The sequence below is a fragment of the Cryptomeria japonica genome, chromosome 7, assembly GCF_030272615.1.
Source record: "Cryptomeria japonica chromosome 7, Sugi_1.0, whole genome shotgun sequence".
Lineage (NCBI taxonomy): Eukaryota > Viridiplantae > Streptophyta > Pinopsida > Cupressales > Cupressaceae > Cryptomeria > Cryptomeria japonica.
The window spans coordinates 64,843,046-65,131,403 of NC_081411.1; the positions used below are offsets into that span (position 1 = coordinate 64,843,046).

Here is a 288,358-nt window from a genome sequence, read left to right on the forward strand (position 1 = left end):
TCTACCATAACATACACACAATCGTGGCCTCTTTTGGTGGTAGGAAGACTAGACATGAATTCCATAGAAATAAAATGCCAAGGTTTTCAAGAACAGGAAGTGGTGAATACAATCCAAGTTTACGATTGGCAGGCTTAGCAATAGCACACGCGGTACAAGCTTGAATAAATGAAATGACATCATTTCTCAACTTTGGCCAATAAAAATACCTCTGAAGTATAGTAGTAGTCTTACCTATACCAAAGTGGCCAGCAACCTTACTATAGTGAGCCTCCCATATCAATTTTTTGCGTTTTGCATTGGGCACAAAGATTTGGCCAAGGTGACAAAGCATTCCATCCTGCAAATAGAAATCATTCACTTGATGTCCCTTCGCCAATTGATTATAAACATCTGCAAATTCAACATCATTCTCATACAAGAAAGCCCAGGCTTCAGTTTGATGACCACATGAGTCTAATACCATACTGATAGCTGCAATCGGAGGCCTGCTCAAATAGTCTGCTACTTTTTTAGTGCCTCCCTTCTTGTGGAAAATATTGAGATGAAATTGTTGCAGATAGGCTGACCATCATTGGTGTCGATCATTCTGCAACTTCCCTTGTGTTTGCAAGAATTGAAGAGGTTTGTGATCTGTGTGGATGACAGTCTCCTTACCCAAAATATAATGTTTCCACTGCTTACAGGCTTGAACAATAGCATACAATTTACTGAAACAATTTATCGGACCCTCCACTTTTGTTTTTAATTGATTTTAATATAAAACAAAAATCTGAATCCATTATTTTAAAAAAAAAATCTAATTTGGTAGGATTTTATGATATTTATTCTGCAAACTCTGCCCATTTTATCATTAGCTCATCATTTACAGAAGAACAAAATTTGTGTGAAATATGTGCTGGGAAAATGTCCACAATTGTTTTGTTCAATTCAATAAATGGCATTGGTTGGTTATGTGCTTTTATTTATGAATGTTTTCGTATTATTGTATTATTTCTATTTGTAAAATGAATTTTATTTATTTGATGGTTTTAATTTTGTATTTTATGGTTATTTTTTTTACATTTATTTTAAAAGAATTAGTAAATTAATAAAGAATGGATATCAGTTATTGTTATTGTTGATGTTGTAAATGCAATGGTTTTTACAACTATTTTTGTAGAGTGAATAGCAAATAATCTTTCTTGATGGATCTTTTTCTTTAATCAGACTCGTAGTGGGTTAGACTAAACATTACTCTTGACTGCTATGGTTTTATTGTAGTATTTGTTAATGCTTCTAAGTTTTATACAATATGGAAAAACATTTAAAATAAATCAAGTCTATTGTCCATTTACATCAAAGATAAAACTTTGTCTTGAATAAAACTTTGTCTTGAATATAATTTGAAATTATATATTTTGTAAATTTATAATTTATATGAAATTTTGGATCCATCCAATATACATAAGGTCTAGAATTTATTTATATTACTAATAAAACTAAGATTATATCCTTCAAGACTATACATTATATAATTTTTAGAGCAATCCATCATGAACAACAATGAACTATTAAAGACTTGAAACTAAGAATATATTCTTCAAGACTATACATTATATAATTTTTAGAGCAATCTATCATGGACAACAATGAATTAATAAAGACTTGATCTTTTGGTTTTAGTTATTACAAATGAATAAATAAAACCAATTAATATGAAGTTTAATTTTAATATTTTATTTAATTTAAAAAAAAAAAATTAAGTATGACGAATATGATATTTTATTCTATCTATCTTGTGTAGGATCTAAATTTAATGATCAAATGATTATATTTAGATATTTTAAAAGATTGTATTATATAAAAAGAGAGATTTTAAACATAATGTGAAAATTTATGTAACCGAATGTTTAATTTAATTTATTGATAAATTTAATTTATTCTTAGTATTTTAAAGGCTCATTGAAAATAATGGTAATTGAAAATATTTACTTTATAGGCAAGGTCCACTATCAAATTTTGATCATATTTTTGCGTTCGGTTCTGCATATATGTCCCATGTGAGGTCTATTATTGTGACACATAATTCAAAGTGTGTTTTCAAAATGTCTTTTGTTTATTTATTAAATGTTGGGTTATTTTTAATGAATTTAACGGTGATGGGTATAAAATAGTTCATGAATGGTTTATGTCTTACATTCATCTAGATACAATATTTAATACTCTCTACTCAAGAAAACCAAAAGCATGTTTAAGGCCAAGTGGTGAATTATTACTTTGCCAACTTCAGTGAGAACATGACATTCTATACTTTAGGGTATATTGTAGCTTTAGAAAAGCACTTTAATCTAAATAGAAGAAACTTCTTCATAGCATACAAACTTGATAATTTTAAAATGGAAATCACCCTTTCATGACTAATAATATATTCATTTATATAATTTCTATGAGCAAGTTATGTTGTTTCTAGATTGTTTCATTTAATTGACACTTGTTAAAATATATATTATGTTGTTTAAAAGTCGGTTGAATTACATCAAATTAAATTGATTAAAAAATATTTATATTTTTTTCTTATATAATATATAAGATTCTATATTAGTTAGATTGTTATTTTGTTGTCATATTATAAATATTTTTAATAATTACTTATTATTATTCTTCTCAATCCTACTATTTCCATTATTGTTGTTATAATTGTAGACACTCAAAATTGGTCATCACTCGTACGTCACTAACCTAATTTTTAACATGCCTTCTATGTCGCATTTGATCTTCATCATATATTGACATTATGTCTTTCTTCTAGTTTTGGTTCATTTCAAATCCAATCCTAATTGGTCTTGTTCATTCACATTTGCCCCCAAATCATTATGATTGGCATTTTATCATTTTCAAATCATTTGAATTGGTCTCATCTTGACAATTAGACGTAATTCCCTCTTTGTTGATAATTAATCAGCCATTTATTATCAACCTCTTCATGAATAAATTTCAATCAGTCCTCTATGACACTCTATCAACCTTTCATGGAACTTTATCAATCGATCTTATCAATTCTTTATCAAGTCATTGTCAATTGATCTTATCAATCGATCTTAACAGTGATCTCTTATCAAAATCATTATCAATATTGAGTCTTTTTCGATTGTCATATTTTGTTGTCAACCTCAGTCAATTGTCATTATTTTTTATCAATTGATAGCCAATCAATCATCACTGTTAGTACCTAATTCAACAATCAGGTTGGTATCTTAAATTATTCAAATCATTTCCCCTAGGTTGATTAATTGAATAATTATTCAACTCCTTTGTTAACATGTCCCTTTTTGAATAAATAATTTAATATTTATATATTCACCCTCTTTGTCCATGTCAAAATTAATAATTTAATATAGTGATTGGCTAATTTGAATTATGAGTGGAATTAATAATTTAAATTATTTTTTATAAAGATAAATCGGTTTTACATGGACCCAAAACCAAAAATTTTACAAAAGCCAACCATCAGCCAAACAGACATAAACTAACAACAAAATAGGGGAACACCCCAGAACAAACACGAAAGAAAAAGAGGCACAGATAGAAAGACAAAAGTACTCAATTAAGAGAGTGCACCACCTCCTTGTTCTTCTGGATGGTAATCTTATTGATTTCCTCTAGCTCCTCCATAATGAATCTAGAGGTGCCCTTATTGCTACTCCTTCTTCTGGTCCTAGAACTAGGGCCAGTGGTTTTGTTGTCTCCAGTAGCCATGTCTTCACCTCCAAGATCTTTCTCAAGTTCACTGTGAATGGATCTATACTTCGCAACCATGACATTGATCTTTTCGAGCCCCTCTATACTATTATTCATGGCCTCCTTGCTTATGTCGACCGAGTTCTTGAGGTTTTTCTTTATCTCCACCATAGACTATTCCACCTTTTCAATTCTTTGTTCATGGTTGCATTTCATAACCTCTACATCTTGGGAGAGCTTCTGGGTCATAACCATGAGTATCTCAGATTTTCTAGTCTCAGGCGAAGCTATGAAGATATCTATTATCTCCTTAACCCCCACTTTGAGGGTATCAGTTTCTCTCTCCACCCACTTCCAACAACTCTCCTAGCTTCTGGTTGCTTCCATCACCAGGTTCATCAAAGTACCATTCCTCTGTAACTAATTGTCCTCTTCTTTAGGCATGGTCCCTTGCTTTCCCTTCAGGACGTTAATAGGAATGTCCAATTTAATTTCCTGGTCCGAAGTCTTCGGACCATAGTCCTTAGTTGCAAGCTTCTTCTTTTTAGAAAGGGGCTCAACCTTAGAAATCAGTTTGTTGGAAGATTTATATTTCCTAGCCACCCATCTGGGGGGATTCATACTACTAAACGTACCAGGGTTAACCATCATCTCATCTTCTTCTACTGGCTTATAATCAAGGTCATCAAAAGGAAGGGCACCCCCACTATCCTCCAAATCCATTTCCGAGTCAGAGACTTCTTGAATATTAGTATGTTGGCCTTTCTTAGATAGAGAGGGCACAACTTCAAGGGTCTTAGCATACTCCATTATGAGCACAATAAACCTTTCATGAAGAATAGGATTATTTGGATTCTCCATATGTTTTTCAAGACTATTCTCTAAAGAAGAGGTCATATAAAAAGGAATACAAATGATTTTACCATGCCTAAAATGGCTCAAGATGAAATAATTTTATTAATTCCACCTCCTTCGAGTTTAAATGGAATATTTGGAGTGCAAATAGAAACTTCCATTTTTTTTTATTCAACTCTTTTTTCTCTTCACTTCTAATGGAATGTCCCTTTTTAACTCATTCTTGCACAAAATTTCAACCGTTGGATTGAGTTGATCTTGTCCATTCAATGTGATTTCAAAAGTCCATAAATTGAGCTCTCATTGCTCATTTTCGACAACCATGCTTTGAGTAGTCTTATGTTGTTTCTTTCAAATCACCTTTTTGCAATCATCTTGCTTTCAAACACTTGCATTTGTAGGTGACAACCACATCAAATTTGAAGGTGAAAGAAGATCAATGGAGGTCAATGAGGGAGATTTCAGCATGTGGTTTGCACTTTTATTTTGAAATATTATCTTTCAATCTTTCATTGAATGTATTAGGATAAATTTCATAGCTTGTTATGTTTTGTGGTTGCAAAATTTGGGCTTTAATGTTTTCTCGATTTCCTATGTACATTTTTTGGGGGCTTTAATGTTTTCATTATCATTTGCTAAGGTTGCATTTAGTTGCATCTAATTGTCATTCCAAAATTTCAAAAAGACCAAAAAACATAAGTTGCATTGTCAATCATCTAGGTTGTCTTAGTTACATACATTGCATAGTGACATGCTGGTTGAAACAAGGTCTAAATCCAAGAAATCACATGAATCAACGTATCAAGCCATTTCTTTTCCAATGGATAACACACAAAGCACGCAAATTCAATAATATCAGACTCAGTCACTCAATCCAAATGTGGGCTCATCAAGCAATGCACCACCACAATATGAGACAATACAATTGGGACCATCTCCATATTATGAACCCATATTTGTGCCAATGAAACTAAGATTCGAAAGTGTTCCACCTATAAGGAAGTTAAGTAGCAAAACAACTTCCTACACTAACCTTGAGAGGAGGTTAATGCAGAAAATTTTACAAATCATCATAGCAGTTACAGAAAATAGAAATAGATATAATAACATTCAAACCATAACACAATGATTTACGTGGGGAAAATCCTTTCGAGAGAAAAACCCCACACTCCAAAATCCGCCCAATATATTATTCATCAATCAAAATAGATTAAAATATACTTGCAGAGAAATCTCTTCACAGGAGTACCACTAATCAAAGATTTAGAGTTAACTCAATAGCCATAAGACTCTTAGACACAATCTCTATCTCATGCACCTCATATATAGGAGATACATTACAAGAAACTATCAAACAGTATTACAAAACCATGGGCTAAAACCACCCAATAAGGTGTAGCCAACCTTATCTCCCTTCTATATGCCCTATGACGTGTTACAAAACACATAAACAAATTTCCCTCCCTTTTACAACTCATTTATGTGTTTGATACAAATTATATTTCCTATTTCAAGAGTACAAACTTTCAGAGGCCATAACTTGTGAACCATATGTCTGATTCATGAACCAGTTGAAGCCTCGAAAAGCTTGCAAAGTTCTCTATTTCCTCGTAAGCTACTACACCACATATGCCAACTTTTTAGGGAATTTTAGGGCCTCTAAAATTCTCAAAATTAAATTTAAACCTTTCATTAGACCCCTCCAAAACAAAAAAGTTGAATATCTTCAAAACTAGTTGTGTTCTTGCGATGTAACTTTATCGGAATGCTTATCTAGCCAACCATAAGCTTCGAGGATAATTTCGCAACATTTCACGCTCAAATGAAAAATTACTATAAATAGTAACCTCATATAAATGCAAGGTTGAGACACCATTTCCAACACCATCAGGGAGTGCTCCATTTGATTTCAATCAATTAAACTCACAAAATGACACACAACCTCCAATGTAGTATGAGGAACAAAACCTTTTACAAGGATTTGGGTCAAACCAAGACCTTCAACAAGAAATGGATCCAAATAACCCATCAGATTCCTCATTAGATTTTGATGATTCAGATGATGTCGAAATGTTTGTTAGCAATCTAAAAATGGAAAAGAAAGTGAGCAAGTTCTTGAACAAAGTGTATAGATTATTTCCCGACAAGTATAGAAGTATGATTGATATCGCCACAACCTCGAATGATCAAATTAATCTACAAATGCAACATGAGGTTGATAATCTCTTGAGCTCACTTAGATGAAATGAATGCACAACATGAAGTACAAACCACACTACTTGAGAAGAGTGTCCCTAAATCCTTGAATGTGAGTTTTCCATTGAAATCAATGTTTGAGTCAGTTAATAATCCATTATACAACACTACATCATTTCCACTAGACTAAATGGTAATGGCAAATATAATGGCAAATGTGACATCCAAAAATGTCACCAGTTTTTCAAATGGGATCGCAAACACAAACACAAGAGCATTTTATGACTGGAATGCCAAACATTACTAATGTTCAAACCAATTCAATGATGCAGCAAAAGGTTCATGTGCAATCAAGTTCATTACATGCGAGAAATATGCATTCACAAATGACACAAAATTTGTCAACATAACCTTCAATCATGGAAATTGTAGACATCTAAAATTGTCATGTCTAATTAAATAAATATTTTCATTTATTTAATTATTTTATCCTGTCTTCTATTAAAATTCTTATTTATTTAATTAATTCATTAATCCTCTTCTAAGCCTTTCCTCATTTAAATAAATACTTTTATTTATTTAAATTGTTCATTTTCCTATATTAAATAAATATTTTATTTATTTAATTAATTCATTAGCCTTTTCTACCCATGACACATGTCATTCATCTCTTAATTTTTCTCGTACCTACCCCCTTTATCATTTAATTCTTTCCTCTACCTACCCTTTAATCCTAGTCGACCATTCATCGTCTTCACCTCTTAATCGTATCCCTCCATTTCTTAAAATGTCTTCTATATAAGAGGATGCTTTATTCATTATCAACCCTAATGACCATACTAATGAATGACTGCATCAATTAAGCCTTCTTGCAACCAAGATATCAACTAAATTTATGTTCTTTGTTGAGCTCTTGTGCACACATAAAATCTGAGAGCAAATATATCAAACAAGATCAATGGAGATAGGAAGAAATGGAGATTGAAACCCTACTAGACATGTGAATGGTATATTTGGTTTATTTTTGTATACACATAAAATTGGCTATGAGCAATTAAATAAATATTTTATATTTATTAATGATTATTCTTCTAGTAAATAGTTAATTTAAAAATATTAGTTTGTTTAATTCATTTGATATTATTCTATTAATTAATTGAGTTTAAACATTTAATTCATTCATTCATTTATATCCCTTTCTTCTAAACCAAATAATTAAATATCTAAATATTTAATTATCTGCCTATCCACTATCCTATAGTTTCATCAATAAAATAATTTCTTAATTATTTAATCTTCTTTTTTCCAACTCATCTCATCTCAACATCATCTTCTTCTTTGCCAACTCATCAATCATGTGGCTAAAGATGTTAATATTTTTAAATATTAATATATCATTATCTTCAACTTCCAGATTATTCTTCAAATATTATGCACATACACACATTTCTTAGCCTCCCTATATTCTCTCCAACCTTCCTACATCTTTGGAGGAAGTTGAGTCCATTTGTCTCTCCATCCCTAAATCTTCTCCCCCTACCCTATATTCTCTCAGTCCTCATCCTCATTCAAGGCGATCCTTCTAACACTTAGCTTCTCCTTCCACCTTTTATCTCTCACATCTCAACCTCTTTCTCATAGCCATCCAAAAAGAAAGATTTAATCATGATCGTTGATCTTTGCTACCTAAGCTTATGCTCTAAAAAATCTGTAAATAGAGGTCTCCCAAGCCATTTTTGAAACTAATAGCTAATATTATAGTCAATTAGGAGTCTTAATTTTTGCATCCGTGAGTTCATTTGTCTAAGTGTTTTTAGAGTTTTTGAGCAATTTAGCATAAATCATATATCAGTCCATTCCACACTTGCCATCTTGGAAGCTACCAGTCCTTGTTTGAGAGAAAATCATATGAAACCAAGAAAAATGGGGTTAGGACACAATGAGGCATAATTCATGAAGTTGTAATTAATTTATTTTACTTTATTTCGTGGTGTTTCATTGGTTGAAGCTTGAGTTTCCTATAGTTTTATATTTTCATGATGGACTAACAAGTTGCAGGTTACTTTTGAGGTGAAACTTGAGTGGATACAATTTTATTGATTTATATGGTCTTAGGTATCTTCGTTTGTGTATGGTGGATTTCTTTCATTATTAAGCTAGGGTTTTTGTGGTTGGATACATGTTAATCTTTCAATATTTTTTTTTTCACTATCCCCTTTTCACCGCACACAACAACAAAAAGAACAAATAGTGTCACATAGCCACAACAAATATTATAATAATTGAAAAATGCACAACAAGTACCATCAAATGTGCAAACATGTAATGCACAATGACAATATTACACTCAACAACTCAAAAAATAGTTCCTTTTTCACCACTACAAGTAAATACAAACTTGCAACAACAACAATCATTTGGACAAACTCCACATCAAGTAAATACAAGTTTCATTCCGCATGTAAAATTGAAACAACCTAAAGCACATAAGAAAAGATTTTTGAAATTAATGGGGTTTACATCAAGACAACAACAAATGGCACAAAATCAACAAATTTTGATTCAAAGTCAACATCAGTATCAACAACAATATTTGCCTTAATATGTGCAGCAAGGGAAAACAAGCTTTTATATGCTCCAACAACAATAGGCAAATGCACATTACCAACCACAAATGCAATTGCAACAACCCAAAGTACAATATTAACCACAGATGAAGATGGCAATTATATCTCAATGGGCACAACAAAATACTCAGTACCAAAGCATGGCAATGCCTCAACAACACAAGCAATACCAAAATGAATATATGCCAGAGACACCAAAGGCGGTGATTTATAAATGTCAACAACCATCTGGAAGTACAATATATATCGAAAAGGACATCCAGGGATGAATTATGAACCTCAAAAACCTTCACAATTAGATGTGTTGGTGCAACAAATTAAAAAGATGCAATGACAAATAGAGGCATTACAAACCAAAAGTACAAAAAAGTTATACACATAGCAAGACTTAAGTCCTAATCCATCTGATAAAATTTTGTGCATGCCTCCCTTTCCTAAGCACTTTGAAGCACCAAATTTTGAGAAATACAAGGGAAAGGGTAATCCAAAAGAGCATATTCAATATTTTTACGCAACATGCATTGAGGTGACTTATGATGAGACATATTTAATGCATATTTTTCTATGCAGTCTCACGGGACAAGCTATGGATTGGTATGCACATTTTCCAGGAAATATAAAATCTTGGAATGAATTGGCTGAGAAATTTATTTTTCATTTCGCATTCAACATTGACAATGAGATAACCATCTTAGATTTATGCAACGCAAATAAAAAGATAGGAGAACCATTAATGACTTTCTTAGAATAGTGGGCCAGACTAGTTAGTCGATGTTCCCTTGACATCCCGGAGGAACAACAAGTCAATTTACTGATTCAAAACTTGATACCAAAAATGATGTATGAGCTTGAATTGAAAGGTCCTAGTACTATTGCGAAGCTCATTTAAAAAGGAATGGAGATTTAAGATGCTCTTATTCCTAAGGGGGTTATTAAAGTGAAAAAAAACAACAGCAATCCGACCAACTCATGTGATAGGAATAAGTTTTGGTCCAAAAACAAGAATGTCACTAATGATGGTGTAGTTGATGCAAGAACCGTAAGCACTAATCAACCTATGTTTTTTTATAAGAGGATCAAGTACTTTGAATGCTCTAAATTTCCAACATACTCAACAAACACAGAAACAAACAAGTAACGTTATCCAACAACCACAAAATTAACAATGTAATCAACAACAACAAGGTCAACAACAAGGTCAACAATGTAGACCTTTCAGATTAAGAGATGGGCCTCCCCAGAAATTTATGTCATTGGGAGAACTGATTGAATTGGTTATGAAACAATTGATTCAGGGTAATTTCATTTTTGTTGTTGGATATCAAAGAAGAGCCACCAATAAAACCACATTGGTGGACTGATAATGCATATTGTAAATATCATCAGTCTAAGGGACATAAAATTGTGTCATATTTTTAACTACAAAACCTTATTCAAGGTTAAGTGCACCAAGATGGTGAACAAGAAGGGGGGTATAAGTGGTCACTTTTTTTTTTTTTTTTTGAAAACAGGTAAACCTGAAATTCAAAGAGATATTTGAAGGTCATGCACTCAAAACTAGGAGTTGAGAAAAGAATTAGAATTGTAGTACTTTGAATCTAGTTTCTAAACTACTAAAGTTTTTTAAAATTGGATAAGATGTTATTTTAGCAGTTCACTCACTTCTCTAGATTGTTTTCTATTTTTATATGTAGTTAGTGAGACGTACTCCTTTTGTGATTGAGCAATGTTCTCTAGGCTATAAGCCTTCCTGCAAGTGCAGGCCCCTTATATTTTGTAATATCTCTTCATATGGCCATTCAATTGATATTGTGGGTTACAAATCACACCGTGGGTTTTTACTCTTTGAGATTTTCCCTGTATAACTTTGTGTGCTATGGTATTCATTTATGTGATTGACTTATTAGTTTCTTTACTTCTTTCAATTCTATATGTACCGGTATATCGTTTGGTGTATGCATGTTTTAATAAGGTTAAAATTGATCATTCTGGTACAACACTAATTCACCCCCCCCTCAGTGTTCTTGGATTCCAACAGAAATTACTTACAGTGGAGCTTTATTTCTTGGAAAGAAGTTGGCTTTGTGGATCAACAAGAAGTAGTTATGTACTTCTTTATCTACTGTTGAAGCTAAGTATGTTGGTCCTGCTACTAACTGTATAGAAGTTTTATGGATGAAGCAAATGATGAAGGATATCAAAGTGCATTGCACTGGACCGTTAGTTATTCACTATGATAACTCTGTTGCTATTGATATATCAAAGAATTCGGTATTTCGTTCTTAGACAAAACACATATCTATCAAGTACAACTTTTTGAAGGAAAAGGTGGAATAAAATTAAGCTAGACTGGTTTATGTGAATACTAAAGAGGAGATTGCAGATATCTTCACTAGACCTTTGCCTAAGGAATCATTTGACTACTTCAGAGATAGATTTGGAGTTTCTTCCCCTCTAGTAGAGACTTGATTGATGTCATTTGGCATCAGTCTGGTATGCATTGTCAGAAATACTATTCATTCTAGCACTGATGTGGGGATGCTACTACTCAGGGGGAGTAGCTAGCCTTGTGATACAATGGTTTATGTTTTTGCTTGGATATTTTTTGTTATATTTCTGGCATTGATGTCAAAAGGGGACAGATATTGATATGAGAATGAAAACTTAAGGAGTTGTATACATTAGAAGGAGATATAAATGTGTAATTCAGAGCTTTACAGAGATATCATTCATGGGGGGAGTTTGGTCTTCTCATTGCTATATCTTTATGTGGGAGAGACTTGTTTGGCATTTCTTGTTACTTAGATATTTTTCACATCTAATGTTGCCATCAATGCCAAAGGGGGAAATTGTTGGCCATTTAAAGAAATTGATTATGTGTTGCATTGATATTTTGTCATTGGTGTCAACACCAGTTGTTTTGGATGCTTTACTGACACCCTTTTGGTCCCTGTAGGTTGAGTAGTTTCTGGTTGGTTTGAATCTAACATAATCCCGTATGCTCCAGTATGGTTTGGTTATGGAATTGGCTTATATCATGATACTCATGCTCATATTCAGTCAGTTGGTTTTAGTCTGGTGATCGAATGCTATCCTGTTTGCTTAGAATCTTGGTTTGTTGTTCCTGTGAGGGTTTCACCAGCAGAGTTTTTGATGAAGATCTTTGATGATATGCATATGTGGTGTTGGTTCAATTTTTAATGGAGATTCAGGATTCTATTTGTGATCATGTTCGAGACTTGGCAGATTGGAATCATTGCTTTAGCATTTGGACCTATATTAGGTCCCAGTTGATCTAGGTTATGGACCATCTTATTGTAATGTATGGATTGGACCTCTCAATGTTTTAATGGGATGTCTTATGTGTTGGATATTATTTGTTTGCTCTAAAACTGAGATGTTTTGTATTTATGTAATTGTTTTATTATTTGGTGGCCGACCTGATTGTTTATGGTCGAGGATTTGTATATATATGATGTAAGATCTCATTGTAGATCATCATGGGAATGTGATTAGGAGATTATCTGCGTGAATAATATAATATCATTCAATTAGAGGATTTGGTTGATCATTGGAGATCAAGTTGGGTTTATGTAAGAGGATTTAGTCCTCCGGTATTGAGCTTAACCAGAACTGTACTCGGGTATAGGATATGTTATCTTTGCAATTCATTCATTCTTCTGGATTGTACTCTAGATTTCTATGTAGTCAGTGAGACTCCTTTTGTAATGAGCAGTGCACTCTAGGTTGTTGGCCTTCTTGCAAGTGCACGACCCTCAATTGTAATTCACATACTTACTGTAGAAGTAATACCTGAATGTGGTTAGGCTTCCCACCTTGTTTTTTCCCTTTACCAGGTTTTCCATGTAAAAATCTTGGTGTCATGTGGATGGTATTTATTCTCTGATTATTGTTTATGATTAATTGGTTTAACTTTTATTCTGGTATTTGGTTTAAGCATTCTGATATTTATGTTTTGAGTTCTGGTATTAAAGTTTTAATTTCTAAATGTTCTAGTAATCTGAGACAACTGATTCACCCAACCCCCTCTTAGTTGTCTTCCAGCTATTTGAATTGTCTAACAATTTGTGGTCCCCTGTCAACACCTACAAAACAAAATATTGGCAAGCATTAAAGAGAGTAAGTATATCTGATTATTATTTTTTAATTTAAAGTACTATTCTATTTTAGCATATTATAAAATATATACCCTAGGTGTCGAAGTTGCAGTTGCAATAACTACAGGAGGAATATCATATGATCTATTAACACCCGCTATTGCATCTTGAAATGCAAATTGTTTGTATCAATTTAAATCGATCTATAAATGAAAATTCTTTTACAATTACAAAATTTAACTGATTGATAAATAAAATGTTATGAATTCAAATCAACACACATGTGTTTGCGGCTGACTAGCAAACAACATGTCCATCGATTCATCTATCAACACCATATCCTCAGTCATCCAGGTCTGACATCTACTCTTGTAAATCATGCATAGATGAGACATGGAACCATCTACATTGGCCTCAACATCCATCCCTATGCATATGCCTGAGTAATTGTGACACACATGCTCAATGGGTTGACTAGTGTCAACTGCCTCATGTAATGGATCATCATTTGGGCCAAGAGGGTGTGCTAATTGTGTCCCATGTTAGATGATTGCATCAGTCAATGTTGTGGCCTCCTGAAGAGTTTGTAGCTCCATTGACTCTTTCAAGGCTACTGGGACCATCGCATGCACCTTGGGTTTGGGTGCTAGAGGGAAATGACTCTGCAGGTCTAATACCCTAGGGCTCCAAGTCTATCTTGGGAAGAGCCACCACCTCTACCATGGAACTCTCTCATATCAAAATAATTAGGTCACTCATTGAGGAAAAACTCACAATATACGTTCCTCAAAAAATATAATGGAACCTCAAAATTATTACAAGGTGGTTCATTAAAGACCATTCACCACCTATTCCAAAAAATATTCATCATCTGCACATTGGTACACCAATGTATGGGAAACCTCTTTGTATTAAGAGGTAAGGACTCACCAGTTCTAGGATCAACAAAAAGAGCACATAATTGTGTTTTACTTATGTTTTTATTTTTCAGTGCATCATATTGTAACCCATCAGCATAATAAGTGTGACACCTATCCCTATAGTTTCCCTATTTTGTAATCTGACTCAAAACTGTAGTGGCACCACTAGCCAATGTTTCTAGGCTAATGGCAAGGGATAAATGATGCTCAAACTCAGATGTTTTCAATCCATTAATCAGTCTAGTTATTTTAGCAGTGTTTTTCCCTAATTGATCAAGCAATTCCTCCTATGTCACTATTGTATGGTCTAAAGGAGGAGCTGAAGGTATTTGTTGTGGGTTTTGAGGTGCATCTTGTTGTGGTTCTGAATTTTTAGGATATGATATTGGTAACAAAAAAAAACTAATCAAAATCAATGAATTTAAATTGAAAACGTAAATAAAATTTATCAAAAGTGCAAGAAAAACAAAAAAAAATGCATAATTTACCTCTTTCCATGGCAATTGGCTGTGAAGAAATTGAGCATGTGCATGGTTTAGAGGGTAAAACATGCCCAAACTCCTTCTCGGTTGCAAGGTAAAAAAGTTATAGTCGACAGTTAAAAAAAACAATTTACTAGCACAGACCACATACGCGGTTCTTTAGGAACTAAGACCACGTATGGGGTCCTAGTTTCTAAAGGACTGTGTACGCGGTCTTCTTTCCTAAAGGACCCCATATGCAATTTTGTCCCTTTAGGCTTGGCCACAATGACCCTAACCACGTACAAGGCATTTTGAAATTTTAAAACCGCGAACACGATTGCTGATTTTTCAAGTTTTTCTTGGTGTGTGTCCACTTTTTTGCACACCATCTTGGTGCACACAACCATGTAAGATATCTTACCTCTTTATCTGAATGCATTCTTTCTTGTTCTTTGATTATGTGATTGTGTTAACACCCTTGTAGATGTTGTCTGTGAATTACCTTCATTCCTCTTTTCATCTTAGAGGATTCTAACCTTTGCATATACTCTAGGATCCGATTAGAATAGGAAATTGTGCACATTTTTTGGATAGTTTCTATTGGTTTCTTGTGTAGTTGTGGGCAGGAAGGATCAACTTTCAAACTACGTGCATCACCTCACATTTCCCTTTCAACATTATTTTTCTCCCTTTTCCCTTTGAATTATTAAGGTAGACTTTACAAGTGTTGGGTTAGTCCAACATTGCACTTTGATTGGAAAAGATGTCGACCTTCTTCAGAGACTCAACCTCACATGTGCAAGGTCTCACACTTAGAGGTTGTTTCCATGTTTCACAAGGTTGTTGAGAACTAGTGTTCAACAAGGGCACAAACTTTTGTAACAACACACATCTTTGGGTAGTTTTTATTGGTGTCTTGTCTATTATGGGCAGGGAGGATAAACTTTCAATCTAGGTGCATCACCTCACATTTCCCTTTCATTATTCCTTCTCTCTTGTTTCCCTTTGAACCATTAGGGTAGACTCTACAAGTGTTGGGTTAGTCCAACATTGCACTTTAATTTGAAAGAAAGTCGACCTTCTCTGGAAACTCAACCTCCCACACTTGAAAGTTGTTTCAATGTTTCACAAGGTTGTTGAGCACTAATGTTCAACAAGGGTGCAAACTTTTATGACAACAAGTCTTAATTAAATACTTATGGCAAAAACAAACTCATTTATCAAACCAAAAAAATAATATAGAAATTAGTTGAAAGCGAGTAAAATGATATGATATCACATCACATGCTACAATACATATTCAATAGAGCAATTTGGCCAAACTTTTATGAGGTGACAATTGATGTGACAACCCAACCGTATTTAGTTTTAAAATTATTTGAAGGTTGAGAGGAAAAGATAAGTTGGAAACAAAATGCAAATAAATGAACAATAAATGCGTACACAAATATTGTATCTTCAAGACTGAATCTTAATGTAACATTCATATAACTAGCGGTTGCAGGGGGAGTGCCTGCAACAGGAGGCCAATAGGTTTGATTGTTAAGGTAGTATGTTTGGAGGAACATGAATGAGTCATACAAATTACTTAATGGTAAATTTCCTTAATAGAGCGAACGAGTAACTAATACTCCCATTATAGAAATACACGTCACTATCATGTGCTATCCTCCTGAATTAATTAGTTCTTCACTTTTATAAAGTAAGGTTCCCCAATAAATGAGGGTGACAACAAAAGTAAGAGAAAAAGAGACATGAGCTGATATATGTTCTAGAGTTATAAATATCAATAGTTGTGATATTGAGTAGTAAATTTTATTAAAGTCAAAGAGTTAATTGTACAGTAACACAATTTTTGTGTACATAACCCAACCAATGGTTGTTCCCAAATTTGAAAATTTTCCACCCACCATCTGCCATGTTGGTGTATGCAGCATGATGTACTTGAAGAATATGTCGTGAATATAGTTATACATTTTTTTTGTAGGCTATATTATTCCCAACCAAATTTTTTTGTTGGACCCAGAGTATTGTTGTTATCCACCCTCCATCCCCCATGTTGGTAAGAGCAGCATGTTATATAGCCTTTTGTTGAATTCCATGTGATGTATATGATGAAACACTTGCATCATTGTTTCATTTATATAAGTTAGATTTGGATAACATATAAATTTGGTGAAGTTAAAAACTTTGAAAATCTTGAAAATTTGAAAGTTAGTAGTTTTTAGTAATATAATACCTGGTGGATGTGTAATTGCGGAATTGGATTCTCCTGTATGATTCATGTGAGTATTGGTTTGTTGTGAGGGAGCTTTTGTGCACTAAACTTTATGAAAATAATAATTAAATTTGGTTTAAGAAGTGAAAGGTGTAATACCCTAAAAATGGTCATCTAAACCATGGGCCCCTAATCTCGACAATGTCACTGTATATGGTGAAAATGGATAACAATAATAACAACAATATTGAAAGGCTAAATGAATTCAACCACTAAAACCCTAGCCTATCAATGAACAAAGATCCACCATAACATATGAAGATTACCTAAGACAATGCAAAATAACTCAAAATCACAAAGATTATACCATCACATGTCCAATAGGGTTTTGATCTCCATTCTTCCTATCTCCATTGATCTTGCTTGATAAATTTGCCCTCAGATTTTTATATGCACAAGAGCTCAACAAAGAACGGAATGTGGTTGCAAGTAGGATCGTAGTGTAGCCAAGTACTCCAAAATCAGTCATTAGTCATTAGGGTTGCTTCATTAGGGTTTGACAATGAAGAAAGCATCTCCTTAAATAGAAGACACAATATGAAATGGAGGGATAAGATTGAGAGGTGTAAAAAGAGAGGTCGGCTAGGATTAGAGGGTAGGTATAAGAAATACCAAAATAATGAAAGAGGTAGGTAGTGTGTGAATTAAGAGATGAATGACATGTGTCATGTGTAGAAAAAGATAATGAATTAATTAAATAAATAAAGATTTATTTAATTAATAGAAGAAGTAGGACAATTAAATAAATAAAATATTTATTTAATTTAGGAAAAGGATAATTGAAATAAATAAATGTATTTATTTAAATGAGAAATAAGGCTAGAAGAGGATAAATGAATTAATTAAATAAATAAAGATTTATTTAATTAATAGAGGAATTAGGCTTAGATAATTAAATAAATAAAATATTTATTTAATTAGACATGACAATTTTGGGTGTCTACATTTTGCCCCTCTTTGAGACAATGCGGCTTGTCGCGTTGTTTCAAAGAAGATAAGATGAACTGATACAGAGTTGCCCCAGTATGGGAATAATATGCCCCCTCAAGAGATTGGATGAAAATGTCTGAAAAGATTGCAGACAATCTCTCGATAAGAAAGAAAGGCTAGAATGGACTGACTGGATAGAGTGACAAAGTCACAGGAAGAAGAATACTGACTCGGAAATCAGGGCGAGGGCTAGGGTAGGCTATAAGATAGACCACGGGCAAAAGACATCCTCATTGTCATCCACACCCTTACAAGATCATAGTGCAGAGCGAGAAAAGAGCAGCAGCAGTCAGCAGCGATGGCTTCCATTCATAGATTCGACCGTGTTCGCCGATTCCAGCGACCGGCCGATGCAGGAGAGCCGGTAAGTACCGGAAACCTCCTCATACTTTCACGCATTTCGAGTTTTGTCATAAATGCATGTTTAGTAGCAATAAATGCGCTAGGAATAGGGTAGATAAAATATGCAAAAACGCGCAACCGCGTCTGTGTCAGTTCCAGGCGCATCTGTGTCCAACAGGCGCGTCTGTGTCGGGTCCAGGCGCGTCTATGCCTGGAACCGCGTTTGTGCTGAGTACGGACGCGTTTGTGAATTGTAGAAGCGTCTGTGCTTTGTAGGAGCGTTTATGTCATGTAGGGACGTCTGTGTTCCCTGGTCGCGTTTGTGCATGGTATAGGCACGTTTGTATTCAGAAAACGCGTCTGTGTTGCAGAAGCGTGTTTGTGCAGTCTATAAGCGCGTTTAGGAGTTTAAAGCGCGTTTATGTGTCAAAATGCATAAGTTGAGTCTTTTAGGTCAAATCGGCAGTTCTGTGATGAACATACGCTGTCGATTGGATAAGCTGCTGAGAGGAGACACTCAAGCAGGTCCTCTAGGAAGACTAGGATAGATCAAGGCACTTTGTGATGAACAGGGAGCACCAAGATAGGCAGCACTTTGTGATGAACAGGGAGTGCGAATGTGAGTGACACTTTGTGATAAACAGGGAATGTCACACACGTAGTACTTTGTGATGAACAGGGAGCACTACTAGGGTAGATAACAACATTTTGTGATGAACAGTGAGTGTCACTAGGATAGGTAAGCGTATGCATTTAGGTAGCAAGTAGCATTTTGTGATAAACAGTGAATGCCATGATAACTGACATGATTGATTGGTTGACTGCAGGAGTATTTGCCTATGTTAGAGTCACAGGAGAGATTCCCGTCGACACAGATATTGCGACCAGAGTTGTCGATCCAGGATAGGATTTCCATTGAGGAGATGGGTCTTACACATGTGCTATTTGTGCCTGAGTTTCGGGCAAACATGGGGTTGCTGACTACGTTGGCTGAGAGATGGCACTCTGAGACGTGCACGTTTCACCTGCCGATGGGTGAGATGACAGTGACATTGGAGGATGTGTACAGGATACTACATATCCCGATCGATGGAGAGTTGATTCCATACGATCGTGACGGTGACAGGGAGGCATTGAGACGGGTGTTTCAGGATCCCGGTTTAGAGATGCGAGCAGGTCACGTGGCCTGGGATACCATGACTGCCACAGGTTTAGCATTGCCGGCTGTTATTGTGGGAGCTATCAGTGGGTTCCTTTGTATCAGTTTTGTACCATTTTGTATGATGATGTAGACACCTGCGGGTGATTGTAGCCATATGATTTTGACATCATTGTATCATGACACTTTATATATATATGAGATGATGCATCTTTGCAGTAGCTATATGCATGTGTACCTATGTGATGAGATGTTCTTATATGATGCTTATGATATGGATGCAAATATGTATATGATGCAATGCAATATTTTGTTTTTTTATGTTGTATATATGATGCATGATGCAAATGTGAATGTATGTAATGCAAATGAATATGATAATGCAAATGATTATTTACATAATGAAAATGTGAGATGTGCTAACATGTGTTGTATGCAGGATGTGATGCAATTGTGATATCTATATGTATGTATGAAATGCTTATATGTGGTGATGCAGGTGTAACTATATGAAATGCAAATGTTTTTGGTGTGTCATTATACTCAGTCATGTAACAGCGGGCTACGCGGACTCGAGAAGGATGATGGAAGTCAATCAAGAAAGGGGGATGAAAGACAGAAGATATGAAAGTGAAAGAGCTTCTTGTGCGTTATCATCATTGAGCTTTATTATGGCAGAATAGGTTATGACAATCAAGGCATTTGTTCAACCCAGAAAGTCATTGTACCTGTTTGCATGGAGATAAGACAGTCACAAACAAGGAATGCCCCAGTTCATACTAGACTCACAGTGTCCTCATATCCTTGGACAAGTCATAGCATTACTAAGAGACAATCCACAGACAGCAAATGCAGATAGGTGACGATACCCCATCCTCGCCTTTCTAGTCAAAGACATCTTGGAGATAGAATCTCTAGTCAAAGACATCCCGGAAAAGCTAAAAGACATGTCACCAAAAGATAAAATCAAAAGAAAACCAAGACTTGACACCAACATCCACTGTAGTCTTCAATTTTAATGTCTCTTGTCACTTGTTTAAGTCTTATTTGATTGTGGTCATAATGTTCACTTTCACAAAAAGGATAGATAGCACTGAACCATATGTTGTCTAAGTCTGTTGAAAGATTTGATTTGTTGAAGCCCATTGTTGCTGCTGTGTCTCATCTGAAACTGACTGAATCCATGAAACTGATACTTTATTGCAGAGAAAACGAAACTTTATTGCGGATCTGTGATGCAAATGTTGCTTTATTGCGGACCGTGCGCGGATAGACTGAAGAACGCTGGAAGAAACTGTACTCCTCGAAACATGTGATGTTCTCAGTTCCACACCCATTACTAGACGTAGGATTGGCCGTAGTCACAGATAGGATCTGATTTATTATGGATGGAAAGGGATGTTTATTATGAATGGCTAACCAATCTTGGGTAGATCAATAACAAGCCATGATGGGATTGGGTAAGTTTATTGTGAACGAATAGGTTGTGAGTGTGTGCAAAGTGAAAGGATGAAAGAGAATCCTGAAGGATGGAGGAGCAAAGTCTCTACGCATGGCGCTGGTGACCCAGTTTTCACCATGGTACTTGCCCAGGGCGCCACCGAAGTGGTTTTCACCGTTGGACGAAATTATTTCTCTTTACTTTTTCGATTTTTCAATTTTTTTGTTGTCACAAGGCGCCTGTTTGCCAGGTTTTCACCAAGTAACGATTTTTTTGTTTTATAATTTATTTATTTTTTTGTTTTTGAAATTTTTGATTTTTTTTTTGTATTTTTGTATTTTTTTTTTTTTTATTTTTTTTTTTTTTTTTGTATTTTTGAATTAGGATATTCCAAAGAGCTTATGTGTAGAACCTGCGAAGGTGCATGTTGTTGATAGGATCCTCCAAGGGTTCACCTTCTGTAGTTGAGAGCTGATATGCCCCAGATCCATATACTGTTGTGATGATGTAAGGACCAAGCCAGTTTGGTTCGAACTTGCCCTTCTTATCTCTGTCTTGCTGATTCTTGGGGTTCTCTCTGAGGACTAAGTCACCTACCTCAAATGCACGAGGCTTGACTTTATGATTGTAACTGCAACTCATTCGTTGTTGGTAAGTCTTGAGATGATTAAAAGCAGTGTGCCTTCATTCCTCCAGCAATTCTAGTTCTTGTAAGCGAGAGACCCTGTAGTCTTCATCGTTGATTATGTTTCTCAAGGAGACCCGTAGAGAAGGTAGCTCGACCTCAATAGGCAAGATGGCTTCAGCGCCATAGACAAGCGAGTAGGGTGTAGCTCCTGTAGGTGTGCGGACACTTGTACGATAGGCCCAGAGTGCAGGATTGAGTTGGATATGCCAGTTACGGCCAGCGTCATCGACTGTCTTCTTAAGGATTTTGAGAATTGTTTTATTAGACGCCTCAGCTTGGCCATTACCTTGGGGATAATATGGTGTAGAGAAATGATGGGAGATATGGAAGCGCTCACAGAGTTCACGAACATCCTGATTTTTGAAAGGATGCCCGTTATCAGTAATAAGGGAAGTAGGAATCCCGTATCGGCAAATGATGTAGTTCAGGATGAAAGTAGCGATTTGTTTCCCAGTAACTTGTGTGAGAGGCACGGCTTCAATCCACTTTGTGAAATACTCTGTGGCTGTGATAATGAATTTATGTCCATTGGAAGAAGGAGGGTGAATCTTGCCTATGAGATCAAGTCCCCACTGACAAAAGGGCCAAGGAGATGCAAGTGGTTGTAGTTCCTGTGCTGGTGCATGTATAAGGTCTCCATGAATTTGACACTGCTTACACTTCTTGACAAACTGATATGCATCTTTTTCCATAGTAGGCTAGTAGTATCCAGTCCTGATGAGTTTCTTGGCCAAGGTAGGACCACTAGTATGCGGGCCACATATCCCTTCGTGCACTTCTCGTAACGCAATCTGAGCTTTGTCACTCTCTAAACATCTAAGAAGGGTGCCATCTAGACCTTGTCGGTGTAGGATATCTGCTAAAATGACGTATCGAGAGGATTGGCGAATGAAAGTGCGGCGTTGATTGTTCGATAGATCGGGAGGTAAGATATTATCGCGAAGGTATGTGAATATGGGACCATATAACTGGGATTCAGGACCAACAACACATATCATTTCCGTAGGAGTGATCTCATATGACGGAATCAGCAGGTTGTCTACCAGGAACTCATAGCAGGTCTCATTTTGCGGTAGATCAATGAGCGAAGCAATTGTAGCCATGGCATCAGCAGCACGATTCTGTTCTCTTGGTATCTGCTCAAACTCTATCTTTGCAAAGTGCTATTTCAGCTCATCTACCAGTTGTTTGTAAGGCATTAGCTTTTCATCTTTTGTTTGATAATCATCAGTTGCTTGACGGATGACCAGTTGAGAATCCCCAAAAACATGAAGCTCTTGGATCTTCCACTGAACTGCAATTTTGAGCCTAGTTGTTAATGCCTCGTATTCTGCTATATTGTTAGTGCAAGGAAATGATAAGCGGTATGACTTTGGTATAGAATCACCTTGGGGAGTTATAAAGAGTATACCTGCTCCTGCCCCATGCTGTGTGTATGAGCCATCAAAATATAATTGTCATGGCTTTGTAGGTGATATCGTTAGAATGGACTCATCTGAAAATTCTGATTGTAGAGGAGCATCATCTATCATGGGAGCATCTGCCAGTTGATTTGCGATGGCTTGTCCTTTTATAGCTTTTTTGTCCACGTATTCAATGTCGAATTCACTCAAAATCATTACCCACTTGGCCAGCCGCCCAGTAAGTGTAGCTTTGTTGAGCAGATATTTTAGTGGATCAATTCTGGCAATCAACTTAGTCTTGTGAGTGAGCATATAATGTCATAATTTTTGTGAAGCAAAGACCACAGTGAGACATGCACGCTCAATTGGTGTGTAGTTCAGCTCATATCCCACCAATGTGCGACTGATATAGTAGACTGCTTTTTCCTTGCCGTCAGGTATTTGCTGTGCTAGAAGTGCCCCCAGTGTTGTCGGAGTAGCTGATATGTAAAGTAGAAATGGTTGATCTGGAATTGGTGGCATCAAGACTGGTGGGTTCAAAAGATAGTCTTTGAGCATCTGAAAAGCCTGTTGACAGTTCTCATCCCATTTGAACTTGATGTTTTTGTGTAGCAGGTGCTGGAAAGGGTTACACTTATCTGCAAGTTGTGCTATGAATCTTCGTATGGACTGGAGTCTCCCTTGTAAAGATTGAAGTTGACTGATATTCTTGGGTGGCGGCATGTCCAAGATAGCCTTGACCTTTGCTGGATCAGCTTCTATTCCTCTTTTAGACACAATGAATCCTAGGAGCTTCCCAGAGGTTACTCCAAAGACACATTTCTTTGGGTTTAATCTTACCTTGTACTTTTCCAACCGATCAAAAGCAACTGAAAGTATGTCCAAGTGTGTATTTCTGTCTATTGATTTAACCAAAAGATCATCAACATAATCTTCCACGGTTATGTGCATGAGATCATGGAAGATAGTAGTCATGGCTCGTTGATACGTGGCACCTGCATTTTTCAGCTCAAAGGGCATGACATTCCAGCAGAAGGTTCCCCATGGACAAGTGAATGATGTTTTATGTTGATCTTCAGGTGCAATCCTGATTTGATTATATCCAGAAAATCTATCCATTAAGGATAACATCTCATGGCCTGCTGTGAGATCAACAATTAAATCAATGTTTGGTAATGGGAAATCATCCTTTGGACAAGCCTTGTTGATATCTCTGAAGTCTGTACATATTCGGATGCTGCGATCTGGTTTGCTAACAGGTACTAAGTTGGAAATCCATTCAGGATAATCAATTGGGCGTATGAATCCGACATCCAGTAATTTCTCCAGCTCTGCCTTGACTAATAATGCTACTTGTGGGTGCATTTTCCTCAATTTCTGTTTTACTGGTTTTGCCCCCGTTTTGACTGTTAAATGATGCATTACTAAATCGGGGTCTAGCCCAGGCATATCAGCATAAGACCATGCGAAGTTGATTTGTCGTCCCTTAAAGAAGCTTATGAATCTTGCTTTCTCGACCTCTGTCAATGATTGAGCCAAAAATATGTTATGTGGAACCTCTGCTGTACCAATGTTTGTCTTTATAGTCTCTTCTACCAACATGGATGATTTTTCTTCGTATGATGCTGGGAGAATGTCGAGCCTTCCATCTTCGGGCGCCTCAGAGTGATTTTCACCCTCAGATACGTCCTTTCTTTTTACTTTTTTGGGGTCAGATAGTGCCACAGTGTGGTTTTCGCCATAAGACCCTTGTTTTGTTTTTATTTTCACATTTTTGCGACTGGAAGGTCCGACACCCTCACCAAAGTATGCCACGTTGTTGAGCTCTATGGCGTATCCTGCTTTGTGGTCTCCAAGGGGAAGATCATCTCGAATGCCAAGGTAGTCGATAATAGCTTCGTCATTTTGAAATGTATCAAATTGTGCTGGTCCTTCATGATCCCAGTCAATGAGTTGGGGGTGAACAAGGGGAAGGTCTTTAGTGTTTTCAGAGTTTGCTGGACTAATAGTGAAGATGTGGTTATATTCAGGTATGTCAAGGCAATCGTCGAAGTCATCGATGGCACTCTCCTCATCAGTTTCGATCGTGAGCGAATCCAAATTGTCATCACTAGTAGAGCCTTCTGGGACAGGTGTCCTCATCCTATGTGATTTTGACCTAGGACCTTGAAACGAAGCTTGTGCGGGATCCTTATGGGTTGGTTTTTGACCAACTCTGAACTTTTTGTAAAATTCCTCCTCCTCTGTTGGTTCATCTGGCTCTCTGAATGTTTCAGTGAGCTCATAGTCACTGGAGGATTTGTCTGAACCCCATTCCCACTCATTAGAGTCTGTGGAATAGTCATCCTCTTGTTGAACTTCGGCAACTTTAATTCGCCATACCTCTTTTGTTCTTTTATTTTGTAGTCTGGGATTTAGAAAACCAAGCCCCTTGGAGTGTTATCTTCTTGTAGTTAGCTCAGGTTGCAAGGGCTCCATGACACCTTCTTTGCGTAGTCCAAGAGGGCTTTTTCCATCATACCCGAATCTTTGCAAAATTTTGAAGCCTTTGCCATAGTTCTCACAGGGTATAATAATCTGATAATGTGTGTCCTCTTCAACGTCCTTATAGAGCATTTTATATAAATTTTCTTCTTCTAGTTCACCCCATTTTTGAAAGATGGTAGGATCCCATTTGAGCATCATGATGGAGATTTGCTTGTTAGGATGTGGCCTCCCATATTCCTTGGGAGAGGTCATGACTTGTCGTAAAAACATTGTCTGATTCAGAGTGTATTCTCCCATGCCTTTGTCTTGAAACTTGCCTCTAAGTTCACCTTGTTTGGATGTCGAGGGCTTTAATGACTCAGGATCAATATATGCTGAAGAAGGAGTAGCCTCACGATTGTTGGGGATGATAGTCTCAGTATGTGATCTCAAGTTATTACAATATATGAATGGATTTGGATCACCATTGACGGTCACTTCAACTCCATTGTGAGGAAACTTAATGCACTGATGGTATGTTGATGGGACTGCCCTCATTTCATGAATCCAAGGACGTCCTAGCAATATGTTGTATGTGAGATCAAGATCTAGGACTTGACAAACCACATCCTTTGTGACTGGCCCTATTCTTAGCGGTAAGGTGACTGTGCCCTTGGACGAGCGCTCTTCATCATCATAAGCCTTGATGGTGATTTGGTTTGTATCATTCATAGCCTTGTCAGAATATCTCAATTGTCTTACGGTACTCAAGGTACAAATATTAAGACCTGCTCCTCCATCTATCAGGACTCGCTTTATTCTATGTTTATGTATGAAGGCTTCAACGTGTAGAGGTGCATTATGTGGCTGACTTATGGAGGCGTCATCGGCTTCTGTAAATGTGAGGGAGTGTGGAACGGATAGGTATCCCACCATGGCTTGAAACTGGTCCACGTTCAGATCAGTAGGGACGGCAGTATCTCTCAAGATTTTGTCAAGGATAGCTTTATGTGCAGGAGATACACGTAAGAGCTCAAGAATAGATATGAGCGCAGGTGTCTTCCCTAATTGTTCTACAAGGTCGTACTCAGGCTTGATTGATGAAAGATTGGTATTCTTAGTGGAGGCACCTGGCAACGTGATCTTACCTCGACGGGTTGTAACATGACATTCAGAGGTAGATTCGGACGAAGATCCCACACCTTTTAGGACAATTTTGGGTCTCTGAGAAGGATTTTCAGGATTTTTGTTTTTGATAGTAATGGTAGAGATATGATTGTCCATTGAGATGTGATTGATAGTAGAATCATAATTGTAAGGTGCTCTAGTGTAATTAGCTTGATCATCTGTGACTTTGCCTTTTCCTTTGTCATGTTTTGGGAATGGTTCTTTAAACACCTCATGTTCTTGGTTAGATGAATATCCCTCAATCTCAATATCTCCTCTGTCAATGAGATCTTGTACAATGTTTTTCAATCGATGGCAATTACTTGTCTTATGACCCTTGCTCTTATGAAACTCACAAAATTCATCATCATTCCACCAATTCGGTTTGACCTTTGGTTCATAAGGAGGAAAATCTGGAACTGTAATTACTTTGTTTGCTACAAGCTTTTTGAATACTGATTCAAGTGGTTCTCCCAATGGAGTGTACTTCCTTCGTGGTCTAGAAGTTGTTTGAGTGTTCACCTGATTGTTGGTAGAACTTGATCCAGAAAAGACGAACTTGGGTCTCACAGTGTTGGCATCAACAACACCATCATTAACTGTGTTCTTGTTCTTATTCCAAAATTTTGGTTTGTCCTTTCCTTTGAAGTCCTCTTTGTTTTCTTTGAATAGTTTGATAACTCCTTGTTCAATTAAGACCTTTTCTGTTGCTAGGCCCTTTTCAATAACATCCTTGAATGTAGACAAACAAGCTTTTCTGAGATCATAGCCAATAGCCTTATTAACGTTTTGTGTGAACATCTCCACCATTTGTTTCTGTGGGATTTCACAAGAGCATCTGCTAGCTAAGTTTCTCCATCTTTGTAAAAATGTTGCGAAAGATTCTCCTTCCTTTTGTTTAGTATTGCACAAGGTAGTAACTGAGACATCTGTTTCAATGTTGTAAGAGAAATGCTGAATGAAAGCTTCTGCCAAATCGCCCCATGACTTAATACCAGGAGGTAATTGAGAAAACCATTCCATAGCCTGATCTCCTAAGCTCTGTGGGAACAACCTCATTAAGTATGTTTCTTCTGCCGCTATCTCAATGCAAGCTGTGAAGAATTGTCTTATGTGTGCCTTGGGGTCTCCTCTCCCTCTATATTTGTCAAATTTTGGCGTTACAAAGTGTGGAGGAAATGGAGGCATTGGAATGCTCTTATCAAAGGGATAAGGACATATATCTCTCATAGTGTATGTAGGTTTTGGTGTACTCATGTCCTCCATTTTCTTTTGTAGATCTCTAATTTGTTGCTCCAAATTATTCTTGGGAGGAGATGGATTTCTTGTAGCATACCCCATGTTTGAAACACCCATTTGAGGAGGAGCTTGTTGCATGTATGGATGATACTGATCGTAGACATGTCCATATGGAGGTCTATATTGTTGCGACATGTATGGAGCACTTGGCATAACTTCTTGTTGAGGGACCCCATATCTATTTTGTGTGTATAAACCATATTCAATAGGCCTTTCATTTTCCATTGTGTTGCCCCCAATTTTGACATGAGGTCTCCTTGTGTCAAAATTTTGAGGATGTCCTTGAGTATCCACTTGTCTTGATGGATCTATACCTTGAGCATGTGTTTGAGCATAGGGCCTCCATGAGGGTCTTTGAGTGTAAGTATCATATGCTTGAGCTTGTGTATGTGGGATTGCTGGTTTTTGAAGCAAAACTGATGGTGACTCCGGCATCATATTATTTGGTCCTCTATTTCCTCCACTATTTGGTCTCCTTTGATCCATGTTAGGTTGAGCTTGTTGTGAAGGTCGACTTTCCATAAGTTGAGATAAGTCAAAATCATGTGGTATTTTAGCTCCACTTTGTGCCATCATGTTTAAAAAGTATTGACGATCTCTCCTCATTATCTCTTCAACCAATCTATTGAATTGAGGATCCATTATGGATTCTTGTATGTCTGCTGATAGTATTGAAGAATTGTCCACTGTGTCATTGTGTGTAGCATTGTTGTTTATAGTGTTTGCGCTTTCCACATTTGGATTGTGTCTATAAACATTCATGTCTGGTAATGTAGTGTGCTCAGGATTGTAGAATAGATCATTGTCATACTCATAAGAACTCATGTTTGCGGATTTTTGAGCTTCTTTAGCTATTCTCCTAGATTTTTGAAGGCGGGTTTCAACCATGAACTAGGTGTTAGACCAATATGAGAGACTAGACGAAAATGACAAGAGCATGGAAGACCAAGAGTTGTATGGAGTGTAAATGAATCTTGAGGTGTACTTGCAATGTCCAAAGTGTAAGACCAAGTATGTAAGTAGTAGAGTAGGTGTGACTTCCAAAGAGAGGATAGTTTCTCTTGATGAGGTAAGCTGACCTTGACTCTAAGTAAGACCAAATGAGACCCAAAGGTAAGAAACCTTGATGAGGGACCACTTAGCAAAGTGTAGTTGTATGTAGTGTGTTGACAAAGTATGATGAGGACAAGTAAGTGACCTTTTGACTCAAGTTTAGACAATTGTGAATGTAAAATGAGGTATGAAGCAATGATGGACTATGTGAGACCTTAGAACAGGCTGAATGCTAGATGAAACCTGAAGAGACAACCTAAGAAGCTCAAGTATGCCGAAACTGATTTTCTTTGTTTGCTTAACTGTTAAAGTTTTCAAATCCTGACACAGACGCCCCTGTATACTTCACAGACGCATTTTCCAGACACAGACGCTACTCTGTTTGACGCAGACGCTGTTAAAAACACAGACGCTATTCTGTACTTCACAGACGCGCTTATCCAACACAGACGCAATTAGAACAGACACAGACGCGTTTCTGTAACCTTAGTGCAATTTTTCCTATCTGTGAAGTTGTTTTGTTGTGACCAAATCTAATTTTTCGACTGTTTTTTGTGACAAGAGGACACAATGTTGATGACTCAATGTTTGCAAACTGTTTAGACTCCAAAAGTGTTTTGTTTGATGTAAAAAGTTTTTTGCATACACTTGAAGACACAAAAGACACAATGTTTTGTTGTTTTGCCTTGAATGTTTGAGTGTTTAGCATAAGACAAGCACAAATCTTAGGGCTGGCCAAGACAATAGTTGTTGATCCCACATGGGGTTTTACCCCCGAGGCTACGCTATTTAGAGCAGATACTTAGATGCTTGACCTCACTAGCTCCACCCTCGGCACTCACTTCTCGGGTCAGCCAAGCATCAGTCCCCATGAAAACTCCCCATGGCAAACTTTGTATCTCTACTAAGAACCGTATGTGTGTGGGCCGCTACCAGAGGTCCGACCTCCTGCCTCAACAACTAGAAGGATTTTGGCATCTAAAACAAAGAGGTGCTAGTAAGGGCATCCGCTCGTGTGGCCATACATGCAGCACTTTCAGCTCTGTAAATACAGAAGGCTCCCAGCCGGTAGGGGTTACACCCTACAAATGATCAAATAAATTTGATCAAACGGGTTTATGGGGAGACATAGTGTCGGTATGAACTAATCAGCACACGTTATCCATAGTTTTCACCATGAATACATTTGATTATAGTGGTTTGGATGAGGTGGGTTTTCCTCGCTACCACTTGGGTCGTTCTCTTCTCACTAGTAGTCCTAATGACCACACAGGAAGACAGGCCCTCTAAAGAATAAACAAAAAGAGCCTATTGCTCAAGACACAAAAGACAATGATTCAATTTTAGTGCACCAATGGAAGTGTTTGCTAATCTATGAAAACAAGGCACACAACAAAATTACGAAACCCTAGCCAAGGCCCTGCAACAAAATTGTTAGTAGTTTGGGTTGTTTCAAATGATCACCCCTTCCTGCAAGCACACAAGTTAGGTAAATTTTTAAAAAACCCAAAAAAATTTGTGAAAAGGGGCCTTCAACAAAAACGTTTTTGCCTCCAAAGCAAGCTGCACAAACTTGGTTAGCCAGATCTGCAAGAGTTAGCCGAAAACAAACCAGATCCGAAACCCTAAGTACAAAATCCAAAAATCTGAATCAAAGAAACTTGAAAAATTTACAAAACAGAATGCACAGACGCCCTTATACCAGACACAGACGCGTCTGCGCGACACAGACGCTGTTCTGTGATTCACAGATGCGATCAGAGGTCACAGACGCCTCTCCCGAACGCAGACACGATAAGATCCAGCGCAGACGCGGTTAAAATTCTCAAACGCGATTCCAGAAACCTACAAAAAATAAAAATCTGGCAAAAACACAGGCGCGATTTACGATATCACAGACGCTTCTGAAACACAAAAACGCGATCCGAACACTCGCAAACGCGAAAAAAACCTAAAATGTCGTCGAAATTGTCCAATCTGCAACTTCAAAAATGCAAAATTTGCAACAAAAATGTTAAATGCAAAGGGACAAGAGTCCCACCGGGCGTGCCAAAATGTATATGGTGAAAATGGATAACAATAATAACAACAATATTGAAAGGCTAAATGAATTCAACCACTAAAACCCTAGCCTATCAATGAACAAAGATCCACCATAACATATGAAGATTACCTAAGACAATGCAAAATAACTCAAAATCACAAAGATTATACCATCACATGTCCAATAGAGTTTTGATCTCCATTCTTCCTATCTCCATTGATCTTGCTTGATATATTTGCCCTCAGATTTTTATATGCACAAGAGCTCAACAAAGAACGGAATGTGGTTGCAAGTAGGATCATAGTGTAGCCAAGTACTCCAAAATCAGTCATTAGTCATTAGGGTTGCTTCATTAGGGTTTGACAATGAAGAAAGCATCTCCTTAAATAGAAGACACAATATGAAATGGAGGGATAAGATTGAGAGGTGTAAAAAGAGAGGTCGGCTAGGATTAGAGGGTAGGTATAAGAAATACCAAAATAATGAAAGAGGTAGGTAGTGTGTGAATTAAGAGATGAATGACATGTGTCATGTGTAGAAAAAGATAATGAATTAATTAAATAAATAAAGATTTATTTAATTAATAGAAGAAGTAGGACAATTAAATAAATAAAATATTTATTTAATTTAGGAAAAGGATAATTTAAATAAATAAATATATTTATTTAAATGAGAAATAAGGCTAGAAGAAGATAAATGAATTAATTAAATAAATAAAGATTTATTTAATTAATAGAGGAATTAGGCTTAGATAATTAAATAAATAAAATATTTATTTAATTAGACATGACAATTTTGGGTGTCTACAGTCACCAAGGTTCTAACCAAAGGCAATTAAATAAATCTTGAGCACACAATTAATTCTCAAAATCATCAAATGTCACATGGCAAATCAAACACTCAATATTAACTAAATATTTATTTAATTAATTAATCATTCCAAGTAAATCATTTTAAACAATTATGTTATTTATTTTAATTAAATATCCTAGCATATTTAATTAAATAAATCAAATTGCCATAAATCTTCCAAAAAGGAAACAAATCAAGAAAGAAGAATTAATTCAATTAAATAAATCAATTGAGCACAAATCTTCAAAAATGGAAATAAATCAAAAAAGGAATTAATTGACAAAAAAGAATTAAAATTTGAGAAAAGAAATCAATTGGAGATAATCTTGAAAAACAAATTAAAAATTGATAGATAATCTCAAAGAAAGCAATAAAAATAATTAAATATTAAAATTGAATGAAATAGATAATAAATCAGTTTTTTCCTGATTTTATCTTAATTTTAGTTCAATTTCCTTTAAATTAGTTTTTTCTTGATTTAATCTTAATTTTAGTTTAATTTCCTTTAAAACTAAGAAAAGCATCCAATCACATCAATTCACCTGGATTGTGCTTCCTCTTGGAAAATCTTGACCGCTCATCATCATTTGTTCTCAACCATTGGTTTCTTTCTGAATTTTCTATAAATTCAGGCTCATCTCTCATTCAAAGAGAGGCGGGAGAATATATTGTTATTATACTATTTTTGCTCTAGGCTCATTGCATATTAATTGTTTCGTATTGATTAAATCATTTAGCTTAATATTGCAAAGATCTTGTTAGATTAATATTGCATCCATCTAGCATTCATCATGCTCATATAGATTAAATCCTTCGTCTTGATGTTGTCTAGTCACTGGTATTGCTAAATAATCTGAGAGCAATCTTACACTCACATCTTTTAGAAGGCAATGGGTCGATTTGTTATGGTTTATTATTCATTGATTATATCTGACTAACCATGCATGTAATGACTTAATTGAAGTGTTGTGCTTACAGATATAGGTTCACTTTTCACACACACATTTCTGGTGCCCACTGTGGGGCTCAAACCCACAACTACAAGATTTCTAATATTTCTTGAACAAATTTAATGTTTGGTTTTTATAACTAATAAACATGTGTTAAATTTGCAGATAAAAATCTTTATTTTTGTTTGTTCTTCTATGACAGTCAAAAAAGGGTCTCGGTTTGGAGAGCATAACCTTTTATTTAACCGTTGGATCTCAACCAATTTTTGATATGTTGTTGAAAACCAAGTTTTCTACAGGTTAATGGAATGGATTTGGCTAAATATTTTGGGTTTGAAAGTTATGATTGACAGAGTGCAGGACTTTCATTTTACCTATTCTTCTGTGACAGTCAAAAATGGTCTTGGTTCGGAGGGCATGACGTTTTATTTAACTGTTGGATCTAACCCAAATTTTAATATGTTTTGTAAAACTAAGTTTTCCACATTTCCACCAAAGAGAGTTTCCAAATTATTTCTGGTTCAAAAGTTATAAACGACAGAGTGCAGTACTATCAAAAATTATCATAACTAGGATAGTCATAAAATGGAAATTCTTGTTAGATTAGTTTAATTTACAGTTTACATGATAGAATTTTCTTTTGATGATTTTTTTAATGTAATTTTGGCAACTAATTTTGGACTTTTAATGTTTGTAGGACGCTTGTCAAAGAATCTATCAATCAAACATACGCTTGCCAAAGAATCAAAAAGAAAATGACTACTGACATATTGGTTTTGCAGGTTGCCTAAGGAGAATCGACTAAACATTGTGTATTCATTTAGTATTTTCTTAGGCACTTAAAATGCTATCTGGTTAAAGAAAAAATTTGTCTTTCGTGTTTTCAGAAAAATCTAAGAGGTAGGAGAGTATGTTCTTGTCTTTTATAGACAATTAGAAATCTAGACCCTCGAAGATTTTTTCTAAGTTTTGAGATTTGTGTACCTTTAGCAGGCTTGTCACAGTGGGAAAAGGTAATCACCCTATGAGAATGACCCAAGTGAGTAAAACTAGACCTGAGCATTCCAACTCACTATAATAAATAGGCCTCTGGTGATTAAATTCTCAGAGGATGGAATTATTTGAGTTTTCTCTTTGAGATCTCTCATATCGAGCATTTTGTAGGGCCTCGCGGTCTCAATCACGTTTACATGACTAAAACTTGTTTTGGTACCTTGTTGGGCTATAGGCCTCAATCATGCTTGCGTGACTTCAAGGTGTAATTTCAAATAGAATTCCTGACTAATAACTATAAGATAGAAGCTACCTGATTCACCTCCGAAAGGTTGATAATCTTTGTGCAAGAGAGATAGTAACTCTCCCAAGACACTTGCCATATCATGCCCCCATTAGCATTTGGAGTCGGCTAATATGGCATTGAGAATCCATTGTGTGAAACTCAATGGCCGTATTCTGATTAGCTATTGGGTGTGTACCTAGGTCAGCAAGCAAAGGTTTTCTTCTCTAAGCCAACTTCCATAGGGTTAGCGTGTTGTGATTGAATTATTATATATCTTGTGTGTTTTCTATGTTTTCATCCCTAAAACTAAAACTGGAGAAAACAACAAACAAAATCAGTGATAAACTCTAGCTGTGTCCAAACTGGTCTTTCTCAGTCATTGAAACATCAACCCTTATCAAAAAATGGTAGTCGTCAGTCATTGAAACTTTGTCTGTCAGAATCTCATCTCTATCCAATCCTCTGTCATACGAATTCCTGATCTTGTCAGTCAAAATAGTCAAAATTGTCTAAAATAGTCTACAGTGAGCCTAAAACTAGATATCATCCTCTTGAGCATAAACAACCTTGATAGTGTACCTCTGCAATTGCATTGCATGATTTTGTTGATCATCTCTAAGCTAGTTCAAACGAACATTTTATCAAATCTAAGTCAACTTTGATAATGTCATACACAAGACAGATCATTCCTGAAACCAGACCAGATCTTAGTTACTTCTCTCAATCACTACATTAAACAAACTACTAGCTACAATTTGATCTTGACTTCTGCAACACATCTCGCTCTCGGTCCTGTCAATTAGAAATGCCTGTTCAAACCAAAAGCTCTTCTAATTTTTTTTATGAAAGTAAGAATCTCCTAGATACCTTAGCTCCAATTCCCATGGCTACCTATACTCAAATGCTTCAAGATATAAAGCAAAAAATATATGACATGGAAATCCAACAAAATAGATTAATGACTCCATTTGAAAAACAAATGTATGATATCAAGTGTGAGAAACTTCAAGAAGTGCTAAAACGATTATGTGATTTGTCAAGCAAATACCAACAAATGATTGACAATCAAAAGTCAAATCTCAAACAAGCTCACAAGACACCTTCACCAAGACAAAAAGACATCTATTCCCTAGATAGATAGTTTACACCTTTGGGGAAATCTATTGAGTCCGCTTGGAAGAGCTTATTAAGAACAATCTTATCATATTGCCTAAAAAGACAACATGGGGATGGGAATTTATGAGTAAGTATTGTGCATATCATAGACAAAATGAACATAAGACTTCGCATTGCATAGAATTAAAACATAAGATTCAAGATCTCATTGATAATGGTGTCATTGAAATTGAAGATCCTAATGACTCACCTAAAGAAAAAAAAAGGAACTATTTCTAAGCATGATCAAAATCCTGAACCCTATGTCTAGCAAGGCTCCATATGTAGCCTCCATCCCTTCCATGATGCCTTCATCTCCTAAGACTTCTCAGCAACAATCCATACCATCTCCTTCAAACAATGAAACTTCTCATGTTGACCTTCAAGGGCTATCTTCTATGGTAATCCAAGTCAATGGAAATATTGATACAAGTTCCTCTAAAGATTTAAAAATCCTAGATCCTATGCCATCATACACTCCAATTCCAATCATACCCACTCTAGAAGGCCCTTTCCAAAATGCTTCCCCATCATGCCAAAATATGAAGACCTTCCAATAATCCCCTACGCCTATGCAAAATCCTACCCCTTCCTTAGAAATGGCTCCATGTCAAGAGGATAATCTGAAAAATGAAGAAACAAGTCCTATCATAAATCAAGATCAAGACACCAAAACTCCCCAATCCCATTTAATGATTGAAAAAGATCCTATTTCACTAGAATCCCATGATGATCCCATTATACCATTCCATTTCTTCCAAGATGATCCCCTTCCATCTCAAGAACAAAGCATCCTTCCTAAGCAAGAGCATGATGCATCTTCCATCTTTTCAAATGGTCCTATTCAAAATGAAAAGTCAAACACCCTTCCTACTCTTTCCAATGGTCCTCTTCCATGTCAAGATCAAAGTATCCCTTCATCTCCTTGTCATAATCCTCCATGTTCAGCTCAAGGATCCATCATGCCTATAAAGCCCTCTCACGATCCTCTTATTCCTTGCAAGACACCTCCACCTCAAAATGAACTTGCCTTTAGCATCCAAATTAAGAAGAAACCCTTTGTTAAAAAGATCTTTCAAAGCATGCATTATCAAAGAAAAGGGTTAGACATTCATGAACGAGGTATATTAGAACCCCTTGCTATTAAAGAAAATGTTAAAGGTCATGGCCTTAGGGAAATTTCTCAAGATGTTGGTATCTCTCATAAATCCTACATTTCTCTAGTTAAATCTAGATACATGCCTTCTCCTTCGCACCTTCCATCCATTCTAGGTCCCTATATCCCTCCATCCCTTATGAAACATCAACAAATGCACACATCTTTGAGTACCTTCCATCAATATAAAAGATCTCAATATCATTCCTATATATCCACGCATCTCCCTCCAAGCAATTTGGATGCCAGGCATAAAAGTCATAAGTCAAGCAATCCACATGTATTCAAAGATCAACATGTCCCATCTAATCGACATGTCAAAACAAAGAAAAATATGATCCAGAAAGAAAAAGAAAAATACAAAATGCCACAAAGGCCAACAAAGAAAGAAGAAAAGTCAAAAGTTATATGGGTTCATAAGGCACTTGTACAAGCAATGCACTCTAAGGAACTACAAAAGAATCAAAAATCAAAAGCCATGTGGATCCCTAAGCGGCTACTTGAAGCACAACAGTCTAAAGAAAAATCAAAATTGGCATCCAAAATTGTTGTTCCTCCATCCAAACCTTCTGAGTCTATTCCTCCATCAACTCCTTCATCCATTTTGGGTTCTTATGCCCCAAAATATATAACCTTTCCTCCATCCAAATCTCAAAATTTGAGATTCACTTCTCTTCCATATGTCCACCATCCCTCAAGACGTGTGCCAATGTTGATCTTTCCAGCATTTCCATCTAGTCATACACAATTCTTCCAACATCCCATCCATTATCCAACACCTCTTTTTCACCCTTCCATCCCTCTTATCCAATCCTTTGCATAAATCCTTGCCCTAGTTTCATTTCATTATCCTACCAACATCTTTGAGCATACCTTCATAGTCATGGTCTATTACAACTCATATTCCAAGGGTACCATCCAAAGAAGAGAGACATTGGGGTCCTTCTTCCATCCCCTATCATGCCTCCATTATCTTCCAAAAGAAAAAAATGATGAAAAAAAGAAACAAAAAATCTATAAAAAAAAGTAAAGAGAAATAAATTCATCCTTGTGTAAAAACCACTTCTTGTGGCACCTTGGGCAAGTACCATGATGAAAACTTGGCAAATGGGCATCATGCGTAATCCATTATCCTTTTGCACTTTACACTAGGGGCAAGTTCCATCCATGTACATCCATCTATTATCCTTCTTCCTCCATTATCCTTCATCCTCCATTATCCCTCATTCGCTCTATCTACATTCATATCCCTTTTCCACCTTTGATCTTGACAATGTTAAGGATCTTTGCAGGATTCATGTGTCCTATCTATTACACTTGATCTAGACCCTTTATCTCCTATCCATTGCTTGCTCACATCTGTCATTACCTCCCTTTTGATCTTGCTTATCATATCTACCTCCTATCCAAATCTATTCCTTGATCTTGAACAACACTATGGACAAAATGCAAAAACATAATTTCCACAAACCTCTTGACATGGCCACTTCTTTGGACCATATGGCTTCGTTACACTATATCCTTGCTTTACATCACTAAAATCCTTTCTTTACATCACTAAAATCCTTGGTTTACATTGCTATATCTAGACCCTATGCTTGGATTAACGTTGTGAGATAGTCCTTGAAAGCATCCGCCATCATTTGCTTATCCATTCATGTACTCAAAATCTGTTTTGCCTTGCTAGACACTAGGGGCAAACATTCAAAATTCTAAAAATCATAAAAAGTCCTGAAGAAATCATAAAAATTAGAAAATGTCCTGAAGAAATCCTCAAAATCAGAAATTGTACTGAAGAAATCCTAAAAACCAGAAAAAGTCCTGAAAAACAAAAAAAAAAAAAAATAGAAGAAAAAAAAAGGAAAAAAGAGAGAGAAAATGCCTTGGTGAAAACCTGGTAAACAGGCACCTCGGTAAAAAAATAAAAATAAAAAATGAATCTCTGCCAAGCAGGTGAAAACCTAGTAAACAGGCACCTCTTGTACTCAAGCGCTCCATCTATCAGCGCAATATTGCCATTCTCGCTTTCCTGCACATTTTCTTTCACTTGTACATATTTCAATCACTTTTGTGACATCCTAGTTCGTTGGAACCTTCATGGCTTGAAACCAATCATTGTCATAGTCTTAGGGTAATCGACAGAGCACTTTATATGTCCTAAGAAGTGTCAACCAAGTCAACCTTACGTCACTGAAACCTGGTCGTCCACTCCAAGTCAGTTACCTGTCTCCTGACTACTAAAGAGTTTTATCACTGAGTTAACAAGCAAAACAACATAACGGAAAACAATCACTAAGTTGTTTGAGATATGCATGAAAATTTTCTTTGTGTGTTGTCTTTTATATTGGTTTTCGATTATTATCCCTCTGAGTAACTCGAGGAAGTCTATCTTGACTAAGAGGAGCAAGGATTGCGGGCATAATATTTTCTTGTTTGTTGCTTGAAGGAATGAACCCAATGATCTGGAAACATCTAAATTAGTTGGGTGTCTGTGATAAGAGCCTTCACATCAAGGTGGAATCGCCTCACATACCTCGACTCCACTTATTTGAATGCTACAAGGAGGTTCCCATCATTTCTTTGTTTCTTTTGAGGGAATTTCTTCATTGTGCAATCCACGTCCATGCGTAATCTGTCCAAGGATATGAACGAGAAAAAAGGGTCATTGCAGACAAGATAATTAATATTGCACATGAAAATAAATGAACTCTATTCTGCCTGCTATAATTGTAAAATGTTCAATGATGAAAATTAAGCTGTTCAAATCCAGTGACTAGGTTTAGGATTCCATTTCATTCTGAATTTTGTGAATTTGGAGTGATTTCAGTATAATAACAATGATCTCTTTATCTTTTGAATGAGAGTCGGGAGCGTCATCATTTCTTCGCTAAGTGGTCTCTTTTCATCATTTCTCCGATCGAGTACTTGTGTTTTGAGATGTTAGATGCATATATAAGCATCTTATATAGATTCATACATTCATTATCATTCATTTTCATTCGTCTTATTGCATAGAAAAATGAAAAAATTGCATTACTCATTTGCATTATCATTTATTTGCATATGAAAAGAAACAAAAATAGACATCCATGATCATTTGCATTGCATACATTCACGCTGAAAAGAAATGCATACATATAGAATAAAGCATATAGAACAACATCTCATAACCAATTAACACAAGTACGATGAAATCAAATCACGAGCTTGTAAATCGGCTGTCCTGAGTCCATTTTCAGGATCGAAATCGAAAATCGAGATCATTTTGCTAGTCAATTTCAAAATTTGGACCACTTAGCACTCTTTTCATCAAAAGCTCATTCTCTCTTCTAATTGCGCTCAATTTCTCATGAATCAATGCTGAATCTCAATTTAATTTCTACAAATCAACTTTGCACTCAATTTCTTGCTAAAATTCCAAAAATTCCTCTGAATCAATTTGTGCTAAAATCATTATCATTGCTCAAAATTGCCTATCATCGTGTACCCTCACTATCTTTCAATTTCTCTCCCGAGGGGGCATACTCATGACCTTATGACCTCACATTCTTCAATGTCGAGAAAATTTTCAAGTCTTCATCAAAAGTCAAGCAAAAAAATCTTTTTCAACTAAAGAAAATCAATCAAATAAGACCTCATCGCTAGGGGCATCTCAACTTCATCTCTTTATATCAAGTTGAGATTTCTCGATCATCTCAACCAAATCAATCTCTAGGAACATATCAGTTTCATCGCTTCATATCAAGCTGATATTTGTCTTCATCTAAATCAATCTCTTAACGTTAATCAGTTCCATCACTTTTCATCAAGCTGATTTTTCATTTAAACTCAATCAAGGGTTTAAAGAGTATCTTTGATCATGCTAAATCTAAACAAGTGTTATGTTTTGTTCATTTCTTGATCAAGCTGAACAATTTATCTTCACTGTATCTTGATCAATCAAGTTTAAGATTGACTTTTATCATCACTCACTATATCTAAGTTCAATCAAGTTCTAGATTAGTAAGATCCGCTTCTTGATCAATCAAGTTCAAGTTCGGTATCTTTTGTTTTCTATCGTTCCCAAGTTCAATCAAGTTCCGGAACGATATCACGTTAATCAGACTTTATTCAACTTTGTCGCTTCGAATCAAACTAAACATCTCACTTTTTTATGTAGTTCGTGATCAATCAAGTTCAGAACTGACATCTCCTAGACATCAAATTTTCTTTGAACCAACACACTGCTCGCACATTAATTCAAAGAGGGGCAAATGTAATACCCTAAAAATGGTCATCTAAACCATGGGCCCCTAATCTCGACAACATCACCAAGGTCCTAACCAAAGGCAATTAAATAAATCTTGAGCACATAATTAATTCCCAAAATCATCAAATGTCACATGGCAAATCAATCACTCAATATTAATTAAATATTTATTTAATTAATTAATCATTCCAAGTAAATCATTTTAAACAATTATCTTATTTATTTTAATTAAATATCCTAGCATATTTAATTAAATAAATCAAATTGCTATAAATCTTCAAAAAAGGAAACAAATCAAGAAAGAAGAATTAATTCAATTAAATAAATCAATTGAGCACAAATCTTCAAAAATGGAAATAAATCAAAAAAGGAATTAATTGACAAAAAAAAAATTAAAATTTGAGAAAAGAAATCAATTGGAGATAATCTTGAAAAACAAATTAAAAATTGATAGATAATCTCAAAGAAAGCAATTAAAACAATTAAATATTAAAATTGAATGAAACAGATAATAAATCAGTTTTTTCCTGATTTTATCTTAATTTTAGTTCAATTTCCTTTAAATCGGTTTTTTCTTAATTTAATCTTAATTTTATTTCAATTTCCTTTAAAACTAAGAAAAGCATCCAATCACATCAATTCACCTGGATTGTGCTTCCTCTTGGAAAATCTTGACCGCTCATCATCATTTGATCTCAACCATTGGTTTCTTTCTGAATTTTCCATAAATTCAGGCTCATCTCTCATTCAAAGAGAGGCTGGAGAATATATTGTTATTATACTATTTTTGCTCTAGGCTCATTGCATATTAATTGTTTCATATTGATTAAATCATTTAGCTTAATATTGCAAAGATCTTGTCAGATTAATAATGCATCCATCTAGCATTCATAATGCTCATATAGATTAAATCCTTTGTCTTGATGTTGTCTAGTCACTGGTATTGCTAAATAATCTGAGAGCAATCTTATACTTGCATCTTTTAGAAGGCAGTGAGTCAATTTGTTATGGTTTATTATTCATTGATTATATCTGACTAACCATGCATGTAATGACTTGATTGAAGTGTTGTGCTTACAAATACAGGTCTTGTTAGATTAATATTGCATACATCTAGCATTCATCATGCTCATATAGATTAAATTCTTCGTCTTGATGTTGTCTAGTCACTGGTATTGCTAAATAATCTGAGAGCAATCTTATACTTGCATCTTTTAGAAGGCAATGGGTTGATTTGTTATGGTTTATTAATCATTGATTATATCTGACTAACCATGCATGTAATGACTTGATCGAAGTGTTGTGCTCACAGATACAGGATTACTTGATTTATGACTTTTATGCTTGGCATCCAAATTTCTTGGAGAAGGAAAAGAATGTATGAATGGATAGGAATGATATGGAGGACTTTTAGATGGATGGAAGGTACTCGAAGATGTGTTCCTTTGTTGATCCTGCATAAGGGATGGAGGGATATAGGGACCTAGAATGGATGGAAGCGATGAAGGGGAAGGCGTGTATTTGGATTTAATTGGATAAATTGAGGATTTATGAGAGACACCAACATCTTGAGAAAAGTCCCAGAGGCCATGACCTTTAACACTTTCTTTAATATGGAGGGGTTCTTACTTGTGGAGATCTACCCCTTTGCCTTTATAAATATTTTGACTTGTAGGATACATTGTGCTTTGGAAAGAAGGAACAAGTTCATTGTGAGATGGAGGTGGAATGTAAGGAATGATAGGATCACTAAGGGGATTTGTAGGCATGATGGATCCTTGAGCTTAACATGGAGGATTATGACATGGAGATGAAGGTATACTTTGATCTTGACATGGAAGAGGACCATTGGATAGAGTAGGAAGGGTGTTTGACTCTTCATTTTGAATAGGATCATTTGAAAAGGTGGAAGAGGCATCATGATCTTGCTTAGGAATGGGATTTGGAAGGACTCTTTGTTCTTGAGATGGAAGGAGTTCATCTTGGAAGAAATAGAAAGGTATAAGGGGATCATCATGGGATTCTAGGAGAATAGGATCTTTTTCAATCATTAGATGGGATTGAGGAGTTTTGGTGTCTTGATCTTGATTTATGATAGGACTTGTTTCTTCATTTTTCAAATTATCCTCTTGACATGGAGTCACTTCTAAAGAAGGGATATGATTTTGCATAGGTGTAGGGGATTCTTGGAAGATCTCCACATTTTGGCATGATGGGGAAGCATTTTGGAAAGGGCCTTCTAGAGTGGGTACGTTTGGAATTGAAGTGTATGATGGCATAGGATCTGGGATTATTAAATCTTTAGAGGAACTTGTATCAATATTGGCATTAACTTGGATTTCCATAGGAGATAGCCCTTGAAGGTCAACATGAGATTTTCATTGTTTGAAGGAGATGATATGGATTGTTGCTAAGAAGTTTTAGAAGATGAAGGCATCATGGAGGGATGGAGGTTACATATGGAGCCTTGCTAGACATAGGTTCATGATTTTGATTATGCTTAGAAGTAGTTCCTTCTTTTTTTTAGGTGAGTGATTAGGATCTTCAATTTCAATGACACCATCATCAATGAGATCTTGAATATTATGTTTTAATTCTATGCAATGCAAAGTCTTATGTTCATTTTGTCTATGATATGCACAATACTTACTCATAAATTTCCATCTCCATGTTGTCTTTTTAGGCAATATGATAAGATTATTCTTAATAAGCTCTTCCAAAGCGGACTCAATAGATTGCCCCAAAGGTGTAAACTATCTATCTAGGGAATAGATGTCTTTTTGTCTTGGTGAAGGTGTCTTGTGAGCTTGTTTGAGATTTGGCTTTTGATTGTCAATCATTTGTTGGTATTTGGTTAACAAATCACATAATCATTTTAGCAATTCTTGAAGTTTCTCACAATTGATATCATACATTTGTCTTTCAAATGGAGTCATTGATCTATTTTGTTGGATTTCCATGCCATATATTTTTTTCTTTATATCTTGAAGCATTTGAGTATAGGTAGCCATGGGAATTGGAGCTAAGGTATCCATGAGATTCTTACTTTTGTCAAAAAAATTAGAAGAGATTTTGGTTTCAAAAGGCATTTTTAACCAACAGGACCGAGAGTGAGATGTGTTGTAGAAGTCAAGATCAAATTGTAGCTAGTAGTTCGTTTAACGTAGTGATGGAGTGAAGTAACTAAGATCTAGTCTGGTTTCAGGAATGATCTATCCTGTGTAAGACGTTATCCAAGTTAACTTAGGTTTAATAAAATGTTTGTTTGAACTAGCTTAAAGATGATCGACAAAATCATGCAACGCAATGGCATAGGTACACTATCAAGGTTGTTTATGCTCAGGAGGATGGTAACCAGTTTTAGGCTCGCTGTAGACTATTTTAGACAATTTTGACTATTTTGACTGACAAGATCAGGAATTCATACGACAGAGGATTAGACAGAGACGAGATTCTGACAAATAGAGTTTCAATGACTAAGGACTACCAGTTTTTGATAAGGATTGATGTTTCGATGACTAACAAAGACCAGTTTGGACACGGATAGATTTTATCACTGAATTGTTTGATATTATTTCATTTGTTTTCTCCAGTTTTAGTTTTAGGGATGACAACATAGAAAACATGCAAGATATATAATAATTCAATCACAACACGCTAACCCTATGGAAGTTGGCTTAGAGAAGAAAACATTTGCTTGCTGACTTAGGTACACACCCAATAGCTAATCAGGATACGGCCATTGAGTCTCATGCAATGGATTCTCAACGTCGTATTAGCCGACTCCAAACACTAATGGAGGCACGATATGGCAAGTGTCTTGGGAGAGTTACTATCTCTCTTGCACAAAGATTATCAACCTTTCGGAGGTGAATCCAAGGGAAATGTGTGTGTGAAAAGTGGACCTGTATCTGTATCCACAATACACAACACTTCAATCAAGTCATTACATGCATGGTTAATCAAATATAATCAATGAAGAAATAAACCATAACAAATTGACCCATTGCCTTCTAAAAGATGCGAGTATATGATTGCTCTCAGACTATAAGCAATACCAGTGACTAGACAACATCAAGACGAAGGATTTTATCTATATGAACATGATGAATGCTAGATGGATGCAATATTAATCTAACAATATTTTTGCAATATTAAACTAAATGATTTAATCAATATGAAATAATTAATATGCAATTATCAATGAACCTAGAGCAAAAACAATATAATAACAATACATTCTCCAGCCTCTTTTCGAATGAGAGATGGGCCTGAATTTATAGAAAATTTAGAAAGAAACCAACAGTTGAGATCAAATGATGATGAGCGGTTAAGATTTTCCAAGAGGAAGCACAATCCAGGTGAATTGATGTGATTGAATGCTTTTCTCAGTTTTAAAGGAAATTGAACTAAAATTAAGATTAAATCAAGAAAAACCTGATTTAAAGGAAATTGAACTAAAATTAAGATAAAATCAAGAAAAAACTGATTTATTATCTATTTCATTCAATTTTAATATTTAATTGTTTTAATTGCTTTCTTTGAGATTATTTATCAATTTTTAATTTGTTTTTTCAAGATTATCTCCAATTGATTTCTTTTCTCAAATTTTAATTCCTTTCTTGGTCAATTAATTCCTTTTTTGATTTATTTCCATTTTTGAAGATTTGTGCTCATAATTGACTTATTTAATTGAATTAATTCCTCTTTCTTGATTTGTTTCCTTTTTTGAAGATTTATGGCAATTTGATTTATTTAATTAAATATGCTAGGATATTTAATTAAAATAAATAAGATAATTGTTTAATATGATTTACTTGGAATGATTTAATTAATTAAATAAATATTTAATTAATCTTGGGTGATTGATTTGCCATGTGACATTTGATGATTTTAGGAATTAATTGTGTGGTCAAGATTTATTTAATTGCCTTTGGTTAGGACCTTGGTGATGTTGTCAAGATTAGGGGCCCATGGTTTAGATGACCATTTTTAGGGTATTACATTTGCCCCTCTTTGAATTAAAGTGCGAGCAACGCGTTGGTTCAAAGAATAGTTGATGTCTAGGAGATACTAGTTCTAAACTTGATTGATCACAAACTAGATGAAAGTGAGGTGTTTAGTTTGATTCGAAGTGACAAAGCTGAATAAAGTATGATTAACGTGATATCATTCTGGAACTTGATTGAACTTGGGAACGATAGAAAACAAAAGATACCGAACTTGAACTTGATTGATCAAGAAGCAGATCTTACTGATCTAGAACTTGATTAAACTTAGATATAGTGAGTGATGATAAAAATCGATCTTGAACTTGATTGATCAAGATACGATGAAGATAAATTATTTAGCTTGATCAAGAAATGAACAAAACATAACACCTGTTTAGATTTAGCATGATCGAAGATACTCTTTAAACCCTTGATTGAGTTTATTCAAAAAATCAGCTTGATGAAAAGCGATGGAACTGATTAACGTAAAGAGATTGATTCAGATAAAAGACAAATATCAGCTTGATATGAAGCGATGAAACTAATATGCCCCTAGAGATTGATTTGATTCAGATGATCGAGAAATCTCAACTTGATATAAAGCAATGAAGTTGAGATGCCCCTAGCGATGAGGTCTTATTTGATTGTTTTTCTTTAGTTGAAAAAGATTTTTGCTCGACTTTCGATGAAGATTTGAAAATTTTCTCGACATTGAAGAATGTGAGGTCATAAGGTCATGAGTATGCCCCCTCGGGAGCGAAATCGAAAGATAGCAAGGGTACATGATGATAGGCAATTTTTTAGTGATGATAAGTTGTTTGAGCACAAATTGATTTAGAGGAGTTTTTGAAAACTTTGCATTGAAATTGAGAGCAAAGTTGATTTGTAGAAATTAAATTGAGATTCAGCGTTGATTTGCAAGAAATTGAGCGCAATTAGAAGAGAGAATGAGCTTTTGATGAAAACAGTGCTAAGTGGTCCAAATTTTGAAATTGACTAGCAAAATGATCTCGATTTTTTATTTCGATCCCAAAAATGAACTCAGGGCAACCGATTTACAAGCTCGTGATTTGATTTCATCGTACTTGTGTTGATGGATTATGAGATGTTGTTCTATATGCTTTATTCTATATGTATGCATTTCTTTTCAGCATGAATGTATGTGAATGAGTATTGGTGTCTATTTTTGTTTCTTTTCATATGCAAATAAATGAATGTGAATGAGTAATGAATAATGAATAATGCAATTTTTTTCATTTTTCTATGCAATAAGATGAATGCAAATGAATGATAATGAATGTATGAATCTATATAAGATGCTTATGTATGCAGCTAACATCTCAATACACAAGTACTCGATCAGAGAATTGATGAAAAGAGACCACTTAGCTAAGAAATGATGACACTCCAACTCTCATTCAGCAGACAAAGAGGAAGCATTGTTACTATACCGAAATCACTCCAAATTCACAAAATGCAGAATGAAATGCAAGATGAGATGCAACCTAAACCTAGTCACTCGACTTTGAAAATTTTAATTGTCATCATTGAGTGTTTTACAATTATAGCAGGCAGAATAGAGTTCATTTCTTTTCATGTGCAATATTAATTATCTTGTCCGCAATGACCTTTTTTTGGTTCATATCCTTGGACAAATTACGCATGGACCCGGATTGCACAATAAAGAAATTTCCTCAAAATAGGCAAAGAAATGATGGGAACCTCCCTGTAGCATTCAAATAAGTGGAGTCGAGGTATGTGTGGTGATTTCACCTTGATGTGAAGGCTCTTATCATAGACACCCAACTAATTTAGATGTTCCTAGATCATTGGAATCATTCCTTCAAGTAGAAAACAAAGAAAATATTATGCCCTCAATCCTTGCTCCTCTTAGTCACAATAGACTTCCTTGAGTTACTCAGAGGGATAATATTCGAAAACCAATATAAAAGATAGCACACAAAGAAAATTTCCATGCATATCTCAAATAGTTTAGTGATTGTTTTCCATTATGTTGTTTTGCTTGTTTACTCAATGATAAAACTCTTCAGTAGTCAGGAGACAGGTAACTGACTTGGAGTGGATGACCAGGTTTCACTGACGTAAGGTTGACTTGGTTGATACTGCTTAGGACATATAAAGTGCTCTGTTGATTACCCTAAGACTATGACAATGATCAGTTTCAGGCCATGAGGGTTCCAACGAACCAGGATGTCACGAAAGTGACCAAAAGATATGTACAAGCGAAAGCAAAGATGCATGAAAGCAGGAATGTCAATGTTGCGTTGATAGATGGAGCACTTGAGTACAAGAGGTGCTTGTTTGCCAGGTTTTCACCTACTTGGCAGAGATGCATATATATTTTTTTACCAAGGTGCCTGTTTACCAGGTTTTTACCAAGGCATTTTCTCTCTTTTTTCCTTTTTTTCTTCTGTTTTTCTTTTTCTTTTTTCTTTTTTTTTTGAATTTCTTTAGGACTTTTTCTGATTTTTATGATTTCTTTAGGACTTTTTCTGATTTTTAGGATTTCTTCCAGACTTATTCTGATTTTTAGGATTTCTTCTAGACTTTTTCTAATTTTTATGATTTTTAATGTTTTCCCCTAGTGTCTAGTAAGGAAAAAGGGATTTTGAGCACATGAATGGTTAAGCGAATGATGGTGGACACTTTCAAGGACTATCTCACAACATTAATCCAAGAACAGGGTCCAGATATAACAATATAAAGCCAAGGATTTTAGCGATGTAAATCAAGTATTTTAGCACAACGAAGCAAGGATATAGCGTAACGAAGCCATATGGTGGAAAGAAGTGGCCATGTCAAGAGGTTTGTGAAAAGCATGTTTTTGCATTTTGTCCATAGTGTTGATCAAGATCAAGGAATAGATCTTGATAGGAGGCAAATAGGATAATCAAGATCAAAGGTGGTAATGAAGGATGTAAGTGAGCAATGGAGAGGAGATAAAGGGATTTGGATCAAGTACAATATATAGGACATACAAAACCTGTAGAGATCCTTAACCTTGTTAAGATCAAAGGTGGAAAATGGATATGAATGTAGATAGAGCGAATGAGGGATAATGGAGGATGAAGGATAATGGAGGAAGAAGGATAATAGATGGATGTACATGGATGGAACTTGCCCCTAGTGTAAAGTGAAAAAGGATAATGGATTACACATGATGCCTGTTTACCAGGTTTTCATCATGGTACTTGCCCAAGGCGCCACAAGAAGTAGTTTTCACACAAGGATGAATTTATTTCTCTTTACTGCTTTTTTTTTCACTTTTTTTTTCATCATTTGTTTTTTTGGAAGATAATGGAGGCATGAGAGGATATGGAAGAAGGACCCCAATGTCTCACTGCTTTGGATGTTACCCTTAGAATTTGAGTTGCAATAGACCATGGCTATGAAGGTATGCTCAAAGATGTTGGTAGGATAATTAAATGAAACTAGGGAAAGGACTTATGCAAAGGATTGGATAAGAGGGATGGAAGGGTGAAAAATAGGTGTTGGATAATGGATGGGATGTTGGAAGAATTGTGTATCGATAGATGGAAATGCTGGAAAGATCAACATTGGCACACACCTTGAGGGATGGTGGACATATGGAGGAGAAGTGAATCTTAAATTTTGAGATTTGGATGGAGGAAATGTTACAAATTTTGTAGCATAAGAACCCAAAATGGATGAAGGAGGTGATGGAGGAATAGACTCAGAAGGTTTGGATGGAGTAACAACAATTTTAGATGCCAAATTTGATTTTTCTTTAGACTGTTGTGCTTCAAGAAGCGGCTTAGGGATCCACATGGTTTTTGATTTTTCATGCTTTTGTAGTTCCTTAGAGCACATTGCTTGTACAAGTTCCTTAGGAACCCATATAAATTTTGACTTTTCTTCTTTCTTTGTGGCCCTTTGTGGCATTTTGTATTTTTCTTTTTCTTTTTGGATCATATTTTGCTTTGTTTTGACATGTCAATTAGATGGGACATGTTGATCTTTGAATACATGTGGATTACTTGACTTATGACTTTTATGTTTGGCATCCAAATTGCTTAGAGAAGGAAAAGAATGTATGAATGGATAGGAATGATATGGAGGTATTTTAGATGGAGCGAAGGTACTCAAAGATGTGTGCCTTTGTTGATCCCACATAAGGGATAGAGGGATATAGGGACCTAGAATGGATGGAAGCGATGAAGGAGAAGGCATGTATTTGAATTTAACTAGAGAAATGTAGGATTTATGAGAGATACCAACATCTTGATAAATTTCCCTGAGGCCATGACCTTTAACATTTTCTTTAATAGCAGGGGGTTCTAATATACCTTGTTCATGAATGTCTAACCCTTTTCTTTGATAATGCATGCATTGAAAGATCTTTTTAACAAAGGGTTTCTTCTTACTTTGGATGCTAGACGCAAGTTCATTTTGAGGTGGAGGTGTCTTGCAAGGAATAATAGGATCATGAGAGGGCTTTATGGGCATAATGGACTCTTGAGGTGAATATGAAGGATTATGACAAGAAGATGAAGGGATACTTTGATCTTGACATGGAAGAGGACCATTAGATAGAGTAGGAAGGGTGTTTGACTCTTCATTTTGAATAGGACCATTTGAAAAGGTGGAAGAGGCATCATGCTCTTGCTTAGGAAGGATGCTTTGTTCTTGAGATGGAAAGGTATAATGGGATCATCATGGGATTCTAGTGAAATAGGATCTTTTTCAATCATTAGATGGGATTGGGGAGCTTTGGTGTCTTGATCTTGATTTATGATAGGACTTGTTTCTTCATTTTTCAGATTATCCTCTTGACATGGAGCCATTTCTAAGGAAGGGGTAGGATTGGAATTGGAGTGTATGATGGCATAGGATCTGGGATTTTTAAATCTTTAGAAGAACTTGTATCAATATTTCCATTGACTTGGATTACCATAGGAGATAGCCCTTGAAGGTCAACATGAGAAGTTTCATTGTTTGAAGGAGATGGTATGGATTGTTGCTAAGAAGTCTTAGGAGATGAAGGCATCATGGAAGGGATGGAGGCATCATTGGAATCTCCTGTATGATTCATGTGAGTATTGGTTTGTGTTGAGGGAGCTTTTCTGCACTGAACTTTATGAAAATAATAATTAAATTTGGTTTAAGAAGTGAAAGGAAGTTAATTTTTTCAAGTGGTTATGATATTCTTATCTACCTAAGAGTATTTTTGTAATCTAAAAAGATTTACCTGTTGTTCTTTATGGAAAGCTGATTTGTTCAGTGAAGAGAACCTGAAAGTGTGAACGGGTGTTAAAGAGAGAAGGCAGTTAATGTTGAATTTAATAATAGGTACAAATTCAAAACCTTGAGAAAGCATAATACATGTAAAAGTTAACATGTGGACGGATAGTTGAACAACCTAAACAAAGTAAGAAGCCTGCAAGTAGATGTTGGTAATTTAATATATTGAACAAGTAAGTAAGGTTTACATACCGTTAAACCAATGACCTTGTTGCATTTGATGCTATTTTTTACTGAAAGCTTAATTATTGAATGAAAATAACTTGAAGGTGTATAGGAATGTTAATGGGAAAAGGTAGGTAATGATAAATAGTACGATAATTATCAATTGTAAAGAGAGACATAGTGAGCAAATACCATCATAAATCATTATATGCGTAAAAGTGAATAGGTACCTTGCAGACTAAAATTGGTCAAATGTAGAAATAGTTAAAGAACATAAACAAAGCAAGGAACCTAGAAGTACAGTGCAGAAAATCTGAAGACTGTTACATACCTTGAAATTCTTGAGATTGCAGAGTGAAAGTGGTGAGGTCCACAAACAGTTAAAGAACATAAACAAAGTGAGAACCTTGTATTAGTACATCATTATTGAAAATAAAATGCATTGAACAAGTGGTTACAATTTGTAATTGTTATATTCATATGATGTTATTCTTTATTGAAATTTGAATTATTCAATCAAAAGAACTTGAAAGTGTAAAGGATTGTTAATTTTGACAAGATAGGTAATGATAAATAGTATAATACTTACTAATTATAAAGAGAGGTAGAGTGAGGAAACATCATCACAATAAATATGTAAAAGTGAACAGGTCTGTTGCACACTGAAAGTGGTGAAATCTACGAACAGTTAAAGAACATAAACAAAGCAAGAAACCTGAAAGTAGAGCACAAAAAATATGAAGATTGTTACATACCTTCAAATTAGTGAACTTGGTGTATTGGATGTTGTTCTTTTTGAAAGCTAACCTTCACAAAGTATAATACCTGTGAAATGGAAGAGGTGCAGTTAAAGAAGATAAACAAAGGAAGAATCTTGTATTAGTACATCATTAGTTAATATTAACTACATTGAACAAGTGGCAAAAAATTGTAATTGTTATATTCATATGATGCTATTGTTTACTTAAAGGTGTAAAGGAATGTTAATGAGAAAAGGTAGGCAATGATCAATAGTATAACACTTACCAATTGTAAATAGTGACACAGTGAGTAAATAGCATCACAAACCATTATATGTGTAAAAGTGAACAAGTGCATTGCAAACTGAAAGTGTATTGGAAGATGTGATAAATAAGAATGTATGAGAAACAATTTTTGGAAAATAGGAGGGGAAAATTTGTTGAAAGTTAAAAAATTGTTGAATAGGAAGTTTTTGTTGCAGACCTGGGCCATGTAAAAGGGCTCTTCACTTCCATAGACATTAATTGTGTTGTCAATCCTGAAAAGTAGAAATATTGTTTTGTGGTGATACATTGAATACAAGATATATAATACATGAAAACATAATGAAGATGTGATTTGCATACCTGATTGTGTTTGTTCTATAGGTATGCTTGTTCTGTGTTGTGCGAAATCTGTAGCAAGCGGGCTTCCTCTACCTTTCATAGTACTATTGATGTTGCACCTTTCAATCGGGAGTACCTTTGGTAAGTGAAGCCTAGTTGTATATGTAGGTGTTCAATTGCTTTTACTCTTGAAAGTGTTGTGAATGTTAGGCCTTGTTTCTCTGTTTTGCCGATGTCAACTGTGGCAAAGTCTAATGTTAGCCCCTATGATTTGTGAATAGTAATGCCCCATGCCATTGCTAGTGGAATTTGTGTGCGGTTTCCTCTAGTAATTGGTGGAATTGGGACATGTTTTGCATTTTGTGGATCCCATGAAGGCCCAGTATAATGTTTGAAAAGAACAACAACATATTTTGGAAAATTAGGTGGTTTGGAAGTTGCATCATAGATAATTTGTTTGATTTGACCCAAAGCACCATTTACAAGGCCAACTTCAATCCATAAATTTGCAATAAGCATAGTTTCCTAGTCTATGGAAAGAAGAATTTTAAATGCTAGTTGTTCTTCTTGGTGTGCTTGCTTATCTCTTTGATGTGCAATGATTGTTGTTGCACGTGCAATGGGCGAGTGCAATTGTGTTAACATTTTTATGTTGTGTGCACTTGAAGCTGCATTTATTGCAAACAAATGCTTCTGTTGGATGAAGTGATTATTCTCATCAAGTGTCAAAGCATGGGTTGACCGCAACTGGAGGGATTCCTAGTCTATTTGCAATGGTGTTGAGTTGTGGATATTAAGCAATATTTCATGGAAACTTATGTGTGAAGAACTTGTGCCTTGTTGACGAAATGGAATATCCAAGGTGACAATAGTATTGAATGTGTGCCATAGAGCCAATGTCATTGAGTGAGATGCATATAATGGCCTATCCATAACTGGGGGAAGCTGTGCAAGCTCACCAACTAAAATGATTGAGATACCTGCAAATGATTCATGTTGTCTACTGGGAAAAGCTTCTCGCAATATTTTATCAATCTTAATGAGTAATTGAGGGCCAACAAAACTCATTTCATCTATTAAAATGTAATGTAAGTGTTTGCATTTCTCTTGAAACATTAATAGGGAATGGCCTGTTAAGGGTTTGTATTCTTGAATGGGTATACGGAGGGCAACATGGATTGTGGTTTCTTGGATATTATATGCAAAGACACCTGTTGGTGCTAGTACAAGCAAAGGGTATTGTGCATGTTCTGAATTTGAATTTAACTGTCTGCGTATGTAGTCAATAAGAAATGATTTTCTAGTACCTATTGTGCTTTGAATGATTAATCGTAATGGTGAAGAATGCAGGCTCTATTCAGCATGAGTTTTAATAATATCAAGTGCAATCATTTGGTTTCGTGCAAGCTCATAGTTAGTAGGTGCATTTAAATGCAGGTTGGCAAGATTGTGGGGTGCTTGGCTTTTCTCTGTTAAAATAAAGTGAGATGCTTTTGAATGCAGTGGTTCATTAGGTTTTGAAGCAGTCCAATCAAATTGCAGATCAAAATCACGTTTGCCAAGCATTTGAAGAGTAGCAATGTCAAAGTTGTTTGATGCTCCCATCTGTGACAAAAACTCCCATTCATACAAATCTTCATGAGTTGATTGATGAATATCTTCTGGTTGTAGGTCTTCACCATTTTCTGTGGTAATGTGTTCTTCAAAACCATTTACATGCCATCGGATGTAATCTGTACTTTGATGATCTTTCCAATTTATGATAATTTCTTCAGCTGAGCTCCCTATATGCAGAGGTATAATTTGAAATGGTTTGTAAAGAAGCAATTCACTCCAACAAAAACTTTCAAAATTGTTGTCCTCTTCTAAAGGTAAAGATTAGTGTTGTGGGTAGACATTTACAATTGCAGGTAGCTTTCTCTTCATCCATTTACATGATTTACGGTGCTCAGAGTATGTATATAGCTGGGTTGAATGAAGCAGAGTTAGGTTTGCTAATTCTGATGGTCGTTTCATGTAGTTTGAGATGTTAGATATTGAGGTTTGAGATTCTTCATCACAATTAGCTACGCGTTGGAAGATTCTTTTACCAACATTCAATGTTACAAATTAGCATGTGCAAGATATCAATGGGAGTTTAAGCAACATGTGACAAGTTTCTTATGCGCTAATATCCCTATCAGCAACAATTCCCATGAGCAGCCTTTGGTATGTTAAGAGAATTGTATCATCTGAATTTGTTGATTCAACTATATGTTTCAAGATATCAATATAACTTTTTGACTTTTGTTCAGTTTTGGATGCATACTTTGAAATATATTGTAGAACTGCTTTTTTGGAGCAGACAAGTTGACAGTCAACATTAGCCCTCCATATGGTGAGCATTGTTGGGTTGTGTAAATTTAACTGGTTATCATTCCTTGCTGGTTTGTATGATGGGTTATTGTTGTGGTCTAATATCAGTGAGGATTCAGGTTGTCCAGGCCAAGGAGCTTTGTATCAGCATTGAAGGGTTGAGTTTTTTTTCCTCAAGCAGGTATACTCTGAACACTTTGTATGTCGTTGAACAACATTGAGTAACTCCGTGTAATCAGTGCAAGGATCTGACTTGGATATGATCTCTGTATCTGCAAGACATGGATGTGAAATTGCAGGCATATATTGCATGCTCAAGTGAGCTTCTTTAGGACGTGGATTCCATGTTGTGATGTACTGGTCAAAGAAGTGTTTAACTAATTGGATACTTGCATGATCTGACCAGTCAAGGTTATCAACATTTGGTGCTTCTAGCAACCAAAGAAAGCCATGTATATGTGCAGATCCTTGGTGTTGCCATTCATATCTGTACCAGTGGTCAATAGTTTTCAGTTATTTGACAATGACTTCATCACGAAAGATTTGAAATCTTAAGTGCAAGTATAAAGCTGTAATGTGCGGATTATTGACTAAATTTTTAGTAAATTGTCTTCTGTTGTTGGATGTAGTAGCTGACTTTGATTTTGGCAATAACTTATGCAAGTCTATCCATTTTGTATCAGCTAAACTTAAGGTGAAGAACAATGTAGGTGCACCTAACTATTTTATCATTGATGTAAGGTCACGTCGGGACTTGCTCCAAAATCCCTGTGTACCATGCAATGATGTTGCATATCGCATGATATGATTTGGTAATTCACTTGACGGTGTGTTTTGCAAGTATTCCTTTAGGCCATGAAGATTGTGTGGAAGACTATCTTATAGATTAGTCTTAATGAAGATAGTAGCTGATTGCTAGGATCGATGTCTCATCATAAGATTGTAGATATAATATCTAAAGCGAACATGTTGCCCAAATCTTTGATCATAGTATTTGATTAAGTGCAAAGCATATTCATGTAAATGTACTTGGCTTGTTCTTTGTTGTAGTGGTAAAGCTATTCCAGAAGGGAAAAGCATTGGGAATGCCATGGAAAGGAGGCCCTCGGTATTGTACTCATTGATAGGCGATGTACTAATTTGTGGCCAAGGAATAACATTGTTGTTGTTTTTATCTAGATGGAGGATGTTTTTGATTGCATCAAGTTCTGGTATTGATGATGGTAGTTGTGGGATAAATGAGGAACTATTCTCCTTGATTTGTTCTTCATTGTTAATATTCAGCAGAGTAGAATTATCTTCAACAACATCTTCTTGCAGGGAAGGCACTGAATGCAGTAGCTCTATAATGTTAGTGGTTTGCTCTGGCAATAGATGCACTGCATCTGGATCAATGACTACATCCATGTAGTATTGATCATGTTTCAGTTTGTAAGTTAACGCATTCATGACATGAAATATATTCACATAACAGTCATAAGTTAATCCTTGCAAATTGGTTCTATGGACAATTAGAATTTCTAATTGGTTAATATGGCGAGGTAATGTTATTGCAATTTTAGAAATATCTTGTGGGAAGTTTATTGTATGGCCAGAATATTTGTATTGCCCTCCCCTTGCATGTGTTACTTGTAAAACAGGGGCAATTCTTGATATGAGCATTTCTTCTACTTGAGAGAGAGACTTTAAAATAGAAGGTTGCTCACCTTGGTCCATATTGTTTGATAATGAGAAGCGGTGGAGGCCTTTTTCACCATAGCATCTCATGCACATAAGTACATGATTGACTTTTTTAATAGTCATGCCCACATATATTTTTTTGCAAACAGAACATGGCTCTGTGACCTCCAACATATCAATCTTTTTTTGGAAATTAGACAACGTATTTTGAAATGAAGCAGTCTTCACAGCAAGTTTAGGAGCAGTAGAAAATGTTTGATTGAGATTAATTTGCTCAACATCATTGTTTTTTGTTTCTAATAACTTTCCTAAGTTATTGGAAGGTCTATGTAGTGCATGATGCCTCAGTTGTCATTTCTTGGAGATATCGGCTCTGTTCTTTGCATAATAAGTTCTATTAGTCTGGCTTCTCTTCAATTTGATAGCTACAATTTCTTGAGGGCAAGGCTGGATAGATATCTAATATTTGAAAGAGAGCAGAGGTATGTCAAAATTTTCATAATTGAAGGTAGTTAACTTTGAAGTATGTATCAAGAATGTATGAGAATTGAAAATTGTTTCATCTATGGTTATGTGATTTCAAAGGATTTGTTCTATATCTAAACTGCTTTTGTTGTGTTTATTTGTATGTCTAGTGATCCGTTCTAATGTTTTGTTGCTCTCGTTCACTCAACTTATATGTACACATATTTATATACTTGTAAATGACTTTACTTGAAATGTATGGGTTCTGGAAAGTCATAAATTGATTTTGTAGTGTTGTACTGCGTAGACTTGTTGCTGTTAGCAACTTGGTTTTTTAAAAGGTAGCATTGTAATATAGGTATGCATAGATATAGTAATTTTTGATACATGGACATGCATGTATACATATACACATGTATATATACATATGAATTAAATATTCAAAGTGCTGCATACAAACATATGCACATATATAACTACACATGTATATATCAAAAAAACTAACACTATGAATAATATATATATATATATCAGTGTATATATGTATAATTGTTTGTTGTTTTTAGTTGTTTCCTGTTTTTAGAAGCATGATTCTAATATAGGTATGCACAACTATAGTAAATTCTGATACATATAGATGTATGCACACATATACACATGTACATATACATATCATTTAAAAATTCAAAGTTTTGTATATGAACATATGCACATATATAACTACACATGTGTATATCAAAAAGACTATAACTATGAATACTTATATATAGTTATGTACATATATAAGTATTGTTGTATATCTGTGGAATTCTATAAGTATGAATAATTGTGGTGTTGTATAGTTATACAGATAGATATTAGACCAGAAAAAACAATGATATATATGCATATATGTATAAATTTTTTGCAAACAACATAGTGTCAGCACATTTCAAAGTAATGAGTATGACTGCAAATAACTTATGTCAGGAGGAAAAAATTTCAAAGAAATAATCGATAGATGTAAGAAATGTCCATATAGATATTTATAGAAGCAGCCTTGTCTTTGTAAAACGTAATTGTTTGTATATGTAAAACTATTAAATATGTAAATTAGCTAATGGTATAATTGTATTGTAAATTGCAAAGTTTAATAATGAGAAAATATGCGTTATAATTCTAAGTATGTGTACTTAGGCAGCCAATTTCTGCAAGTAGTGCATGACACTCAGCTTTCAAGTCAACAGGGGCGACTTTATTGACTGTCACTTTCATCTTTGATTCTGAATTATATGTCTCAGTAGAAACTAGCAGTGTGAATGAATAGTGACATGACAGTAGTCTCTTAATCACTGAGGAAGGTGTCTCTATTGTTGTTGCATCATTTTGTAGTGCATAAAGCTATTTTGCAGTTTTGTGTAGCAAGTGAATGCTACCCTCATCAAATGCAGTGGCCCATAGAGTACCTGTGGCATCGTGTAACTTTAGTGGCAAGAGGTAACTATAATTATAGTCTTGCATAGTCATTTGACATCTAGAGCAGAACCAAGAATCATCAACTTGCTATGCACATTTTTTCTTGCAAAGGCCTTCCATTGACTATTAGTGGACAGGTTGTGTCATAGAAATTTTGGTCATTTAAGTTTACAAAGCGCAGAACAGCTGAATTGTTTCTGGTTTGATGCTCATCCGCTGACGGATTGAAGAAATTGTCATTCTAGTATATTTGCCATCTATGTGGATAGTTTCTGCAACAAAGGGTACAACAAGCAAAGGGTCCTTTCCTCTTAATGTTAGAAGCTCTGCTTATGGAAAAGTTGGGTAGATATGTAATGTCATTGCAGCTGTTATGTTTATAAGCTTCCCATTGAAATAACCAACATGAGCATTATGCAAAGCAAGGATAACCACACTATCATTGGTCAACATATTTTTCAATTCTAGGCCTTTTTGTTCTGCCATTGGACCCCATAAGTTGATGTCAATTGTTGAATCAGATAGATCATTAATTTTCACAACACATTTTTGTGTTTGACTGCCATCTTTCTTGTGTATTGGAATGATATCTCCAACATATAGAACAAGACCAATTATGTCAACCAGCGTGTTATTTGTTAGATGAAACAATTCACTAATGGGCATGAAAGGAGGACCTTGTTGATCTATCTGTTCTTCGTTGGTGTAGCGTTTCAGTATAGATGCATCAAACAAGGTGATTTCTAAATGACTGTTTAGTTTGTTGTACCTTGCATTTGCCTCCTTAACAAATCCCTTTGAAATAATATAATGTGAACCTATGTCCACACGGTTAGAGTGTAACTTAGCTATCTCATCAAAACATGTAATTCTAATTTCAGAACCTTCACAATCAACAATGTCAAAGCTAAACACATGGCTATTTTTGGTGGTTATGCTATATGCCTTAATAGGGAGTTTATGAGTAACTCTCCCTTTGATTGTCCATTTATTTTGGTATGGATTCAAAGTTTTGATAGGGCTTATATTTTCAGAAGTTGTTGTTTGTGGGGATGGCAATTCATTTGCAAATTGAAGAGATCATTTAGATGTTGATGGTCTATCCTCAGACATCATTTCTAGTTGTTGTTCTTTGAACAGGTATATTGGTTTACCAAAGAACGGGCAATCAGTTTATTTCACTTCCAGACTAAGTATTACAATAGTCCTGTGAAAACAAAAAGGCTTCTTTTTAAATTACTGTTAATTATACATAAACGAAATTAAAAAAAGATGAAACATATTGTATTTAATAACCATAGTTGATTTCCTACCTTGTGTTCCATATGTATCTGTATGTATAACTTGATAACTAGACTATTGTGCCTATTTTTAGAATATCTGAATCTATCAGAGTAGCATATTTAGAAGGCAAGATTGCCAACTGCATGTATGTGCCATCAGATAACACTAATTTATGTCTGTCAGTATCATCTGTGTTGTTCTGCATTTTTTGAAATGACAAAACCTGTAGCAATGTTGAAGGAAGGTCATCCCCAGCATTGATAGATTGAATTGCAAAAGGGGTAGGGAAATACTCTTGGGTTTTTGCCTACAAAAAATAATATGAATATAGAGGATTTAATTTTGACGGCAAGCAGCTCATATATTTCCTTACTTGTTAATGTAAAGCTTGTGTTAGTAAACTATGTAATCAAGCTATGTTATCTATAGAGTATGCATCTACTTTTGCACTATGCTATGAAAAAAGGATGCATGTGGTAATGAAAAGGATGGTATGGAAAAGAGAGATGAAATGTCCAAAAAAAGAGCATAAAAGCTTTCTATTTTGAAAAGCTTTGATAATTTAGCTTACCAAATTATCAATAGTGGAGTGCTCTATCGATTCAGAGGTAGTTGTTGAAGATGCCATTGTGCATATATACCTTTTGAGAATTAAAAGTAAATTATAAGCATGATGAATTGTAGTTCTTATATCAGAATACAATCACAACATTATGTAAGCTTATCAAAGGTATATATGCACAAGCAGAGAAAAATTAACTGAGTATAGAGTAACGTTGTTACAGTTTAATTTTTGTCTCAAATGGTAATGAATTGATCATAATGTGATTGAAACATGTATTGAAAATGATAATCGGTCATATGTTGATAAGCTTAAAAAACATTAAATATGACATCATGATTTGCATATTTGAGAGCATATTAACAAAATATGAGTTCATCTCATCAAATATCTTTGAAAATATGGGATGCTTCTGTCTGTTTCGAATGTTAACCAAAATATGAATGTAACTTTTCAAGGTTTGAATAATTACAACAACATAGGATCAACGCAAGCAACCCATCCAAGCTCGTTATCAGTCCATTTAAATACTTTGTCTCCCAATGTGAAAATAACCGTTGGATCAACTAATTGTTCAATACTTGGTATTGGTAAAGGTGCTAATTCAATAATATGTATGGTTGTTACAACACTACAAGATGTAGAGAGGTTGACTGTTGTTTGGTTTGGTGATTTATGTTCGTAGTGGTCAATTTTCTTTCTGAGGTTTCTCTTTAACTTGTTGTTTTCTTGCAACATGCTTTCAATTACATTGTTGATGTTCTCTATTGCTTTCAATCTTCTATCCATTGTTGAAATTTGATTGTGTTAGTGTGGTTGTTTTCTGTTGGAATGATAGAGTGGAAATGCATTACTAAAAAAAGTGAACATACAAGAATAATACAACAAATCTTTAAGTATATCAATTTTTTTTTTTGTGAATCATAATGAATTTACTATTAACTAATTATAAAAACTTATAATAATTAGGCCAATACTTTAAGTTTTGTAAATTGACTAATGAGTCAACTTACAAAGCTTTCACTCTGCAAGAGAAGTGCTTAGTTGCATTTATTTTAGAGTATATGTGTGTGTGTGTGTGTGTGTGTGTACATGTATACATGTCTATATCAATGTACATACAAGTATACATATACATCTCATATATATACATCTATATCTATATATATACATGGATACATATTTAAGTATGGGCATGAATGCTTTCACTCTGTGAGGTAAGTATTCAATTTTGCAGTTGTCACAAAATCAGAATTATAGACATCAATTACAATATATTAATGTTCTAAATATGGAACATTTGTTAGTGGTTATTTATCTTGGAGATTAAAAGCCTTCATGTGCACAAAGTCAGTTATCTGATTTGTGTTACTCTGACCAAATATTTTGTGAAGCAACATTGTGTTTAATGTTTTCCTGTGTGAGATGTATAATCCTGCTATGAGAACACTTTTGATTTGTGTGCATTCTGTTGTAGGTTAAAATGGTTTTACTTTGTGCTGATGTGTGCCTTGCTTGCAGTCATCTCCGTGTGTGCGCTCTATTTGCGAAGTGATGTTGTTTTTAATGATTTCATCCCCAAGGTTGTGCACGAATGTCGACGTTCGTTATGGCTACTTTCAACCCTAAAATCTAATTTGTTTTCTTGTTGTCAGCAATATTTCACTCTGCAATTTTCGCTCTGGAAATTTTCACATAAGGTTGTTAGGTTTTGTTCTCATTGTGACTGTTTTACTAGGGTTCTTTATGAGTTTGACAGCATGAATGGTTTGAATTTGCAAGGTAAGGTTTCATTTTATTTAAATGTGTTTTTTTTTTGTAATGGCAAAGCATTTTTGAGGTTGCTCTGTTAGTTTCAAGTCGTGGAATGGTTTGAATTTGCAAGGTAAATTCTACTTATATTTATATTCTTTTTCATTTTGTAATGCATTTTTTGGGAATCTGCTATGCAAATTTTTGCAAATAGCTTTCATTTTATTTAAATTTTTTTGTTTTGTAGCGCATTTTTTTTATATTTTGCTTATTTTCTCCTGCCGTGTGCTTGCAGGGTTGCAGGTTTGTTTATGTTATTTAACTATTTGTGGTTGTGGCTACTTCAAGTTTAATTGTTGTAGGGAATATTTCACTCTGGAAATTTTTGCATGAGGTTGTATATAGTCGTGGAGTTAGCTTTTGTTCTGGTTCTGACAGTTTTATTGGGTTTCTTTGTGAGCTTCACGCCATGAATGGTTTGAATTTGCAAGGTAAGCTTTGGGTTTATTTAAATTATTTTTTTGTTTTGTAATGCATTTTTTTTATAGTCTGCTTATTTTCTCCTTTCGTCTGCTTGTAAGGCTATTACTTTGTTTAACTCTTTGTGCACCTGATTACTTCCAGTTTGCGAGGTATTTTCCGGCCTGGTTGTTTAATTGTTTGTGGATGTGACTACTTTCAGTCTGCAAGACAAATGTTTATCTTAAAGTTTCTTGCATTTATTATGCATTTTTTTATAGTGTGCTTTTTTTTTGCGTCCTGCACTTGTACAGCTCTTAGTTTGTTATGGGCGCTTGAAACTATAAAATGTAATTTGTTTTGTTGTTGTTGTAAATATTTTGCTCTGTAAATTTTCTTGTAACATTTGATTTAGTTGTCAAGTTAGGTTTTGTTTTGGCTGTGAGTGTTTACTACTGTGTGCACACAAAGGCTTTTATTCAGTAAGATAAATTGATATATATGTATATATATGTACATCATGTGTATATATATGAACATGTATATATATAATTACATTTGTATAGACATACATACATGTATATATATAGATAGATTTATATAGAAGTATTGGCACTGTAAAAATTCCTTTATGCTTGCAGGTTTGCTACTTTGTTTATGTTATTTAACTATTTATGGACGTGACTACTTTTAGACTACAACATAGAGTACCCTATGTACATATACATACGCACATGTCTATATGTACATACATGCATATATATATGCATACATTTGTGTATTTATATACATGTATACATGCCTATACATACATGTATGTATATATATGTCCATATGTGTATGCACATATACATATATCAGCACTTCAAAGCATTCTAAGAAAAACAATTATATATATACTTTGTTTATGTTATTTAACTGTTTGTGGATGTGACTACTTTCAGAGTACAGCGCAGACTTGTATCAACAAATCTTGCACACTTTACAATGGAGTTATTAAAACAAAGATTTAATAAAACCCTATATACATATATATACACATATGTATATATGTACATATGGCTATGTACATATACATGTATCAGCACTACAAAGTATTCTAAGGAAAACAATTATAGAAATACTTTGTTTATGTTATTTAACTATTTGCAGATGTCACTACTTTGAGACTACAATAAAGACTTGTATCAATAAATCCTACACACTTTAGAACATAGTTATTAAAACAGAGATTTAATAAAATCCTATATACATATACATACACACATGTGTGTATATATATATATATACATGCATAAATATATGTGTACATATGTTAATAAGATGAGAGGGTGGGGGGGGTGAATCATACAAACTTAATCTTCAATATATTCAATAGATTCAACCTCGGTAACCTTATCAGAAAAACTGTAAAACATGCAAACTCATAAACAGATAATATCACAAAATATATAACACCAGATTTAACATGGAAACCCAAATAGGGAAAAACCATTGTGGGATTTTGGACCCACTAAGAAATATAATCTTCTAGAGTATGCTCAGTTAAAAGCAAATCCTATTAAAGATTACAAACACATTGCTAGATGTGACCCGGTTAAGGGATTTCCCTTAGATCTGTTAGGATCTTCACTTTGTTAGAAGTGACCTTGTCAAAGGATTTCAAACACTCAATCAGAATGTTACCTTGCTAGAGGATTTACAAATAAGACTGTTAAGTCCACTCGGTTAAGAGATTTTCTCTCACTTACAAAATAAACAACAGTAAAAATATATCTGCAACTTTGCATCTAAAATGCTAAAGCAGATTCTTATTTGCTCAATACTATCAAGTCATAGCACTTATCTTGTCCCTCTGTTGGGTTCCTTACTCTGTTATTCAAACAGATCTTCAAGCTTTTATGCTCGGTAATCACTATGTAGCATCCCTATGCTTACACTTGCCCGCATACATTGTTTATCAATAACTTCTTATTTATAAACAATTTGCTAACCGCTTAATCTCCTTGATCACATTTCCCATGATTAATCATAGCCATCAGATCTTCAATATTGACCAGGTTCAATGTATCCTTCGATCTGAAAACATTTTAATATGCCTAGGAACTTGCATACTATTCTTGGAACTTGTACTAGGGTATTGTGGTTCAATCTGTACTGTAGATCTAGCTCCTGAATCTTCAAAGTCGTAGATCCTTAACAAACTTCATGCATGGCGTATCAATCATTTAATCATATCCAGCTCATCAGCTTCCTTTATTAAATAACGCTTTTATTCATCCAATGCATTATGTTATTACTCAGTTGCAACTCAGTAAATACTAAACTTTACTCGGTAGATATTTCGCCTTCATTAACCGATAGCGATAACCTTAGGGTTTACCGACTAGGTTCCTCAGGGTTTACCTACTAGGTTCTTTGCTCGGTGACGTAGTATAATATTAACCTTACAAACAATAACATAAGTAGGATATCAAAACAATCTAAACATCATGATCTCATCATTGTCTAACTAGGTAATAGTTGCCCATTGAATAACTTATTCCTCCCCTTATTCATCACATTCTTTCTATGTCTTTTACCGACATCTTAATTCTCTTCAAAACATACTTCTTAAGATATGGAAACATCATACTGAATCAGAAAATCAATTTCTTGACATCAATGACAAAATAATATTGTTAAGATAGTAAACATCCTTAATCAATTATATCCATAATCATCAACAACCTTCTCAATATCCTTATTGAAATGCCAACAATCTCTTATTGTAATTGGAATACCAACAATCTCCCCTTGTCTGTTATAATGCCAACAATCTCCCCCTTTGGCATTGATGGCAAAAACTAACTTGATTTGATTCAATTGATTTGGATTTTGCTTGTTGTTTCTGATTTCTGTGTAGATTTCTTCTAAAGTCTTTTCCTGTCATACGTCTTCTCCCCCATACATTAGTCTTCTCCCCCTTTGACAACAATGCCAAAAAGAAAACTAATACATAATTTCTTCTTGTGTGAAGTAATTCCCTTGTTGTTAGGTATCAACTCAGTCTCGGTCAGAGCATCTTGTCTTCAATTCTTGTTCCCTATTTTTGTTTTCTGCACACCTTTAGAAAACCTCCTAAAGTGTGTAAATCAGCATCAACTCATAAAAGGTATTCTGTAGAGTCATCCAATTGATGCTTTCACCGAACTCTGTCAGTGAGTAGAAGATAGGGGTAGGATTCCTAACTGACTTCTGAGATACTTAAAAGTGTCCCTTGGCAATGGCTTGGTGAAGATATCTATGATTTCTTCCTTTGTGCTAACATATTCCAATGCCACTTTCTTCTCTTGGACTTCTTCTCTAAGGTAATGATACTTGATAGAGATGTGCTTTGTCTTAGAGTGCATAACAAGATTCTTTGAAATGTTAATGGCACTAGTATTATCATATAATATAGTTACTGGCTCGGTAACTTTCTCATTTATGCCTTCCAATAGTTGTTCGATCCATGCTATATTGGTACAATTCAATGCTACAGCAACATATTCAGCTTCGACTGTTGACTGTGAAATACATCCTTGTTTCTTGCTAAGCCAACTCACTAGTCTTTCTCCTAAAAAGAAAGCTCCTCCACTTGTGCTTTTCCTGTCATCAATGTTGCCTGCCCAATCACCATCAGTATAAACTTTTAAATCAAAAACATTTCCTTTCTAATATACTAAGCCATAATCTTCAGTGCCTTTCAGGTATCTGAAAATTCTCTTTATTGTTGTCATATGTGTTTCCTTGGGATCTGCAGAAAATCTTGCAACTATACCTACTGCATGTGCTATATTTGGCCTGCTGTGAACAACATATTGCAACTTTCCAATCATAGATCGGTAAAGTGTCTCATCAACAGATGCAAATTCATCGTTCTTTGATAGTTTACAATTAGTAGTCATAGGAGTACTTACTGGTTTTGAATCCTCCATTCCAAATTTCTTCAAGATTTTCTTTATATACTTGGATTGAGTAATGAAAATCTCATCTTTCATTTGCAGTATCTGAAGACCTATAAAATACTTTATTTCACCGATTAATGACATCTCAAATTCTTTACACATTTCATTTCCAAAGTTCTTGCATAAAGAGTCATTTCCACAAAAGATAATATCATCAACAAATATGGCTGAGATCAGTATTACATTGTCTTCATCATTCTTCATGTACATATTACTATTTTCACTAGTTCTTATCAAACCAATCTTGATTAAATAAGAGTGCAATCTCTCATACCATGCTCTAGGTGCTTGCTTTAGACCATATAATGCTTTGTTCATCTTACATACCTGATCTTTAGTCTCTCCTTCAACAAATCCTTCAAGTTGTTCAATAAAAACTTCTTCTTCTAATATACCATTCAAAAATCTAGATTTGACATCCATTTGATATACCTTGAAGTTCTTGTAAGAAGCATATGCCAACAATGTTCTTACTCCTTCAAGTCTTGCCACAGGTGCAAAAGTCTCACCATAATCAATTCCTTCTTCTTGAGCATAACCTTTGCAAACTAGTCTTGCTTTATTTCGAATGACCTCACCTTTTTCATTTAGCTTGTTTCTGAAAATCCACTTTGTACCGATCACATTTTTGTCCTTCAATCTTGGGACTAGTGTCCACGTGTCATTCTTCTTGATTTGATCAATCTCTTTTGTCATAGCATTTATCCAATCTTCACTGTTAAATGCCTCTTTCACTATCCTCAGTTCAAATTCAGATATCAGACATGTGTTTTGTCTCAGTTTGTTTCTTGTCATCACTAGATCATCCTTATCTCCTATGATATGACTTGATGCATGATTCCTTCTGACATACTTGGCTAATATAGGCTCAGTAGATTGTCTATGCTCTTCTTCATCACTCGATAACTGGATATTCTTTTCATTTCCTTCAGCAGCTTTCTTGGTAGGACTTCTTGGTTGAACATATACAAATCCTTCATAATCTTCTGGTTCTTTGGAATTTCCTTCATCATTTCTTTCTGCAAATTCATCAATTTTTACATTTGTACTTTCTACTATTTTGTTAGATGATCTGATCAGACATTTAAATGCTTTGCTTCTAGAAGAATAACCAAAAAATGTTCCTTCTTCACTTTTCTGATCAAACTTTCCATTTCTGTCATCTTTGTGAATATAGCATCTACTTCCAAAGATTTTAAAGTAACTTACATTAGATTTCTTATCATACCAGATTTCATATGGTGTCTTCAAAGTTCCTTTCTTCATTTGTACTCGGTTCAGGGTATAAACAGCAGTGCTTATTGCTTCTCTCCAAAAATTTTGTGGCACTTTCTTTTCAATCATCAGGGTTCTGGCACAATCCACAATAGATATGTTTCTTCTCTCAGCTATCCCATTTTGCTGTGGAGTTCTCGGTGCAAAGACTTGTCTTTTTATACCATGATCATTGCAGAATAAGTTGAACTCAGCAGAAGTGAACTCTCCTCCTCTATTAGATCTAAGACATTTCAGTTGTCTTCATGTTTCATTTTCAACTCTTGCCTTGTACCATTTAAACATTTGAAAATCTTCTGATTTTTCTTTTAAAAACATAACTGACATCATCCTTGAATAATCATCCACAAATAATATGAAATATTTATCACCATAATAACTTTGAACTTTTATAGGACCACAAAGATCAATATGCACAAGATCTAAAATTCCCTTAGAAGTGTAGGACTTACTTGTAAAGATTGATCTTGTCATCTTACCCATCTAGCATCCTTGGCACATAGCATTCTCAAGTTTCTCCAAACTTGGTAGACCTCTTACTCAGTGCCTCCTACTTATTTTGATCAGATTATTAAAATTTACATGACAAAACCTTTTATGCCATAACCAAGTATTATCAATCTTTGCATATAGACACTTGTTCCGAGTTGAGTCAAGGTGAAATGTGTTACCTTTTGTTTGTGTCCCAGTAGCTGCTAACTTACCATGCTTGTCATGAACTTTGACAATTCCTTTCTGAAACTCTATTTGGTATCCTGTATTGTTTAGTTGTGCTACACTCAACAAATTGTATTTCAAACCTTCAACCCAATAAACATCATTACATTTAGCATTGTCAAGAAGTGTTATGGATCCTTTACCTCTTACTAGACATGATGCATCATTACCAAATCTTACATAACCTCCATCATAATCTTCTAATATAACAAACTTGTGTTTATCACCTATCATGTGATGTGAGCATCCACTATCTATGATCCAAGAATCATTAGTATTTATGTGAGATATTAAAGCTTTTTCTTCATACCTTTCTTCATCTGATACATCTTTGATAGCCACATAAACAACTTCTTCTGTATCAGTTTCATCAAATTTATCATCATTTGATTCCTCATCAACTATTAGGCATATCTTTCTATCTCTTCTTCTAAAGTCTCGGTGTCCTCTGTAATGATTGTCTTTCTATCTGTCATCTCGGTAATCTCTCTTTTCACTAGATTCTTTGTCAGGACAGTTAGAAGCCATATGTCCTATTCTATCACAGTTAAAACATTTCAAAGGCAACTTTCCTTTGTACTTACCTTTTCCTCTCGGTAGCCTTCTAGTTAATAGTGCTTCAAACTCTTCTTGCTTTCTGATTTCTTCATATAGTTTGTGTACCTCTTCCATGTTTTTGCAAAATCTTTCACTTGCTCCACTGTGATTCCCTTCAGAATACTTATACTTTCTATCATTGTAATCATCAGATTCATCAAGATGAAAAGAACTGAATGCAGACTCAACTTTATTTATCGAAGACCCACTGTTATCAAAGTTACTTAACTCAAATACATGTAGCTTACCAATAGTAGCATCCAAAGAAACTGGCATATTGGGTACAGACCTCAATTCATTGATTGTAGAGACTTGGATTGCATAGGTAGGTAGAAGGGTTCTTAGCAACTTACTTGTGACATCCTTTTCTTCAATAGTTCCTCCTACTCCTTTGATTTGATTGACAATCTCCTTTAACCTTGTATTGTACTGGGTTATGTCCTCACCTTCATTCATTCTCATAGATTCAAGTTGTCCTCTTAGACTATCCACTTTTGCTCTTTGAACATGTTCATCACCACCATACACAGATATGAGCTTGTCGTGCATTGCTTTGGCATCACTATGGCCTTCTAGATCATTAAACTCTAAGTCAGTCAATGCAGATGTTATTTCAATCATTGCTTGAATATGTTCTTGCTTTGCCTTTATCTCTTCCATTATTAATGGATAGGTGCTAGGTGTAATGAAATCATTCTCCAGATAATATACAGCATATTCCCCAATTCCTGATAGGTGCAGCTTCATCCTTTTCTGCAATGTAGAGAAACTTGACTTGTTCAGCTTCGGTGCATCCCTCTTATACATATTTAGATCTTTTCCTCAAGTGCCTTCAAACTTTACTTTTGAAGTCCAAAGCTCTGATACCAATTTTTAATAAGATGAGAGGGGGGGGTGAATCATACAAACTTAATCTTCAATATATTCAACAAATTCAACCTCGGTAACCTTATCAAAAAAACTGTAAAACATGCAAACTCATAAACAAATAATATCACAAAACATACAACACCAGATTTAACATGGAAACCCAAATAGGGAAAAACCATTGTGGGATTTCGGACCCACTAAGAAATATACTCTTCTAGAGTGTGCTCGGTCAAAAGTAAATCCTGTTAAAGATTACAAACACATTGCTAGATGTGACCCGGTTAAGGGATTTCCCTTAGATCTGTTAGGATCTTCACTTTGTTAGAAGTGACATTGTCAAAGCATTTCAAACACTCAATCAGAATGTCACCTTGCTAGACGATTTACAAATAAGACTGTTAAGTCTACTCGGTTAAGAGATTTTCTATCACTTACAAAATAAACAACAGTAAAAACATATCTGCAACTTTGCATCTAAAATACTAAAGCAGATTCTTATTTGCTCAATACTGTCAAGTCATAGGACTTATCTTGTCTCTTTGTTGGGCTCCTTACTTTGTTATTCAAACAGATCTTCAAGCTTTTGTGCTCGGTAATCACTATGTAGCATCCCTGTGCTTACACTTGCCCGCATACATAGTTTATCAATAACTTCTTATTTATAAACAATTTGCTAACCGCTTAATCTCCTTGATCACATTTCCCATGATCAATCACAGCCATCAGATCTTCAATCTTGACCAGGTTCAATGTATCCTTCGATCTGAAAACATTTTACTACGCCTGGGAACTTGCATACTATTCTTGAAACTTGTGCTAGGGTATTGTCGTTCAATATGTGCTGTAGATCTAGCTCCTGAATCTTCAAAGTCATAGATCCTTAACAAACTTCATGCACGTCATATCAATTATTTAATCATATCCAGCTCATCAGCTTCCTTTATTAAATAACGCTTTTATTCATCCAATGCATTCTGTTATTACTTGGTTGCAACTTGGTAAATACTAAACTTTACTCGGTAGACATTTCGCCTTCATTAACTGATAGCGATAACCTTAGGGTTTACCGACTAGGTTCTTTGCTCAGTGACGTAGTATAGTATTAACCTTACAAACAATAACATATGTAGGATATCAAAACAATATAAACATCATGATCTCATCATTGTCTAACTTGGTAATAGTTGCCCATTGAATAACTTATTCCTCCCCTTATTCATCACATTCTTTCTATGTCTTTTACCGACATCTTAATTCTCTTCAAAACATACTTCTTAAGATATGGCAACATCATACTGAATCAGAAAATCAATTTCTTGACATCAATGACAAAATAATATTGTTAAGACAGTAAACATCCTTAATCAGTTATATCCATAATCATCAACAACCTTCTCAATATCCTTATTGAAATGCCAACAATCTCTTATTGTAATTGGAATACCAACAATCTCCCCTTGTCTGTTATAATGCCAACAATCTCCCTTTGTTTGTTATAATGCCAACAACATATGTGTATTTATATACATGTATACATGCGTATACAAACATGTATTTTTATATATGTACATATGTGTATGTACATATACAGATATCAGCACTACAATGCATTGTAAGAAAAACAATTATATATATATGTACATCATCTATATATATATACGTACATGTGTATATGCATACATACATACATACATACATATATATATATATATATATATATTTATATTTATATTTATATTTATATACATATACTGGTACTCTAACAATTTGTTAATCTTTGCACACATAAAGAACGTCGACATTCATGCACAGCCTCGGGGATGAAATCATTAAGACAATGTTATTTCAGAAACAGAGCACACACATGGAGATGACCACAAGCAAGGCACACATCAGCACGCGGTTGAGGCAATGAACATAGATGTACCAGAGGGAGAATGTTGGGGGCAAGACATTCTGGCAGATGTCGGATTGTCTTGCACTTTTCCAGCGGCTTTCTCTTCCTAAAAACATATCGGCTTAATAAACATTACAGCCTTCAGAATGGAGTTACATATGCATAATATATGTGTGCATGTGTGTATATATATAGATGTATACATGCGTATATATATATATATATATATATATATATATATATATATATATATATATATATATATATATATATATATATATATATATATATATATATATATATATATATATATATATATATATATATATATATATATGTACATGTTTATATATACATATACATATATCATAACTAATTTAACATAAACAAAGTCACAACCCTCCAAGTACACCACGCAAAAAAAGAAAACACCCTATTAAATAAAGGACTGCAAATTTGGAAAACTTGAAATTCAATACTGAACATTCAGTGAAACTTTTCACTGCAAAATATTCTTGAGAATAGAAAAAGAAATTACATTTTAGGGTTGCAACCGGCCATAAAGAACGTTGGCATTAGTGCGGACAATAAAAATATCTGCAAAATCCAAAACCAAACTAAAACTCTTTTAACTTAAACCAGAATTTAATCGGCAACAAAATGGTCAAAACCTTAATACCTGTCAAAGTGAGTAGAGATGTTGTAGATTGAAAGTAATCACGTCCATAAATAGTTAAATAACATAACCAAAGTAACAATCCTGCAAGCACACCATGGCCAAAAATAAGGACGTTGTCAAATAATGCATTATGAATTTTGAAAACTTAAAAAACAAAAGAAACAAGTACCTAGCAACGTAAAACCATTAATGTCGACGACCTCAGAAACAAGCCCAATAAAATAGTCTACATTGGTGCACATCACCAAGGATGAAAAGATTAAAACAAAGTAATAAACTTAAATCAATAAATATCTGCAAACAGCAAAACCGAACTAAAACCTTTTTAACCTACAACAAAATAGACAAAGTACCAACCTTGCAACTACACCAAACCGGGAAATAAGCAAAGTATAAAAAAATGCATTACAAAACCAAAAAGAATCTAACTAAAACCAGAACTTACCTTGCAAATTCAAACCATTCACTCAGAGCGACAACAAAACCTAAGTCGACAACTATATCCAAAGTAATGCGAAATTGCCTAGCAAACTAGAAGTAGTCACGGTCACAAACAGTTAAATAACATAGACAAAGTAACAACCCTGCAAGCACACGGAAGGAGAAAATAAGTAGACTATAAAAAAAAAGCATTACAAAACAAAACAAAAATTAAATAAAACCAAAGCTTAACTTAAAAATTCAAACCATTCACGGCGTGAAGCTCACAAAGGAGCCCAATAAAATAGTCACAACCAGAACAAAACCTAATTCGACGACTATATGCAACCTTATGCGAAAATTTGTAGACCGAAATATTGCCGACAACAACAAAACAAATTAGATTTTAGGGTTCCAACCGGGCATAAAGAATCTAAATAAAATGGGAACTTACCTTGCAATTTCAATAGTCACACCCACAAACAGTTAAACAACATAAACAAACAAACAAACAACCCTGCAAGGACATAGAAGCAAAAAATAGGCAGAGTATAGATTTAATCCATTACAAAACGAAAACAAATTTAAATAAAGTTCTTACATTACAAATTCAAAGCATTCAAGCCATGAAGCTCACAAAGGAGCCCAATAAAACAGACACAACCAGAACAAAACCTAACTGCATGACTATATACAAACTCATGCAAAAATTTGCAGAGCGAAATACAAACTCATGCGAAAATTTGCAGAGGGAAATATTGCTTACAACAATAAAACAAATTAATAATCCACAGTTGCAAGCGACGGAACTTACCTTGCAAATTCAAAGCATGCACACCGTGAAACTCAGAAAGCAGCCTCGAAAATGGCTTCCAAAGTGGAAGTAGCCATGCCCACAAATAGTTAAAGAACATAAACAAATCCACAATCCTGCAAGCACACAAAAGGAAAAAATAAGCAAAATATAAAAAAACTGCATCATAAAACAAAACCTCATGCAAAAATTTGCAGAGCGAAATATTACCTACAACAATAAAATAAATAAATTTTAGGGCTGCAAGCGACTGAACTTACCTTGCAAATTCAAAGCATGCACGGTGTGAAACTCACAAAGCAGCCTCAAACATGCAAAGTAACCTCAAAAATTGCTTGCAAACTGGAAGTAGCGACCCCCACAAACAGTTAAGCAACAAAAACAAAGCAGCAACCCTGCAAGCACACTCAAGGAAAAAATACACAGACTATAAACAAAATGCATTACAAAAGAAAAACACATTTAAATAAAACAAAACCTTACCTTGCAACTTCAAACCATTAACGTTGTCAAACTCACAAGGAAGGCCAGTAAACTAGTCACAACGAGAAGCAAACCTAACCAGCAAAACAGTCACGACGAGACAGAGCAGCCTCAAAAATTGCTTGCAAATTGGAAGTAGTGACCCCCACAAATAGTTAAGCAACAGAAACAAAGCAGCAACCGTGCAAGCACACGGAAGGAGAAAATAAACAGACTATAAACAAAATGCATTACAAAAGAAAAACATATTTAAATAAAACGGAACCTTACCTTGCAACTTCAAACCATTAACATTGTCAAACTCACAAGGAAGCCCAGTAAAATAGTCACAACGAGAAGCAAACCTAACCAACAAAACAGTCACAACGAAAACAAAACCCAACAATCTATGCGAACATTTCCAAAGCGAAAATTGCAGAGTGAAATATTACCGACAACAACAAAACAAATTAGATTTTAGGGTTGCAAGGAGCCATAAAGAACGTCGACATTCGTGCACAGCCTCGGGGACGAAATCATTAAAGACAGCGTCGCTTCGGAAACAGAGCACACGCACGAAGACAATTGCAAGGTAGGAGCACGTCAGCACACGGGCCGGACAACAACACGCATGCACTGAAGGGAGGACGTCAGCGGCAAGACATTCCGGCGGCCACTGGAATGTCTTGCAATTTTCCAGCCGCTTTCGCCCACTAAAAGCCTATCGACTTAAAAATGAGCGGCATATTCGTAACCCCAAAGATATTGAAAAGCTACCTAAATAATCATATGTCATCAAGTCTGTCACCATCCATGGGCTTCATGCATGAATAAGACATCAATGACAATATCAAAGTCCTATCGAACCTCTCTAGAATGCTCGAATCAGACGAAAACTACCGATTCCCTCCTTCATCTGTCTTCCATGGTATTCTTTTGTTTATTCATTTTTTTTTTGTTATAAATGTGAAACCCAATTTGTTTCACATATCTGGGGGATCCATGCGTGATGCATCATTGTGGAGTTTTGAATTCTTTAATCAAAGTAAAATCAGTCACTTTGCACGGAGGAGACAAAATTGTTTATAACATGTTTCCGAGATCGGTTCCTTCCAAGAAGGCCTTACAAAGTGACTCTGTATGTGCTATGTATCTACTGTTAAAACTTACAATTACATGTAGTTTTTTATGTTATCTAATGTTAAAACTTATAATAACATGTAAATTAGTTGTCATTTATATTTTGTGTTATGTAGATTGATCATTTCAGATAAAAATTAATAAATAATTTATTTGTTTGTGCTATTGAGTTATCTATTGTTAAAACATAATAACATGTAAAGTAGTTGCCATATATATTTTGTGTTATGTAGATTAATCATTTAAGATAAAAATTAATAAATAATTTATTTGCTTATTTTTATTATTGATTATTTTTAAAACTAATTATCTTTTTTTTTTAATATTTTAAGTCAGATCAATTTGAAGGACATATTCCTAACCTCTAAGAAATTGAAAAGCTGACAATATGTCTTGGAGTTCGTCACTAAAAATTCATAGATAGACAATTCACTTGCCTTCACCCTCTGTGGGCTCCATGCATGAATATTATGACATCTTTGACACAAACAAACTACAATCAATCCTCTTATGGAAGAGACGAAAATGATTAACATGGGTAATTGAAACTGCAAAACATGCTTTGGGGTCCATGCAAAGCACTCACACACGCACACAAACACAAGGAATGCATGCATGCCCACGCTCACGCACTCGTGCACACACACACACACCAATAAGCAATTGAAAGAGAAGATATTTAATTAAGTCAAGTAGAAGAGAGGAATTGTGTAGGCTAACTTTGTAATTATTCTCTTAGAAGGGACATTTGATAAAATTAGAACTTTGTAATTAGATAATATTATAGGAAATTTGCATAAATTTAATTTTTAAATGTGATATAGATTCTCATCTATTCAGAAGTAATGTTTGGAGGTGGAAATCGTCTTCTAATTGACACATCAACACATCTAGTGAGAAATATCTTTAAAATATTTTTGTAAAGATTCCACAAAAAAATAATCATGAAATTTCTAGTAGTCAAATATTAAAATACCATTCATTACTAAAATATATTCATATTTTTCTTCCAAATAACTTATATAACATCTAAATGATATTAAACTTTTTAATAACAATTATTATTATATCTTCCTCTTATTTTTTTTAAAATAGACAAGCCAATAATTACACACATATAATATTGTTTCTATTAAAACATAAAATAATTCTTTTTTAACTAATTTTACTTATATACCACACAAATACGCTATGTTTTCCCTTTTGACTAAGATATTTATTTTCATAGTATTCTATGTTTGCTTTAATAAAATCATATTTCTTTTATAGTTTTGCCACTCAACATCATTTTAATTTCTCTTTCTCAATGGACCTCTTTTTTCTCAAAGTACTTAAGAGATTGTCAAGCTTAGAACTTTTCATTTCGTTGGTTTTATTTTCAATATAATGCCAATCCTTAATGTTCATTGATGAAACCAATAAAATTCTACATAACAAGATCTCACAACATCTAGAACATTATCAGTTTGACATGTTTAAAATTTTGTGTCATTGGATGTTTGTTTTAAGTTGACATGGAGAAAGACATGCAATAGCATAAAGAGAAATTATTTTAGAAGAATATTTGAACTATAGATGTCCTTTCAAAAGTTATGGACCATAATATCTCAAAATGAATCAAAATTGTCAATATAACATGTTTATAACGTTGGACCCATTTTAGGGGATGACCTCAAAATGTAGTGGGCAGCTACGAGCCTCCTATATGGGAGGTCTTGGGTTAGGGTCTGCCGAGGCTCATGTGTCCCACAACAGGGTATGGAGAGATAAGGTGTAAAAAAAACATTACGCCCATTTTATATGAGTTGATGAATATTCTAGGTGACATATCTTCCCAAGAGATTAATCAAAGAAAATTTAATACAAGAAAATGGATACCATGGAGCATTAGCTCAAAATGTTTGAAAGTAACAACTCTTAACATTTTATAATATTGCCCTATTAGATGGTATGAATGAGTTGGCTAATTGGTGGGCTCAATACTAAAGATTACTGAAAAGAAACTAATCTCCGAAGAATGTGTTCTGCTACTTACTATTATTTGTTAAAGCATATTGATTGATGAAAGTTGTTCTAATTTGTGTAAGTGGAGGCAGATAGACAAGTCGCTTGCCTTCACCGTCCGTGGCTCCATGGATGAATATTATAATATCTTTGACAAAATCAAACTCCAATTCCCTGTTTTATCTGCTTCTATGTGTACCTATTCTATTTTATTTTATGTTAATGGACAATGGGTTCCTTGAATTCCTTTTCACTGCCGTATCATGCGGGATAACATTCCAAACTTCTATGTTAATTAATCTTTATATTGTTAATCAATCCTATAATAGTAATAGAGACTATTGGTGTCTTGATGAGACATGCATTTTTTGGTCATGCTCTTGACCTCTCCTACATCTCTGGTTGTGCCTACTATGTGGCCTCCTCCTCATTTCTCTCCTCCTCTCTCTCAATGTCCTATGCCCCAAGATCTCCACATGAATCCTCTAAGAAAATAGGGGCTAGACCTGCATCCTACCACTAGAAAGTAACACCTAATGTCACATTAACATCATCCACATCTAGGGTCAGTGCCACATCCTCTCCCTCATTGTCCTGGTCGGGAGCGACTTATATGATCATTTGTTGACATTGGTCACCTAATCTTGCTAGGTTGTGGTGGGACTTGATGTACATATATTTATCATGAGGTACATATTACACCAACCCAAATGGTCATGCAACTTTTTGATAGTAGACGGGCATTATGATATGATCATAATACTATGTCAGTAATTTTTTTCTTTTCATGCATACTAACTCTATCTTGTTAGAGCACCATGTAGTTATACATCTATAAGGTTGTTATATGAAATTAACATTGCACAACTCATCTCTAAAATAACAAGTCTCCAAATCTCCAATCTTGCACTAGGGGGTATGTGTGCACCCAAGGTACATCATATGCCACCTAGGGAGGAGAATTGACAAACCTAATACAAGTGACATTCTGAAAGGCCCATACCTATATTAGTGTGCATGCCATTAAACTCATTTCATGATGAACATAATGGTTGAGGTGATGATACAAATGGGCGAGCATGCACCACCCCCATTCAAAGATCTTGTTAATCTCTCTTCCATCCATCTAAAAGACTTAGATACCCTATTAAGAGACTTCCTTAAAGACAAGTTGGAGTGGATAAGGTATTTCTAGCAAGAAAACAGGATTGGTAAGAAGAGAGATTAAGGAAGAGATAGGTATGTTAGTGTCATCTTGAGAAACTTAGAGGATAAGAACATGATTCTAAAATAGAGGGTTACTTAGGGGCACAAACATTTATTGAGATGAAGATTTGAAATTTGATCAACAAGAAGAACAAAGGAAAGAATTGGAAGAAAGTGAAGATAACAATAAATGATGGAAAGAGGGCATGGTTGAAGAATGATAAATCCCAAATAAGCAATCATTTTTCAAAGGAAAATATGAAATAGGGGCCACATAGGAACATTTACATGTTGTAAGTTGGAATCGCAAAGGATATCCTTGAAGAAGAGGAGTTGGATTGCAGCCCATAACAAAGGGAAAAGATATTATCACTCTTATAAAAACACATCAACATCGTTGGAATCAATGAACACTAAGAAGGGGGGTGAATTAGTGTTCTACAATTTTTAACTCTGATAACCTAATCCGTAAACCACTTAATGCATATAAAAAGAAGTAAAGTGCACAAACACAAAGAAAAGATCAATAACACCATAAGACCAATATTTTTATGTGGAAACCCAGTTAAGGGAAAAACCACGGTGGGATTCAAACCCGCAATATTAATATACTCTACTCAAACACACCAATAAAACATTATGTTAGAGATCAAGGAAATATTAAACACAATTAAATGAAACAAAAAGCTCTAAGAACATCTCATTGTTCTCTATCTCCAAGGATCCTTCAAATCAAGGTGGCTCTCAGCTTGGATGAGCACTTGATCTCTAGGATGACTACCTAAAGAATGAGGGATATATGATCATAGATCTAAATGCTATGCAACTAAGGTCTTAGCATGATATTGATATGAAACTAGTTAATGGTATAGTGCAAGATGATGAGATAATATGAAGATAAATTAGCATGAAAATGATATTAAGATGATATTATGTTAGTATGGAAATGAAACTAACATGATATGCAAAACATGATAAATCTATGTTGCGATGCTACTAAAATGATCTAATTACTATTATCAAAGAGAGTGCTGAAATTCTTAATGTTATGAGACAATAACTTATATGCATGAAGACTTGGATTGATCAAAATGGAGGAAAATGGGAGCTATTTATAGAAGAATTGGTCAAATGGATGGCCAAGATTGAATTGGCTTAAGAAGGGTCAAGATTGAAATTTATCAATCCATGTGAGATTGTCAACCCATTCTCATGTTGACAAGAGTCACCATGAGAATGCTTGAAAGGAGGTCAAGTAAGCATTAGATGTTTGTTAATCTTTTACGGTTAACCTCAAGAGGATGACATCATTGGATAAATCTTTTATCCAAGGGTGTAGGCTACTATCCAAGAGTTAAACTCTTGGACAAAGTTGAAAGATGGTCAAAGGGACAACCATCATGGGCTAGGATGATATCTTGTAAGAGGCATTAAATGCTCTTTGAAGACTTTGGAGGTTGACTTGCTAGAAGGTAGATAACCTTCAAGGCTTATGTAAGAGCCTTACAAGTTTTGGAAGACTCAACAAGTTAACTTGTTGAAAAAAGTTAAAGTCTTCAACACATTTTGAAGACTTTCTCCAAATTTGGAGAAGTCTCCCCAAAATTTAGGGATGTGACATGATTAGAAGAATTAAGCTTAATAAAGGGGGATTAAAGAGGTTCTAGAAGAATGATTAGGATGCAAGTGGGAAATGTAGAAGAATGCAAGTGGGAGAAAAGGGGAATTTTAATTAAAATAAAAAGATTTATTTCAACCAAAATGAATGCAACTTGCATTTGTAGGAAAATGCAAGTGGGGGGGATTTATAAATAAATATTGATCTATTTATATGCAAGAACATGGATTTAATTAAATGTAGTGGGGAAGGGGACTTAATCAAATAAATAGAATTTATTCAATTAATAGAAGAAAGGGGAATTAATCAAATGTGTGAATTTAATTAATGGTCGGTCTAGAAGAAAAGGGATATATTAAATAAACCTTAGTTTAATTAATAGGTGGATAAATTATAATTAAACACATTAAATTCATTTAATTAAGTGTGCAGATTTAGGTGTCTACAACAATAAATGGCAACTTAACTGCTTTCGCTTAATGGCAGCATCATAAATGTTGTATATTGTTGCTTCTAGGATATGTTGTTGTCATTGATGTTAACATATTCATGTGATTTTGTTGATCCGGTCATTGTAGATTGGTTTCTTGTGTTGGTGATTCTGTGTTGGAGTATTTATAGTGTTCTTATATCATTCTTGATTGATTTTAGTGATTCGAAAGATTGATTGATCATCAGTGTGATCAAATCTTGTGATGCAATTTTGGGATATTGTTTAAGGCATTCATGAGTATCTTTATTTCAGATGATCCATGATTTGGATCCCTGCAAGTTATCTTTCCTCATGACAGTTGTTGTTGTTTTCCTGACTTTCAGATGTTGATCGATGAAGATTTTATCAGTGGTGTTGGTGCAACTATTGTGGTCTATCCTAATGTGTTTGTTGTTGTTTCCCAAGATTTGTACATGGAAAGCTCGATAAAGGAAAAAATCATGGTGGGAAGCCTAACTACAGTCAAGTTATACTTTTGTAGTAAGTATGTGAATTACAATGAAGGGGCATGCACTTGCAGGAAGGCCAATAGCCTAGAGCACACTGCTCATCACAAAAGAAGCCTCACTGACTACATATAAATCCATACTACAATCTGGAGAAGTGTTGAACTGCAAAAGATAGCATCTCCTATGCCTGATTACAGTTCCAGTTAATCTCAATACCAGAGGACTAAATCCTTTTACACAAACCCAATTCAATCTCCAATGATCAACCAACTCCTCTTCTTGAATGATATTACATGTTTTGCACATTACATTCCTTGACCATGACCTCTTACATTAACCATGATAATCTACAATGAGATCTTACATCTATTTATACAAACCCTCGACCATAAACAATCAAGTTGGCCATTGGACAATAAACCAATTACATAATTACAAACCATGTCGGCCTTAAACCAAACAAGTAATATCAACACATAAGACATCCTGGAAATACATCAATAGGTCCTATCCACACGTTACATTAATATCAGTCCATAACCTAGATCAACCAGGACCAAGTATAGGTCCACACGCTTCAGCAATGATCTCCATATGCCACGTCTCAAATATGATCACCAACAACATCCTAAAACTCCATCAGAAGCCGCACCAACACCACTTATGCAATTCATCAAAGATCTCCACCAAAAGCTCTGTCGGTGAAACCCTTGCTAGAACCAGAAACCAATATTCTAAGCAAGCAAAATAGCATCCAATCACCAGACCAAAACCAACTAACCAAATATGAGTATGAGCATTATGAACAAGCCAATTCCATCACCAAATTATACCAGAGTCTACTGGATCATGTCAAATCCAAGTTAACCAGAAACCACTCATCCTACCAGAACCAGAAGGGTGTCAGTAAAGCATCCAAACAGATAGTGTTGACATCGATGACAAAAATTTCAATGCAACACATAATCAATTCCACCAAATGGCCAACAATCTCCCCCTTTGGCATTCATGTCAACACTAGATATGAAAAATATCTAAGTACCAAGAAATACCAAACAAATCTCCCCCTGTGGAAGACAACCAACAATCTCCTGCATATAGCTCTAAATATCAATGTCACTCCCTTTTCATATCTCTCCCCCTTTGAACAATATCTTTGTAAAGATTTGAATTTCTTTTTCACATCACTATTTCTCCCCCTTTGACATCAATGCCAGAAATCTGACAGAAATATCAAAGCAAAAACATAAGCCTCTAAATCTCAAAGCTAACTACTCCCCTTGAGCAATAGCATCCCACATCAGTGCTGAAATGAATAGTATCTCTAATAATGCATGTCGAACTGATGCCAAACCACATCAATCAAGTCTCTCTCGGAGGGGCAGAAACCCCCAATCTGTCTCTCGGGTACTCAAATGATTCCTTGGATAAAGGTTTAGTAAAAATATCTGCAATCTATTCTTTAGTGTTCACATAAACTAGTCTAACTTCATTTGCTTCCACCTTCTCCTTCAAAAAGTTATACTTGATAGATATGTGATTTGTCTTAGAATGTGATTCTTTGATATATCAATAGTAGTAGAGTTATCACAGTGAATAACTACTGGTGCATCACAATCCACCTTTATATCCTTCAACATTTGCTTCATCGATAAAACTTATGTACAGTTAGTAGCAGCAGCAACATATTCAGCTTCAGCAGTAGATATTGTTTCTTGTTGATCTGTGAAACCAACTTCTTCCCAAGAAAGAAAGCTCCACCAAAATTATTTTTCTGGTCATCAACATCTCCAACCCAGTCAACATCTGTATATACACATAAAGTTAAGTTATCATCCTTAGGGTACCACAAACCATATTCTAATGTACCTTGCAAGTATCTAAAAATCCTTTTCACCGTCATGTCATGATTTTCTCTAGGATCACTCTGAAATCTTGAAACAATACAAACATCATTCATAATGTCAGGCCTATTCTGAGTCAAAAAAAAGCAGACCTCTAATCATAGATTTGTAACTTGTAGGATTTACTGGTGCAGAAACATCTTTTCTTGTCAATTTTTCACTTGTAACCATAGGTGTACATACTGGTTTAGAATCTCCCATACCAAATTTCTTTACCAATTCCTTAGCATATTTAGTTTGAAAAATAAAAATACCTTTGTTAGTCTGAGTAATCTGCAAACCTAAGAAAAATTTCATCTCACCAACCATAGACATCTCAAATTATTTCTCCATATTCTTAGAAAATTCTATGCATAATTTATCTTCACCTCCAAAAATAATGTCATCAAAAAATACTTCAACAATCAATATATCATCATAGCTAATTTAATAATATAAATTACTATCAGCGCTGTCTTTAGTAAAACCAAGCTTCAAAATATATTTATCCAATCTTGCATACCAAGCTCTAAGTGCTTGTTTCAATCCATATAAAGCTTTCCTTAACCTGCAAACCATATCAGTATCATCTGATAGTGAAAAACCATTTGGTTGCTCAATAAAAACTTCCTCATCAAGATCCCCATTCAAAAATGCACATTTAACATCCATCTAATAAACCTTGTAGTTTTTATAAGCAACATAGGCAAGAAATAATCTTACAGCTTCAATCCTATCTACCGGTGCAAAATTTTCTCCATAATTAATTCCTTCATTCTGAGAATATCTTTACAAACCAATCTAGTCTTATTCCTTATAACTTGACCATCCTCATTCAATTTATTCCTAAAAACCCATTTAGTTCCAATAACATTTTTATTTTTAGGCCGGGGAACCAAAGTCCATGTGTTATTTTTCTCAATTTGATCTAATTCTTCTTCCATAGATTTCAACCAATGTTCATCTTTACATGCCTCAATTACTGATACTGGTTCAACTTGTGAAATTAAACATACCTCACTAGTTGTCAGTCTTCTTCTTGTCATTACTCCATTGCTCTTATCCCCAATGATTTGATCTTTAGAATGATTCAATCTCACATACCTAAGAGTCTTCTGACTCCCTATTCCTCTTCCATGTTCTTCAGTTACTATAGAATTCTCTTATGTTGCCGGAGTAACTCATTCAACTCTCTGATCCAGTAAAGGTTCTACCAGTTCAAATAACTCGTTCAACTCTCTGATCTGGTAAAGGTTCTACCAGTTCAGATACAATCATTTTCACTATCGGTTCCTTCTCATAAACTCTGATTTGACTTTTTCTCAGCTCATCTACTTTGACATTAGAACTCTCCACCATTCTCTACAATCTCTTGTTATAACATCTCTATGCTTTTCTTTCATTATAATAACCAAGAATTATGCCTTCATCACTTCTAGGATCAAATTTCCCAATAGTATCATCTCTCTTGATATAACATTTACCACCAAAAATTTTGAAATACTTAATTGTAGGTGTATTGTCAAACCATAATTCATAAGGTGTCTTACCAGTTTCTCCTTTGATATGTACTATGTTGAATGTATAAACTGATGTACTCATTGCTTCTCTCTAGTAGATATGAGGTAGATTTGCTTCCATCATCATTGTTCTAGCAACATCCAAGATAGTTTTGTTTTTCCTTTCCACAACTCCATTCTACTGAGGTGTCCGGGGAGCATAAAATTGTCTTATACCATTCTTGTCACAAAAGTTATTAAACTCACTGGATGTGAATTCTCCACCATGATCTGATCTCAAACATTTAATCTTTAATCCTGTTTCAATTTCCATATTAGCCTTAAAGATTTTAAAATTTTCAAATGCTTCAGATTTTTCTCTCAAAAAATTAACCCACATCATTCTAAAATAATTATCAATGATTAGCATGAAATATCTATCACCATGAAAACTTTTAATTCTAGCAGGGTCACACAAATCAATATGAATAAGATCAAGAACATCATTTTATTTCTTGTATACTCCTAAAAGAGGTTCTGACCTGTTTACCCATTTGACATTCTTTACATACTAGATTATAGGGCTTCATAATCTTAGGTATATCTCTAACAGCCTTAGTTGAACTGATCTTCATAATGCAATCAAAATTCACATGACACGACATTTTATGCCATAGCCAACTCTCATCAATCTATTTAATCAAACATGTCTTCTCACCGGAGTTCAAATGAAATATAATAACTTTTTTTTGTGTACCGGTTGCAATCTCCAAGCCAGATCTGTTAATGATTTTGCATTTTCCATCCTTGAACTGTAATTGAAATCCGTTGTCTACCAATTATCCTACACTCAAAATATAATGCTTCAAACCTTCAACATAATAAACATTGTCAGTATTGTTCTTACCATCCAATGATATGGTTCATTTTCTTTTCATCATGCATGCCTTCTCATCTCCAAATCTAGCTAGTCCACCATCACATTCTTACAAAGACGGAAACTTCCCTTTATCTCCAGTCATATGATGTGAACAACCACTGTCAATTACCTATTCATCTTTGTCCTCAAGTTTAGCAGCAAGTGCCTTCTCCTCAGGTACATTCTCTTCCAATGTCGAATCATCTTGATAGCCAAGAATACACATTCCTTCCCATTGTCGGATCCACTAGCAGATTCTTTTGCTAGTTCATCATCTGAATCAGTAATGCCTTCCTCATCCACTATGTAGCATGATTTGTCTCTATTTTTCTTGAATCTATACTTGTTCTGATATCTAGGGTTAGGCTTAAATGATCTTTTAACTCTTTCTTCAAATCTTGAATTTCTTTTAGGACAACTAGATGCAAAATGACCAATCTTATTGCATGCAAAACATTTAAAAGGTGTTTGTCCTTCATACTTACTTCCTACCGGTCCTTTCGGTGCACTTCTAGCAAATAGTTCTTCAAGTTTCTCAAACTCATCATCTTCTCTCTTCATATCCTCTAATTATTTTGCATATCAAGATTTCCAGTCTTGCTTACCAGTTGTAGATGTAGATGCATAAAAAACAAGGTTTAGTCTTCAAAGCTTCAGAAGATCCAAATTTCTCAAGCTCAAAAGCAAATAGTTTCCCAACCAAGGTATCACTGTTGACAAATTTATTAGCCATTGTTCTCAACTCTGATAGTAGTAGCCTTCATTTTGTAAGCTAGTGGTAGGGCTCTCAGAACTTTAGAAACAATTTCATCTTTGCTCAGAGTTCCACCGTGCAACATTGAATTCCCATAACAATCTCATTTACCCTTTCCATGAATGCAGTAATCCTTTCATCTTCTTCCATCTTTAGGTTTTCATATCTCACGCGGTAACCATCAAGTTTAGCAATCTTCACTGTAGGGTCACCTTCATTAAGAATCTGCAACTTATCCCATATAGCCTTTCCAGATGATTTGTTTGTTAATCTCATTATTTGCTGATCAGAAAGTGCACACAAGAGGGCTTCTCTTTCTCTACAATCATTCTCAAGCTTCTTGTCTAGGTTTGTCAGAGGAGGATTGCCAGATCTCGGATTAAAGGTTGTGACACCATTCTATGTGATCTCCCAAATCTCCTTGCTAAGACATCTCAAATGAGTCTCCATTCGAATCTTTCATACTGTGTAATTTGTTCCTTCAAGCCTCTGCATATTCCTTCGAAAGATAGCTCCAGAAGAACTAGGTGAACTTGAACTATTAGTTGCCATAGGATCTTCCTCAAGCAGTTAAGCTTTCTACAGAGAGGACCAAACCTCTTATACCAATTGTTAGACAGTTCAGATAATCGGAAGATAACTGAGAGGGGGAGTGAATCAGTTGTCACAAATTACCAAAAGCATTAGCAATTTAAAACTTTAATACCAGAACCCAAAACAATAATACCAGAATAGCAGTTTATCCCATTAAGCATAAACAATAATCACAGAATAAAAGCTATCCACACAACACCAAGATTTGTACATGGAAAACCCGATAAAGGGAAAATCCACGGTGGGAAGCCTACCCACAGTCAGATAATACTTCTACAGTATGTGAATTACAACGAAGGGGCATGCACTTGCAGGAAGGCCAATGGCCTAGAGCACACTACTCATCACAAAAGGAGTCTCACTGACTACATATAAATCCAAACTACAATCCGGAGAAGTCTTGAACTACAAAAGATAGCATCTCTTATGCCTGAGTATAGTTCTAGTTAATCTCAATACCGAAGGACTAAATCCTCTTACACAAACCCAATTCGATCTCCAATGATCGACCAACTCATCTGCCTGAATGATATTACATTATTCGCACATTACATTCCTTGACCATGACCTCTTACATTAACCATGATAATCTACAATGAGATCTTACATCTATTTATACAAACCCTCGGCCATAAACAATCAAGTCGGCCACCAAATAATAAACCAATTACATAATTACAAACCATGTCGACCTTAGACCAAACAAGTAATATCAACACAAGACATTCTAGAAATACATCAATAGGTCCTATCCACACGTTACATTAATGTGGGTCCATAACCTAGATCAACCGGGACCAAGTATAGGTCCACACACTTCAGCAATGATCTCCATATGCCAAGTCTGGAACATGATCACCAATAGCATCCTGAAACTCCTTCAGAAGCTGCACCAACACCACTTATGCAATTCATCAATAACTCACCAGAACCAAAAACCAATCTTCTAAGCAAGCAGAATAGCATCCAATCACCAGACCAAAACCAACTGACCAAATATGAGTATGAGCATTATGAACAAGCCAATTCTATCACCATATTATACTGGAGCCTGTAAAGTTATTTCAATTTCAATTAAAGAACAAGTTATGAACTATGTATGCTATAAATGTATATGAGGAATTATGTTGATGTCTAATAATTCTGATTTTATCTGCAGGTCTGAAAGAGACAGATCATTTTATGTTTTCTATGTCTCCTCCAAATGAATTCAATTGATATATATATCATTTAGGCAACCGGTCAATTGGTGTATTGACCGGTCATGCCTTTTAGGCATGACCGATCAATGCACCCATTGATTGATGCCTTTGTAATTATACCATTAACACAAGGTTGTTTATCGGTTCAAAACCTCAATAGCATATTGTAATATAATATAATGAATGATCAATATAATGAATCGATTCATGTAAACACCAATAATTCAAAATGCACGATGTATGTAATCCAACCGGTGCAGTTGTTAACCACTGTTAATTCCAAATGAAGCAGTGTATGTATTAAGCCCGATAACAAATATGCCTAATGATTAAGCCCGATAATAGATGTGGATCAGTGCCAATAGTTATGCACCTGATAGCAAGTATGTATCGGCTAATAACCCGATAACTTATAGCATTTAATATGCTATCGGGTTGTTAGCCCAATAGCATAATGCTGAGCAATGTTTGTAAAATCTGATAATCATATGCAATATAAGTTAGACATGAAGCATGTAAATAATAGAACAAGGAAGGTTAGAAATATCTTATCTTGCATAAGCTACCATGCATTAACAGAGCCTACTGGATCATGTCGGATCCAAGTTAACTAGAAACCACTTATCCTACCGGAACTAGAAGGGTGTCGGTAAATAATCCAAACAGATAGTATTGACATCAATGACAAAACATCAATGCAACCCATAATCAATTCCACCAAATGGCCAGCATATTAACCCACAAATTACCTTTGTCGATGATCCATTTTACCTATCATAGTTTTAGGTCTATAGATTTAGAGCTTTTAATAAGGAATGAATAATAATTATCTTTATCCACCTATTCCCATTTGTTCTCTCCCTCAACTTTATGTTAGTAATTTAAATAGGTAGTGGATTATGAGCAATAGGTTGTGCCATAGTAGGAAACACACAAAAGAAAATTCAAACACCTGTTGTAACACAAGAAGAAGTTGCAATTTATGATGATGTGTCTTCTTATGGTTGTGTCTTCTTATGGGAAGGGCCTTAGTCACACACCCCTACCCAAATAAATACTCCTTCAAATCCTTTTTCTCATGAGTCAAATTCTATAAGGGTCCCTACTCCACCTCCTATCCTACCTCATTCTTCTCTTACTTATCATCCAAGCCCTCATTGAGCACCTGTAGGAGATACAACTAGATGGAGTTTAGGTTTACTAGTGTGACTACACAACACTATTGAGAAGAGGCAAAGAACATCAAAGCCTATCACACAAGACTTATAAAATATTGTAGCTATGTTTAAGGCTCCACCAAAGACAAAAACAATGACATTATCTACTATCATAGTGGATGCATTGGGGAAAATGTGGTAGATAAAGAGAACTTACACATATGCAGCATGGGCACTATCTAGTGCAAATGATGAATCTAGACCATGAAACATGAGGAGAACAATAGTCATTATGAATGAAAATTTCTATCATCTTGACTAGGATGACAAAAGATGAGAAGAAAATGAAATGAGTTAAGGCTCAAGTTGGTGAATTTTAATCCTATAATAAATACCTTATGGGATTTGTAGATACAAATATGCCAACACCAACCTCCTAGTAACACTAGATATAGGCACTCAATAAATGAACATAGAGGAAGACCATCACAATTTGAATGGATTCTTTCAATTCCCAAGAAGTAATCTTTTTATTTTGATCAGTAAAGATGAGATTATTATATTAATATTAAAAAGAGTTCATAAATACTCAAAGAAGTTGGATTATGTCTTCTCTCAAACAATAAAAATGTAAGCTAGACCAAAAATTGCTACCACCCACACCAAATTTCAGACCATTTTACCAACGAAAAACACAAACTTATGTTGTATATGAGCCAACCATAAATATGACAAGTATTCACAAAAACCCCTAGGCAAATACAATTTGACTATAGTAATTACATCTATACCAACACAAAAAAGACACAAAGGAACATCACCGAACAAAAACTCCACAATAATTTACGGACCATTGTTAAATGCCTACATCATCTCCTTAGGCTCCAATGTCTAAAATGCTTTCTCTCTATCGTGAAGATAATCCTTGATATGATGCCAACTAACCTGAGCCTTTGCTCGTCTTTCTTCTTTGTCTCCATCTATGCTCGAAATGATAAATGGTCACAAAGGTGGAACAAATTTTGGGGCCTTAATCCATTCACCATCTATGGTCACAAATCCCTCACCAAGTTGTGTCATGGCCATGAAAATGCCCATACAATACTTTCATTCTTCTCTGACACGCTCAAACATCACCCACTACACATCCTCCTTTGTCCCAAGCTCCAAGCACCAAGCAAAAAAAAATTAAGGCAATATCTACATTTGTTCGATAGTGGAACTTTGCTTTCATTAAACCCTCACCCAACAAAAACACAAGTTGTTGCTTGCATGTCAGAAGACTGAAGTTCGCTTCCATGGTTGAAAGACTACACAACTCACCACCTCACCCAAAACCAGCATAACAATGCATAATGAGGAAGGCATAGGCAAGCATCCGCCAACTTAAAGCCAAATCGCATTACCCCCAACGTGTGAGACTAAGACTTAATGTCTTATTAATACTCCTTGAACTAGTGGTATACTAACATCTTCATCCTCAAAATGAAAGTCTAAGAGCTCTTCAAATATCTCAATAGGTTGGCAAACCTTGAAAGTGACCACCCAATTGGATAGGGTGTCGACGATTTCATTGTCCTTCCACCTTGTGTGTGAGATTTTAAAGCATTAAAGTTTAATAATTTGTCTCTAATTCCTTTGAGATATTTATTCAAACGCCAAGTCATCATACCCCCTTTAATAATCAAATTAATAATAATCAAAGAGTCACCTTCTAAATGCAATTTTGGGATGATTAATTGTCGCAACATTTTGATAGCCAATAAGGCCACTTGAGCCTCCACTTCATATTAAACCCCTCCAATAATATTTTGGCACCAAAGGTAATGATATTTCCATTGCAATCTTGAGCCACGTATCCACCCCCAATGGTCTAGGGTTTCCCTTTGAGGCAACCTCAAAGTTAACCTTAATTCATCCCTCCCAAGATTTTGTCAAATTATGTTTTCCCAAGAAGAGTCAACGAGATTAATTCGAGAAGGCCCATTATCATTTCCCCCAAGAAGTAATCTTATTAAGGAGGTCATGCAATACTACCACAAGATATGTGATGAAATCGGTGCCATGATAAAATTTGGTTAAATAATTGAAGAAGAGCTCATCGCTCTTGATGATTAATTACCTACACTCTAAATAATGGTAAGGATTCCATTTAAAGACCTAAGAAATGACATTATCATTAATGATATTCATAATCTATAATTAGAGTGGCTAAAATCCACTAAATGGAGGATGAAAATATTGAAGGAGTATAAGAAGTTTACTATTAGGAAGGAAATTGAATACATGAAAAATAGAATAAAAAATAATCATTGAAATCAAACAATCGAAACACTCAACATGGTAAGGGCTCCATTTAAAGACCTAATAAGTGACATATTCATCGATGGTAATCCTAATCTATAACTAGAGTGGCGAAAATCCACTAAATGGAGGATGAAAATATTGAGGAGTATAAGAACAAGTTTACTATTAGGAATGAAATAGAATGCATTAAAAGTACAATTAAAAATAATCATCATAATCAAACTTTCAAAACACTCAATTATACCCATGCAAACCTCAACTAAATCTTAAAGTGAAGGTGTGCTCATTTTCTAATGTGGTTGCTCAATTTGCTAGAATAGCAACCATATGCCTTGAATGATGTTCAACTATAGGTGCATATTAGGTGGAAAATAATATTAATTTTTTATTTTTTTATAAATAATATGTGAATAAAATGGATTCACATAATTGAATAAATATAGATAAATGTTCAATAATGTTAGTTCAATTTAATTAAATAATTAAAAATTTGAAGTAATAGGTGATAAATGGATAATGAAGTGATAATGCATATTGATGGACTATGATGGTAAAGAAATGTTTATATTTTCCCCTCTTTGAAATAATATGAATTTTTTTTTTTTTTTTTTTAAAAGCTATGAAGAATCACATTAGAAGATATGAAGAAACTCGCGATATGCCCTAGCCATTTGGAGGAATAGTAAAAGATTGAATAAAAAGATGATGCTCCCTTGACGATAAATATAATAAATCAAATGCCACCAGTTGGAATAGTTTCACTCAAGGGGTCAACTAGCAAGTGTAGGGGCTACGACCTACCTTTCTAAAGGATCTGGGATTATCGTCCACAATCCTGCGTGCTCCAAGCGATTCATCGAAAAGATCCAAGCATGCCAATAAGCCAGCACGAGCCTCCTTACATAGGGAGAATTCCCATAAGTCAGCCAAAGAAGGATAACCGACCTGGGGTCGGCCAACACAATAAAGACAAAAATAAGGAATATAAAATTTACTAATTATTGTGTTAAAAATATACTTATTAATTAAAATGCAAATGACTCCAAGGAATCGGCTCATTTGGGGTCATGACATCAGCCTTCCCTTTCCAGGTCATTCCTATTTGTTAGTTTCTTGGTAGCACTTTTTAATTCAAATTCTGTGTTGCTGCTATTACTAATCTTTGAGGGGCAGATTGGGTATGTGTGTGGGTCATACAAATTTTGGATTTGCATGTGAGGGAGGCGTGTGAGTTCCTGGAGCGCTGCACTTTTTGGAGGTTTTTTATGTTGTTTGGTAGCATCCAGGTTGTTGGAGGATAATCTCATCAAATCTAAGTTGAACTTATGGTATTGTCATGCTCTTAAGGGGGGTGTACAATCCTCTGTACCTATTGTACCAGTTGGTGCTTCTTTATATCAGATCTGCACTCATTTCCAACTTCATATGGAGTCATTTCCAATTATCTGTGAAGTGTATTGGAGAGTTTGTGGTGACTTTCTAGTTGTCGTCATTATGCTTCTATTTTGCATTCCCTGAGCATCAACAGCGTGTATTCCAATCTGATTTGACAGTTAAAACAGCAGGAATAAAGTGCCACCAGACCTGCACCAACATTTCTCGTTATGCCTACAAGGTGTCACACTGTTATTTCACAGTGGAGTTGATTTGTTCATGGTCTTCGGTTCTATTTGGGTTGTTATAGCAATTTTTATTTATCAATATTTAGATCAGATTATATCAACAGTCATACTTCATATATGATGTTTTGTAATACATGTGAGCTAATTTTGTATGCAGTTCGTATTGTAAAACTCGGTGGTTTACCACCAGTTCATATAGCATTTCATAATCCACCATTTTGGTGTTGATTCACTTTGGTTTGGCATTGAACAAGCTGGCATTATCAACCATTTTGGTCTGAGTCAAGCTTAGACATTTTGCTAGTGGCTTGCAATGTATTCACGTAGTGGGTCAAAGAGGTGTTGATTAGGATGGCTATGCCACCTACATGTTTTGGTTGGCTTGCTGTAGACACTTAAAAATAATTTTTTTAATTTTTTTAATTCCTCACATAATTAATTTATTAATTAATTATGCAAGTTCTCCTCAATATTAATTAATTATAATTAATATTGTCACTATAGTATGTGATTGATTTATTTAATAAATCAACCCCTTTTTTATTCGTCTAAAAATTAAATATTCTCAAATCCTCCTCTTAGCTAATTAATTTCAATTAATTAGTTAACCTACATGATTCCTACAAATTATCTTCCTAATCCATCATTAACCTAAAAAATTCTTCTAGAAACTCCCTAAACTCACTTAACCTTATTCTTCTAAATTTTAATTCCCTCCATTCATTCTCTCTCCTAGTCAAATCTTCCTACAAATCCTATCCCACCTAACCTTTCCTCTACTCCCCCTCCTAATGAGTTGCTAGTGGCTAATCATCATAATTAACCACAAAGTGCAATGAATCTGCAGATGGATTGAAGCCGCCCTTGTAATGTCCTTAGCTGACTGATATTCTTTGGAGGTGGCATGTCCATGATTGCCTTAACCTTTGCTGGATCGACCTCAATGCCTTTGCTTGAGACAATGTATCCTAGAAGCTTCCCGGAGGTCACTCCAAAGACACATTTCTTTGGGTTGAGTCGAACATGGTATTGTTCCAGTCTATCAAAGATTTTATCTAAGATGTGAAGATGTCCTTCTCTAGTAAGTGATTTTGCTAGTAAGTCATCAACATAATCTTCCATCATAATATGCATCATGTCATGGAAGATGGTGGTCATTGCTCTTTGATAGGTCACTCCTGCATTCTTTAGACCAAAAGGCATTACATTCCAGCAGTATGTGCCCCATGGACATGTGAAGGCTGTCTTATGTTGGTCCTCTGGTGCGATCTTTATTTGATTGTATCCTGAAAAGCCATCCATGAGTGAAAGCATGGCATGTTCTGCTGTCAAATCCACTATGATGTCGATATTTGGTAGGGGAAAGTCATCCTTAGGACATGCCTTATTCAGATCTCTGAAGTCGGTACAAATGCGGATGCCCCCTTTTGGTTTGCCGATAGGCACAATGTTGGAGATCCATTCTGCATAATCAATTGGCCTAATGAAACCAACATCTAGGAGTTTCTTGAGTTCTGTTTTGACTAGCACTGCAATCTGGGGATGCATCTTACGAAGCTTCTGCTTGATAGGTTTGGCTCCTTCTGCTACGGTGAGGTGATGCATGACTAAATTAGGATCAAGCCCAGGCATGTCTGCATATGACCATGCAAAGTTGATCTGACGCTTCTGGAAGAACTCTATAAATTTAGGTTGTTCCTCTGGAGTGAGAAGAGATGCCAGATGTATGATATGAGGATTTTCAGGAGTCCCCACATTGTATTCTTTGGTTTCCTCGATGAGAATCGTTGATCATTCCTGTTGTGCATTAGCAGAGAGAATGTCAAACCCTTCATCCTCAAGTGCCTCAAAGAGGTTTTCACCGTTGGATACGCTCTTTCTTTTTACTTTTGTGGGATCAAACAGTGCCACAGTGTGGTTTTCAGTGGAAGATCCATGTTTCATTGTTATATTTTTGCAGTTGAAAGGTTTGGCATCCGCCCCGAAGTATGCTACGCTATTAAGTTCAATGGCGAATCCAGCTTTGTGATCCCCGCTTGGTAGATTATCCCGTAATTCCAAAAAGTCAATGATAGCCTCATCGTTTTGGAAGAAATCAAGACATGGGGGATTTGGTTGGTTCCATTAGATGAGTTCAAGGTGGATAATGGGCATTACTTCATCGATTAGGTTAAGTGCGGGAGATGTATCAGTGAGGGTTAAGACGTTATGGTGAAGGTTGTTAATGGTACTCTCCTTGTCAGAATCAGGCGTAGGATGAGACATAGGGTCTGTGGAAGATGTTTCCAGCTCAGGTACCCAAGTGGTCTTTATCTGTGCTTCTCCGTAAACAGGGATGTCTTTGCGTGGCGGAGGTGGTGATGTGTCTTCCTCATCTGAAGTGTTAAGTTGTACAGAATCAAATTCCCACTCATGTGAGTCAGTCTCTGAATCACTCTCCAGCATCCGATTGCTATACCATACTGGGATGTCTTTGGAGTTAAACACAGCAGGTGTGATTGGTTTATGTATCTTTGTAGTGATCGGTGCTGCAGGAACTGTGATGGGGATTAAAGGATTTGTTACTGGAAGTATCGCCAGTGTTGATTTAGTGGCTTTTGTTGGAATGGCTGGTGCCATAGATGTTGTTGTAGGTTTCCATACAGTTGTTGCTACAAATGGTGTTGCTGATGGCATTACTGGTTCGTTTGGTGGGATGAATGATATTGATGATGGTTGCGGTGGGGTTGTGAGCCTCGATGAGGCAGTGGGGATAGTGCTTGATGGTGCTTTGATTATGAAAGGTGTCCTCTTTGCAGTAGGTGGGCAAAATGGTTTGCTGGGTTTTCCTTTGAATTTGAGTTTAGGAAGGATCTCTTTTTCAAAGCCTAGGCCTGTAGTACCTTTGGGCTTGAATTCTGGTAGCAGAGGTTCATGTTGTCCTTGTTTGCAGTGTGCCAAAGCACTCTGACCATCATATCCCATTCTTTGCATAATGAGAAGGCCTTTGCCATACTGATCCGTAGGAAGTGTAACTCACGGTATGTCAGTGGTGATGGGATCTTTATAGATCCATTCCACCAGGTCCTCATCTTGTGTTTCTTCCTCTTGACTCTTTCCAAGAATGAAAGGCGTCAAAGCACATGCTGGTATGTTTAGTGGTTGCTGGAGTAACTGTTGTGGTTTACCATGAGTTCTAGGAGAAGTGGGCATTTGTCCCACACAAAAGAGTTGACTCAAGTTGTATTCCCCAGGACCATCCTCTGCGATCTTCATCTTAAGCTTTTCTTGCTTCGGTATAGTGGTGTTTGAACTGGCAAGAGAGGCAGGATTTATATATGATGTGGAGGAAATGGCTTCTCTATTATTAGGAACGGTAATCTCTGGTTGATGGCTGATATTATGGCAAAATGCAAAGGGATTTGCATCGCCCAGGATTGTGATCTCTACACCGTTATGTGGGAACTTGATACATTGATGGTAGGTAGATGGAACAACTTGCATGGCATGTATCCAAGGTCTCCCTAATAATAGATTATATGGCAGAGGAAGGTCCAGAACCTGACAGATGATGTGCTTTACTACAGGGCCCACTCGGATTGGTAGTACCACAGCTCCTTTGGATGAACGCTCTGCATCATCATAGGCCTTGATGGTGATCTTCTTGCGAGGATCCACTGATTCTATTGCATATCCCAATGTTGTGACCAACTGTAGTGTACAAATGTTTAGGCCTGCTCCATTATCTATCAAGACTCGCTTGATCCTGTGTTGGTTGATAAAGCCTTCAATGTGTAGCGAAGCATTATGAGGTTGTTGGAAAGAAGAGTTGTCACTTTCAGAAAAAGTGAGACAAGGTGATGACTTTAGATTTCCAACCCTGGCTTGAAACCGGTCCGTATTCAGGTTTGCAGGGACTGACGCCTCTTGGAGTGCTTGATCTAAGATTGTTTTATGAGATGGTGATAGGCGCAATAGCTCTAAAATGGATATAAGTGCAGGCGTTTTGTCTAATTGTTCCACAAGATTGTACTGCTTTGGGACGGAGGTGGTGCCTTGTGGAGCTGCCTTGATGGTGACCTTGCCACGACGTGTAACAACATTGCAATTTGAGGTGGGATTTTTGAAGGTTATGGTTGCAATTTGTTCACTGGCATCATACAGGTGATTTACAATATAATTATACGCAGCCTGCGTATAATCAGTGGTATCAGTGCCTCGCCTAGAAGTGGAAGGACCCCTTTGATCTTGTGATGGAAGTGGATTCTTGAACATCTGATGATCATTATTGGTTGTTTTTGGGTCATGTCCTTCAACTTCAATTTCTCCTCGATCAATAAGATCCTGAATGAGATCTTTCAATCGGTGACAATTACTTGTCTTGTGTCCTCTTCCTTGATGGAACTCACAGTGTTCAGTATCTCTCCACCATGCTGGTTTGACTTGAGGCTCATAGTTTGATAGCTTAGGTAGAGTGACCAAATTTTGAGAGAGGAGTTGTCGCAACACTGTTTCAATGGGTTCCCCTAAGGGAGTGTATGTTCGTTTTTGTTTTTGCTGACGAGGTCTTGGTTCATCATGAGACATGATGCGACCTTGATTGGAAGGAACATTTGTGTTATTCTGAGGTGGAGGATTTTGTCCTACAAACCGAACCACAAGTTGTGCATTTTGGATAGTTCGAGCATCCACAACCCCATCGTTGACGATATTCTTATTCTTGTTCCAGAAGTTTGGTTTATCACTATTGAAGCGCGGGCGAGGACCATCTTTTGGTTCATTAAAGATTTTGATGAGTCCTTTCTTGATGAGTGCCCTTTCACATTTTAAACCCTTGGTGATCATATTGTTAAAAGAGTCTGTGTCTTTGACATCCAAGTGAAATTCCATTTCTTCGTTTAAGTTGGAAATGAAAATTTCCACTAGTTCTCGTTTAGGTAACTGAAGAGAACGTCTGCTAGACATTTGGCGCCATCGTTGCAGGAATACTGAGAATAGTTCACCTGGTTTTTGTTTGGTATTGCATAGATCAGCCATGGTGATGTCGCGTTCAATGTTATAAGAGTAATGAGATAGGAACTTCTGAATGAGTTCCTCAAATGTTCTAATGCCACCTGGTAGTCGGGAAAACCATGATGTGGTTGTTCCTCCCAAGCTCTGGGGAAAAAGGCGCATTAGGTAGGTGTCTTCATATGCCACTTCAAGACAAGCGGAATGAAATTCTCGGACATGATCACGGGGATCCCCCTTTCCTCTATATTTTTCAAATTTTGGTGTTTCGAACCCGCGTGGAAAGGGTGGCATATAAAGATTCCTATCAAAAGGATAGGGACAGATGTCATTGAGTGAGAATTGGTTAATCTTGACACCACTATGAAGTTGTTGGGCAAGATTCTCGACTTGTTGCCGCAACATCTCCATTTCATTTGGAGGAGGAGGTGGTGGGTTACCTCGAGGAATATTATATCTGATTTGATTTCTACCCCTTTCCTCCTCATTGCGACTTTGTCTTTCTGATGCTTGTCTTAACTGGGCAAGATCAAAGTCTGAGGGGAGTTTGGCTCCTTCTTGAGCGAGTTTTAAGAAGTGAGCATCCGCATTGCTCCTTAGTATTTCATCAAATAATCTGTTAAAATGAGGGTTATGCTGAACCCTTTCGATTGTTGAAGGAGTGGGAGTACTTGGGTGTTCATCATTCATATTTCCTCCAAGTGCTTCTTGAAATTCATTGAGGTTGTCCTCTTCTTCCTCAATTTCTATTTCTCGTTGCCTTGATCGTGATCGGGTTTGAGCCATTTTGTTTGCAAGTTTGTTTTGAAGTTGATTGAAGATGATGATGAGTTGGTGATGAAGGATGGATGATTTAGTGGATTGGTGGTATGTAGGTCTCTAGCACTCTAAGGTAGATGTAACCAAAATGCCTTCTTTAAATTGCTTGCTTGTTTTGATGATTTTTGGATGTGATAAGGTGTAGAGGAATCTGAGATGTGTTACAGATTTTTGACTACCTAGCAATGAGAGGATTCACTCATGAACTAGTTTTAACCTGCGTAGATGTGTCTCTTAGGATGAGCTTATCCTAGATGTAGAAACAATCTAAAAGTGATGTGATGTGTTTGATTTCAAGCAATATCTAAAAAAGAACTTAGGACAAGAACCTCTTAATGTTTTGAGAGTTTTGGGATGAATTGATGATGGAATAATGATGTATGAATGAGATGATGGATGTTTTGTTTTCAACTTCAATAAAAAATTTGTGTTACAAATGGAACAAACTCTACCTCTTCCCTTTCAGGCGTTGGTGGCACTTCTCAAGCTGTGTTGTAGGTGATACAGATGTTTGGGAAGAAGTTGAGATTAATCTTTCCTCCTTGATTTTTGTGATAACTCAGAGCTCTATATTGCATAAAAGCTCTGCGGTTCAATGATTCAGAATCAAACTCGTTTGTTTTACCTTGAAGATAGAGACGCATGCGATGTAGAAAGACTCTATGTGAGACAAAGATTTGTCTATTGAGATAGAAGAATTTCCTCCTTTTGATCAAAGCCTTTGAGCTTAATGGTCTTCTTTTCAAGGTAATATTCTGATGACACTTCTTCTTTCGCAAGATGTGAAGAATGGTCATAAATTTTGTCTCTTTGTTGTTTGTACTTTGTTTTTGGTATTTTTGTTTGTTTTTGAGAAATGTTGGATGAATACTTTGTTTTTGGGATTGATTTTTTTTATTTTTCCTTGACAAGAAAACAAAGCAAGCACACAAACACAAGAATGTTGCCTAAAAGGCACAAATGAGTATGGGTCTAGATCAACCCAATTCTTGGACTTGTTTTTGACCCTTCCTTTAGATTTATTTTAAGGTGTAGTTCCAAAGCCTGAAGTCGGCTCAATTTGCTCTAGGTCTGTAAAATGAACACACTTCAAACACTTTTTATCCCTAAGGTCAAATGGCCAGTTGTGATAAATTTAGCCCACATCTTGATATTTCTTCGACTTTGGTACTACATACCTTATGAATCCCGCCGTGGCAGGTAAGGATGTGATATACTAAGTCTTGCACGAGCATAACAAATAGATGATCCCTATGATGGGGGAGTCACCACTTTTATCAAGCCACAAGTGACTTTTCAAAAAGCTATGTTTCTACTCAAGGAAATATGTATGGTGAGTATCTTGGGAGCAAAACCTTCTATGCTCTTGCACTAAATTATACCTCAAATATTCTCAATCAATAGAACAGGTGGGCTACTACTTAAAGGTGTTTAGTCATGTTCGATGGCTTTGGACATAAGTTCATTCTGCAGTGACTCACTTAAGAGCCTTGTAACTGGTGGTGGGGCCCATTTGTCCTTTCGGCCAGTTACACTGTAGGAACAGCTATACCCAAGGCTACAGCTTTCACTCTCACCTGATTTCTATAGCGGCTCGAAGGATTTACCGCTCGAGGTCGTTCCCAAGAGTATTGATCCCTTGGTAGGCCTCTCTTAAAAAGATAAAATTTGAGTGTTACTAACACTTTTCTCTTGCACCTAGGACCACGAGAGCCAAGGGAGAGGATAGTGTGTGTTAGAAGTAGGTCCACTCGACTGACTTTTGTGCACAAGCGTGCCAAACATGAAATTCACTTGTTCTTTTCAATCCAACATTTGCAAAGATGATCTAACTATTTGGAGATGTTGCTCCAACAGCCATGGTGTTCTTTTTAACTTCAAAGGCAATGTGTTTTGTAATCTAGAATTTTGAAAATCCTGGTCAACTTAATGAAAAACACGTTTTGCTTTGAAGGAAAATTTGTTTGTCAAAAATAAATCAAAAACAAGTGGTTTGTCAGTTTTATTTGCACCAAATTTTTAAAATGTGGATTGTAAATTTTAGGTCCCAATTGATGCAATGAAATCAAATTTTGTGTTAATTTTAAGCACCAAAGAAAATGAGGCCTAACTAGAAAACAATGAAAAACTATTTTTGTGTTTTTAAGTTCTTTTTAAGCACTTAAATGAAAATTTTTGTGATTTTTGTTGGGTTGTTAACCTGCATAAAGAAAAGAAACAAGTTAATAAAATCAATGCTCAAAGGGGGGGCTTCCACAAGCCTAAATTCTGATTTTTTGGTTACAAGTCAATTTGGGCGACACTCTGTCGCAATAGCGCTATTCTGTGTTTTTGCAGAAGCGCTGATTCATACAATAGCGCTAGTCTGCGTGAGCAGAAGCACTAATTTAAACGGTAGCGCTAAAAGAAGAGAAAAATCCGAGAAGACAAAGGCGCTGGAAGTGTGTCAATAGCGCTGAAACTGTGACAATAGCCCTGGAATGTTGTCAATAGCGCTAAAACCTTTTCAATAGCGCTATCTTAGGGTCAATAGCGCTAAAAGAAATTGTTGCAACAGCGCTAAAATGCGTTCAATAGCGCCGAAGCGCGACCTGTGTGGCAATTTCAACAAGCAAAATGTTAATTTCAAAAAAAAAGTGATCAGAAGGTTGCGTGTTTGATTCACGTCGGGTTCACATAATGACGCCCTCCTAAATGACACAAATGGTTAGTTTAAGATCAAAGAACACAAAACACACAAGACGTTAGAGTTAATCAATCTAAAACCAAACACATGAAGGCATTCCAAAGGAGACACTAAAAACATGCTAATGAATCTAACTAAAGAAGTAAGACAATGAGATATCTCCAACTATCTCTTAACATGATATTAGCTCCTTTCTCCCTTGTTCCTCTCCTCTCCAAGTTCCAAAATAGTGTAGCTCTCAGCAGCTTTTTGCACTATGGATGCTTATGGAGGATTGAGATTGTAGTATAGCTCCAAACATGAAATGAAAAGCTAATACTAATGCTAAAATGATGTATTTTAACCAAAAAGACAAGATTTAATTATGCTATGCTAAATGCTCTCTAAAATGGCTATAGTCTAAATGCTTACAAGTTTTCAGGATCTGGATTATGAAGGAATGGGCTCTATTTATAGGAAAAATGGAGCAATGGACGGCCAGGATTGAAAGGTTTAGTCAAGGGTCAAGCTTGAAAGTTGGGGATCCATGTGCACAATTTGCACCAATAAAATGGTGACAAGTGTTAACATAGGATTGGGTTGAGAGAAGAGGTTGGAGGCATTAAAGGCCTGAGAAGACCTCATGGTTATCTAGAGGGTAAGGGTCAAGTCCAAATTAAGATTACCCACTGGATTAAGAGTTAATCCAAGGATAAACCTTTGTGCAAATGTTTAAGAGATAATCATGGTCAAAGCATTAATGGCCTGATGAGACCTTTGGGTTGGGTAGAGGTTGAGTCAAAACAAATGTTTTAACCATGTGGGAGGGTTGAATTAACCATTAATGGTTATTGGAGACTTTGGGGATTAAGTGGTTGAAGGTTGAAAGCCTTCAATGGTTATCAAAGACTTTGAGGGTTAATTTGTTGAACACACAAAGCATTAATTGCTTTTCAAAGACTTTGGAGTCTTTGAGAAGTGACTCCAATTTGCTTAGGAATGTGACAATATTTAGGGGATGGATTAGGATAATTAGGAAGGGTTTAGAAGAATCTAGAAGGGGTTTAGGCATACAAGTGGATTTTGTAGGAAAATGCAAGTGGGAGAAATTTTGGTATTTTCAATTAAAATAAAATCATTTATTTCAATTAAATGGTGTAATTTGCATTTGGATAAATATTCAAATAAATATTAATTTATTTAAATGAGAAAAATGAAGATAAAGCATTAAAATGCTTGAAGACTTTGAGGGAAACCATTAAAGGCTTGAAGACTTTAAGGAAAACTATTAAAGTCTTAAGAAGACTATAGAAGGAAGCCATCAAGTTTGAAGACTTTAAAGCCATCAAGTTTGAATACTTTAAGGGAAACCATTAAAGGCTTAAGAAGACTATAGAAGGAAGCCATCAAGTTTGAAGACTTTAAAGCCATCAAGTTTGAATACTTTAAGGGAAACCATTAAAGGTTTCAAGTGGGTGAGGATAAATAGGATTTTAAATAAATAATTTATTTAAAATAGTTGTGCAACTTGCTTTTGTAGGAAAATACAAGTGGGTGGAGGATAAAGGTGATTTAAATAAATGTTAATTTATTTAAATGTGAGAGGTGGGATTTTGGGGGATTTAAATAAATATTAATTTATTTAAATGTGAGAGAATATTTAATTAAATAAATATGATTTATTTATTTAATTAATGGTCTGAATTTGGTTAAGTGAATTAAATCAAATAAATTGAATAATTTATTTAATTAATAGGAGAAGAGGGTTAAGATGAATTAATTAAATATTAATTTAATTAATTATTAATTGATGGTTAAATAATCAAATAAATACTAAATATTCATTTAACTAAGTGGACAGATTTATGTGACTACAATTCTCATTTTGGGGTTTTTGTATGAAAGAAGGGTTGGAAGCTTAAAACCACTGAAATCCTTTGGGGTTGAGTGAATCTTTGAAGAAAATCCATTTTGGTTTGGGGGTCCTTTGGATCTTTTTAGCCCAAGACCTCAAAAACCGGTTCTGGGAGGCCTAATTGGGCTCTTTCCCTTATAGCCTTTTCTAAACCAATTTTTGAAATCGGTAAGAAACCTTTGGACAGTAAACCACAAATGGACCTTGAAACCATCTAAAAACATGAGAATAACCCTCTACACCTTTGCAACATCTCAAGACCATTGTAGGTCATTTTGATGAATTTGAGCCAAGAAGCCATCTTTGAGCATATGGGAAATAAAGCAAATTGGTAGGGTTCCTAGAAAGGACACTTGAAGCAAACACCTTGGAGTGAGTAAGAGAAAGAAATAGAAGATATTGAGAAGGGCTTGCAGGTCTAGAAAGAAACTAGGCCTGGTGAGTTGGTGAAATTGAGCAGCATCAACTTAGTGAAGTGTTGAGCAGGCTAGGTGAACCCTATCAAATTGGTATCAGAGCCTACAAGATTTGGGCTAGTAAGGTTGATGTCCTTGTTGTTAGGAGAATCAGTTGGAGACAACATGGTGACCAATGTTGAATTGGCAAGGAAAGTGGAAGATCGGGAGGAAGAGAATAGGCTCCTGAAGGAAAAGTTGGAAAGATTGGAGAGTAAGCTTGGTGATATTGAGACCAAGGCAGAAGAAGTGTATGTAAAAGTGGAAGGAGCAGAAGGAAAGGGTAAAGAAGTGGTAGAGATAGACAAGATACCTGAACCTAATCCTATCGTAGAGCAAGAACCTTTCTTGAAGGCATTGAAGGCCTTGAGTGGCAAGTCACTGGAAGGATTGCCATTGTTCACTGGCAAGATAGAGGCAGAAGTGGTCCTAGAATGGATAGAAGGTATGGAGAACCATTTTGAGTGTGAAGGCATAACTGAAGCCCAGAGAGTCAAGGTAGCCAAGTCCAAGATGAGAGGAGCTACTCTCACATGGTGGCCATTTGTACAAGATGAGAGGAAGAAAATGGGCAAAGCACCCATCTCTTCTTGGAAAGGGATGTTAGTCAAAATCAAAGAAGTATATCTCCCTGATGACTATGAAGTGCAAATTCATAGGAAGAGGCAAAACTTAAGGCAAAAAGATATTGATGTTAGTAGCTACATTGAGGAGTTTCACAAACTTATCCTTAGATCTCATGTGGTAGAAGAAGAGAGTCTTAAGGTTGCTAGGTACCTAAATGGTCTACGGTGGAACATCCAAGAAGAAATCAGTCTAATGAGCCCAAAAATAGTCCATCAAACCTTTCAACTTGCCCTTAAGGTGGAGGAAAAACTAAAAAGAAGACATGACTCAAGCAACAATAGGGGCAGAGGTAGAGGAAAAGACAATAGAGGCCATAGAGGAGGCTTTGGAGGAAGGAGTTCTGAAAAAAGAACACAAGGAGAGTCTAAACTCACTAAGCAGCAAGATAGTGGCAGCAGTAGAGGGGGATACAATAGAGGAAGGGGATCCAATAGTTGTTCTAGAGGAAGATCTAGTGGACAAGGTAGAGGTTCCTCATACTTTGCAACAATGAAGTGTTACCATTGTAACCAACTTGGACATCTAGCTTATAGGTGTCCAGAGAAGTCACAAGGTGGTGAGAGAAGAGTGAGTTATCTTCAAGAAGAGTCTTCAAGTAGCAAGACATCAGAAGTTGCCTTAGAGTCAAAGGTAGGTGACAACTTGATGATAAGAAGAACCTTGATCAAGGAACCGGTTAGTGAAGAACCAAGCCAAAGAAGGTCCTTATTTAGGACCAAATGTAAAATAATGGACAAGGTATGCAAAGTAATCATTGATTCAGGATCCACAAACAACATAGTGTCAGAAGAGGTAGTGAGTATGCTCAGATTGCAAAGGATTCCTCACAACAATCCTTATAGAGTCACTTGGTTGAACAAAGGCCAACATATTCTAGTTAATGAGCAAGCATGGGTGAATTTTACCATTGGAAGGTATAAGGACAAGGTACTATGTGATGTCCTACCCATGGATGCATGCCATCTTCTATTAGGAAGACCATGGCAATTTGATAGACAAGCTATCCATGATGGAGCCAAGAATGCATACTCATTCAAGAAAGATGGAGTCACATTCAAGATTCAGTCTATCCTTGAGGAATGTGAAAAAAGGGCAGCAGGTCCTAATGTCCTTTTGGTGAGTGAAAAGTAGTTCTTGAAGACACTTGAGGAAGGTGAAAGTGTAGGGTTTACACTAGTGATGAAGCCTAAAGAGGAAGGCAAGAAAGAGGAGCAAGTTCTACCAAAAGAAGTGCAAGATTTGTTGGAGAAGTTCAAAGGCATTGTAAGTGATGGGCAGCTAGCCACATTACCTCCCAAAAGAGCCATTAGCCACCAAATATATTTCATTCTCGGAACATCCTTACCTAACAAGGCAGCCTACAAAATGACTCCTCAACAAAATATTGAGATTGCAAAACAAATCCAAGAGATTTTAGATCAAGGCCTAATTAGGAAAAGCATTAGCCCTTGTGCTGTCCCAACTGTGTTAGCACCAAAGAAAGGTGGTACTTGGAGGTTGTGTACTAATTCTAGAGCCATAAATAGGATCACCATCAGATATAGGTTCCCTATTCCTAGAATAGAAGACCTAATGGATTTTTTAGGGGAAGCCAAGTTATTTACCAAGATAGATCTCAAAAGTGGATACCACCAAATCAGAATCAAGGAGGGTGATGAATGGAAGACAGCATTCAAAAAAACAGAGGGTATGAGTGGCTTGTAATGCCATTTGGCTTATCCAATGCTCCAAGCACCTTCAAGAGACTCATGAATGAGGTGATGAAGGAATTCATAGGTAAATTTGTGGTGGTTTACTTAGATGATATTCTCATTTTCAGTAAAGATAGAGCAGCACATCTTAGCCATTTGGAAAGTGTATTGAAAAGATTATATGATGAAAAGCTAACCATGAATTTGGAGAAATGTGAGTTTGTTAAGAAAGAATTGGTTTACCTTGGTTTGGTGTTATCTCAAGGAAACCTCAAGATGGATCCCAGCAAAGTTGAAGCCATTGTAAATTGGCCCACTCCTAGATCAGCAACTAGGCTAGAGTTGGCAAGATGAAAAGTTAGCACAAAGTGCAGCGGTGAATGTAAATGAAAGTCCCAAGCTTTTGGGAAGTTTTAATAGGTTATTAAAGGTCTTCTTGTGCAATAGGAATCCTCAAGAGTTCCATTTGAAGGTCCAAAGACAAGATTTACTTGTTGCTGCCAGTCAAGTGCCTAGAAGCCCTTGAAATTCTCATTTTGGGGTTTTTGTATGCAAAGAAGGGTTGGAAGCTTAAAACCACTAAAATAATTTGTTTTTGAGTGAATATTTAAATAAAATCCATTTTTTTGGGGGGGTCCTTTGGATCATTTTATCCCAAGACGTCAAAAACCAGTTCTAGGAGGCCTAATTGGGCTCTTTCCCTTGTAGCCTTTTCTAGACCAATTTTTGAAATTGGTAAGAAACCTTTGGATAGAAAACCACAAATGGACCTTGAAACCATATAAAAAAATGAGAAAATAACCCTCTACACCTCTGCAACATCTCAAGACCATTGGAGGGCATTTTGATGAATTTGAGCCAAGAAGCCATCTTTGAGCATATGGGAAACATAGCAAATTGGTAGGGTTCCTAGCAAGGACACTTGAAGCAAACACCTTGGAGTGAGTAAGAGAAAGCCCTAGAAGAGATTGAGAAGGACTTGTAGGTCTAGAAAGAAACTATTCCTGGTGAGTTGGTGAAATTGAGCAGGCTAGGTGAACCCTATCAGTGATATGTCTGTTGAAGACATTGTATTGTATCTTATTTTCAATTGGATATATTTCAAAGAAAAAATATAAAGTGGTTACTACAAAAATATAAGAGCTAGTGATTTTGCTAACCCATGCATCTAACCATGTCATGCAGCTTGTTCTCTATGAATGCTAGTGCGAGATTATAGATATTATGAAAAAAGAGCATAAAAGAGAACATTATCAGTTGCCAAAAACTCCAGTAAATGATACTTTTTCAAAATTAGTTCCAAGTTGAACTCTTGCAATTGATATTAAAGTTATGTTGCAAGGTGTGTGCCCTTGGTCTCCTTTTGTTGTGCAACACAGCGCTCAGGTTTGTGACATGACTTAACCGCCTCTTATGAATTATATAAGTCTAATGGTTGTATCGACCATTAACAGGTCAATCTTTTGGTGCAACAACAACCACACTTGTAACAAGTGTTATCAGAGCTTAGTTCCTCAGAAAAAGCCTAACAGCTTGAGGAAGATCCGGAAGATTGAATCAATGAACTCCAGTTTGCAAAAGCAACTTACTGTGGCATTTGAAGATCTTGATGGAGCGATGAGAGAGAAAAGTAACCTGAGGAGAAGTCTAGATGCTAGTGAAAATTTTATTGAATCTCTGAAAGAACAAGTGAACACATCCAGAGAGAAGAAAAAGGAACTGATGGATAAATTGAAGGAGAAATAAGAACAAAGCATTGACAATCAAGCCCTACAAGACAAGACAGATGAATGTGAGAAGATTGCTAGAGATAATGCAGTCTTGAAGAATGAGATGCAATTCATTGTGATGAAGCTAACAAAGGAGATTGAAGACAAGAAGAAGAATGAAGAAAATCTAACTCAGTCATTAAAGAATAGATCTAATGAATGTTGTAGGTTGAACTATGAGAATGATTAGTTGAAACTTGAATTGGTACAATCCAAGAATGATGGGCAAGAACTTGAAAGGCGGGTCATAATTCTAAGAGATGAATTTTCCACTACTAATGAGTATAAAGAAAAATTCAAAGCTAGTTCAGCCAAGATAGATGAGATGTTAAGAGTCAGAGAAGTGGAAAAGACATGCGAGGACTTGGATATGAGAAAGGAGAATCCTCTGGTTTTGGACAAAGCAATCATCAGAAGAACAAGAGACCTCCAATAAGACAAACTAATGCTTATAAATCTAATGGTAAATATTTTGTTTGCAATAAATTCAATCACATGGCAAGTCAATGCAGAAATAGGATGATGAATAATAGTCCTACCTTTACTGGTCAATGTTTCACATGCAACAATTTTGGTCACTAGTCAAATATGTGCAGAGCAGTGATGAATAATTTCAAAAATAAGAGATTATATACTTGTGGGATGTTTTGACATATTTCTAACCAATGCAGGATGAGACCAAATCAGATGAATTTCAAGCCTATGCAAAGAAATGTTGTTTTCTATGCATGCAACAAATCTAATCACATTGCAAAATATTGCAAAAGTAAGAATGTGAGTAAAAATGCTCCACTAGATAAGAACAAATTAGATGAAAAGGGAAAAATGAAGGTTGAAGAGTTAGCGAGCAGCATAAGAAGATGTGGGTTAAGAAGGAAGATTTAAATACATAGAATGGGAGGTCCTGTGTTGGAACCTCATCTGATAACTAGGACATTTTGACCTTAGGGGGCAACTTTTCATGCAGATCCTTAAAACCTCCTTTTGAAGATCTGTAACTGACTGAGGAAGGTTGTAGATGATTGAGATTAGTTGTGCAGTTGATATCTGGAAGATTACATGCCTCTTTGAGATTCTGGTGATGAATTCTTGGAAAACAATGTATCTGGAAAGCTTTTAGGGTTGTGCATTTATTAAAACTTAAAGTTAGGTTTTCAATGAATAAAAAAAAAAAATTAAAATGATTCATTCTTCACATTGTGAATAAAGCGAAAGAGCAGAGCAGTGAGATGAAAGAGATTGACCATCAATAACAAAGCTTGAAGCAATCCGATAGTGATTCCAAGCATCTAGTTGAAATTGAAAAGGTATTTATCCATGTTCGAGTTATTTTTCATACCCTATTTTCAAAATGACATCTTCATCTAGTATAGAAACTTTGTTGGTAGTAGAGATCATTGATAGGGAAAGGCTAGTATTCAAGAGACTATTAGATACTTGATTAGTCCCAAAGACACTGAGAGGGGGGGTGAATCAGTGTCTAATCGGTGTAGGAAAGATTTAAACTTGTTTGCAGCTTTATAACCCAAATTAAAATATCGGTAAGAAAATAATAATGCAGTAAAGAAAAACAAAAGTATAACCATCAATGCACACCATAACACAGATATTTTCGGTGAGGAAACCTAGTAGGGGAAAAACCTCGGTGGGATTTGTGACCCACAATATTTACTCACTAGCCAATATGAATAAATATTACTTGTACAATAGGGGCTTGCACATGTAGGAAGGCCAACAGCCTAGAGCTCACTTCTTAACAACAAAATGGAGTCCCACTTACTACAATTGGATGGTTAAATCCAATTACAATGTACTACTTAAAATAGCATTTGCAATGCTAGATTCAGTACCGGTTTAATCTCTATCTGATACCTCTGCCATAAACCTTGCTTCGCTATGCTCTGCTCTTATTCGCTCATAAAATAATTACATCAAAATGCATTTACATTTATTCGCTCACATACACCGCTTACATTTATTACCTAATTACCTTATAAAACGACCTACAAGATCTCATACATATATGACTCTTTACAATACATCATGTCGACTATAAAATATAATTACAATACAAAACAATATATTTTTCATGTCGGCTTAGAGTGTTGGTATTATCTACTGTCGGTGTAGACTGGATGTCAGTGTGAATAAACTTGAAGTGCCTATTGGTGCCGGTAGATGATGTCTATTGCTGGTGTGAATAAACTTGAAGTGCCTGTCGGTGCCAGTAGATGATGTCTATTGCCAGTGTAACCTATGAACCATGTTACTAGTTGGTGACCATCAATGACAACATAAATGATTCTCATCTAAGTGTATAATGTCAACAATCTCCCCCTTTGGCATTGATGGCAACACTCATGAGAAAAATCCAAAAACTGATATCCAAAATTTGAAGTCCAAAAACTGAGTGTGCTCCCCCTGAGTAAATGATCTCCTTCTATATATTTTCTCATACACCACTACTCCCCCTTTGACATGAATGAAAAAGGATGTCAAAAGAATCAAAGAATTCAAAATTTACCTAGAAACCCATAACCGGTTATGTACAATCTAAAACATTTCTGCCAAAACCAAGTTAAGACCTTGCAAAAACTTGGTACTATCAAAATTATGGTCTTTGTTTGTCGGATCATACCAGTGAGATAATGCATTTGTTTCTCTGGTGATCTGTCGCCTTGAATAGATGCTTTAGACAACTCATTCTGGTGTGTTAATAAGTTGTCCAATCTAGGACCAAGCTTGCTCTTCAACTCCCAGGTTTTCATTCTTAGCCTTGCTTTCTCCCTTTCCAATTTCTCAATCTTCTCTTCGTAGATTGTCATTTCCTGATCCAAAACTGAAGTAAGTTCCAAAGAACCAATCATATTATCATCTATATCATCAATTTCCTTTTGTGTTTTCCTTATTTCCTTATGATCAACTTTACATGTCGATGCAATCATTTGCAAAATTGGTAAGGAGTCATCAATGGCCTTAGATGCTAAGGCATTACATTTTGTAATCTTCTTTATTGAATCTAAAAGTACATCTGTAACATCCTTTGGTCTATAATCCATAGTAGAAGTGCTAGGCAAAGTGCTTGGTTCTGCAATTGGTTTCTTTTCTTCTTTAGATGTCTGCACAGTTACCTTGACCACTTCTTCTATCTTGTCCTCAACCTTACTTTCAACCTTACTTTCTATCTTACTATCTGTCGCTTCAAATATATTCTATACATGCCCTATTTCTATTCCAGTTTCTACTTTTGCTTTTGTTTCTACCGGTATTTCAGTGTTAAGCTGAGTATTATCAGGGATGGATTCTGATTTCTTAACTTCAGTTGTTTCCTTGTCCATTACAATATTAAAATCCTAAGTGTCCACACTCATGGTAAAAAGATTGTTTGACTCTAGATTAATGTCATCTTTTGTTACTTCCACTACCTTCTCTTCTTCTGGTTGACTATCTGTTTGTGTCGATGCCTCTAAAATTATTGGAGGGGTGTCCTATGTCGGTGTCGGTAGGTTGTCCTTAATTGTGATATCAGGTACACTATCAATCTTCCCTTTACCCTTATCAGTCTTCTGATACACTTTAGTGAATGATTTATCCACCTTTTGTCTATCTTTTTCTTCTTTCTTCTCTCTCTCAACAAAAAATATATTCCATTTATCAATCATTTCATCAGCAATTTCTTTGCTCTACCGGCCATAAGACTGACTTGCTGGTGACCACTCACAAAAATAGTCCTATTGGCTTCAGATATTAGGTCATCAATTTCCTTCTTAGAATTTACAGGATGGACAACTAACAGAGCTTCTACCTTCAATTTATTATCAAGCTCCATAACAGACATTCTCTTTGCTTCTAGTCTTAAGTACAAATCATTAGGTAGAACATCTATTACCTGAATAAGAACCTTCTTGTATATGTATAGATACAAAATAATACTTTCCTCTATAGTTTCCTTATCTAAATCTTTAAAAGAATGATAACATTTATTTGCATTACTAAGATTATCATCTTAAGTGATTTCATTGACTAACTCTTCCAGTGAAAGAGTATTTGCTTCCTTGGGTTCAGATTTCTTCTTTGGAGTAACTTTCTTCTTAGGACCACTAGGCTCTCTTGTAGCCTGTTGCTTCTTTCTGAGTGTCCTTGATTTCCTAGGAGATGGAGCAGGTGTCGGTGAGGGTTTTCTTTTCTTTCTGTCCACTCTCTTGAATTCAGTCGCCTTGTCACTGTCAGAATCAGATGAGGTAGCCATAGGAGAGATATGTGCTACCTATTGGTATGATGCTTTTCTTTCTTGTTCGGCAACACCTTTCACCAGGTCAAGTTTCAATAAGCCTTTCTTAACAATTTCAACAAACGTGGAAGCATCTTTCATTACCTTGTCTCTTATCTTCTTCTTCTTTTTAACTTCAACACCTTTCTCAATTGTTTCTACACTTCCAAATATCTCCTATGTCGGTTCCGGTGGAGCATCTAAGATTATTTTAGCATATGAATCCAAGATGTGTGAATCCACCTCATATCCCATCTTTTTTATCCAAACAATTCTAGGTCTAACTGCCTCCATCCAAATTTTATCTCTTTTAATCACAGAACATATTTGTTTATCATACTTATCAACAATACTTTGGGGAATCCTTTCCGTTTGCCTCATTTTTGCTTGAAAATATTTGAAGTACTCTTTTACCAGTTTGTCACTATCAAATCTCATGTCGATAATTGCCTCCTTTATCTGTTTTCCAAAAAAAATATCATGGGCAAAATCCTTATGTCCAATACCGGGAATCTCCTTTGATAAGTAAAGCATTAAACACACAATCAAATTTCAAAATTTAAAGGTTCTCTTCTTATCTCCTTTTATCTTTCTCAAATTCTCTAGCAATTCATCCTTTAACCATTCACAGATGTCAATTTTAGCATTGTTCAAGATCATCTCATGAGCACTATTAATGCATAAACTAGATATAGAATTCAGTCTGTTAGTATGAGCAACTTTATAACCAATGACCATACTTGCAAATTTAACATTATTGTCAGTTATATCATTAACCCTAACTGACCTATTGTCATATGTAGCTCCGGTTAAGCTCATAACCTCTTTGTTTGGGATTTTATTTTTCTTGTCAGGCCTAGTGCCAGTGGAGGGTAAACCAGTAATAGCCCTTATAGATTTCTTAGTGATCTTAAATATTGAGTCTAACCACATAAATTCACCGTGAACCCTACTAAGAACATAGCGGATGGTTTCATCTGAGAATTTCGGCATATGGAGGATGTTAATGAACCCTGAATCCTCAACAATCTTGTGTTCTGGTTTGACTATCCCATATTTGTCAGTGATAACATTCATGAACATATTCCTCAAGTCTTTGGACCCTAAACTTTTAATGTAGCTGTATATGGTGAAAATGGATAACAATAATAACAATATTGAAAGGCTAAATGAATTCAACCACCAAACCCTAGCCTAACAATCAACAAAGATTCACCATAACCTATGAAGATTACCTAAGACAATGCAAATCACATGAAATCACAAAAATTATACCATCACATGTCCAATAGGGTTTTGATCTCCATTCTTCCTATCTCCATTGATCTTGCTTGATATATTTGCTCTCAAATTTTATGTGCACAAGAGCTCAACAAAGAACGGAATGTGGTTGCAAGTAGGATCGCAGTGTAGTCAAAAATGATCATTAGGGTTTGACAATGAAGAAGGCATCTCCTTAAATAGAAGACACAATATGAAATGTAGGGATAAGATTGAGAGGTGTAAAAAGAGAGGTCGGCTAAGATTAGAAGGTAGGTAAAAGAAATACCAAAATAATGAAAGGGGTAGGTAGTGTAGGAATTAAGAGATGAATGACATGTGTCATGTGTAGAAAAAGCTAATGAATTAATTAAATAAATAAAGATTTATTTAATTTATAGAAGAAGTGGGATCAATTAAATAAATAAAAATATTTATTTAATTTAGGAAAAGGATAATTTAAATAAATGTATTTATTTAAATGAGAAATAAGGCTAGAAGAGGATAAGTGAATTAATTAAATAAATAAAGATTTATTTAATTAATAGAAGAATTAGGCTTAGATAATTAAATAAATAAAATATTTATTTAATTAGACATGACAATTTTGGGTGTCTACATTTTGCCCCTCTTTGAGACAATGCGGCTTGTCGTGTTGTTTCAAAGAAGATAAGATGAACTGATACAGAGTTGCCCCAGTATGGGAATGATATGCCCCCTCGAGAGATTGGATGAAAAATGTCTCGAAAGATTGCAGACAATCTCTCGATAAGAAAGAAAGGTTAGAATGGAATGGTCAGATAAAGTGACAGAGTCACGGGATAATGAAGACTGACTCGGGAAATGAATGCGAGGGCTAGGGTAGGCTATAAGATAGACCACGGGGGAAAAGACATCCTCATTGTCATCTACACCCTCACGAGATCACAGTGCAAAGCGAGAAAAAGAGCAGCAGCAGTCAGCAGCGATGGCCTTCGTACACAAATTCGACCGTGTTCGCCGATTTCAGAGGCCAGCAGAGGCAGGAGAGCCGGTAAGTACCACCAAACCTCCTCGTACTTTGACGCATTCAATTTTGTCATTAATGCATGTCGAATAGAGCAATAAATGCGCTTAGAAGTAAGGTGCAAAAAATGCAAAAATTGGGAAACCGCGTCTGCGTCGGTGTCAGGCGCGTCTGTGTCGGTGTCAGGCACGTATGTGTCTGGAACCGCGTTTGTGCAAAATGCGGGCGCGTCTACACCCTTCAAGTGCGTTTATGTTGCAAAGTCATGTTTGTGAACAATGTAGGCACGTTTAAGTCAAACAGGCGCGTCTATGTTGTTTAAACGTGCTTGTGCAATCAATAGGCGCGTTTGTGAGTTAGAAACGCGTTTATGTCCGAAAATGCAAGGTTTTTGTCTTCTAGGTCAAATCGGCAGTTCTGTGATGAACATACGCTGTCGATTGGATAAGCTGCTGAGAGGATACACTCAAGCAGGTCCTCTAGGAAGACTAGGATAGATCAAGGCACTTTGTGATGAACAAGGAGCACCAAGATAGAGTACTTTGTGATGAACGGGGAGTACCCAAAGTATGAGCAGCACTTTGTGATGAACAAGGAGTGCCAAACACGCAGTACTTTGTGATGAACAGGGAGCACTACTAGGATAGAAGCAACACTTTGTGATGAACAGTGAGTGTCACTGAGATAGATAACCATATGCATTTAGATAAAAGGTAGCATTTTGTGATGAACAGTGAATGCCACAATGACTGACATGATTAATTTGTTTGACTGCAGGAGTATTTGCCTATGCTAGAGTCACGGGAGAGATTCCCGTCGACACAGAGGTTGCGACCGGAGTTATCATTTCAGGATAGAGCTGACATCGAGGAGATGGGTTTGAGACACGTGTTGTATATGCCTGAGTTTCGGGCAAACATGGGTTTGCTGACTGCGCTGGCCGAGAGATGGCATTCAGAGACTTGCACATTTCATTTGCCGATGGGGGAGATGACAGTCACCCTTGAGGATGTATACAAGATTCTACATATACCGATTGTTGGAGATCTGATTCCATATGATCGTGACGGAGATAGAGAGGCTTTGAGACAGGTGTTTCAGGATCCCGGCCTAGAGATGAGAGCAGGACATTTGGCTTGGGACACCATGACCGCGACAGGGTTAGCCTTGCCAGTTGTGATCGGAGGAGCTATCAGTGGGTTCCTATGTCTGGACAGGGCGACACGGGGGTTGGCAGTGGGCTGGGGAGGAGCACTGGAGACACTGGTGACACAGCACATTAGATATGCATGGGGTCCATGTGTGTTGGCCCACCTATATTATGAGCTTCACCAGTTTGTATACCATGGATCAGTGGGACTGGGTTGTGGAGTGACACTACTGCAGGTTTGGGCATACGAGCATCTGCTTATCACGCGACCAATACATTTCAGAGGGAGAAGTCATTGACGGAGTTTTGTTCATCTGTATGACATGATCACTTCCCAGCCTCGGATTGGCAGGTTAGAGCATTGGCGGCGAGTGATAGATGACATTGACGTAGTCATCTGGAGGCCGTATCTGGGATGTGAGGAGTGGGAGGATGATGCAGTGGAGCTGCCTTAAACCTTCCGGAGCAGGTACAGGGACAGGCACAGGGGCAGGCACCCACAGAGGGAGAGCCACAGGCAGAGGCAGAGGGTGGGGATCCAGAGGAGGATGAGCTGATTGAGCTCAGGGAGATCTGCCAGGGCCAGGCAGATGAGATCCAGGATCTAGAGAGGGAGAGGGACCGACTCAGGACCCGGCTCAGGGATACTAAGCAGGAGAGGGATTAGGCGATACAGCGCTACACGGAGGCTGAGACAGCACTGAGGACAGGGAGGCAGGCGGCGGAGAACGCAGGAGCAGGCTACGCATATGTCCTGTGAGCTGGAGAGGAGATTGCCTACTGGAGGGACCTGTATTATGGTGTCGTGCCAGCAGATCAGCGGGCGAGGAGCTTCCATAGACCATCGCGGATAGCTACAGCTGCGGGAGGGAGCTGGAGGAGACAGGCATCGAGTGGTGGGGTCATGGGTCCTCCACCACCACCAGATAGGGGGGACAGGCAGGGTGATCTTGGAGCGAGTCCTTCTAGGGCTCAGATTCCGTCGAGGCCAGGCAGCTCCGAGGGAGGGAGTTCATCATATCCATAGAGGGCTCCCTTGTATCAGTAGTTGTACCATTTTTTTTGTATTGTAGACACCTGCGGGTGATTTTGTAGCCATATGATTTTTTTTGACATCATTGTATCATGACACTTTATATTTATATGAGATGATTCATTTTTGCGGTAGTTATATGCATGTGTACCTATGTGATGAGATGCTCTTATGATGTATGTTTATGACATGGATGCAAATATGTATATGATGCAATGCAATATTTTTGTTCTTTTATGTTTTATATGTGATGCATGATGCAAAAGTTAATGTATGAATATACAGATGAATATGATAATGCAGATGTAAATTGTGCTAATAGATGTTGTGTGCAGGATGTGATGCAGTTGTGATATCTATATGTATGTGTGAAATGCTTATATGTGGTAATGCAAGTGCAACTACATGAAATGCAAATGTTTTTGATGTGTCATTATACTTAGTCATGTGATAGCAGGCTACACGGACTCGAGAAGGATGATGGAAGTCAATCAAGAAAGGGGGATGAAAGATAGAAGATATGAATGTGAAAGAGCTTCTTGTGCGTTATCATCATTGAGCTTTATTATGGCAAGTAGGTTATGACAATCGAGGCATATGTTCGACCCAGAAAGTCATTGTACCTGTTTGCATGGAGATAAGACAGTCACAAACAAGGAATGCCCCAATTCACACTAGACTCACAGTGTCCTCATATCCTTGGACAAGTCATAGCATTACTAAGAGACAATCCACAGACAACAAATGCAAATAGGTGACGATACCCCATCCTCGCCTTTCTAGCCAAAGACATCCTGGAGATAGGATCTCTAGTCAGAGACATCCCAGAAAAGCTAAAAGACATGTCACCAAAAGATAAAATCAAAAGAAAACCAAGACTCGACACCAACATCCACTGTAGTCCTCAAGTTTAGTGTCTCTTGTCACTTGTATAAGTCTTATTTGATTGTGGTCACAATGTTTACTTTCACAAAAAGGATAGATAGCACTGAACCATATGTTGTCTGAGTCTGTTGAAAGATGTGATTTTGTTGAAGCTCATTGTTGTTGCTGTCTCATCTGAAACTGACCGAATCCATGAAGCTGATACTTTATTGTGGAGAAGATAAAACTTTATTGCAGACTGGCGATGCAGATGTTGTTTTATTGCGGATTGTGCACGGATAGACTGAAGGAAGCTGGAAGAAACTGTACTCCTCAAAACATGTGATGTTCTTAGTTCCACACCCATCACTAGACGTAGGAATTGCCTTAGCCACAGATAGGATCTGACTTATTATGGATGGAAAGGGAGGTGAAAAAAGGGGGGTTTATTATGAATGGCTAACCAATCTTGGGTAGATCAATAGCAAGCCATGATGGGAATGGGTAAGTTTATTATGAGTGAATAGGTTGTGAGTGTGTGCAATGTGAAAGGATGAAAGTGAATCCTGAAGGAGGGAGGAGCAATGTCTCTACGCATGGCGCTGGTGACCCAGTTTTCACCATGGTACTTGCCCAAGGCGCCACCGAAGTGGTTTTCACTGTTGGACGAAATTATTTCTCTTTACTTTTTTTGGATTTTTCAATGTTTTTTGTGTCACAAGGCGCCTGTTTGCCAGGTTTTCACCAAGTAACGATTTTTTTGTTTTTATAATTTTTTTGTATTTTTGAATTTTTTTAATTTTTTTGTATTTTTGAATTAGGATTTTTCGGAGAACTATGTGTAGAACCTATGAAGATGCATGCTGTTAATAGGATCCTCCAAAGGTTCTCCTTCTATAGTTGAGAGCTGATATGCACCGGATCCATAGGCTGCTGTAACGATGTAAGGACCAAGCCAGTTTGGTTCGAACTTGCCCTTCTTCTCTCTGTCTTGCTGATTCTTGGGATTTTCTCTGAGAACCAAGTCACCTACTTCAAATGTGCGAGGCTTGACTTTGTGATTGTAGCTGCGACTCATTCGTTGTTGGTAAACCTTGAGATGATTAAAAGCAGTTTGTCTCCGTTCATCCAGCAGTTCTAGTTCTTGTAAGCGAGAGACCCTGTAATCTTCATCATTGATGATGTTTTGCAAAGAGACCCGTAAAGAAGGTAACTCGACCTCAATAGGCAAGATGGCTTCAGCACCATAGACAAGTGAGTAGGGTGTAGCTCCTATAGGTGTGCGGACACTTGTGCGGTAGCCCCAAAGTGCAGGATTGAGTTGGATATGCCAGTTACGGCCAGCGTCGTCGACTGTCTTTTTAAGGATTTTGAGAATTGTTTTATTAGATGCCTCAGCTTGGCCATTACCTTGGGGGTAATATGGTGTGGAGAAATGATGGGAAATCTGGAAGCGGTCACAGAGTTCACGAACATCCTGATTTTTGAAGGGACGCCCGTTATCAGTAATAATGGAATTAGGAATACCATATCGGCAAATGATATAGTTAAGGATGAAGGTAGCAATTTGTTTCCCAGTGACTTGTGTGAGAGGCACGGCTTCAATCCACTTTGTGAAATACTCTGTGGCTGTGATAATGAATTTATGACCATTGGAAGAAGGAGGGTGAATCTTGCCTATGAGATCAAGTCCCCACTTACAAAAGGGCCAAGGAGACGCAAGTGGTTGTAGTTCTTGTGCTGGTGCATGTATGAGGTCTCCATGAATTTGACATTACTTACATTTTTTGACAAACTGATATGAGTCTTTTTCCATATTGGGCCAGTAATATCCAGTCCTGATGAGTTTCTTGGCCAAGGTAGGACCACTAGCATGCAGACCACATATCCCTTCATGCACTTCACGTAACGCAATCTAAGCTTTGTCACTTTCTAAACATCTAAGAAGAGTGCCATCTAGACCTCGTTGGTATAGGATATCAGGTAGAATGACATATCGAGAGGATTGGTGAATGAAAGTGCGGCGTTGGTTATTCGATAGATCAGGAGGTAAGATATTGTCATGAAGATATGTGAATATGGAACCATATAACTGGGATTCGGGACCAACAACGCATATCATTTCAGTAGGAGTGATCTCATATGAAGGAACCAACAGGTTGTCTACCAGGAACTCATAGCAGGTTTCATTTTGAGGTAGATCAATCAGTGAAGCAATTGTAGCCATGGCATCTGCAGCACGATTATGCTCTCTTGGTATCTGCTCAAAATCTATCTTTGTGAAGTGTTGTTTCAAATCATCCACCATTTGCTTGTAAGGCATTAATTTTTCATCTTTTATTTGGTAATCATCAGTTGCTTGACAGATGACAAGCTGAGAATCCCCAAAAACACGAAGTTCTTGGATCTTCCACTGAACTGCAATTCCTAATCCAGTTGTTAATGCCTCATATTTCGCTATATTGTTAGTGCAAGGAAATGATAAGCGGTATGATTTTGGTATAGAATCACCTTGAAGAGTTATAAAGAGAATACCATCTCCTGCCCCATGTTGTGTGTATGAACCGTCAAAGTACAGTTGCCATGGCTTTGCATGTGATATTGTTAAAATGGATTCATCTGGAAATTCTGAATTTAGAGGAACATCATCTATCATGGGAGCATCTGCTAATTGATCCGTGATTGCTTGTCCTTTTATTGCTTTTTTGTCCACATACTTGATGTCGAATTCACTCAGTATCATTACCCACTTGGCTAGTCGCCCAGTAAGTGTAGCTTTGTTGAGAAGATATTTTAATGGATCAATTCTTGCAATCAACTTAGTCTTATGAGTGAGCATATAATGTCATAATTTCTGTGAAGCAAATACCACAGTGAGACATGCACGCTCGATTGGTGTGTAGTTTAGCTCATATCCCACCAACGTGCCACTGATATAGTATACTGCTTTTTCCTTGCCATCAGCAATTTGTTGTGCTAGGAGTGCCCCCAGTGCTATTGGAGTAGCTGATATGTATAGTAACAAAGGCTGATCTGGAATTGGTGGCATCAAAACTGGCAGATTCATAAGATAATCTTTGAGCATCTGAAAAGCTTGTTGACAGTTATCATCCCATTTGAACTTGATATTTTTATGTAGCAGGTGCTGAAAAGGATTACAGTTATCTGCAAGTTGTGCTATGAATCTTCGTATAGACTGGAGTCTCCCTTGTAAGGATCAAAGTTGACTGATATTTCTGGGTGGCGGCATGTCCAAGATAGCCTTGACTTTTGCTGGATCAACTTCGATTCCTCTTTTAGACACAATGAATCCTAGGAGCTTCCCGGAGGTTACTCCAAAGACACATTTCTTGGGGTTTAATCTTACTTTGTATTTTTCCAACCGATCAAAGACAACTGAAAGAATGTCCAAATGTGTATCTCTATCTATTGATTTACCCAAGAGATCATCAACATAATCTTCCACGGTTATGTGCATGAGATCATGAAAGATAGTGGTCATTGCTCTTTGATATGTAGCACCTGCATTTTTCAGCCCAAAGGGCATGACATTCCAACAGAAAGTTCCCCACGGACAAGTGAATGATGTTTTGTGTTGATCCTCGGGTGCAATCCTGATTTGATTATAACCAGAAAATCCATCCATTAAAGATAACATTTCGTGAACTACTGTGAGATCAACGATCAAGTCAATATTTGGTAATGGGAAGTCATCTTTCGGACAAGCTTTGTTGATGTCTCTGAAATCTGTACATATTCTGATGTTGCGATCTGGTTTATTGACAGGTACTAAATTGGAGATCCATTCAAGATAATCAATTGAGCGTATGAATCCGACATCCAATAACTTCTCCAGCTCTGCTTTGACTAGTAAAGCCACTTATGGATGCATTTTCCTTAATTTCTATTTCACTGGCTTTGCCCCCGATTTGACTGTCAAATGATGCATTACCAAATCCGAATCTAGTCCAGGCATATCAGCGTATGACCATGCAAAGTTGATTTGTCGTTCTTTGAAGAAGCTTATGAATTTTGACCTTTCGGACTCTGTCAATGATTGGGCCAAGAATATGTTGTGTGGAACCTCTTCTGTACCAATGTTTGTTTTAATAGTCTCCTCTACCAACATGGATGATTTTTCCTCATATGATGCTGGGAGAATGTCGAGCCTTCCATCTTTGGGTGCCTCAGAGAGGTTTTCACCCTTAGATACATCCTTTCTTTTTAATTTTTTGGAATCAGATAGCGCCACAGTGTGGTTTTCACCATAAGACCCTTGATTTGTTCTTATTTTCACATTTTTGCGACTGGAAGGTCCGACACCCTCACCGAAATATGCCATGTTGTTGAGTTCTATGGTGTATCCTGCTTTGTGGTCCCCAGGGGGAAGATCATCTCATATGCCAAGATAATCAATAATAGCTTCATCATTTTGAAATGTGTCAAATTGTGCTGGTCCTTCATAATCCCAGTCAATGAGTTGGTGGTGAACAAGGGGAAGGCCTTTAATGTTTTCGGAGTTTGCAGGGCTAAGAGTGAAGATGTGGTTATATTCGGGTATATCGAGGCAATCGTTGAGGTCATCGATGGCACTCTCCTCATCAATTTCGATCGTAAGCGAATCCAAATTGTCATCACTAGTAGCGCCTTCCGGGACAGGTGTCCTCATCCTATGTGATTTCGACCTAAGACCTTGAGACGAAGACTGTGCGGAATCCTTATGGGTTGTTTCTTGACCAACTCTGAACTTTTTATAAAATTCCTCTTCTTCTGTGGGTTCATCTGGCTCTCTGAATGTCTCGGTAAGCTCATAGTCACTGGAGGATTCGTCTAAACCCCATTCCCATTCGTTGGAATCTATGGAATAGTAATCTTCTTGTTGAACTTTGGCAACTTTGATTTGTGATGCCTCTTCTGTTCTTTTAGTGTGGATCTTGGAAGTCAGAAAACCAAGTCCCTTTGAGCGTTCCCTTTTTACAGTCAATTTAGGTTGTAAGGGCTCCATAACGCCTTCTTTGTGTAACCCAAGAGGGCTTTTTCCATCATACCCAAATTTTTGTAGAATCTTGAAGCCTTTGCCATATTTCTCACAAGGTATATTGATCTGATCATGTGTGTCATCTTCAATGTCTTTATAGAGCATTTTGTATAAATCTTCCTCTTCTAGTTTGCCCCATCTTTGAAAGGTAGTAGGATCCCATTTGAGTATCATGATGGATATTTTCTTGTTAGGATGTGGCCTTCCATATTCTTTTGGAGAGCTCATGACTTGTCGTAAATACATGGTCTGATTTAAAATGTATTCTCCCATGCCTTTGTCCTAAAATTTGCCTTTAATTTCACCTTGTTTTGACGTCGAAGGTTTCAACGACTCAGGGTCAATGTATGTCGAAGAAGGAGCAGCCTCACGATTACTGGGAATGACGGTCTCAGTATGTGATCTCAGGTTATTGCAATATATGAACAGATTAGGATCACCGTTATCTATTACCTCGACTCCATTATGAGGAAACTTAATGCATTGATGATATGTCGATGGGACTGCCCTCATTTCATGAATCCAAGGACGTCCTAGCAATATGTTGTATGTGAGATCCAGATCTAGGACCTGACAAACCACATCCTTTGTGACTGGCCCAATTCTTAGAGGTAAGGTGACTGTGCCCTTGGATGAGCGCTCTTCATCATCATATGCCTTGATGGTGATTTGATTTGTTGGATTCACAGCTTTATCTGAATATCCCAATTGTTTAATGGTGCTCAATTTACAAATGTTTAGACCAACTCCTCCATCTATCAGGACTCGCTTTATTCGATGTTTGTGTATGAAAGCTTCAACATGTAAAGGTGCATTATGTGGCTGACTTACGGAGGCGTCATCGGCTTCTATGAATGTAAGGGAATGTGGAACGGAAAGGTATCCCACCATGGCTTGAAACTGGTCCATGTTCAGATCAGTAGGAACGGCAGTGTCTCTCAAGATTTTGTCAAGAATAGCTTTATGAGCAGGGGATATGCGTAAGAGCTCAAGGATGGAAATAAGCGCGGGTGTCTTCCCTAACTGTTCTACAAGGTCATACTCAGGCTTGGTTGATGAAGAAGTGGTATTTTTAGTGGAGGCACCTGGCAACGTAATTTTACCTCGACGAGTTGTAACATGACATTCAAAGGTATGTTCAGAAGAAGATCCAACACCTATTAGGACAATCTTGGGTCGTTGAGGAGGATTCTCAAGGTTTTTGTTCTTGATGGTAATAGTAGAGATATGATTGTCCATCGAGATGTGATTGATAGTTGAGTCATAGTTGTAAGGTGCTCTAGTATAGTTGGCTTGATCATCTGTGACTTTAGCTTTTCCCTTGTCGTGCTTTGGGAAGGGTTCCTTAAACATCTCATGTTCTTGATTGGATGAGTGTCCCTCAATCTCAATGTCACCTCTATCAATGAGATCTTGCACAATATTCTTCAGTCGATGACAATTACCTATTTTATGACCCTTGCTCTTATGAAATTCACAATACTCATCATCATTCCACCAATTTGGTTTGACCTTTGGTTCATATGGAGGAAAATCTAGAACTGTGATCACTTTGTTTGCCACAAGCTTTTTGAAGACTGATTCAAGTGGTTCTCCCAATGGAGTATACTTCCTTCATGATCTAGAAGTTGTTTGAGTATTCACTTGATTGTTTATAGAAATTGATCCCGAAAAGATGAATTTGGGTCTCACTATATTGGCATCAACAACACTATCATTGACTGTGTTTTTGTTTTTATTCCAAAATCTTGGCTTGTCTTTTCCTTTAAAGTCATCTTTGTTTTCCTTGAATATCTTAATGACTCCTTGTTCAATTAAGACCTTTTATGTTGCTAAGCCCTTTTCAATAACATCCTTGAAGGTGGACAAACAAGCTTTCCTTAGATCATAGCCAATATCCTTGTTAACATTTTGAGTGAACATTTCTACCATTTGTTTCTGTGGAATTTCACAAGAGCATCTGCTAGCTAGATTTCTCCATCTTTGTAAAAATGATGCAAAAGATTCTCCCTCCTTTTGCTTAGTATTGCACAAAGTAGTGACTGAGATATCTGTTTCTATATTGTAGGAGAAATGCTGAATAAATGCCTCTGCTAAGTCACCCCATGACTTAATACCAGGTGGTAATTGAGAGAACCATTCCATAGCTTGATCGCCTAAGCTTTGTGGGAACAACCTCATCAGATATGTTTCTTCTGCCGCTACCTCAATGCAAGCTGTGAAAAATTGTTGTATGTGTGCCTTGGGGTCTCCTTTTCCTCTATACTTGTCAAATTTTGGCGTCACAAAGTGTGCAGGAAATGGAGGCATTGGAATGCTCTTATCAAATGGATAAGGACATATGTCTCTCATAGTGTATGTTGGTTTTGGTGTATTCATGTCCTCCATTTTCTTTTGTAAATCTCTGATTTGTTGCTCCAAATTGCTCTTAGGTGGAGATCGATTTCTTGTAGCATACCCCATGTTTGAGACACCAATTTGAGGAGGAGCTTGTTGCATGTATGGATGATATTGATCATACACATGTTCATATGGAGGAGGTCTATATTGATACGACATATAGGGAGCACTTGGTATAGCTTCATGTTGAGGAACCCCATATCTATTTTGTGCATGTATACCATATTCTATAGGCATGTCATGTTCTATTGTGTTGCCCCCAAATTTGACATGAGGTTTCCTTGTGTCCAAATTTTGAGCATGCCTTTGAATGTCCAATTGTTTTGGTTGATCCATAGTTTGAGCATGTGATTGAGCATATCTGTCTGCATAAGACTTCCATAATGGTCTTCGAAGATAAGTATCATATGTTTGACCATGTGTATGTGGGACTTCTGGTTTTTGAAGCAAAGCTGATGGTGATTTAGGTACCATATACGGTCCTCTATTTCCTCCACTATTAGGTCTCCTTTGATCCATGTTGGAGTGAGTTTGTTGCGAGGGTCGGTTTTCCATAAGTTGAGACATGTCAAAGTCATGAGGTATTTTAGCTCCACTTTGTGCCATCATGTGTAAAAAGTACTATCTATCCCTCCTCATTATTTCTTCAGCCAATCTACTGAAATGGGGATTCATAATGGATTCTTCTACATCTGCTGATTGTATTGAAAAGTTGTCCACATTGTCATTGTGTGTAGCATTGTTGTTTGTAGTGGCTGCATTTTCCACATTTGGAATGTTTCTATAAACATCCATGTTAGGCAATGTAGTGTGCTCAGGATTGAAAAATAAATCATTGTCATAATCATAAGAACTCATGTTTGCGGACTCTTGAGCTTCTTTAGCTTTTCTCCTAGATTTTTGAAGACGGGTTTCAACCATGAACTAGGTGTTGACCAAGATGTGAGAGACTAGATGAAAATGGAAAGAGTATGGAAGACCAAGAGTTGTATGGAGTGTAAATGAATCTGAGGTGTACTTGCAATGTCCAAAATATAAGACCAAGTATGTATGTAGTAGAGTAGGTGTGACTTACAAAGAGAGGATAGTTTCTCTTGATGAGGTAAGCTGACCTTGACTCTAAGTAAGACCAAATGAGACCCAAAGGTAAGAAACCTTGATGAGGGACCACTTAGTAAAGTGTAGTTGTATGTAGTATGTTGACAAAGTATGATGAGGACAAGCAAGTGACCTTTTGACCCAAGTTTAGACAAGTATGAATGTAAAATGAGATGTGAAGCAATGATGGACTATGTGAGACCCAAAGACAGGTTGAATGCTAGATGAAACCTGAAGAAACAACCTAGGAAGCTCAAGTATTCCGAAACTGATTTCTTTTGTTTGCTGGACTGTAAAAAATTTCAATTTTGGACACAGACGCTTCTGTATACTTCACAGACGCGATTCCCAGACACAGACGTGTCTCTGTTCGACACAGATGCTGCTAGACACACAGACGCTATTATGTCATTCACAGACGCATTTAGATGACTCAGACGTGGTTAAAACAGACACAGACGCGTTTCTGTAAACTTCGTGCAATTTTTCCAATTTGTGAAGTTGTTTTGTTGTGACCAAATCCGACTGTTTGACTGTTTTTTCGTGACAAGAGGACACAATGTTGATGAGGACTCAATGTTTGCAAGTGTTTAGACTCCAAAATGACTCCAAGAAAAGTGTGTTGTTTGATGTAAAATGTTTTTCATACACTTGAAGACACAAAAGACACAATGTTTTGCTGTTTGGTCTTGAATGTTTGAATGTTTAACATAAGACAAGCACAATTCTTATGGCTGGTCAAGACAATAGTTGTTGATCCCACATAGGGTTTTACCCCCGAGGCTACGCTATTCAGAGCGGATACTTAGATGCTTGACCTCACTGGCTCCACCCTCGGCACTCACTTCTCGGGTCAGCCAAGCATCAGTCCCCATGAAAACTCCCCATGGTGAACTTTGTATCTCTACTAAGAACCGTATGTGTGTGGGCCGCTACCAGAGGTCCGACCTCCTGCCTCAACAACTAGAAGGATTTGGGCTTCTAAAACAAAAAGGTGCTAGTAAGGGCATCCGCTCATGTGGCCATACATGCGGCACTTTCAGCTCTGTAAATACAGAAGGCTCCCAGTCGGTAGGGGTTACACCCTACAAATGATCAAATAAATTTGATCAAACGGGTTTATGGAGAGACATAGTGTCGGTATGAACTAATCAGCACACATTATTCATAGTTTTCACCATGAATACATTTATTTATAGTGGTTTGGAAGAAGATGGCTTTTCTTTTGCTACCACTTGGGTCGTTCTCTTCTCACTAGTAGTCCTAATGACCACACGGGAAGACAGGCCCTCTAAAGATTAAACAAAAAGAGCCTATTGCTCAAGACACAAAAGACAATGATTCAATTTTAGTGCACCAATGGAAGTGTTTGCTAATCTATGAAAACAAGGCACACAACAAAATTTCAAAACCCTAGCCAGGGACCTGCAACAAAATTTGTTAGTAGTTTGGGTTGTTTCAAATGATCACCCCTTCCTGCAAGCACACAAGTTAGGTAAATTTTAGAAACCCAAAAGACTTTGTGAAAGAGGGGCCTTCAACAAAAACATTTTGCTTCCAAAACCAGCTGCACAAACTTAGTTAGCTAGATCTGAAAGGGTTAGTCCAAAAATAAACCAAATCTGAAACCCTAAGTGCGAAATCCAAAAATCGAATCAATGAAAATTTGAAAATTTTGAAATAGTAAAAACACAGACGTTGTTACCCATAACACAGCCACGTTTGTATGACACAGACGCGGTTCTGTGATGGACAGACGCGGCCACAAATCACAGACGCCCTTCTCCGACACAGACGCGCTTCTGAAACATAGACGCTCCTGTCTGAAACCTGCAAAATAAAATTTGTTGAAAACACAGACGTGATTCCAGATTCCGCAGATGCTCCTGAAACTCAGAGACGCGATCCGAAAGTTTGCAGACGCAGAAAAACCTAAAATGTCATCGAAAAATGTCCGATCTGCAACTTCAAAAACGCAAAATCTGCAACAAAAAGGTTAAATGCAAAGGGACAAGAGTCCCACCGGGCATGCCAAAATGTATATGGTGAAAATGGATAACAATAATAACAATATTGAAAGGCTAAATGAATTCAACCACCAAACCCTAGCCTAACAATCAACAAAGATTCACCATAACATATGAAGATTACCTAAGACAATGCAAATCACATGAAATCACAAAAATTATACCATCAAATGTCCAATAGGGTTTTGATCTCCATTCTTCCTATCTCCATTGATCTTGCTTGATATATTTGCTCTCAGATTTTATGTGCACAAGAGCCCAACAAAGAACGGAATGTGGTTGCAAGTAGGATCGTAGTGTAGTCAAAAATGATCATTAGGGTTTAACAATGAAGAAGGCATCTCCTTAAATAGAAGACACAATATGAAATGTAGGGATAAGATTGAGAGGTGTAAAAAGAGAGGTCGGCTAAGATTAGAGGGTAGGTAAAAGAAATACCAAAATAATGAAAGGGGTAGGTAGTGTAGGAATTAAGAGATGAATGACATGTGTCATGTGTAGAAAAAGCTAATGAATTAATTAAATAAATAAAGATTTATTTAATTTATAGAAGAAGTGGGATCAATTAAATAAATAAAAATATTTATTTAATTTAGGAAAAGGATAATTTAAATAAATGTATTTATTTAAATGAGAAATAAGGCTAGAAGAGGATAAATGAATTAATTAAATAAATAAAGATTTATTTAATTAATAGAAGAATTAGGCTTAGATAATTAAATAAATAAAATATTTATTTAATTAGACATGACAATTTTGGGTGTCTACAATAGCAATATTTGTATGCCCTAGGATCTTCAACAAATGCGACTCCCTTCGGGATTCTAGAAAATGCGCCAATGGAGTCATCTAGTTTTGCTATCTTAGGAATTATCTTGAAAATGGGTCTAGGTCATTTTATGTTTTCCATAATGGTAGGTTTGCAACGAATTCGGGAACAGAAGATGAAGATGCCATTGCGTAAGATAAATACCTTTTAGCTAAGAAATCCTTGAATGCTCTAAAAAACCTTTTGCTACTTCACCTTTGGGATGCCTTTACTCAATTTCTCTCTCCTTCAAATGCTTGAATGTTTTTGTGAACTGAAATGATAATTTGTTGAGTTTTATAACCAAAAGTTTAACTTACAACTGCAATAAATGCTTTGTCAGTGAAGTGAACATTCCACATATCTATCGGTAAAGAAGAAATATAACTTCTTACCACCAACTAAGGGTAAATGCATGATTTTAAATTTGTTTCCTTACCCCTAAGGATTATTCCTTAGTTAGATGAAGAATCTCCTGTCAGTGCAGGATTACCCTGTTCTGCCAATGCACAGATAGATTCATAAATTCTCTGATCTCTCTTCCTAATCCATTGTTTAAAAAATTATTGCTTAATTTCAGTCACCTTTTCTTTTCCTTTGTCATTAGATCCTTTATTGTTCGTTGGTGCAGTCTTACTTCTAAAAAATTTTGCAATATGTCCAATCTTGTTACATGCATAACAAGTTACATTGTTTCTCTGAATAGCTTTTCCATTACCTTGACCGGTTTGAGTTCTTCATTGATTAGATAAATGTCCAAATCTACCACAAACATAGCATTTCACATTCATTCTGCAATTGTCTAAGTTACAACCATTTTTATTGCATTTGGAAAATTGACCTGTGGGTAAGTTTGTATTCTGATTATTCCTAAATCTGCACTGATTTTCTCTATGACCAAATTTGTTGCAATTAAAACATTTTCCATTGAATTTATAAGAATTAGGTTGTCTTAGCTGTTTTCTATGATCATGATTGGTTGCAATCCTGGAACTTTCTCCATGTTCAAATCCAAGTCCAACTGTTTCTCCATCAGGTTTCTGACTTTTCAACATATCCTCAAGCTTATCTAAACTCTTCTTGAATTTGTCTTTGTATTCATTTGCGGTTACCAACTCACCTTCCAAAGTGCTAACTTGTCTCATAAGTTACTCTTTGTCATGTTGCATGTGAATCAAATATGTTTTAAGCACATCATTTTCATAACTAAGCCGTAGAGATTCATCTGATCTTTCATTAAGTCTTATGGCCAATTCTTCTTCATTCCTCTTTCTATCTTCAATATCCTTGCATAGTCTCATGGTTAAATCTTGCATCTCATTCTTCATGTTACTATTCTCTTGTCTCATTTTCTCTGCAATATCTTTGAGAGTTTCCTTTTCTTCATCATCTTGATTTTGCAATTACATATGTAATTATTTTCTCTTATTCTTTGCTATAACCAGGTTATCTTGAAGTTCTTTGATGAATTCCCAAGAAGTTCTAGGTTCATCTTCCAATTTGATCTTCTTCAATTTTTTTGCATCAAAATCTTCAAGAGCTCTCTCCAACTATTGTCTCAAGCTTTCCATCAGTACCAGTTTCAAAATCTTCCTCAAGTTGTTAGGCTTCTGCAAATAGAGGACTAGGCTCTGATACTAATTGTTAGATACTTGATTAGTCCCAAAGACACTAAGAGGGGGGGTGAATCAATGTCTAACTGGTGCAGGAAATATTTAAACTTGTTTGCAACTTTATAACCCAAATTAATATACCAGTAAGCAAATAATAATGTAGTAAAGAAAAACAAAAGTATAACCATCAATGCACACCATAACATGGATATTTTTGGCGAGGAAACCCGGTAGGGGAAAAACCTCGATGGGATTTGTGACCCACAATATTTAATCACTAGCCAATATGAATAAATATTACTTGTACAATAGGGGCATTCACATGCAGGAAGACCAACAACCTAGAGCTCACTGCTCAACAACAAAATGGAGTCCCACTGACTACAATTGGATTTTTAAATCCAATGACAATGTACTACTCAAAATAGCATCTGCAATGCTGGATTTAGTACCGGTTTAATCTCTATCTAATACCTCTACCATAAACCTTGATTCACTCTGCTCTTATTTTCATAAAATAATTACATCAAAATGCATATATAGTTATTCGCTCACATATACCACTTACATTTATTACCTAATTACCTTACAAAATGACGTACAAGATCTCATACATATATGAGTGTTTACAATACATCATGTCGGCTATAAAATATAATTACAATACAAAACAATATTATTTCCATGTTGGCTTAGAGTGTCAGTATTATCTACTATCGATGTAGACTAGATGTCGGTGTGAATAAACTTGTAGTGTCTGCTGGTGTCAGTAGATGATGTATGTTGTTGGTGTAACCTATGAACCATCTTACCAATTGGTTGTCATCAATGACAACATCAACCATTCTCATCTAAGTGTATAATGCCAATAGAGACATCCGTTCAAATCAATAGAAGATGATTCGAATGGAGATTTTTTTCTGTCATATGGAGTGTTGCATAATGAGGATATTAGGGCATACATTCACTACAATATCGAAGAGCTTGGGAATGTAGATATGCTATCATTATATAGCAAGCATATGATGGATGAAATGGGGAATCTGAAGCCCAATTTCAAATCATTGCAAGATAAGGGTTTTATCTAGTTTGTCCACTTTCTAGTTTTCGATGAACCCGAATGGGTCAGGTATGTCTTGAGCCAAATTCATGATGATTTTATATGGCTAGATATACCTCATAAGATCACAAAGCAATCCATTCAAGTGGTAACCTATTTAGATGCAAAATGTGAGATCTCCAATCGGAGACATGTCAAGAACACCACAATGATAGAGGTAACTGGATCCCAGCATGACAACTGATCGATGACAATCATTGAAATAATTGAATATGATGTGAGATTTGCTTCAATGGTGACAGGATATAAGGTGTACCAGTCCAGCAGACAAAATTATGTATTTGGTACTACAATATATACAACCTATCAATTACACAAGGAAGACAAATGGTATGACTTGTGTGGACTGCTTCTTAATGAATTAATGAGGAATCTAAAGAAGATTAAGCAAGATAAGAAACATGTTTTCAATTTTGGTTCTTTGATTATCTGTTTGGCACTTTATGTTTTGAATGAAGTCCCTGGAATAGGAAAAGTACAGTGGACTAATGATAAACCGGTGGCAGTTTGAAAATTAAAGAAGGTTTGCAAGGATTAGGTTATGTAGCAGCACAAAAATCTTCTTTATGGGGTTATTTCAAATCATTTCAGGCTATGATGCAAAGAAGAGAAAAAATTCCTAAAAAATTGTTGAAAAATATGAAGATACCATATGCTTTATGGTAAATAAAGAACAATGCCATATGGAGGCAATAGAACCAATAACAATTTGGATCATGCCCATGGGGTATGAAGTAGATGGAAACACTCTTGATGCATTTTCTCAACATCTTCTAAGTGAACTGGTAGATGAGAAGGAAGAGAGGTTTGGCACTTATAAGGAGAAAAATCTAAACCTGCATAAGAAAGTCACTGAGCCCGAAAGGAAGGGGAAGGTTAGAAAACAAGTAGAAGAGTTGGCAGAACAAATGGGAATAACAAAGGAAGTTGTTCAAAGGGATAGGGAACAGAAGATTTTGAAAGAGGAGGACATGGTAAAGCCTAAGAAGACAAAACCAGTCTCCAGTCCTCCCAAGCAAACCAAGTCAGCACCTACCTCTGGTGCTCAGAAGCCTATTTCTCCACCTGAGCCACAGACCAAGTCAATCGATGGATCAGAGAAGACAAAAAAGGAGAAGCCTAAAAGGGAATATTTTGCAATCATTGCTAAATATGTAGAGACAAAATCTGATGAAGAAGAGCGAGAAGTGAAGAAGATAGCTACCTATGCTAGGGTAGTAAAGAAGCCTCAATCTGATGAATCCCAATTGATCAAGAAGTCAAGGACTAAAATTGAGCCATTTGGCAGAGCCAGAGCAATCAAAAAGTTAAATTCTAATCTTGATGAAGCTCTAAAGTCCATAAAGATAGAAGGTACTTATATTGTTGTGCCCCGAATGACACTAAGTGAAATAATTGATGAAGTGGTAAAAGAAAGTAATCTGAAGAATATATTTGTATATTATAAAAATTGTGATGATAATGATCAAACAGATATAGAGGAAGCCATTGTACAGTATATGAATGTGTATAACAAATCACTAATAGAGTTATCATCTAGGATACCCAAGAGCCTATATGATATCTTGGATGCCAAGAGGTATATAGCCAGTTTGGAGGATGAAAGAATAAAAGAATATTTATTAGTTAATTTGTGTTGTATCATTTCTAAGGCTAAAGTTGATAGATTGCTAAAGATTGCAAAATACAGATTCAGAAGTAAAAAGAGAGTGAACAAGATTATGCTCGCAAATATATATGAAGTTGTTAAAGAGACAAAAGCAATTTTGAAACAGATTTTGTAAGAGCATAGATATGAAGTAAATCTAGCAAAAGATGACACCCAAACAGAAGAGCAGACACATGAAGACACTTCCATTCTAGAAGTACAGGCAAAGGTTCTTGATCAGAAAACTAAGAAAGTCATTCCAACAAAGTAGACCAATAAACAAACTACAATTATATATGATACCACTGATAACACTAAGGTTGGAATCTTCACTGAAGCTAAACAAAATCCTTCGTTGATAGAACTCAACTCTGAAAAGGTAGTTGAGGAGATTGGAAAAGTTGATGAAGGAAAGGGTGAGGTTGATACTGAGAAGGGTGAAAATATTGTGAAAGATGCAAGTGTGGAGGTGGCAGAAAAAGAGAAAGGAGAAGTGAAGGATGATGAGGCTCTGATGACAGTGGCAAGAGACATTGTAGAAAACAAGGGAAAACGGGTTGTCACTGATTTGGATGATTTTACTCAAGGGCCAATAGATCTAAGTTTATTATCTCATATTCAAGCACTGAAGTGAGAAACACTTACTCAAGCAAAATCAAGTGAGGACTTACTCAAGCCTTACATCGCAGACAAAGAGTTAATAATTATAGTCTTGGCCACAAATGTATTGGAAAAAATTTTGCCATCCTTTAAGCCTGATTCAAATATAACTCCCTCTAGTAAGCTTAGAAGCATGCTTAATGCAGTAGACTCTCATTTTATGTCTTTGGAGAGAGTGGCATATGTTGAATTTTTGACTCAGTTTAATGCTATGAGATTGAGGATAATTTTGACGATGATTGAAGAAGATAGGATCAGTTTGATAACTATTATGAAGAGCATACAAGATGCATTAGATGAAGCCAGTCAAGTATATAAGTATTGTCTAATTTTGCCTAAGTTTACTATTGACATTGATAATAAAATAAAAGAGTGTGAAGGGTAGTTAGCTAGCATATCTCAATCATATGCAGCTCAATCAGTCTCTGCTAGCAATTTTGAAGCTCAAGTTATGGTTACACTTGATAAGATTAAGAGCTTAAATTAGGAAAAGGATAGAATTTTGGGTAGAGTGGGATAATTACAAAGTCTTATCACTCCCTGGATAGATACATTGATCAGCAGTAAGAAAGATGTAATGAATTCTTTGAATAAGTGTTCTGACATATCGTAGAGGAGTAGAGATGCATGTCTATCTTTTTAGTGCTATGATCAATATTTTGAAGAATTTGAAAAAGGGTTGGGATGATCATGTACAGGTCCTGAAAATAATCTTTGCAAATATTTTTAATTTTTTGTGAGACTATATATACCCATGTATATAAATTTTAGTAGATATCCATCGTTGGCATTGTTGTCAAAGGGGCAGAGAGCGAAGTAAAAAATGGTGTATATTCTCAGGAGGGAGTGGTGCAGGGCACCTATCACTCCATGCAAATTTTAGTTTTTTCTTAAGTCTTTTATGTTTTCTTTCATGTTGTAATAAGTGGACCATCCATTTGGAACTTAATGAAGTCATGGTTGAGTTGTCCAAGCTTTTGTTGTGTCCAAGATGTTGATATCCTAGAAAGATGTAATATTGATGTTGTTCATAGGTGCACTACTCTAAAAATAGAGTCATCATGTAATAAGGGTGTAATGAATTTTTTTAGGTCTCCTAGAATGCATAGAGGGCCTTTGGAGCCTTGGAGTACACTTGAGTGCAAGGTTGCATCCTAAGGATCAAAAAGATGTAAAATGCTAAGCAACATTTGCAACATTGCAAAAAGTTGAACTTTATGTTGTTGGCGGTGAAGAAGTTGGTTCTAACTAGCTAAACCATGATGTTAAAAGCCAAATACAACATCATTGTACAGGTGGGAAGAGTTTTTAATGCAAAGTAAAAAAAATTTGTAAGGAAAAAAAACCTTGTTTTAACACTGCTTTCATTGTTTTTGCTTTTTTTTGTTGTGTTGTACGATCCAGTACAGACTTGCTAGAGGAACCTACCTATAGGGCATGAAGGAATGGTGAATCTACTTTCCATCAAGGTATATTTCAAGTTTTGATTGTGTTTAGTTGCAGAGATTCACACCATTCTTTGTGAACTAGGCACAAAACCCTTGTAGGCTAGGGTTTAAGAAATAAATGGCTCTAACCTGAGCACCCACTGATGGCACCAGTTGAAATTGAGTGGAATGCTAGGTTAGGGTCTATAAATATGTTTAGTGTAGGTTTTTTGGATTTCTGAACCTTTTTGGTGGTTTTACAATGATACCCTAGGCTCACAGCTAGGATTTGGTGAGATTAGGACAGCAGAAGATGTGCGTTTTTAGAGCACGCATGCATTGGTAGAGAAAGATTTGATAAATTTTTGGAGACCCCATTGAATTCCCTTTAAGAATCCATGATTATTTTTTGCAGAGGTTTTGACTGGTGAAGCTTTCTAAGGCCAAGTTTGCAAGTCACCTAGGTAGTCATAAAACCCTTAAAAATAGGACAATTCTAGAAACCCCATGTGTATGAAGAACCCAGATGTCATTCAACAATATTGTATGTAACTAGGAAAAGGGTACTCATAAATGTAATTTTTTGGGGGGATTGTTTGGGTAGATGTGAAGCTAAGCCTTGAAAATAGTAAAAAGAGGCCTAATTGAATTAGGTCTGTTTGGAGCCCGGTATAGACAAAGTGAGCTTGAGAAGGCTTGGCAATAGGTTTAAAGGTGATCAAACCCTTAGAAGACACCAAAGACACTGTTTCAACTTCATTTACACTCATGGAACAATTTTGTGATTAAAGATCCTTTGCAAAGGTTGTTGGAGCATTGGGAAGGTGTGATAGGGATTGAGGTGGAATCCTTAATAGAAAGTGTTGTTGTAAAACATTTGTGGCTATACCTTGGAGGTAAGCCAAAGTGGATTAAGCCTTGGAGGTATAACTAGAAGAACCCTTACCAAGTACTATTGGATGGGCTTGAGGAGTTAGAAGGTTGGAGAGAACAAGAAAGACAACTAGGTGACTGAGAGAAACTCCAAGAATCTCTACATCAGGGAGCTTGTTGAGTCTTGGAGAATTTTGGGTTTTGGAATTTTGCAGTTTTGATTGTATAGTGTCATTTTTCACAGTGTTTCCATTAATGCCAAAGGGGGAGATTGTTGGCAAGAGACACTATTCTAGTGAAGATTGATGCATGAGAGATGTTTAGGAGTTGTGATTGATGGCAACTCAGTTCAAAAATCATATCCGGTATGTAGATTTGATTTACTAAAAGTTGTATTATCGTGAGGCATAAGTCTGGAAGGTGGTATATAGTATCTGGCAGAATATGAGTGCAGTGTATAGATCTTGATTTTGGTTGCATAATTTTGGTTGTGGTAATAGAGGTAGATGATTCGAGGTTCAAGGAAGCTTATTTTGTAATCCTAATATCTGATATTGATTTTGTTAGGACCTGAAGGTAGCTAAGAGGAGCGGGGGGGGTGAATCAGTTGTCTATTAATTTCAACCCAAATATAACTTAATCAAACTTGATCCATAATACTGGTAAACCAAACTTAATGTCGGTTGACAGTTTAACAGTTAATAACAATACCGGTGAAACTTAATGCATGAGATAGAAAGAGAAATAACATCCACAACACATAACACAGATATTTGTATGTGGAAACCCTGTAAAGGGAAAAACCATGGTGGGAAACCTTACCCACAATCAGATGATACTACTATAGATAGTATGTGTGTACAAATGGGGTCTGCACATGCAGAAAGGCCAGCTACCTAGAGCTCACTGCTCAATCACAAAATGAGAGTCACACTGACTACAATAGGATGGTTAAATCCTAGATAATATAGTGCTCAAAATAGCATCTTCATATGCTAGATTCAGTACCGGTTAGGCTCAGATTATCTCCTTCATACCTTCCTTGAATCTTCAAATGATGTTTGTGTGAGTAGCTCTTCTTGTATTTGCATATACCAAATATCACAACCTTATCTCATCTCCTATCCTATCCTCTATCAATCTCATAATTGAGATCTTACATATATACCAAAACCTAAGACCAAATGTGTAGGTTGGCTCACTAATAATATTACAATTAAATCAATTACAAATGAATCAATATGTGATGCAACATGTCATCTCAATGCATTTACAAAAATAACCAATCAATAAATCATCTTCATAACGTGCCATGCTGATTTGGAATAGATAACACACATTGGTCCATAACCTAGACCAATTTGCCGGTAACAACAAATATGCAAACCTGATTAGATCAATAACTAAATCTCCAAAACACGTGTCCAAACCATGTCTTCGACATAACCAAGTAATCTCTAGATGATAACAAGTCATCCTCTATGTCGGTGAACAATATAATCTGTTGGTGAACCAAATACCAGTGATTGTGCATAAGTCACTAAACATGTCGATGAACATAACTAAGGATCTCTAGAAAGATAAGTGTTGAAAAGTGTTGACATCAATGACAAAACCAATGCAACACAACCATAATACCAACAATCTCCCCCTTTAGCATTGATGGTAACACAAGATGGAAAAACATCTAAGTGCCACAATCAAAATGCCAAAAACCAAAAACCAACAATCTCCCAAAGAGATCAATTACCAGAAATCAAAAATATAGAATATCTCTCCCCCAATGAATAATTTCTCCCCAATGGATAATGTGTTTTTCCATAGATATCTCTTCCCCTTTGACATCAAATGCCAAAGAAAATAGAAAAGCCAGATACAACTAGTGCATAGAACTCAATACAAATACCAACTACTACCCCTAAGAAGTAGCTCTCCTCCATCAAAGCCGGAAAAAAGGTTTCTCTATTAATTTTTGTCAGTCTAATGCTAAGCATCAACTGTTTAATTCTCTACCAGTGAGGGTATAACCTCAAGCTGCTCTCTGAGATATTCAAAAGTTTCTTTAGGCAAAGGCTTAGTAAAGATATATAAAATCTTCTCTTTAGTTTTCACATAAACCAATTTCACTTCTTTTGTTTCAACATTCTCTTTCAGAAAATTGTATTTGATAGAAACATGTTTAGTTTTAGAGTGAAATACTCGATTCTTAGATATATCAATTGTTGTTAAGTTATCACAATAGATGATTATAGGTTCTTTGCATTTTACCTTTATGTCCTTCAACATTTTCTTAATCCATAATACTTGAGTACAATTAGTTGTTGTTGCAACATATTCTGATTCTTCTATTGATAATGATGTACAACTCTGTTTCTTGCTCAACCATGAAATCAATCTGCTACAAAGAAAGAATTCCCCACCGGTGGTGCTCTTTCTGTCATCTACATCTCCTACCCAATTAGCATCGATGTATGCACATAACTCAAAATTTTCATCTTTAGGATACCATAAACCAAGATTTGTTGTGCCTTGTAGATACCGGAAAATCCTTTTCACTATTGATTCTTGATTTTCTCTAGGATTACTCTAAAATCTTGAAACAATACATACAGCATTCATAATATCAGGTCTTGTTTGTTTCAAATACAGTAAACCTCTAATCTTAGATTTATATCTTGTTCGATTAACAGATGTTGAATCATCTTTCAATGATAGTTTATCAGTTGTAGTCATAGGAGTACTTACCGGTTTAGAGTTTTCCATACCAAATTTTTTCAGTAATTCCTTCAAGTATTTTGTTTGGCATAAGAATATACCTTTATCAGTCTATGAAATCTGCAATCCTAAAAAGAATTTTATCTCCCCAATCATAGACATTTCGAATTCTTCCTGCATCTTATTAGAAAAGTCTTTACACAATCCATCTTCTCCTCCAAAAATTATATCATCAACAAAAACTTCAATAACCAAGATGTCATCATTAGTCACTTTGAAATATAAGGTGTTGTTAGCATTACCTTTAGTGTAACCAAGCTTCATAAGATATTTGTCCAATCTAGCATACCAAGCTCTAGGAGCTTGCTTCAATCCATATAAAGCTTTCTTTAACCTGCAAACCATATGTTTATCATTTGTCAATGAAAATCCATCAGGTTGCTCAATGTCAACTTTCTCTTCAAAATTACGATTGAGAAATGCACATTTAACATCCATTTGATATTTTTATAGTTCTTGTGTGTTGCAAATGCTAGAAATAGTCTAACTACCTCAATTCTAGCTACCGGTGCAAAGGTTTCATTGTAATCAATTCCTTCTTTCTATGAATATCCCTTACACACTAATCTTGCTTTGTTTCAGATTACCTTACCATCTTTATTAAGTTTATTTCTGAATACCCATCTAGTTCCAATTACATTTTTGTTTTTAGGTCGGGGAACCAATGTCCATGTGTTATTATTTTCAATTTGTTCCAATTCATCTTGCATAGCTTTAATCCAATGTTTGTCTTCACATGCCTTAATAACAAATGTTGGTTCAATTTGAGAAATTAAACATACCTCTTCATTTGTCAGTCTTCCTCTAGTTATAACTCCTTGATACTTATTCCTAATTATCTGACTTTCAGAGTCATTCAATCTAACATACCTGGGTCTGTTCACTTGTTGTTGTTCTTCAGTCACTATGGAATTCTCTGATGATGCAGGTGTGATTGGATCAACATTATGTACCAGTACATTCTGTATAGGTTCATTTGTGATTATCTCAACTTCGGGTTCAAAGTCCATAGACCTTGAATCTCTTCTAAAGTGTTCATCAATCTTCACATTTGCACTCTCAATGATTTTCTGCAATCTTTTATTAAAATATCTATATGTCTTGCTCTTAGATGAATACCCAAGAAATATTCCTTCATCACTTCTAGGATCAAATTTTCCAATATACTCATCTCTCCTAATATAACATTTACTTCCAAATATTCTGAAATATTTAAGAGTAGATTATTACCAAACCATAGTTCATGAGGTGTCTTACCGGTTTCACCTTTGATGTGAACTCTATTGAAAGTGTAAACCATTGTATTTACTGCTTCTCTCCAATACACATGAGGTAAGTTTGCTATGATATCATGCTTCTAGCTGCATCCAAAATAGTTATGTTTTTCCTTTCCACAACTCCATTTTGGTGGGGTGTCTGAGGTGCTGATAACTATCTTTTGATTCCATTCACTTCACAGAATGTATTGAACTCCTTAGATGTAAATTCACCTCCTTGATCTGATCTTAAACATTTTATTTTCTTGTCGGTTTCATTCTTTACAAGTGCCTTGAATAATTTGAATTTCCCAAAAACTTCTAATTTCTCCCTAGGAAAGGTAACCCAACACATAAATTAGTATGAATTAAATCAAGAACATTATTGGATTTCTCTGGAATAGTCTTAAAAGTTGTTCTAACTTGCTTTCCAAATTGACATTCCTTACATACCAGATTGTGAGGTTTTACAATCTTAGGTAAATCCCTTACTGCCTTAGTTGTACTAATCTTCACAATGCAGTCAAAATTTACATGACAAAGTCTCTTATGCCATAACCAACTTTCATCTATATGTGCAATCAAACATGTCTTCTCATTGTTATTCAAATGAAAGATATTACCTTTAGTCTGATTTCCGGTTGCAATTTTCAAACCAGTTTTGTTCAAGATTTTGCATTTACCATTCTTGAATTGTAACTGAAATCTTTTTTCAACTAATTGACAAACACTCAAAATATTATGCTTCAAACCTTCAACATAATAAACATTATCAGTATTGTGCTTACCATCAAAAGATATAGTGCCTTTTCCTCTGATCAAACAAGCTTTATCATACCCAAATCTTACTAGACCTCCATTGTATTCCTGAAAAGTTAAGATTTTACTTTTATCACCAGTCATATGATGTGAACATCCGGAATCAATGATCCATTCATCCTTTTCTTCAATTTTAGCTGCCAGGGCCTATTCTGTTGGTTGTACAGTAGGTGTCGGTTGATCTTCTGTTATTGCAACAAAATCCCATCCATTGTCTGTTGGTTCCTCATCAAAATCATCAGTAACTCCTTCATCAGCATAGTAACATGATTTGTCTCTATTCTTCTTAAATTTGTATCTCTGATAATCAGGTTTAGGCTTATATGTCCTTTTAGCTTCTTCTCTTAATCTTGCATATCTGTCCAAACATCTAGATGCCATATGATGAATTTTATTGCCGTTAAAATATTTAAAAGGTGTTTTACCTTCATACTTACTTCCAATTGGACTTTTAGGCATTTTCCTTGCAAATAGTGCTTCAAGTTCTTCAAGTTCTTCATTTTCCTTTCTGATGTCTTCAAGTTCTCTTGTATAAAGTGCTTTCCAATCAGATTTCTCAGATGATGATGATGATCTTGCAGATGATGATGATGCTTTGAAAGCTAAATCTGTCTTAATTGTAGCAATAGGACCAAATTCCTCAAGCTCAAAAGTTGAAAGTTTTCCAACCAAAGTATCTCTAGATACTGATGTATTAGGCATTTTTCTTAATTCATTAATAGTAGTTACTTTCATTTTGTATGCCAATGGCAATTCTCTTAAAACTTTAGAAACAATCTCATCTTCACTTAAGGATCCTCCACAACATTGTATACCCAAAACAATTTCATTAACTCTTTCCATAAAAGCAAAAATTCTTTCATCTTCTTCCATTTTCAAATTTTCATACCTAACCCGAAAGCATTCCAGTTTTGCAATTTTGATAGTGGTATCACCTTCATTCAAAATCTCCAATTTGTCCCAAATAGCTTTAGCAGTAGATCGGTCTGATAATCCCATGATTTGCTAATCTGACAAGGCACTCAAAAGTGCTTCTCTTGCTTTGCAATCATTCTCCTGATCTTTAGCCAAGTATGCAGATTTGATTTACCGGAAGTTGTATTATCGTGAGGCATAAGTCTGGAAGGTGGAATATAGTATTTGGTAGAATATGAGTGCAGTGTATAGATCTCGATTTTGGTTGCATAATTTTGGTTGCAGTAATAGAGGCAAATGATTTGAGGTTCAAGGATTCTTATTTTGTAATCCTAGTGATGCTCTGCAAAAAGGATTAGAAAATCTGTTTGATGGCAACACACACAAAAGCACAAGAAACAAACGTTAGTGTTAGCAACAAAAGATTATCCTAAACAGGCATATCAAGAGAGATATTAAGCATGAAATAGAAAGCATATAAACATAGAATAAAATAGCTAATCAAGATGCTCATAGTTGCTCCTCCCTTGTTCCTCTCCTCTCCAAGTCCCAAATGAGTGTAGCTCTCAGCTTTTAGCACTAGCCATGGATGCCATATGGAGATTCAAGATGGTTGAATATGATAAGCAAATGCTATGCAAGTGTAGATAGTGATGCTATGAGAAAGCTCTATGCTAATGCCAGTATAACAACAATACTCTAATGCTTTCTTTTTGCTTGAGGAGAAGGGTTCTGTTTATAGAAGAAATGGGGAAATGAAGGGTTAAGATTGAGTAATCTTAACAAGGGTTAGGATTGAAAGATATTCAATCCATGTGAAACTTTCAACCCAATCCCATGTTGACAAGTGTCACCATGAGGAGGCTTGAGAGGAGAGATAAGGAGCATTAAATGCTTGAGGGGACATGATGGTTACCCTAGTCAAAGAAATAAATGCTTTGAAGAGACACATGGGTTACATGAGGGTTAAGTTAGGGGTCAAAGTCCTTAACCATGGGTGCAAGTGGAATTAACCATTAATGGTCATGTAAGAGCCATAAGTGGTTTGGAAGACTTTAGAGGTTAATTTGTTGAACACACAAAGCATTAATTGCTTTTCAAAGACTTTGGAGTCTTTGAGAAGTGACTCCAATTTGCTTAGGAATGTGACAATATTTAGGGGATGGATTAGGTTAATTAGGAAGGGTTTAGAAGAATCTAGAAGGGGTTTAGGCATGCAAGTGGATTTTGTAGGAAAATGCAAGTGAGAGGAATTTTGGTATTTTCAATTAAAATAAAATCATTTATTTCAATTAAATGGTGTAATTTGCATTTGGATAAATATTCAAATAAATATTAATTTATTTAAATGAGAAAAAGGAAGATAAAGCATTAAAATGCTTGAAGACTTTGAGGGAAACCATTAAAGGCTTGAAGACTTTAAGGAAAACCATTAAAGTCTTAAGAAGACTTTAAGGGAAGCCATTAAGTTTGAAGACTTTAAAGCCATCAAGTTTGAAGACTTTAAGGGAAACCATTAAAGGTTTCAAGTGGGTGAGGATAAATAGGATTTTAAATAAATAATTTATTTAAAATAGTTGTGCAACTTGCATTTGTAGGAAAATATAAGTGGGTGGAGGATAAAGGTGATTTAAATAAATTATTTATTTATTTAAATGTGAAAGGTGGGATTTTGGGGGATTTAAATAAATATTAATTTATTTAAATGTGAGAGAAGATTTAATTAAACAAATATGATTTATTTATTTAATTAATGGTCTGAATTTGGTTAAGTGAATTAAATCAAATAAATTGAATAATTTATTTAATTAATAGGAGAAGAGGGTTAAGATGAATTAATTAAATATTAATTTAATTAATTATTGATTGATGGTTAAATAATCAAATAAATACTAAATATTCATTTAATTAAGTGGACAGATTTATGTGACTACACCTAGTATCTGATGTTGATTCATGAGCGAGATTGAAGGTCCGATATCTGGTGATTTGGCTAGAATAGAGTCATTTTGGTGTAACGTGTGATGCAGAATCTTTGGGATGATTTTGATGATTGGTTTCGAGTTTGAGGAGATTGAGTCGACATGTGTGAAGCTTGTTATTAATTTGTTTAGGTCTACATATGAATTTGTGGACGAATTGAGATGACTTGTTGATACACATTTCATGTTACATGTTATGCGGTTTTTGGAAGCCGACATAAGAATTGATGTATTTTGGCAGTGTAGATATATAAGATCGACTTGTATGATCTTTTTGATATAGTAGATGTATGGTAGATGTGTGAATCTTTGTGTGTGATGAGTGAATGAGCATCAATATGCAGATTTGGTGCTCTGGTATATGACTGTGCAGCAGAACAGAGGAAGACAATCAAATTTTGCTTAACTGGAACTGTTATTTTGCATGAGGGTAAGTGCACCAAGATAGTGAACAAAAAGGGGGTATAAGTGGCCACTCTTTTTCTGAAAACAGGTAAACCTGAACTTCAAAGAGATATTTGAAGGTCGTGCACTCAAAACTAGGAGTTGAGAAAAGAATAAAAATTATAGTACTCTGAATCTAGTTTCTAAGATACTAAAGTTTTTTAAAATTGGATAATATTAAGAGGGTCAAACCTCTCACGCATAAAAAATTGTTCCTAATTTTTTCAAGAAAACATAACATAGCTGTTTTCGTACACTGCATAAAATACAAAGTTAGATTTAAAATTTTGAAAAATACTTTTGTAGGATGATAGATAAGAGTGAGATCTAGAAGTTGTGTATTTTTTTGTAATTTTTCATTGAGTGTTTTTTTAATGATTTTTTGAAGTGACCGTATCTTAAAAATTTGGTAAATGTTTGTGCGTTGGGTATAACTTACATCAAAATAATCAAAAATGCAAACTTCTTTTTTTTAAAGTGTATAGAATCTAGTGTAGAATAATAATATGTAAGTTATTTTGAATTTTGTCAAATATATAAAAAGATTAAAAAAATGGTAGACATATGTCTGTGAGGATAGTCAAGGCACTGGTAAAGAAAATTAAATTTTACTATGCTAATTGAATCCAAAAATAGAAAAATTTATATGGTCAAAAAGCTTAGAAGATGTGTGAGATTTTGGTGTTAATTTTAGAAATACCCACTTGATCATTTGTAAACCTGATGATGACGAAGTCAATAAATCATGTTGGAAGATAGAAAAACATGTAATGGGATAAAAATGGAGGGAAAATGGGCTTCCAAGCCTTAGGGCCATTTTCCAACCCTCTTACCAAGCCAAAACTTGCACGGGTTATGATGTGCAAGATAACCCGCTCAGGTTTTGAAAAACAAAAAGCACCATTCATAGTTCTACATAACCCGTACTGGTTATGTAGAACTAAAACCATCATTTTGAGTTTCACAAAACCCATACGGGTTATGAAGACATCAAAATGTATGCTTGTAAACTTAGCATTTACTACACATGTATAGACATACATATATAATATGTGTTTATGTATGTATATATGCATATCTATAGTTATATGTGCATATATTTATATAGCTATATATGTATGTATGTTTGTATACATGCATGTCTCTCTTCTTTTCCTCTCTCTCTTGTCTTCCTTCCCCCATCACCGTCTATCTATTCTAAGCCCTAATTATCCTCCTTAAGTTCTATCCCATCTCTCTCCCCCTCACACTTCTCTCTCTCTCTCTCTCTCTCTCTCTCTCTCTCTCTCTCTCCTCTCCTTTTCCCAATCTCCCTCCATCCCCCTCTCCTTATCATATTCTTTCCCTCTTTGTTTCCCCTATTCTCTCTCTTAACCCCCTCTCCCCCTACTCTCTCTCTCTCTCTCTCTCTCTCTCTATATATATATATATATATCTTTTTTTCCCAATCTCCCTCTTCCCCTCTCCTTTTCCTAATGTTCATCTCCCTCCCTCCCCCTCTCCTTATCCTATTATCTCTCTCTCTCTCTGATGTAGGAGCATCCCCGATTCTTGGCAATCTTGCATCAACAAAAAAATATATTTCTTTATGTTTTCTTTTTTGTTTTGCAGTTTCAGCATTTTTTTTTGTAGTTCCCAGATTTAGATCACCGAAATCTATGGAGTTAGATTTTGCTTGAAGACATGATCATCTTCCTTATTCCCAAACCATGGAGCATTTGGATCCATTTTTGAGAAGTTATCGCTATTGATTTCCATGATAGTTTTCCTGTTACCGATTACTTGGACATATTTGATCTACTGGAATCCAGGCGTCCATATCTTGCGAAGCCTTGAGCATTGATTCCAATTTTCCTTAGCGTGTGGTTGACCTTCTCTTTGATTATCACCTAATCTTTTAGGATTTCTTTGGTGGAGGCCGACCTTGTTGGTTTTACACGTTAGGCCTTGTTCTTTGGGTTTTGATCCTTTTTGGGCCGAACGGATCCCCTTGGATCGTATAAATCATTGTAATTGAGTATAATGCATCATGATGATAATAATTTGTAGTAGATCATGGAAGATAGATCATTAGTCTGGAGGTCCCAGTAGTGCCCTGTTTTGTTTTTGAGTATGTTTTAGCAGGCATGTGAGTCGGTTTTCTGTAACCAGATTGGTTGTAATCAGTTTTCATGTTGTAATTCAATCTGTTTTGCATTTCCTCAATCTTATCTTTGTGTTTATGTTGTGTTTACTCTTGTTGACTGGTCCAAACTGATCTCTTTGAGGTCCCTCCTTACCGATGACTGCACCAAGTGGTATCAGAGCAAGCTTCATTCCAGAGATTCCATTATCTTGAGAATTTTGTTGTAGGGTGGTGGACTAAGGATCCGACCTGTAACTCTAGAGGACTGGCATGAAGATGGTGCGAGGAGGAAATAAGAATGGTGGAGTGTGGGAGAATGTAGACCTAGTTGTGATCAAACTATTGTGAGGAATATCAGCCCAGTTAGAAGTCATTGAGACAACCCAGAGAAGAGGTCAACATATTGAAAATGTGAGTGAAGATGAAGCAGAAGAAGCCCCAGCAGAACAAGGAAATCCATCAGTGGTTGATCTGAATGAAGAGAGGTTTTTGAGAGTTTTGAGTAAGGAGAATACTAAACCACTTTTTGCCCCCTCGGAATATGATGGGAAGTTGGATTCAGATGAGTTGATGGATTGGATTTCTAAGATGGAGAAGTATTTTGATTTTGAGAACACCACAGAGGATAGAAAGGTGAAGTGTGCTTGTACCTGGTTAAAAGGTAATGCATCTCTTTAGTGGGAACATTTGCAGGTTGATAGACAAAGAAGAGGTAAAGAGAAGATCAAGACATGGGATCAGATGGTTGCTAAGTTAAAATCAAAGTTTATGCCAGTTGATTATCAAGTGAATCTATTTTGGAAGTTGTAGAATTTGAAGCAGAAGGAATCTAGTGTGAAGGAGTACACTGAAGCATTTTACAAGTTGGATATCAAATCGGACATGTTTATGATGAGATTGAAAAATTTGTCAGATGTTTGAATGGATTGAGGATGCCTATACAAGATGAACTTAGTTTGATCAAGTTGCAGAATGTTGAAGAAGCTTACCAATATGTCATGAAAGCATAAGAGAAATTGAACAAAAGACATGAGCAAAGATAAAGAGGTAGAGACGGAAGATTTACCGAAGGAATATTTCAAGGAGGAAGAGGATGTACCAGAGGAAGAGAAACCTATACTGATTAGAACAAGGACAAGGAAGTAAGAAAAGATGGTAATTCATACCCAAAGGATGATAGAAATTTCTATCGGAGGAGAGAACCATCCAGAATGAAAATTTTGGAAAAGATGACAAAAGACAAGATAGGAGAGTGTTTAGAGGAACTTGCTTTAAGTTGGGAGGAGAAGGAAATCATGCATTCAAATGTAAGAAGACAGAGAATACCGAAAGAGCAATAGTGGTGGAAGAAAACCCCACTGGATCAGCTAACAAACTGGAAGATGGAGAACTGTTGATGATGAGGAGAGTTTTGTGTCATACTGGAGAAGATGAAGAACCCTTGCAGAGGAGAAATTTGTTGAAGATCAGATGTAAAGTATTTGGTAAGTGTTGTAAAGTTGTTATTGATAGTGGTAGTTCAAATAATCATGTTTCAGAGGAGATGGTGAATAAGTTGTACTTGGAAAGATTGAAACACCCTAAACCTTATCCGATAGCATGGATTCAGGATGAACATAAGTTGTTAATAAGTAAGAAATGTTTGGTAAAATTGAAAATTGGAAATTATCATGATGAAGTCTTATGTGATATTATGCCTATGGATATTTGTCACCTTTTGTTGAGTAGACCTTGGCAATTTGATAGACAGGCAATACATGATGGGAGAAAGAACATTTACACTATTGTGTTGAATGGGATGAAGTAAACCTTGTTACCTTTGGAAGAGCCTTTGAAGAGTGAAGTTTGTATGAATGCTAGGATCTATTTGGTGGAATGAAGGATATTCTTGGATGGAATGAGACATGAGAATGTGTGTTTTTCCTTAGTTCCTAAGAAGACTAAGAATCTAGAGCATGAAGGAGAACAACCAGAAGAGATAAAGGAATTGCTGACAAAGTATGAAGACATCATTTCAAATAATGTGTCTGATGGATTACTACCTATAAGAAGTATCAGCCATTGCATGGACTTGATTCTCAGAGTCAGTTTTCTTAACAAAGTTGCACATCGAATGAAACTGGTAGAGAATGAAGAGTTGAATAGACAAGTACAGGAGTTGTTGAATAAAGGTTTGATCAAAGAAAGTTTGAGTCCCTATGCATTACTAGCAGTATTAGCACCTAATAAAAATAGAGAATGGAGGATGTGTATTGATTCCATAGCAATAAAAAAGATCACAGTGAAATATCGGTTTCCTTTGCCTATGATAGATGACCTAGTGGACTATTTGAGTGGATCTAGATGCTTTACAAATATAGATTAAAAGAGTGGATATCACCATATCAGGATCAAAGAAGGAGATGAGTGGAAGACACCATTCAAGACAAATGAAGGATTGTATGAATAATTGGTGATGTCTTTTTGGTTAACTAATGCATCAAGTACTTTCATGAGGTTGATGAATGATGTATTGAAGAAATTCTTGGGTAAGTTTGTTATTGTTTATTTGGATGACATTTTGATTTTCAGTAAGACAAAACAGGAGCATTTGTTGCATTTGAGACAAGTTTTCCAGAGGTTAAGAGAAGAGAAGTTATTGATAAATCTTAAGAAGTGTACTTTCATGAAGGAAAAGTTAGTCTATTTGGGATTTGTGATATCTGTTGATGGATTGAAGATGGACCCTAAGAAGGTGAAAGTAATTGTTGAATGGCCTACACTAGAAAGCATTGGAGAGGTAAGATCATTTCATGGATTGGCTAGTTTCTTCCAGAAGTTTATCAGAAATTTCAGTTCTGTTTGTATCCCTATGACTAAGACTATGAGAGGAGATAAGAAGAATTCAAGTGGACCACTGAAGCAAATAGAAGTTTTGAACTGTTGAAGCAGAAAGTGACTGAGCAACCCCTGTTAGCTTTACCATATTTCAACAAAGTATTCTAAGTTGATTGTGATGCAAGTGGAATAGCAATTGGAGCAGTCCTGAGTCAAGAAGGAAGAGAAGTAGCTTTTTTTAGTGAGAAGTTGCATGATGTCCGGAGGAGATATTCAGTGTATGATCGGGAATTCTATGTCAAAATTCAAGCCTTGAAGAAATGTAGACACCACTTGTTTCCTAAAGAGTTTGTGTTGTATACGGATCATCAAGATTTGCAGTATTTGAGCAATCAGAGTAAGTTAAATCAGAGACATATGAGATGGGTAGAATTTTTCTAGAGTTACACCTTTGTGTTGAAACATAGGAGTGGGAAATATAACAATTTTGTTGATGCATTGAGTAGAAGGAGGAATTTTCTGACAGAGATGAGAGTGATAGTATTAGAATTTGAGGAATTCAAGACCTTGTATGATGATGACCCGGATTTTGCAGAACCTTGGAAAGCATGTAAAGAACCAATTATGGCACACAGGAGTAATTGGTTGGATTATTTTGTTTAGGGTGGGATTTTATTTAGAGGAGTTCATTTGTGTATATAGAAGATTTCTATGAGGGAGAATCTGATAAAGGAGAAGCATAGTGGAGGTTTAGTCGGACACTTTGGTGTTGACAAAACAGTAGCATTGGTGAGTGAGCATTACTTCTGGCCCCAAACTCATAAGGATGTTAGGAAATTTTTGCAGAGCTATAGAGTTTGTCAAGTTGCAAAAGGGAGTAGTCAGAATGTGGGATTGTACAAACTTTTGACAGTACTAGAAAGACCTTGGGAGGATATAAGAATGGATTTCATACTTGGACTACCTAAAACACAGAGAGGGAATGATTATATATTTGTGGTAGTGGATAGATTCTCTAAGATGGGTCATTTTATACCTTGTAGGAAGACATCAAATGCAGTACATGTAGCTGACCTATTTTCCAAGGAATTAGTGAGATTGCATGGATTACCTAGAAACATAGTTTCAAATAGAGATACTAAGTTTGTTGGATAATTTTGGAGAACACTTTGCAAGAAGATGAAGATAGATTTGGAATTTAGTTCTACTTTTCACCCACGAACTGATGGGCAAATAGAGGTAGTAAACTGAAGCTTGGGAAATTTACTGAGATGCTTAGTTGTAGATAGAAGCAGAAGTTGGGATTTGATTTTAGCACAAGCGGAGTTTGCCTACAATAATTCATTGAACAGGAGTACTGGAAAAAACATTTTGAGATTGTTACTGGTACACACCCTAGAGGTATATCAGAATTGAGAGATATCAACAATGACAACCGGAGAAGTTTAAAACCAGAAGAATTTGTAGATCACATTGCAGCCTTGCATATACCTTTTAAGCAACATTTGGAAGACATGAACAACAAGTATAAGGAGAAGGTGGATGAGAAGAAGAGGCATAAGGAATTTGAAGTCGGTGATTAAGTGATGTATATCTGAGAAAAGAGAGATTCCAGGTTGGAACCTATATAACAAGTTGTGGATGAAGAAGTTTGGACCTTGTAAGATCTTGAGGAAATTCAATTATGGAAATGCATATGAAGTGGAGTTTCCAGATGATTTGAGTATTTCACCTATATTCAACATTGCAAATCTACATCAATATCATGAGTTAGAATTTAGTAAGGACGGTATTGCAGACCTAGAGAAATAGTTACCCCAGAAGGAACCAGATCAGATTGAAGACATTTTGGATAATAGGATTGGGCGTAGTACAAGGAGCAATCAGTATAAGGAATATCTTGTGAAATGGAAGGGAAGACCAGTTGAAGACTCATCTTGGATATCTCAGGTAGAGGTAGACCACCTTGGTTTTCCTCTGATCCCAGCAAAGTGAGAGACTCACTTTTTCAACAACCCCAAATATTTGATGCAAGAGCATCCCCGGTTCTTGGCAAACTTGCATCAACCAAAAATATATATATTTATTTATGTTTTCTTTTTTGTTTTGTAGTTTCAGCATTTCTTTTTTGTAGTTCCCAGATTTGGCTCATAGAAACCTGTGGAATTGGATTTTGTTTAAATACTTTATCATCTTCCTTAGTCCCAAACCGCGGAGCATTTGGATCATTTTCTGGCAAGTTATCACTATCGATTTCCATGACAATTTTTCCTATTACCGATTGCTTGTTCTGTTACCGATTGCTTGGACCTATTTGATCTACCGAAATCCCTTTCGTAGCTTGTGGAGCCCTAAGCATTGATTGATGTTCCTTGGTGTATGGTTGACCTTCTCTTTGATTATCACCTCATCCTTTAGGATTTCTTTGGCAGAGGTCGGCCTTGTTGGTTTTACTCGTTAGGCCTTGTTCTTCGAGTTTTGATCCTTTTTGGACCAACCGAATCCCCTTAGATCATATAAATCATTGTAATTGAGCATAATAATACGTCATGATGATAAGCATTCAAAGTAGTAGAACATATAGATCATTAGTCTAGAGGTCCTGGTAGTGACATGTTTTGTACTTGAGGATGTTTTGGCAGGCTCATGAGCTGGTTTTCTATAACCCGGTTGGTTGTATTTAGCTTTCATGTTATAATTCAATTTGTTCTGCATTGCCTCCATCATATCTTTGTGTTTCTATTGTGTTTACTATTGCTGACCAGTTTGGATTGATCTCTTTGAGGTCCCTCCTTACCGATGACTGCACTCTCACACACACACACACACACACTCTCTCTCTCTCTCCCTCTCTCCTATTCTCACCCTCTCTCCCTTCTCTTTCTTTCCCTATCTCTCTATCTCTAACTCTCTCTCTCTCCCCCTCTCCTTATCCTATTATATCCCCCTCTTCATACCCCCTACTCTCTCTAACTCTCTCCCTCCCCCTCTCCCTGCTCTCTCTCTCCAATCTCTCTCTCACCCCCTCTCCTCTCTCTCTCTCTCTCTCTCTCTCTCTCTCTCTCTCTCTCTCCCTCCTTGTAATGTCCCCTACTAGATTTAAGCATGTTTTAACCATAATTAATCCACCCCCACAACCCTAGCCTAACAATCAATAAACATCCACCATAACATTAGAAGATTACCTAAGACAATGCAAATCAAATGAAATCACAAATATTATACCATCACATGTCCAATAGGGTTTGGATCTCCATTCTTCCTATCTCCATTGATCTTGCTTGATATATTTGCTCTCAGATTTTATGTGTGCACAAGAGCTCAACAAAGAACGAAAATGTGGTTGCAAGTAGGCTTGATTGCATATGCAAGTTCGAAAGTGTAATTGGGTAGTCAATTGATCAGGGTTGATAATGAAGGAAGCATCTCCTTATATAGAAGACACAATATGAAATGGAGGGATAAGATTGAGAGGTGTAAAAGAGGTCGGCTATGATTAGAGGGTAGGTAGTGTATGAATTAAGAGATGAATGACATGTGTCATGGGTAGAAAAGGCTAATGAATTAATTAAATAAATAAAGATTCATTTAATTAATAGAAGAAGTGGGATCAATTAAATAAATAAAATATTTATTTAATTTATGAAAGGATAATTTAAATAAATAAATGTATTTATTTAAATGAGAAATAAGGCTAGAAGAGGATAAATGAATTAATTAAATAAATAAGGATTTATTTAATTAATAGAAGAATTAGGCTTAAATAATTAAATAAATAAAACATTTATTTAATTAGACATGACAATTTTAGGTGTCTACATTTTGCCCCTCTTTGAGACAATGCAACTTGTCGCGTTGTTTCAAAGAAGATAATATGAACCGATACAAAGTTGCCCCAAGATGGGAATGATATGCCCCCTCGAGAGATTGGATGAAAATGTCTGAAAAGATCACAGACAATCTCTCAATAAGAAAGATGGGATAGAATAGACTGACCGGATAAAGTGATAGAGTCATGGGATAAAGAAGACTGACTCGGGAGACTAGGGCTAGGGCTAGGGCAGTCTATAAGATAGACCACGAGGGGAATACATCCTCATTGTCATCCACACATCCAAGAGATCAGAGTGCAAAGAGAGAAAAGAGTAGCAGCAATCAACAGTGATGGCAATGGTGCATAGATTCGATCGCGTTCTCCGATTTCAGAGGCTAGCAGACGCAGGAGAACCGGTAAGTACCGTAAAACCTCCTTGTACTTTGTCGCAATAAATGTTGTCATTAATGCATGCTAGGTAGTGCAATAAATGTGCATTTAGGAATGTCAAAATAGGGCAAAAAATGCCGAGGCACGTCTATGTTGGTGTCAGGCGCGTCTATGGTGGCCAAGCGTGTTTGTGTTTGTGCCAGGCGTGTTTGTGCAGGAAAAAGCATTTATGTCTAGTGCGAGCACGTTTATGTTGTGCAGGTGCATTTGTGCTATGTGGATGCGTCTGTGCAGACCAGAGGCACGTCTGTGTGTTTCAGGCGCGTCTATGCAGAGCAGGTGAGTTTGTACAGTATGTAAGTGCGTGTATGTCTTCAAGGAAAAATCGACAGTTCTGTGATGAACATACGTTGTCGATTGGATAAGCTGCTAAGAGGATTCACTCAAGCAAGTCCTCTAGGGAAGACCAGAATAGATCAAGGCACTTTGTGATGAATAGGGGGTACCAAGACATAGTACTTTGTGATGAACAGGGAGTACTAAATATGAGCAGCACTTTGTGATGAACAAGGAGTGCAAAAATATGAGCAGCACTTTGTGATGAACAAGGAGTGCAAAAACGTAGTACTTTGTGATGAACAGGGAGTACCACTACGATAGAAAGAAATACTTTGTGATGAACAGTGAGTGTTACTAAGATAGAACACCATATGATAAATGTAAGCACTAGGATAAAAAGCGGCATTTTGTGATGAACAATGAATACCACTTTAACTGACACAGTTGATTTGCTTGACTGCAGGAGTACCTACCTATGTTGGAGTCATGGGAGAGATTCCCATCAACTCAGAGTTTGAGAGTAGGGCTAACATTTGAGGATAGATCTGCTATTGAGGTTATGGGCCTATGCCACATTCTGTATGTGCCTGAGTTTCGGGCGAACATGGGATTGCTGACTGCGCTTGCCGAGAGATGGCACTCAGAGACTTGTACGTTTCATTTGAGGATGGGTGAAATGATAGTCACCTTAGAGGATGTATATAGGATTCTAAGGATACCGATCGATGGGGAGTTGATACCCTATGATCATGATGGAGACAAGGATTCCTTGAGACGAGTCTTCCAGGATCTGGGACTAGAGATGAGGGCTGGACACGTGGCTTCAAATACCATGACACGAATAGGATTAGCACTACCAGTAGTACTGGTAGGAGTGATCAGTGGGTTCCTATGTCCTGACAGGGCGACATGAGGATTGGCTGTGGGCTAGGGAGGTACACTGGAGACACTGGTTACACAGCATACCAGATATGCCTGGGGACCGTGCGTGCTAGCACACTTATATTATGAGTTGCATCGGTTTGTTTACCATGAATCCGTAGGATTGGGCTATGGAGTTACACTGCTATAGGTGTGGGCATATGAGCATCTGCCAGTGACACGATCGATACATTTCAGAGGTAGGGGCCATGGACACAGTTTTGTGCATCTATATGATATGATTACATTGCAGCCTCGGATTGGCAGGTTGGAGCACTGGCGGTGAGTCATTGATGAGATCGACACTGTGATATGGAGGCCATACTGAGAGTGTGAGGCGTGGGAGGATGATGCAGTGGAGCTGCCATATACTTTCAGGAGCAGATATTTGATTGGGCGGATGCCCTATGTGCTTGAGAGGCAGTTGGTGGACCGAGTTGGCTGGCAGTTCGACAGGATTCAGCAGATGCCACGGGGTTTTGAGATGTATGCTCGGATAGTGAGAGATCAGGTACACTTTGGGCCCTTGCTGTCATATGATTAGGCAGTTACGTAGATGGTAGAGATGATTCCCTTGCCCTGGGATATGTGGCCAGAGATTGAGGATGCAAGGACAGATGCAGAGTATACTGCAAATTGGGTGGAGCATCCAGTTCCATGATTGACAAATCCAAGAGAGTTGATAGATGACAATGGTGGAGGGGATGAGGATGATGATGGAGATGGTAGAGGTAGAGGCTGACAGAGGAGGTGGGGTGCAGTAGGAGAGAGGGTGGAGAGGAGAGACAAGCTCGGGTGGTGAGGGGTCGTGGTGGGTTGCCATTACACGTGCTAGTAGCACAGGGTCCTAGATAGGTGCAAGGATAGGGACAGAGGCAGGTATAGGGGCAGGCACAGGCACCAGTATAGGGGCAGCCACAGGTAGAGCCATAGGTACAGGGGGTCAAGGAGGAGGAGGATGAACTATTGGAACTGAGGGAGATCTGCCAGGGACAGGCAAATGAGATCCAAGATTTGGAGAGGGAGAGAGATCAACTCAGGGACACTGAGTGGGAGCAAGACCAGGCTATCCAGTGTTACACTGAGGCTGAGACAACACTGAGCGCTGGGAGGCAGGCGGCAGAGGACACAAGGGCTGGATATGCCTATGTTATGTGGGCAGGAGAGGAGATAGGGTACTGGCAAGACCTGTACTATGCGGCAGTGCCACCAAATCAGAGAGCCAGGAGCTTCCGTAGACCATCGCGGACAGCGACGACCATCGGAGGGAGTCACAGGAGACCGGCGTCTAGCGGTGGGGTTATAGGTCCTCCACCACCACCAGATAGAAGAGATAGGAGAGATGATCCTAGGGCTTCCAGGGCTCAGACTCTGTCAAGGCTAGGCGGCTCTAAGGGAGGGAGTTCATCATAGTTGTAGAGGTCTCCCTATGTATCAATTTTGTACCATTTTATATTATGACACCTGCGAGTGATTGTAGCCATATGATTTTGACATCATTGTATCATGACACTTATGATTATATATATATGAGATTCATCCTTGTGGCAGCTATATACATGTGTACCTATGTGATGAGATGTTTCTATGTGTTTTATGATGTATGTTTCTATGTGATGCATGTTTCTATGTGATGCTTATGACATGGATGCAAATATGTACATGAAGAAATGCAATATTTTTGTTCTTTTATGCTTTTTTATGTTATGCATATGTGAATGTGAATGTATGAAATGCAGATGAATATGATAATGCAAATGAATATTTACATGATGAAATGTAAAATGTGCTAACATGTGTTGTGTGCAGGATGTGATGTAATTGTGATATCTATATGTATGTATGAAATGCGGTAATGCAGGTGCAAACTACATGAAATGCAAATGTTTTTGGTGTGTCATTATACTCAGTCATGTGATAGCAGGCTACTTAGACTCAAGAAGGACTATGGAAGTCAATCAAGAAAGGGGGATGAAAGACAGAAGATATGGAAGTGAAAGAGCTTCTTGTGTGTTATCATCATTGAGCTTATTATGGCAAAATAGGTTATGAGAATCTAGGTATATGTTCGACCCAGAAAATCATTGTACCCGTTTGCATGGAGATAAGATAGTTGCAAACAAGGAATGCCCTAGTTCATACTAGACTCATAGTGTCCTCATATCCTTGGACAAGTCATAGCATTACTAAGAGAATCCATAGACAGTAAAGAAAAAAAAAACAGGTGACGATATCCCATCCTCGCCTTTCTAGTCAAAAACATCCTGGAAATAAAATCTCTAGTCAGAGACATCCCGGAAAAGCTAAAAGACATGTCACCAAAAAGATAAAATCAAAAAAAAATCAAGACTTGACACCAACATCCACTGTAGTCCTCAAGTTTAGTGTCTCTTGTCACTTGTATAAGTCTTATTTGATTGTGGTCACAATGTTTACTTTCATCAAAGGATAGATAGCACTGAACCATAATGTTGTCTGAGTCTGTTGAAAGATTTGATTTGTTGAAGCCCATTGTTGCCGCTGTGTCTCATCTGAAACTGACTGAATCCATGAAACTGATACTTTATTGCGGAGAAGACAGAACTTTATTGTGCATCGATGATGCAAGTGTTGCTTTATTGTAGATTGTGCGCGGATAGACTGAAGAAAGTTGGACGAGATTGTACTCCTCGAAACATGTGATGCTCTCAGTTCCACACCCATCACTAGATGTAGGATTTGCCTTAGCCACAGATAGGATCTGATTTATTATGGAGGGAAAGGGGTGAAAAGAGGGGTTATTATGAATGGTTAACCAATCTTAGGTAGATCAATAATAAGCCATGATGGGAAATGGGTAAGTTTATAATGAATGGAAAGGTTGTGAGTGTGTGCAAAAGTGAAGGATGAAAGTGAATCCTGAAGGAGGGAGGAGCAATGTCTCTACGCATGGCGCCGGTGACCCAGTTTTCACCATGGTACATGCCCAAAGCACCACCAAAGTGGTTTTCACCGTTGGACGAAATGTTTTTCTTTGCTTTTTTTATTTTTTTCAATTTTTTTTGTGTCACAAGGTGCCTGTTTGCCAAGTTTTCACCAAGTAATGATTGTTTATGTTTATGATTTTTTTATTTTTATTTTTTTGTATTTTTGTATTTTTGAATTTTTTTATTTTTTTTGTATTTTTGAATTGGGATACTCTGAAGAGCTATGTGTAAAACCTGCGAAGGTGCATGTTGTTGATAGGATCCTCTAAAGGATCACCCTCTATGGTTGAGAGTTGATATGCACCAGATCCATATATGGTTGTGATGATGTAAGGACCAAGCCAATTTGATTCAAACTTGCCTTTCTTTTCTCTGTCTTGCTGATTCTTAGGATTTTCTTTGAGAACTAAGTCACCTACCTCAAATGTGTGAGGCTTGACTTTATGATTGTAGCTGCGACTCATTCATTGTTGATAAGCCTTGAGATGATTAAAAGCAGTTTGTCTTCATTCATTTAATAGTTCTAATTCCTGTAAGCGAGAGACCCTGTAGGCAAGAGACCATGTAGTCTTCATTACCGATAATGTTGTGCAAAGAGGCTCGTAAAGAGGGAAACTCAACCTCAATAGGCAAGATAGCTTCAGCGCCATAAACAAGTGAATAAGGTGTAGCTCTTGTAGGTGTGTGGATGCTTGTGCGGTAAGCCCAAAGTGCAGGATTAAGTTGGATATGCCAATTGCGGCCAGCATCGTCGACTGTCTTTTTTAGGATTTTAAGGATTGTTTAATTAGACGCCTCAGCTTGACTAGTACCTTGTGGGTAATAAGGTGTGGAGAAACGATGGGTAATATGGAAGCAATCACAGAGTTCACAAACATCTTAATTTTTGAAGGGACACCCGTTATCGGTGATGATGGAAACAGGAATACCATATCGACAGATGATATAATTGAGGATAAATGTAGCAATTTTTTTTCCAGTGACTTGTGTAAGAAGAACGGCTTCGATCCATTTTGTGAAATACTCTGTAGCGGTGATGATGAATTTATGACCATTGGAGGAAGGAGGGCGAATCTTTCCTATGAGATCGAGTCCCCACTGACAAAAAGGCCAAGGAGTCGCAATTGGTTGTAGTTCCTGTACTGGCGCATGAATTAGGTCTCCATGAAGTTGACACTGCTTACATTTCTTGACAAACTGATATGAGTCTTTTTCCATATTGGGCCAGTAATATCCAGTTCTGATGAGTTTATTGGCTAAGGTAGGACCACTAGAATGCAGACCACATATCCCTTCATGAACTTCACGCAACGCAACCTGAGTTGTGCATAGCATATACTCGGTCGAGTTATTGTTTGAATTATCTGTAGAAAATGATGGAAATTCCTTATTTATGCTCTCTACCACATCCTAGTATGATAGCGAATGCTTGTTTCTTAGAATGAAGTAGAAAAATGAAAATGCATATATTATCTAGGCATGCACCAAATTCCCTCTTGCTTCGAATTCTTTGGTTAAACCAATTCGTGCAGGGTCAGGTATTCTTGATTGACCAAGAATTCTGAGGAAGCGTAAGCTTCAAGGTTGGGCGGAAAAAGCGCCTGATTCTTGTTCTCGTTTGTGTTCAAAAGATAGAAGGAAGCGACTCAGACTAAAGATCGACGGATGCATCTTCTTGTATATTCTTAAGGCAATTTGGAAGCCTAAGTAGGAAATAAGAACTTCTTAGTATGAAATTGTATTATTCATATGCATTATAATGATATATCTATGAATGCTTTTATATCCATATTCGATGTTTGTTTATATCTTGTATAAAATATGTTTAGAGATTGAAATTTAAGTTTATTTATGAATAAAGAGTAGTTTAGGTTTAGATCCTAGATTGACGTCTTTACACCCAAGGACAAGTAAATGTTGTTTTGTGTTGATCTTTAGATGCGATTTTTATTTGATTATAACCAGAGAATCCATCCATCAGAGATAACATTGCGTGACCTGCTGTGAGATCTATGATTAAATAAATATTCGGTAATCAAAAGTCATCCTTAGGACAAGCTTTGTTGATGTCTCTGAAATCTGTGCATATTCGGATGCTACGATCTAGTTTACTGACAGGTACTAGGTTGGAGATTCACTCAGGATAATCAATGGGGCATATGAATTCAACATCTAATAATTTTTCAAGCTCTACTTTGACTAATAATGCCACTTGTGGATGCATCTTTCTTAACTTCTGTTTGACTGGTTTTGCTCCCAGTTTGATTGTCAGATGATGCATTACTAAATCTGGATCTAGTCCAGGCATATCAACATATGACCATGCAAAATTGATTTGTCGCTCTGTGAAGAAACTTGTGAACTTTGATCTTTCTGTCTTGGTGAGAGATCATGCTAGAAATATGTTATGTGGAACTTCTTCTGTACCAATGTTTGTTTTGATGGTCTCCTCTACCAACATAGATGATTTTTCCTCATATGATGTTGGGAGAATGTCAAGCCTTCCATCTTCGGGTGCCTCATAGAGGTTTTTGCCCTCAGATACGTCCTTTCTTTTTACTTTTTTGGGGTCAGACAATGCCACAATGTGGTTTTCACCATAAGACCCTTGATTTGTTTTTATTTTTATGTTTTTGCGATTGAAAGGCCCAACACCCTCACCAAAATATGCCACATTGTTGAGTTCTATAGTGTATCCTATCTTATGGTCTCCAGGGGGAAGATCATCTCGTATGCCTAAATAGTCAATAAAGGCTTCATCATTTTTTAATGTGTCGAACTGTATCGGTCCTTCATGGTCCTAGTCAATAAGTTGGTGGTGGACAAGGGGAAGGCCTTGGATGTCTTCGAAGTTAGTGGGACTAAGGGTGAAGATGTAGTTATATTCAGGTATGTCAAGGCAATCATCAAGGTCGTCGTTGGCACTCTCCTCATCTGTCTCGATCGGGAACGAATCCAAATTGTCATCACCAGTAGCGCATTCTAGGACAGGTGTCCTCATTCTATGTGATTTCGACCTAGAACCTAGAGATAAGGACTGTGTGGGATCCTCAGGGGTTGTTTCTTGACCAATTTTGAACAATTCTTCATCTTCTGTAGGTTCACCTAGTTCTCTAAATGTCTCGGTGAGTTCATAGTCGTTGGACGACATGTCCAAACCCCACTCCCATTCATTGGAGTCAGTGGAATAATGGTTTTCTTGTTGAACTTTTGCAGCTTTGATTTGTAATGCTTCTCCTGTCTTTTGAGTTTTTATCTTGGTAGACATGAAACCAAGTCCTTTCGAGCATTCCTTTTTGAATGTCAATTCAGGTTGTAAAGTTTCTTTTCTTAAGCCCAGAGGACTTTTGCCATCATACCCAAATTTTTGTAAGATCTTGAATCCTTTGCCATATTTCTCACATGGTATGCTAATGTGATCTTGTGTACCATTTTCAGGGTCTTTGTAAAGCATTTTGTATAAGTCTTCTTCTTCCACTTCACCCCATCTTTGGAAGATAGTAGGATCCCATCTTAGTGTAATGATAGATACCCATTTAGAAGGATGTGGTTGTCCATATTCCGTTGGTGAACTCATAACTTGTTGTAAGCACATGGTCTAATTCAAAGTGTATTCACCCATGCCTTTGTCCTGATATTTTCCTTTAAGCTCACCTTGTTTAGATGTCAAAGTTTTTAATGATTCAAGATCAATATATGCAGAAGAAGGGATAGCCTCCCTATTACTTGGAATGATCGTCTCAGTTTTCGGTCTCAAATAATTGCAGTATATGAAGGGATTAGGATCACCATTAACTATTATTTCAACGCCATTGTGAGGAAACTTAATGCATTGGTGATATATAGATGGGACTACCCTCATTTCATGAATCCAAGGACGTCCCAAAAGTATGTTGTATGTGAGATCAAGGTCTAGGACTTGACAAACCACATCCTTTGTAACTGGCCCAACTCTGAGAGGGAGTATCACTGTACCTTTGGATGAACGCTCTTCATCATCATATGCTTTGATGGTGATTTTGTTTGTAGAATTTATAGCTTTGTCTGAATATCCCAATTGTATTATTGTGTTCAAAGTACATATGTTAAGACCAGCTCCTCCATCTATCAAGACTCATTTTATTCGATATTTGTGTAGGAAGGCTTCAATGTGTAAAGGTGCATTATGCGGTTGGCTCACAGAGGCATCGTCAGCTTTTGTGAATGTAAGGGAATGTGGGATGGAAAGGTATCCCACCATGGCTTGAAATTGGTCCATGTTCAGATCAGTAGAAATAGAAGTGTCTCTCAAGATTTTGTCAAGAATGGCTTTATGTGCGGGGGATATGCATAAGAGCTCAAGGATTGAGATAGGCGCAGGTGTCTTCCCTAACTATTCTACAAGGTCATACTTAGGTTTGGTTGATGAAGAAGTGGTTTTTTTAGCTAGAGCACCTTGCAAAGTGAATTTACCTCGACGGGTTGTAACATTACATTCAGAGGTAGGTTCGGAAGAAGATCTAATGCCTTTTAGGACAATCTTAGGTCTTTGGGTAGAATTCTCAGGCGTTTTGTCCTTGATAATAATGGTAGACACATAATTGTCCATTGAAATGTGATTGATGGTTGAATCATAGTTATAGGATGCTCTGGTATAATTGGTTTGGTCATTTGTGGCTTTAGCTTTTCCCATGTCATGCTTTGGGAATGGCTCTTTAAACATCTCATAATCTTGATTGGATGAGTGTCCTTCAATCTCAATGTCACCTCTATCAATGAGATCTTGTATGATGTTCTTCAACCGATGACAATTTCCTATCTTATGACCTTTGCTCTTATGAAATTCACAATACTCATCATCATTCCACCAATTTGGTTTGACCTTTGGCTCACATGGAGGCAAATCTAGAATTGCTATTATTTTGTTTGCCACTAGCTTTTTGAAAACTGACTCCAGTGGTTCTCCTAATGGAGTGTACTTCCTTCATGATTTGGAAGTTGTTTGAGTATTCACCTAATTGTTTGTAGAGTTTGATCCAGAAAAATGATTTTGGGTCGCACTATATTGGCATCCACAACACCATCATTGACTGTGTTCTTGTTTTTATTCCAAAATCTTGGCTTGTCTTTTCCTTTAAAGTCGTCTTTGTTTTCCTTGAATATCTTAATGACTCCTTGTTCAATTAGGACCTTCTCTGTCGCTAAGCCTTTTTCAATGACATCTTTGAAGGTGGATAAACAAGCTTTTCTTAGGTCATAACCAATGTCTTTGTTAACATTCTGGGTGAACATTTCTACCATTTGTTTTTGTGGAATTTCACAAGAGCATCTGCTGGCTAGATTTCTCCATCTTTGTAAAAATGATGAAAAAGATTCTCCTTCCTTTTGCTTGGTGTTGCACAAAGTAGTAACTGATATATCTGTCTCTATGTTGTATAAGAAATGTTGGATAAATGCCTCTGCTAAATCTCCCCATGACTTGATTCCGAGTGGGAGTTGGGAGAACCGTTCCATAGCTTGATCACCTAAGCTTTGTGGGAATAGTCTCATCAAATATGTCTCTTCTGTTGCTACCTCAATGCAAGCTATTAGGATCTCCTCTGCCTCTATACTTATCAAACTTAGGTGTCACAAAGTGTGTAGGAAATGGAGGCATTGGAATGCTCTTGTCAAATGGATAGGGACATATGTCTCTCATTGTGTAAGTTGGCTTCGGTGTATTTATGTCCTCCATTTTATTTTGTAAGTCCTTAATTTGCTGCTCCAAATTGTTCTTAGGTGGAGATCGACTTCTTGGACCATACCCCATGCTTGAACCACCGGGTGGAGGAGGAACATACTGCATTTATGGATGATATTGATCATACACATGTTCATATGGAGGAGGTCTATAATGATGTTGCACATAAGGACCACTTAGTGTAGAGTCATGATGAGGAATGGAATATCTATTTGGTCCATGTATACCATACTCTATAGGCATTTCATGAGTTTGCTCTAATGTGTTGTCCCCAAATTTGACACGAGGTTTCCTTGTGTCCAAATTTTGATCATGCATTTGAATATCCACTTGCTTTGGTGGTGGGTCCTTAGCATTGGTATGTGATTCAGTATATCTTTCTGCATAAGACTTCCATAATGGTCTGCGAAGATTTGTATCATATGCTTGACCATGTGTATGTGGGACCTCAGGTTTTTGAAACAAAGATGATGGTGATTCAGGCACCATATGTGGTCCTCTATTGCCTCCACTATTAGGCCTCCTTTGATCCATGTTGGGGTGAGGTTGTTGCAAAGGTCGATTTTCCATTATTTGAGACATGTCAAAATCATGAGGGATCTTGGCTCCACTTTGTGCCATCACTTGTAAGAAGTATTGTCTATCTCTCCTCATTATTTCCTCAACCAATCAATTGAAACGAGGATCCATAAAATGGAGTCTTCCACTTCTACTGAATGTACGGAAAAGTTGTCCATATTGTCATTGTGTGTATCATTATTGTTTGTAGTGTCCATGTTCTCAACATTTGAAATGTTTATATAGGCATCCATGTTAGGTAATGTAGTGTGATCAGAATTGAAGAAGATATCATTGTCATACTTGTAAGAACTCATGTTTGCGGACTCTTGAGCCTCTTTAGCTTCTCTCCTAGATTTTTGTGAACGGGTTTCAACCATGAACTAGGTATTGACCAAAATGTGAGACTAGATGAAAATGGAAAGAGTATGAAAGGCCAAGAGTTGGATGGAATATAAATGAATCTAAAGTTTACTTGCAATGTCCAAAGTGTAAGACCAAGTTTGTATGTAGTAGAGTAGGTGTGGCTTCCAAAGAGAGGATAGTTTCTCTTGATGAGGTAAGTTGACCTTGACTCTAAGTAAGACGAAATGAGACCCAAAGGTGATAGACCTTGATGAGCAACCACTTAGCAATATGTTGTTGTATGTAGTATGTTGACAAAGCAAGATGAGGACAAGCAAGTGACCTTTTGACTCAAGTTTAGATAAATGTGAATGTAATGTAAGGTGTAAAGTAATGATGTACTTTATGAGACTTAGAAATAGGCTGAATGCTAGATAAAACCCTGGAGAAATAACCTAGGAAGCTCAAGAATTCCGAAACTAACTGTATTATTTGCTGGACTGTAAAAATTTTTCAATTCTGAATGTAATGCCCTGCCAGGAACCCTAAAGGAAAACAACACAACTAGGCAACTAAAGGGTGAAATAATTTTTTTTTGTTAAAGACTAAGTGTACTAACTATAATCATTGCACGTTTAACGACACAGCGGAAGTCTATCATAAGTTTTCCTAAGGGTAACCAACGAAGATTAATTTCATAGATTATATTAACACCACAGTTAATCCATTTAATTAGATAAATTGAATACATAAGTTTAAACTACACATACATCCAAAAACAAAGATATAAAAGTATTCCAATGTATCCAGTTTCCATAAATCATTTAAACATAAGATCAAAACAACAACATTCATTTCATTGACATAATAAAATTAAAATATCCATAATTACATGGCTTCCAATAATACCACTGGTTACAAAGATACAACATCAAGGTTACATAAAAATCTGATACAATGATCACAAGGTCTCAACTGAACAATGATCTCGAACAAGAGTTGGTACCTAAACCACAAACCAAGAAACACCAGCAAAGCCTTTCCTCGCCTGAAGATACAATCCAGAACATCCGATGGGAAGTGGCACTACCACTCAACCATGTGATCCCGAAATGGAACCACCCCACCATGCTAGGAGATAGTAGAAAACCCTCAAGCAAGCAAGTAAAACAAGTACAAAAGGACTACAAGACTCTGCAACCATCCATGTAACACAACTCACAAAACACTAGTGACTGTAAGAAGAGAGTGTCATCGCATAGCTTGATGGTTACCATGGTACAGCCTCCATACCTCTCCCGAGCCTCTGGTTCCAACTAAGTCTCATGTGGACCCTACCAATCCTTTCATGAAGACAAGGTGGTAAGTTTGTCATTCCAGGCCTTCTCGTAACATCATGAGCCCTGTACAAGCACTCACCTATGCACGAGGCACATTTATCTTAATTAATATTTAATCTACCCACCCCCTAATCAATTATTAGGTTATCACTTTTTAACTAACTTTGGACGGGTTATCCTATCATCCACTTCGGGCACGGCCCCCGCTCGAAAGCCACTCTCTCTCTTAGGACACTAACAGGAAATGTTTCTCTCTATGAGAACTCTATGGCGAAACAGGCAACCATAAACAATCTTGACAAGCACAGGTGAAGGATACACAAAAACCAACCCAAGATTGACCATTTGGACAAAAACACATAATGGCTCATATCAAATAGGTTATGCAACAACACCTGGTCTAGGAGAAATAATAACATAGGACACAATGACAATTTAACCAAAATTACAATGAAATAAAACTTGACTGAGAACACAATATACGCAAGATCCTATTACAGACAATCTTTCCTTAAAAACAGCCAAAGCATAAATAACATGCAATTTACAAATTTTCAGATAACAAGAATTTACAACTTTTTAATACCAAAACATCCACTTTGTCATTTGTCCAAAAAGATTTAAAATACAAATAATTCTCCCAATGTATTTTCAACATATTTATTTAAATTAACTTTCCAAACTGTAATTAAATAATATTTAAAATAACATTTAAAATATTATAATAACTACCAAAAGAAACATAACTAATATATATATATAATATAATACATAAAATATTTAATTAATCTAACCCTTGGGTACGAAACCCGAAACAATGGACAGGGTTCAGAAATTAATTAAAAAAAAAAAATTTTAAAAAAAAAACACTTTAATAATTACAAAAGGGCCCTGTCACGGTAGCTAGTACTACCATCCGATAGCTCTGCTACCGTCTTGTAGCACTGCTACCATTGGTAGCTAGTACTACCATCGGGTAGCACTGCTACCGTAGGTAGTGGCTACCATCGGTAGTACTGTGTACTACCGCCGGTAGCGGATGCTACTGTAGGTAGTTTGCTTTAATTTTTTTTTAATTTATTTTTTTTTATAATTATTTTTTAAACAGTACAAAAAAAATAATATTTTTTTTTTTATAATTTCATTTTAATAAAATTTTAACAACAATAATAACAAATTTCTAATAATACCCTTTTTACAAAATTTCAATCCTTCTTCATTTTTTTTTTAAATTTAATATATAATTAAATTTATTTTCTTAAGGTAATTAAAACCATTTCTCAGGTAAATACCATTTTCTCACAAATCTTGCAAATTTCCATGCATCGTAAAATCCAACAAATTATCTATAACAATTTTCCTAATTTTCACAAAATTACATTCTTCCCATAACTTAGAAATTCCCATCAGACATGGATTTTAAAACAAACTCAAATTCACTAGAAGAGGGTTTTGAATTTGACAATTATTTTACACACACATCAAGCAAAGACAAATAGAAATATTTTTAATAAAACACACAACTAAGAAATCATCCAACCTGGTATAGCTTTCGTGGAAGAAATCTGTCGAAGAGCCCTAATCCCTTCAATAACTTCCAATAAATTTCTTCACCTAAATTCTTGACCTGTTCCTGTGTGTTCCTGTCTCTGTGTAACTAAAATAAAGACCTAACCCCTATTTAAACTAAAATTCTAGGTTCAATAGCTTTTTCACAAAAAACCTCAATTTAGAATAATACTAATTTATTTTATTTTTATTTTTATTTTTTTTTCTAAATTTATCATATGCAATAATTAAAAAACATTATTCTTTATTTTCTTTTCTCATGCACATTAATTAATTTTCTAAATAAAGAATTAAAACAATACTTTAATTCCAATTAATTAATTTTCTAAATAAAGAATTAAAACAATACTTTAATTCCAATTAATTAATTTTCTAAATAAAGAATTAAAGCAATATTTTAATTCTAATTAATCCTTTTATTCATTTATTTAATTATAACTTTAAAAAATAATAAATACAATTAATCTAATTTATTTTTAAAATAAAAATATATTCTTAATACCATGCAGCTTAATTTAATCATTTCTTTAATTAACTAAATTTATAATCTCAATGCATAAACAATACAATAATGAGATAATTTCATAAACTTAATTAATTAATTAATTAAATCCACTAAAACATTCAAATTTAAACAAATCTCAAGCAATTACCCATAAAAGATAAAATGACAAAATACGAAGACCGAATTAACTAACAAAATGACTAACTGACGACACTCATAGGAGTGTAACTGAGTAAAATAGGGTCAACTACTACCTCCTCCACTTCCATCGGAAAATATAAGGCACACTCAGACCTGTGAAGCCAGGTGGAGACGATACCCCGTACCTACCCGGTACTTGTACCTGCAATATCCTGCATCACCGAACCACACACACACACACACACACATAAACACGGCATACACACCGATGAAGAAGAATCGCGACATTCTTTGTCTCACCGAAATGAGTGAAGGAAAATCGTCCCCTTGCATCCAATACACTTGCAAACACACAACATATAATTCCACATTGCATAAATAAAGTAAAATGTCAGTACATAGCAATAATACATAAAATGTCATAAATCACAAGTACTGAAATACTGCAAATAAATTATACATCTCATCTCCAAATAAAGCATAATGTCATAAAAATCTAAATAATATGTCATCGTAATGTATCCACTGAAAAACAACCAATAATAAAATATGAGTCTAATGAGTTCAAACTAGTAGGGGTACTACACTGAACACAGACGTGCCTGTAAACTGCACAGACGCGATTCCCTGACACAGACGTGATTCTGTTAAACATAGACGCGATTATGAGATTTTGTGAATGCAATGTTGGTTCTAAGAACACATACGCATTTATGCCCTTCACAGACGCGATTATATGACACAGACGCTATTCTGTCAAACACAAAGACGTTTCTGGAGATTTTGTGCAATTTTTCCAATATGTGAAGTTGCTTGTTGTGACCAAATCTGAGTGTTTGACTGTTTTCCATGACAAGAGGACACAGTGTTGATGAAGACTCAATGTTTGCAAGTGTTTAGACTCAAAAATGACTCAAAAAAGTGTGTTGTTTAATGTAAAATTTGTTTTGCATACACTTGAAGACACAAAAGACACAATGTTTTTGCTATTTGGTATCGAATATTTGATCGTTCAAAATAAGACAAGCACAATTTTTATGGCTGGCCAGGACAATAGTTGTTGATCCGACATGGAGTTTCCCCCGAAGCTACACTATTTAGAGCAGATACTTAGATGCTTGACCCCACTGGCTCCACCCTCGGCACTCACTTCTCGGGGCAGCCAAGCATCAGTCCCCATAAAAACTCCCTGTGGCAAACTTTGTATCTCTACTAAGAACCATATGTGTGTGGGCCGCTATCAGAGGTCTGACCTCCTGCCCCAACAACTAGAAGGATTTTGGCTTCTAAAACTAAAAGGTGCTAGTAAGGGCATCCGCTCATGTGGCCATACATGTGGCACTCTCAGCTCTGTAAATACAGAAGGCTCCCAGTCAGTAGGGGTTATGCCCTACAACTGATCAAATAAATTTGATCAAACGGGTTTATGGGGAGACATAGTGTCGATATGAACTAATCAGCACACATTATCCATAGTTTTCACCATGGATACAGTTGTTTATAGTGGTTTAGAAGAGGTGAGTTTTCCTCGCTATCACTCGGGTCGTTCTTTCCTCACTAGTAGTCCTAATGACCACGCGGGGAGACAGGCCTTGTAAGGATTAAACAAAAAGAGCCTATTGCTCAAGACACAAAAGACACTAGTTCAATTTTAGTGCACCAATTGAAGTGTTTGATAATCTATGAAAATAAGGCACACAATAAAAAAGAAAATCCTTGTCAAGGTCTTGCAGCAAAGATTTGTTAGTAGTTTTGTAATGATACCCCTCCTGCAAGCACACAAGTTAGGTAAATTTTAGATCCAAAAGACTTTGTGAAATAGGGGTCTTCGCCAAAACGATTTTTCTTTCAAGACAAGCTGCACCAATTTCATTAGCCAAATCTGAGAATGTTAGCTCAATATAAACTAGATCTGAGATCCAAATGACGAAAAACCGAATCAACGAAACCGAAATGCAACAAAGATGAACACAGACGCGGTTATCAGTGACACAAACGCTATATAAACACGTAAACGTGCCTAGATTTGACACAGACGTGGCTCGAAAACACAGACGTGCCTGGATGCCTCGCAAACGCGATTAAGGAACACAGACACGTTTCCCAAAATCTGCAAAAAATAAAATAATGTTGAAGGCGCAGACGCGATTCTAGATGTCATAGACGCGGCAGAAAGCCAAAAACGCAATCTAAAAGTGCGCAGACGCGAAAATGTTGAAATATTATCGAAAATGTCAGATCTGCAACTTCAAAAGCACAAAATATACAACAAAAGATGTTAAATGCAAAAGGGACAAGAGTCCCACCGGGCGTGCCAAAATTTATATGGTGAAAATGGATAAGCAACAAGATTGAAAGACTAAATGAATTCAACCACAAAACCCTAGCCTAACAATCAATAAAGATCCACCATAACATATGAAGATTACCTAAGACAATGCAAATCAAATGAAATCACGAAGATTATACCACCACATGTCTAATAGGGTTTGGATCTCCATTCTTCCTATCTCCATTGATCTTGCTTGATATATTTGCTCTCAGATTTTATGTGTGCACAAGAGTTCAACAAAGAACGAAAATGTGGTTGCAAGTAGGCTTGATTGCATATGCAAGTTCGAAAGCGTAGTTGGGTAGTCAATTGATTAGGGTTGATAATGAAGGAAGCATCTCCTTATATAGAAGACACAATATGAAATGGAGGGATAAGATTGAGAGATGTAAAAGAGGTCGGCTATGATTAGAGGGTAGGTAGAGGAAATAATAAAATAATGATAGGGTAGGTAGTGTATGAATTAAGAGATGAATGACATGTGTCATGGGTAGAAAAGGCTAATAAATAAATTAAATAAATAAAGATTCATTTAATTAATAGAAGAAGTGGGATCAATTAATAAATAAAATATTTATTTAATTTAGGAAAGGATAATTTAAATAAATAAATGTATTTATTTAAATGAGAAATAAGGCTAGAAGAGGATAAATAAATTAATTAAATAAATAAGGATTTATTTAATTAATAGAAGAATTAGGCTTAAATAATTAAATAAATAAAATATTTATTTAATTAGACATGACAATTTTAGGTGTCTACAATATATATATATATGAATTAATTATACCAATAATTTATGTATTTGCTAATTACTTATTATATAGATTATAAATATTTTATTTATTTTAAGTATAGATTATTAATATTACTATTGCTTTAAAATATTAATTATTAATGATATATTTAATAGTTTGTAAAGACAGACAGATCTGACATGCCTCAGATATGGTTTGCCAATATGTATATAATTTGAAATGTAACTCATACGTATTACAATCTATAATAATATTACTATTAAATTCTACATATAGACATTGTATCGGGTTTCATATAAGGCATACATATCAAGCACATCCCCTATGCATACCACCTAGAACCAAGATGTAACTGGTTGGAACTTCATAACTGTTCTGAACTAATCTAATCAGATTAACTATACTAATTTCCAATCGTCTGTATATCCTACATATTCATCCCCCTTTTTTGACGGAGTGGATTGATGGCCTTCTTGTATCTTGCAATTAGAAAGGGACACACTTCTTCACATGCGATGAGACGCCTCTTTTACTAACAACCTTCTTCATAACAAATCATGCCTTTTGGTTTATCGATTTAGTTAGTTGTGCAATCGTTGCCACTTATCATTAATAACTATTGTTTGATTGTAACCCTTGTGCCATTTCGAAATATTGATTTATTTAAATCGATGCCTCAATAATATCAATCCTTTCTTATTGATAATTGAATAATTATTCAATTGCTTCCATCTAATCATATTCATTGACTTATATTAGGCTTGATAAACTATTACAGATAACTAAGTGTATTTATTTCATTGTTGTCTGAGGCATAGAAATTGATAGATGGGGTTGACTAGTCTTCATCGTCTTATTTCCCAAACAATTGTTGATTGTATGTAGTCACAGCTTCTCATACTTTATGAACTGATCGGACTACGTGATGTTTGCCTTGTATATTGTTTGTCACAGTTTATCAAATTCCCGAATAGAGGTGTGCATCATTGTTCCTTGGTGTATTGCACTATGCTTTGGATCATGCCCTGTTAATATTTTGATAACTACCTGAAAGAGTAGAGATCTGTTCCAAGCCTCGTATTGCTTTCTTAGGATTATTGTTATGTGTTAGTCTTTGTTCTATAATCATCCTTATGCATCCATAATATATCTTGAGAATAGTAATCATCAGTTAGTGTTTTTTGTATTTGAATATTTGAAAGATATTATTAGTAATAAATATTGATAATAATATTTAATTAAATAAATAATTATTTGTTGGTAGCATATATATTAAATAATATTAATAATTACTTAATTTAGTATATATAAATAACGATCAAGGAGGGGACATGACAGTCTGCCCTTCACAAAATTGTTTGTCCTCAAGCAATTGATAATTCTCTCAACTAAGTAATCTCCTAATAAAGCACAAGGTATACATATGTATAATGACATGAAGTATACACACAATATATTTAGTATGCAAGAATACATGCAAGGAGTGAAGCATGACGCATTAAAAGTATGTAAGACATGGAGGGTATGAAGTAATACACACGAAGTCATGTAAATACATGCAAAGGCTTGAAGTATACATGGAAGTCTTGAAGCATAGACAAAAGTAATACCTGTAGTAATATTCACAAATACACATAAGATATGAAGTGTAAACATCACATGGGGGTGCAAAGAATGTATAAACACTCCATTTACAAATCGAATGCATCAAGCATACACATGAATACACAAGACCTCAGTCATACATACAAATACACATAAGATGTAAACCCAAAGAACATAAGACAAGAAGCATCTACATAAAACATGGAGTATAAACATGAATATACACAAGGTGTGAAGCATAGTGAATATGATTAAGGAATGCAACATACAAGTGAAATACATGTAACACATTAACCATGTAGTACATAAGTTATGAAGCCCATAAAGTATGAAGCATGCACATAAATTCTCTTAAGTCACGAAGCATATATGTGAATGTATGTGGTTATAAGAGAGACACTTATGTAGAACAATCATACGCTAGATAGGAAGCAATTGCGTGTAAAGCATACATGAGATCTATACTTAGAGAATACACATGAGGTCAGCATTCTGAAAACAATTCAGTCCTGAAGTAACTATGTTTAAGATATGAAGCATTTGAGAAAGGAATATAAATTGCACATGGAATAACACATTGAAAACATATCAATCATGATGCAAAGCATATTCAATACATAAAGCATGCATTAGGAAGGTGTGTGTGACACAATCATGCTAAAAATGTGACAAACATGGAGCAATCACATACAATACAATACAAGTATACATGTACACATACAATGGAGCAAACATATTGAAGACACGGTAGACACATAATTATCCACAAATTATGAAGAGTATATATATATTTAAGAGAAACATACATAAGGCACGCGAATACACTTAAAGCATGAAGCAATTCACATAAATACATATCAGACATGTAGCGCAAACCCCTAAGTATATACATAAAGTATAAAATAGTATGCATGTAAACATAAGGTAATATACATAAGGCACGAAGCATAGATGTAAGGCATGGAGCATTTACGTAAGCACAAGTAATACGCAAATACATTGAGGCATGAAGTATGTACATGAGACATGAAAGGCTTGAAGCAATGCACACAAGTACCAAGTATGTATAAGAAAGGCACTCATGGAGTGAACACTCTAAAGACACAACAGTCATAAGGCATACATAAAGACGCAAGGCATACATGTTGAAAGCGTATCAGACATGAAGCAACAAACGAATATACATAGTATATAAGCAAAGAGTAATTGAAGCATACATTCTGAAAACATATTGGTCATGAAGCAAGACACAAGGTATACATGTTTAAAAACACATTAGACATGAAGCAATCTATGAATACACGTAGTATATATATACTAAGAATACAAGAAACATACATTAGAAAGGTGCATGATGTAATCATGGTGAAAACATGACAGTATTAAACAATCTCATAAGCATTGATACAAAACATACATATTCAATGAAGCAATCGGGTTGAAGACATATATAGTATAATCATAAATGAATATTTTCATATGCAAATATCATAATATATCTTGTGATGTCATTAAGACCATGCCTAAACTTAAACCAATCCATCCTTTTTCCCAAAAGAGAATTTGGTTGCCTAGGGCACTTGACACCACCTCTTAAATATATCCCAAATTATCGGACTAAGTCCATTCACCCTTGGGGCCTGAAGCCCATATTTCAGGAGGAGTCTTTCACCCTTGGGGCTTTCTATTGGATGGATTTACTCTGCCCCTCCCTAGCATCCCACATCTCCCTTGGAGATGTGGAGAAATACAGGACTGATTATAGTTTTAGGATAATTATACTTTGTCAATTATTAAAGGAAAAATCTATGTTACTACCTCAATTAAGCCTAGCTAACTAACTTTGTAATATAACTACTTAAAATTATCCCTAATCTCCACGGTTTTGTCCCTTTTCTCAAAAGAGGACTTTGTTTGTCTAGGGCGCTTGACACCAACTCTCAATTAGCCTAGATTATTGAACTCAGTCCATTCACCCTTAGGGTTTGCATCCCAGATTTCAGGAGTCTTTCACCCTTGGGGCATCCTATCAGATGGATTTACTCCGCCCCTCCCTAGAAACACCCATCTCCCTTGGGGATGTGGAGAAATAGGGAACTGGTTTTTAGGACAATTTAAAGATATTTTATATATCAACTATTTATTTATCTCGTTATTTATTCATAAATTACTATTTATTCCAATTGGACTTGCTTCTAAAGCATACCTCAGATAGCCTTGCATAGCAACTTATTGCCCAACTATTTACTCATTTTGTTTTATTTTTTAAGCATTAACTAACTCCCACTGGATGGCAGGATCATAGCTCGGATACCATTTGTAATGTCCCCTACTAGACTTAAGTTTGTTTTAACCAGAATTAATCCATGCCCACATACTTATGACTTAAACTACATTGACTAGGAGACCAAACCATCCTAACCAGAATTAAATCAGTGATAACATAATCTTCTTCCAAATATTGAATTGATAATTCAATCAAATTTATAATCTCACATTTATTTGTTCATTCAAATTACTGTTGTTATATATAAATATATATATTTAAGTTCAGATAGTAGTACACTCTGTGGTTTTACTATAGAGTAGTTTCTAAAGATACAGTATTAATATAATTATTATATTAATATCTATTATTGTATCAATATCCATATTTATAACCCTTCCTTAATTCTTATCAAATTTGAGTATATATATAAATGAATTAATTATACCAATAATTTATGTATTTGCTAATTACTTATTCTATAGATTATTAATATTACTACTACTTTAAAATATTAATTATTAATGATATATTTAATAGTTGGTAAAGACAGACAGATCTGACATGCATCAGATCTGGTCTACCAATATGTATATAATTTGAAATGTAACTCATACGTATTGCAGTCTATAATAATATTACTATTAAATTTTGCATACAGAAATTGTATCGGGTTTCATATATTAGGCATATGTATCAAGCACATCCCCTATGCATACCACCTAGAACCAAGATGTAACTAGCTGGAACTTCATAACTGTTCTAAACTAATCTGATCAAATTAATTGTACTAATGCCCAATCCTCTGTATATCCTATATATTCGTCCCCATTTTTTGACGGAGTGGATTGATGGCCTTCTTGTATCTTAAAATTAGAAAGGGACGCACTTCTTCACATGCAATGAGACCCCTCTTTTAGTAACAACCTTCTTCATAACAGGTCATGCCTTTTGGTTTATCGATTTAGTTAGTTGTGAAGTCGTTGCCACTTATCATTAATACCTATTGTTTGATTGTAACCCTTGTGCCATTTTGAAATATTGATTTATTTAAATTGATGCCTCAATAATATCAATCTTCTTATTGATAATTAAATAATTATTCAACTGCTTCCATCTAATCATATTCGTTGACTTATATTAGGCTTGATAAACTATTATAGATAACTAATTGTATTTATGTCATTGTTGTCTGAGGCATAGAAATTGATAGATGGGGTTGACTAGTCTTCATCGTCTTATTTCTCAAACAATTGTTGATTGTATGTAGTCATTGTTGGCATATGATGAAGTGGTGACAAAGTATGTTGTCATTGATGTCAATATGTGCAGGGGAACCGGTATGAAGATTGGAAGAAGTTGTTATTGATGTTCAAGTAGGAAAACTGGTATGAAGGGATGAAGTGGACCGGTGTCGAGATTTCACTAAGTGTGACTACCGATTGGTAGTCTCAACTCTAGGGTTTCTGGTTTGGCAATCTAGCTTGTGTGGTGCAACTAGTGACATTCTGTGATGAGTTAACTAAGAGATAAGGATGAGATCGAGATGCCACGTCAGTTTTATGCACATGAAGGATTTCCTTGAGGATCTTGCATGTGAAGATCGATTGCATTAAATGTCTACCTCGGGAATGAATATTATTCTTAGCGGTATGTGAATAGAGTGTGATGAGTTACTAATTTCCTTATGCGGTGAAGAATGGACGATGCAGAATGACTTGTGATTTGTTTGAGATTGTTTTATTCTATGCAAAAGTGTTTGAACGGTCAGGATTGGACTGCTTGTAGTTGTAAACCTAAAATGTTTAGGGTTTATGCTACCGACCTAATTGTTGTCTATAAGGTCGATGATGTTTGTTATTGTTTGTGTTGGCAAATGTTGTGTTTGTATCTAAGTAATGAGATACTTGCCAGACTAGTGAGTGGAAAACTGCAAAGTGTGATTGGAGAGTAGAGCTGAAAAGGATCTACCTTAGCATGTAGTGTTGTTATCAGATCAAAGCTTTACCTGTTGTCTTCTAACCATTTCAATAGTAGGAAAAACCCTTTGTCGGGTAGCTTTAACAGGCTTATTGCAAATCCTCTAACCAGGTGACTCAAGATCATTGAGTTCTTCAAATCCTCTAGCGAGGTAACCTTTAACAGGGTTTCAACCTTTAATAGGGTATATAGCCATCCCTTAACCAGGTAGGATCGGTTCCTAACAGAACCTTATTGTAAAGTCTTTAACCAGACTAGGCTCCTAACAGAGCGAGCTTCAAAAGAGTTCAAAAACAAGCTTGTGGGTATTCATCCCCACCGTGGTTTTTCCCATTTGGGTTTCCACGTGAAAAATCTGTGTCATTTGTTGTGGATTTTTCATGTGATGATTGAGCAGTCTTTGTTTAGGTGAATATGCATGCAAAGCTAATGGTTATGGTATTACTGATACAACACATGCATGAGTATATTGGTAAAGTAGTTATCAAGCGTTGAATGTTATTTAAAGTATTCAGTTTTACTGGTTTAGCTATCTGAAGTCTTACTGTGTTTAACCGGTATTGCCATGGTTAAGTTCAGTGATGAAGACAACCGGTTAGCATTGTTTTAACTTGATATGTTGTTGATAGGTTTTTGTATGTACTTATTCAAACCCTCCCCTCTCAGTACCGATTAGGGTATTTGTTGTTCATCATTATTCATCAGTCACAGCTTCTCATACTTTATGAACTGATTGGACTACATGATGTTTCCCTTATATGTTGTTTATCACAACTTATCAAATTCCCGAATAGAGGTGTGCATCATTGTTCCTTGTTGTATTGCACTATGCTTTGGATCATGCTCTGTTAATATTTTGATAACCACTTGAAAGAGTAGAGATCCATTCCAAGCCTCCTATTGCTTTCTTAGGCTTATTGTTACGTGTTAGTCTCTGTTCTATAATCATCCTTATGCATCCATAATATATCTTGAGAATATCAATCATCCGTTAGTGTTTTTTTTATTTGAATATTTGAAAGATATTATTAGTAATAAATATTAATAATAATAGTTAATTAAATAAATAATTATTTGTTGGTAGTATATATATTAAATAATATTAATAATTACTTAATTTAGTATATATATGACGATTGAGGAGGGGACATGACACTCCTTTTCCCAATCTCCCTCTCTCTCCCTCTCCCACTCTCATTTTCCCAATCTCCCTCTCACTCTCCTTCTCTCTCTCTCTCTCTCTCTCTCTCTCTCTCTCTCTCTCTCTCTCTCTCTCCTTCTCTTTCTTTCCCTATCTCTCTCCCTCTTTTCCTATCCCCTTCTCTCTCTATCCCTAACTCTCTCTCTCCCCCCTCGTCTTCTTATCCTATTATATCCCTCTCTTCCTATCCCCTACTCTCTCTCTCTAGCTCTCTCCCCTCAACCAACTCTCTCTCTAACTCTCTTTCTCAACCCCTCCTTATCCTACTCTCTCTCTCTAAATCTCCCTCTCTCTCCATCTCTCTCTCTCTCTCTCTCTCTCTCTCTCTCTCTCTCTCTCTCTCTCTCTCTCTCTCTCTTAATCCTATTCTAATCCTCTCTCCCTTCTCATTCTTTCCCTCTCTCTCTCTCTCCCTCTATCTCTCTCCCCACTTCCTCTTTGGTTCCTAGTTCTACATAACCCATACAAGTTATGCAAAACTCAAGCCAAAACTTCTAGTTTTGCATAACCCATACGGGTTATGAGAAATTGTGAACGTTCCCATTAGGTTTGCATAACCCATACAAGTTATGGGAAAATATTCATATTTTAGTCCCAACCAAGCATAGCACGTTTTTGAATTGCACAACCAAGCCTAGCATGTTTTTTAATTTCATAGAACACGCACAAGTTATGAAAATTTTCATTTTTTGTTTTGCATGTGGCCACTTTTCTGTTCACCATCTTGGTGCACTTACCCATGAGTAGATATTATTCTTCATTTCATTCATTATTGTAATCATTTGTAGGATAGTGAGTCCTCTGGAAATGAAGCCCTTTTTGTATTTAAGCAATGAGCTCTGAGAAGTGTGCTTGAATGCAAGTGCATTCTCCTTTTGTAATATTATAATACTCCTTATCAAAGTATAATAATATTGTGGGTTCAAATCCCACTGTGGTTTTTTCTTTTTCGGGTTTCCACGTAAAAATTTTGGTGTTATGGTTATGTGGTTGATTGGTTTATGTTTCTGCAGTTTACTTTCATTGTTATGCATCTGGTGGTTTAAGAATCGGTTTAATAAATTTGTAAATTGCAGAACACTAATTCTCGGTTGAAACCTATATAACAAGTTGCAGATGAAGAAGTTTGGACCTTGTAAGATCTACATCAGTGTCATCAATCAAAAATCAGTAAGGACAATATTGCAAACCTGGAGAAACAGTTGCCCCAGAAGGAACCAGATCAAATTGAAGACATTTTGGATAGTAGGATTGGGCGTAGTACAAGGAGCAGTCAGTATAAGGAATATCTTGTGAAGTGGAAGGGCAGACCAGTTGAAGACTCATCTTGGATACCTCAGGTAGAGGTAGACCGCCTTGGTTTTCCTATGACCCTAGCAAAGTGAGAGACTCACTTTTTCAACAACCCCGGATATCTGATGTGGGAGCATCCCTGGTTCTTGGCAAAGTTGCATCAACCAAACAAAAATATATATTTATGTTTTCTTTTTGGTTTTGCAGTTTCAGCATTTCTTTCTGTAGTTCCCGGATTTGGCTCACCAGAACCTATGGAGTTGGATTTTGATTGAAGACTTGATCATCTTCCTTATTCCCAAATCGTGGAGCATTTGGATCATTTTCTGGCAGGTTATTGCTACCGGTTTCCATGACAATTTTCCTGTTACCAGTTTCTTGGACCTATTTGATCTACCGGAATCCCTTTCGTAGCTTGTCAAGCCCTAAGCGTTGATTCCGATGTTCCCTAGCGTGTGGTATGCCTTCTCTTTTATTATCACCTCATCCTTTAGGATTTCTTTGGCAGAGGCCGACCTTGTTGGTTTTACATGTTAAGTCTTGTTCTTTGAGTTTTGATCCTTTTTGGACTGACCGGATCCCCTTGGATCGTATAAATCATTGTAATTGAGCATAAGAATGTGTCATGATGATAATCATTCGAAGTAGTAGAACATGGAAGATAGATCATTAGTCTGCAGGTCCCGGTAGTGACCTATTTTGTATTTGAGCATGTTTTAGCAGGCCTGTGAGCCAGTTTTCTATAACCCGGTTGTTACCGGCTGGTTGTAATCAGTTTTCATGTTATAATTCAATCCATACTGCATTGCCTCCATCATATCTTTGTGTTTCCATTGTGTTTACTCTTGCTGATTGATCTGGATTGATCTCTTTGAGGTCCCTCCTTACTGATGACTATACCTCTCTCTCTCTCTCTCTCTCTCTCTCTCTCTCTCTCTCTCTCTCTCTCTCTCTCTCTCTCTCTCTCTCTCTCTCTCTCTCTTCCTATCCCCCTTCTCGCTCTGTCTCTAACTCTCTCCATCCCCCTCTCCTTATCCAATTATCTCTCTCTCTCTCTCTCTCTCTCTCTCTCTCTCTCTCTCTCTCTCTCTCTCTCTCTCTCTCTCTCTCTCTCTCCTATTCTCACCCTCTCTCCCTTCTCTTTCACTCCCTATCTCTCCCTCTCTTCCTATCCCCTTCTCTCTCTGTCTCTAACTCTCTCTCCCTCCCCCTATTCTTATCCTATTCTATCCCTCTCTTCCTACCCCCTACTCTCTATCTCTCTCTCTAACTCTCTCTCTAACTCTCTCTCTCACCCCCTCTCTCTCTCTCTCTCTCTCTCTCTCTCTCTCTCTCTCTCTCTCTCTCTCTCTCTCTCTCTCTCTCTCTCTCTCTCTTAATCCTATTCTCACCCTCTCTCCCTTCTCTTTCTTTCCCTCTCTCTCCCTCTATCTCTCTCCCCACTTCCTCTTTGGTTCCTAGTTCTACATAACCCATACAGGTTATGCAGAACTCAAGCCAAAACTTCTAGTTTTGCATAACCCATACGGGTTACATGAGAAATTGTGAACGTTCCCATTAGGTTTGCATAACCCATACGGGTTATGGAAAAATCTTCATATTTTAGTCCCAACCAAGCATAACATGTTTTTTAATTGCATAACCAAGCCTAGCACATTTTTTTAATTTCATAGAACACGCACGGGTTATGAAAAATTTTGGGTTTTTTTTTGCATGTGGCTACTTTTATGTTCACCATCTTGGTGCACTTACCCATGAGTAGATATTATTCTTCATTTCATTCATTGTTGTAATCATTTGTAGGACAGTGAGTCCTCCAGGGTTGAAGCCCTCTTTGTATTTGAGCAATGTGCTTGAATGCAAGCGCATTCCCCTTTTGTAATATTATCATACTCCTGATCAAAGTATAATAATATTGTGGGTTCAAATCTCATTGTGGATTTTTCTTTTTCGGGTTTCCACATAAAAATTTGAGTGTTATGGTTTTGTGGTTGATTGGTTTATGTTTCTGCAGTTTACTTTCATTCTTATGCATCTAGTGGTCTAAGAATCAATTTAATAAATTTGTAAATTATAGAAAACTGATTCACCCCCCCCCCCCCCCCCCTCCTCTCAAAACACTGATTCATCCCCCCCCACCTCTCAGTGTTCATTGACAGAGATTGGTCACATATTTAAATCCCTCGCTTGCGCTGAGGGGGGGGATTGTGTTGTGCACCCTTGGTCTCCTTGTGTTGTGCAACACAGCGCTCGGGTTTGTGACATGGTTTAACAGCCTCTTGTGGATTGTATATGTCTAGTGGTTGTATCGGGCATTAACAGGTCGATCTTTTGGTGCAATGGCAACCACACTTGTAACAGTTACATCAGGAAACATGACAAAAAAGATAAGGGGGTCGCCACTTGAGAAAGTCTGAATAGTAGAGAAAAGAGGAAGTTTGATGTCATGCTTGACACGACGTCCCAACTACTTTCTTAAATAAATTAGAATGTTCCCCAAGTTCATAATGGAGGAGATTGAATTTCCCACAACCATGGTCAACAAGGCAACAATAACCATTCTACTAGAACTATTGTTGAGTATATTGCTAGTCCTCTTCAACCTACTTTCACTCATAGGGAGGATGCACATCCTGAGAAAGAAGTCCAAATTCCCATTGCAAATGAAATTAGAGCAAATTATGCAAAATATGTTACCCTTCCATTAGAGATTCAAGACATATTGTCTTCTGATTAGTTTATAAAACAAAAGGAAAAGAAGAGAGTTGGTGGAAGGCAAGCAAACAGAGGTCCAATTGTGCAAAGATATTATTAAGAAGCTTTGGGAAAGGTAAAATTTTCTCACTTTGACAGAAGAGATAAAGAGGCAATCAAATTTGTTACCTTGTAACTAGACAGAATAGCCCATGAATGGTGATACCATAGGTTGATGACCCAAGGCTACAATCATATTACCACTTAAGATGAGTTTACCAATAAACTCATTACAAGATTTGAAAAAAAGGATACACAATTGCAGTTCATAGAATTGGCACAATTGAGATAGTGTGAGACAATCATTACTGATTTCCAAAGGCTTTCAGTGATGGTGCCAAATATTTCAAAAAGAAGACTTGTTGTGTTGTTCAATGAAGGGCTAACTAAGCACTCAAGGGGTGGGTTAAAGCTTTTGGCCCACCAACACTCCAAGAAGCAATCAAGAAAGAAAAGAGCATGGAGCACTTGTTGTTCCCAAGAATAAATTTGAACCCAAGTATTAGAGTTTATAAACTTTAGACAAACCAGAGAAATAAACTGTTGTACTAATCACCAGCATCTCCCTTCAGATTTGAGACATGGACTATCCACCCCCCGTGAATCCGTTTGTATTGGGTGTTAACAAGTTGATCTTTTGGTGCAATGGAAAACGTGTTCCAACAATTGGTATTAGAGCCAAGTTATGAGTTTGAATCCCCTCAGGTGACACTAAGAGAGGGATTGTAGGACTAATCGTTAGCATACCCCTTCGGATTCCTGACATGGACTAACTGCCTCCCATGGATCCATTTATCTCTAGCGTTTATATAAGGCGTTAACAGGTTGATCTTTCAGCGCAACAATAAACATATTCCAACATAAACAATATTAAATACAATGCAAAATAAAGAGGCAAAAATAATAAATCACAATAACACAGATTTAATGTGGTTCACCCAATACAAGCTACATCCATAGAGAAACAACCATGCACTTTCTTTCTATTATCGAGTGAAAAACAAATTATAATATGATGATTTCACACTACACACCCACTTACTTACTTATCAAGCCCTTTTTGGCAGTTTACAAAGGTTGGTTTATATGCCAAAACATAGTGCTACGAGGGCATTGCCCCCAAACACCTACCATGGGTTGTGCCCCCAAGCCCCCATCGGAGAGATGGTTCCCTTGAGCCCCGTAGGAGGGGCTCCCCTATGGTCCCCTCAAGTCATGTAGGAGGGCCTCCCCGATTAATTGATTTGGGGGAAAAATGCAACTAACAAAGTCATCAAAATTTAACCCAACAACATGATCAGTCGCCACATACCAACACCAAGACCTTTCAATATAAAAAGAATAAGAAGCACTTTAACAAGTCAAATCAATCCAAAAGTCTCCATTCAAAACATTGATGACCTTGGAAATGAACTAAGGAAGAAAATATTATGCTTCACATGTAAGAAGCCATGGGCCCTAGGCCATAAGTGATTTGAGAAAGGTCAAAATCATCATTTGGAGGTATATTCAATCAAAAAAATTAAGGCACCTTGGCCCTGTTGTGACGTTTTCACACATCACCCCATTGCAAATGGGGACCCCGTACTTTTGAGGCCCTTTCAGTCTTTTGGCTTTGATTTTTGGGTATTTTCGCAGCAATCTCATCAGTCTCTCTACTTTGCAGGTGTTTGGGAGGTTGAATTGATCAAGTCTGCTTTTCGTTTGAACGAATTTGGTTAAGTCTAGGGTTTGTTTTCTCAATTTTAGGGTTTATGCCTTCAGTCCTAGATTTTAGGAGTTTCCTTTTGGGGGTTTTCGAAAACTGGACTTAGAACTGGAATCAGGACCCTTCAGGGAACCACCTAGTAAAATTTGAGCGAAATCGAAGCAACTTTCTATTTTTAGAAAGTTCCTATTTTTAGGGATTTTACTATCTCTCGGAATGTCTTCATTTTGCCAAAAATCAAACTTACTATTTTTAGTAATTTCTATTTTTAGTGAGTTTATATTTATAGTAAGTCATCTGGCATCTTGTTTTGGGCTCTAAATCTGACATTTTGAAAAGTTTCTATTTTTGTAAAGTTCAGTTGTGACGGGTCCCCACAGGCAAGCGATGAAGATTGAACGTTCGCGATTATTTATAAAGTCAGAAGTGTTGAAAAGCAAACAGAGTGAGCAAAATTTGGCTAAGTGTGTGAATCAATTCAGAAATGGAAAGCTTGAAGATCATCTAAGTCCAGAAAATTCACCTTTTGGAGTGGCAACCTGAATTTGGAAATCTCAAATTTGATTAAGTCTCGGAAGCAAAGATGGTGAAATCCCTCCCCCAATAATACTCACACTCAACTACCAAATAGGGCGCTAAAGTGGAGTCATCAAGGAAAGTTGAAAGGTGTGAGAAATCCTTGGAAATGTCAAAATTCTACCCTAGGACAATGTTGGGCACTAAAACCTCATGCCCAAGGATAATGAAGAAAATGTGAGAATACACGCCTAAGGCAAAATTGCACCCAAGACCTGATTGGGGCGCCAAAATACTTATGTCTTGGAATTCATGAAAATATCAAAATTCCTTGCCTAATGAAGAATAGTGCCCATGAGTTGAGTTGGGCACTAAAATTGAGTTGACATGGAAAATGTGAAGTTCATCAAATTCCAAGCCCAAGTCAAAATAGCGCCTAAGGGGTAGATAGGGTGCCAAAACCATCATGTCATAGAATTCATGGAATTGCGCCCAAGTCAAGGTAGGGGCACCAAATCTATGGGGTGGTGGAAGGTCACAAGAACGTGGAATTCCAGGAGTAAGTGAATCCAACGCCCATGCCTTGGGAAGGGTGCCAAATGAGGTGAGTTCAAGGAAAAGTCAAAGGCATCAAGGATTCATAGCAAAGGAGAAATGGCACCCATAGAGGAAGAATGGCGCCAAAGTGAGGTTAGCGGGGAAAATTCACAAACAATGAAATTCCTCCTTCAATGTCAAATTCCACCCAAGACATTTGCATTGCGCCAAAGAAAGGTCAAGATGGAAAGCTTGAAGGATGTTAAATTCCATGACAAGGTGAAACTTCTACCCTGGTATGTAGTAAGGCGCTAAAATCAATTGGCCAGGGAAAGTCTCCAAAACTCATGACTTTCCTCCATCAAAATGAATTCCACACCCAAGTTGGAAATTGAGGAAATTTTCGAAGGCATGAAAATCCAGGGGCCGAGAATGGAATGAAAAGCAAGAAATCCCCTCTAAGACAAAATTTTAAAACTTCCATTTTTAGGCATCAAATCTTGTTAGAATCCGAAATTTTTTGCAGATTTGGACTCGTAAGAGAATTCTCTCTCCTGGACCTGGGTCCTAAATTTAGGGAACTTCCTAAATAATAGCAGATGTTAAAAAATTGTTGAAAATCTCTTCCAAAGAAAGGAAAGTTCAAAAACCTTCAAGAAAATGTTTCCAGAGTCAGATTCTCTCTCCTAAAGTTTTCTCTCTCCAAGGGTTTCTCGCCAAGTGGCAGCCAAGTCAACACATATTGAATTAATGGTAGATTCCTTTTGCATGTGGTCATCATGTCCAAGAGATGATGGTGCATTTATGGTTTCATGGTGGCACGTTCATTGCTGGAATGTTTGACCAAGGGGCGACTAAGTCAATGCATGGCGGGGTGGTGGAGCATCTTTTGCATGTTGTCATTGCATGCGAGAAAGGTGGACACTTATGACAACATGGCAATTTTGCATGTAAAACATTCAATGCATGTGGACGAATTTGGTATAGATAGTGCATTTAATGCACAAATGGATGTTATTTTGGGTACTTCTGAATTAATTGTATAAGGGCATGATGGGTTATTAATTGTTGATTCCCACCTTGTTGCATCAAGTATGGGGAATCTTTTAGGGAAAATCCTCATTATGGTTTTGCATGTAATCATGGCCTAGGGCCTATATAAAAGGGTAACCCCCCTCATTTGTAGGAAGAGGGAGATTTGTATGAAATTGTTACGATAAGTTTTGATATAATAAAAGTGAAACATTGTTCTTTGATGGTGTCCACTTAAGTTATTTTTTCAAGACTTGCATGGTTTCACCTTCCTCACTTAGAGTAGAATTTTATTTTCTCAGTTGTTAGATAAAGTGCTTTGATTTCAATGGAGAATGTAATGGTGTTTGATGAATTCCAATGGTTCATACTTTTTGTATCTTGCTGATTGTAAGTTGCAGTGTAAAGTTAGCCTGAACCCCCAAATTTATGCTAAGTTCGATTGTGAATAGTCGTTTGGATTGCGTCGTGTAGGGTATTCAAATGCACTTTCTCAATGTGAAAATCCTTCAACGTCCTTAGAAGATTGCCCCAATTCTTGCGGAGTTATAGTTAAACTTGGCGAAGCAGAGCTTGGTTTATTTGGAATTTGTCCACTAAAGCATTATCTATTGATATCACTACCCTTAGAAGTATATTTAGATCCTTCTAAACCCTTTCCCCTTTATTTTCAGTTCCTTTTAGTTCATTCGAAGCAAAAGCATCATAGAATCGCTATATCCGATGATGGATTTCTAGCCACAACAAAGAAGTGAAAGAACAATCAAGACGTAATGCCCCTTGGATTACCAGCATATCACATCTACCAACTGAGTCACGTCTGAAGCATAAAGGAACCTTGGAGTGAGCCGTTTAATCTTTTTGCAATCTTAGCATACGACCTAACCTTGATCAAGAGAGAGTAAGGTGACCGTTGGTAACTTCATTCTATGTTCAACGTAGTCATAAAAAACACATCAGCTGACCCAAATCTCAAGTCTTCAAAAGAATGATTCTTTTAAGGTTCATGGAGTGTTGTGTGCGCAGCAAATCGTTGCACTCATTTATTCAAGTGCTATACACAACTTCAGTGACAAAGGAGTTGTAGCACGAAGAGGCCTCGAGACTAGAAAATTTGAAGCCTTCAAAGTCATGGTTGTTGACGGATTTACTCTTTCATGCTCATGGAGAATTCCACAATTGAGTATACAATAGGGCAACTATGAAGTCAAAGATGATTTTTATGTGGTGAACATTGCAGACACCAATGCTGTTCTTGGCATCCAATGGTTCTGCTCTTTAGGAGAGATCAATCTGAATTTGTAGACAATGGAGCTGAAATCACTAAGGCAAAGGAAAGGTACTACGGGAGACCAGACAAAACTAATTGAATTTGTGGTAACATTACAAAATGATGCACTGAATTGGTATAGGAAGACATATCACCAACAAGAAAGAGGATTTGCTATCCAGTTTTAAATTTTCCATTTTTTTAATAAACATCTGTAAAAAAACTTGTGAATAGTTTGAAAATGCAAAACATCTGTAAAAAAACTACAGCTAGAATGGAGCTGAAATTGTAGACAATGGAGCTGAAATCACTAAGGCAAAGGAAAGGTACTACGGGAGACCAGACAAAACTAATTGAATTTGTGGTAACATTACAAAATGATGCACTGAATTGGTATAGGAAGACATATCACCAACAAGAAAGAGGATTTGCTATCCAGTTTTAAATTTTCCATTTTTTTAATAAACATCTGTAAAAAAACTACAGCTAGAATGGTGGGACAAATAAAAAGAGTTGCAGTGTGCCTGATAAGCACCATCTAATTTCTAAAGTTTGTGAATAGTTTGAAAATGCAAAACATCTGTAAGAAAACTTCTTTCAGGTAATCACTTAGGTATTTTTCAAGCTTCCAAGTACCTTCTTGTGTGCTTAAGAATAAAGCTGTAACTTGTGTATACACTGAAATACGCTCTCATTGATGCACAACAAGTTGGGAATGGAGGACAGGATGTATGCTGTTGTTCCCTGCAAAGACCACCCTTTTAATACTTGATCAAGTCGGAAGAGCCATATAAATTCAATCTAAGACCAATATTATTTCAGCATAAGCTCTCTACTATAAATCAAGCAAATGCTTTCACTTTACCTCTTTGTAAAATAAGCAATGACCAACATCCATCTTGTGACTAAGGAAGGCCATTAATGTAGAATCTGCTGCACAAAGATTGTCGCCAGAACCTGTACCTATTTCTTTAGAAGGCGATCCACGATCATTTTCACTAGTGCCAGGGTTTTCGATTCTTCACCTTTCTTCACCGTAACCATACAGACTTTTTCTATTGTAGAACGGTTTAACAAAGTCTTCAGATGCAGACACTTGAAATTTTCTAGATAATGTCTTATTAATTCTTGGTCGGTAATTGCAGTTACAACGATCCATTCTCCTCTGCCCAGGCGCTGGTACGGACCTGGGTTAGGTCCTATCTGTATAAACTCAGGTGCAGTAGCGCTATCAACCACCACAACAGTGCATACAATGATTGCACTCAACAAACTATGTTGTAGTATTAATTTTAGCTTGTCTTCTAAATCATTTTCCTGGATATTAATTTGAATGACTGCATCATCACCAACCCAATCAGAAAGTAAATGTGATCGTAGAGTTGATTTGGCTCCATCCACTGCGATCCCAATTGCAGCCATATACTCTGACGGCACCCTCTGAAATAGGAATGAAAAATATGTCTTAAAAAGGCTAAATAGTGAGTAGTTTTACTGAGGGAAAAAACTACAGGTCTTCTCAATTCCAGGATAGATTACTTCTAATTATGATTTAAATATTATTAAAAATAATCTAGAATCAGATGTACTTTAAAGAAAAATAAGAAAACAAGGCTTTAGATCCATAAGACGCTAAAAAAAACAACTCTTTCAATATGGCAAACATAATGTGAGAATTAAATACCTGTAACCTGTGAGTTAAATTCCGTATGACTGCATTGCTGCACAGTAAAAGTTGCATATTTTTCAATGCAGGCAACTCTTCAATACCTGATATGTCCTGCAGCTTAATAGTAAGTTTTTCAAGACATGCAAGATTTGGCAGCTCTTGAAGCTCTGGACATTTAGTTATTTCAAGCTCTGTCAGATCAGCAATTCCCTTCAGGCTCTTCAAATTATTTAAAAAACGCAACTCAAGACTTTTCAGATTCCCACATCCATCAATGATAATCCTCTGCAAGCAACTTAGACCTACAAGATGTGGCAATTTTTCAAGCTCGGGACAGAGACGAATGCTGAATTCTACAAGTTTTGGAAGAAAACACATTTCTACTGTTTTCAAATTTTTGCAATCAGCAAATGCAAGGCAATTTAGCTTTTCACATCTACCAATTGTAACCATCTGCAGGCAGCTCAGATGGGCAAGACATGGCAATTCTTCAAGTTCTGAGCATTGATTAATATTCAGAGTTACAAGATTTGCAAGATCGGATATACCTGATACACTTTTACAATTTTGACAATCATTCAGCAGAAGACTATTCAATGCAGTTACCCTTTTCAAATCCAAAGTAACCAGGTTTTTCATGAAACTAAGGGCGACTGATTGCAAGTTTTCACATCTATGCAACTCAAGACGATTCAGCTTCTCACATCTACCTATCGTAACCGTCTGTAGCACTGTCAGATGGTCAAGACATGGCAATTCTTCAAGTATTGAACATCTATTAATGTTTAAGGTTACAAGATTTGGAAGACCAGATATTCCTGAGACAATTTTCAAGTTTTTACAGTTAGTCAACTCAAGATTATTGAGGCTTGATACCATTTTCAAATCTAGTTCAATCAGGCCTTCCATGGATGTAAGGACAAGAGATTTGATATTGGGATAATGGAATCCGCTAACCAAGACCTTGGTTACCAGATGTTGGTCGAAAATCTCTAGCTTTTGAAGGCTACACATGGGGCATTGAACAGGAAGGGACTGTCCCCTGTTATTCAAATCCAATATTCCTCTTACTCTGACATTAGAGAAATTATAGATACTTGAAATAGCTGGCTCTCCACTTCTACAAGACGCGAGTTCTACACTTAATTTGGAAGGCCCCAAAACCAAACATTTAGGATTAAGTATAAGGGATTCTAAAAAGGACCACCCTTCAATTGTCATGTTATCTACGCTTACTAATATTTTTTCTAAATCATTTGACTTGCCCAACAAATCTGGTCCCTCTAAATCATTTGACTTGCCCAACAAATCTGGTCCCTCTACAAAAATGGTTTGATAAAGCTGCAGCTCTTTCAGCGAGGAAGATGCCTGAAATTCAGAATAAATTTGTCTCAATTTTTCAGTCGTAAACAACAAACTGTTATTACAGAATGGAAACTTATTTTCCAATAAGATAACATACCTGTGCATCACTTTGCCACAACCTTTTGAGATCACCATTCATTATTTTTAAAAACTGCAATTTTTTTAGAGGAATCCACGGAGGAATGCATTCCCATTGTCGCCGATTGAAGTCAAGTTCAAGCCATAGCAAAGAAGCTGGTTTCGGAATCAAGCCATCCGAATTTGCTAAAAAATATGTAATTTCAGCACCCATGGAGCTGTCTACAATCGACTGGAAACACCTCCAGTTAGGACTGTCCCTACTGTCAAGAATTTTTTGGAATCCCATTGATTCCTGCATTTAAAGATCAAGGTCAAAATTGAGCTGCATTAAGAGAAAGAAAGGTTCGATATATCGAAAAAATTTGCAACAAGTAATGAGGAACCAACCAGATCCCTAAGATTATCAGGAGACCACAGGCGTTGAGTTTTAACTTCAGTTGCCCTTTCTCTTCCCAAGTCCCGCAGGAGGTCATGCATTGTCAACACGGGCTCCTTATTCCACCTATATTCAATTTCTTCCACAATACCTTTTTCTTTTAGTTTTCCCAATGCATAATGAGCGTTCCATCCGGAACCCTCCCATACTCTGATGGCCACACTCTTTGATTTATCAACAAAAAAACATGCCATATCCATGAACACGTTTTCTTCCTCTCTGTCCAATGTCTCGAGACTTATTTTGAGGCTGTCCTTTATGTCTCCATGCAGTAAGCCCTTATATTTATTCAAAACCCACTGACAATCATTGGGGTTTCTACCACGAATATGCCTGCCCAGAACTCGAAGATACAGAGGTAAGCCTCTGCTTACATCTATGAAGTCCTTAACCACTTCCCTGTATCCATCAGCCGGATGGCGTTGCTCGAAAGCATGCCAACAAAATAGCTCTGATCCATGTTCTTGAGTCATAACTTTCAATTTATAGCGAATAGAAATTTGAGCGTTTCTGAGCACACCTTCATCACGGGTTGTAACAATTGCTAAGCTGTTACCTAAATTTTTCAAGATAGGAAAAGCTTGTAACTGGTCCAAATGATCAATATCATCTAAAACAATAAGGAAACGCTTGTCTACACTTTTAAAGCGCTTCATGAGATAGCTGATCCCATCCTCTTTACATCCAAATTCGCGATGATCTTTTCGAAGTAAATCTTTAAGAAGTTTACACTGTAATGAAGGCAATTTCCCCATTTTAGATGCTTCTCGAACATTAGCTAGAAAACATGCCCCGTGGTACTCTGATCTTCTCCGATTGAAGAACTCTCTGGCCAGAGTCGACTTCCCGATCCCACCCATACCAACGATTCCGAGAATGTTGGCCTGCCCTTCCTCCTTTCTCTTCTGGTAGAATCTTTCAAAATCTTCTACCAGCTTATCAAGTCCCACGGAATGTTCTGCAACATATTCAGGTGCTTTCCTCTCCAACTCTTTCTTCACTTCTACCACTATGCTTTCACATAGATCGCTATCACTGAAATTACAAGGAAAAATAGGGTTTCATAAAAATGACATCTATGCTTCAACTAATATCAATAAATTTTGTGAAAAGTAAATGGAATAGATTTAAAAACAACATAGAAGAAGCTTTACTTCTTATACTTGCTGGATTCAAAGCCAGCGGTAAGTGATTCATTTTTCAGGGCATTTTTCCAGGCCTCAAGCTGCTCTCCGTTACACCTCCCCTTCTGTGTGTGAGTCACAAATGCATCAGCATACTTTCCTGCTTCAACGTGGCGGAGATCAGAAGGCTGCACACCGTCATAAAACACAGGAATGATCATGGCAGTTGTTTGTAACATTAAGACCAGCTCCTCCAAACACCAGACTGATTCTGCGTATTTTGGGGAGAAGATAGCTATGTGAACTGTAGCGGATCGGATGGCAGTAGTAATTGTAGAAGGAAACGAGCATCCAATTTCCTTCTCTTCGGAATCAAGAAACACTTGCGCATCCAAATCCTGAAGGGAATTGTAAAGCTGAAGAGCCAAAGTTGTTTTAACATCAGGGCCTCTGTGGTTAATGAAGACATCATACTCTTTTGGACATTCCTCTACTAGTCTCGATCCTTGGGAAGGTTCAATTACAGAGAGATGACGAGGTTCCTCACTATGTAGGCCAGACCAGGAGGAAGATGCCATGGATAAAAGAACGGAAACAGTGAAAACGGGAGGTATTTCGAGTTGGGAGGAAGAACAGAACGAAATGAGTGTGCAGGGTAAGGTAGAACAAGAGACCGTTGTGCCCCTTAGCGTGGTATTTACTCCGAGCCGTTAATAATGGTCCAGCGGAATTTGACGGTCCGCGGAACTCTTTTTCCGCTGGAGGATTATTCATCCTTTTTAGGTATTTGTTTTAATATAAGTTATGTTTTATAATTTGACTGTCTGCGGAATTCTATGGTTAAGTGTGTTTGAGTTGGAGTAGTAATGGAATGGGTGACTTCCCTCAAAATCCCAATGCTTCACCCATGTAAGCATCACCTAGTTGGAATAATACTTGAATGGGTGACCTCCCCGGAAGTCCCAAAGCTTCATCCTTATGAGCATCACGAGTGCTAAGTGGACCATTCATTATCATGAAAGATGGGTTCTTGTGAACCACACTACTCATGAAACATGGGTCAATGAGTTTGACTCAAAAACTATGCAGTTGAACCGTGATAGCAATATCATATATTTTATAATTTTAAAATTAATTAAGTCATACAATTGATTTGTTATACTTTATATTATTTTAATTTATAATATATATTATTATATTATAAAATAAAAATACTTTTTTTTATTTATAATATTATCTCTGAAAATATACATTAATTTATAATATTTGTTAAAGAGTATAAATAATTTCAATCTTAAAATTTGTTTCTTTCAATTTTATTGTTTTTAATTTAGAAATTTATGTTTAATTGTAATAATAAATTTAAGATTTTGTATTTGTAAATAAGCTTTTAAAATAATTATTGTTTTGTATTTTCTTACACTTCTACTTTGGTTTTTAATATTTAGAAAATATATATTGTAAAGAAATGAATAAGAAAAATTAGAGTGTAAGTAATGGAATCAATATTTTATTTATTTATTAAATTTTATTTTTTAAATTGTATGTATGTTATAATATTTATTTTATTTTAAATAAAAATTTATCTATTAAATTATTATTTTATTGATTTAAATGCATCATTTTATTGAAATAATATATTAATGTACTTTGAGATAAGTTATAGAGGCATGATGTCGTTACTGCAGCTATCTTCTACGTTTGGGGTTCCTACAAAGGCGTGGTGATGTAGGGATGTCTTGCATCATGGATGACGACCCTCGAGATGGCCAATGCTAGCCCACAAAGCTTTCAGGGGGTTTTTGGCAGCATGTAGTTTCTTCTTCGATGGTCAAGTTTGGTTCAAACCATGGAAGGCTTGGGGTTCATGGTGGTGGGAATCACACAAAACCCTCATGCTTTGGTGCACTGAATGCCAAAATAGATAAAAGTGGGAAGGATTGGCGAGTTGCATGGAAAATGTAGGCAAAGGAGAAGCAGAGATTGAGTAATGTAGGGGCATCGAGTTTATCTAGTTGTTTTGGTGTGATTTTTGTTTTGTTGATAGGATTTGGTTTGGTAGACAAAGTTTCTCCATGTGGACAAAAAGATGGATAAGATGATATAGTTGCATTCAGCAGAAGAAGATGAATGATTAAATGATTAAAGGTTAATGAGCAAATTGGGGAACAAACAAAGGGGTAAACGAATAAGTTATGAACAATTTGAGAAACAATCAAAATATGAAATGAAGAGGTGTACATAAGGACAAAATAAAAAGAAGTGTGAGTTCGAACAATTGAGGGAGAGAGAGACCCGATTGAATGTAGATAGCCCAATCAATTTAGCGATAGGGGGCAAATCACAAACTAGTTGCAACAAAGATGGAGAAGGTTGACATGGGACAAAGGGAGAGATTGTTTTTGTAAAGGGAAGGGACGGAGTTTAAAACTGATGGTGAAAGGAAAGAGGAAGTGACAGCCGAGGGAAAAGAATAAGTGAGTTTGCAAATATGGTCGATGAGAGGAGGGAACGATGGTTCGAGTAGTAAGAAAATGAGATAGCTGGAGTTAGCTAGAAGCGGTAGGGAGAAGGTTGGTCGAGCATGTTATGGCTTGCATAGTTGAGCAAAGAGGCCTAACATTTTAAGCTATAGTTCCATTTATGTTTGTTTTGAAATGAATAAATTAAATATTTGGGTGTTTATTGTCTGAAATGACTGTCCATGTTGTCTCTTGATTATTGGTATGGTTGTGTATTAATGATTTGAAATTTGTCTTTTGAACTATGGAATTCTTGTCATCATTTTGACAGCAAGCATTCGTGCTTACATTTTGGTTTCAAGGAGCTTGTAGAAACTTGTTATTGTCTAAAGTCATAGCATTTGTGTGTGGATGTGAGCCATCACATGATATCTATGTATCGATGTGTGAGGTAGTTGCCATCAAGTGGTATCATAGCCCAAAATATCAAAGCAAGGGAAGTTAGTTATGTTTACAAATATGTGTGTTGCAGATTAACAGGTTAAAGAGAAAAACCTAGGTACCAAAAGACTGGGTAGAGAAAAAGAAGACAAGCCTTAGGTGAGGTATCAAGTAGTCAAGCAAAGAAAATTGAAAGATGCAGTAGCACTATGAAAAAGTGAGTATCAAGAAGAGAGAATGTTGATTTTGACAGAGAAATGGTGGGGTTGATAAAAGATTTAGAGAGATGTAAGATTGTGGTAAAGTAGTGGCCATGTTTGGTTTTGGTCAATGAGTTAGAAGGTAAGTGGCATATAAAGTTGATTGTGAAGAAGAGAGTAAGGCAAAGGATGGCCATCTTGAGAAGTGAAGAAGAAAGTATGAGAAAGACCTTGAAGGGTTTGGACAGTTGCAAAGAGAGAAATGTACGTCGGGAGAGATCAAGTAAGTTCTCATCTTAGAGGACTTGAACAAAAATAATGAAGAATGGAGAAAAGAAGAAGTGCAGAAAGAAGTAATTAAAGAAAGAAGTAAAGAAAAGCGAAAGGTGTCCATAATAGAATGAGTTGGATGAGGATAATAAGAAGCAAGGGAGGACAACACAAGCAAAATGTAACAAAGTCATGGCAAATGAGAAGCAAAAAGAAGGTATAGGTGAAATGGAGAATTTGAAATAGAAGCAGCAGTGATTAAAGAAGATGGAGGCAATCAAATGCAATATGAAGAAGTTGCAAAGATGGAATTGGAAGGAAGTGGAGTAAACAAGAACAGTGATGGTGAACACAATTTGCAATAATAGAGCAAGAGTGGAAAGACAAACTTGAAGACATGAAGACAAATTGAGTCACAAAGGACTCAAATTTGAATATTGCAGCTACTGGGGAAGAAGTTATTACAGTGATACATGAAGAGGTAAATTTGTTAGATTTCCATTCAAGGTAATTATTTGGGATTCATTTATCGTGTTGAATATTAGAAAGGTTGGAAAAAGGTATGAAGTAGTATGTGAGGACTTTAGTGAAGATGTTGTGAGATGTGATGTGAAAAACGGAATTCAAGATGAGTTGTTGATGCAGGAGCATCCCCAGTCGATGAGCAATCTTGCATCAACCAAAAATATTTGTTTTTAGTTTTGTTTCTATTCAATTCTGTGTGGTAGTTTTTGTATTTCTTCTAGCATTATCTGGAAGTTCATTTTCCATTGTAGATCAAATTTTTGGCTCCCATACTTTTTCTTGTTCCTTATTCCAAATTTTCAATTCATTTGATGTTTTTCAGGCAAGTTGTCGCTTTCAGATTGTCTATTTCTTGGTTCCTGAAGCAATTTTGAGCTTAACGACTATTTGGAGATCTCTTCTCTTGCAGAGTGTTTTCTTGTCTTGCGGATTTAATTGGCACCACACTCGATCTTCTCGATCCCTTGGTCAATGTGGTCTGCACTTCATTTACGTCCTTGGTGGAGGAGATCTTCATGCTTCGGCTTTGGCCTATTTTACATGTTTCATTTTCCTATCTTGGAGACTATAATCTTTTGTGGCCAACCCAGATGTGTTTCAGATGCTATATGCATTATTGCATTTGATCTTTTGGGAGATAGTGAAGATACATGATGATATCAATTCATGATTTGTAATCTAAACACCTCTTGGGGGTCCAGAGGGATTGTATTTTGGAATGTATTATATGATAAGGCCTATAAGTCTGCATGTTTGTCTGCATGTTGCTAGCTAGTTTATGATGAATTTATGATATTGTGGATGTCTATTCTTGCATTTTATACATTATGTGTTGTTGCTTCCATTGTGTTACTCTTGCTGCATGATTCGGATTGTTCTCTTTGAGGGCCCTCTGGACCATGGTTGCGTCAAATGGTATCAGAGTTGGTTGTGAACCTTGAGGCATTCCTTTGGGTTAACAAATTGTCAATTTGAGGCAGGTTGCAAGTGTGTTCAATCGAACATCAACAGAGAGGCAATTGGAACTTTGTAGTTAGATCGTTGAGTTGAGGCAGTTGCACTGGATCAAAGGAGGAGATGTCACCGAGAAGGATGAACCCTAGAAGGGTAGAGTGGATGATGGAGGATTTCAAAAATGAGATGAGGAATGAGATCCGAAATGCGTTGACTGGTTTGCGGAGGAATCTGGAATCAAAGGATGAGTATGAAGAGGCAAGGGAAGAGCTAGAGGCTGAAGAGGTTGAAGGACTGATAGATGAGGGAGAAGATAGATTTCTTAGAGCGGTGGTGCAAGTAAGTAAAATTCATAAAGTTGAGGTTTCTAACATTTTAGGTGCATTGAATCCAGAAGACTGGATATATTGGATTGGAGAGTTGGACGACTACTTCAAAGATATTAAAGACCCTCAGAGGGTATGGTTAGCACAAACTAAGTTGAAAGAGCGTGTTGCTTTATGGTGGAAAGAGTTACAAAGAGATAGAGTGGAGAATGGTTAGATGAAAATCACCTGGTGGAGGTAGATGGTTGCAAGATTGACTTTGATTTAACATTCAGGATGAGATGAGTATACTGAGTATTTCTACAATTGAAGAGGCTTACCAATATACTCTAAAGGCAAAAGATAAAGTGAAGAGAAGACAACAAAATAACCCTAGAGGAAGAGAGAGATATACAACAAGTAGAGGGCAGATGAGTGGCAGTATGGAAGAGTCAAATACTGAAGAAGAATCAAAATCTAAATGGAGTAAAGAACCAGATCAGGAGACACAAAGAAAAGGAAAAGGCAGTAGCAACAGGGTGTTCTTGGTTAAATTTTTCAAGTGTGGAGAAACTGGACATAGATCTTATGAGTGTTCTCAAAGAACTGGTAACAAGGGAATGACAAGGAATTTATGAGCACATGAGGACCAGGAAATTGGAGCTACAGATGTAAGTATGGTAGAACAGGAGCAAGCAAAATCCCTTATGTTTAGACAAGTCTTGTAGAGTAGAGAGGAGACCAAACCTACACAAAGGAAGAATCTTTTCCAGACTGTATGCAAATCAGGAGGTAAGTGTTGTAAGATTATTGTGGATAGTAGAAAAATTGATAATCTGGTATCTAAGGAGATGGTAGAGAAGCTTGATTTGAATAGGCTTAAGCATCCTTGTCCTTATATGGTGAGTTGGTTGAAAGATGATCATGCAGAAGATGTAAGAGAGAAATGTTGGGTAAATTTTAATATTGGACCTTACAAAGATGAAGTCGTATGTGATGTATCTATGAGTGCTTGTTATGTTTTGTTGGGTAGACCTTGATAGTTTGATAGAGGAGCTATCTATGATTGTAGAAGGAACCTGATCACTATTGAGAAAGATGGGAAGAAGTTTACTTTGGATTTGTTGAAGGAGCAAGAGAAGGAAGTGAAGAACTTGAATCTTGTGAAGAGTTGTTGTGCTAAGAAGCAGGATGCAGAGGATGGCTTGGATTTGAAGAAAGACCTTGTGAATAGACCTGACAGCAAGGTGATACCAGATGACAGTTAAGTTAGAGTTATGGTGGGAAATAAAATTAAACCCTATGGAAGAACTAAATCAAATTTGCAGAAGAAGGGGAGTGGCGGTAAGAGACAAAGGATAGGTATGAAGCAAGGAAAGAGAGGAGAAGAGAAGAAGAAGTTGGAGAATTAGCAAAGGTACCAGAAGAGATAAGGAGGAAGAAACTTGCAGACAAAGAAGACATTTCGATCAGAAATGAGCAATGGGGTATATATTTCGAATCCTTTTCGATGTTAATGAGGTTCCTCTCATGGAACATATTTTCCACCTGGGGTGTCTGATGCAGGAGCATCCCCTGTCGATGAGCAATCTTGTATCAACCAAAACTATTTGTTTGTATTTTTGTTCTATTCAGTTTTGTGTTTCTTCCAGCATTCTCCGAAATTAATTCATTTTTTGTTGCAGATCAGATCTTTGGCTCCTAGACTTGTTCTCCTTCCTTATTCTAGATTTTCAATTCATTTGGATCTTTTTTCGGAAAGTTGTTGCTTCCAGATTGTCTATTTCTTAGTTCCCAGAGCAGTTTTGAGCTTAACGACCAGTTGGATATTTCTTCTATTGCGGAGTGTTTTCTTGGCTTGTGGATCTGATTGGAACCACACTTGATGTTCTCGAGCCCTTGTTTGACCTTTCTTTGTGGTCCACACTTCATTTGCATCCTTGGCGAAGGATATCTTCACGCTTTGGGTCCAGCCTATTTTACACATTTTATTTTCCTGTCTTGGAGAATGTAATTCTTTGTGGTTGACTCGGATGTATTCCAAATTCTATATATGTTGTATTTGATCCTTTGGGAGATAGAAAAGATACATTATGATATCAATTCATGATTTGTAATTAGAACACCTCTTGGGGGTCTAGATAGATTGTATTCTAGAATGTATTATGTAATAAGCCTACATGTTTTCCTGCATGTTGACCGCTAGTTTATGATGAATCTATGATATTGTGGATGTTTGTTCTTGCATTTTCTACATTATGTGTTGTTGATTCCATTGTGTTACTCTTGTTGCATGATCTGTATTGTTCTCTTTGAGGGCCCTTCGGACCATGTTGCATCAGTTTTTGATGTTAAACTGTGAATGAGAGCAATTAGAACAAATGAATGGTGAAATTGCATAATTTAAATAAGTAACAAATCATTAAGAGAAGAATTATATAAGATTGTGCATGATTTTGATGGTGTTGCACTAGGAGCAAATTGAAGGAGCATAACAAAATAATAAGCAGTCATGTTGGAGGAATGTGATAAAGGTTCCAAAAAGATTGTAGAAGAAACAAAAGAGAAGCATAAAGGCAAGTGTTGATAACAACCTCATGTGCAAGAGCACATGACTTTTTGTCCCTTGGGGAGTCTAATGCAAGGGCATTGAGTTCATCTAGTTGTTTTGGTGTGATTTTTATTTTGTTGATAGGATTTGGTTCAGGTAGACAAAGTTTCTCCACATGGACAAAAAGTTGGATAAGACAATATAGTTTCCTTCAGTAGAAGAAGATGAATGATTAAAGGTTAATGAGAAAATTGGGGAACAAAGAAAGGGGTGAACGAATAAATTATGAACATTTGGGGAAACGATCGGAATATGAAACGAAGAGGTGGACATAAGGACAAAATAAAAATAAGTTTGAGTTAGAATAGTTGGGGGAGAGAGAGCCCCAATTAAATGTAGATAGACCGATTATTTTTGAGACTGGAGGAAAATTAATCACAGACTAGTTGCAACACAGATGGAGAAGGTTGATGTAGGATAGAGGGAGAGATTATTCCTACAAATGGAAGGGACGGAATTTAGAACTAATGGTGAAAGGAAAGAGGAAGCGACGATCGATGGAAAATAACGAGTGAGTTACAAAGATGGTCAATGAGAGGAGGGAACAATGGATCAAGTAGGAAGAAAATGAGATAGTTGGAGTGAGCCAAAAGCGGTAGGGACAAGGTTGGTTGAGAAGGTTATGGCATGCACAGTTAGGCAAACAAGCTTGTCATTTTAAGTTATAATAATCTATGTTTGTGTTGAAATGAAAAATTAAATATTTGGGTGTTTATTATCTAAAATAATGGTTGTTCTTGTTGTCTCTTGATTATTGGTATGGTTGTGTATTAATGATTTTAAATTTATCTTTTGAATTGTGGAATTCATGTCACCATTTTGACAATAAGTCTGAATTTGTGCTAAAAGTTTGGTTTCAAGAAGCTTGTAGAAACTTTTTATTATCTAAAGTCATAGCATGTGTGTGTGGGTGTGAGCCATCACGCAATATTCACATATAGATGTGTCAAATAGTTGCCATCATTGGGGTAGTGTGCAAAGGAAGGATGGAAAGAGGACAATAATAGTGATTCTAAGGGCCCAAACCAATAAGTACTTGTAGCTGGTAGGCCTATGGTGTGCTTGGGCAATGAGATTCGAAATGAGGTGTTAGAAAATGAGAAGTATTTTTCTAAATGGGTTTGATTCGTAGATTTAAGGGTTTTTGGTCGTGCCTCAGTGAATTGCATAAGTGGATTATATAGTTTTGGAGCCCCATTTTGGAGGGGGTGTTTAGATTTATCCCACAACTCATGGATTTTTGTGGTAGTCTTTGATAATGAACAAAACAACAATAAAATCTTATGTGAATATCAATGGAAATGGGAGGATAAACACATGTTATTGTTGAAACCTTGGTACCTATCTTTTTGAAAGGAAATTGGGCGTCCCCAAAAACATCTAAGATCAGTATGTGCATCCAACATCAAGTATGCACACATACTACTATGCCATATAGCAAAATCAAGCATAGTTTATTTCCCACATTAACCCTTGGAGGAAAGTGATTGCAATTTAAGATCTTGCCAAATCAAAAAATAGTTTCAACAACATGCATACAATTAGATTCAAATAACATAATCATAAAACATGAAGAACAAGACAGTGAAATGAACCCCACACCCCAAAAATAAAGAACCATTGTATTATTCAACAACAACATATAATTACAATACAATCTTCAAGTTCTAGGCCTTTACATGGATATTTACATCCTACTCCATCCTCGAGAAAATATGGCAACATAACCCCTATGAAATGAACTCCTCTCTTAAAACTCCTCTAGCAATTCTTATGTTTATAGAGCTTAGAATGCAAAAACAATAATCTCCTAAAAGCGCCCACATTCAATGTCTCTTTGAATGTGATTAGAAACTTCCTTTTGCATAAATAATATTTTAATACAAATATTATTTGTTCCACAAATACAAGTCATCCATGATGAGATAAACAAGCCTTTTGCTAATTTAAAACTTTCCATTTTACTCCAAGCCTATCTAGGTGGAAGATTTGGTCCAGCTAAGAATCTTTCCAAATTCATGCTAAAGAATAGGAAGCAATTGCCACATGTCGCTTGGACAGAATTTTGAAGAGCTTCTAAGAATTTTACTTCCTCAAAGTTCAACCATTGTGACAAGTGTCACAAACTCCCTCTCTCCTCAAAGCTTGTTGCAACTAGCTTGCCATTGAGTGTTGCAATTAAGCTTTGTACTTTGGAAACTTAATATATTTCATTAAATAAATAAAATTAGCACACAAGACCATATAATTAATTAATCATTATCCTTGGGACTCTTAAGATTGAGGCACCTTAATCCCAACACTTTCAACCCTGCCACTAAATCCTTCAATAAGCTTCCAATCTGGGAAAGACTTCTGACGCAAGAGCATCCTTGGTTCTTGGAAACCTTGCATCAACCAAAAACATTTCTTTTTAGTTTGTTTTATGTTTTGCAGTTCTCGCATTTCTTTCTGCACTTTCTTGTATTTGCTCACCGAATCTTGTGAAGCTAGAGTTTGCTTGTAATCATGATTATCTTCCTTATTCTTGGACCACGAGATGTTTGGACCTTTTTTCGACAAGTTATCGCTTCCGGATTCCGAGATAGTTTTCTAGCTTCGAACACTAGAGCCGCTTGGATCTATTTTCTATTAGTGAATCTTCAAATCCTTTCCATAGCTTACGGAGCTTCAGTTCTTAGATTCCAATGTTCCTGTATGGCCGATCTTCCCTTTGATCTGCACTTCTTCCATTAGATTTTCTGAAGAATTTTCATTGGCGGAGGCTGACAAGGTGATTATACATGTTTGATCTTGTAGTTCGACATTTGATCCCCTTGGGCTGACGCAGATCTCTCGGGCATATAAATCAATGAAATTAAGCATCATAATTCATTTCGGAGAATATAGAAGATCTATCTTAAGATTTAGAGGTCTGGAGTTGACCAATTTCGTAATTGAGCATGTTTGTATCAGGCCAATGAGTTGAATCTTGTAGCCCGGATGTTACCGGACATTTGAAATTAGTTTTTATGATCTAATTCAATCAGTTATGCATTGCCTCCATCATCTTGTCTTGTTTTCATTGAGTTTACTCTTGTTGCATAGTCTAGATAGATCTTATTGAGGTTCCTCCTGACCATGACTACACCAACTTCCAAATCCTCCATTGCAATATTGGTTTGAATCTTGCTCTGAAGGTGTAGCAAATACTCTGGGTAGATTCTTGGAGGTGGATGAGGGTTCTAGGTAATACTTCCAAATCTTCCATTGCAATATGGATTTTAATCTTTCTATGAAGTTGTACCAAATACTCTGGGTGGATTTCTAGAGGTGGATGATAGTTCTATGTAAGACTTCTAAATCTTCCATTGCAATATTGGTTTGAATCTTTCTATTAAGTTGTAGCAAATACTCTGGGTAGATTTTTGGGGGTGGATAAGGGTTCTTTAGGCTTTCATCATACCACCTATGTTAGTAATCTGCTAAATATGGATATGATGAAAGCTCCTCCTATGGAGTTACCTTTGAAATCTCCAAATGGTGGCTAGGAAAAACTTTTGGCTTACGAAGGAAACCCTTTAAGATGTAGAAGATGTTTTAAAACAAGGCATATTAATACAAAGCATGCCAAGTTGAAACATCATAAACAAGCAACTTTGTGGAAAGAGGTTCCCCCCATCATTATTCTATGAAAAAAGATGTTGAAACTTCAAAGGATTTCAATGGAAAGGGAGTTGTTAAGGAAAAACAAAGTATGGATCCTCAAATTACAAAGGTCTCATGAGTGATAGAGACAACACAAAAAGGCAATGTTAATGTTGGGTATAACTCTATTGTGGAGAAAGATGGTAAACATGTTTGTTTACATAGAATGGTTAGGGGTGAGATGCTTTCTTTCAGTGAATCTAATGAGGAGATGTAGGGTGCAAAAGGGCACGAGGAAGGTTGTAAAGTGGTGAAGAGGAAGAGGGATAAGGGAGATAAAGAAGAGGGAACTTTTAATATGTTTGTTTGATCAAATGATAGGGGCAAAGTAAAATTGAAGAAGTGATTTGTTGATCTGTTAAAAGGTCCTTCCATTTTGGTGCTTTGTTTTTTTTGGGAGGTGGCTCCCTAGTTGTAGCCTCATCTGGTTCAAACCAGGCCTAAAATCTTGATCTCAATAATAACAGTTGCAGACCCCTTAGTCTACCTTTAACCAATCAAATTACAATCAAATTAATAATATAATTGATGTACTTAACTACATTTTTTTCGTAATACTACTTTTGTTTCACATTCTTATTTAGCACGAGTGTTACTTCTCTCTATAATTTACTTTTTGATTAAGCATGGCATTTATTATCTTTAAAAGATGTTGAACTACTAACTCGAGTTATTCATTTTATTATTAGTTCTTACCTAAAACTATAGATAATACACTATTTTAAAAAGCGAATAAACTTGTTCACTGCAGCCAATGAAAATAAAATTAAAAATCTTCAAATAATTTTTTTCCCTTGATTGTAAATAAATAAATTATTAGAAAAATACAAACTAATAAAAACCATGTAAACTATCTAATAAGGGCACTACATATCAAAAGGTTTTCTCTGAGGATGTCGACCGAATATTTACGATTGCTAATGTTGAGAAAGGCTCAGTAGTATGGAATTTTCTATGGGAATATAGAAATATCATCACTGACCACTTATCATGGCAGATAGGGAATGGAAGAAAAGCAAATTTTTGGTACGATTCATGGGGGGGTGAGAGACCCTTGATATATTTATTCGAAGATCACAATTGGGTATCACAAGTGCAGGAGAGTGTAGGGGAAAAGGTAATCAATTACATAGTCGGGCCTAGTCAGGAGGGAGACAAAGTTAGGTGGAAGAACATTAATATAGGAAATATATAGCTTTGTGTCAAACTGGATTCTTTATTGAAACATAGGTCAGTTTTTAGTATAATGGCAGAGGACTCACTCTAGTGGTGTGCCTCTAAATCAGGAGAGTACAAAGTCAAATGGGGATATGAAGTGCAAAGGAGTAGGTCGAGAAGCTCGTGTTAGCCATACAAATTGTGTTGGCATAGGAGAAATCTACCCAAAGTAGGTGCTTTCTTATGGATTGCTTTACACGGCAGAGTGTTGACAGAGAATAGGTTAAAATCAATAGGTATCATCGAACCAAGTTGGTGTGTCATGTGCATGCAGGATGAGGAATCAGTTAACCATTTTTTATACACCTGTTTGGTGGCAAGCTCATGCTAGGAATGGTTGTTTGATATGGTTGAAATGAAAATTGTCAGGAATGAAGAGATGAAGGACTTCCTCAGTTCATGGCCCAATTGGTTTAATTCCAAGTGGGGGGATGTTTGGCTACTTGGCCCAACTTTTCTAGTATCGCAAGTGTGGAAAGAAGGAATAGAAGAATTTTCAAGGAATGTATCTACCCAATGACAAATTATTACTCAAGATTAAAAAAGTCATAGAGGAAATAGTTAGCTGCAATTTAAAGAAAAAACTAGTTAGAAGGTACATGAATTGGGACAAGGTGATGGAAACTAAATGGTCATTCAAAGAGACAGGAAAAGGGATGGTTCGAACTCAGTTTTGATGGTTCTAGTAAAGGAAATCCTGGAAAGGTTGGGTTTGGGGTTGTCCTAAGGAATGAGGAAAGATGCTTTTTACAAGAAGTCTATGGTAATCTCGAGGAGAGTACCAACAATGAAGCAGAAATAAGAGCGATGGAAGTAGGACTGGAATTATGTGCAGACAAAGGACTTTCAAAAGTAATCATAGAAGGGGATTCACAGATTGTCATTAATGGGGTGATAAAGTGGAAGTTCATCAATTGGAAGCTATATAGATGGCTTCCCAGAATCAATTGTATGTTAGAAAAAATTGGGGAATATGGCCTTGTTCACACCCTTAGAGAAGGCAACAAGGTGGCAGATTTTTTGGCCAATATGGGAGTTGAAACCAAGGAGACCTTGAAGATGATTAGCCCTCAAGATATTTTGGAGGTTCTTGAAAAGACTATTCAAAATGACAGGTTTTCTCTTACCCGTGAAGGAATAGGGTGAAGTAATCTCCTTATCTCTGCAAGTAGTAGGAGTAGGTGTTTGTTTCGCACGCTTTATTCATAGATGGAGGGAATGAGTTCTTAAGGCACATTTTATGAGTATAATCAATATATTCGGATGACTTATCTATATAGAGTTACAAAAGGAATTTCCCATATAACTGATGGCAGGAGGAAATTGCAATCAAGTAGTAAGATTGAGATCAAAATCACGGTGCATTAGACAGAGAGTTGGAAGGTTTGTTTGATTTCCAACTTGATTTAAAGACCTCCACCTTGATTCGAGGAAATATGGAGTGGGAAGATTCAATAATGAGTGGGTAACGAAGAATTAAGGAAGGCAGGGCTTCAGGTATAACATCGGGATGGCGTCGTTTGTTGCTATGAGTTGTATGAACTGTGAAGGATCGGTTGAGATACAAATTCTGGATTTGTTCAACACAGAGGAGGACATCTATATGGTAATCATGGAGATGGTATAAGTATCACTCAACTTAGAGAGGCATTAGTGCGATGGCTTCATTTATGATGTGATGCTAGCTCCCGTGGTAGATGTCCTGGAGTCGAAGGAGAGGTGCTTAGAATTAATTGGGGGCTTTGTGAAAGTATTGAATGGAGATACAATTGCCAATGCCCTATTGGAATTATAGGATGGGTCGAAGGAAAGTATTTTAAGGGTATATTTTAGCCCATCAACATATTACTCCTCAGACTTGGAAGAAGATTCGGAGATGGAAGATGACAAGGAAGAAACAGATGAGCAGGGACGGGAGGATTCAGACGAAACCGATTCAGAAGAAAAGGAGGAAAGGAAGAGAAAGGAAGAGAAGAGGAGGAAGATAAGATTTGTCGAGGATGATTGGTCGATATTTAGAAATGGGGTGATGAATGGGGATCTAACATAGTTCAGACAGCTCAAGAGTGCAGATGATTGATTGCTAACAGAGGAATCCTCGGACTCCCTATTTAGGCTTGGTGAATTGGTTTCATAGCTCCTGCATTATCTTATGTAATGATCATCGTATATGTTTTGTCAATATTTTGATATTGAACAGTAGAAGTTTGACAAGGTTTTTGTTGGAATTGACAAAACCGGTTAATCTAGAGAACTGGTATATGTGCTGAGATTTGTCATTGATGTCTAACACTGACCGGTGGAGTGGTATCAATAGAAGTGGTGTATCTCAATAGAAAAGGTGATGACTTGTAAACACATGGAAACAACATTAGAAATAGATGACCAAAGTTCAATCAGCTCAAGGAAAGACAAACTAAGCTAACCGGTCTGTATCAGATATTCAGATTGGTCATTTTGATGATGACGAAGTCACAAAAGGTGACTTAGGCAAGAAGGCTTGAGGTTGTATGCAAACCAAAACCTCATTAGCAAACAGGGAAAGAGACTTGATGCTAGCACAGCCAACCAGCAATCAAAGGATGAACCGGTAATATAGAGCACAGTGATATACCGGTACACCGATAAGGGAGAAGGAAGATAGGTGATCACCATAAATCTCAGAGCGGTGATCGGTTATTTAGTTGTGTTGGCAAAAGGTGAGTTGGTGAGATTGTGTCTACGCCAAACTAAGAGTTAGTGAAGTCAACTTTAGTCATCATGCAATTAAGCCATGATTACTTGTGTATTTTCTGGTTTGCATTTATATGACTGAACCTGACCTAGAAGTCACTATTTTTGGGGGATGCGGTGGAAAAATTGGGTGAGTAGTTGGCAGAATTGTTGCATGACACGCAGAGAAAGAGCGGGAAGATTTGCATTCAAAATCTACCAAAAATATGTGATTGCATTGATTAAGGAAACACCTAAAGGTGACGACAAAGAATGTATAAAGTATTTTCAGTTCATTCAAAATATTCTTGATTGTAAAATTTGCAAAGTATAGATCATGTGCAAAGCATTCCAAAAAGTGTAGAGTAGAGTGTGGGGAAGTGCTAAAAGATTTAGCAGAGCAAAGAGTGTATGAGGTAGACCGACAAAGTGCAAAGCCGAGGATAAGAGGACTGGCAAAGTGCAGAGCTGAGGGTAAAGAGGATCGGCAGAGTGCAGAGCCGAAGGTATAAGCGGAAAATCGATATTGTGCAGAGCAGAGACAACCGGTGCAGATAGAATATGATTTACATTGTGATATGATCAAGCTATTAGTAGCTACTTCATCAGATCATTTTTTAATTGCTTTCTAACCATTGCAACTTAAATCCCTTAACCGGGTGGACTTTAACAGGCCCCTTTGTAAAATCCCTTAACCAGGTGACATCTTAATTGATGCTCCTAAGTCTTTTAACCAAGCTACCTTTAACAGGGTAAAGTCACTAACAGGACTTAAAGAAAATCCCTTAAATGGGTCTCACCTAACAATGTCCTTTTAATCTCCTAATAGGGATGGCTCTTCACCGAGCGTACTCCAGAAGAGTACAAATTTTGTGAGTTCCTACTCACAGCATGGTTTTCTCCCGTTTGGGTTTCCACGAGATAAATTTTGGTGTCACTGTATATCTTTTCATGCATGCATAATCTTTTGCAGTAATTATGTGTATTGAAGATTATTAAGATAGTGCAGATTTGAGTTAAAAGTTTTAATTGTGTAAAACTGGTAAGGTGTTGATTCACGCCTCCCCTCTCAGCACCGGTTGGGACTAACAATTGGTATCAGAGCATAGGTCCTTAGATTTAGAAGAAGTTTAACAGCCTAAGGAAATATCCAAGATGATGCGAAAGGAGGGTCCTAAGTTCTCTAAGGAGAATTACACCTTATGGTGTGGCAGAATGAAGCTTTACCTAAGATCCCTAGGAGATCATTACTAGAATCATGTAATAACAGAGTACAATGAACCTTTAGGGGTTCTCACTCTATATCAGATCAAGGAAAGGCAAGACAATACTATTGCTAGGGATTTGATTGTTAGCACTCTTTCTGATAATGAATATACTGAGGTTCAAGATTTGAAAACAACTTTTCATATGTGTAATAAGCTGAAGACAGTCTATGGAGGAGATCCTCATGTTCAAAAGGCTAAAGTAGCCAGCTTGAGAGGAATATATGATGAGATGAGGATGCAAGAAGGAGAAAATATAGCGCAGTATAGAAAAATAATAAAGGATGTAGTAAACTCCATTAAAAGTGTTGGAGGAAAGCTTGAAGAGGATGATGTGGTCATCAAAATCCTAAGAACCTTGCTACCACAATATGCCATAAGGGTTTCTGCAATCCAGGAACTCAAATCCTTGGGAACAGTTTATGTATCACTTGACTCACTAATCAGCAAGTTGGTTGCTTTTTAACTGAGCAACTATGACAATAGTGTACCTAAGATTGATGTTGCTTTCAAAGCCATGATGCATGCACCAACAAGGAGAAGAAAAGAAACCGAAAGTAGTTCTTCTACAAGAACCAATCACTCTCATGAAAGTGACAATCTGTTATCTGAAGAACAAGAACAAGATGAGATTGAAGCTCTATTGGCAAGAAGATTGCCAAGAGGAAAAGGAAAGTATAAAGGTAAATTACCCTTAAAGTGCTTCTCATGTAATAAGATAGGTCATATTGCATCCACATGTCCTGACAATGATAGAGATAGGAAGGATAATTTCAGAAGCTACAAGGACAATAGCAAGGAGTGTTATCTTGTAGAAGGAGTTACTAATAAAGAATCAGAAGGATATGATGGAGATGGAATTGCATTTGTGGTAGTTAAGGAAGATAACATAGAGGGAGGTGATATGGCACTAATTTCTAGTTCAAACCAGTGTGGAGATTGGGTAATTGACAGTGGTTGCACTCACCACATGACTGGTGACAGAAACAAATTCCTCAGCATGGAGGATTGCAATGGAGGAACTGTAAGATTCAGAAATGATGCTCCTTGTGCAGTAAAAGGTAAGGGATTTATAGCCCTAAATGATAAAACAAATTGTGAAGATGTTTATTGGGTAGAAGGGCTAAAATATAGTCTATTAAGTGTTGCAAAACTTAACAATAAGGGTTACCGGTTAGAATTCAATAAAGGAATATGCAAAATAAATGACAAACCAGGAAGTCTGATTGCTACCGATAAACAGTCTAGAGGCAATCTGTTTCACCTAGACACCACCATAGGTAGTTGTCTAATGGAAAAGGTAGAAGACAGTTGGTTGTGGCACAAAAGACCGTGTCATGTTAACTTTGATAGCATAGAAAAAGTCAGTAAGATGAAGTCTATCAGAGGTATGCCTAATATAGTGAAACCTGAAAATGTTGTGTAAAGAGTGTCAACTAGGAAAGTTGATCGGGTCTAGTTTCAGTAGAAAATCTTTTTCATTTGAAAAATGTGTTGGACTTAGGTCATACAGACCTGTGCGGTCCTATGAGAACCAAGAGTTTCTATGGAGAACAATATTTTATGTTGTTTGTGGATGACTTCTCAAGAATGATGTGGGCTCTATTCTTGAAGGAAAAATCTAAAGCCTTTCACATGTTTAAAGTCTTTAAGGCTCGAGTAGAGAGAGGAACCGGTAAGAATCTGAAATGTCTGAGATCAGATAGAGGAGGAGAGTTCACCTCTCAAGAGTTCATGAATTACTGTGAAGAACATGGTTTTATGAGACACATGTCTGCACCTAGAACACCTCAGCAAAATGGGATTGTTGAAAGAAGAAACAGAACTCTTATTGATTGTGCGAGGACTCTAATGATAAAGAACGATATTCCACACATTTGGAGAGAAGCAGTGAGCATTGTTGTGTACACCTTGAACCGGATACAGGTAAAGAAAGGGACAAATAAAACTCCCTATGAAATATGGTGTGGATACTCACCTAATGTCTGTTATTTCAAAGTATTTGGAAGCAGGTGCTATATCAAGAGGGATGAGTACTCTGGAAATTTTGATCCCAAGAGTTATGAAGGAACCTTCTTAGGTTACTCCACAAAGAGTAAGGCATAATGGTGTTTGAACAAAAGGACTGGTAAGATTGTGGAGAGTGCAAATGTCAGAGTAGATGAGTACTCTGAGAAAAATGAATAGGATAGAAATAGTGAACCAGAGGACTATAAAGGGTTCAAGTACACTGTACCGGTGGAACCTACTGAAGAGGATCATGTTGAAGTGGCAAATGAAGAAGCTTGTGAAGTAGAACCTGCACAACCAGTAGAAGAAGCTCCAAGAAATGAACCGATACTAGCATAGTATGTCAGAAACAATCACTCTACTGAAAATATCATTGGTGACAAAGATGTAGGAGTACTAACCAAAAGAAGAGCAAGAGAGAATGCCTGTCTGCTCTCCATAATTGAGCCCAAAACAGCAAAGGAGGCTCTGAAAGATGATGACTGGATCAAAGCCATGGAAGAAGAACTGGAGCAGATTGAGAAAAATGAAATGTGGACTCTAGTGCCTAGACCAGAAAACAAAAATGTGATAGGCACTAAATGGGTGTTTAGAAAAAAAATGGATGAAACTGGTAAAGTGATAAGAAACAAAGAAAGATTAGTCTGCAAAGGCTATGCTCAGGTAGAAGGTTTGGACTATGGAGAAACCTTCGCACCGATGGTCAGGCTGGAAGGGGTCATAATTTTGCTAGCCTATTATGTTGCTTACAAAAATTTCAAAGTTTTCCAAATGGATGTCAAATCGGCATTCTTGAACGGTGTGTTAGATGAAGAAGTATACATAGAGCAACCAGAAGGGTTTGCATCTAAAGATGGAAGAAATATGGTATGCAGGTTGCACAAGGCTCTATATGGACTAAAACAAGCACCAAGAGCTTGGTATGAGAGGTTGCACTAATATCTATTAACCATAGGGTTCAAAAGAACTAGTGATAATAGTAACCTGTATCTGAAGACTAGAGAAGAAAGAAAACATCTAATTGCTGAAATCTTTGTAGATGACGTCATCTTTGGACAAGATGATGAGGTGAGCAGAGGTTTTGCAAAACAAATGAAGGAAGAATTTGAGATGTCCATGATCGGTGAGATAAAAAAATTCATCGGCCTGCAAGTCTCACAGCTAAAGAATGACATTTTCATCAACCAGACCAAGTACATAAGGAAAATTCTGAAAAAAAATTGGAATGGAAGATTGCAAACCTATTGGAACTCCAATGGTTATAGGTTGCAATCTCTCTAAATATGATAAGGCTCATGAAGTGAATGAGACACTTTACCGGTCCATGATCGGGAAGTTGCAGTATGCAGTATACAGTAGACCAGACATAGCACAAGTTGTTGGCTTGGATGTTAGATTTTCTACAAATCCGAAAGAGACTCATATGGTGGTAGTCAAGAGAATATTTAGATACCTAAAGGCGACTAATGAGTATGGTCTCTGGTATCCACATAAGGGAGACTTCAGCTTAAGTGTCTTCACTGATTCTGATTGGGCAGGGAACATTAATGACAGAAAGAGCACTAGTGGAGGTGCATTCTTTCTTCGAGATAGGATTGTGCCTTGGACAAGCAAGAAACAAAATTGCATATCTCAATCCACAGTTGAGGCTGAATATGTGGTTGTTGTAATCAACTACACACAGATAGTTTGGATCAAGCAATTATTAGAAAGCATCCAAGAAAAGGTGATTGGACCGGTAGTGATTCATTGTGATAACACCAGTGCCATCGACATATCCAAGAATCTGGTGATGCATTCCAAGAAAAAGCATATAGCTATCAAATATCACTATCTAAGGGAACAGGTTCAAGAAAAGGAAGTGATGTTGGAGTATATACCAACAAAAGAGCAGGTGGTTGATATCTTCACCAAGCCACTACAGAAGGATACCTTTGAATATCTCAGAGGTAAGTTAGGGGTGATGCCCCTACCTGCAGTAAAGTAAGTAAAAAGGGCTCTATATCAATCTGGTATGATTTCTTTAAATAAAAACTCTAAGAATAGATTGATAAGTGTGGACTACTCTAGTTAGCGGGAGCAGTCTTGTAAGTGTCCTAAAATGCATCTTTGGCATTGTTGTCAAAGGGGGAGATATGATTATAGTGTTTGAGCATAGGTAAGTAGTGATTGAGTGTAAGTTGCTGAAACAGAGTATTACCAGTGTTAGGGGGAGATATTCATTACTCAGAGAAGAAGTAATAATTGGGTATAGAAATGAAGAAAGTACATGCAACTGATAAGTTAGACTCTGAAGTGTTGCCATCAATGTCAAAGGGGGAGATTGTTGACATTGACAAAACCTATTAATCTAGAGAACCGATATATGTGTTGAGATTTATCATTGATGTCTAACACTGACCGATGGAATGGTATCGGTGGAAGTGGTGTATCTCAGTAGCAAAGGTTATGACTTGCAAACACATGGAAACTATTGGCATATGTGCAGAGCTTGATGACATGATGATATTGTATGTTGTCATTGATGTCAATATGCTGAAGTATGAACCAATATATTGAAGTAAGCAAACTGGCAAGAGAAACGGTATGATGTTGTGAACCGGTATATGTAAAAAAGTGAAGCGGTATGTTGGTTCAAGTGAAGCGGTATGTTGGAATGAGAACTGGTATATGGGAAGTTTTGTGTCGGGGTTTCATTTGGTATGACTACCGGTTGGTAGTCTCAGCTTCAGGGTTTCTGGTTGATGCATTCCAAGCCTGTGTGATTCAATCGATGACATCTTGTGATGAGTTAGCATTGTAATGAAGATCAGATCGTGTTGCCACGTCAACCTTGTGCGTGTGAAGGATTTCCTTGACGATCTTACATGAAGAAGATTGATCCTATCTACCTCGGGAATGTGCGAAGTCTCTGTAAACGATGGAGAGCGCATGATGGGTTATCAACTTCCAGAAGCGGCAAAGAATGCACGTTGGAGAATGTCTTGAGATATGTTCAAGACTATTGTATTCAATGCAGTGTGATTAACGGTCGGGATTGAACCGACTGAATTGTTAAACCTAAATGTTTAGGGTTTAGGGTTTATGCTACTAACCTATTTGTTTCCTATAAGGTCGATGATGATTTGTATTGTGAAGTTGTTGGAAAATGTTATGTGTGTATCCAAGTGAAGAGATACTTGATTCTTGCCAGACCGGAGAAGTGTGTTGATACCTGCAGAGTGTGATTGCAGAAGCAAAGGAGCTAAAGAGGATTTGCCTTGGCATTATGTGTTGTTATTAGATCAGTGTATTACCTGTTGACTTCTAACCATTTCAGCAGTTGGAAAATCCCTTAACCGGGTAGCTTTAACAAGCTTTTGTGTAAATCCTTTAATAGGGTGACTCAATTCAATGAGTTCTTCAAATCCTCTTGCGAGGTAACCTTTAACAGGGTTCTAACTTTTAACCGGGTGATCCCTAGCAGGATCGGTTCCTAGCACAACCTATTGTAAAAGTCTTTAACTGGACTAGGCTCCTAACAGAGTGGACTTCAGAAGAGTTCAAAGAACAGATTGTGGGTATTCATCCCCACCGTGGTTTTTCCCAGTTGGGTTTCCACATGAAAAATATGTGCGTCATGTGTGATGTGTTTCATGCGATGGTTTAGTATTTTATGTTAAGTGGTAATGCAAGTTGATTCAATGATCATAAGTATTTATGATGTATTACTTGCTTAAGCTTTTGGGTGAAGTTGTGACAAGGTATTAGGTCTTGAATTGATCTAGGTGTTACTGGTTTTTGTTTTTCACAGTCTCACTGTGTTTTACCGATAGTGCCCTGACTTAGATCGGTAATGTTGTTTACCGGTTAGTGCAATCTCTGCTGTTTGAGTTGTGGAAAAAGCTTTTGTCTGTACTGATTCACCCCCCCCCCCCCCTCTCAGTACCTGTTGGATAGTTATTGTTCATCATTATTAATCAATTGGTATCAGAGCATCCTCCAGGTCCTTTGTGATGTAAGCTTAACCGCTTGAGGAAAAGATCCTATTATAATGATGAAGGGGGAAGGTCCAAAGTTCAACAGAGATAACTTTAAGTTATGGAAGGACAGAATGAAGATCTATATTAGAAGCATGGGTACTCAACACTGGAGCTATGTTGAGAATGCTTATGTTATCCCTACCGGTAGTCTCACTGATGATCAAAGAAGAGAGATTCAGGAGAATGGGCAAGTCATGGAAGCCCTAATCAGCAATCTATCTGACACTGAGTTTATTGATGTTCAGGATAAAGAAGTATGGGATGCTCTAGAGAATATCTATGGCAGTGATGAGCATGTGAAACAAGCTAAGGAAGAGAGCCTTAGGGGAAAGTTTGAAGACATGTGGATGGTTAAAGGAGAGACCATTCAACAATATGGAATAAGAATCAAAACTATTGTTGGAGACATCAAGAGTGCAGGAGGTAAAATAGATGATTCCACTGTTGTTAGTAAATTCTTGAGATCCTTGTTACCAGTCTATGCAATAAGGGTTGTTGCTATTCAGGAGTTGAGGTCTATAGACAAGACAAAGGTATCCCTAGACTCCATCATTGCTAAGTTGACCGCATATGAGCTAAATAATTATGATGACAGTATTCAGAAGACTGATTCAGCCTTTAAAGCATCTGCTGCACTATCTAGAAAGGGTAAAGAAGTTAGTACCAATTCTGAACCTAGACAAAGCATAGATATGGATGATGAGGAAATCCTGATGGAATTTGAAGCTCTTCTAGCCAAGAGACTTCCTAAGGGAACTGGTAAATACAGAGGTAAGCTCCCTTTGAAATGATTTTCTTGCATTAGGATTGGACACATTGTTGTTAACTGTCCTAATGGTGATAATAAGGACAAACCGGAGAGGTTCAAAAAGTTCAAATGAGGAAATAGGAGAAATTGTCTTGTTGCAGTTGATGAAGGTGTCACTGATGGTGAATTAGAAGATGAAGAAAGTGAAGACATAGTATTTGTAGTTGTCAAGGAAGATGTGTCAGACAAGAAGGCTCTTGTCTCTTGCTTTGATAACTTTAATGAATGGATTATTGATAGTGGTTGTTCACACCATACGACTGGTGACCGGAGAAAGTTTATGTCTCTGGAAGAATATGATGGAGGTGTAGTCCGATTTGGTAATGATTCACCTTGTATGGTAAAAGGAAGAGGGTCCATCTCTCTGAATGGAAAAAGAAGTGTTGATAATGTGTATTGGGTAGAAGGTCTCAGGCATAACCTTCTGAGTGTTGCTCAGCTGAATGATAATGGACTCACTCTGGAATTCAAAGATGGAGTGTGCAAAATAAAAGGAAAGAGTGGTGAACTGATGGCCACCGGTATGCAGACCAAAGGTAACTTATTTCAGTTGAATACAAATATCAGTCAATGTCTAATGGCTAAGTTTGATGACAATTGGATATGGCATAGGATACTTTGTCATGTTAATTTTGATAACATTGTGAAGGCCAGTAAGATCAGGGCAGTTAGAGGATTGCCTGTGCTGAACAAACCAGAGAATCCTCTGTGCAGAGAATGTCAACTGGGGAAAATGTCTTCCTCAACCTTCAAAGGTAAATCCTTCACAACAGAAAATTTACTTGATCTTGTGCATACTGATTTGTGTGGTCCTATGAAGACTAGGAGTGTTCAAGGAGATAGGTACTTTATGATCCTTACTGATGATTGCTCAAGAATGATGTGGTTCACATTCTTGAAAGACAAGTCCGAAGCCTTTGGAAAGTTCAAAGCCTTCAAAGCACTAGTTGAAAAAGAAAGTGGCAAGAGAATCAACTGCCTTAGAACTGACCAAGGAGGTGAGTTCACTTCTAGTGAATTCAATAAGTACTATGAAGAAAATGGCATCAAGAGGCAACTATCTGCCCCCCGGACTCCACAGCAGAATGGCCTAGCAGAAAGGAACAACCGGACTGTAGTTGAAGCAGCCAGAACCATGCCAATTCAAGGAAAGGTTGCTCACACTTTTTGGAGAGAAGCGGTAAGAACTGCAGTTTACACAATGAACTGGGTACTCATCAAGAAAGGTAAGGATAAAAATCCTTATAAGTATTGGACCAATAAGACTCCTGTAGTTAGCTACTTTAGAGTGTTTGGTAGCAAGTGTTATATCAAGAGGAGTGAACACCAGAGCAAGTTTGATGCAAAATGTGATGAGGGAATATTCCTAGGGTATTCCACCAAGAGCAAAGCTCTCAAAGTGTTTCAACAATAGGACTCAGAGAATTGTTGAAAGTATCAATGTTAGAGTTGACGAAACCTCTAAGAAACCTGATTAAACCTGCAGTGGGCAAGTGGTAGATGAACCGGTTGCAAAACAGCCTAGTACCAGTAACAGTGCTCCTACACTGGTAGATGTTGATGCTGATGAGGATGAGGATGAAGAAGAAAAGCAAGAGGAATCTGTTAAGATCATTCCTAGGTACGTAAAGTTGAATCATGATCCAAAGCAGATCATAGGAGATAAGGATGCAGGAATTCTTACAAGAAGAAAGGTCAGAGAAAACTCTTGCATGATCTCTGAATTTGAGCCTAAAACATTTAAAGAGGCACATAAAGATGAAGACTGGATCAAGGCAATGGAAGAGGAACTTGACTAGATAGAAAAGAATGGCACATGGTCTTTGGTACCCAAACCTAAGCATAAAATTATCATTGGCACCAAATGGGTTTTCAAAAATAAGTTGAATGAAGATGGCATAGTGGTAAGAAACAAAGCCAAACTAGTGTGTAAGGGATATGCTCAAGAAGAAGGAGAAGACTATGGAGAAACCTTTGCTCCAATAGCTAGATTGGAAGGAGTTCGAATGCTTCTTGCATATGCAACCTTCAAGGGATTCAAAGTATATCAAATGGATGTAAAATCTGCATTCCTGAATAGAATACTTGAAGAGGGGGTGTATATAGAGCAACAAGATGGATTTTCCCTATCAGAAGACAGTGACATGGTGTGTAGGCTACATAAAGCCTTGTATGGATTGAAGCATGCACCTAAAGCATGGTATGAATGTTTACACTCCCATCTTGTGAAGATTGGATTTGAAAGAACAAGTGAAGATAGCAATATCTATCTAAAGTCAGAAGGAGATCAAATTCTGATCTGTGAAGTATTTGTTGATGACATAATTTTTGGTGGAGATGACAAGATGAGTCATGATTTTGCAGATGTGATGAAGAAGGAATTTGAGATGTCACTCATAGGGGAGATTAAGTTCTTCATTGGACTACAGATTCAAAAAATGAAAGATGGTATCTTTATCACTCAGTCCAAGTATATCAAAGAGGTGTTGAAGACCTTTGGCATGGAAGATAGCAAACTGGTTGGTACACCGATGGTAACCGATTGTAAATTGTCAAAAGAGGATGACTCAGCGTTGGTGAATGAGAAGGAATATCGATCAATGATTGGTAAGTTGCACTATGTAGTACATAGCAGACCGGACATTGCACATGTAGTGGGCATTACTGCACGGTTCCAGAAAAGTCCAAGAGAATCCCACTTGGTAGCAGTCAAGCAGATTCTTAGATATCTGAAGGGAACTGTTGACTATAGATTGTGGTATCGATACAGTAATGATTTCAACCTCAAAGTGTTTACAGATGTCGATTGGGCTGGTGATGTGGACAACCGGAAGAGCACAACCGGTGGTGCATTCTTTCGTGGTGGTGGAGTACTCTCATGGATGAGTAAGAAGCAGAGTTGTATCTCTCAATCTACAGCAAAAGCAAAATATGTAGCAGCATTTATGAAATGCACCCAAACAATTTGGATGAAGCATGTATTAAGTGGTTTCAAAGTTCCTGTATCTGAACCGGTGAGTATATTTTGTGACAACACAAGTGCAATTAATATTTCCAAGAATTTGGTTTTGCATGCTAGAACCAAGAACTTCGAGCTCAAGTATCATTTCTTGAGGGAGAAGGTTCAAAACAAAGAGGTTGTATTGGAACATGTTTCCAGTAAGGAGCAGTTAGCAGACATATTCACCAAGCCTCTACCGAAGGCTACATTTACCTATTTAAGAGGTGAATTAGGGGTGTTGCCCCTTCAAGAGGTGCACTAAAGGTATGTGCTCCACATCAGTCGGGTATTGCATTGACAAATCTTTCTAGGATTGGTGTGTTGAATGATGCTACTCCTCAGGGGGAGCAACATGGTGGAACATGGATGTTTGTGCCTCCACTATGGCATTGTTGTCAAAGGGGGAGAAGATGTGAAGCAGAGAAGATATCTACAGTATTGGGGAGAAGATGTGAAGCAGAGAGATATCTTTATATATTTCAATCAATGCCAAAGGGGGAGATTGTTGGCATATGTGCAGAGCTTGATGACATGATGATATTGTATGTTGTCATTGATGTCAATATGCTGAAGTATGAACCGGTATATTGAAGTAAGCAAACTGGCAAGAGAACCGGTATGATGTTGTGAACCGGTATATGTGAAAAAGTGAAGCGGTATGTTGGTTCAAATGAAGCGGTATGTTGGAATGAGAATCGGTATATGGGAAGTTTGTTGGTATTTTGGTATGGTTTTGTCATTGATGTCAACACCTATCAACACTTATCAACTCTGGCACTTTGGAGAAATGGTTATGTTCACCGGCAAGCAAGTAACTTATGCACAGTCACAGGTATCTGGTACACCGGCAGGATATAATGTTCACCGGCACTTGGAATAGCATGGAAAACATCTGGTTATGTCGAAGACATCATTTGGACACTTTGTCTTGGAGATATGTTCATTGGTATATTCGTATTTGCATATTTGTTGTTATCGGCAAATAGGTCCAGATTAATCACCGGTAGGCTTATCTATTTCAGATCAGCACGACACGCTTTGGAGATGATTTTGTTGTTATTGTAAATGCATTAAGCCGACATGTTGAATCGGATATTGCATCGGTTATTGATTTACTTGTAAATTGATTTTATATCTCTTAGAGTCGACCTACTAAAATTGGTCCTAGGTTATGGTATATATGTAAGATCTTATTTGTAAAGATCAAGTGTGTGTGTGAGAAGGATAATAATTCGCTATATGCAAAAATAGCAGAGCTATACACACAGACATCATTTGAAGGTGAAGCAAGGTTTTTGTGAAGGCATATCAGAACTAAACCGGTACTGAATCCAACATATGAAGATGCTATTTTGAGCAGTACATTATTATTGGATTTAACCATCCAATTGTAGTCAATGTGACTCATATTTGTGTTTGAGCATTGAGCTCTAGGTGCTTGGCCTTTCTGCATGTGCAGACCCCATTTGTATACACATACTATCTGCAGTAATATCATCTGATTGTGGGTAAGGCTTCCCACCGTGGTTTTTCCCCTTACAGGGTTTCCACGTACAAATATTGGTGTTATGTGTAGTGGATGTTATTGTCTTTCTGTTTCATGCATTAATCTTTACCGGTACTGCAAATAACTGATAAACTGTCTACCGACATAAAGTTTGGTTTTAAGCATTAAATTTGGTTAAGTTGTTTTTGGTTTGAATTTATTTGACAACTGATTCACCCCCCCCCCTCTCAGTTGTCTTTGGGACCTAGCAATTGGTATCAGAGCCTAGTCCTCTTTTTGCAGAAGTTTAACAACTTGAGGAGATCCAATGTCTACTAACTATTTCAGGAAGGACAGTCCTAAACTTGATGGAACCAACTATGGCATATGAAAGATCAGGGTGGAGACACATCTGAATTGTATTGGAAAGGGCATCTTGGATGTTACAAAGAATGGCTATACTGCTCCTACTCTCAGTCAGCCTAATCCACCAAATCTGACTAAAGATGAAAAAGATTGCAAAGCAAGAGAAGCACTTTTAAGCACATTATCAGATTAACAAATCATGGGATTATTAGATAGATCTACTGCTAAAGCTATTTGGGATCATTTGGAAACGTTGAATGAAGAAGATTCCACAGTCAAAATTGCAAAACTTGAAAGCTTCCGAGTCAGGTATGAAAATCTGAAAAATGGAAGAAGATGAAAGGATTTATGCTTTTATGGAAAGAGTTAATGAAATTGTTTTGGGTATTAAATGTTGTGGAGGAACCTTAAGTGAAGATGAAATTGTTTCAAAAGTTTTAAGAGGATTGCCACCGGCATACAAAATGAAAGTCACTGCTATAAATGAGTTAAGAACAATGCCTAATACATCAGTAACTAGGGATACATTGATTGGAAAACTTTTAGCTTTTGAAATTGAGGAATTTGGTCATGTTGCTACTATAAAGACAGATTTAGCTTTTAAGGCATCAACATCATCTGCACCATCATTTGATAAATTTGATTGAAAAGCCTTTTATGCAAGAGAACTTGAGGAAAGCATGAGAGAAAATGAAGAACTTGAAGAGCTTGAAGCACTATTTGCAAGGAAAATGCCTAAAGGTCCAGTTGGAAGTAAGTATGAAGGTAAAACACCCTTTAAATGTTTTAACTATAATAAGATTGGTCATATGGCTTCAAAATGCCCTGACAGACATGCTAGACTAAGAGAAGAAACTAGAAGAACATACAAGCCTAATCCTGAATATCAGAGATACTGATTTAAGAAGAATAAAGATAAATCTTGTTATCTTGCTGATAAAGGAGTCACTGATGATTCTGATGAAGATCCGGCAGATAATGGATGGGTTTTTGTTGCTATAATAGAAGATCAACCGGCACCTACTGTTCAACCGGTAGAGCAGGACCTGCCAACTAAAGTTGAAACTAAGGACGAATGGATCATTGATTCAGGATGTTCACATCACATGACTGGTGATAAAGGTAAATTCTTGAACTTTCAGGAATACAATGGAGGTTTAGTAAGATTTGGAGATGATAAAGCTTGTTTGATCAAAGGAAAAGGTACAATATCTCTTGATAGTAAGCATAATACTGACAATGTTTACTATGTAGAAGGTTTAAAGCATAATCTTTTGAGTGTTGGTCAATTAATTGAAAAAGGATTTCAGCTACAATTCAAGAATGGAAAATGCAAAATTATGAACAGAATTGGTTTGGAAATTGCAACCGGAAATCAAACTAGAGGTAACATCTTTCATTTGAATAACAATGAAAAGACATGCTTGATTACACATATTGATGAAAGTTGGCTATTGCATAAGAGACTCTGTCATGTAAATTTTGATTGTATGGTAAAAATCAGTACTACCAAGGCAGTTAAAGACTTACCTAAGATTGTTAAACCTCACAATCCGGTATGTAAGGAATGTCAATTTGGAAAACAAGTTAGAGCATCTTTTAAAAGTATTCCAGAAAAATCCAATAATGCTCTTGACTTAATTCATACTGATTTATGTGGTCCAGCTAGAACTAAAAGCTTACAAGGTGATAGATATTTCATGCTAATCATTGATGACTATTCTAGAATGTGTTGGGTTACTTTTCTTAAAGAAAAATCAGAACCACTTGGGAAGTTCAAAATATTCAAAGCAATGGTAGAAAATGAAACCGGTAAGAAAATCCAATGTCTGAGATCAGATCAAGGAGGTGAATTCACATCTAAGGAATTTAATGCATTATGTGAAGTGAATGGAATTAGAAGACAATTGTCAGCACCCCGAACACCACAGCAGAATGGAGTTGTAGAAAGGAAAAACAGAACTATCTTGGATGCAGCTAGAAGTATGTTATCAGACGCAAATCTACCACATGTATATTTGAGAGAGGCAATGAGTACAGCGGTCTCTACATTCAACAAAGTTCACATCAAAGGTGAAACCAGTAAGACCCCTCATGAACTATGGTTTGGTATTACTCCTACTCTTAAATATTTTAGAATATTTGGAAGTAAATGCTATATTAGAAGAGATGAATATATTGGTAAATTTGATCCTAGAAGTGATGAAGGAATATTTCTTGGTTATTCATCTAAGAGAAAGGCATGTAGATGTTTTAAAAAAAGATTGCAGAAAATTGTTGAGAGTACAAATGTGAAGATTGATGAACGGTTTAGAGGAACTTCAAGGTATATAGACTCTGAACCGGCAATAGAAATACTGACAAATGAACCTACATTGAACCCACCAGTACAGAATGACGATCCAGTTACACCGGTATCATCTGAAAATTCCACTGTAACTGAGGAACGGCAGCAAACGAAGACACCCCGGTATATAAGATTGAATCACTCTGAAAATCAGATAATTGGGAACAAGTATCAAGGAGTTATGACAAGAGGAAAATTGGCAAATGAAGAGGTATGTCTTAGTTCTCTAATTGAACCATCATCAATTAATGAGGCATGTGAAGATAAGCACTGGATTAAAGCTATGGAAGAGGAACTAGAACAAATTGAAAAAAATAACACATGGACATTAGTTCACTGGCTTAAAGACAAAAATGTGATTGGAACAAAATGGGTATTCAGAAACAAACTTAATGAAGATGGGAAGGTAATCAAAAATAAAGCAAGACTAGTGTGTAAGAGATATTCTCAGAAAGAAGGAATTGATTATAATGAAACCTTTGCACCGGTAGCTAGAATTGAGGGAGTCAGATTATTCTTGGCTTTTATAGCACACAAGAATTACAATGTATATCAAATGGATATTAAATGTGCATTTCTAAATGGAGATCTTGAAGAAGAAGTTTACATTGAGCAACCTGATGGATTTTTTTTGATAGATAACAAAGATATGGTTTGCAGGTTAAGGAAAGCTTTGTATGGGTTGAAGCAAGCTCCGAGAGCTTGGTATGCTAGATTGGATAAATATCTTTTAAAAATTGGATTTTCTAAAGGTAATGTTGGCAACAACTTATACTATAAAGTGACTAATGATGACATCTTGGTTATAGAAGTTTTTGTTGATGATATAATCTTTGGAGGAGAAGATGGATTATGTAAAGACTTTTCTATTGAAATGCAGCAAGAATTTGAAATGTCTATGATTGGAGAAATAAAATTCTTTTAGGATTGTAGATTTCATAGACTGATAAAGGTATATTCTTGAGTCAATCCAAGTACTTGAAGGAGTTACTGAAGAAATTTGGGATGGAAAACTCTAAACCAGTAAGAACACCTATGACTACAAATGGCAAATTATCACTAAGAGATGAATCTACACCTGTTAATCTGACTAGGTACAAATCTATGATAGGAGGGCTATTGTATTTGACACAAACCAGACCTGATATTATGAATGCACTATGTATTGTTTCAAGATTTCAGAGTAATCCTAAAGAAAATCATGAATCAGCAGTAAAAGGATTTTCCGGTACTTACAAGGCACTACAAATTTTGGTTTATGGTATCCTAGAGATGAAAACTTTGAATTATGTGCATACAAGATGCAAATTGGGTTGAAGATGTGGATGATAGAAAAAGCACCACCGACAGAGCATTTTTTCTTGGAAGCAGATTAATTTCTTGGTTAAGTAAGAAACAAAGTTGCACATCTTTATCAATAGCAGAATCAGAATATGTTGCAGCAACAACTAACTATACACAGGTATTATGGCTTAAGCAAATGTTGAAGGACATAAAGGTAAAATGCAAGGAACCTATAACTATCTATTGTGATAACACTACAGCAATTGATATATCTAAGAATCTGGTACTACATTCTAAAACTAAACATGTTTCTATCAAATTGAATTTTCCGGAAGAGAATGTTGAAGCAAAAGAAGTAAAACTACTTTATGTGAATACTAAAGAGCAGATTGCAAATATTTTCACTAAGCCTTTGCCTAAGGAGACTTTTGAATATCTCAGAGATCAGCTTGAGGTCATACCCCCACCGGTAGAGACTTAGACAGCTGATGTTTTGTCATCAACCGGTAGAACTAATAGAGATATCTTTTATTTCGGCTTTGATGAGGAGAGCTACTTCTTAGGAGGAGTAGTTAGCATACTGAATTGATTGGTATTTTGTATTTGAACCTGGTTTTTGTATTGGCTTTGGCATTTGATGTCAAAGGGGGAGAGATTGATATGGAAAAACACATGTTATTCTCAGGGGGAGAGATTGTTATTTTAGGAGAGATTGATTTCTAGTTTTGATCTCTTTTGGGAGATTGTTGGTTTTTGGTATTTGGCATTTCTGTTTTGACACTTTGATGGTTTTTCCATCTTGTGTTGCCATCAATGCCAAAGGGGGAGATTGTTGGTATTTTGGTATGGTTTTGTCATTGATGTCAACACCTATCAACACTTATCAACTCTGGCACTTTGGATAAATGGTTATGTTCACCGGCAAGCAAGTAACTTATGCACAGTCACCGGTATCTGGTACACCGATAGCATATAATGTTCACCGGCACTTGGAATGGCATGGAAAACATCTGGTTATGTCGAAGACATCGTTTGGACACTTTTTCTTGGAGATATGTTCATTGGTATATTCATATTTGCATATTTGTTGTTACCGGCAAATAGGTCCAGATTAAGCATCAGCAGGCTTATCTATTCCAGATCAGCACGACACGCTTTGGAGATGATTTTGTTGTTATTGTAAATGCATTAAGCTGACATGATGAATCGAATATTGCATCAGTTATTGATTTACTTGTAAATTGATTTTATATGTCTTAGAGTCGACCTACTAAAATTGGTCCTAGGTTATGGTATATATGTAAGATCTTATTTGTAAAGATCAAGTGTGTGTGTGAGAAGGATAATAATTTGGTATATGTGAAAATAAGCAGAGCTATACACATAGACATCATTTGAAGGTGAAGCAAGGTTTTTGTGAAGGCATATCAGAACTAAACCGGTACTGAATCCAGCATATGAAGATGCTATTTTGAGCAGTACATTATTATTGGATTTAACCATCCAATTGTAGTCAGTGTGACTCATATTTGTGTTTGAGCAGTGAACTCTAGGCGCTTGGCCTTTTTGCTTGTGCAGACCCCATTTGTATATACATACTATCTGCAATAGTATCATCTGATTGTGGGTAAGGTTTCCCACTGTGGTTTTTCCCCTTACAGGGTTTCCACGTACAAATATTGGTGTTATGTGTAGTGGATGTTATTGTCTTTCTGTTTCATGCATTAATCTTTACCGGTACTGCAAATAACTGATAAACTATCTACCGGCATAAAGTTTGGTCTTAAGCATTAAAGTTGGTTAAGTTGTTTTTTGTTTGAATTTATTTGACAACTGATTCACCCCCCCCCTCTCAGTTGTCTTCGGGACCTAACAAAGTTTTGTATCGGAGTTTCATTTGGTATGACTACCGGTTGGTAGTCTCAGCTTCAGGGTTTCCAGTTGATGCATTCCAAGCCTGTGTGATTCAACCGATGACAGCTTGTGATGAGTTAGCATTGTAATAAAGATCAGATCATGTTGCCACGTCAGCCTTGTGTGCATGAAGGATTTCCTTGAGGATCTTACATGAAGAAGATTGATCCTATCTACCTTGGGAATGTGCAAAGTCTCTGTAAACGGTGGAGAGCGTGTGATGGGTTATCAGTTTCCAGAAGCGGCAAAGAATGAACGTTGGAGAACGTCTTGAGATCTGTTCAAGACTGTTGTATTCAATGCAGTGTGATTAACGGTTAAGATTGAATCGACTGAATTGTTAAACCTAAATGTTTAGGGTTTAGGGTTTATGCTACCGACCTATCTATTTCCTATAAGGTCGATGATGATTTGTATTGTAAAGTTGTTGGCAAATGTTATGTGTGTATCCAAGTGAAGAGATACTTGATTCTTTCCAGACTGGAGAAGTGTGTTGATACCTACAAAGTGTGATTTCAGAAGCAAAGGAGCTAAAGAGGATCTGTCTTGGCATTGTGTGTTGTTATCAGATCAGTGTATTACCTGTTGACTTCTAACCATTTCAGCAGTTGGAAAATCCCTTAATCAGGTAGCTTTAATAGGCTTTTGTGTAAATCCTTTAACAGGGTGACTCAATTCAATGAGTTCTTCAAATTCTCTTGCAAGGTAACCTTTAACAGGGCTCTAACCTTTAACCGGGTATTTAGCCATCCCTTAACCGGGTGATCCCTAGCAGGATCGATTCCTAGCAAGAACCTATTGTAAAAGTTTTTAACCGGACTAGGCTCCTAACAGAGCGGACTTCAGAAGAGTTCAAAGAATAGCTTGTGGGTATTCATCCCTACCGTGGTTTTTCCTAGTTGAGTTTCCATGTGAAAAATCAGTGTGTCATGTGTGATGCTTTTCATGTGATGGTTTAGTGTTTTATGTTAAGTGGTAATGCAAGTTGATTCAATGATCATAATTATTTCTGATGTATTACTTGCTTAAGCTTTTGGGTGAAGTTGTGATAAGGTATTAGGTCTTGAATTTATCTAGGTGTTACCGGTTTGTGTTTTTCACAATCTCACTATGTTTTACCGATAGTGCCCTAACTTAGATCAGTAATGTTTTTTACCGGTTAGTGCAGTCTCTATTGTTTGAGTTGTGGAGAAAGCTTTTGTTTGTACTTATTAACCCCCCCCCCCTTCAGTACTTGTTGGATAGTTATTGTTCATCATTATTCATCAGAAACAACATTAGAAATAGATGACCAAAGTTTAATCAGCTCAAGGGAAGACAGACTAAGCTAATCGGTCTGTATCAGATCTTCAGGTCGGTCATTCTGATGATGATGAAGTCACAAAAGGTGACTTAGGCAAGAAGGCTTCAGATTGTATGCAAACTGGAACCTCATTAGCAAACAGGGAAAGAGACTTGATGCTAGCACAACAAACCGGCAATCAAAGGATGAACCGGTAATATAGAGCATAGTGGTATACCAATACACCAGTAAGGGAGAAGGAAGATAGGTGATCACCATAAATCTCATAGCAGTGATCAGTTATTTAGTTGTGGTGGCAAAAGGTGACTTGGTGATCTTGTGTCTACACCAAACTAAGAGTTAGTGAAGTCAACTTCAATCATCATGCAATTAAGCCATGATTACTTGTGGATTTTCTGGTTCGTATTTATATGACTGAACCCGACCCAGAAGTCACTATTTTTGGGGGATGTGGTGGTAGAATTGGGTGAGTAGTTAGCAGAATTGTTGCATGGCATGCAGAGCAAGAGCAGGAAGATTTGAATTCGAAATCTACCAAAAATGTGTGATTGCATTGATTAAGGAAACACCTAAAGGTGACGACAAAGAATGTATAAAGTATTTTGAGTTCATTCAAAATATTCTTGATCATAAAATTTGCAAAGTACAGATCATGTGCAAAGCAATCCAACAAGTGTAGAATAGTGTGAGGAAGTGTTAAAAGATTTAGCAGAGCAAAGAGTGTATGAGGTAGACCGACAGAGTGCAGAGTCGAGGATAAGAGAACTGGCAGAATGCAGAGCCAAGGGTAAAGAGGACTGGCAGAGTGCAGAGCTGAAGGTATAAGAAGAAAAACGGTATTGTGCAGAGTAGACACAACCGGTGTGGATAGAGTATGATTTACATTGTGATCTAGTCAAGCTATCAGTAGCTACTTCAGTTGATCATCTTTTTATTGCTTTCTAACCATTGCCACTTAAATCCCTTAACCGGGTGGACTTTAACAAGTCCCTTTGTAAAATCCCTTAACCGGGTGACATCTTAATTGATGTTCCTAAGTCCTTTAACCAGGCTACCTTTAACAGGGTAAAGACACTAACAAGCCTTAAACAAAATCCCTTAACTAGGTGGCACCTAACAGTGTCTTTGTAATCTCCTAACAGGGATGGCTCTTCACCGGACATACTCCAGAAGAGTACTCTACTCACACCGTGGTTTTCTCCCATTTGGGTTTCCACGAGATAAATCTTGGTGTCACTATATATCTTTTCATGCATGCATAATCTTTTGCAGTAATTGTGTGTATTGATGATTATTAAGATAGTGCAGATTTGAGTTAAAACTTTTAATTGTGTAAAAATGGTAAGGTGTTGATTCACCCCTCCCCTCTCAGCATCGGTTGGGACTAACAGTTTTATTTGGCCCGTTTGATTGTGTTATGTTTCTTATAGTCTTTGGGTTGTTTTTTGAGCCAGTATCATGTATTTTGGTGTTGTTTGTGTGTTGTTAATAGTATTTGACTATGTTAAGGGTCAGCGCCCTAGTTAACGTTGTTTTACTAATAAAAAACAATTAAAATTAAAATAATATCATTTAGTATTTTTTATAAATTGCATAAGCTAGTTGAGCTACATATATAGAATGTCCAGGGACATCGAAAACTATCCTATTATCTATTAGTTTTGAGATAACAAAATTCTAAAATATTATTATTTTTAATTACAAAAATCTAACCTCATCCTTCAAAGTTTTCTATGAATAGGGAAATTCACCATTTCAATTTAGGAGTCTTAGTTATGCTCACCTTGAATGCCTTCCACTTCCTTTGGTTCTCCATTTATATGATGGACATTACAATAAACACCTCCACTATTCTATCATGTTCCCATTTATCACCTACACAAAGCCAATCAATAGAGGGGGATAAATTTGAGGGATCAATGCCTGCATAATACCTTGGAAGCTACTAAGAATATGTTTTTTATTATGATATTCGTCATAGACTTGATCATTGCCTTTGTCCTCACCTAGATCCAAAAGAGTGCTCATGAACATCAAGGCTATATCTAAGTTGACATTTTAATCACATAAATTGTATACCCTTACAATTTTGTGTTATGTTTGGACTCACTTGGGTGTCCATTAACTTACTATCTCTCTAGGCTCATTTTGCATTAGCTTTTATTCTTCGTATGGTGCTTCATGCTTATATCATGTGCTCTCCTTTTGTCAAATTTTATGTCACTTTCATGTTAACCATTAGAGCCACCAATGGACTCAAGCTCCCAAGATCACCCTTAAAATGAAAATGTCATCCACAAGAGAGTAGTGAGAGAAAAATATTACTTATGGTGCATTCAATATGAAAAATATACATATGATGCCTTGCTTATAAAGGCAATATTAAGAGATTAGACAAACTATGATGATGACAAGTGTCTTATGTCATTGAGTCCTCCATCTTCCATCGCCTTTTTGTATCTTTTCTCTCATTTGTAGAATATTTTTGTCCCACATGGTTTTTGCCCTTTTCTTTGTTTATGAGAGATTGCATTGTAAATGAGTGCCTAACATGGCCTAGTAGTCGAGACCCATAATCATCTTTGAATGTTTTGCATCATTGCATAATATACGCCTCCCTAAATTGCACTTAAGGAGGGGTGTTGTGAATAAAGTATTCTACATAACTAATTCATTAGTAGGTCCTATTCGCATGCTTAAATTTACATAGGTCCTAAAGAATCTTTCTAGGAAGGTCTTAGTTGTCAAGTGACCTTATGATCTTATCTTTTAACATTTTCTTCTTGTCCTAGGTCATTTAATGATCATCATTTTAGTTATCTCATAACATAGGATTAAGAAACATATCATAATCTCTCAACCTTGTCTATATAAGCAATGCATCGTATGTACATTTTATATTCAATCAATCAAGCAAGCTACTCAAGTTCCATTCTCTCTTGTGGAAGACTATTTTAGTTTCACAAAAAATCGTGGGGTGTGGAGAGTTCACAATCAGCTCTTACATCTTAATCCTATGACATGAGACAACTAGAGATAAAATCACATATCCACTGGGGATTTCTAAAAGATTCTTAACTCCCTAAGTAAACTTAACATATGAATATGTGTTAAAAGGACTTAACTAATTACTAGTCAGATAATGTGCCTTGTTCACACTGCAAAGGGGTAGACTGGATATGAGATACACTCTTTCACACCAACACCCTTAGGGAGAATGTAAACAAATGCATAAATACAAAGTTGGTGGTGGTGGTGGTGGTGATGTTCTCCTCCAATATTTAATAGTGTAAAATTAAAAATTAGGGGCTCAATAAATAAAACCACTAACTAACCAAATTAACCATACATTGAAAGAAGGGGATAAATATAATAGGTCTAGCCTCAAATTGATTGGAAACAAGGTTGAGAATACTAATTAAATGCACCCAATTGTTTGGTGATGCGAATTTCCTTCTTTCTAAGTTGAATTGTAATGATTGTGAAATTAGGGCAAAATAGGTGACCATTGAAATGATTTGACGATAATGGTAAACTGCAGATGTCCCATGGAGCCACCAACCTGGATCTAAGAAAAAAAAGACATGTGAGATATATTCCTAGAAGTTTGGCTTGATTTTTTGGGATCAAGTAATATCAATTCGTCATGGTCCAAATTTTCTATCATCAAAAGCTAAACCTGTTTGTCTTTGTGAGTTTTGTTGATCCTCTCAAGTATAGCTCCCCACCTATTTCTTGCACACAAAAAGAAAGGGAAAAATGTTGGGGATAGAGGTTTGCCTAAGTCAAACGCCAATTGAAGAATTAACCTTGACTGAAATAATGCAAATATTGAAATAAATGTTGAATAAATATACCTCAAATTTGTAATTGTTAATGATTATACAATGCTCTTTACATGCAATCACAAATGTTGTATGTAATGGCATGACAAACACATGAACATGAAAAACCCTAATCTCAAACACGTGCTTGCATAAGATTGATATATTTTTTCTCAACAATGCTTGAAGTATGAATATGCAGCCTTGAAGATCTCTGAAAATACTTGATGATGAATGCTTCACGAATGCACAAATGCTTTAAAAGTATAATCACTAAATCCTTTAATTTTATGCACCATTCCTTGTTGAATTGGTTTTCTTTGCAACTTCCTACTACATTATGTGCTTTTGTTATCTTTGTAGACACCTATGACCATATGGGTGATGGCAACTTGGATTCTCACATGACTAAAGCCATGGAGAAAAATGAGGTTTGTCCATCATTTTGCTACACTATCTTATAATATACTTAACTAACACGTCCACTTTCATTTTGTGAAGACATGTTTTATTTTAAATGCCTTTTTGTCCCTCCAGAAAAAAGTTTCTTCTCTGTTAAGGTTAGAAGCAACTTTTTCAGCAGTTGTTTGTTGTCCATTCTTGCTCATCGGCATTCCAACATTATGATATTCGCCATAGACTTGATCGTTGCCTTTGTCCTCACCTAGATTCAAAAGAGTGCTCATGAACATCAAGGCTATATCTAAGTTGGCGTTTTAATCACATAAATTGTATACCCTTGCAATTTTGTATTATGTTTGGACTCACTTGGGTGTCAATTAACTTAGTATCTCTCTAGGCTCATTTTGCATTTGCCTTTTTTCATTGTATGGTGCTTAATGCTTATATCATGTGCTCTCCTTTTGTCAAATTTTGTCACTTTTGTGTTAACTATTAGAGTCACCAATGGAATCAAGCTCCCAAGATCACCCTTAAAATGATAATGTATCCACAAGAGAGTAGTGAGAGAAAAATGTTACTTTATTATGGTGCATTCAAGATGAAAAATATACATAAGATGCCTTGTTTATAAAGGCAATGTTAAGAGATTAGACAAACTATGATGATAAGTGTCTTATATCATTAAGTCCTCCATCTTCCATCGCTTGTTTGTATCTTTTCTCTCATTTGTAGAAGATTTTTGTCCCACGTGGTTTTTTCCCTTTTCTTTGTTTATGAGAGATTGCATTGTAAATGAGTGCCTAACATAGCCTAGTAGTTGAGACCCATAATCATCTTTGAATGTTTTGCATCATTTGCATAATATATGCCTCCCTAAATTGCACTTAAGGAGGGGTGTTGGTGTGAATAAAGTATTCTACATAGCTAATTCACTAGTAGGTCCTATTCGCATGCTTAAAGTTTACATAGGTCCTAAAGAATCTTTCTAGGAAGGTCTTAGTCGTCATTAGACCTTATCTTATCTTTTAACATTTACTTCTTATCCTAGGTCATTTAATGATTGTCATTTTCGTTATCTCATAACATAGGATTAAGAAACATATCACAATCTCTCAACCTTGTCTTTATAAGGAATGCATCATATGTACATTTTATATTCAATCAATCAAGCAAGCTACTCTTTCCATTCTCTCTTGTGGAAGACTATTTTAGTTTCGCAAAAGATCGTGGGGTGTGGAGAGTTCACAATCAACTCTTACATCTTAATCCTATGGCATGAGACAACTAGAGATAAGATCACATGTCCACTAGGGATTTCTAAAAGATTCTTAACTCCCAAAGTAAACTTAACATATAATTTGTGTTAAAAGAACTTAACTAATTACTAGTCAGATAATGTGCCTTGTTCACACTACAAAGGGATGCACTAGATATGAAATACACTCTTTCACACCAGCACCCTCCTTTAAGTGTAACTTAGGAAGAATGTAAACAAATGCATAAATGCAAAGTTGGTGGTGGTGGTCATGTTCTCCAAAATTTAATAGTGTAAAATTGAAAATTAGGGTTTCAATAAATAAAACCACTAACTAACCAAATTAACCATACATTGAAAGAAGGGGATAAATCTAATAGATCTAGCCTCAACTTGATTAGAAAGAAGGTTGAGAATGCTAATTAGATTTACCCAATTGTGTGGTGATGTGAATTTCCTTCTTTCTAAGTTGGATTGTAATGATTGTGAAATTAGGGCAAAATAGGTGACCATTGAAATGATTTGACGAAAACGGCAAGCTACAGATTTCCCATGGAGCCACCAACCTAGATCTAAGAAAAATAAGACGTGTGAGATATATTCCTACAAGTTTGGCCTAATTTTTTGGGATCAAGTAATAAAAATTCACCATGGTCCTCCAAATTTTTTTGTCATCAAAAGCTAAACATGTTCGTCTTTGTGAGTCCTGTTGATCCTCTCGAGTATAGCTCCGCACCTATTTCCTACGCACAAAAAGAAAGAGAAAAATGTTGGGGATAGAGGTTTGCCTAAATCAAACCCCAATTTAAGAATTAACCTTGAATGAAATAATGCAAACACTAAAATAAATGCTAAATAAATATACTTCAAATTTGTAATTGTTGATGATTATACAATGCTCTTTGAATGTAATCACAAATGTTGTATGTAATGGCATGACAAACCCATGAACATGAAAAACCCTAATCACAAACACATGCTTGCATAATATTGATATAATTTTTTTCCACAATGCTTGAAGGATGAATATGCAACCTTGAAGATCTCTGAAAATACTTGATGATGAATGCTTCACAAATGCACGAATGCTCTAATAATTTAATCACTAAATCCCTTAATTTTATGCACTATGAGGAATTGGTTTTCTTTGCAACTTCCTACTACATTATGTGTTTTTGTTATCTTTATAGACACCTATGACCATATGGGTGATGGCAACTTCAATTCTCACATGACTAAAGCCATGGAGAAAAATGAGATTTGTCCATCATTTTGCTACACTATCTTATAATATACTTAAACGCATATCCACTTTCATTTTGTGAAGACATCTGTTTTATTTTAAATGCCTTATTATCCCTCCAGAAAACGTTTCTTCTCTATTAAGGTTAGAACCAACTTTTTCAGCAGTTGTTTGTTGTCCATTCTTGCTCATTGGCATTCCAACATTAAATTCCGAGACAGCAATGACTTGTGTGTTGTACACGTGACCTTTGAACGACTTAAAACGCTATTTATTTTGGTCTTCACGGTTTATTCACTGGCCACTAGTGTTTAGTTCAAAGTTGTAATTAAGTAGATACTTGTATCTTTATTAAAGAATCAATGCCAAATAAGCTCTTGAATTTGATAAGCAATTCGTGAAAGCTAGATTTTCGCAACCATTCCTTCGACTGAAATTGCTTTAGCATACAAAGGGAGCAGGCAAGTGGAAAATTCCAAGAACTTGGAATTAAATAATGAAATTAAACTCATTGAGAGTCTAAATCATGACAAATGCAATAGTGGTGAAATAAAATAAATTAGTGGCACAGTCCAAGAAAGGTACAATAAGGATGTTTTAAGTAAAGAGGCAAGCGGGAAGTGATTAAAGTTGACCAATGAAGCATTTAATCGTCTGGAGAAATAATCGACAAACCAAATTATAAGATTTTTTTAAAAAAATTGAATAAAAACAGTCAGAAACTACTTTTTTATATTTAAGGTACCATAGACATATTGTAGTAAGCAAATAAAATAGAGTTCGGTACAGAAATTATAGAGAATAGATTTTTTTAATTTCTTATCGCTTCGCTGCTTACATTGCACAAAAAATACCACACAACATAAATAATAGTAAAAATGTAAAATGGTTTCAAATGGTACACTATTATTTAGCTTTCATAATTTTGAAGGTGGCAATAGATGACTCCAAATGTAGAATATTTGGAGATAAGAAAAAAATGGTTTTGTGAATAATATGCACTAATATTTTTGATTAAATGCATTTAAATGTTACATTTTCCTAACAAAATAGAACAAATGACAATTTGCTTCTTTGTATTATAAATAAATTAATGGTTTTAAAGAATCAATATTAAATAAATTAACTTTATATTAAAAATTATTAAATAATTAAAACACAATTAAGTTAATTATTAAAAATTAAACTTATACTAGATTAAAAAATGTAGTATATTTTTTTCTTTTTGATAACTCAATGGTATCCCCAACCTTGCAAGCCGAGGCTCAAACGCGGCGTGCAGCAAGGTAAACCCGACCGAAGTGAATCAAACCTTGGTACCACAAAATATATATATATATATATATATATATATATATATTCTAAATAATTAAATAATTCCAATAAATATTAAAATTATTATATAAATATAAAAAATTATTATTGCATAATTACAATAAATTATTTAAAATCACAATAAATTAAAAATTACAATATATTAAATATAATCTTAAATAATTAAATACTACAATAAAAAATAAAATTATTAAAAATATTTTCCAAAATAATAAAATATTTAAATAAATTATAATAAATTAAAACTTGATTTAAATATTCATTAATTTTGTTAATATTAAATTAAATAATATTATATTTCTTAAATCTAATTTAAATATTTGAATTTATGAAGTTTTATATATTAATAATAGATTAAATATTTTCAAATATATTAAATTTTAGTTGATCAAACGTAAAATGTTTTTTAAATAAAAATAAAATAAATTCATGCTAACTTTTTTAATAAAAGATTGATGTAGATAAAATAATACAAACTATATTGTTAACATTTTAAAATGCATATGAAAAATTTGTAATCTTTTATAAATGAATCGAAAAAACAAAAGATTGCCACCGCGCCTGCTTTGGGAGCCACGCACAGGCATCAGAGTGGAGCTCGCTATTGAAATCCGTCGGTGGAGGCCCGCGTTGTGAGTGCCGGAATATTAATATTGCGGGTGATTTACATTCTCAAACATGCCGATCTAAGCGATGCAAACAGACATCACGACATATGACTAGCCGGCAAACTAATATCGCTGTTTTTATTGATGGTGGGCACTTAAAAAAATTTTAAAAACCTATGAAAATGCTATTAGACAGGTCTTAATCGCGATTTGCAACGTGATTATTAGGGTTGCATCGACAAAAAAATCGTTGACGGTCAACGGTTTTTATCCGACTATAGGGGAATCAGTCGGTGCCCCCTGCGATTAAAGCTGATATGTATGCGTATATAGACAGGTTATCATTGATCAAGCAGTTGGGTAGGTCTACTAGCATATACTTTCTAAAACTGTTCTAAGTTTTCTTTTCTCCACCTATAATTTGGTTTCATACAATTTCAGCTTTTGATAGTACGCTTGCCACAGGATTCAGAATCCAATGCAAATTGCCACAACAAGTAACCTAAGAGGCACACCTTTAACCACATTGACAATTCCCTTATGGTAATGTTTATTTTGAATGATAGTTAATAAACACTTTGTAGCAGCTGCTACCTCTGACTAGCACCTCTATCTGTGACAGGAGCATCTTCAAGTGAAGATGACACCAACGATGATATCATTTGCTCTTCTGAGATTAAGTACTGTAAAGTGACTGTTAAGAATTTCTTTGGCATTCTTCGTCCAGGTTGTAATGAAACAGTTGTTTTTTGGTTCTTACAAAGCTTTCCATGAAATGATGTTACAGTGTTACTTTCTCTATTCCATTATAGATGTTTATAAGTTTATCCAGACCTTGAAAAATCAAGACTTTAGCAATCCTGTGAAAAAATAAAGGCAGAATAGACTTAGTTTAACAATGATGTGAAGGATCTCTATTAATAATGATTCCTTAGGAAAAAAATATTCTAGTCACGGTTAGATTTAAATTTTGCCCATTTTGTATCATGTTTGTAAAAGAAAATTATATTTGTTGAAAACTATAGAGGTCATAGGCAACAATGCAGTTTCCTACCACAAGTTTCTTTATACTCACCACTAGTTTACTTGGCTATATTCTTTTCTATAATTTTTTATTTAGTACAAACTATTGGAATGAATGTAAATTTGACTAAAATTGTTTGCGCAGCTTCCTTCCTTATCTTTGCCATCATAGTATTAATGAAATTGCCGTGCAATGCATGTCCATATAATCAACTCCATTGACAACCAACACAAGATGAAAATGGCATAATGGGAAAAGCAGTACCAAATGCTCATGAACCTGGACCCATGTTGCCTCTCAAGGAAAAAGAGTTTATCCATGCGGCACCAGCTTATGCAAATGTACAGTTCAAATACCATAGAAATAATATCTTCATAAAAACAAACTAAAATGAGGTCAAAAGAACCACTCGATACGCATTGAGGTACTAGAATTCTATGTTCACATTTTGTGGACTATTTATGTATAGATAACATTTGTATATAGATAACTTCATGGGTTTAATGCATGTTTGTTTTCTGCAGAGTAAAGATGTTTTTGGTTTGCCTGTTATCATATTGCTGCAGCTTCTGTCAGTGGCAGTGGCATAGAAACCGCTAAAATAATGAGAAGCAATATTTTGGAATCTGCAGCTACAATTTCTGGTGGCAGCTCTGCATCTAGCTCCTGTTCTGTCAGTCAGACCTGGAATTGCTTACTAGATAGAAGTGAAGCGACTGCTGCTGTTTTACAGACAATTAATGAATTCAATCGTTCGGCAACCTATTTTTCTTTTCTCTATTTCAACTGATCATCTTGGATCAGCTTACAGTGGACTTCTGGTACCACAACAGATCGATGTCTTATCCATCGCTAATGTCTCTGAAAAGCAATACTGGTCAGACTTTCAAATTGTGAAAAGCATCACATAATATTTTGTCTCTATGAATTGTAATTCTTATGCTGGTGAAAATCATTGCAGGTGTCTCAAGTTTTTAGCAGCCACCTCTTCTATGACACTCATATGATGTCTCAGTCTCAACAATTAACTCGCATAGCTTCATCAAGGGGTCCTTTAAAAAATACCAAATAATTCTCAAGGCATCTTTCCTCGTTACATGTGACCATCTTACCACCCACCAATCAATTAGACCATCAGAGTAAAACATAAATATTAAATACCTATGCTAACACTGGTGCAATCAAATATGATTATTGCTATTAGACCTAAAAACAAGTTATCAAACACTCAGGCCCAGAGCAACCCTCCTACCAAATATGCCACATCGTCAATATAATAAGCAGAGGAAAAATGCTCTAGTGAATGATTCCAGTATTTATGCTAATAAAAATTTCCAAAACTTGCACTTAAAAGAAGTCATAAGGAGCACAACCAAAACAACGGAAACAGTAAATCCCTAATAAAGCTAGGGCATATATATTTTGTATTGAAACCCTAAAATCTATGGTTAAAAACTTATATCAATTTCTTAAATCATTTAACTAATAAGAAACCATAGAGATCTTCTGAAGCATCAACAAGGAATATACAGGATACATAGCCATCACCTAAAAACTATCATCTACATTGCTTATATTTTTGCCATCAGACATGCCCTCCATTTGGATCTTAGCCTATACAACCAAGCAGCCCTGTTGACGCAACCCCTGTCAAACACAAAAGCCAGTGAACTGTTCTAGTTAGCGTCTGCGAACCAGACCTGAAAGGAAAACAAAAACGATAATGTTGTATTTTTGGTAAAAGGACAGATTCAGTGGCAAGGAAGGCAACGAATAAACAGTTGATTGCTAAAAGTCATTACATCAGCATGGCCTGTAATGGAGTTGTAACATTGTCAGTGCATCTCACTGTCTATAACTTTATGTCTCTACCATAAATGACAGACACCTGTAGTTTCTCATTACTAAAATAAATATATGAATTACACCTTTTTAGTTCCTGCCCTACATGATCTCTCCTCATAAATTACCAGACATTTCATATAATGAGGTACAACAGATTACATCTACCCATTGAATACCTGCCTCACTCTTTACCAATCCCTTCGCCTGCATCTATCCAGCATGCTGGATGCATTTTTTAACAAAATAAAAAATTAGAATTTAGAAACATCATGTATTAGATCTAACAAGTTAATTAAAATATTTATTTGGTTAAAGAATGCATCCAGCATGCTGCATAGATGTTGCCAAGCTCTTATGTAAATGAGACACATTATCTGCTGATAATACCTCTTTTTATTCATTAATTATGTTGTCATACCGTGTAAAATCTTGTTTTCTTTTTTCTGGCCATAGTTGCTGCTGTTGGTGAGATTACATAGATCAATGGAACATAGTATTCTTGATTTATATTACAGAACATAGTATTCTTGATTTATATTACATGAATGTGTACAATCCATCTCTATGATGGAGACCCCACCATATTCATGGTGATTCCTTGAATGTAATTTAATTAGAGATTTAACGAAGGAGAAGTGCAACAATCAAGAAACAGCTCACCTCAAAAGAGTACTACTCATAACATAGTTCTCATACATCTGACTCGTATAGTTTTCTATCCATACTTAGATTACATTCTTTATTCACACGCAAATGCATATTGTTATTATGAGGATCCGGTTATTACTCGGGGGGTGAATCAATAATATAACAAATCTGCAACCCTTCACAAAACTGTACTAGTAACTACTCAAACAATCTTCTAAGCTAATTTAACAAACCATTCACTCAAGTGTTCATCAATATGCAATCAAAGTAAAGATATCAAATGCAAAAATCAACAATGCATCCACCACATAAACACAAACATTTTTGATGTGGAAACCCAACTGGGAAAACCACGGTGGGAATTAGCACCCACAATATGTATTTGCACTCTTTTGGAATGCACCCGGTTAAAGGCCTGGCCTGGTTAAGAGCTTACAATATGCCTGGTTAAGAGTAGACCCTGTTAGGAGTCACCCGGTCAAGGGATTTTTCCTCAGCCCTATTAGGAGCTCTACCCTATTAAGAGTAACCTTGTTAGAGGATTTCGAACTCAAATTAATGAGCCACCCGGTGAAGGGATTTACAATATTAGACCTGTTAAGATCTACCCAATTAAGGGATTTCAAACTATTGTAACTGTTAGGGAACAACAGGGCAAATGATCTGATTACAGCACTTCCTTGCTTGCTAGTACAGATCCTTTTCAGCACAACTCTACTACACACATGCAGGCACTTCAAATTGGTTCGGCATTACCTACTTCTCAAACCACCAACACAAAATCTCTTATCCAACTAGCCCTAAATACACTTTTTAGTTAGGGTGGCTACAAACTCTAATTACATCAACAAGATATAATAAATTTATATTTAGCGTGGCAAAACACTCTGCCAAAATACATTATAGATCATTACAACAAATTTCTAGATGATTTCCACCCTTGAATGATCACTGCACATTGATTTGATAAGCAATCAAACCCTTGTATCATTCTTCTAAGCACTTTGTTGTTTCCCAAGAAATCTGATCCTTGTACGTGCTCAAATACCATCTTATCATTACACACGAATTATGACACGTCATCACTAAGTTATGATCATGATAAGATCCACCGCCAAACCTTAAATCATTACCGGTTAAAGATCTGATACCGGTATTCATTCTTCTTCACAGAGCTCATAACAGTCAATTATAAATGTGCTTTCCGGTTTACCAAACGTGATGCGATTTCAATCACAGACTCATGCCAATGTTATGAACATATATTCTGAACCGCAACACCTGAATCAACGCAGATTTTCCAAGTCACATATCTCAACCTCAATGCATGATTCAACTTTTCCTTCTCTCCTCTACAAGTTTTGCATCTGGTCAAACTAGTTGACATCAATGACAACATATACCTAATCATATCAACTTTACCGGTCATCTTCTCATCATCATCTCCATCAGTTATGCCAACATACTTAGAGATTACACTAATAGGCTTGTGGCACTATATCTTGATAACATTTTGGTTTTCAACAAGACTAGTCTAGTAGGGATGAACATGTACGACATTTGAAGAAGGTTATTGTTGGAGATCAAGGTGAAACTATTATAATATTAACTTAAACAAAGTGATGCAAATTTGAAAATAGATTTCCAAGATTACCCACAATGATGATTATGTGATTAGCGTGTTCAACAATAATAAATAAAATCAGCAATACCACAAATGACACAGTTTTTACATGGAGAAACACTTGCAGGAAAAAACTCCACACCCAAAGAGATCCAATGCTTGTATTAATCCTTCAAAGAAGTTTACATCAACACAACATTTCTCTAAGAATTTTTGTAATGCTTTGTTACTTCTCTAATGTACAAAACAACTTATGAAACTACTAACCAAAGTTACCAATTTACAAATGAGTTGGATGTGAGAATACCACTATGGTGTCTAAAAATTAGAGGCAACAAAACACCTGCAAACAACCTTATGCCCACCTCCTCATGTGCAACTTGCAAAGTTAGTAAAAAGTAAAACAATCAAATGATCACACACCATTCACATGGGCACTTAACCCACAGCCAATCAAATTTGGTCAATACCGAGATCTCCATTACTCTCCAACAGCTAATATGCACAACATGCAAACCTATACACCCAACTTTGGGTGACATGCAAATAACATGCAAGTGCGACTATACCCCACTCCCAAAATGGATGCCTAGTTGTTATGTGTTGATGGGTGTTTTGCAACCACACCAACACAAATTAAAGTTTCCAAAGAACATTCTATCCTCTCTTGAGCAAAATCCTATGTATGCTAAGATTGTGAAAGATCATACAAGTGATTCCAAGGTTCCTACTACAAACATGTGACTTTGTGTTGGATACGAGCTCGTTTAGCTTGATGTATGATGGTAATCCAAGGGGGGCTTATGCACTATGAAATGATCTTCTAAGGAGACTTAAACAATTTTGAACCTCAAGGAAATACCACGAATGTTTTGGCAATGAATAGTGCTTTTATAAACATTTTCAATGAAATATGCAGAAAGTAAATGAGAATAAGGATTTGAGAGACTCTATTCTAATCCCAAGGAAATTAAAAGACAATAACTACTCAAGTGAAATCTACCACACTTTTTTTCGCCAACTTAGACAACCTCGCAAAGGAGGTGCAATCTTCAAGGGTTGTGATAATAATTTTCACACCATCAAGGAGAACAATGTACATTCGATGATCGAAGTTAAACATTCACATAAAAAGGCTCAGACCAACCTTCCACTGCAAATAGAAATCATCTATTTGCAAAAGGTATGAGCAACTAATTTGACCACAAAACAACATTATCCTTTTCATTCATCTAATTGATCCAAACTCTATTTGCACTGTCTTAGGTAATCTTCATATGTTATGGTGGATCTTTGTTGTTAGGCTAGGGTTTTGTGGTTGAATTCACTTAGTCTTTCAATATTGTTGTTTCCACTTTTCACCATACACATTTTGGCACGCCCCGTGGGACATGGATTTTTGTTAGATCTGTGTTTTTTTTAGGTTTTCCTAACCATATATTTATGTTTTATAAAACAATTTGGAGAATAACCTTGTGCAGCTAGGGTTTTGGACACAAGATCAAGATCTTGGAGGGATTTGATCTGATCTCACAAACAACTTGGAATTTTTGTATTAAATATTTTTTGCAAGTTTGGGACAGTATTAGGAGCTTGTAATCCAAAACTCAGATTTGTTGGAGCATATTTGAATTTTCTATGAATTTGTTATGAATTTTCATAAAAAATTAATTTTGAGAGTAAACGAGCAAATTTTTCAGATTTTCTTATATTTTTGGAAATATCTTTGACTTATACAATAGATCTATTCTTTGCGATTTTAATTTTGATACAAAAAATTTCCTCAAAAATTAGATCTTTAAAAATTAGGGTTTTTCATTATTTTGATCAGATCTCACAAACAACTTGGAATTTTTGCATCAAATTGTTTTTTCAAGTTTGGGATAGTATCAAGAGATCATAATAAAAAATTCAGATTTTTTGGACCATATTTAAATTTTCTATGAATTTTTTATGTATTTTCATAAAAAATTAATTGTGGGAGCAAATTAGCAAATTTTTTGGATTTTCTTATATTTTTGGAAATCTCTCTGATTTATACATAGGTTCTATACTTTTTTATTTTAATTTTGATGCAAAATATTTCCTCAAAAATCGGATATTTAAACATTAGGGTTTTACATTATTTTGTTGATATCTCACAAATTGCTTGTAATTTTTGCAAGAATTTTTTAATGCAGTTGTGAAGACCATCATGAGTGTCCAGTAAAAATTTCATATTTTTTGGAGCAATTTTTGCATTTTATATGAATTTTTTATGATTTTTCATAAAAAATTGAATTTTGGAGAAAATTAGCAAAGTTTTTGGATTTTCTTACATTTATGGAAATTTCTTGAAATTTTACAGGTGGTCTATTTTTATGATGAATCAGATCTTTGAATTGGTCAAAAAAAACGTCCTGTCGAAGGCTCCTATTTCACAAAGTCTTGTGGGTCTAAAATTTACCTAACTTGTGTGCTTGCTGGAGGGGTATTATTGCAAAACTACTAACAAATCTTTGTTGCAAAATTTTGGCAAGGGTTTTTTGATCTTTATTGTGTGCCTTATTTTTATATATTACCAAACACTTCAATTGGTGCACTAAAATTGAACCAGTGTCTTTTGTGTCTTGGGAAATAGGCTCTTTTTGTTTCATCTTTAGAGGGCCTGTCTCCCTGTGTGGTCATTAGGACTAATAGTGAGGAGAGGATGACCCAAGTGGTAACAAGGAAAACCCACCTCTTCCGAATGACTATAAATAAATATATCCATGGTGAAAGCCATGGGTAACGTGTGCTGATTAGTTCATATCGACACTATGTCTCCCCATAAACCCATTTGATCAAATTTATTTGATCAGTTGTAGGGCGTAACCCCTACCGGCTGGGAGCCTTCTATATTTACAGAGCTGAAAGTGCCGCATGTATGGCCACATGAACGGATGCCCTTACTAGCACCTTTTTGTTTTAGAAAACCAAAATCCTTCTAGTTGTTGGGGCAGGAGGTCGAACCTCTGGAGCGGCCCACACACATACGGTTCTTAGTAGAGATACAAAATTCACCACGGGGAGTTTTCGTGGGGACTGATGCTTGGCTGCCCCAGAGAAGTGAGTGCCAAGGGTGGAGCCAGTGGGGTCAAGCATCTAAGTATCCGCTCTTAATAGCGTAGCCTTGGGGGAAACCCCATGTGCAATCAACAACTATTGTCCTGTCCAACCATAAGAATTGTGCTTGTCTTATTTTGAACAATCAAACATTCAAGACCAAACATTATAGCATTGTGTCTTTTGTGTCTTCAAGTGTATGCAAAACATTTTTACATCAAACAACACACTTTTCTTTGATTCATTTTGAGTCTAAACACTTACAAACATTGAGTCTTCATCAACATTGTGTCCTCTTGTCATGAAGAACAAACAAAAAATTCTGATTTGGTCACAACAAACAACTTTACAAATTGGAAAAATTTACAGTCCAACAAATAAGAGCAATCAGTTTCAGAATTCTTGAGCTTCTTAAGTTATTTCTCTAGATTTTCATCTAGCATTCAGCCTATTTTTGGGTCTCACAAAGTTCATCATTGTTTTACACCTTACATTACATTCACATTTGTCTAAACTTGAGTCAAAAGGTCACTTGCTTGTCCTCATCTTACTTTGTCAACACAATACATACAACAACATTTTGCTAAGTGGTCCCTCATCAAGGTCTATCACCTTTGGGTCTCATTTGGTCTTACTTAGAGTCCAAGTCAGCTTACCTCATCAAGAGAAACTATCATCTCTTTGGAAGCCACACCTACTCTACTACATACAAACTTGGTCTTACACTTTGGACATTGCAAGTAAACCTCGGGTTCATTTGCATACTGTGTGTGTGAAAAGTGGTATGAGAATCTGTATCTGCAAGACACAACACTTCAATTAAGTCATTACATGCATGGTTAATCAGATATAATCAATGAATAAATAAACCATAACAAATCGACCCATTGCCTTCTAAAAGATGCAAGTATAAGATTGCTCTCAGATTATAAGCAATACCAGTGACTAGACAACATCAAGACGAAAGATTTTATCTATATGAACATGATGAATGCTAGATGGATGCAATATTAATCTAACAATATTTTTGCAATATTAAACTAAATGATTTAATTAATATGAAATAATCAATTTGCAATATATCAATGAAATCCTAGAGCAAAAACAGTATAATAACAATATATTCTCCAGCCTCTCTTTTTGAATGAGAGATGAGCCTGAATTTATAGAAAATTCAGAAAGAAACCAACGGCTAAGATCAAATGATGATGAGCGGTCAAGATTTTCCAAGAGGAAGCACAATCCAAGTGAATTGATGTGATTGGATGCTTTTCTCAGTTTTAAAGGAAATTGAACTAAAAATAAGATTAAATCAAGAAAAAACTGATTTAAAGGAAATTGAACTAAAATTAAGATTAAAATCAAGAAAAAACTGATTTATTCTCTATTTCATTCAATTTTAATATTTAATTGTTTTAATTCTTTTCTTTGAGATTATCTATCAATTTTTAATTTGTTTTTTTCAAGATTATCTCCAATTGATTTCTTTTCTCAAATTTTAATTCTTTTTTGTCAATTAATTCCTTTTTTGATTTATTTCCATTTTTGAAGATTTGTGCTCAATTGATTTATTTAATTGAATTAATTCCTCTTTCTTGATTTGTTTCCTTTTTTGAAGATTTATGGCAATTTGATTTATTTAATTAAATTAATTCCTCTTTCTTGATGTGTTTCCTTTTTTGAAGATTTATGGCAAATTGCTTTATTTAATTAAAATAAATAAGATAATTGTTTAAAATGATTTACTTGGAATGATTTAATTAACTAAATAAATATTTAATTAATATTGATTGATTGATTTTGCCATGTGACATTTGATGATTAAAGAATTAATTGTGTGCTCAAGATTTATTTTAATTGCCTTTGGTTAGGACCTTGGTGATGTTGTCGAGATTAGAGGCCTATGGTTTAGATGACCATTTTTAGGGTATTACATTTGCCCCTCTTTGAATTAATTGCGAGCAGCACGTTGGTTCAAAGAATAGTTGATGTCTAGGAGATGTCAGTCCTGAACTTGATTGATCACGAAGTACATAAAAAAGCGAGGTGTTTAGTTTGATTCGAAGCGACAAAGCTGAATAAAGTCTGATTAACGTGATACCATTCCATAACTTGATTGAACTTGGGGACGATAGAAAACAAAAGATACCGAACTTGAACTTGATTGATCAAGAAGCGGATCTTACTAATCTAGAACTTGATTGAACTTAGATACAGTGAGTGATGATAAAAATAGATCTTGAACTTGATTGATCAAGATACGATGAAGATAAATTGTTTAGCTTAATCAAGAAACGAATAAAACGTAACACCTGTTTAGATTTAGCATGATAGAAGATACTCTTTAAACCCTTGATTGAGTTTAAACGAAAAATTAGCTTGATGAAAAGCGATGGACCTGATTAACGTAAAGAGTTTGATTCAGATAAAAGACAAATATCAGCTTGATATGAAGTGATGAAACTGATATGCCCCTAGAGATTGATTTGATTTAGATGATCGAGAGATCTCAACTTGATATAAAGCAATGAAGTTGAGATGCCCCTAGCGATGAGGTCTTATTTGATTTTCTTTAGTTGAAAAGATTTTTGCTTGACTTTCGATGAAGATTTAAAAAAATTCTCGACATTGAAGAATGTGAGGTCATAAGGTCATGAGTATGTCCCCTCGAGAGAGAAATCGAAAAATAGCGAGGGTACATGATGATTATAGGCAATTTTGAGCGATGATAAGTTTTTTTGAGCACAAATGATTCAAAGGAATTTTTGAAATTTTAGCGAGAAATTGAGCGCAATTAGAAGAGAGAATGAACTTTTGATGAAAAGCATTAAGTGGTCCAAATTTTGAAATTGACTAGCAAAATGATCTCAATTTTTTATTTCGATCCCGAAAATGGACTCAGGACAACCGATTTACAAGCTCGTGATTTGATTTCATCGTACTTGTGTTGATGGATTATGAGATGTTGTTCTATATGCTTTATTCTATATGTATGCATTTCTTTTCAGCATGAATGTATGCAATGCAAATGATCATGGATGTCTATTTTTGTTTCTTTTCATATGCAAATAAATGATAATGCAAATGAGTAAGGAGAATGAGTAATGCAAATTTTTTCATCTTTCTATGCAATAAGATGAATGCAAATGAATGATAGTGAATGTATGAATCTATATAATATGCTTATGTATGCAGCTAAACATCTCAAAACACAAGTACTCGATCAGAGAAATGATGAAAAGAGACCACTTAGCGAAGAAATGATGACGCTCCAACTCTCATTCAACAGACAAAGAGGAAGCATTGTTACTATACCGAAATCACTCCAAATTCACAAAATGTAGAATGAAATGCAAGATGAGATGCAAAATGAGATGCAACCTAAACCTAGTCACTGGACTTTGAAAAGCTTAATTGTCATCATTGAGCATTTTACAATTATAGCAAGCAGAATAGAGTTCATTTCTTTTCATGTGCAATATTAATTATCTTTTCCGCAATGACCCTTTTTTCGTTCATATCCTTGGACAAATTACGCATGGACCCGGATTGCACAATGAAGAAATTCCCTCAAAACAAACAAAGAAATGATGGGAACCTCCCTGTAGCATTCAAATAAGCGGAGTCGAGGTATGTGAGGCGATTCCACCTTGATGTGAAAGCTCTTATCATAGACACCCAGCTAATTTAGATGTTTCCAGATCATTGGGATCATTCTTACAAGCAGAAAACAAAGAAAATATTATGCCCCCAATCCTTGCTCCTCTTAGTCAAGGTAGACTTCCTCAAGTTACTCAGAGGGATAATAATCGAAAAACCAATATAAAAGACAGCACACAAATACAATTTTCATGCATAGCTCAAATAGTTTAGTGATTGTTTTCCGTTATGTTGTTTTGCCTGTTAATTCAGTGATAAAACTCTTTAGTAGTCAGGAGATAGGTAACTGACTCAGAGTGGATGACCAGGTTTCACTGACGTAAGGTTGACTTGGTTGATACTACTTAGGACATATAATGTGCTCTGTGGATTACCTAAGACTAGGACATTGATCGATTTCAAGCCATGAGGGTTCCAACGAACCAGGATGTCACAAAAGTGACTGAAATATGTACAAGCGAAAGAAAATATGCAGGAAAGCAAGAATGCCAACGTTGCGTTGATAGATGGAGCGCTTGAGTACAAGAGGCACCTGTTTACCAGGTTTTCACCTGCTTGGCAAAGATTTTTTTTTTTTTTTTACCAAGGTGCCTGTTTACCAGGTTTTCACCAGGGCATTTTCTCTCTTTTTTTCCTTTTTTTTTTTTTTTTCTGTTTTTCTCTTTCTTTTTTTTTTGAATTTCTTCAAGACTTTTTCTGATTTTTATGATTTCTTCAGGACATTTTCTACTTTTTAGGATTTCTTCAGGACATTTTTTTATTTTTATGATTTCTTCAGGACATTTTCTGATTTTTATGATTTCTTCAGGACATTTTCTGATTTTTAGGATTTCTTTAGGACATTTTCTGATTTTTAGGATTTCTTCAGGACATTTTCTGATTTTTTAGGATTTCTTCAGGACATTTTCCGCTGTAAAAGCTGCTAGAACAGAGAATATCTAGGTGAAGAATTTCTTCAGATGGATGGTGTTAATCGGTTCACGGAGTTGTTCTCCTTCTGATGTTGAGAGTTGATAGGCACCAGAGCCGAAAGTTGTAGTGATGATATAGGGACTCAGCCAGTTGGGTTCAAACTTCCCTTTGTTATCTCGAAACTGTTGATTTTTAGGATTCTCTCTGAGAGCTAAGTCACCAACCTGAAATTCTTGGTGTCGAACTTTCTTGTTATATCCTCTGGACATTCTCTTTTGATACACTCTGAGATGATCAAATGCCACTTGCCGATGCTCATCCAGCAATTCAAGCTCTTGCAATCTAGATATTCTATAGTCTTCATCAGTAACAAGACCTTGCAAGGAAACTCTTAGAGATGGTATTTCTACTTCAATGGGTAATACTGCTTCGGACCCATACACCAAAGAAAAAGGTGTAGCCCCAGTAGGTGTTCTGATACTTGTTCTATAAGCCCACAGTGTAGGATTGAGTTGCAGATGCCAATCCTTCCCAGATTTGTTCATTGTTCTGTGCAAGATAGTCAGTAGGTTTTTGTTAGATGCCTCTGCTTGTCCATTACCTTGAGGGTAATATACTGAGGACCAGTGTTGTTTGATTTTAAACTTCTCACAAAGTTCATCTAGATCTTTGTTCTTAAACTGTCCTCCATTGTCTGTTATAATTGATGAAGGTATACCATACCTGCAGATGATATAGTTAAGAATAAATAGAGCTACTTGTTTTCCTGTTGCCTTGATGAGTGGAACTGCTTCTACCCACTTAGTGAAGTACTCAGTGGCAGTGATAATAAATTTATGTCCATTAGACGATGCAGGATAAATTTGGCCTATTAGATCGAACGCCCACTGTTGGAAGGGCCAGTGCGTTACAAATGGTATAAGATCTCTTGCAGGAGCGTGGATAAGGTGCCCATGTAACTGACACTTTTCACAGGTTTTAGCAAATTTTATGGCTTCCTTCTCCATGTCTGGCTAGTAGTATCCAACCCTTAGTAGTTTTCGCGCTAAATTTAGACCGTTTGAATGAGATCCACAAACACCTTCATGAACTTTGGATAATGCGCGTTGGGACTCCTCAGTTTCTAGACATCTAAGCAAAGTATTATCTAAACCTCACCTGAATAAGTCATTAGCAATGATGACGTACCGGGATGCATTTCGGATTAGGTTTCTTTTTTCATTTCGGGAAAGATTGGTAGGGACAACTTGGTCACGTAGGTAAGAGTAAATGTGACTATAACGAGATGAGTCATGTCCAATAATAGAATAGACTACCTAGGACTCGGGAGAATCATAGGCAGGGTAATGTAACTCTTCCACTAGGAATTCAAAGCGAAAATTAGACTCTTGTAGCTGTGGTATAGATGCCAAAGTGGCCATTGCATCTGCCACTCTATTTGTTGTTCTAGGTATCTGCTGAAATGATATGGAGGTGAAATATTTCTTGAGGTCATCCACCATCCTCTTGTAAGGCATCAGTTTTTCATCTTTCGTCTGATATAGGTCATTAATCTGGTTGATAATGAGTTGAGAATCTCCATAGATGTGTAATTCCATGATCTTCCACTCGATGGCCAGCTTGATCCCATTTACCAAAGCTTCATACTCTGCAATATTGTTTGTGCAAGGGAAGAGAAGTTTGTAAGCTTTTGGAATTGAGTATTTCTGGGGAGTAACAAATAGTATCCCAGCACTAGAGCCATGTTGAGTAAAAGACCCATCAAAGAACATCTTCCATGATTGTTCAGTAAGGTGCATGATTGATTCATCTGGGAATTCTATATGCAGGGGTTGATCATCTTCAAGTGGAGCTTCAGCAAGTTGGTCTGCGATAACCTGTCCTTTGATAGCTGTACGTTCTACATATTCAATGTCAAATTCTGTAAGGACCATGACCCATTTGGCCAATCTTCCTGTAAGTGTTGCTTTACTGAGAAGGTACTTAAGTGGATCAATCTTGGCTACCAGCTTAATAGAATGTCCCAACATATAGTGCCTTAATTTTTGTGATGCAAAGACTAATGCTAAGCATGCTTTTTCTATTATAGTGTAATTCATTTCATATGACACCAATGTTCGGCTGATGTAATAGATAGCTCGTTCCTTTTTATTGTCATCCTGCTGTGCCAGAAGTGCCCCCAATGAAGTATCTGTAGCTGATATGTACAGGATCAGTGGCTTACCTTGAATCGGTGGCATTAATATGGGTGGATTAGAAAGATATTCTTTGATTTGTTGTAAATGTAGTTCACAATCTTTATCCCAGTTGTATTGAATCCCTTTCCTTAATACCTTCATGAAGGGTTGAGCCTTGTCAGCTAGCTGAGATATAAAACGCCTTATGGACTGAAGACGACCTTGTAGACTTCTCATCTGACTGATATTCTTGGGTGGAGGCATGTCCATTATAGCTTGGACCTTTTCAGGATCAACCTCAATTCCCTTTTTTGAAATTATGTAACCAAGTAATCTTCCTGATGTGACTCCAAATGCACACTTTTTTGGATTTAAGCGGAGCTTGAATCTTTCCATTCGATCTAATATGAGGCCTAGCTCTTGAATGTGTGTAGATCTCTTCATAGTTTTTACCAGGGTGTCATCTACATAATCTTCCATGTTTTTATGCATCATATCATGGAAAATAGTGGTTACTGCTCTTTGGTAAGTGGCTCCTGCGTTCTTTAGACCAAACGGCATAACATTCCAGTAGAAGGTTCCCCACGCACATGTGAAGGTTGTTTTCTCTTGATCTTCAAGTGCTATCTTGATCTGATTGTAACCAGAGAATCCATCCATTAATGAATACATCTCATATCCAGCAGTCATATCTACTATCATGTCAATGTTGGGCAATGGAAAATCATCTTTTGGACATGCCTTGTTGAGATCCCTGAAATCTGTGCAAACTCTAATAGATTTGTCTGCTTTTGATACAGGTACTATGTTGGATATCCATTCTGCGTAGTCTATAGCTCTAATAAATCCAGCTTTTAGCAATTTCTCTAGTTCAGCCTTGACTAGTAGTGCCACATGAGGATGCATTTTTCAGAGTTTTTGTTTGACTGGTTTAACTCCTGGTATAATAGAGAGATGATGCATGATGAGATCAGGATCTAGTCCTGGCATATCTGAGTATGTCCATGCAAAGTTAATCTTCTTTTCTAAAAATAGATTGGTGAAATCTTTTAACTCTTCTGCTGACAGTGATTGGGCTAAATGAATGACATGCGGTATCTCTTGACTCCCAATGTTCACTGGTTGAGTTGGTTCGATCAATATGGAAGATCTCTCCTGGAAGTGGCTCGGCAGTATATCAAGTACCTCACCTTTAGGTACCTCATAGAGGTTTTCACCTTTGGGTACATCCTTTATTTTCTCTTTTTTAGAGTCTGACACCGCCACAATGTGGTTTTCGCTATCAGATCTTTTATTCTTATTTTTCTTGTTTTTGCGACTAAGATACTTGATATTCACTTCAGTCATGTTTTCATTTTGTTTGCTGGTGGAAGAGTACATGGGTTCAACTGCATGGAGATAGTAGGCTAGTGTATAGTCATTGGCAAAAATAGGCACGTTCAAGGGTTGGTTATAAAGAGTATTATCAATCAATTCTGGATGTATTAAGGATAAGGTTGGTACAGGCTCAAGGGAGTTCACGGTACTATCATCATTGTTTCGAACTGACCAGTTGAGTTCCAGAATACTACCTTGCGTATGTGTCTCGAGACCAGGAAGAGTTATGACACGATTATCGTCATTCATGTTAGTATTTATTGGACCTAACTCAACCGACCTACTTCTAGCATCATCATGTACTTCATACTGGGCTACATACTGTGGTATAACAGTAGACGATATTTCATTATTCATGATAGAGTAGTCATAATGTGTTGTTGAATAGTTGTTGTCATAGATAGAGCTCCTGTCTAAGCCATCAGAGTCATAGGATGGAGTTGCTAACTCATCTTCAAGTGGTTTAGTGAAGGTATATATAGTATCAACACCCACATCCTTGATGTTGCAAGTTCCTTCTTGATTTGGTTCATTCATTGCTTGCATTTGACACACTTGTGGACATGACTTTGATGATTCTGTTAACCCCTGTCGTCTGTTCCATTCAACTTCTTTTGGACTGATGACTGGTTCTCTTGCTCTAGCTTCTAGTTCTTCTTGTGTGATTCCGTACTTGATTTGTCCTGTCTCATTAGGATAATTGGTAAGTGAAGGACTTGCTTGTGTCCTTTCTTTCTTTAGTTGTCGGTCATAGTCTTCTTGTCATTTTAATCTGATTTCTTCTATTTCCTTTTGCATTCTTAGGCATATCATCTCTTGTGCGTCATCTACGGTATCCCTAAGTTCTTCAAGTGTTTCTGTAGTAGATGTATCTGAGATGTGATCTAGACCCCATTCATACTCATTTGAATCAGTTTCTGAGTCATCTACTTGTTGTCTGCCAGTATATGTGACCGGAATGTTCAGTGGTGCAAACAATTCTCTAATTCTGTATATTTCATCTCTCATATTCTCTGGAGTGTCTACTTCATGTGGTATCATAGCTGATACAACTGGAACTTGATTACCATCTATTTCCTTTCCCTGGGTGGGTAATTCTTTTTGTTCACCATCACATTCCTCCTGAGTTTGTTGAGTATTAATTTCTTGTGTTGTTAGAGGTAGTACCTTTTTCTTCCACTTACATTGATGGCAAGGTGTGTGCTTCTGATCTGATGACTTTCTTGGATCATATCCCAGTCCACCTTTATCATCGGTTGACTTAGTTTGTAGCTGAATAGGTTCAACAATACCTTTTTGACATTTGCCGAGAGGACCAGTACCTGAATATCCCATGCGTTGAAGCATCTTATAGCCTGGACCATATTGCATTGGAGAAATCTCACAATGTCGTATTTCTTTATCTGTACTGTCTTCTTTGACGAGTGATTTAAGGACATCATCCCCTTCTATTTCATCTGCAAGAGAAGTAGAGGACTGTATAAAGTTGCCATCATAAATGACTTTTGGAGTTGAAGTTTGTGGCCTCATGCCCTCTGATGGTTTTCCTGACTGTCTTGGTGATGGAGGAAGAGACATGAGTGAGAGTATAGGCTCTATCTTGTAACCATCCATGCCAGTGTTTGTGATTTTCAGTTTCTTTTCCAAATCTTTTAGCAGAGATTCTGAACTTTCAGCTGTGGAAGTTGCTCTATTATTAGGAACAAAAGCATCAGCACCTTGCGTTAATGCATTGCAGGCATAGCTTGTATCGGCTGGAATACTGACCTCTACTCCATTATAAGGAAACTTCAGACATTGATGGTACGTAGATGGTACTGCTTTCATTTCATGAATCCATGGCCTACCCAGTAAGATGTTGTATGAAAGATGAAGATCCAGGACTTGAAAAATGATATCTCTCTCCACAGGTCCTACTCTTATTGGTAATGATACCAGTCCCTTAGAAGTTCTTTCTTCTTCATCATAAGCCTTGATTGTTATCTTCTTTGTTGGATCAATAACATTTTCAAAGAATCCCAGCTGTGTTAATAGATTGTAAGAACAAATATTCAGCCCAGGGCCTCCATCTATCAAAACACGTTTAACGCGGTGTTTATGGATCATGGCTTCAATGTGTAATGGTTGGTTATGTGGATGACTCAGTGAGTTATCATCTTCTTCAGAAAATGTGAGGTAATGAGGGGAGATCAAGTGACCTACCATAGATTGAAACTGATCTACGTCTAAATCTTTCGGAACACTGGTGGTAAGTAGAGCCTTGTCTAGGACTTCTTTATGAGCAGAAGAGATCTTAAGCAGTTCTAGAATGGAGATCTGAGCATTGGTTCTCTTTAATTGTTCAACAATACTATAGCCAGGAGAAGACGATGGAACTAGTTGCTTTGATTTGGCCATGATTGTGTCTATTTGTTTATTTGGTAGTTTTGATGTTGTTTGATCAAAAGTGGAGGAACTATCTCCTGGGAGAGAAATCTTCCTTTGAGCACGAGTCACGGCATTAGCAGCTTGTGCTTGATTTTGATGATCCTGGACTATGATCACATTGCAATATTCAGGTTGAACAGATTCAATCATGTTGATCACATTATCATTGTTAGTGTAAGTATAATTGACTCTAGCTCCTCCTTTGGATTTTGAGGAATCTCCTTGTTCATAAGTGGGTAAGGGATCTTTAAAGGCCTTATGATCAGCATTAGTTGCGTGATTTCCCACAATGATCTTGCCTGCATCAATGAGATCTTGTATTTCATGTCAGAGTTTCATGCAGTGGTTTATGTTATGTCCCTTGTTTCCAGATGGTAGTCACAATACTCATTTTCTCTCCACCATTTGGGTCTAACTTCTGGGTCATAGGGTCGGGAATTGTCTGGCAGTGTTATCAGATTATTTGCCAATAAAGTTTTAAAAGCCGATTCATATGACTCATCTAGAGGAGTAAACTCACGCTTAGGCTTTGAGACCCAAGGTTTGTCTTTAAACCACTCTCTTGTTTTCTTTGGGGGATTCTCTGTTGTAGTTTCAGCTGCCTTGAGTGCTTGTGTGCCACTGGCTAAGTTAAATATTGTGGATTTTGTTTTTGCTTGAATAGTATCTACCACTCCATCGCTAACAATGTTCTTATTGTTGTCTTTGCTATATTTCCAGTATTTACTCTTTTCTTTAGAGCTAGAACCTTGCAATGTTTCTTTCCAAAGTGATATATCTCCCTTTTTTATAAGTACATCTTCCATTTTGAGGGTGTTATCTACCATTTTGTTGAATGAAGGGTGCACTTGCATCTGGACACTATATTTCAATTCAGGGACTAAGTTGTTGACGAAGATGTCCATTTTCTCAAGATCTGGGATAGTCCGTGAATATCTAGAGAACATCTTTCTCCATCGTTGGAGGAAAGTGAGAAAGGATTCTCTTGTCTTTTGTCTGGTATTGCAAAGCTCTATCATAGTGACTGGATGATGAATGTTGTATGAGTATTGTTGTAAAAATAGTTGGATTAGTTCTTCAAACATTTTTATCCCTTTGGATAGACTTGCGAACCATTCCATTGCTTGACCTCCTAAACTCCTTGGGAAAAGGCGCATGAGGTACGTTTGATCATGCATGAACTCCATACAAGCGGCACAGAAATCTCTGACATGGTCTTGAGGATCTGAGGTACCATCATACTTGTCAAATTTTGGTATCTCAACTAGTGAAGGAAATGGAGACATGTAAAGGTTTTTGTCAAATGGGAATGGGCATATTGTGTCCAAAGAATATTGTTTTGGCGTTTTATCTTTGTTTTCTATTCTTGTGACTGCAGTTTGTAATGCTTGCATTTGTTTGCTCATTTTTCCCCATGGTGTCTCTTCCTCTTTAGCAACGAGGGCCTCCACATTATAACCAATAGGGAGTTTGGCACCTTGTTTTGCTAATTCTAGGAAATAGTCTTCTTTTTCCATAGCCATGATGACCTTCATCATTTTTCGAAATTTTTTATCATTATGACATCTATGTACTTCATCTTCAGGAGGTTCAGGAAGCTCAGACTTAGTTGATGAATCACTGTCAGTGGCATGATTTCTTAAGTCGTCGTGAGTGTTTTGTTTATTAGCTTCTCTTTCTTGTCTTTCCCCAGACATGGTGGGAGATAGGGGCTGATCGAATATTGGTATATCATAAACTGGTATCTGTGATGAGGACGGTATCTATGACGAGGACAGTTTATTGTAAAAGGGGTTTTCTTTGAAGAATGGATTATCTTTGGTCGAAAAGGGGGTTACTTTTTCTTTTTCCTTTTTATTGCGAGAACTTCTGGTTTGAACAGGCATTTCCAACCGACAGGACCGAGAGTGAGATGTGTTGCAGAAGTCAAGATCAAATTGTAGCTAGTAGTTCGTTTAACGTAGTAATTAAGAGAAGTAACTTAAGATTTGGTCGGGTTTCAGGAACGATCTATCCTGTGTAAGACGTTATCTAAGTTGACTTAGGTTTGATAAAATGTTCGTTTGAACTAGCTTAAAGATGATCAACAAAATCGTGCAACGCAACGGTAGAGGTACACTATCAAGGTTGTTTATGCTCAAGAGGATGATAACCAGTTTTAGGCTTGCTGTAGACTGATCTAGGAAACTTTGACTATTTTGACTGACAAGATCAGGAATTCATATGACAGAGGATTGGACAGAGACGAGATTCTGACAGACAGAGTTTCAATGACTGACGACTACTAGTTTTTGATAAGGATTGATGTTTCAATGACTAACAGAGACCAGTTTGGACACAGACAGAGTTTATCACTAACTTTGTTTGTTGTTTTCTCCAGTTTTGGTATTCCAGTTTTAGTTTTAGGGATGAAAACATAGAAAACACACAAGATATATAATAATTCAATCACAGCACGCTAACCCTATGGAAGTTGGCTTAGAGAAGAAAACCTTTGCTTGATAACTTAGGTACACACCCAATAGCTAATCAGAATACGGCCGCTGAGTCTCACGCAATGGATTCTCAATGCCGTATTAGCCGACTCCAAACGTTAATGGGGGCACGATATGGCAAGTGTCTTGGGAGAGTTACTATCTCTCTTGCACAAAGATTATCAACCTTTCGGAGGTGAATCGGGTAGTTTCTATCTTATGGTTCTTAGTCAGGAATTCCGTTTGAAATTACCCCTTGAAGTCACGCAAGCATGATTGAGGCCTATAGCCCAACAAGGTACCGAAACAAGATGTAGTCACGTAAACGTGATTGAGACCGCGAGGCCTTATAAAATGCTTGATATGAGAGATCTCAAAGAGAAAACTCAAATAATCCCATCCTTTGAGACTTTAATCACCAGAGGCCTATTTATTATAGTGAGTTGGAATGCTCAGGTCCAGTTGTACTCACTTGGGTCATTCTCACAGGGTGATTACTTTTTCCCACTGTGGCAGGCCCGCTAAAGGTACACAAATCTCAAAACTTAGAAAAAAACTTCGAGGGTCTAGATTTCTGATTGTCTATAAAAGACAAGAGCATACTCTCCTACCTCTTAGATTTTTCTGAAAACACGAAAGACAGATTTGTTCTTTAACCAGATAGCAATTTAAGTGCCTAAGAAAATACTAAATGAATACACAATGTTTAGTCGATTCTCCTTAGGCAACCTGCAAAACCAATATGTCAGTAGTCATTTTCTTCTTGATTCTTTGGCATGCATATGTTTGATTGATAGATTCTTTGACAAGCGTCCTGAAAATATTAAAATCTCAAAATTAGTTTCCAAGATAACATAAAAAAATCATCAAGAGAAAATTCTATCATGTAAACTTTAAACTAATCTAACAAGAATTTCCATTTTATGACTATCCTAGTTATGACAATTTTTGATAGTACTGCACTCTATCGCTTATAACTTTTGAACCAGAAATAATTTGGCAAATCTCTTCTGTGGAAATATGGAAAACTTGGGTTTACAAAACATATTAAAATTTGGGTGAGATCCAACGGTTCAATAAAAAGTTATACCCTTCGAACCGAGACCATTTTTGACTGCTACAGAAGAATAGGTAAAATGACAGTCTTGCACTCTGTCAATCATAACTTTCAAACACAAAATATTTTGTCAAATACGTTCAGTGAACCTGTAGAAAACTTCATTTTCAACAAAATATAAAAAATTTGTTAAGATCCAATGGTTCAATAAAAAATTATGCTCTTCCAACCGAGACCATTTTTGACTGTCATAGAAGAATGAGTAAAATGATAGTCCTCCACTCTGTCAATAATAACTTTCAAATCCAAAATATTTAGGAAAATACCTTTAGTGATCCTGTAGAAAACTTGATTTTACAAAACATATCACAAATTAGTTAAGATCCAATGGTTCAATAAAAATTTATACTCTCCAAACCGAGACCATTGTTTACTATCATAGAAGAACAATAAAAAAGAAAGATTTTTATTTGCAAATTTAACACATGTTTATTAGTTATAAAAATCAAACATTAAATTTGTTCAAGAAACATTATAAATGTTGTAGTTGTGGGTTTGAGCCCCACGGTGGGTGCCAGAAATGTGTGTGTGAAAAGTGGTATGAGAATCTGTATCTGCAAGACACAACACTTCAATTAAGTCATTACATGCAAGGTTAATCAGATATAATCAATGAATAAATAAACCATAACAAATAGACCAATTGCCTTCTAAAAGATGCGAGTATAAGATTGCTCTCAGATTATAAGCAATACCAGTGACTAGACAACATCAAGACGAAGGATTTTATCTATATGAACATGATGAATGCTAGATGGATGCAATATTAATCTAACAATATTTTTGCAATATTAAACTAAATGATTTAATTAATATGAAATAATCAATATGCAATATATCAATGAAATCCTAGAGCAAAAACAGTATAATAACAATATATTCTCCAGCCTCTCTTTTTGAATGAGAGATGAGCCTGAATTTATAGAAAATTCAGAAAGAAACCAACGGCTAAGATCAAATGATGATGAGTGGTCAAGATTTTCCAAGAGGAAGCACAATCCAAGTGAATTGATGTGATTGGATGCTTTTCTCAATTTTAAAGGAAATTGAACTAAAAATAAGATTAAATCAAGAAAAGACTGATTTAAAGGAAATTGAACTAAAATTAAGATTAAAATCAGGAAAAAACTGATTTATTCTCTATTTCATTCAATTTTAATATTTAATTGTTTTAATTCTTTTCTTTGAGATTATCTATCAATTTTTAATTTGTTTTTTTCAAGATTATCTCCAATTGATTTTTTTTCTCAAATTTTAATTCTTTTTTGTCAATTAATTCTTTTTTTGATTTATTTCCATTTTTGAAGATTTGTGCTCAATTGATTTATTTAATTGAATTAATTCCTCTTTCTTGATTTGTTTCCTTTTTTGAAGATTTATGGCAATTTGATTTATTTAATTAAATTAATTCCTCTTTCTTGATGTGTTTCCTTTTTTGAAGATTTATGGCAAATTGCTTTATTTAATTAAATATGCTAGGATATTTAATTAAAATAAATAAGATAATTGTTTAAAATGATTTACTTGGAATGATTTAATTAACTAAATAAATATTTAATTAATATTGATTGATTGATTTTGCCATGTGACATTTGATGATTAAAGAATTAATTGTGTGCTCAAGATTTATTTTAATTGCCTTTGGTTAGGACCTTGGTGATGTTGTCAAGATTAGGGGCCTATGGTTTAGATGACCATTTTTAGGGTATTACACATACCATCCAACTCTTGGTCTTCCATACTCTTTTCATTTTCATCTAGTCTCATACATCTTGGTTGACCTAGTTCATGGTTGAAACCCATTCCCAAAAATCTAGGAGAGAAGCTAAAGAGTCTCAAGAGTCCGCAAACATGAGTGCCTATGAGTATGACAATGATGTCTTTTTCAATTATGATCGTGCCGCATTACCTGACATGGACACTATAAACAACAATGATACACACAATGACAATATCGACAACTTTTTCATACATTCAACAGAAGTGGAAGACTCCATTATGGATCCCCATTTCAATCAATTGGTTGAGGAAATAATGAGGAGAGATAGACAATATTTCTTACAAGTGATGGTACAAAGTGGAGCCAAGATCCCTCATGATTTTGACATGTCTCAAATAATGGAACATCAACCTTTGCAAGAACCTCAACTCAACATAGATCAAAGGAGGCCTAATAGTGGAGGCAATAGAGGACCACATTTTGTGCCTGAATCACCATCATCTTTGTTTCAAAAACCTGAGGTCTCACATACACATGGTCAAGCATATGATACTCACCTTTGCAGACCATTATGGAAGTCTTATGCAGAAAAATATACTCAATCACATACCAATGCTAAGGACCAACCACCAAAGCAATTGGATATCCAAAGGCATGCTTAAATTTGGACACAAGAAAACCCCGCATCAAATTTGGGGGCAACACATTAGAACAAACTCATGACATGCCTGTAGAGTATGATATACATGGACAAAACAGATATTCCATTCCGCATCATGACTCTATGCCAAGTGGTCCTTATACACAACATCATTATAGACCTCCTCCATATGAACGTGTATGATCAATACCATCCATATATGCAACATGCTCCTCCTCCACCCGGTGGTTTAGGCATGGGGTATGGTCCATGAAGTTGATCTCCACCTAAGAACAATTTGGAGCAGCAAATTAAGGACTTACAAAAGAAAATGGAGGACATAAATACACCAAAGCCAACTTACACAATGAGAGATATATGTCCCTATCCATTTGACAAAATCATTCCAATGGCTCCATTTCCTATACACTTTGTGACACCTAAGTTTGATAAGTACAAAGGAAAAGGAGACCCTAAGGCACAAATAAGACAGTTTTTCATAGCTTGCATTGAGGTAGCAGCAGAAGAGACATATTTGATGAGATTATTCCCACAAAGCTTAGGTGATCAAACTATGGAATGGTTCTCCCAACTCCCACTTGGAATTAAGTCATGGGGTGACTTAGCAGAGGCATTTATCCAACATTTCTCATACAACATAGAGATAGACATATCATTCACTACTTTGTGCAACACCAAGCAAAAGGAGGGAGAGTCTTTTTCATCATTTTTATAAAGATGGAGGAATATAGCCAGCAGATGCTCTTGTGAAATTCCACAAAAAAAAATGGTAGAGATGTTCACCCAAAATGTTAACAAAGACATTGGTTATGACCTAAGAAAAGCTTGGTTGTCCACCTTCAAGGACATCATTGAGAAAGGCTTGGTGATATAAAAGGTCCTAATTGAGCAAGGCATCATCAAAATATTCAAAGAAAACAAAGAAGACTTTAAAGGAAAAGACAGGCCAAGATTTTGGAATAAAAACAAGAACACAGTCAATGATGGTGTTGTTGATGTCAATACAGTACGACCCAAAATCATTTTTTCCGGATCAAGCTCTACAAACAATCAAGTGAATACTCAACTTCAAAATCATGAAGGAAGTACACCCCATTGGGAGAACCACTAGAGTCAGTTTTCAAATAATAACAATTCCAGATCTCCCTCCATATGAGCCAAAGGTTAAACTAAATTGGTGGAATGATGATGAGTATTGTGAATTTCACAAAAGCAAAGGTCATAAAATAGGAAATTATCATCAACTGAATAACATCATACAAGATCTCATCGATAGAGGCGACATTGAGATCGAGGGACACTCATCTAATCAAGAACATGAAATGTTTAAAGAACCATTCCCAAAACATGACAAGGGAAAAGCTAAAGCCATAGATGAGCAGACCAACTATACCAGAGCATCTTATAACTATGACTCAACTATCAATCACATTTCGATCGACAATTATGTCTCTACCATTATCATAAAGGACAAAGCGTCCGAGAATTCTACCCAAATACCCAAGATTGTCCTAAAAGGCATTGGATCTTCTTCTGAACCTATCTCTGAATGTAATGTTATGACTCATTGAGGTAAATTCACCTTGCAAGGTTCTCCAGCTAAAAACACTGCTTCCTCAACAACCAAACCTGAGTATGACCTTGTACAACAGTTAGGGAAGACGCCTGCGCTTATCTCCATCCTTGAGCTCTTACGCATATCCCCTGCACATAAAGCCAATCTTGACAAAACTTTGAGAGACACTTCCATCCCTACTGATGTGAATGTGGACCAGTTTCAAGCCATGGTGGGATACCTTTTCGTTCCACACTCCCTTACATTCACAGAAGCTGACAACGCCTCTGTGAGCCAACCGCATAATGCACCTTTACACATTGAAGCCTTCCTACACAAACATCGAATAAAATGAGTCCTGATAGATGGAAGAGCTAGTCTTAACATATGTACTTTGAACACAATAATACAATTGGGATATTCTGAAAAAGTTGTGAATGCTACAAACAAAATTACCATCAAGGCATATGATGATGAAGAGCACTCATCCAAAGGCACAATCACCTTACCTCTCAGAGTTGGGCCAGTCACAAAAGATGTGGTTTTTCAAGTCCTAGACCTGGATCTCACATGCAATATATTGCTAGGAAGTCCATGGATTCATGAGATGAGCGCAGTCCCATCTACATATCATCGATGTATCAAGTTCCCACACAATGGAGTTGAAGTGACCATCAAAGTTGATCCAAAGCCATTCATATATTGCAACAATCTGCGACCTAGATCAGAAATAACAATTCCAGTTAATAGAGAAGTTATTCCTTCATCAGCATATGTTGATCTAGAATCCTTAAAATCTTCTACATCCAAACAAGTAGAGCTCAAAGAAAAATTCAAGGTTAAAGACCTGGGATGTGGTGAGTATATATTTCATGTTGATCAAATCTCACTATCTCCTAAGGTATTCAGTCAATAAGAACAACCTACAAACAATTTGTAATGCCAAGGAATTGGGTACAAAGCACCTAGTGTTGTGGCTACTAAGTCTAAATGCAAATCTCCTCTAGTGGTGCAAGCAGCTCTTGATATCAATAGTCCTAAGAGTGGTTCCAGTGAAGAATCTATTGAACGTATCACCAGCCCTCTTGAGAAATCACATAGCCTTACCATTTCATCCACTCATTCCATTTCCACTCATCCTAGCCTTGGATCAACAAGAATCACAAAAGCCCTTACTAATTGGGGATAAAAAATCAAGCTTTGAAAAGAAAAATCCAAAAGTCAAAAATAAAGAAAAGTCATTTAGTCCAAATCAAAATCAAAAGCTATTGGACTCTGAAAAAATAAAAGTCAAGGATAAAATCCTATGAAGAAAAAAGAACAAGATTTGATCTCCCCTAATATCAAAATAACTAGGGGCAAAAGTTCTACGATTTTAAGTCAAAAAACATACTTGTTGATCCTAAGTCTCCCTCATGCTATCCTACTTTCACATTTTTTCGCAATCATAAGCCTCCATCACTCAACTACTTGTTCCACACATCCTTTCCCTTCTGGTGATACATCATGGACCTTTAATGGAGCTTCCTCGAAGGACTTTGTTATCAGGGATGCCCAAACTTCTTTAGGTGACACGCATTTGGACTACGTAGTCCTCAGATTAGTAATTTTATCTCAATTCCTTTATCAAGGAAAACAATCACTCGAGCTACACATCATTCAGTCAAGGAACAATGCAACTACAATCATAAGATTAAGCCTCATACACTTGAGGTGGGTGACTTAGTTCTCAAGGAAAATCCTAAAAATCAGCAAGACAGAGAGAAGGGAAAGTTCAAACCAAATTGGCTTGGTCCTTACATCATTACAATAGCCTATGGATCCGGTTCATATCAGCTCTCAACCACAGAGGGTGAACCTTTGGAGGATCCTATCAACAACATGCACCTTTGTAGGTTTTACACATAGCTCTTCAGAGTATCCTAATTCAAAATACAAAAAAATTAAAAAATTCATGAATACAAAAAAAAAAAAAAAAACTCAACAAAATACAAAAAAATCATAAACATAAAAAATTGTTACTTGGTGAAAACCTGGCAAACAAGCGCCTTGTGACACACAAAAAAAAAAGTAAAGAGAAATAATTTTGTCCAACGGTGAAAACCACTTCGGTGGCGCCCTGGGCAAGTACCATGGTGAAAACTGGGTCACCGGCGCCATGTGTAGAGACATTGCTCCTCCCTCCTTTAGGATTCAATTTCATCCCATCACTTTGCACACACTCACAACCTTTCCATCCATAATAAACACCCATTCTTATCATGGCTTGTTATTGATCTACCTAAGATTGGTTAGCCATCCATAATAATCCTTCCTTTTCACAATTTTTTTATCCATAATAAATCAGCTCCTATTTGTGGCTAAGGCAAATCCTACATCTAGTGATGGTTGTGGAACTAAGAGCATCCCATGTTTTGAGGAGTATAGTTTCTTCCATATTTCTTCAGTCTATCCATGCACAATCCACAATAAAACGACACTTGCATCGCCAATCCACAATATAGTTTCATCTTCTCCGCAATAAAGTATCAGTTTCATGGATTCAGTCAGTTTCAGATGAGACAGCAGCAACAATGGGCTTCAACAAATCACATCTTTCAACAGACTCAGACAACATTATGGTTCAATTCTATCTATCCTTTTGTGAAAGTAAACATTGTAACCACAATCAAATAGACATATACAAGTGACAAGAGACACTAAACTTGAGGACTACAGTGGATGTTGGTGTCGAGTCTTGGTTTTCTTTTGATTTTATCTTTTGGTGACATGTCTTTTAGCTTTTTCGGGATGTCTTTGACTAGAAAGGCAAGGATGGGGTATCGTCACCTTTTCTTTTTTTTTTGTCTATGGATTGTCTCTTAGTAATGCTATGACTTATCCAAGGATATGAGGACACTGTGAGTCTAGTGTGAACTGGGCCATTCCTTGTTTGCAACTGTTTGATCTCCATGCAAACGAGTACAATGACTTTTTGGGTCGAACCTATACCTGAATTGTCACAACCTACTTGCCATAATAAAGCTCAATGATGATAACACACAAGAAGTTCTTTCACTTCCATATCTTCTAACTTTCATCCCCCTTTCTTGATTGACCTCCATATTCCTTCCCAAGTCCATGTAGCTTGCTATCACATGACTGAGTATAATGACACACCAAAAACATTTGCATTTCATGTAGTTTTTCACCTGCATTACCACATGTTAGCATTTCATATATACATATAGATATCACAATTGCATCGCATCCTGCACACAAACACATGTTAGCACATTTTACATCCGTATGTATCTCATCATGTACATTATCATATTCATCTGCATTTCATACGGGTATGTGCACCAAGTTGTGGTACCAAAAGGGGGTCTTAAGATGCCACTTTTTTCTGAAATCAACAAAGTTTGAACTTCAACGACAAATTGAAGATAGTTAGACTCCAGATTTGAAGATGCAACAAGAACAAGAGTCAGAGTGCTTCGAGCCTACTTTCTAAACTACTATTGTTTTTTGAAAATTTGTAGAGATTAAGGGCCTCAAAAAGGGGGGCCACAAAAAGTGGTCCTGTTTTTATGTAAAAAACATAACATAGCGTCTGTTGTGGCCCCCCTAAAATGTTAACTTTTTTTTTGAATTTTGAAAATCACTTCAGTGAGAAATTAGCTAACACCTTGTAGTTTATGCCAAATTTTTCAGCTAAGTTTTTAATGAGTATATGCTTTTTTACTAATTTTTGAAGTGGAAACATCCTGAAAAACAGAAATTTGAGTGTGCTCCCCCCTAAAATCATTGATAACTAATAAAAAATGAAAACTTTTTTTTTAAATTGTGTAGAATGGAGTCTAGTTTCTAAAAATGTAAGTTTCTTCAAAATCCGATGAATGTGGAAAAAACTATACCCAAAATAGTGCATGTTGGTTTTTGACCAAAAACAAACACACTAACAAAAGAAATTATAGATGAAAGCCTTAACGAAATCAAAATGTGAAAAGAATTACATGCTTGGATAGATAAGAGAGAGATCGAGGTCTCTATGGTATTTTTTTCAATTTTATTGAAACACGTGCAAACCTGATGGAGAGCACGGCCAAAAATATGTAAAAAAAATTTAATCCTTTGTTAAAAACACGTCTCAGGCCTGAAATGGTCGTCCAACCCTTTGGGTTGGATGCCCAAGTACAATCCAACCCAAAGGGTTGGTAGCTCCCAATGCAGACCATTTGGCGAGCGCCAAATATGGCGCTCACCCTATTTGGCACTCTCCAAATGAAAAAAAATTACTTTTCCCATTTGGCGCGCGCCAATTTTGGCATGCCCCAAATGAGAAAAGTCAACTTTTTTCATTTGGCGCATGCCAAATGTCTTGCATTGTCCAATTTGAAGGTTTTGTGATGCAAATATATACATGAAATATAATATTTAAGTATAAGTCACTTTAAGTTATATTTCATGTATATATTGGTAGGATGTTTGAGAGTGGTTTCAACTCTATAGGAGTTATAATGTAGATTCTTGTTTTTAGAGGATCATATTGACTTTCATACTTAGTCAAATTTCAATAATCAACATTCTCCTATTAGCACTCTTTAGATCTGTATCTCACTATCTTTATCTTCCCTAAACTCTACACCTATCTCTCTCCCTCTCATGTCTCTCTCACTTCTCTCTCCCCTCTCTAGGTATATCCTAACATCTCTACCTTTCATCCCTTCCTTGTACCCTAATTTATATCCTTGACTCTCTTCCTCTCTCTTCTCTCTCACTCTCTTATTATTTCTCTCCCCTCCCACTCATTTCTCTTGTTCACTACCGATCCCTTCTATCCTCTCTCTCTCCATATCTAGGGCTCTCCTTCCTCCCTATTCACCTCACTACCTCTCCATCCCTATATTATTACCCACCTCTCTCTCCCCCTCTAGGTTTCTCACTTATCTAATTGTCCACCATCTAGTTATCTCCCTCCCTCTCCACCTTTCTCCCCATTTCCCTTGCCCCTATCTATTTATGAACACTCTCCCTCTCTTCTCTCTCTACAAACCTAGATCCATCTCCTCATTCTCTAGGTATCTCGCTCCCTCCATTTCTACCTCTCCATCCATCCCCTCTTACTCATCTCTTTTTTCTTCTATCTCTTCTCTTCTCTCTCCCTTCCCTCTCTAGATATCTCCCTTCCTTTCTTCCCCTCTCCATTCATATATCCTTTCCCCACTCTCTCATTATCTCTCTATCTCTCTTATTCTCTCTCTTCATTGTCTAGTTCATTAACTCTCCAACCCACCCTCTCTCCCCTCTCTAGGTTTCTCCTTCCCTTCCTCTCCACCTATCTACCTTTGGATATAGGTCTCATTACCCACCTCTCTTTATCCCCCTCTATCTATCTCACTCCTCTCTTGAAATCTAGGTCTCTTTCCTATCTATATGTCCCCTCTATAGTTCTCTCTCTTCCTCTCTATCTCTCTTCCCCTCCTCCTTAACATACGACCCACAACAACACCAAGTGGTGTCCTAAGGGGTCATAAGACACCATATGACCCCTACAACACCTAAGGAGTCATATGGTGCCCTAAGGGCACACCATATGACACCTTAGGACACAATACAACCCATAACGACACCATATGATGTCCTCAGGGGTCATATGGTGTCCTAAATGGTCATATGACACCATATGACCCCTTAGGATACAATATGACCCCTAATGACACCTAAGGGGTCATATGTTGTCCTAAGGGGTCATATGACACCATATGACCCCTTAGGACATAATATGACCCTTAACAACATCTAAGGGGTCATATGGTGTCATAAGGGTTCATAGGACACCATATGACCTCTTAGGACACCATACAACCCATAACAATACCATATGGTGTCCTAAGGTGTCATAGGACACCACATGACCCCTTAGGACACCATATGACCCATAACAACACCATATGGTGTCCTAAGGGGTCACAGGACACCAGATGATCCCTGCAAACACTATATGACCCATATTGACACTATACGGTGTGCTAAGGGGTCATATGGTGTCCTAAGGGGTCATAGGACACCATATGACCCTTTAGAACATAATATGACCCCTAACGACACCTAAGGGATCATATGGTGTCCTAAGGGGTCATAGGACACCATATGACCCCTTAGGACACAATATGAACCCTAACAACATGTAAGAGGTTATATGGTGTCCTAAGGGGTCATAGAACATTATATGACCCCTTAGGACACCATATAACCCAAAATGACACTATATGGTATCCTAAGGGGTCACATGGTGTCCTAAGGTATCATAGGACACCATATGACCCCTTAGGACACCATACAATCCATAATGACACCATATGGTGTCTTAAGGGGTCATAGGATACCATATGACCAATTATTACACAATATGATCCCTAATGACACCTAAGGGTTCATATGGTGTCTTATGGGGTCATAGGGAACCATATGACCCCTTAGGACACAATACGATGCATAACAACACCATATTGTGTCGTAAGGGGTCATATGGTGTCCTAAGGGGTCATAGGATACAATATGACTCCTTAGGACATAATATGACCCATAACAACCCCTTAGGGGGTTATGTGACACCATATGACCCCTTAGCACACTATACAAGCTATAATGACACCATATGGTGTCCTAAGGGGTCATATAGTGTCCTAATGGGTCATATAACACCATATGACCCCTTAGCACACCATAAGACCCATAATGACACCATATGGTGTCCTAAGGGGTAATAGGACACTATATGACCCTTTAGGACACCATACAACCCATAACAACACCATATGAGGGCTCGTATGGTGTCCTACACCATATGACCCCTTAGGACATAATATGACCCATAACGACACCATATTGTATCCTAAGGGGTCATATGGTGCCCTAAGGGGTCACCGGACACCATATGACCCCTCACGACACCATACAACTCATAACGGCACCATATTGTATCCTAAGGGATCATATGGTGTCCTAAAGGGTCATAGGACACAATATGACCTCTAACGACCCCTTAGGGGGTCATAGGAAACCATATGACCACTTAAAACACTATATTGACCATAACAAAACAATATGGTGTCCTAAGGGGTCATACAACACCATATGCCCCTTTAGAACACCATACGACCCATAAAGGACACCATATGGTATCCTTTATCTAACACCATATGACTCCTTAGGATACCATATGACCCATAAAGACACCATATGGTGTCCTATGGGATCATATGGTGTCCTAAGGGGTCATAGGACACCCTATGACCCCTTAGGACACAATATGATCCCTAACAATACCTAAGGGGTCATATGGTGTCCTAGGGGTTCATGCTGACCTTGAGAATTGAGAGAGATAATAAGAGAGTAAGGAATATATATGATAGAGTCATATGGTGTTTTATGACCCCTTAGAGCACCATATGACCCCTAACTACACCATATGGTGTCCAAAGGGGTCATATGGTTTCCTAAGGGGTCATATGATGTCTTAAGGGGTCATATGGTGTTCTATGACCCCTTAGGACACCACATGACCCCACATGACACCATATGACCCCTAATGACACCATATGGTGTCCTAATGGGTCATATGGTGTTGTTAAAGGTTATATGATGTCCCATGGGGTCATATGGTGTTCTATAACCCCTTAGGGCACCATATGACCCATAACAACACCAAATGGTGTCCTAAGGGGTTAGATGGTGTCCTATAGGGTCATATGGTGTTTTATGACCCCTTAAGACACCATATGACCCCTAACATCATCATATGGTGTCCTAAGGGGTCACATGGTATCCTAAGGGATCATAGGACACCATATGACCCCTAACATCATCATATGGTGTCGTTAGGGGCATATGGTGTCCTAAGGGGTCATATGGTATTCTATGACCCATTAGGACACCATATGACCCCTAACAACACCATATGGTGTCGTTAAGGGTCATATAGTGTCCTAAGGGATCATAAGGTTTCCTAAGGGGTTATATGATGTTTTGTGACCCCTTAGGACACTATCTGACCCTTTAGGACACCATATAACCTCTAAGAACACTATATGGTGTCCTAAGGGGTCATATGGTGTTTTATGACCCATTAGGACACCATATGACCCCTAAAGACACCATATGGTGTCTTAAGGGGTCATTTGACATCATTAGGGGTCATATAGTGTCCTAAGGAGTCATATGGTGTTCTATGACCCCTTAGGACACAATATGGTGTCGTGAAGGGTCATATGGTGTCGTATGGGGTCATATGGTGTCTTGAGGGCTCATATAGAATCCCAAGGGGTCATAGAACACCATATGACCCCTTAGGACATCATATGTTGTCATTAGGGGTCATATGGTGTCCCAAGGGGTCATAGAACACCATATGACCTCTTAGGACACTATATGGTGGTGTTAGGAATTATATGGTGTATGGGGTCATATGGTATCCTAAGGGGTCATAGAATACCATATGACCCCTTCTGACACCATATGACCCCTTAGGAAATCATATGACCCCTTAGGACACCATATGGTGATGTTAGGGGTTATATGTGTCCTAAGGGATCATAAAATACCATATGACCCCTTAGGACACTATATGACCCCTTAGGACACTATATGACCCCTTAGGACACCATATGACATATCCTAAGGGTTCATATGGTGTCTCAAGGGGTCATAGAACACCATATGACCCCTAAGGACACAATATGACCCCTTAGGACACCAAATGATGTTTTTAGGGGTCATATGGTGTCCTAAGGGGTCATAGAGCATCATATGACCCCTTAGGACATAATATAGCCCCTAATAACACTATATGACTTCTAACGACACCATATACCCCTCAGGACACCATATGGTGGTGTTATGGGTCATATGGTGTCCTAAGGGGTCATAGAATACCATATAATCCCTTATGACACCATATGACCCCTTAGGACACCATATGACCCCTAACGACACCATATAGTGTCATATGGTGTCCTAAGGGGTCATATGGCATCCTAATGGGCCATAGAATACCATATGACCACTTAGGACACCATATGACCCCTAACGACATGATATGGTGTCTTAAGAGGTCATATGGTGTCCTGAGGGGTCATATGGTGTTATGTGACCCCCTAGGACACCATATGACCCCTTTTAACATCCTAGTACATGACATGACCACTTGTGACACCATATGACCCCTCAAGACACAAAATGGTGTCATTAGGGGTCATATGGTGTCCTAAGGGGTCATATGGTGTTGTTAGGGATCATATGGTGTCTTAAGGGGTCATATGGTATTCTATGACCTATTTGGGCACCATATGACCCCTTAGGACATCATATGACCCCTAACAACACCATGTGACCCCTTATGCACCATATGACCCCTAATGACACTATATGGTGTGATTATGGGGCATATGGTGTCATAAGGGGTCATAGAATACCATATGACCCCTTAGGACACTATATGGTGTTGTTAGGGGTCATATGGTGTCATTAGGGGCCATATGGTATCCTAACAGGTCATATGATGTCCATAGGGGTCATACAACACCAAATGACCCCTTAAGACACCATATGACCACTTAGGACACCATATGGTGTCGTTAGGGCTCATATGATGTTCTAAGAGATCATATGGTATCCTAAGGCGTCATAGAACACCATATGACCCCTTAGGACACCATATGACCTATAGTGACACCATATGAACCCTTAGGACACCATATGACTTGTAACGACACCATATGTTGTCCTAAGAGGTCATATGGTTTCCTAAGGTAGATAGTAATGGTTTACTAAAGGGTTATATGGCCCACCATGCTCCTACACATACCCAGATGGGTTATATAGAGATATAAGATACCTAGAGGGGGAGAGAGGCGTGAGAGACCTAGATAGGGCGAGAGAGAGAGGGTTGAGATAGATGGAGGGGGGTAGAGAGAGGTTGGTAATGAGATATGCATGGAGATGTAGAGAGGTGGAGAGGGAATGAGAGAGAAACCTAGAGAGGGTTAGAGAGGGTGTGATGGAAAGCTGATGATGTAGACGATAAAGAGAGAAAAAGAATTAGTAGGGAAGGGAGAGAGATGGGATAAGGAGGGAGAGGGAGATAGAGAGGGAGAGGGGAAGAAAATAATAGAGATTCCTATAAATGGGAGGGAGGGATAAGAGGAGAGATGAAAGAATAAAGAGAGAGAAGAGTATGAGGGGATTGAGGGAGAGGTAGACATGGAGGGACTACAAGACCTAGGGAAGGAGATGATGCAGAGGTAGGGGGAAAGAGAGAAAAGGATGAGAGAGTTAAAAAATAAATAGGGGTAAATGGGGAGGGAGATATAGGGGAAGAGAGAGGGAGAGAACTATATTGGGAAAGAGAGATGAGAGACCTAGATGACAAGAGAGAGGAATGAGATAGATAGAGGGAGTGAGAGAGAGGTGAGTACTGAGACATGATGCAGAGGTAGATAGGTGGAGAAGAAGGAAGTGGCAAACCTAAAGAGGTGAGAGAGAGAGAGTTGATGACCTAGAATGTAGAGAGAGAGAATAAAAGAGGAAGAGAGAATTAAAAGTGGGGGAGTGAGATATAAATGGGGGTATGTATGGATGGGGAAGTAGAGAGGGAGAGGGGAAGAAATGAAGGGAGAGACCTAGAGAAGGGAGGGAGGGAGAATAAAAGAGATAGAAGAACACATAGAGGAGTAAGAGGGGATGGATGGAGAGGTAGACATGGAGAGAGTGAGATACCTATGGAAAGATGAGATAAAGAGGTTAGGGGAGGAAGAGAAAAGGAGGGAGTTCATAAAGGGATAGGGTTAAGGAGGAGGGAGAGAGAGGTAGACAGGGACATAGAGAACTATAGAGGGGGCATATAGATAGGTGAGAGACCTAGATGGCCAGAGAGGAGTGAGATAGATAGAGGGGGATAAAGATAGGTGGGTAACACGACCTATATGCAGAGGTAGATAGGTGGAGAGGAAGGGAGGGAGAAACATACAGATGGGAGATAGGGTGGGATGGAGAGGTAATGACCTAGACAATGAAGATAGAGAATAAGAGAGGAAGAGAGAAGATGAGAGAGTGGGAGAGGGAGAGAGGAAGAAAGGAAGGTAGAGACCTAGAGCGAGGAGGGAGGGAGAATTGGAGAGATAGAAGAACAAAGAGATGAGTAAGAGGAGATGGATAGAGAGGTAGACATGGAGGGATTGTGAGACCTAGAGAATGAGCAGATGGAAAGGTTTGGAGAGAGAGAGAGATGAGAGAGGGAGAGTTCATAAATAGATAGAGGTAAGGAGAAGGGAGAGAAAGGTGGAGAGGGGGGAGATAACTAGAGGGTGGACAATTAGATAAGTGAGAAACCTAGAGGGGGAGAGAAAGGTGGGTAATAATATAGGGAGGGAGAGACAGTGCGGTGAATAGTGAGGGAGGGACAACCCTAGATATGGGGAGAGAGAGGATAAAAGGGATAGGTAGTGACCAAGAGAAAGGAGTGGGAGGGGAGAGAAACAATAAGGGAATGAGAGAGAAGAGAGAGGGAGAGAGTCAAGGATAAAGAAGCGAGAGAGACAAGAGAGGGAGAGAGATAGGTCTAGAGTTTGGGGAAGATAAAGAGAGTGAGATATATAGCTAAAGAATGCTAATGGGATCATGTTGATTACTGAAATTTGACATGTTGATTATTGAAACTTGACTAAGTCTGAAATTTTATATGATCCTCTAAAAACTAGAATCTACATTATAAGTCCTATATAGCTATACTTAAATTTTATATTTCATGTATATAATCTCCTTCAGGGGTGGATTTAACATGTGTCAAGATTGAAAAATCTAAACACTCACAAAACCTTCACATTGGACAATGCAGAACATTTGGCGCACGCCAAATTTGGCGCTCGCCAAATGCAAAAAATTGACTTTTCACATTTGGCGAGCGCCAAATGTGAAAATTCAAAAATTTCCATTTGGTGAGTGCCAAATAGGGCGAGCACCATATTTGGCACTCGCCAAATGGTTTGCTTGGGAGAATACCAACCCTTTGGGTTGGATTTGCCTTGGGCATCCAACCCATAGGTTTGGACGACCTTTTCATGCCAATGACACATTTTTATGAAAAATTAAGAAGTGGCACCTTTTTGGTACCACAACTTGCTGCACTTACCCATACATTCACATTTGCATTTGCATAACATATAAAACATAAAAGAACAAAAATACTGCATGTCATCATGTACATATTTGCTTCCATATCATAAGCATCACATATAAACATGCAACACATAGAAACATACATCACATAGGTACGCATGCATATAGTTGCCGCAAAGATGAATCATCTCATATATATCAAAATCATAAGTGTCATGATACAATGATGTCAAAAATCATATGGATACAATCACCCGAAGGTGTCATCATACAAAATGGTACAAAATTGATACATAGGGAGCCCTCTAAGGCTATGATGAACTCCCTCCCTCAGAGTCGGCTGGCCTCGATAGAGTCTAAGCCCTGGAAGGACCCACCCTAGGATCATCCCTCCTGGCCCCTATATCTAGTGGTGGTGGAGGATACATAACCCCACCACTAGACATATGTCTCCTGTCTCTCCCTCCAGTGGTCGTCGCAATCTATGATGGTCTCTAGAAGCTCCTAGCCCGCTGATCTGGTGGCACCACTCCATAGTACAGGTCTCACCAGTAGGATATCTCCTCCCCTATCTTAGAACATAGGTGTATCTGGCTCCTATGTCCTGTGTTGCCTACCTCCTTGCCCTCAGTGTTGTCTCAGCCTTCGTATAGCGCTAAATAACCTGATCCCTCTCTCGCTCAGTGTCCCTTAGCTCTCTCCTGAGTCTAGCTATCTCCCTCTCCAGATCCTTGATCTCATCTGCATGTCCCTGGCAGATCTCTCTCAAGGATAGTAGAGCCAATCCTCTACATCTTCTCATAGTTTCTCAATCCACATGTCCTGCCCTCATCTCCAGTCCTAGATCCTGGAACACTCGTCTCACTACATCCATGTCTCCCTCTCGATCGTAAGGAGATAACTCCCCATCGATTGATATCTGCAGCATCCTGTATACATCCTCTAAGGTGACTGTCCTCTCACCCATAGGCAAATGAAAATTACAAGTCTCTGAGTGCCATCTCTCAGCTAATGTAGTCAGCAATCCCATGTTTTCCTGAAACTCAAGCACATACAAAATATGTCGCAGTCCCATAGCCTGAACTGTTGCTCTCTCCTCGACTGTCAGCTCTGCTCGCAAACTCTGAGTGTCACAAACCCTATTTTTCTATAATTATTTAATTAGGAAAATAATGTGAAATGAAAATAGAACTGATAATGAAATAAGAAAGGATATCGAATGTACTGATATGAATTATGTACAATTGAATGATCAGTAATAATTTTTATTGTAAATTGGGATCATCATTGCTAATGAGTGATTGAGTGCAAAGTGAATGCAGGAACAGGTGAACAATGATGAAGGTGAGAACATGGTTCAGGTAGAGTTGTCTTAGCTCTTGTATTTCATTAGGATAGATGGAATCTCTCACACACCACATTAGGATTTATAAATTGCATCTTGAAAATGTGGATGATTTAAATGATCTTACGGAGTGTTTGTTCAAACTGAAATGATGAAATTGGAATGAGTAGTAGATTGATTTAAATAATTATACATGTGTATTGATTGCATGATGTGAGTGGCGATTGAATTGAATTTTAGTTGCATGAGTAATGGTGAAATATTAAGCTTTATGGTTAAAAGAGATAAAATGTGTAGATGATTCGAAAATGAATATCGACCCTAGGTTTTTATGTCCTTCTTGTTCAGATAGGTATAATGTATGGAAAAGCGTAATAATAAGTACATTTGTAAATTGGTCAATAGTATAAAATGTATATGTATATAAGAATACATATATCAATATCCAATTATAGTAAAATTTGATTTTCATCAAGACTTATGTTTATACGTATACGTAATCATTTGAGATCAAAAAATATATACGCATTATGTGTATATGAATTCTAATGATAATTCAATCACAGATTTATAGATAAGAGTGTAATTATCAAATATGTAAATAGGTTTGAGGAATTAATCTATTTTATAAAAATCCATAATATATATATACATTTATATATTGAATATTTAAATATGCTTAAGTGATTATCTTCTTGATTTATGATCATGACCATTTGAAATAATGTATTTATAAATATTGTATATGTATTTATAAAATTAAACTAAGTAATGAAAATTCGATATATATATATATCAAAGAAAGGGTTTATTAAAAAAAACAAAGTTTAAAGTTTAATATTAAAAAAAAAGATTCATTTATAAATAAATTATAAAATAAACCTTATTACACATATAATATAATAGATCCCTTTATTAAACATGTTAATAAAACATACCATATTAAATATCACTGTATTAAACATAATAATAATATAAGGTGGCGGGGTGGTCGACCGTTTGAAACAAATGGAAGAGCCGCCTTAGTCGATGTAGACTCCTCCACCCACAGTAGCCGCTTTGGATGGTTTGTTAGTAGAACCCCCTCCATCCTCGGTAGCTATTGTTAAAGCTTTGAATGCAGGTCAACGTGGGAGGCAAAGATGTTAAGGTAGGCATAGCTTGAGGAGATACCACCGCCTACCACCACTACCACTTTCAAACATAAGCAACGTGCAAAACACTCCCTCCATCCACGGTGGTCATTGTCAAAGCAATTACATAGCACGATGGAGACTTAAACTCTCCCATGACCCATGATGGGTGACTAGGCAAGCAACCCCGATCCTCGGTGATTTAACTGAGAAGAACTGGTAGAAACAATAGGAAGCATTGAAATAGCCTTAGCTCATGTTAAAAACATGCATGGAGATTGCAGTTAGAACCAACTACTGCGTGGAGAATGCAGTTACAACCACATAATGAAACAATAAATAAGACCCAGAGGATAGCAGCAAACATAGCCACAGATTTGAATAAATAGACGTATGCACACACTCATTTGATGGATTCTTTTCTCACACGAGATTAGAAGAGCGATAATTTCTTGAAGGGAGGGTTAGAATAGTTTGATAGAGAGGAAGAATAGTTTGACAGAAAGGAGATGGAAGAGGAAAAAGAAGGAGATGCAACCGAGGATTAGAGATTGGAATGAAGAAGAGAAAAATAGTGAGATTTAGATTAGTTTTCAATCGAATTGTAAAAGATCAATCATGATCATCTAAGATTTAGAGTTGAATTTCAGAGTAAAGTTTAGAAATAAAAGATAGAAAGGAAGGATAGAGTTAATAGAAGAATCGACAGATGGAGAGCGTCAAAGAGGTTGTGTACCATCTTGAAAGAGAGAAAGAAAATGTGAAGAGGGAAGCAAATCCATCACCTCAAGCCAATAACAAGAGCATAAGGAGGTAGGATCTACCTTAATTCTTTGGTCATTATGCAAGGATAGTAAGTGAGTCATGAAGTTATATAATGTTATTAGAATGAAGTTTGATTGAGTCAAGCCATGATTAGAACAAAATTGTTTGAACTCGCTTTTGAATAGTCTTATAGAGAAATGTATTGTGAGGTATATATGATAAAATAACTAAGAACATGCATGCAAGATGTTAAAGAGTACTAGGAATTGCATTATAGGTTGCTTTTCATATTCTTTAAAAGATGATCTAGTTTTAGACCTATGCAATATACTAATGGAAGAGTTAGAGTCGAAAGAGGATCACTGTTAATTGTTCAAAAATTATGTTCATGTAAATAGAGATACAATAGTGAAATAATTTCTCAAAGGTTGTTGATAAACTTAGTAAAACTCTCATAAATGAGATTATCCAATCCTCTAGAAATTAAGTAAAAGGATAGAGAGAGAAACTTGGAGATTGAATCACGAAGAAGATGAAATAATAAGATAACAACTTATTAAATAATGAAGTTATTTTGATATCACAAGGAAAGACTTAGACTTTCAAATTTTGCAAAGAAAAATAATGATGGTTATCGAGTGTCTCATTTCAAAAGCCTTATAGATAGGTGTTTTATGAACTTGTATCATATTAGATTGTCATTATGGTAAAGTAGTGAGGTCGGTGTGTTAAGTTTTAAATCATGAAAAGTCACATATTAGTATTTAAACTAAATATGATGTTTTGAGAAAAGAGGTAAATGAACCACGACACTTGGAAAGATAGATGAGATAAACTTAGAATTATAAACCATAAAAATGGAATGCATGTTAATGATTATGCTATTTAAACGTTTTAATAATTGACTAAAAGAATGTGTACTCATTTTATTCAATTTATATGTAAGGTACATACATGTGTTACACCTTCTTAATATTTTTTTAATCTTGTCTTTAAATTGCTTGAAAGATAGAAGCAAAAAATTGTCTTCTTTTAGATGTATATTTGATTATCCATAAAAGATTATTTCCTATCAGATAGGATTGGTTTTAAAATAAAGATTTATTTTATCAATTTCTATTGAAACAAAAGATTGTCTTCTTAGCATAGTATTTTTATCTTGCAAGAAATAGGAAGCTAGAAATAAAAGGCGAAAGATTGTCTTCTGTATGAATTTATGTGAACAAAGCTAGATAGGCTTGTGTTTGTGGAAAGTTACCTTCCAGGACGGGTGCTGAATGTGGATTATAGAGAGTATAGTTGCTTTTCCAACTATCTATTTTTTGTTGTGCATGGCATTATACTCGGTCGAGTAATCAAATTGAATTAACCATTGAAATAATGGAATTCTTTTATTTTATCCTCTCTACCATATCCTAGATTGATAATGAATGCTTGTTTCTTAAAAGAGTTAGAAAAATGAAAATGCTTGTATCATCTAGGCACGAACCAGATTCCATCTTGCCTTTCGAATTTCTTTTGCTAAGCAATTCGTGCAGGTTCGGGTATTCTTGATTGACCAAGAATTCCGGGGAAGCGTAAGCTTCAAGGTTGGGCGGAAAAAGCGCCTGAATCTTGTTCTCGTCTTCATGCTAAAGATTGCATTGGCGATAGCTTGGGTTGCAGATCAACAGATGCATCTCACCCTTTACTTATATTATTTTGTTATCGAGCTTATGGCAACTTGAAATGCGTAAGTATTGTATGATTGAAATACTACTTATATCGATTTATTGAATAAAAAATATTTATCTTTTATAGAAATTTTGTGTTTATTATGATCTAAATGGAATGATCAAATGAAGCTATGGATGGAAAAATGGAATGAAATAAATTTATTAACTGATTTATGAGTTTATTTAAGAATAAAGAGTATTTTGGCTATATTTGAAAGTTAGCTCGATTTACATCTTTACACTGAGTCGAAGGGAATCTCTCTCATGACTCCAACATCGGTAAGTCCTCATGCAATCAAGTAAATCAACTATGTCAATCCTAGTGGTACTCCTTGTTCATCACAAAGTACTGCTTCCTACCCTAGTGGCATTCCATGTTCATCACAAAGTGCTTCTCTTTTTAGTACTCCTTGTTCATCACAAAGTACTACTTTTTTATCCTAGTAGCATTCCTTGTTCATCACAAAGTGCTGATTTGATCCTATCTTTTAGGGCACCTGCTTGAGTGTATCCTCTTGAGTAGCTTATCCAATTGGCAACGTATGTTCTATCACAGAATTGTCAATTTCAGCCTAATCCTATTGGCAGCGTATGTTCTATCACAGAATTGTCAATTTCTCTTGGTACTCCCTATTCATCACAAAGTGCCTTGATCTATTCTATCCTAGGGCCTCTACTTGAGTGTATCCTCTTGAGTAGTTTCCTGATTGGCAACGTATATTCTATCACAGAATTGTCAATCCTAGCCCTATCTTCTATTCTGGTCTTCCCTAGAGGACCTGCTTGAGTGTATCCTCTCAGCAGCTTATCCAATCGACAACGTATGTTTATCACAAAATTGTTGATTTGGCCTTGAAGACATAAACGCGCATTCATGACACAAACATGCTTGCATACTTCACAGACACGCCTGCCCTGCACAAACGTGCCCGAATCACACAGACGTGCCTCTTTCCTACATAAACATTCCTGCAAGACACAGACACGCTCGCATCTGACACAAACGCGTCTGGCACCAACGTAGATGCACCTTAGCATTTTTTCCCCCCCGCTTGACATTTTTTCTAGACATACCTAAAACGCATTTATTGCTCTACTTGACATGCATTTATGACAATAATTAATGTAGCAAAGTACAAGGAGGTTTTGCGGTACTCACCGGCTCTCCTGCATCTACTGGCCTTTGAAATCGACGAACCAATGTCATCGCTGTTGACTGCTCTCTTCTCTCTCTGCACTCTAGTGATCTCTTGGATGTGTGGATGACAATGAGGATGTTTTCCCTCGTAGTCTATCTTATAGACTACCCTAGCCCTAGTCTCCTGTGTCAGTCTTCTTTATCTCATGACCCTGTCACTCTATCTTATCCTTTCTAGCCTTTCTTTCTTATCAAGAGATTGTCTGCGATCTTTTCAGACATTTTCATCCAATCTCTCGAGGGGGCATATCATTCCCATCTTGGGGCAACTTTGTATCGGTTCATCTTATCTTCTTTGAAACAACGCGACAAGATGCATTGTCTCAAAGAGGGGCAAAATGTAGACACCTAAAATTGTCATGTCTAATTGCATAAATATCTTTATTTATTTAATTATTTTAGCCTAATTCTTCTATTAATTAAATAAATCTTTATTTATTTAATTAATTCATTTATCCTCTTCTAGCCTTATTTCTCATTTAAATAAATACTTTTATTTATTTAAATTATCCTTTCCTAAATTAAATAAATATCTTATTTATTTAATTAATCTCATTTCTTCTATTAAATAAATAAATCTTTATTTATTTAATTAATTCATTAGCCTTTTCTACCTATGACACATGCCATTCATCTCTTAATTCCTACACTACCTACCCTCTAATCATAGCTAACCATTTATCTTTTACACCTCTCAATATTATCCCTCCATTTCTTATAATGTCTTCTATATAAGGAGATGCTTCCTCCATTATCATCCCCGACTACATTATGCTTTCGACCTTTCATATGCGATCAAGCCTACTTGCAACCACATTTCCATTCTTTGTTGAGCTCTTGTGCACACATAAAATCTAAGAGCAAATATATCAAGCAAGATCAATGGAGATCCAAACCCTATTGGACATGTGATGGTATAATCTTTGTGATTTCATTTGATTTGCATTGTCTTAGGTAATCTTCATATGTTATGGTGGATCTTTGTTGTTGTTAGGCTAGGGTTTTGTGGTTGAATTCATTTAGTCTTTCAATATTGTTGTTTCCACTTTTCACCATAAACAGTTATGTCCATTTACCTATCCTTTATTTGATCTTTTATGTAATATTATGTTAATTGACACATCTATCTTTTATGTGATTGCACTCCAATACATTTTAATTATCAATTCTTTTATCCATATTGATCCATACATTGGTCCCTTGTAATGTCCCCATATTTTGGAGGCATAATAAATTAATTAAGTTATCTCAATTAATGATATTTCTTAAAGGATGGCTTAATTGATTATTTTAATTAAAATTATTAAGTTAATTATTTATAAAGTTATCGAATAAATAAATAAAAATTAAAAGGTAACTTTATATTTTTAAATTAATTTAATCAAGTGACTTAAATTAAAATTATATCATATGTAAAAATTCACTTAAGTGAATATTATTTCTAGAAGCTTCTTGAAAGGTTGGAGAAAAAGTATATAAGAAGGTCAAGTTAAGCTTTTAATCATCCGGGATTTGATATTGATTTGGAGTTCTTTGCGGTGAATGAACCAGCTAGGGATTCTACCATTATTAGTCATTGGTAAACATACCTCCCATTGATTAGCATAACCGAGGTGGTGAAACATTCCTCTGAAGGTTTGCAGCTGAGGGGAAGATACTTTAGTCTTCCATTAGTACTTCATTGCTAGAAAGAACAAGGGTTTATAAAACTTGCAATAGATGTTGTATTATTGCAAGGGGTTTCTTGTGCAATAGCTGAGGTATTATTGCACTTTGATTTTGGATACAATAGTTGTTATATTATTGTATCTTATTGGAGAAAATATCATTGCAGCAACTGAGGTATCGTTGCATATAGTATTTTGAGGATTTCAAGATTATAGAAATTGGATTATTGTTACATTCATCATTTCATCTGAGGAGGGAGGTTGGTTTACATTCATTATCAGCTTGCTAATTGCATTATCAACTTTCATTTGAGAGCAATTTGGAGAAGCTTCAGATCTTATATATTTTTCAGACCTCATAACAACACTATTGGAGGAGGTCAATTTTTCTCATAGGGCCCTCACAAGCAGTAATTTACTTCCTAGGCTTGGGCACTCCATTCCCAAGGTCCATACTTGGTTTTGCATGCTAGAAAGAGGTCAAAAGAAGTTCACATTATTTAAAACCCAACAAATACTTTAGAACATGGGCAACTGGTTTAGAGGTTCGATTGGGCTCCTTGAAGGCATATTGTGATCATTATTTGGGGCCTTCTCATCTTCCAAAGCGTTGGTGCTTCATTAGTCCAATTTTTCCTTGCATTTAATATTCATTTTTAGAGCATACCAATCGGTGATAGTTAGCTGCCATTAATCTTCAGAAATTCCAAGTTTGCATTTTAATGTTGTAGCCAAGAGTCTTGGCCAATGATATGGACATTGTAATCAACTTTTCATTTTAGTTAATAACGAAGGAGTTATAAGGTTGCATCTAGATATATTTGGTTATTGCTTCATTTGTTACATTGCATGACAATTGTTTGTAATAATGTCTCTTGTTGTAGATGATCTTATTGCATAATTAGATTGCATTGCAAATGTTTGACTAAATGACTAGCAGTTGTAGGTGCCTTTTCAGTCAATATACTCTTTGAGTAGTCTCTTAGAATGCATGCCAAATGTTCGTAGAAATGTCTATCAAATGTAGATACATATTTAATGCAATTTCAGTCACTCATTGTCATTGAAAGGTTAGTGGTAGGTATTCCATTGCATTCTCATTTAGTTTCAGACTTTGATATATGTCCATTTGAGTTCAGTAAATGCATATTATCATCTCATACATCAAAATATAAAAGAGAACCCACAATCAGCAAGTACAAAAGTTTCATGGCAAGTATTTGGCAATATTCCTTGAGCATTTAGCCAGCAATTTTCAATCAAAATTAGCAAGGGATATTACATCCCTATATTGACTATTCTTATTATCTAAATTGATCCATATTGATCCATAAATTACCTTTGTCAGTGATTCATTCTACCATTCTACCTATTTGATCCTCTGTCAAATATATGAACATAGACTTGCCCATGAAAGAACAATCCCAACTCACCTAAATTTAAATTTGAAATTCCAAGTTTGGTCAACTAGCCTTCTTTTGTCTTTTTTCATCGAGTTAATTATGTAAAAACTTGTGTGATCTATTTTCATACACTTAAATAAAAGGAGATTCATTTATATTCATTTAGACATTACATCTAGATTTATTAAACAAGAAAATATCTCTTAGAGCCTTTACTAAGTAATGAATATTGATTATCTTTCTCCACCTATTCCCATTTGTGCTCTCCCTCAACTTTATGTTACTAATTTAAATAGGTAGGGGATTATGAGCAATAGGTTGTGCCATAGTCAGAAACACACAAAAGAAAATTCAAAAATTTATTATAACATGAGGAGGTTGCAATTTAAGATGTTGTGTCTTATTATAGGAAGGGTCTCAGTCATACACCCCTACCTAAATCAATACTTTTTCAAATATTTTTTCTCATGAATCAACTTCTACAAGGGTCCCTACTCCACCTTCTATCCTACCTCATTCTTCTCTTTACTTCTCATCCAAGCACTCTTTACTTCTCATCCAAGCCCTCATTGAGCACCTATAGGAACTACAACTAGATTTCTTTTAGGTTTACTAGTGTGGCTACACAACACTACTAAGAAGAAGCAAAGAGCATTAAAGCCTATCATGCAAGACTTATAAAATATTGTAGATACGTTCAACACCCCACCAAAGCCAAAAAATAATGACAATATCTACTATTATAGAGGATGCATTGGGAGAAAGAATTATGGATATAACTACTAGATAAAGAGAACTTACGTATATGCATCATGGACACCATCTAGTGCAAATAATGAATCTAGACCATTAAACATGAGGAGAAAAATAGTCATTACAAATGAAAATCGCTACCATCTTGAGTGGGATGGGAAAAGATGAGAAGAAAAGGAATGACTTAAGGCTCAAGTTGGTGAATTGTCATCTTATAATAAATACCTTATGGGATTTGTTGATCTAAATGCACCAACTCCAACCTCCTAGTAACACTAGATAGAGGGGCATAGATGAAGATGTCAGCACCATCACAACTTGGATGGATTCTTTCAATTCCCAAAAAGTAATCTTTTATTTTGATAGATGGAGATGGATGATTATATTAATTTATTAAAAAGAGTTCATACATATTTAAAGAAGTTGGCTTATGAGTTCTCCCAAAGAATAAACATGTAAGCCAGACCCAAAAATACTATCGCCCGTACTAAATTTCAGACCATTTTACCAACGAAAAACACCAATTTATGTTGTATATGAGCCAACCATCTATATGACAAGTATTCACAAAACCCCCTAAGCAAATACAAATAGACTAGAGTAATTACATCTATACCAACGAAAAATCACAAAGGAACAGCACCAGAGAGAAACTCCACAATAATTTAGGGTTTAATCATCCTAGGCATCGGCTTGCTAGTCCAAAAAACCCCTTTCTTGAGTTTTGACCGTTGCTTTGCCTGCCTCGCCTCCTCGGGCCCCAAGGTCTATAATGCTTCCTCTCTATCATGACGATAATCCTCGATATGATCCCAACTGACCCGAGCCTCTGCTCATCATGCTTCTTTGTCTCCATCTACATTCGAAATGAGAAATGGTCGCAAAGGTGGAACAAACTCCGGTGCCTGAATCCATTTGCCATCTTTGGTCACAAAGCCCTCACTAGGCTATGCCATGGCCATGAAAATGCATATACCATACTTCCATTCTTCTCTGACACACTCACGCAACACCCACTACACATCCTCCTTTGTCCCAAGCTCCAAGCACCAAGCAAAAAACATTGAGGCAATATCTGCATTTGTTCGTAGTGGAACTCTATTTCATAAAACCCTCAGCCAACAAAACAGCAAGCATTTGGAGAAACAATGGGTCTTCAATTTTGAAGACATTCTCATATGCTCTTCTGAGACAAAAACGCAAGCTGTTGCTTGCACGTCAGAAGACTAAAGTTCACTTCCATGGTAGAAAGACTACACAACTCACCAACTCGCCCAAAACCACCATAACAATGCATAATGAGGAAGGCACAGACAAGCGTCTGCCAACTTAAAGCCACATCGCACGATACCCAGTGTGTGAGACTAAGGCTAAATGTCTTATTAGCACTCTCTGAACTGGTGGCATATGAAAATCTTCATCCTCAAAATGAATGTCTCAGAGATCTTCAAAGATCTCAACAAGCTGGCAAACCTTGAAAGTGACCGCCCAATTGGATAGGGTGTCAGCGAATTCATTGCCCTCCTGCTTTGTGTGTGAGATTTTAAATCGTTAAAAGTTCAATAATTTGTCTCTAATGCCTTCGACATATTTATTCAAACGTCAAGCAGTCACATCCCATTTAATAATTGAATTAATAATAATCAAAGAGTCACCTTCTAAGTGCAATTTTGGGATGATTGTTGTCTCATTCTCGTGCCTTTCTGACAGTCGGTAAGGTTGTTTGAGCCTCCGTTTCATTATTTGTCTTTTCTAATAATCTCTTGGCACTAAAGGCAATGATATTTCCATTGCAATATCAAGCTATAAATATCCCACCCCCAATGGTCTAGGGTTGCCCTATGAGGCAACATCAAAGCTAACCTTAATTCATACCTCAAGCTTTTGTTAGATTACATTATGCCAAGAAGAGTCAACATGATCAACCCAAGAAGGCCATTAACATGCCTCCCAAGAAGTAATGTTATCAAGGAGGCCATACAATATTACCACAAGATTTGTGATGAAGCTCGTGTCATACAATATTACCTACATACACTCTAAATAATGGTAAGGATTCCATTTCAAGACCCTCTACAATATTACCTACACTCTAAATAATGGTAAGGATTCCATTTCAAGACCCTCTAACAAATGACATTCTCATTTATGGTAATCCTAATCTATAATTAGAGTGGCTAAAATCTATTAAATGGAGTATTAAAATATAGGAGTATAAGCACATGTTTACTACTGGGAAGAAAATTGAATACATGAAAAGTAGAATAAAAAATAATCATTGAAATCAAATAATCAAAACAGTCAACAAGTGGGTAAGGGTTTCATTCAAAGACCTCCAAATAAATGACATTCTCCTTGATGGTAATCCTGATCTATAATTAGAGTGGCTAAAATCCACTAAATGGAGGATGAAAATATCGGAGGAGTATAAGGAAATTGAATACATGAAAAGTAGAATAAAAAATAATCATTGAAATCAAACAATTAAAACACTCAACATGGTATGGGTTTCATTTAAAGACCTAATAAATGACATTATCATTGATGTTAATCCTAATCTGTAATTAGAGTGGCTAAAATCCACTAAATGGAGGATAAAAATATTGAAGGAGTATAAGGACAAGTTTACTATTATGAAGGAAATCGAATGTATTAAAAGTAGAATGAAAAATAATTATCATAATCAAACAATCAAAACACTCAACTCTACCCATGCAAACCTCAACTAAAGCTTAATGTGAAAGTGTGCTTATTTTCTAATGTGGATGCTCAATTTGCTAGAACAACAATTGTGTACCTTGAATGATGCTCAACTAAAGATGCATATTAGATGGAAAATAATATTAATTATTTATTTATTAATAGATAATATGTGAATAAAATGGATTTAAATAATTTTAAAATAATTGAATAAGTATTAATAAATGTTTAATAATGTTAGCTCGATTTAATTAGATAATTAAGATTTATTTAATTAATGATTAAGAATTAGAGATAATAGATGATAAATGGGTAATGAAGTGATAATGCATACTGATGGACTATGATGATAAAGAAAACATTATTTTAGTGCTTATATTTCCCCCCTTTGAGTTGATGTTTGAAATTACATGATTTCAAAGAAAAGAAAAAGTAGTTGTGAAGAAACATATTAGAAGATAGGAAGAAACTGATGATATGCCCTAGCCATGTGGAGACATAGTAAGAGATTGAATAATAAGATGACGATGCTCCCTTGATGATGAGAGCATATAATAAATCAAATGTCACCAGTTGGAATAGTATCGCTCAAGGGGTGGTCAAACAGCAAGTGTAGGGGTTATGTCCTACCTTGCCAAAGGATCTGGGATTATCGTCCACAATCCTACGTGCTCCAAACGATTCATCAAAAAGATCCAAGCATGCCAATAAGCCAGCACTAGCCTCCTGACATAGGGATAATTCCCATAAGTCAGCCAAAGAAGGATAACCGACCTGGGGTCGGCCCAGACAGAAAGGACAAAAATAAGGAAAATAATATTTATTAATTAAGCCGATAGGCTTTTAGTGGGGATGTTTGCCCGCCGAAGTGAAAGACTCTCCGGCCGTTGAGTTTCTGATGGTCGGAAATTTTCCCGTGGGCGGTGGTGATGTGTTGGCGGCGACCATTCGTGGGGTGTTGGCGGCGACTGTTCATGCGGTTCCCAAAAACTTTGTTGTCCTGGTGATGATGTGATGAACGTACTCCCTCTTGGCTCCGTCGGTCGGCATGAATCCTGAACTACTGAATTCTTTGTTGCTTTGGCCTGTGTCGGTGGGCACGAATCTCAAAGATGTGTCATTGTTAAAACAAAGGTATGCTCGTCGCCTAACCCTGGTTTCTTTTTGGTTGTCTTCATTCTATGAATTGTTCTTCTCTGCAACTTATCACGTTGTTAGGGTTAACCGTGA

General features: G+C 36.4%; 1 protein-coding gene across 1 annotated transcript; it reads right to left on the reverse strand.

Moving 5' to 3' along the window:
- Window positions 1-187,888: 187,888 nt before the first annotated feature.
- Window positions 187,889-192,865, reverse strand: LOC131069337 (disease resistance protein Roq1). The gene is made up of 6 exons (XM_058004703.2): window positions 192,158-192,865; window positions 190,955-192,038; window positions 190,584-190,859; window positions 189,137-190,489; window positions 188,318-188,892; window positions 187,889-188,196 (listed from the first exon to the last, which is right to left on the reverse strand). Exons 1-5 carry the CDS (start codon window positions 192,703-192,705, stop codon window positions 188,416-188,418), a joined length of 3,738 nt encoding a protein of 1,245 aa, XP_057860686.2. The 5' UTR covers window positions 192,706-192,865; the 3' UTR covers window positions 187,889-188,196; window positions 188,318-188,415.
- Window positions 192,866-288,358: the final 95,493 nt, after the last annotated feature.

What these genes read in the sequence shown, in the direction of transcription:
- LOC131069337 (XM_058004703.2), bottom strand. Translation starts at nt 192,705, where the DNA reads ATGGCATCTTCCTCCTGGTCTGGCCTACATAGTGAGGAACCTCGTCAT. An exon ending in TGTGGCAAAGTGATGCACAG is followed by an intron (nt 190,490 to 190,583) that starts GTATGTTATCTT and finishes TCTGAATTTCAG; the next exon opens with GCATCTTCCTCGCTGAAAGA. An exon ending in ATTTAACTCACAGGTTACAG is followed by an intron (nt 188,893 to 189,136) that starts GTATTTAATTCT and finishes TTCCTATTTCAG; the next exon opens with AGGGTGCCGTCAGAGTATAT.